A 271734-nucleotide genomic window follows, 5' to 3' on the forward strand; every position below is an offset into this window, starting at 1 on the left:
CTTGTGTGTCTACCCATGAATTCCTATAGGAAAAGGCCAACGTATCCTTAATCGCTAATAGCCCCGGATTTCATATTCTAATTGTTTGCAGTGAAAATATGAGGAAAATGGGCATGAGCACATTTAGGAGGGGCAGATTGTTTAAAATGAGTTTCTTGGACACATATATAATGTCACTCTTCGATTGCAATGCTTCCCTCCACAAACTAGATCTTTTATAGGGGCTATTAAGCCCATGAGCATTCAGGAAGATCATTTTAAATAAAAACTAAAGCGCACCTGTTCCGATTTGTCAAAAAAATTGTAAGCAATAGTAACAATCAGATTACACAAGATATCACCACCACAACAAATAAACAGAATGTAAAAACAATGTACAACAAGGCCACACATTAGATGTGTTAGCCAAAGGAGTGAGGACATAATTCTGGAATACATGTAGAAAGCCATATACATACACCTATGAGCCCCACAAACGAGGTTTGATTGGGGGGTTGTTAAAGAAGCACTAAAAGTGCACAAGCGGAGAGGTCACTCCGCCTGTATAGGGACTTACATTCGAAGTGTCAACTTATAAAAGGCTTATCTTAACAGTTATAAGAACATATTGTATCAAGTGCCCCACAAGGGGGAGGGTCAACAAGAAGCAAAAATATCAATACAATCTAGGCACATAAGAGGAATCATTAGTTACTCCTAACCATCCTTGTCATCCTGTCTCGTAAAGCATCTATCGTAGCCTGACAGCAGATACCATCTAAGGAGAAAAGATGCATTCTAAACAAACATAAGAAAATGTACCAAGCAGAAATCACAAGGCAGGTACGTTACGACATGCCTCCTCAATCCTTGCATGACCGCGAGGACGAGTTAATTGAGCGGATGGGCAAGGAGAAAAAGAGGAAGGTAGTAGGTTCCAATCTTTAATGGCTTTTGCCGCCTGTGCTGGAGTATTAAGAACATGGAGAGTCCCATCCTTATGGACCAGGAGCTTAACTGGAAAGTCCCAGCAATATGGAATGCCACAGTCTATGAAAATTTTTGTGGATGCTGCAAATTCTCTCCTTTTAGCAAGAGTGGCAGCGGATAAGTCAGTGAAAACAGTGATATCTCTACAGGCTTCCGGCAAGAGAGAGAGTTGTTTGAAGCGTTTGATGAAGGCCTCCTTTATATGAAAAAATTAAATCTATTGATAACATCTCTGGGCAAAGAAGGAGCCACAGACTTTTGTTTCGGTAGATACGATCGAGCACCTTCTCCATTTCTGAGATATCCGGTAATAAGGCATAGACCATGTCCACTACGTATTTGTACATTTGGTCATTGGAAATGGATTCCAGGATGCCCCGTAGCCTCACATTGTTTCTTCGGGAGCAGTCTTCTGCATCAGCAAGTTTAGAGGCCTGTCTCCCCAGCTCATCCTCCATACTGCTTACTTTATCAATAAGATCGTTGTGCGATCCAGTTAGCTCAGCCATTTTACATTCCAAGTGATCCTTACGATCACCAATGCTTTGTATATCAGACTGTAATGTATGGAGCATAACTTGAAAGTCTTCCTGAAGAGATTTACGCAGTGTAGATGGCATGCGTGCCATGGTTTCTTCCATTAAAGATAATGTTGAGGTCTGAATGGGACTGTAAGGACCACCACTGCTGCCGCTTTCAGCTGGTGAAGAACATGCCATGGTAGTTTTAGAGCGCAGGCTATGTTGAGGTGTATTTCCCTCAGGAGGGTGGAAGAATTCTGTCAGCTTTTTAGGCTCCTAAACCTTACTCGTACGTCCCATATCTCATATTATGCACGCAAGCCGTATAGTCTTAAAATAGTTGAAATGAGTAGTGCGCTGTTGTCCCAACAAATGGCTGAGTGCAGAGGCGTAGCTAGGTTCTCCTGCACCCGGGGCAAAGATTCAGATTGGCGCCCCCCCCCAACTTATTTCCCGACATCTCCTTCCCCCTCGCCATGTTTTCTTTCCCTACCAATCAATGAGGTGTAATTTTTTTCACAATTTTTTTAATGTAACGCGAGTATAAAAGCATTTCTACATTTTACAAGCGATATAGTTCTATAATGTAATTAACAAAAATAAATTAAAAGAAAATAAATTAAAGAGGCCACACACAGCCCCCTGTAGATAGCGCCACACACAGCCCGCTTCCCCCCTTGTAGATAGCGGCACACTCCCCCCCCTTGTAAATAGCGCCACATTCCCCCGTTTTAAATAGCGCCACACTCCCACCCCTTGTACTTAGCGCCACACTGTGAACAGACCGGTGAGCAGTAGCCTACCGCTACCACTCTCCGCTCTGCCTGGTGTGACTTACCGGAGAAGCCGAGGAGGTCATGCGGCGCAGGCAGAGGCAGAGTTCCTTCTGACTAGGGTTGGTGACAGCCAGGGCCGGACTTAGGTTGGATGGCGCCCTGTGCGGGACTCTCTATTGCCGCCCCCTACACAAACCAAAAATTAACCACATATATGGACACGCTGGAACATATATACTGTACATACATAAAGACAGATATTTAGACATACAGGCAAATATACATACACACATTCTGGAATACATACATACAGGTAAATATATAGACGTACAAACACATATATATATACACACACATACACAGACAGGAACATATACAAATACATAAAAGGCACAAATATACAAGCACAAAGACACATTCACAAACAGACCCATATATATGCACACAGGCACATATGTACACAGCACAGATAATGTAGTAGTGTTACCTGTAGTCCTATGTAACACCACAGATAACACAGTGATAACTGATTACAGATAATGTAGTAGCTGTTGCCTGCAGTCCTATGTAACAGCACAGATAACACATACTGATAACTCTCTGAGTACTGATAATGTAGTTGTGTCCCCTGCAGTCCTATGTAACACCACAGATAACACATTGTGCTAAATTACAATCTCAGCTCTGCTACACAGTACAGATAATGTAGTAGATGTTACCTGCCGTCCTATGTAACACTACAGATAGCACAGTGATAACTCTCTGACTACAGATAATGTAGTAGATATAAGAGACAAACACATGCAGAGACAAACACATGCAGAGACACAGACAGACAGAGACACATACACACACACACACACACACACACACACATACAAACACAGAGACACACACTGTATTCACGCTACACAGACACTCACCATGTCTCCTTGCTGACAGGTCAGGACGGGCTGTGGGCGGAGCTTCCTCTCTGCTTCTCGCAGAGCACAGAGTGGAGGTAGATGCAGGGAGGCTGCAGCACGGGAGTGGACCTGTCCCCTGACCTGAGTCATCTGACCTCATGTCACTGACGTGAGGTCAGGTGACAAGTCAGGTGACTGGACTGGTCCACTCCCTGGCCGTCACAGACCCCAGTCAGAACGCCCTAATTTCCTGGCTCTTCCTAAGCTGCTGCAGGTGTCCGACATACGGGGCGCCTGTCAGCAGCGATCATCTGCTCTTCGGCGCCCCCCCTTCGCTTGCACCCGGGGCACATACCCCGCCTGCCCCCCCTAGCTACGCCCCTGGCTGAGTGCATTCACCGCATCGTCAATACATATATTCAGCATGAAGGCTGATCCTCTAACATATAACTTCTTGCCGCTGTTTGCCACCCTGCAGGGTCAGGCTCATGGCAGATGCAGGCACACAAACGTCTTGCTATATGTAGATGCACTTCACAGTTTACAATTACTGGGTGAGTCGCCCAAACACTGGCCGCGGTCTTACAAGGTCTGCAGGCCACAATGCTAGATCCTAGGATATTTTATGCAGGAGGCGGAAGGCCAGAAAGTCAGAGGCTGCAGTCTTCTCTTTCCCCAGTGCCACGGCTGATCACAATGCGATGTCATCAGTAAGCTTTTTCTGGGCTCCAGACCAGGTCAAAACACGACCCCTGAGGTGATGTGCGTGTACGGCAGGCCACAAGCTGCGGCTCCCTGATCCACACAAAATGGCGGCTGCTCCCCTAAACTCGGACTCCAGGAGGAGTTTATGCAGCCCTGGCAGTACTCATGATCTCCAGGGTAGTGTCCAGTGCCTTATGCAGCCTGTGGCATGTGTTCTGTACCTTCCGGCGTTAATATGAGGATTCCAGTTCAGCTGGAGTGTGGCCCGCGCAATTCAGTGTCTGCCCAAGGCCCAAATTGCCGATTTAATCAAAACCGGCCAAAACTGTTATCAAAATGTTCACCAGAGCAGCGGGGATCCTGGGTATGTTTCGTCCCTCACCCCTCCAGAAGGGCAGATGACGGCAGATTAGATACAGCTCAGCAGAGCTCTGCAGGAACACGTCTGTCCTCAGCTACGTGCAGGCCATGCCCCCTATGTCAATTATTTTAAAGAACTTTGTGGCCTTTTTTTAATTCAAAATAATGACAAAGATGAAGCCTTCATTCAGGCCACTGGGACTCAGGCTGCTATGGCGATGAATCTACCGTGCTTCTTCCTGAAGTAATTTGCAATCTAGGTCACCACCTCTTGGTCCTAATTTCAATTGGGTAATACCCCAGAATTTAAGTGACCTGTGGTTTTCATCGTGCATCGATAAGGGGTGTCTTTATTTATTATTTATTGAGCAGAGATGCTTAGAGATTCTTCTTCTGAGCTCTTTTGTTGCCTCCTGCCAATTTTGTTTAATAAAATTGTATTCCTTGCCCGCTGACTACCTGGGTTTTCCTGTAAATTATATCATATCCGCTAGAGCCCACCTCTTCTGGAGCTCCGCTCATGAAAAACTGACAATGAGTGATGGAAACTGCAGAGGGGGAAAGCTGCTGAAAAATGCAGGATACAAATACAAATGATCCTGATAATGTCCCTAAAAAGACCGTTGCACTTTAACCCCTTCCCGCTCCTTGACGTACTATTACGTCATGGCAGCTGTATCGTTCGCGCTCCATGCCGTAATAGTACGTCTCGGGAGTAACGGCCGTTTCGGCCGTCCTCCCGACACATACAGGAGCTGTGACGCTGCTGTCTTGTTCAGCAGCTGTCACAGCTCCTACAGCGGGGACCGATCGCTGTGTCCCCGCTGATTAACCCCTTAAAAGCCGTGTTCTATAGAGATCGCTGCTTTTTAGGGGTTAAGCTGCCATCGCCGGCCTGCTACGCGATAGCGGCCGGCGATGGTGACTATGGCAACCGGACACCAAACAATGGCGTCCGGCTATGCCATAGACGGAAGACTAGTGGGTCCTGACAACGTCAGGACCCACTATGCTTGCTGTCAGTGAGTAGCTGACAGTTCTAATACACTGCACTACGCATGTAGTGCAGTGTGTTAGAATAGCGATCAGGGCCTCCTGCCCTCAAGTCCCCTAGTGGGACAAAGTAAAAAAGTTAAAAAAAAGTTAAAAAAAGATGTGTAAAAATAAGAAAATAAAAGATTTAAAAGTATTAAAAGTAAAAATCCCCCTTTTTCCCTTATCAGTCCTTTATTATTAATAAAAATCTATAAACAAACAAATAAACTATACATAATTGGTATCGCCGCGTCCGTAACGGCCTGAACTACAAAATTATTTCATTATTTATCCCGCACGGTGAACGCCGTAAAATAAAATAATAATAAACCGAACCACAATCACAATTCTTTGGTCACTTCACCTCCCAAAAAATGGAATAAAAAGAGATCAAAAAGTCGCATGTACCTAAAAATGGTACTGATCGAAACTACAGTTCGTTACGCAAAAAATAAGTCCTCGCACGGCTTTATTGATTGAAAAATAAAAACGTTATGGCTCTTAGAATAAGGTAACACAAAAAGTGAATGATTGTTTACAAAACGTATTTTATTGTGCAAACGCCATAAGACATAAAAAAAAACTATAAACATCTGGTATCGCCGTAATCGTATCGCCCCGCAGAATAAAGTGAATATGTCATTTATAGCGCACGGTGAACGCTGTAAAAAAAAACGAAAAAAAAAACAATCGTACAATTGCTGTTTTTTAGTCACCACGCCACCTAAAAATAGAATAAAAACTGATCAAAAAGCCGCATGCACCCCAAGAAAACTACAATGGATTCCTCAAGGGGTCTAGTTTCCAAATTGGGGTCACTTTTGGGGGGTTCCCAATGTTTTGGCACCACAAGACCTCTTCAAACCGGACATGATGCCTAATAAAAAAGAGGCTTCAAAATCCACTAGGTGCTCCTTTGCTTTGGAGGCCGGTGCTTCAGTCCATTACCACACTAGGGCCACTTGTGGGATATTTCTCTAAACTGCAGAATCTGGGCAATACGTATTAAGTTGCGTTTCACTGATAAATCCTTTTGTGTTATAAAAAAAATGGTATAAAGAGGATTTTCTGACCAAAAAATAATGTAAATTTCACCTCTACTTTGCTCTAAATTTTTGTGAAACACCTAAAGGGTTCATAAATTTTCTAAATGCTGTTGTGAATACTAGTTTCTAAAATGGGGTATTTGATAGGGGTTTCTAATATATGGGCCCCTCAAAGCAACTTCAGAACTGAACTGGAACCTAAAAAAATAAATAAATGAGGCAATACTTCGCTTCTTACATTATACTGATAATGAGCCGTGCCCACCCCGAGATGACCCCAGTTTTGACCGTTTGTATAAACGGAGACCCCTATTAGACCGTTCCAGTGCCCGGTTTTCCCAAGCATACACCCCCGAGAAGTGTATTTCTCTTGATGGGTCCCTGGTACATTTTAAAGGGAGGGTTCAATTCCGCCAGTACCTGCCGGGTAAGAGGGCAAGGTATGGCGTGAAGATGTATAAGCTGTGAGAGTGCATCAGGGTATACCTACAGGTTTAGGATATATGAAGGAAAGGCCACCCCCAAACCAGACTGCATCCTGGACTACAATAGGTACATGGGAGGTGTGGACTTGTCAGATCAAATCCTGAAGCCCTACAGCGCCATGCGGTGTGGTATAAGAAGCTGGCCGTGCACATCATACAGATGGCTTTGTACAATGCGTACGTGCTACGTCGATGTGCAGGCCAGACGGGAACTTTCCTGGAATTTCAAGAGGTCATTATCAAGAACCTAATCTTTAGGGACCAAGAAGGGTGGGCACCCAGTACTTCTGGAAGCGAGCCCACATGCATCGTACCAGGGCAACACTTTCCAGGAGAAGTTCCCCAAACTGGCAAGAAGGGAAAAAGTCAAAACAGGTGCAAAGTCTGCTATAAGAGGGCGATAATGGATGACACAATATATCAATGTGACACGTGTCCCGAATAACCAGAGCTCTGTATGAAAGTGTTTTAAAATTTATCATACATCCCTTGGTTTATAATTTACCCCAATTTTACTTACCCTGATGCACTCCACACAGCTTATCCCCCCTCGTCTTTCCCCTCTGGGCCCTGCTGTGTGTCCAGGCAGCTGATAACAGCCACATGTAGGGTATTGCCATACCCGGGAGAACCCACATTACAGTTTATGGGGTGTAGGTCTCTGGTCAAAATGCTCACTACACCTCTAGATGAATGCCTTAAGGGTGTCGTTTTTAAAACGGGGTCACTTCTTGCGGGTTTCAACTGTACTGGTACCTCAGGGGCTTCTGCATACATGACTTCGCACTAGAAAATCCCCAGTAGGCCAAATGGTGGTCCTTTCCTTCTGAGCCCTCCCATGGGCCCAAATGGCAGTTTATCACAACAAATGGGGTATTGCGGCACTCAGAACAAATTGCGCAACAGAATGGGGTATTTTGTTTCTTGTGAAAATAAGAAATTTTCAGCCAAAACTACATATTATTTGAAAAAAATAATTTTGTTTTCATTCCCAGCCCAATTCAAATAAGTTCTGTGAAAAAACTATGGGGTCAAAATGGTCACAACACCCATAAATGAATTCCTTGAGGGGTGTAGTTTCCAAAATGGGGTCATTTGTGGTGGGTTTCTATTGCTTTGATACCTCTGGGGCTCTGCAAATGCGACATGGCACCCGAAAACCAATCCAGCAAAATCTGTACTCCAAAGAACACACAGCGCTCCTTTCCTTCTGAGCCCTCCCATGGGCCCAAACGGCAGTTTATCACCACAAATGGGGTATTGCCGCACTCAGGACAAATTGGGCAACAAAATGGAGTATTTTATTTCTTGTGAAAATAAGAATTTTTGAGCTAAAATGACATATTATTGGAAAAAATATATATTTTTTTAATTCCCTGCCCAATTCAAATAAGTTCTGTGAAGAAACTATGGAGTCTAAATGGTCACATTACCCATAAATGAATTCCTTGAGGGGTGTAGTTTCCAAAATGGGGTCACTTCTGGTGGGTTTCCATTGCTTTGATACCTCTGGGGCTCTGCAAATGCGACATGGCACCCGAAAACCAAACCAGCAAAATCTGTACTCCAAAGAACACACAGCGCTCCTTCCCTTCTGAGGCCTCCCATGGGCCCAAACGGCAGTTTATTGCCACAAATGGGGTATTGATGCACTCAGGAGAAATTGGGCAACAAAATTGAGCCTTTTGTTCCCTGTGAAAATAAGAAATTTTGGTAAAAAATTACATCTTATTGGAAAAAATGACATTTTTTTAATGTCACAGCCCAATTGAAATAGGTGCTGTGAAAAAACTGTGTGGTCAAAATGCTAACAACAACCATAAATGAATTCCTTGAGGGGTGTAGTTTCCAAAATGGGGTCACTTTTGGTGGGTTTCCATTGCTTTGATACCTCTGAGGCTCTGGAAATGCGACATGGCTCCCGAAAACTAATCCAACAAAATCTGGACTCCAACAAACATATAGTGCTCCTTTCCTTCTGAGCCCTCCCATGGGCCCAAACGGCAGTTTATCACCACAAATGGGGTATTGCCACACTAAGCACAAATTGGGCAACAAAATGGGGTATTTTGTTCCCTGTGAAAATAAGAAATTTTGATCACAAATGACATTTTATTGGAAAAAATGACATTTTTTTCATTTCAGAGCCCAATTCAAATACGTGCTGTGAAAAAACTGTGCGGTCAAAATGGTAACAACAACTCTAAATTTATTCCTTGAGGGGTGTAGTTTCCAAAATGGGGTCACTATTGGGGGATTCCTACTGTTTTGACACCTCAACACCTCTTCAAACCTGGCATGCTGCCTAAAATATATTCTAATAAAAAAGAGGACTCAAAATGCACTAGGTGCTTCTTTGATTCTAGGGCTTGTGTTTTAGTCCACGAGCGCAGTAGGGCCACATGTGGGACATTTCTAAAAACTGCAGAATCTGGACAATACATATTTAGTAGTGTTTCTCTGGTAAAACCTTCTGTGTTACAGAAAAAAAAATGAATAAAATTGAAATTCAGCAAGAAAAATGAAATTTGCAAATTTCACCTCCACTTTGCTTTAATTCCTGTGAAATGCCTGAAGGGTTAAAAAACTTTCTAACTGCTGTTTTGAAAATGGGGTGTTTTATCAGGGTTTCTAATACATAGGCCCCACAAAGCCACTTCAGAACTCAAGAGGTACCTTAAAAAAAAGGCTTTTGAAATTTTCTTAAAAATATGAGAAATTGCTGTTTATGTTCTAAGCCTTGTAACGTCCAAGAAAAATAAAAGAATGTTCAAAAAACGATGCCAATCTAAAGTAGACATATGGGAAATGTGAACTAGTAACTATTTTGGGTGGTATAACCGTCTGTTTTACAAGCAGATGCATTTAAATTCTGAAAAATGCAATTTTTTCAAAATTTTCTCTACATTTTGCAATTTTTCACCAATAAACACTGAATATATCGACCAAATTTTACCACGAACATGAAGCCCAATGTGTCACGAGAAAACAATCTCAGAATCGCTTGGGTAGGTTTAAGCATTCCGACGTTATTACCACATAAAGTGAAATATGTCAGATTTGAAAAATGGGCTCTGAGCCTTAAGGCCAAAACTAGGCTGCGTCCTTAAGGGGTTAAGGCAATGTTCAAATGTATTTAGACCCAGAAAATTCTGATGCAGATTTCAAGGGAAATCTGCATCAGAAATCTATTTATTAATATGTGTTTTTTTTGTTTTATTTTATGTAGATTTACATTCAATGGTACTAATAGACACGTGTTGAAACCCGCTGGCCTTTTTTCTATACAGACACGCACATTTCACATTGAAATCAATGGGAGGCAGATTTCACGTGGATTTTATCTTAGAAGTCAACATGGAAAAACATTGTGTGAACGTTAATATTTTCCTGGATAAGTATTGTGCAATGCCATGCCATGTAATCTGTTGATTTCTATTTATTTTAACGGCCTCTCCTGTTTACAGTATAATTATCTTTAACATTTTTAGCAAATATTCAAATTTTATTTTGCATTTTTTTTATTATTTTTTGCAGTAAAATTTTATATAAACGATCAAACACTGAGTAGGAGCTCGCCCCAGCAGGAAAAAATAATCTTCAGTTAATAGCCATATGAAACGGAGTTGGAGTCTGAGTTGGAGATGCATTAATGAGGACTATTATATACAGTTTTAGCTGAATGCAGAGCGATTCCTCATATATAGGTCATTCAGGAATTACTGTAAATTGTACGTATGGTGCCTCAGATTAAAAGGGTTTTACTATCAGGGACACTCATGACATATCCACAGGATATGCCATAAATGTCAGATAGAGGTGTGTACCACCTCTGGGACCCGCACCTACTTCTAGAATGGGGCCCCCTAAACCCCATTCTACCTCTCTGTGTTCCGGCTGACTCATGTAATTCCTGACCATGAGGACTAAAACCAGAAGCATAGCTAAAGGCTCATGGGTCCTGGTGCAAGAATTCTGCTAGGGCCCCCCTACCCCTTCCCAACATGCCCGATAGACCCCATGAATGCCCCCACAGTATAATGCTCCCAATAGCTGACCCCACAGTATAATGCCCCCATAGCTGCCCAGACTGTATAATGTCCCCATAATGTATAATGCCCCCCATAGCTGCCCCGACAGTATAATGCCCCCCCATAGCTGCCCCCATAGTATAATGCCACCCATAGCTGCCCCCACAGTATATTGCCACCCGTAGCTGTCCCATACAGTATAATACCTCCCATAGCTGCCACATACAGTATAATGACCCCATAGCTGTGCCATACAGTATAATGCCCCCATTCATTATAATGCCCCCATAGCTGTCCCATACAGTATAATGCCCCCCATACAGTATAATGCCCCCAATAGCTGCCACATACAGTATAACTCCCCCATACAGTATAATGCCCCCATAGCTGCCCCATACAGTATAACACCCCTCTTACAGTATAATGCCCCCATACAGTATAATGCCCCCATAGCTGCCACATACAGTATAATGCCCCCATTAGCTGTCCCATACAGTATAACAACCCCCATACAGTATAATGCCCCACCATACAGTATAATGCCTATCATAGCTGTCCCATACAGTATAATGCCCCCCATAGCTGTCCCATACAGTATAATGCCCCATTCAGTATAATGCCCCCATAGCTGTCCCATACAGTATTATGCTCCTCATAAAGTATAATGCCCTCCATAGCTGCCCCATACAGTATAATGCCCCCTTAGCTGTCCCACACAGTATAATGCCCCCATACTGTATAATGCCCCTTTAGCAGTCCTATACTGTATAGTGCCCCCTTAGAAGCTACCATATGAGCCCCCCTCTCATACCCAGTATAATGCCCCCAAATGTACGTCCTTAGTAGAAAAATAATATCATAATTACTTACCTATCCTCGTTGCCATTATGGTCTGTGCTGTGAGTGACTCAGCGCAGACAGGTGCGATGACGTCACTACATCGCGCCTGCCTTCGCCGAGCTACTGACGGCACAGTGAATACTGGAGCAAGGCTCCGCATTGCACTGAACTGTAGTTGCGTCCTGAGGACACATATACAGTTGGAAGTGGGACCAACACTGTGTGGCAACGGGGCCCGGTCGCAAGTCGCAACTGCGACCGTTGCGACCCCTATAGCTACGCCACCGACTAAAACAGCAGGTGGGACCCGCATCTATCTGATGTTTACGGCATATACTGTGGATATGCCATAAATGTCCCTGATGGGAAAACACCTTTAGCAATACTTGATCCTTAAAACATCAACATCCAAGAATAGAGAGGTGTAGGGGCGGTATATTGGATAAGCACATACGGCCGCTGTCTAGAACACCTTTGAAGGGAAGGGGGTATTTTTGACTGATGGATTAACCCCTTGGTGCTACAATTATTTTTCAGTTTTTAATCTTTTCCCCCTGAATTCCAAAAGCCATAACTTTTATTTTATTTTTCCATCGAATGCAGGATGAGTTGTAGTTTTTAATGGCACTATTTAATTTACTGGGAAACGAAAAAACAATCTTTGCGTTAAGTATTAGGTAAAAAATTAGCAATTCCTCCATTGCTTTGTCCATATGATTATGGCTAGGGCCGGCTCCAGGTTTATGTGGGCCCTTGGGTGACACAGAATTAGTGGGCCCCTTTGTGGGGGAACTTACCGCGGCAGTAAAATGGCAGAAAACTTCACTTTGTGCCCCCATATAAAAGTTAGGCTCTTTTTATGCTTTCGCCCCATATAGAAGTTAGACCCTCAGTTTGTACCCTCATGCCGCGGGCCTCGTTGCAGCCGCTATGGCTGCTACAGTAGTAGTTACGCCACTGTCTCCTAGACAGGGGCTTCCTCTAGAAACCGAATCCGCGGCAAGACCGTCGACAAAGCTATCGCCGGGGATCCTACTCCTGGAGGAGCCATGACGGCAGTGTCCGCAACTGGCGGCCGAGTGTGCCCCCAAAATGGTAGTGGGCCCCCGGCACTTGCCCGGGTTCGCCGGGTGCTAACGCCGGCCCTGATCATGGCTATGCCAAATTTATATAGCTTTTTATGTTTTACTTACGTTTTGTAGCCATATATTTAGAGCCATAACATTTTTATTTTCCATTGATTGATTGTTGTTCTTTTAATTATATTTTATATGTCTATAGTATATACTTGGGAGGGGGGTTAATTTTGTATGTTTTGTATTTATTGATGTGTAATAAAGTAAAAATAAAAATATTTTGATATAATATTATTATGTCGAGATTTTTCTTTTCGGTTTAATTGATTGTTGTGAGGGCCTGCTTTTGCGGGGTCCGCTGTAGTATTTAGTAGTACCATTTTGAGGTTCCGTTGGATTTTTTTTTCATCCTCTTTTTTTATTCCATTTGTTTTGGTAGCTAAGATGACTAAAAACAGGAAATCTGTTTTGGTTTTTTTCCCCTATGGCGTTCACCGTGCGGGTTAAATAACGTTATATTAGAATAGTTTGGACTTGTTAGAATGCGACAATACCAAATATGTAAAGAAAAAACTTTTTACTTACTTTAGGGGAAAATGGGAAAAGGATATTTTAATATTTTTTGTTGTATATTAAAAAACCTTTATTTACCTATTTTTTTAGTCCCAACTTGAACAAGCGATTGTTTAAAGGGTAAATAAACGTTCGACAAACTTCTGACATGTCATAGTGACATGTCAGAGGTTTTGATCAGTGGAGTCCAAGCACTGAGACCCCCACCAATCGCTAAAACTAAGCGGCAGAAGCGCGCGCTTCTGTTCGGCTTTTTCCAGATAGCCGATGTAGCGTAGTACGGGCTCATAGACGTTCTTTTGAGCCCGTACTCCGATACATTGATTTCCGGAAAAAGCCAAACAGAAACAAAGCGGCTGAGCGCTCACATGAGCGTTTCTGCCGCTTCGTTTTAGCGATTGTTGGGGGTCTCAGTGCTTGGGCCCCCACCAATCAAAACTTCTGACATGTCACTATGACATGTCAGAAGTTTGTCAACCGTTTAGTTACACTTTAATTGCTGGTACCATACACTGCAATACTTATGTATTGCTGTGTATGGTACTTTTAACTGGACCTTATTGAGCCCTGCCTCTGACAGCGTTTAATGAGGAGAAACGTGGCAGCCCTGGGGGCCTTCATTAGGCCCTAGGCTGACATGACAACCATTGGCTTCCCATATCGCAGACAGGGAATGGGCTGAGGTGCTCTGTCTTTAAATTTCTTGGTACAACCAAGGGCATAGCTAAAGGCTTATGGGCCCTGATGCAAGAATTCAGCTTGGGCCCCCCTACCCCTCCCCAACAGCTCCAGACCCCTGCGCATTAAGGCCTTTTTCACACGAACGTAGAATACGTCCGTGTGATGGCCATTAAAACAATGGCCATCATACGGACACATGTATTTCAATGGGGCCGTTCACACGGCTGTTGTTTTAATGGACCGTGTGAAAGGTCCATTGGATGATAGAACATGTCATATTTTCTTCAGTTTTCACGGATCTCTCAAAAGACTCTATAGAAGTCTGTGGGGATCCGTGAAAACGGGTCCCGCACGGGTGAAACTCGTCCGAGTTTGCACTCGTTTGTCTGAATAAGCTCCAAGGCCAGATTCACACGAACGAGTGCAAATGCGGATGTGAAAAACTGCAATTTTTCACATCCGAGTTGCACCCGTGCGGATGTGGTTTTCATGGATCCCTCATAGACTTGAGTCTATCGAGGGATCCGTGAAAACTGACAAAATAGAACATGATCTATTTTTCAATAGACCCTTCACACGTTCCGTTGAAACAACGGCCATGTAAACGGTCCCATTGAAATACATGCGTCCGTGTGACGGCCGTTGTTTTAACGGTCATCACAAAGACGTATACTAAGGTTGTCTGGATTCGGCCTTAGGCCTCATTTACACGAGCGTAATATACGTGCGTGCTTTTCACGCGTGTCGTACGCACCTATATTACTCTATGGGGCAGTGCAGACAATGCGTGAATTTTGCACAGCGCGAGTGCGTTGCGTAAAACTCACGACATGTTCTATAATCGTGCGTTTTTCGCGCATCACGCACCCATTGAAGTCAATGGGTGCGTGAAAAACACGCATGACACACGGACACTCCTGCGTTGCATGCGCGAATTTCACGAATCACTTGTTATGTCCATGAAAAAGAGTTTATAAAGCTGGACAAAGCAAACAAAAACCAGGAAGTGCTTGCGTTTTCACTGCAAGTGGGCAAGCCTGTTGACACAGAACTTTCCCTCCACTGAGATCTGCTGCCATGCCGCGTGGGATTGACGTTGAGCGCCTCATCACCCTGGTCCAGGGCCATGGGGCGATTTGGGACACTCGCGCGGAGGCGTACCACGACCGCACTGTCAAGGAGGACGCCTGGGAGGAGGTAGCGAGGGAGCTTTTTGGTGAGGAGTGGGAGAGTGGCCAAACCCGGGACCGCAGTCGGTTGGGTGAGTACCATGCTTTTTCAGGCAATGCAATGTCATCCCTATTGAAGAACTGGGGCCCTGTATGTGTCTTCCGCGCATTTGCCCAATTACCTTTTGTGGAGCAGGCACATCACCGTGTACCATGACATTGGCAGGGCAGGGCCCCTCATTTTAGTGAGAGGGCACAGTTCTTATGGCGTTATATTTGTTTTTACTCCAACAGTCCAAGATATCAAAACACGGTGGCGGAGCTGCCGGGACCAATTCCGCCGAGAAATGGGGGAAAAGGGACGCAGCGGAGATGGGGGCTCGCGTAAGCGCCCCTACATGTACACAAAACATTTGATGTTCCTGAAGGACATAATGGAGATGCGCACGTAAGAGATTCTGCTTTTGCATGTGTCTAATGTGTGTTCGCCCATGTCCTGTTTGCCATCGTGTTGTTGTGGGCATTGTTCTATATTCTGTTCTTACGCAATTTTCCCATTATAGAACCACCGACAATTTGGAGGATACAACTGAGGAGATGGACATCGGAGAGTCTCTGCCGGAACCTCCTGCTGCCCATGTCCTGCTCCTTAGCCCCGAGCCGACACCCCTGGACCCCGCCCCTGTCCAGTCTGCACGGGCCGTCGCCTCTCCGGCTGAGGAGCGCCCCGTGCGTGCCCCCACTCGCCGGCGCCGTGCTCCACAGACCTCCGCTGGTGGGCAAGTTGATAGCCGGGTACTTGAATATCTACGCCGAGCCGCGGATGAGGACGGGAACGACTTCTTTGGGCGCAGCATCGTTCCCCTACTCCGGCTGATCCCCATGGATCGCATGGCCCGTCTGCAAGCGTCGATCATAACCTTGATCGACGCCTCCACACCCCCCCACAATCCAAACCACTGCTTCACGGCCATAGAGCAGTGGCGCGGATTAGCCATGCCGGCCACCACGCCCCAGATGCCGGCAACATACCATCCAGCCCCCCAGATGGCACGGACGCACCCCTATATGCGCCCTATGGCTCCCCACTTCCCTGCCCCAACGTACCACGGACAACATCAGCACCACTATGCTGGCGAGGAACAACCTCCGCAGCTCCAGGTTCAGCATAGTGGTGCTGAAATGCCGGCGTATTCCTCCCCGGGCCACCACTACCAACACCTGTGAGTGTGTTGGTGTCGTGATATTTGGGCGGCCAATTTGTTTTTTATGAAGGGATGGCAACTCGTCCTCTCATGTAGGTTACACCATGTTGGTGTTCTTTTGTTTCTACAATATGTATGTGTATTTTACTGACCACACCATGTTTCCGTTGTGTGAATTCCGAACACATTAAAAACATGGATGTTGATTGTTTCTATTGCGTGTTGTTTTTATTTTACACCCCTCAACACAATGTTTGACCCACATTTCTTTTGGCTATACCCTCACACACTTCTGGCCTTTGGGCCCAATGCATGCACACGTGATATGAGGTTTTAGTTAATCTATCGGGGTTTGACATTGTTTGCAAGAGGTGCGAACGTTTGGGTGCTGTCATGGGCCCCAAAGCACACTAAGTACACTTGCAATTGGACTTGCCTAACTTCAGGCCGGCCATCATTCTATCTCCAGAAAGCATGTTGCCAAATGTCAAAAGTCCTGCTCAAACCCCGACAGATGTAAGCTCGCAACCCGCGTCAAGGGTCCTCATGTTTTGCGAGTCCCTAACCCAACAAAAACCCCAAAAACTTCTAAAAACCCTGGCCACATGTGACGTGTGTAGTGAAGCCTCCAAACAACAGTCAACCCTTCAAAGGTCATCACGCCCCCACGGTGCGGCTCCTGATGGGCACGCGAAATATGCTGCCAAAGTATCCCGCACTCGAAGGCCGGATAAGAGAGATCGGCCGAGAGGAATAACCGGGACAGTGTGGCTGCTGCCTGCATGTGTTAGGATATATTCGGCATCAAAGGTAGCATCATTAATGCGGCAGAAGTTATGCAGAACGACACACGCTTGTATAACACGTGTCACATTTTGCATGGACAATTGCATTGTCGTCAGAAAGACACACCACCTGTTCGACATAATGCCAAAGGCACATTCCACACATCGACGAGCTCGGCCTAGGCGGAGATTGAACATGCGCCGACGGTCATCCAAGCCCCTTCTCGCAAAAGGACGCATGACTTGCCTTATCAGGGCAAACCCCTCATCCGCCACGATGACATACGGGTTGGGGGTCCGCTGGAGCCCGGGAGGATGGAAGGTTTCGGCACCGCCAGTCGATTATTCACGAGTCGCTTCCCCATTCTTGATGAATGGAATATGCGGGCATCTGCCGAGCTTCCATACGAGCCGATGTCAACAATAGTGAAACAATAATTCGTGTCCGCCAAGGCTAACAATACCATGGAAAAAAACTGCTTGTAGTTATAGTATTGCGAGCCACTGCGTGGGGGCTTTCTCACACGAATGTGTTTGCCGTCTAGGGCACCAATGCAATTTGGAAATTCACTTGCTCTAATAAATCCCTCAGAAATTCGTAGCCACTGTTCTGTCGTGGGCTGAGGCATGACCGTGGTCTTTAACCTCTGCCACAACACGACACAGGTGGATGTGACAATGAACGAAATGGTGGTCACTCCCAAAAGAAATTCAAAATGTAACGAATGATAACTATTGCCTGTGGCCAGAAATCTAGAAAACAAAGAGAAAGAAAAAGAAAGCCACAACACATGTTAGGGGGGACTGGTAAAGCAGACAGCGTCATTGACTAAGTAATAGCAACTGCACACATACCTCAAGGTCACAAGCAGACGTTCCTTGGGCGACATGCAGCGTCTCATGTTGGTATTCTTGTAGGTGAGACCAGAGCGAATCTGCTCAAGCAGAAGGTCAAATGTGTCCACAGACATGCGGCAGAAGGCTCTAAATTTTTCAGGGTGCCGTCGTAAGTCCTCATACAGGCTATGGAAATGGCCTTTCTTCGTACGTTGGGCCACAAGTGGATGAACCCAAATGCGACATCTTACAGGCGTCTGGTGCTGCAGCATGGGTCGACGCTCCCCAAAACGACGTGAGATCATCCAGGCAAGAAGCACACGTGCCAGCGACTGAGAAGGCATAAGTGTGCCATGCAAAGCCAATTCCAACTTCAATGGAGAAACACACACTGGGGTTTCTGCAGAGGCGGAAATAAGGTGCAAAACCTGCTTCTCCCAGCAAGCAGGGGTTGGGCCAGCTGGCCTATTTGTAGGCTGGCCTCCCATGAATCCCTTCTGCGTTTTTTACGCGCGTTGCAAATGCTAGTCGTGCGCGCGTTTAAAACGCAACAACGCTGCGTATACGCAGTGCAAACGCAATGCCAACGCGCGCAATACGCAGCGTTTTATTCGCACGCAAAACGCACACGCTCGTGTAAATGAGGCCTTAGACTGTATAGTTCCCCCACCTCAAAAATATTTTAAGCCTAGGTTCACAGTAATTGTACCACGAATTGTGGTAAAACCGGACGATTATGCAAAATTTGAAGTATTTCTGCGAACCACGTCAAAAAATTTATTGTGACGGTGACATGTCAGGCCCGCTTAAAAAAATTAGATAACCTTCCTTGCTTTGTAGCACACACTAGTTAAAGTTTAACTATTAATCAGTAGATCGCAGGCCTGGTTTCCCCAGGGCGGAGTTCACACGTTGTGGTCACAATGCGTTCTTTTGCCACAACGGTTTCGTGAAATGGCGGCAAAATGCCACAGTTCTGCCTGCAGAAAATGCATTTTTACCGTGACGTGTGAACCCAGCTTTACAACATTTGGATTGCAGTTTTAAGTGCTTAATTGCGTTGGTTAAACGCATGTGTTTTATAAAATGCATTTTTCAAGATTTGCTGCTTTTTTGCGATGTGGTTTTTGTCTGTGCAGCTATTCTAGGTAAAGCACATGCTGCACTATACTTGCTGACTTGACTTTACTCATGTTAACAGAGACTGCAAGGACCCATTGTCCACCTTACCTGCCCAGGACCTTACACCATCCTTCTTTAAATAAAACACCAACGCCTTCTTTATGGAAATGTGGAAGTGGCCACAGTTTTATTATTATTATTTACAACCATCGGCATGAAGACATATATATTTCTTTCTCTCCTTCTCCTGAAATGCCGATGCTCCCTGTCTCCATCAGGCATGTAGGGTGCTAACTCTGTCTTCTTTTGCCATACTTTCCGCCAGCTGTGACATCTACAAAAGAACCAGAAAAACGGCAGAACAAGAATATAACCGTAGAACACTTTTTAAAACCAAAACCAACACCACAAGGGGAGGGAGGGCGGGTGTTTCTCCCGCTGCAGCTTGAAGGTAAGAGGGCTCTCTGCCCCAAACCCCAGCCTTATATCTCCTTAACCACGCCCCTCTTACCCCTTGCTCACCAATCCTGGTCCTGGGCATTATTTAAACGTTCCATCCTTCTTTAACCCCTCGCAGTCCCTGACACTCTCCCTAGGCGCTTCAGTGTCTGCAAAGAGAGTAGTCCCGGACCGAACACACTGCAGGGAGCCGGGCTCCCAGCATCATAATTATGTACGATGCTAGGAGTCCCTGCCTCTACGTGGAACTACTGTCCCGTACTGAAAACATGATTACAGTACGGGACAGTTGTCCTGCAGCGAGGTAGGGACTCCTAGCATCGTACATAACTATGATGCTAGGAGCCCGGCTCCCTGCAGTGTGTTCGGTCCGGGACTTGCGGCCGAAACACGTTCCGTCCATTACGGACGAAACATGCTCGTGTGAACCCAGCCTTATGGTGCAGCTTAGTTTCAACCAAGATGGTATCCGGGTTGTACATCCCAACACCAAGCAATTTAGCCACTAGCGAGCCAACTACTACGCCACTTTTCCCGCCATAAACATAACGTTACACTGCAATAACAAAATAGCAGCACAAACGAAAGTGAACAAGCCACTCCCGTGGAAAAGCAAAAGTGAAACAAACAGCGCACAATTTAACCCCTTCCCGCCGCAACCATTTTTCAGATTTTCATTTTAATTTTTTCCTCCCCACCTTCCAAAAGCCATACCTTTTTTATTTTTCCTTCGATAGTCCTATGAGGGCTTGATTTTTGCAGGACGAGTTGTAGTTTTTCATGGCACCATTTATTGTACTATGTAACGTACTAGGAAATGGGGAAACCATTATTTAAAAAAAACAGCAATTCCTCCATTTTTTTTTGCGATTAGTTTTTAAAGTATTCACCGTGCAATTAAACCTACATGTTAACTGAATTCTGTGGGTCAATACGATTAGAGCGATTTTTTTTTAGATTTTACTACTTTAAGGGTATGTTCACACGCAGTGTTTTCAGGCGTAATTTGGGCATTTTACGCCTGAAAAAAGTGCTCCATTACGCCTACAAACATCTGCCCACTGCTTGCAATGGGATTTACGATGTTCTGTTCCCACGAGGTGTAATTTTACGCGCCACTGTCAAAATACGGCACGTAAAATGACGGCTTGTCAAAAGAAGTGCAGGACACTTCTTGGGACGTTTTTGGAGGCGTTTTTCATTGACTCCATTGAAAAACAGCTCTAAAAACGTCCGTAAAAAAACGCAGCAAAAAACGCGAGTTGTTAAAAAAAGTCTGAAAATCAGGAGCTGTTTTCGCTTGAAAACAGCGCCATATTTTCAGACGTTTTTGCTCACTGCGTGTGAACATACTCTCACAAGGAAAAAACTAGTTGTAAAAAATAAAATTTATTTTGTGTCGCCATATTCTGAGAGCCATAACTTTTAGATTTTTTTCATCAATTGAGCGGCATGAGGGCATATTTTTTGCGGGACAAGCCGTAGTTTTCAATGATACCACTTTGGGGTACATGCAAAGCTTTGAGGTGACCATTTTTTGGGGGAGATGAGGTGAACAAAAAACAGTGATTCTGGCGTTTTTAAATTATTATTTTTTATGGCATATACCGTGCAGGTTAACTAATGATATATTGTAATAGTTCAGACTTTTACAGATACGGCAATAGCAATTATGTTTATTTATTTCTTTTTTTACAATGCTTTAGGGGGTGGAAATATATTGATTTTTTTTGTACATAAAAAAAACAACAACCTTTATTTAACTTATTTTTTTTGCTTTTTTTAATTATTATTCTCCCTTCGGTTACTTGAACCAGCGATCATCGGATCGCTTGCACTTTATACTGCAATACTAATGTATTGCAGAGTTCGTCTTTCTGACAAACAGAATTTAATAGAAGCACAAAGATGGCAGACCTGGGGGCTTTCATTAGGCCCCCAGGCTGCAATAACAAACATCAGCACCCCATGATCGCAAGGCAGGGGGGGGGGGGGCGTTGAGCTTTTAGAGCAGGTCGTCCCTCTCTTTCTAACTATTTTAATGAGCGATCCCGCTTTTTACTGTGAAGTGTCGGCTGCAACATACAGCCGACACCTGCTTTGTATGGAGCAGTCTCAGCCTGTGAGCCCGCCCCATACTTCCCCTACCCGGCTATGACGTAACTGTGTCATATGTCGGGAAGGGGTTAAAGGCAGAGTGCAATAATGTACTACATTCTGGCATATATACAATATAGACATTTAAGCCCCTTTGGGATTCCCCCCCAACCCTCTTACATTACCACCCATTGAGGTTCATTTAGTTAGAAATTGGTGAGGAAATGGTACCTGCAACAGTAACCAATCAGGGAAGCATGTGATCGAAGAGAGCGAGCGTCAGGCAACCGTTTATATATATATATATATATATATATATATATATATATATATATATATATAAATTTAGGAAAGAAAATCTTGCAGCACTCCAATGAGCAAAAAAGTGAAATTTATTCAGTCCACATCAAGCAAAAATGAAAAGTTTCTGTCCTACAATAGGACCTTTCTCAAGCATGGAGACGTCCTATTGTAGGACAGAAATGTTGCATTTTTTGCTTGATGTGGACTTAATAAATGTCACTTTTTTGCTCGTTGGAGTGCTGCAATATTTTCTTTACTAAATATCTGTACTTAGTCCAAGGATCAGGACTACTTGCTGGGCACCCAGACACATATATATTTCCTTCCTGGGGTGAGTGCTGCTGTTTTTCTTTGTTTTATATATATTCAGAGAGGTGAGCAATGGAGTTTGGAGAGGAGCCGCAGGAGTCGGCACATGTAACTGCATATAGATGGTAGGGTGACCAGCCGGCCCTGCATTGGAAAATGCATATGTGTGGAGGGACATAGGGTATATGCAGTGGCCGATTAAGTAGACCATAGGCCCCGGGCTGTTCCCCCAAACTGGGCTTGCTCTGTGAACATTGACAAATGGGTGTTACGATTCTCCTTGTCAAAGGGCTGTGTCCATACATACTGACCATCTCCAACAGGGCAGCCCGCTCTATGTATTATCATGGCGTTACAAATAGGCTGCTACCAGGCTATATAGGCGTTGCCTCATGATTTACGCATTATCCCTCCATGTTTTACACACTGCACCCACACTTCATGCATCACTCACATTCCTGACCCTTTCAGTACTGCCCCCTATATTTTACACATGTTATTCACCACTCTCTATACTCAGTACTGCCCCCTATATTTCTCACATATTCTTACTACTTGCATGTTATGCACAATTCATTTATTTTTTTACTACATATCCCATGCACCACACGCCACTCCCCTCAAGGCTAATGTGAGTGGCTATTATTATTTAACACACCTGAGCACTTTCCTTCAGCAGCATTTTTGACCTGTCTGCGTCCTGTTGGGATTATACCTGCCCAATTTGTGAGTATGCCCATTTTTTGTGTTTTTAATCTTATTATATGTCCCACTTTTTTTCTGTGGTTAGCTTCAAGTTTGCAACAAAAAGTTCCAGTTAGGGACTCGCAAGTGTGGGGATCCGTGATGAGGATTGCGAGCTTGCGTTCTTTTGGCCAAAATTACAACCAATACCTCATGTATTTTCCATGTTTACTTGTATTATATTTACTACTTTTTTTGTCGCAGCCAGGTCTTCAATGCTGGGAGAGCATGGTGTGCTGCTGTCTGGCATAGCAAGCAGGGCAGCCCGCTCTATGTATTATCATGGTGTTACAAATAGGCTGCTACCAGACTATATAGGCTGTGCCTCATGATTTACGCATTATCCCTCCATGTTTCACACACTGCACCCACACTTCATGCATCACTCACATTCCTGACCCTTTCAGTACTGCCCCCTATATTTTACATGTTATTCACCACTCACTATACTCAGTACTGCCCCCTATATTTCACGCATATTATTACTACTTTCACATTATACACAATACATTTATTTTTTACTACATATCCCATGCACCACACGCCACTCCCCTCAAGGCTAGTGGAAGTGGCTATTATTATTTAACACACCTAAGCACTTTCCTTCAGCAGCATTTTTAACCTGTTGGGATTATACCTGCCCAATTTGTGAGTGGCCATTTTTTGTGTTTTTAATCTTATTATATGTCCCACTTTTTTCTGTGCATCGCTAACCACATCACACTGTGTAGGCACACATCCTCCTGACAAGGGAAATGGTAACACCCATTTGTCTTAGTCCTGGCCTACCTGGAGACTTTTGTAGAATACATGGATTTCTTATAAAAGACATGTCAGGAGACAGATTCTCTCTAAATCCAGTGACTCACAGGTAACGTCTTCTCTGATGGGAGTCATTCTCTTGTTTTCATCACCATTTGACAGACTGTTATGACTGCAGAGTTTCCTGACAAGACCTCTTTGCCCCTCGCTTCTGCTGTTATTTCCAGCTTCTAGCAACACAAAAACTCAGACACAAAACCCTCTAAATTGTTCCATACCCTAGAGCAGATTTCTAAGTTATTCCAGCCCGCAGACCAGACCCCGTAAATTATTCCAGACCACAGGCTAGACCACTAAGCAAATTCAGAACCAAGACCCATACATTAACCCATACATTAAGACCAATACATAAACTATTACAGTGCCCAGACCAGCCCCCAGACCAAACCCCCTAAACAGAGCCCAGACCCCTAAATGCAGACCCCCAGACCTGACCCCCTAAACTAATACAAACCCCAGACCCCCTAAATACAGACCCCATACCAATCCCCAAAAAAACAGACCCCTTAAACTAATACAGACCCCAGACTAGGCCCCATGTATTTACATAGAAGCTCACACACTTTTTTTCTATGGAGTCTTGCTGCTCTATTCCCTTGTTTTAAGGACCTGCCTAAATGGTCATCTGATGTTATGTCTGCAGGTCCTTTTGCAGGTCAAGGAGCAAATGCAGGATTTTTAAAAGGGGGTTTCCAAACACATACTTTCAAACCAAGTTATTTTTTCCATGCTCCCGCTGCCCTCTGGTTTTTACGCTACGAGTAGTGGGCTTCACTTACCCATCAGCTTAGTCCTTTATATTACAAGCTCTAATAAAAAAAACGGCTAGGTTAGTGGACATGTGCTGACAACTACTGGTAGTGTAAAAACCAGCATAGATGGTGCCCCCTGTAGATAGTGCCAGACACTGGCCCTGTAGGTAGTGCCAGACACTGGCCCTGTAGGTAGCTCCACATTCATCTGTCCCGGTTCACACACCATGCTCTCCACCAGCGATGCTGCCCTTGTCTCTTCTAAGCAGGCCTGCTCCAGCGGAATGACGCAGGCGGTGCGATGACGTCATAATGCCGAACGCATCACAAGAAAAGTGCTGAATGGCGGGGAAGGGAACCTATGGTTCTCCTGCCTCGCCAGCGATGTCAATTGTATCCGCATCCTAGGGACGTGAGTACAATTGAGTCCCATAGTATATAAGGGCATTCCAGCTCTGGTCACAGGAGAGGTTTCCAGGCAACTGGAACCCCCCCACCTGCGTGCGCCCTTGAGGACATAAAGCAGTTTTGTCACGGTCTTTGCCACTATTCGCTGCAAAAAAACGCAACAAAACTGATGTGCTTTTATTCTTTGGGTGGCCAAAATCGTTTAACAGTATTGAGCAGTAAAGAGAATGAAGGGGAAGCAGCACTCACACAAGCTCTACAGCCCCTTCAAAGCAGCTGATTGGCGGGGTGCCAACGGTGGACCCCTTCCGATCACATATTGATGGCTTAGCCGGAGGATAGGACATCAATTTTCTTTCTCCAGAGAACTTCTTTAATAACACTATTTTATATCTGTTTTTATATTCCTTGGATAATTCAAAAGCAGAGAACATTGGACTTAAAAATCACTTAATGTTTGTAATTAGGTAAATATTAACATCTAAATATAGAAAAATATATATATTCAGTTCCCTAAGTGACAATTCAGTTAATAGGAGATTAGTAGTATAAAAAGTAGAGCGTAGCCCCTATGGGAGAGGACATTAGAAATTCAGTTTGAGTCCTGTGAGCGCCTAGCCATAATAACAATTAAAATCCTAATTCTGATTCATACCTTTCTTACCTCCTAAGCAAACTTAAACTGTGTTAGGGGTTCCACACGGAGATGAGCGCCAAGTTGTTCCAATTTATACCCCTAAATTATCAGTGTAAGTTTTTTTCTGTATCTTCCTTCTTTAGTTTCGCCAGTTTAAGCAGTTCCGGACTGCCCATAGACTATAAACGTTTGGGCGGTCCGCACTTAAAGGGGTTTTACCATCAGGGACATTTATGGCATATCCACAGGATATGCCAGAAATGTCAGATAGATGCGGGTCCCACCTCTAGAACAGGGCCCCTTAAACGTTCTACCTTTCTCGGTTCCTTCTGCCACCCAGGCCACTACCTGATAACATGGTCGAAAATTACGAAAACATCGTAGCTCCCTGAGCTACGCTGTTTTTGCAACTCCCATAGAAGTGAGCTATGCTGTTTTCGTGATTTCCTACTATGTAATCAGGAAGTGGCCCGGGAGGCAGCCTGTCAAAGTGATCACATTAATACTCCCAGCGGCGCTTATGAGCTGACGGTAAGAAGCTCTGAGACAGTGGCGTAACTACCGCTATAGCAACCGTAGCGGCTTCTACGGGGCCCACAGCATGAGGGGGCCCGTGCCACCCGCCGGCGCGGCCCCTTCCGATGGCCGGAGGCTCCGCTAGCAGCTGCTATGGCTGTTACAGTGCGATGCCACTGAAGGGGCTATTCCTACAAAAGACATGCATCCCCTATCCACAGGATAGGGGATACATGTGTGATCGCTGGCAGCGATAAGGAGAACGGGGGACCGAAAGTCCCCTGAAGTTCTCCATGACAAACCTCGGACTTCCGGGGTCTGTCTGCAGCTCCATAGAAATGACTTGCGCACCAGTCGCGCTTGTGCGCATGCGTGACCAGCGCTCCTTTCATTTTTATTGAACTGCGCAGACGCCGTAAGTCTGAGGTTTGTCATTGAGAACTTCGGGGGACTTTCGGTCCCCCGTTCTCCTTATCGCTGGGTGTCCCAGTGATCACACATGTATCGAGTACATCTCTTTTGTAAGACAAACTATAGGCCATTTTTTTTGGGGGGGGGGGGGGTTCTGTATGGTGTTATCTACAGGGGGGTCTGTATTGCGTTATCTACATGGGGGGTCTGTATGGCGTTATCTACAGGGGTCTGTATGGCGTTATCTACAGGGGGACTCTGTATGGCGTTATCTACAGGGGGTGCCTGTATGGCGTTATCTACAGGGGGCTGTATGGCGTTATCTACAAGGAGGATTTGGGGCTGTAAGACGTTATCTACAGGGGGGCTGTAAGGCGTTATCTACAGGGGGCTGTGTATGGCACTATCTACAAGGGGCTGTATGGCGCTATCTATAGGGGGGGCACTGTGTGGTGGAATCTATAGGGAGGCACTATCTACAAGGGGGGGTTGTGTGATACCCAGCGGAGGGGGGGGCCCAGTCAAAAGTTTGCTATGGGGCCCAGTCTTTCCTAGTTACGCCCCTGCTCTGTGATACTGCTGTATCACAGAGCTTTCACCCAGAGACCACCCAGCGTGGTCTCCAGTCATATGATCATTGTGACTATCTGTTTAGAGAAAGGTCCTATTGGATTGAAACGTTGCATATTTGGGTAAATAAATTCCTCATTTTTTGGATGTGCTGCCTTGTCTCACTGTTGGATTTCATCAAAGGACTTTGGATCAGGTACTGCACCTATATTATCTTGCATCTGGTGCTGTGATACTGTAATGACAGGGATAGAGAAACAGACAAGTGAGCCCTAATCTACCCGCCACTCAGTCCTTGCCTACTTGCAACGACCCGCCCTAGGCGACGGGGTACAACTGGGCGACGGTCCCTACACTCAATAAGTGCATGACAGACAACAGACAAGGAAACACAGAACAAAGGGAAACGGGCAGTTGCCCACGGCAACACCGAGAGCAACAAGAGTAGTAAAAGAGCCGAGTCAAACCAGGAGAGTACGAGGTGCCAAACGTAGAGCAGGAGAGTAGTGAACAAGCCGAGTCAAACCAGGAGTGAACGAGGTACCAAACGCAGAGCAGAAGAGTAGTCAGTAAGCCAGGGTCAATACGAAGCAGGGACAAGTAGTTCAAGAAGCTGCAGAAGGGCCAGGAAACCAAACAGAGAAGAATCACAAGCCAGGAGAAACAGGAAAGGCAGGTATAAATAGACAGAGGGTGGGAGCTAGCTCCGTCTGGCCAGGCTGTGATAGGCTCTCCCACTCCTAAGCCTGCCATCCTGAGTGGTAGAAGATGGAGTCAGTCTCACAGACATAGAAGCAGGTGCAGACTGATTACCTATGGGCGTGGATACAGAATCTGTCACAACAATCACATTATTCCTCCCAGCGGCGCTGGGAGGAGTAATGTTGTATCATGGAGATTTTACCTGGAGACCACTCAGTGTGGTCTCCGGTCATGTGATCGCTTTGACATCCTGTCACAGCTATCACAGAAAAGCTTGTTAGCAAATGACAAACCGTAATGCATGCCATCCCCATATGCTTGAACCAACCATCCCCACTGGATGCATAAGTTTTTATTACACAAATTACACTGATGAACTCAGATGAACCAATACCTTTTATACGAATACAGTTTCCAGTCAAGCTCTCATTTGCATTGGCGATAAATAAGGCCCAAGAACAATCATTGCAGGTGGCTGGAATAAATCTGGACTCTGCATGTTTCTCACATCGACAGTTGTATGTCGCCTGCTCCAGAGTTGGATTAGGTAAAAATCCTTATGTCTATCAACCTGGCAATAAAACTGCCAACGTTGTTTATCAACCGGCTCAGCCATAGAGTCTTATGACTCCATCTCCTACCAGTTTAGCTGTTAGGTATTTAGGAGGTTAAAAATGAAATAAACAGTGTGTAACTTCCAGGGTATATAGGGCTACTAGGTATTTCCCTGTAAACATAAAAAAACTAGCGCATGGATTGACCTACTGGGCACCCTTGGAACATATCCAATGAACACACAAACAGATCGACACTTACACCCGGGCAGTATCGGGGTTCTTTTTCTAGTATTGAATTGTTCTGTGTGTCTGCCTATGTGACTTATTTTCCTTATTAAATTAAGTAGATAGTTATTATTAGATTTACTTTCCTAATGCTATATAATTATCAAAGAGGGTTGGTTAACAGAAGGTTATAAATAGCGTTACAGTATACAATGAGCCTCATTTACTTGTCATCCCAAAGCATGATAATACAGTCTACTAAGAAATTTTCAGTTAATTGTGGCATTATTGTTAAGGATCTGCCAGGCACAGCTTCTATGTATACGCCCATAGTTAATCAGTCTGCACCTGCTTCTATGTCTGTGAGACTGACTCCATCTTCCACCACTCAGGATGGCAGGCTTAGGAGTGGGAGAGCCTATCACAGCCTGGCCAGACGGAGCTAGCTCCCGCCCTCTGTCTATTTATACCTGCCTTTCCTGTTCCTCCTTGCTTGTGATTCTTCTGTTTGGTTTCCTAGCCCTGCTGCAGCTTCTATACTATTTGACCCTGCTTCATATAACCCTGGCTTACTGACTATTCTCCTGCTCTGCGTTTGGTACCTCGTACACTCCTGGTTTGACTCGACTTGTTCACTACTCTCCTGCTCTGCGTTTTGTACCTCGTACACTCCTGGTTTGACTCGGCTCGTTCACCACTCTTGTTGTTCACGGTGTTGCCGTGGGCAACTGCCCGATTTCCCTTTGCTTCTGTGTACCCTTGTCTGTCTGTCGTGCACTTATTGAGTGTAGGGACCGTCGCCCAGTTGTATCCCGTCGCCTAGGGCGGGTCGTTGCAAGTAGGCGGGACTGAGTGGCGGGTAGATTAGGGCTCACGTGTCTGTTTCCCTACCCCCATCATTACATAATCACAAGCCCTTTACCTAGTCTACCCTGGTCCCTCACACTACTATGGACCCCCTTGAGACCCTGGCTCAGCAAATGCAGGGTCTCTCCCTACAGGTCCAGGCCCTGGCTCAGAGGGTCAACCAGCCTGATGCTACCATGGTAGTGCCCCTCACCTCACCTCTTGAACCCCACCTCAAGTTGCCTGACCGGTTCTCAGGAGACCGGAAGACTTTTTTTCTCCTTTCAGGAGAGTTGTAGGCTCTATTTTCGCTTAAAGCCCCACTCCTCAGGTTCTGAGAGCCAGCGAGTGGGTATAATTATGTCCCGGCTCCAGGAAGGGCCCCAAGAATGGGCCTTCTCCTTGGCCCCTGACGCCCCTGAACTTTCCTCCGTTGATCTTTTCTTTTCTGCTCTCGGACTCATTTATGACGAGACTGACAGGACTGCCTTTGCCGAGAGTCAGCTGGTGATCTTACGTCAGGGTAAGAGACCTGTGGAGAAGTATTGTTCTGACTTTAGAAAGTGGTGCGTAGCTTCTCAGTGGAATGACCCTGCCTTAAGGTGCCAGTTTAGGTTGGGTCTGTCGAACGCCCTGAAAGACCTGCTAGTTAGTTATCCCTCTTCTGACTCCCTAGACCAGGTTATGGCTTTAGCGGTACGACTTGACCGACGTCTCAGGGAACGACAACTGGAACGTTTTTGTGTTTTCCCCTCTGACTCCCCCATGATGTCTCCCGAGGTTCCGTTGCTTCGCTCTTCCACGGAAGACTCGGAGGTACCTATGCAACTCGGGGCCTCCGTGTCCCCCCGACAATATAGAGAGTTCCGCAGGAAGAATGGTCTCTGCTTCTATTGTGGAGATGACAAGCATCAAGTGAACACCTGTCCTAGGCGTAAGAATAAGCAGCCGGAAAACTTCCGCGCCTAAGTGATCATCGGGGAGGTCACTTGGGCGCACAGATATTTCCCGTAAATATGAAACGTAATAAAATCTTGCTTCCCTTTCAGGTCTCTTTTGGTGGTAGGTCTGCTACCGGCAGTGCCTTCGTGGATTCAGGGTCTTCTGCTAATATCATGTCTGTGGAATTTGCTATGTCTCTAGCTATGCCTTTGTTTGATTTGCCTAAACCTGTCCCGGTAGTGGGTATCGACTCCACTCCTCTTGCTAATGGTTATTTTACACAGCATACCCCTGTTTTTGAACTCCTTGTTGGCTCCATGCATTTGGAGCAGTGCTCTGTACTGTTGATGCAGGGATTATCGTCCGATTTGGTTTTAGGCCTTCCCTGGTTGCAGTTGCATAATCCCACGTTTGACTGGAATACTGGGGACCTTACCAAATGGGGTAATGAATGCTTGACGTCATGTTTTTCTGTTAATTCTATTTCTCCCCCTGAGGAGGTGAACACGCTACCTGAGTTTGTTCAGGACTTCGCTGATGTTTTCTCTAAGGAGGCCTCCGAGGTGTTACCTCCTCATAGAGAATACGATTGCGCCATCGATTTGGTACCAGGAGCTAAGCTCCCTAAGGGTAGGATATTTAATCTCTCTTGTCCCGAACGTGAAGCCATGAGATAGTATATCCAGGAATGCCTGGCCAAGGGTTACATTCGCCCCTCTTCTTCTCCGGTTCTCCGGTAGGTGCTGGCTTCTTCTTCGTAGGGAAGAAGGATGGTGGTCTTAGGCCATGCATTGACTACCATAACTTGAATAAGGTCACTGTAAGGAACCAGTATCCCCTTCCTTTGATTCCTGATCTCTTTAATCAGGTTCAGGGGGCCCAATGGTTCTCTAAGTTTGATCTACGGGGGTGTATAACCTTATCCGCATCAAAGAGGGGGATGAGTGGAAGACTGCGTTTCACACGCCCGAAGGTCATTTCGAATACCTCGTCATGCCCTTTGGGTTGTGTAATGCTCCCGCGGTCTTCCATAATTTCATAAATGAGATTTTAAGAGATTACCTGGGGGTATTTCTTGTAGTGTACCTTGATGACATACTTGTGTTTTCCAAGGACTGGTCCTCCCACATTGAGCATGTCAGGAAGGTGCTCCAGGTCCTTCGGGAAAACAAACTGTTTGCGAAGACCGAAAAATGTGTGTTTGGGGTGCAGGAGATACCATTTTTGGGTCAAATCCTCACTCCTCATGAATTCCGCATGGACCCCGCCAAGGTCCAGACTGTGGCGGAATGGGTCCAACCTGCCTCCCTGAAGGCATTACAGTGCTTCTTGGGGTTCGCTAATTATTACAGGAGATTTATTGCTAACTTCTCGGTCATCGCTAAGCCTCTAACGGACCGCACTCGCAAATGTGCTGATCTCCTCCACTGGGCTCCTGAGGCTGTCCAGGCTTTTGAGGTCCTTAAGAAGTGATTTATCTCGGCCCAAAGTGATTTATCTGCGTTTGGTACCTTGTACACTCCTGGTTTGACTCGGCTCGTTCACCACTCTTGTTGTTCACGGTGTTGCCGTGGGCAACTGCCCCATTTCCCTTTGCTTCTGTGTACCCTTGTCTGTCTGTCGTGCACTTATTGAGCGTAGGGACCGTCGCCCAGTTGTACCCCGTCGCCTAGGGCGGGTCGTTGCAAGTAGGCAGGGACTGAGTGGCGGGTAGATTAGGTCTCACGGGTCTGTTTCCCTACCCCCATCATTACAATTATTGTGTAAGCAGAGTTAAAGAAATGTAAGCATAACTCCATAGTAAGTAATGGAGATAAAGTAGCACCTACCACGAGTTCACAATGGGCAGCCCTGGTCTTAAGTCGGCAGAAAGATTTCTTAGGCTCTATTCACACGACAGGGTCCGAGTGTCGGCCAATAAAAATTGCCATTTTGGTCCGTTTTTCTCAGCCGTTTTCCATCCGTTCTGTGTTTCCGTTTTTAACGGCTGATTTTGACCTGTTTTGCATCAGTTTTTTTCCCTGTCCGTTTTTAAAACTATAAAGTACAGTTAAGTTTACCGCTCAGATGGCACTGGTAACAGTCCAATATCATTCAGTATGGACACTCTCTCCCAGAAAAATGCAGTGGACAATCCGCAATCCAATGTGGGTGTGGATGGTAATTCTTATCCTTGTAGTTTCACCGAGCTCCTTATCGTCTCTCTCCACATTCAAAGAACTCCTGGTAGGAAAAGGATCTTATGTCCCTACACCGCTCCCAAATTATTATGCAAATGTTATTTTTCGCTGATTTTCCTAAATAGTCGATGCAAATGACAGTCAGTATAATCTTCAAGCCATCAACCGTTGGAGTATAATGCAAATTTTATTGAACAAATCTCCTAATGATAACAGATTTTTTTTTAGAAGTAAAAAACTCAAAATGCACTGTTTCAAATTATTATGCACAACAGAGATCAAAACATTTTAAAGGTTGTAAAGAGAACTAAAATGGTAATTTGTTAAATTTGCCGCATCAGGAGGTCATATTTACAGAAATCAAAAGCTCTTTCAATCCAAAAAAACTTAACAGGCCAAGTTACATGTTAACATAGAACCCCTTCTTTGATATCACCTTCACAATTCTTGCATCCATTGAATTTGTGAGTATTTGGACAGTTTTTGCTTGAATATCTTTGCAGGATGTCAGAATAGCCTCCAAGAGCTTCTGTTTTGATGTGAACTGCCTCCCACCCTCATAGATATTTTGCTTGAGGATGCTCCAAAGGTTCTCAATAGGGTTGAAGTCAGGGGAACATGGGGGCCACACCATGAGTTTCTCTCCTTTTATGCCCATAGCAGCCAATGACACAGAGGTATTCTTTGCAGCATGAGATGGTACATTGTCATGCATGAAGATAATTTTGCTACGGAAGGCACGGTACTTCTTTTTGTACCACGGAAGAAAGTGGTCAGTCATAAACTCTACGTACTTTGCAGAGGCCATTTTCACACCGTCAGGGACCCTATAGGGGCCTACCAGCTCTCTCCCCATGATTCCAGCCCAACACATGACTCCGCCAGCTCCTTGTTGACGTCGCAGCCTTGTTGGGACATGGTGGCCATTCACCAACCATCCACTACTCCATCCATCTGGACCATCCAGGGTTGCACGGCACTCATCAGTAAGCAACACAGTTTGAAAATTAGTCTTCATGTATTTCTGAACCCACTGCAACCGTTTCTGCTTGTGAGCATTGTTTAGGGGTGGCCGAATAATAGCTTTATGCACACTTGCAAACCTCTGGAGGATCCTACACCTTGAGGTTCGCGGGACTCCAGAGGCACCCACGGCTTCAAATACCTGTTTGCTGCTTTGCAATGGCATTTTAGCAGCTGCTCTCCTAATCCTATTAATTTGTCTGGCAGAAACCTTCCTCATTATGCCTTTATCTAAACAACCCCGTCTGTGCTCCGAATCAGCCACAAATCTTTTCACAGCACGATAATCACGCTTAAGTTTTCTTGAAATATCCAATGTTTTCATACCTTCTCCAAGGTCTTGCACTATTTCATGCTTTTCGGCAGCAGAGAGATCCTTTTTCTTTCCCATATTGCTTGAAACCTGTGGCCTGCTTAATAATGTGGAACGTCCTTCTTAAGTAGTTTTCCTTTGATTGGGCACACCTGGAAAACTAATTATCACAGGTGTCTGAGATTTATTACAATGATCCAAAGAGCCCTAAGACACAATACCATCCATGAGTTTAATTGAAAAACTAATAATTAAATGTTTATGACACTTAAATCCAATGTGCATAATAATTTGGAACACGGTGTAATAGATGGAAAAAGGAAGGGTGTTGCACTATGTGTCTTCCTTTTTCCATCTATTAGAGACATAAGATCCTTTTCTTACCAGGAGTTCTTTGAATGTGAAGAGAGACGATAAGGAGCTCGGTGGAACTACAAGGATAAGAATTACCATTTACACCCACATTGGATTGCGGATTGTCCACTGCATTTTTCTGGGAGAGAGTGTCCATACTGAATGATATTGGACTGTTATTAGTGCTGTCTGAGCGGTAAACTTAACTGTTCTTTATATATGCCATTTAGGGTATTTGTTGGATCATACCCAATTTAGTTTTGCCTGCTCCGGTCTGAGACAGATATTGTGGGTATTTGATCTAGGAGAAACCACCATTATATTTGTGTCGTTTTTAAAACTGCTGAATTTCATTTGTACATTTTTTACCACACACTTCCCTCTGTAGATAATGCCACACACTGCCCCCCTTGTAGGTAGTGCCACACAGCCCCCCTTGTAGGTAGTGCCACACTGACCCCCTTGTAGGTAGTGCCACACTGCCCCCTTGTAGGTAGTGCCACACTGACCCCTTTTACATAGCACCCCCTACCTTCCTGTAGATAGCGCCACTGTAAGGTACCATTCCAGGAGAAGTCCCTGACTTCGCTGTCCACATATGGACAGTGAAGTCAGGAACTTCTCCTGGCTCAGAAACACCGGCCACAGGGGATTCCACTTCAGGAGTAGGGGCCCGCTCCAGGAGAAGTCCCTGACGTAACTGTCCATACATAGAGAGTGAAGTTAGGGACTTCTCCTGGAGCGGAATCCCTGTTGACAGCTTCGGCAACGCTGTGGCCGGGGATTAGGGATTCCGCTCCTACAGGGAGCAAAAAAATACCCTCCTCCTCCTCACATGCACTTCGCACTGTGAGGAGGGAAAGAGAACGAGCGGCAGAAAGCTCGGCCGTCACTCTGATTACATCCGAGTGACAGCCGTGCTTTACACACCCACATAGACTTCTATGGGAGCCGTGCGGCTGGGAGAACGGCTGAAAATAGGGCATGCCCCATGTTTTGACGACCCGGTTTACAGGGCCGTCACAAAATCGGCCATGTGAATAGCCCCATAAGGGATCTATTGTTCCTACTGTGGCTGTGTGACGTCCATTAAAAAACCGGCTGGGAATCCCTGTCGTGTGAATAGGGCCTAAGTTTACCATTGCAGGCGTTACCTGCTGCTCCCACCTCCATCTTTGCCAGAGCTGCGGCCACTGTCTGGACTATCCAGGTACCCTTGTGCGGGACTTTGTATTGCTGGGGTTCCCTGTTGTTTGGCCAGCTGCCTCCCCGCTACGGTGGTGCGGCCTAGTGGGTCCACATACCCACAAACCGTGACAACACATACATACTAAGTGGTTATTATACAAAATTTCATATAGAAAATGGCTGCCTAGTAATTTTGTGTCGAAGAGAATAGTAGTGGTGCAGTAAACTCTCTGAATGCATCACTTCAGTATAACAGGAATGTTAAATAGTAAGGTGGTTTTTTTCTTGTACCTTGTTCTTAAATTACAATCTGGTAGCATGACATAAAAAAATAAGTTTTCAGGATCTAAACAATGTTTATGAACACAAATCCCTAGTATGACCTTCACATAATGCAAATATATGGAAATAATCTAGTTCCGTGTAAACCTTCCCTATGTGATTGACTAAAACTAAACAAAGTATCCTCACTGAAACTTAAGTACCATACCACAGTATCATATCAACACGTATATAGTCATGGTTAATGAATCATATGTTTAAAATGTATGCTGGATTGTTTTTAGTAGTAGAAGGCAGTTCTTTTAATCTCTCTCAGTACTGTACTGCCCTCTACTGCATAATATGAATTGTTCAAAATGTTCCACAGCTCGCAGATTATAGTCATTATTACTCGATCCGCATAAAACTTTATCCACCAGGTACATGTCAAAGAATTTATTATAAGTATTAAAAGTAAAAAAAAAAAATCTAACGTGTTTCAGAGTCTTCCCTTTTTATACGGATCGAGTGGCCACAGTACCCTTCCATAAGCAGCGAAAGACTGAGGCCTTCCATAAGCAGAGAAAGACTCAGACCCTCTACATGTTAATTGCTGTTGGACACGAGATGGGTATAGGAGAACACTCTTCTCTTCGGAAATGAGAACGTTATATGTGAAAGGAATCTTCCTCATACCTGCTCTCCTTCTCTTTTTATGCTTGTGCAGCATACACTGTACCCTAAGGCAAGAATAGACTGTATAGAGCATTACTCCCCAGCTTGTGGTTCATCACATTTTGCAAAACCACAACATCCAGCATGCCTGGACAGCTGTAGACTTACCAAGCAGTGAGGGCAGTAATTTTGCAACAGCTGGATAGTGACAAATTGGAGAATAATGCTGTATACATAACTAAAAATGTTAGTGCAATATAAGATTCAGTACATATATAGTACAGCACATGGCCGGCCTTAGATATGTTGCACAGGGCGCCAGCCGCCACACTGCAAGAGGGGCACCAGCGAGTGTGTGTATCCCCGCGCCGTTGCATCTACCAGCGGGGATACACACACTTACTGCAGTCGCCTTTCCACCCGGGCGCTTCTTCACTTAGTGCCCATCGCTACCGCTGTAGCAGCCAAAGCGGCTGCTAGCGGTGACACCGGGCATGAGGGCGGTGGCACCGCTAGCAGTTGCTGCGACTGCTATAGCGGTAGCGATGGCACTCTAGCAGAACATAATGCGCCTTAATTTCTCCACAAGAGGGCACAAATACATTGTGCACTATATTTATACATTTCATTACATATTTACAGACGTTAACTACACTCTGTACATTCATCTGAATTGGGCTCTATAAAATCTGACATTTACTTACGCCTTGCATCAGTGCTAGGGTTGCGCGTGAGTAGTGATGAGGTATGCGGACTTCCCTCGCCGGCCGTCAGCTATCGCTCTATGCGCCTGCGCTGTCTCCCTGGTGACGCTTCCTGGGATTCGCACATGCGCTGATGAGCGATGACGCTCGGGGGCGGTAGTCTCGCGTCCCTATGTAAAATCCCGCTCATGCGCCATGACGACCAGCACGAATTGGCCATCAACACACCACATAACCACCATGGTTTAAGATTTAAATGGGGTACTGACATGGTAACAGCATCCCTTGAAAAAACCACAGGCGAAACGTGCGTCGGGGCGCTACTTCACTTTCCGGGTTAAGCTATCACGCCACTGAGCATGGGTAAGCATACCATCGAGGTTCCGTCGGGTCTTATATATAGTCACTGCACCGTTTATTTTTACCAGATGTAAGTTTATATTCTGAACTGTCTCACTTCGCTCTTTCTGTCCTGACAAATACCTATCTATGTGGATATATTCCTGAATTGGAACATAACCACTGCATGACTCCCTATGCCATACATTGTGTGTACATATATTTGCTTATTGTACATGTAAACGCTGACCTAGGAACAGACGTGTTTTAGATTCTCATTTTCTGTTAACAATAAAGATATATTTTCCAATACCTGATAGTTATGGACTCTTTTCCGCTAGTATGTATATAATAATTCTGGAGTTCCTATCTTTAATAAATGTATTAGGTGGTTGAGACCTTTGCTTCCCACCTTGATATTTATGTGTCCTGTGAGACTCCTTTGTCTAATGAATACGTTGTGTGTGTTCCTACCGTTACAGTGCTGTCAGTAACATGGTCCCCACTTTTGTTGTGTCATTTAGCACCATTCAGGTGACGAGAGGCATGGGAACCGCACTGAATTGTAAATGTAAGAATATTACAAAGTTTATCTTTTAACATTAACAGCGTGTTGTGAGGGTAGGGAGGCTGCTTCTAAAACTACAGACTCTGATGTACTTTTTCTCTTGTGCAGTTGTACATAAAGGGCTTCCACTAGGTATTCTATCCTTTTTTTCTCTAGACCGTAGTAGATACTTCTGAATGAAATCTTCAGATTCTTGGTGATAAAATACCATACTGATGTTATTCCATTTTGGGCGGTTTAACTCAGAATAAAATGTGGAAATATATATTCACTACATACCTCAAAAATTATAACACTGATAATTTAGTTACTTTAAGGCTACATTCACACGACAGTGAAAAAAAATGGGCATTAAAAACTGATCGACTGTCAGTTTTTGATGGCCATTTTGCATCAGTGTGTCTCTAAATTTTCATCCATTTCCAGTCCGTCTCTCTCTTTTTAATGGCCGTTTGTCATCCGTTTGCCATCCGTTTTTCATGGCCATTACAAAAAAGGATGAATTTCATTTGTCAGATTTTTTTTTTTTTTTGTCCCAAGCCCCTGAAAACACCACGGTGCCCATGTAGATAGTGCTGCAATGTCCCTGTAGATAGTGCCACAGTTCCCACTATCGATAATGCCCATATAGTACCACAGTGCCCACTATAGATAGTGCCACAGTGCCCACGTAGTACCACAGTGCCACATATAAAGTGACATAGTGCCCACATATAAAGTGCCAGTGCCACAGTGCCCATTGTAGATAGTGCCACATTGGGCATATAGTACCTCAGTGCCCACATATAAAATGACAGTGCCCACATATAAAGTGCCAGTGCCCACATAGTGCCACAGTGGCTATTATAGATAGTGCCACAGAGCCCACATAGTGCCACAGTGCCCATGTAGATAGCGCCAGTGCCCCCTGTATATAGTGCTACAGTGCCTATGTAGATAGTGCCACAACCCCAATATAGCACAACCCCCCCTGTAGATAGCACGCCTCCTGTAGATAGCACCTCCCTTGTAGATACCACCCCTCCCCTGTAGATATCGCCACTGTAGCTCACAGTAGGAGCGGAATCCCTCTGGCCTGGGATTCCTCACAGACGGAGCCCTTGACGTCTCTGTCCATATGTGGACAGTGATGTCAGGAGAGCGGAATTCCCTGCCAGAGCTGGCCGGGGGTTCCATTCCAGGAGTAACCCCTTGTTGTTACTGTCCATATTTGGATAGTGAGGCTGGAGGCTTCTCCAGAAGAGGAATCCCCTGCCAGAGCGGTCCGGGCATTCCGCTCCAGGAATAACCCCTTGACGTCACTGTCCATATATAGATAGTGACGCCAGGAGCGGAATCCCATGCCAGAGCTAGGTCTGGCTGCTGGGGATTCCGCTCCTACAGTTAGCTACAGTGCCACTATCTACTGGGGATGGGGGGGGGGGGGGGTTTGCTACAGAAGTAGCAGTCTTTACCTTAACTATTAACGCATTAACAGGTTCCCGACCGCTGGCCGTATTTATACGGCCAGCGGTCAGGGTCTCTAAAGTCCGCCGTATAGACTATTTACGGCGGCACTTCAGAGACTGTGCACGCGCGATCGCGTGCACACAGCTCTGTGCCCTGGCTGTTGCTAACAGCCATGGGCACTGGGCAGAATGTCAGGGGTCAATCTTTTGGCCCCTGAACATGTGATCGCTGTGACAACCAATCACAGCGATCACATGCATTTCTGCATAGAAAACAGTGTGCACGCGATCGCGTGCACACAGCCCTGTGCCCACGCTGTTACCAACAGCTCTGGGCACTGGGCAGAGTATCAGGGACCAATCTGATGGTCCCTGAACATGTGGTCGCTGTGAAAACCTATCACAGCGACCACATTTGTTTTATTTTGTCTTTTCTGGCAGTAAATCTCCTGCCTCTTTTCTTCTCCTCAAACATTGTTTCAGTTTGAGGAGAAGAAGAGACTCGGAGAATTGCTGCCAGAAGATTACAGTTACAGTTACACAAAAAATACAGTTACACTCTAAAACATTCTCTGTATAGATAGATTTCTATCTATCTATACAATCTATCTATCCATCTATCTTTTTTTCTATATATCTACCTTTCTATCTTTTATTCTATTAGAATAGGCAGGTAGGGAGTATATAATTATATATATATCCACATATATATAATATATATAGCAATAGCGGTTTATTTTTTTGTTAGCGGTAGTGTAGATATATATAGCAGTTAGTTTGTGTGTTTTATATAAAAAAAAAACTAAAAAAAACAACAATTTGTTTAGTTAGTGTTAGTGTTAGTTACGTTATGGCGAGGAAGTTGTTTAGCGCCGAGGAGGCATACGCCATGCTGTGGTCTGAGTCGGAGACCGCATCAGAGACGGCGTCCGAGATGGAACCTGTTTTAGGTAGTGACGATGACAGCGTCACTTCAGGTTCATCTTCAGGGGACGTTGTCCCTGATGCAGTTGAAACTGCAGAACTTGAAAGCGCAGGGCCAAGTAGCGCTGTAGCACGGGACAGCCTGGTCCCTTCAGTCCAGGCTCTTGTATGGGCACCTGCCCCATCTTTTGGGCCTAGAATCCACGGATTTACTGCCACTCCTGGCATAACCGTGGACAATACAAATTTTGTCCAAATGGATTACTTCCATTTATTTATAACGGACGACATCCTAAATCAGATTGTCCACGAAACAAATTTATATGCCACTCAATATATAAGGCAGAAACCTTCATCCATCCATGCCAGAGATTGGACGCCCACCAATTTGCTGGAATTAAAAAAAATTTTGGGGCTCACCCTAAATATGGGTATTGTCAAAAATCCCTCCATTAGGTCTTACTGGTCAACAAGACCCGCCCAAGCCACCCCAGTATATTCTGCAGTAATGCCCAGGTCTCGTTATGAGACAATAATGAGGTTCCTCCACTTCAATGACAACGCACAGGCCCCCCCAAGTACCGATGCAAACCGGGATCGGTTGTTCAAAATAAGACCGCTAATAAATTCCCTGAATAATTTATTTCTGCAACTCTACACCCCTGAGCAGAATGTAAGTGTGGACGAATCCCTCCTCAACTTTCATGGCAGACTTAGCTTTCGCCAATATCTACCTTCAAAAAGGGCAAGATATGGCGTTAAGCTCTACAAATTGTGTGAAAGCGGGTCAGGATATACCACCGCCTTCAGAATTTATGAAGGGCGGGACCGCACAATAAATGTTCCTGGATGCCCCCCTGATCTTTCCACCAGCAGTAAGATCGTGTGGGAGATAATGCAGCCTCTGCTTCACAAGGGGTACCACCTGTACTGTGATAATTTTTATTCGAGTGTGCCCCTGTTTAGGCATTTGCATGCTGCAAGGACTGGGGCATGTGGTACCATGCGCAAAAACAGAATTGGTTTTCCACAGCAATTAGTGGGGAAGCGCATGGTAAAGGGGGACTCCTGTGCTTATGCATCTGAAGAATTGCTGGCGGTCAAGTTCAGGGATCGCAAAGATGTGTATGTGCTAAGCACGATTCATACCGCAGGAACAGTGGCAGTGAGGGAAAGGGGGGCAACATCGGACAAGCACAAACCAGTGAGCGTGTTCGAATATAACAAGTACATGGGGGGGGGTGGATTTAAGCGACCAGGTTTTACAGCCCTATTTAGTAAAACGCAAAACTAAAACCTGGTACAAAAAAGTGGCCATTTATTTGTTACAGGTGGCCATCCACAACTCATTTGTGCTCTACAAAAAAAACAGAGGCAGAGACACATACCTGGATTTCCAGGGAAAAATTATTGAAGGCCTCATTTTTGATGTTCAGGACACCCGAGAATGCCCCCAGTCTGAGGATGTCACGCGACTGACTGAAAGACACTTCATCAGTCGGATTCCCCCAACACCAACCAGAAGCAACCCTCAGAAAAAGTGCCGCGTCTGCAGAAAAGACGGGCACCGCAAAGATTCCCGATATTTCTGTCCCTCATGTCCCTCACAACCAGGCCTGTGCATTGAGCCATGTTTTAAAAAATACCACACTGTTCTGAATTATTAGATTTTAGTTAATTCGTTGAAAATATATTTGCCCTACATTACGTTTTTATTTTTCCCCTGATTTTACTCCAAGGGTGAGGGAGGGAATGGGTGGGTGGGGGTGGATGTCATGTTTGCATATTCTCTAAAGTTCATCTGCTGGAGAGCTCCATTTGCATAAACCTGCAATTTCTTATTTTAGAAAACCCAAAAAAATAAATTCCCATTATACCCCTAGATGAATATTTTGGGATTTCTGCTTCAAGAGCAGATATTTTGGAAGTGTTATAGAAACTCTGTTGAGTTTTGTAAAACCAGCTTTGAAAAAAAGCGATTTGTGAAATAAGCTTCTTCTATCGTCCGCCCTCCTACTTCTCTATGTGATAAATAAGACACACATATTTGGTATCCCCATGCTCAGGAGAAGTGGAAGAATGTGAAAGGAGATGAATTTTGGCCTTGTGGGGTCTACTTGCGTGAATGAAGTAATTTATGGGGTGATTCTAATCTTTCAGCAGCATTAGGCCCCCCAGAAAACATTATGCGGCTATAAAATCAAGTGCAGAATTCCTGGACCGAAAAGGCCAAAAAGCCTCCTTTTATGCCAAGCCCTGGCACATGCCCGTGAATAAAGCACACATATTTGGTATCCCCATGCACAGGAGAAGTGGAAGAATGTGAAATGCGATGAATTTTGTCCGTGGTCCATTTTGTGTGTGAAAAAGCTAGCATAAACTGACGCATTTGTTAAAAAAAAAGGTAATTTTATTTTGTTCCATCTTATTCAAGAAACTTTCAGAAGAAAACTGGACTGTCTAAAAATATGATAAACCCCTTGAAGGAAACCTTGTGGGGTCTACTTGTGTGAATGAAGTCATTTATGGGGTGATTCTAATGTTTCAGCAGCATTACGCCCACCAGAAAACAGTGTGCTGCTATAAAATCAAATGCAAAATTCCTGGACCGAAAAGCCTTCTTTTATGCCAAGCCCTGGCACATGCCCGCACAGTGAATAAGGCACACATATTTGGTATCCCCATGCACGGGAGAAGTGGAAGAATGTGAAAGGAGATGAATTTTGTCCGTGGTCTATGCCGTATGTGAAAAATACTAGCCTAAACTGACGCATTTGCTAAAAAATAGCTGAATTTTTTTTGTTCCATCTTATTCAAGAAACTTTCAGAAGAAAACTGGACTTGCTAAAAATATGATAAACCCCTTGAAGGAAACCTTGTGGGGTCTACTTGTGTGAAAGAAGTCATTTATGGGGTGATTCTAATGTTTCAGCAGCATTAGGCCCCCAGAAAACAGTATGCGGCTATAAAATCAAATGCAAAATTCCTGGACCGAAAAGGCAGAAAAGCCTCCTTCTATGCCAAGCCCTGGCACATGCCCGCACAGTGAATAATGCACACATATTTGGTATCCCCATGCACGGGAGAAGTGGAAGAATGTGAAAGGAGATGAATTTTGTCAGTGGTCTATACCGTGTGTGAAAAATACTAGCCTAAACTGACGCATTTGCTAAAAAATAGCTGATTTTTTTTTGTTCCATCTTATTCAAGAAACTTTCAGAAGAAAACTGGACTTGCTAAAAATATGATAAACCCCTTGAAGGAAACCTTGTGGGGTCTACTTGTGCGAATGAAGTCATTTATGGGGTGATTCTAATGTTTCAGCAGCATTACACCCCCCAGAAAACAGTATGCTGCTATAAAATCAAATGCAAAATTCCTGGACCGAAAAGCCTCCTTTTATGCCAAGCCCTGGCACATGCCCGCACAGTGAATAAGGCACACATATTTGGTATCCCCATGCACGGGAGAAGTGAAAGAATGTGAAAGGAGATGAATTTTGTCCGTGGTCTATGCCGTATGTGAAAAATACTAGCCTAAACTGACGCATTTGCTAAAAAATAGCTGATTTTTTTTTGTTCCATCTTATTCAAGAAACTTTCAGAAGAAAACTGGACTTGCTAAAAATATGATAAACCCCTTGAAGGAAACCTTGTGGGGTCTACTTGTGTGAATGAAGTAATTTATGGTGTAATTCTAATGTTTCAGCAGCATTACGCCCCCCAGAAAACAGTATGCTGCTATAAAATCAAATTCAAAATTCCTGGACCGAAAAGGCAGAAAAGCCTCCTTTTATGCCAAGCCCTGGCACATGCCCGCACAGTGAATAAGGCACACATATTTGGTATCCCCATGCATGGGAGAAGTGGAAGAATGTGAAAGGAGATTAATTTTGTCCGTGGTCTATACCGTGTGTGAAAAATACTAGCCTAAACTGACGCATTTGCTAAAAAATAGCTGTTTTTTTTTGTTCCATCTTATTCAAGAAACTTTCAGAAGAAAACTGGACTTGCTAAAAATATGATAAACCCCTTGAAGGAAACCTTGTGGGGTCTACTTGTGCGAATGAAGTCATTTATGGGGTGATTCTAATGTTTCAGCAGCATTACACCCCCCATAAAACAGTATGCGGCTATAAAATCAAATGCAAAATTCCTGGACCGAAAAGCCTCCTTTTATGCCAAGCCCTGGCACATGCCCGCATAGTGAATAAGGCACACATATTTGGTATCCCAATGCACGGGAGAAGTGGAAGAATGTGAAAGGAGATTAATTTTGTCCGTGGTCCATACCGTGTGTGAAAAATGCTAGCATAAACTGGCGCAATTGCTAAATTCTTGCATTTTTTTCCAATTTTGCCCACTTTAGAGAAAAAAATAAAAATGATATATACTGACAAATGCCACTAAAACAAAGCCCTATCTGTCCTTTAAAAAGAGTGTAAAATTCAAAGACGAACTTTATTCACCTGCTGAGTTATAGTCATCTAAAGAAGCGCATAGCAAAATTGTGAAATTTGCTCTGGTCATTTAGCTGTAAAACAGCCTAGTCCTTAACCAGTTAAATAAACAGTGTCTAGATCCCCCATCTTGACTTTTTCAACGGCTTTTCAATGGCTTTTGTTGTGTGATATCACGCTGAAGCAAGTTAGCAGAATCAAAGTAAAGATATATCTGTGTCTTCAGGAAGGGGGTGCTATCTACATGGAGGGGTTCTATCTACAGGACTGGAGTCCCCTGCCAGAGATCTTCCAATGCTCTGGCGGGGATTCTATTGTTAAAAGCCCTGACTTCACTGTCCTTATATGGACAGTAATGTCAAGGGCTTCCCTGGTCTTAGTGCTCAAAGTAGCGCTGTGTGCGGGGAGTCCTCGGCCAGGATAACGTATTACCAGCTGGTAAAAACTGATCCATTGACTTCTATGGGAGCCGTCTGGCAGTGAAAGCGGACAAAAATAGGACATGTCCTATATTTTGACAGCCAATATTCACGGGCCGTTAAAAAAAACGGCCATGTGAATACACCCATAGAACTCCAATGTTCCTAAAACGGCCGTGTCACGGCCGTCACATGGTAGTTTTTCACTGTCGTGTGAATGTAGCCTAAGCAGTATTAGTAATTTGTAATAATAATGTCTTCATAGGGTCACAGGCGATTAGCCGCTGAGCCTGGGACTGTTGCCAGGTAGGGGTTAAAGGGTTATTCCCAAGTTGAGTAAAAAAAATGTTTTTATACATTCTAAGCTGGAATTTAATATTAAAACATTTGCTGTTAAAATGTTTAAAAAATGAATTCCCGAAGTACCTTTTTTTTTACACTTGATGACTCAGCAAGTGCTAGTTATCTTTTCTAAAAATGGGCGTGAGCGGCTCGATGTCAATCAAGCCGCTCAGCAGTGCGCGCGCTCCCGACGTTGCTAGATACTGTAGTTCTAGCAACATCGGGAGAATATTCGTCTCAAGCAGGCACGGTAAGCCCAGTTGAGACGAACACACCGTGTATGTCAACAACACTACACTACACTACATTCTCCCCGTTTCGGCAAGCCACTTTTCACTCCCCCACCCTCTCACTACATGTAATTTCTGTAGCCGCCGCACCGGTGCTGCATCAGCACCCGGTGAACAACATAAAAAATATTTTAAAAAATAAACTCACCTAAGACATTCCTACGGAGCTCGGAACGGTCCCCTCACTTGCCATCTTCCTGCTACTTGGCGCCTCTCGCATTCATAGTAACAACGCGTTGTGGTGCAGATGACGTAATCATATCAGGCACACGTAATTACGTCATCTCCACCCACCGCTTTGTTATTGTGAATGGGAGCAGTAAGAAGAAAAGTGACGGTACCGTTCAGATCTTCGTGGGAACGTCTTAGGTGAATTTATTTATTTATGTATGTATGTATGTTTGTATGTATGTATGTATGTTTGCATGTATGTATGTTTGCATGTATGTATGTTTGCATGTATGTATGTATGTATGTATGTGCATGTATGTATGTATGTATGTATGTATGTATGTATGTTTGTATGTATGGTTGCATGTCCGTATGTTTGCATGTATGTATGTATGTATGTTTGCATGTATGTATGGTGGCATGTATGTTTGCATGTATGTTTCCATGTATGTTTCCATGTATGTATGTATGTATGTTGGCATGTATGTATATATGTGCATGTATGTATATATGTATGTTTGCATGTATGTATGTATGTTTGCATGTATGTATGTTGGCATGTATGTATATACACTACCGTTCAAAAGTTTGGGGTCACCCAGACAATTTTTTGTTTTCCATGAAACCTCACACTTATATTTATCAAATGAGTTGCAAAATGACTACAAAATATAGTCAAGACATTGACAAGGTCAGAAATAATGATTTTTATTTGAAATAATAATTTTCTCCTTCAAACTTTGCTTTCGTCAAAGAATGCTCCATTTGCAGCAATTACAGCATTGCAGACCTTTGGCATTCTAGCTGTTAATTTGCTGAGGTAATCGGGAGAAATTTCACCCCATGCTTCCAGAAGGACGTCCCACAAGTTGGATTGGCTTGATGGGCACTTCTTGCGTACCATACGGTCAAGCTGCTCCCACAACAGCTCTATGGGGTTGAGATCTGGTGACTGCGCTGGCCACTCCATTACAGATAGAATACCAGCTGCCTGATTCTTCCCTAAATAGTTCTTGCATAATTTGGAGGTATGCTTTGGGTCATTGTCCTGTTGTAGGATGAAATTGGCTCCAATCAAGCGCTGTCCACAGGGTATGGCATGGCGTTGCAAAATGGAGTGATAGCCTTCCTTATTCAAAATCCCTTTTACCTTGTACAAATCTCCCACTTTACCAGCACCAAAGCAACCCCAGACCATCACATTACCTCCACCATGCTTGTGTGATCCAAACACCTCAAACTTCGATTCGTCTGTCCATAACACTTTTTTCCAATCTTCCTCTGTCCAATGTCTGTGTGCTTTTGCCCATATTAATCTTTTCCTTTTATTAGCCAGTCTCAGATATGGCTTTTTCTTTGCCACTCTGCCCTGAAGGCCAACATTCCGGAGTCGCCTCTTCACTGTAGACGTTGACACTGGCATTTTGCGGGTACTATTTAATGAAGCTGCCAGTTGAGGACCTGTGAGGCGTCTATTTCTCAAACTAGAGACTCTAATGTACTTGTCTTGTTGCTCAGTTGTGCAGCGGGGCCTCCCACTTCTCTTTCTACTCTGGTTAGAGCCTGTTTGTGCTGTCCTCTGAAGGGAGTAGTACACACAGTTGTAGGAAATCTTCAGTTTCTTGGCAATTTCTCGCATGGAATAGCCTTCAATTCTAAGAACAAGAGTAGACTGTCAAGTTTCACATGAAAGCTCTCTTTTTCTAGCCATTTTGAGAGTTTAATCGAACCCACAAATGTAATGCTCCAGATTCTCAACTAGCTCAAAGAAAGGTCAGTTTTATAGCTCCTCTAAACAGCAAAACTGTTTACAGCGGTGCTAACATAATTGCACAAGGGTTTTCAAGTGTTTTCTAATCATCCATTAGCCTTCTAACACAGTTAGCAAACACAATGTACCATTAGAACACTGGAGTGATGGTTGCTGGAAATGGGCCTCTATAAACCTATGTAGATATTGCATTAACCCGTTAGTGACCGGCCCATCATGTTTCTACGTCGGTCACTAACGGGCCTTATTCCGATGCCATAGATTTTTTACGTCGCGGCATCGGAATAAGTTTACAGAGCAGGGAGCTGTCAAATCTCCCTGCTCTCAGCTGCTTGAGGCAGCTGAGGGCTGGGAGCGTCCCTGCTCTGCTGTGTGAGATCGATATTAATATCGATCTCACACGTTTAACCCCTCAGATGCGGTGCTCAATAGCGAGCACCGCATCTGAGTGGTTTTGGAGAGAGGGAGGGAGCTCCCTCTCTCCCCCACCGACACCCGGCGATACGATCGCCGAGTGTCTGTGTCTGCGATGGCAGCCGGGGGCCTAATAAAGGCCCCCAGGTCTGCCTGTAGTGTATGCCTGTTAGGTCATGCCTCTGGCATGACCTAGCAGATGCCTGTCCGTTTTAAACGGACAGGCATAATACACTGCAATACAAAAGTATTGCAGTGTATTATAAATGCGATCGCATAATCGCATATTATAGTCCCCTAATGGGACTAGTAAAAAAGTTAAAAAAAGTTGAATAAAGTTAATTTAAAAAAAAATGTGAAAAAAAATGAAAAACCCAGCTTTTCCCCTTATACAATGCTTTACTATTACAAAACCAAAATAAAGTAAAAAAGTTACACATATTTGGTATTGCCGCGTCCGTAACGACCCCGACTATAAATCTATTACATTATTTAACCCGCACAGTGAACGCCGTAAAAAATAATAATAAAAAACTATGGAAAAATTGCTGTTTTCTGTGAATACTGACTTTAAAAAAATGTGATAAAAAGTGATAAAAAAGTCGCATCTACTCCAAAATGGTACCAATAAAAACTACAAGTCTTCCCGCAAAAAAAAAGCCCTCATACAACCGCATCGACGAAAAAATAAAAACGTTACGGCTCTTCAAATATGGAGACACAAAAACAAATCATTTAGAAAAAAAAGCGTTTTTACTGTGTAAAAGTAGTAAAACATACAAAAACTATACAAATTTGGTATCGTTGCAATCGTAACAACCCGCTGAATAAAGTTATTGTGTTATTTATACCACACGGTAAACGGCGTAGATTTAGGATGCAAAAAAGAGTGGCGAAATTTCAGATTTTTTTCTATTCCCCCCCAAAAAAAAGTTAATAAAAGTTAATCAATAAATAATATGTACCTAAAAATGGTGTTATTAAAAAATACAACTTGTCCCGCAAAAAACAAGACCTTATACAGCTATGTCGAGGCAAAAATGAAAGAGTTATAGCTCTTGGAATGCGACGATTGAAAAACGTAAAAAATAGCTTGGTCATTAAGGTCCAAAATAGGCTGGTCATTAAGGGGTTAAAAACCAGACGTTTGCAGCTAGAATAGTCATTTAGCACATTAACAATGTATAGAGTGTATTTCTGATTAATTTAATGTTATCTTCATTGAAAAAAACTGTGCTTGTCTTTCAAAAATAAGGAAATTTCTAAGTGACCCTAAACTTTTGAACGGTAGTGTATGTGCATGTATGTATGTATTTATGTTTGCATGTATGTATGTTGGCATGTATGTATGTATGTATGTATGTAGGCATGTATGTATGTATGTTGGCATGTATGTATATATGTGCATGTATGTATGTAAGTTTGCATGTATGTATGTTTGCATGTATGTATGTATGTTTGCATGTATCTATGTTGGCATGTATGTATATATGTGCATGTATATATGCATGTATGTATGTTTGTATGTATGTATGTATGTTTGCATGTATGTATGTATGTATGTTTGCATGTATGTATTTATGTTGGCATGTATGTATATATGTGCATGTATGTATGTTGGCATGAATGTATGTTTGCATGTATGTATCTATGTGCATGTATGTTTGCATGTATGTATGTTTGCATGTATGTATGTGCATGTTTGTATATATGTATGTATGTATGTATGTATGTTTGCATGTTTGTATGTATGTATGTTGGCATGTATGTATGTATGTATGTATGTGGCATGTATGTTTGCAAAATAAGGAAATTTCTAAGTGACCCTAAACTTTTGAACGGTAGTGTATGTGTATGTATGTATGTATGTATGTTTGCATGTATGTATATATGTGTATGTATGTTGGCATATATGTATGTTGGCATGTATGTATGTATGTATGTAGGCATGTATGTATGTATGTTGGGATGTATGTATATATGTGCATGTATGTAAGTTTGCATGTATGTATGTTTGTATGTATGTATGTATGTATGTATGTATGTATGTATGTATGTTGGCATGTATGTATATATGTGCATGTATATATGTATGTATGTATGTTTGCATGTATGTATGTATGTTTGCATGTATGTATGTATGTATGTATGTATGTTGGCATGTATGTATATATGTGCATGTATGTATGTTTGCATGAATGTATGTTTGCATGTATGTATGTGCATGTTTGTATATATGTATGTATGTATGTTTGCATGTTTATATGTATGTATGTTGGCATGTATGTATGTATGTATGTATGTGGCATGTATGTTTGCATGTAAGTATGTTTGTATGTTTGCATGTATGTATGTATGTATGTATGTATGCATGTTTGCATGAATGTATGCTTGCATGTATGTATGCTTGCATGTATGTATGAATATATGTGCATGTATGTTTGCATGTATGTATGTTTGCATATATATATGTGCATGTTTGTATATATGTATGTTGGCATGTATATATGTGCATGTATGCATGTTTGCATGTATGTATGTTTGCATGCATGTATGTATGTATGTATGTTTGCATGTATGTATATATGTTGGCATGTAGACATGTATATATGTATGTTGGCATGTATGTATATATGTGCATGTATGTATGTAAGTTTGCATGTATGTATGTTTGCATGTATGTATATTTTCATGTATGTATGTTTGCATGTATGTATGTTTGCATGTATGTATGTTTGCATGTATGTATATATGTGCATGTATATATGTATGTGCATGTATGTATGTTGGCATGAATGTATGTTTGCATGTATATATGTGCATGTATGTTTGCATGTATGTATGTATGTTTGCATGTAAATATGTGCATGTTTGTATATATGTATGTTTGCATGTTTGTATGTATGTATGTTTGCATGTATGTATGTATGTTGGCATGTATGTTTGCATGTATGTATGTTTGCATGAATGTATGTTTGCATGTATGTATGTATATATGTGCATGTATGTTTGCATATATATATGTGCATGTTTGTATGTATGTATGTTTGCATGTTTGTATCTATGTATGTATGTTTGCATGTATGTATGTTGGCATGTATGTATGCATGTATGTATGTATGTTTGTTTGCATGTATATATGTGCATGCATGTATGTATGTATTTATGTATGTTTGTATATATGTATGTAGTTATGTTTGCATGTATGTATGTTTGTTTGTATATACTGTATGTCTGTATGGCCATGTATGATACTGTCTGCTGGCGCCCTGTAGCTAAGCCAACTTTACGGCAGGCTTCTATACATGGTATAACAGTCAGTATCACACATGAAACTGAAACTAAGCCTACGACATGTTTTATTCACTTTTTTTTTATAGTGTTTTTTTAACAGGTTGGTCATTGGACTACGTCGGTTTCGAGGACTACTTTGATGACAGCTTTTAAAAAAATAAAAAAATGGTTAATGAGGGTTGTGTTGGGGGTGCTTTATTTCAATAAAATATTTTATCTATATCTTTGTCTTTTCTTTTCAACTTTTATTACTACCACTTTAGTAATGGCCGCTGTCTGAGTGACAACATCCATTACTAAGGCGAGGCTTAGTGTTAGCCGGTGCAGAGGCTAACACTAACCACCATTATTACCCCGGTACCCACCACCGCCAGGGGTGCCGGGAAGAGCCAGGTACGATCCACTACCTGACCATCTGTTGTGATGGTCAAGCACTGGGGCGGCACTGGGGCGGCCGCATGCTGGTATTACGAGGCTGGGAAGGGCCAAAAACAGTGGACCTTCCCACCCTTGTAATGCTAGGCTGCTGCTGCTGTGTTGTATCTGGCTGGTTATAAAAATGGGGGGGGGACCCCACGTCGTTTTTTTTAAATTATTATTATTATTATTATTTTTTTTAAAAGACATGGGGTTCCACCCAATTTATCATAACCAGCCACATAAAACACAGTGTTATTAGCCTGGGAATGTCCAAAACCAGTGGCCCTTCCCACCCGTGTAATGCCAGGCTGCTGCGGCCTTGTATATGGCTGGTTATTAAAAATGTGGGGGACCCAACGTCTATTGTTAAATTTGTTAAATTAAAAAAAAAAAACGACGTGGGGGTCCCCCGCCATTTTTATAACCAGCCCGATACAACACAGCAGCAGCAGCCTAGCATTACAAGGGTGGGAAGGTCCACTGTTTTTGGCCCTTCCCAGCCTCATAATACCAGCCTGCGGCCGCCCCTATGCCCGACCATCACAACAGATGGTCGGGTACTGGATCGTACCAAGCTCTTCCCAGCACCCCTGGTGGCGGTGGATACCGGGGTAATAATGGGTGGTTAGTGCTAGCCTCTGCACCAGCTAACACTAAGTACCACCTTAATAATGGACGCTGTCAATCAGCCAACTGCCATTATCTAGGCACTAATAAAGTTTTTAAAAAAACCAAATACAATTATTTTTTATTGAAATAAGAAATCCCTAACAAAACCCTCGTTAACCATTTTATTAAAATTTGAAAAAACTTAGATCTACGCAGTAGTCCAAAGAATCGAAGATGTTGTCCAATCGGTACATCAAAATCTGAAACAACATAAAAAAAAGTAATCAATGTGAACAATACCAATACTTCTACTCGCCTACACACATATATACACGCACACACAAACAACCATACACAAACACACACACACACACACACACACACACACACACACATATACACAAACACACACATATACGCAAACACAAGATATACACAAACACACACACACACACACAAACAGACAAACACACACACACCAACTCACACATATACACAAACACACATATACAAACAAAAACACACAAACCCAAACACACACATATACACAAACACACACATACACAAACACAAATATATACACAAACACACACACAAACATATACACAAACACACACACACACAAACATATACACAAATACATATACACAAACACACCCATATATACACAAACACACACATACAAACACAAACATATACACAAACACATATAAACAAACACACCCATCTATACACAAACACACACACATAAACACACAAACACATACACACACATATACACACAAACATATACACAAACACATGTACACAAACACACCCATATATACACAAACACACACACACACAAACACACACATACACACAAACATACACAGAAACACATATACACAAACACTCCCATATATACACAAACACACACACATAAACACACAAACACACACACATATACAAAAACACACACACACACACAAACATATACACAAACACATATGCACAAACACACCCATATATACACAAACATACACACATAAACACACACACACATAAACACACACACATAAACACACACACATAAACACACACACATATACACAAGCACACATATAAACACAAAAACACACAGACACATACCCAAACAAACACACACATACACAAACACACACACACACACACACACATGTATCTATCTATATATATATATATATATATATATATATACACACATACCTTTAGCGGAGCGCAGACTTCTCGCGACGGGTGCCTTCCACTGCATCTACTGCGCATGCGCCGAGATGCGCATTCACAAGATAAATGACATCGACAGGACGGAGAGATAAATGACAGGACGGAGAGGATGTCATTATGCATGCGCGGCCACCGCTAAAGGTAAATAGCGGTGGTCGGGAACCTAGACAACCCGCAAGAAACAAAGAGGGACTGACGTGGACTTCAATCAAGAATCGCAAGAAAACGACATCGCTGGGCGACGGACAGGTAATTAGAAATATTCTTAACTTTACATGGGGGAGCTTCCTAGCTACATTTATGAAGATGGGAATAACCCTTTAACTTAGTTTTTGTAGGAAGGAGAAGTGCAGGGCCGATCCCCCTCTTAGCCCTCCTTTCTCTCTCGGTTCCCGCACTTGAGTGTAAACCTATGAGTGGGAAGGGGGGGTGGTTATGCATATAGGTGGAACTTATAACCTCATCACTCGCCATGTGAAAATTTCCCACCCTCCCTCCCAGGTTTACCGTGGTTGATGGAGGTGGTGTGTTTTGGTGTTTTTTCTTTTACACTTTGGAGATTATTACATTTTGTGTCTCTTATTTTATGACAATAAATGAATAAATGTCGCGGTCACAGGGTATGTAGACCCACTAGGCCTCTCCGCCATAGCGGGGAGGCAGCTGACCAGGTCACAGTCTATACAAAAGTCAATAGCAGATAGCAATGCTTGGGTACCTGAACTAGTCCAGACGGTGACTGTGGCTTCAGCACGGATGGAGGCCGGTGCGGCAGGTAGCGCCAGACGTGGCGGGCAGTATCCGATGTAGCAGAAGACACTGGACGTGGCAGAAGACACTGGATGTGGCAAATGACACTGGACGTGGCAGAAGACACTACTCCAACACTGGTAGGCACAGGAACAATACGGAATGCAGGAACGGGTAACAGGGCACGGGTAACAACTGGAACGGGGAAACACTAAGGGACCATTTGCGAGAGAGACTGGGATAGACTAACAACGCTCAGGCAAGGATCAGAAGGCCTGGGGCCTTCTTATAGACCAGGAAATTATGGCAGTTGATGATGATGATGATGATTTCCTTTGTGAGCGCGCTGGCCCTTTAAGGCCGGGCACGAGCATGCGCGCGCACCCTACAGGACACAGCAGAACGGAGCAGAAGTGAGCGCTGGCGTCTCCTAGGAAGGAGATGGGGACCAGCGCTCACGGATCCATGGCTACGGGCGTCGGGAGGTGAGTAAATCCGATGGCCCGCGGCCATGGATGCTACAGTATCCCCCCTCTTACGCCCCCTCTTCTTGGGGCCAGAGCGAGAGAGGAATTTTTTAATAAGTGTTAGGGATCTGCCTGGTACTTCATCTAGCTATACTCCTGGGATTAATCAATCCACACCTGAGGCCAGACCTGTTCGACTGACACCATCTCCCACCAACCAGGGTGGCAGGCTCAGGAGTGGGAGAGCCTATCGCGGCCTGGTCTCTCGGAGTTAGCTCCGCCCCCTGCCCTTTATTACCTGCCCTGTGCTCTTCCTCAGTGCTTGTAATTCTTTTGGATTCCTGGCCCCACTGCTGCTTGCTCCAGCCTGCTTCTGCCGTGCTTCTGCCTTGCTGCAGTTCTGCTTGACCTGCTTTGCTTGCCCTGGCTTGCTTCTGTCTCCGTGCCCGCTCGGGTGTACTCACTTCGTCCTGGTCCTGACTGTTCGTTCGCCGCCCCGTTTCCTCGTGGCGTTCCGTGGCTACTGCCCCTTCCCTTGCGTGTTCCCCGTTTGTCTTCCAGTGCACTTAGCCAGCGTACGGACCGCCGCCCAGTTGTACCTCGTCGCCTAGGGCGGGTCGTTGCAAGTAGGCAGGGACAGGGCGGTGGGTAGATTAGGGCTCACTTTCCCTTCACCTCCTTCCTGCCTTTACATAATTACAAGCCCTTACCTAGTCTACCCTTTCTCCTACGCTGACGCTATCATGGACCCCCTTGAGACCCTGACCCAGCAGATGCAGGGCCTCTCCCTACAGGTCCAGGCCCTGGCCCAAAGGGTCAATCAGGGTGACGCTGCTTTAGTAGTACCCCCCACCTCACCTCTAGAACCCGACCTCAAGTTACCTGACCGGTTTTCAGGGGACCGTAAGACGTTTCTCTCCTTCCGGGAGAGTTGCAGACTGTATTTCCGCCTAAAGCCCCACTCCTCAGGTTCCGAGAACCAGCGGGTGGGTATCATCATATCCCGACTCCAGGAAGGGCCCCAAGAGTGGGCCTTCTCCTTGGCTCCTGACGCCCCTGAACTTTCCTCTGTTGATCGTTTTTTCTCTGCCCTCGGACTCATTTACGACGAGACTGACAGGACTGCTTTAGCCGAGAGTCAGCTGGTGACCTTACGTCAGGGTAGGAGACCGGTTGAGGAATACTGTTCTGATTTTAGGAAGTGGTGCGTAGCTTCTCAGTGGAACGATCCGGCCCTAAGGTGCCAGTTTAGGTTAGGATTATCTGACGCCCTGAAGGATCTGCTGGTTAGCTACCCCTCGCCTGACTCCCTTGACCAGGTTATGGCCCTAGCAGTACGACTTGACCGACGTCTCAGGGAACGTCAGCTAGAACGCTTCAGTGTGCTCCCCTCTGACTTTTCTGCGATTCCCCCCGAGCTCCCGTCTCCTCGCCCCTCCACGGAGGACTCGGAGGTACCTATGCAACTCGGGGCCTCCATGTCCCCTCGACAACGTAGGGAGTTTCGCAGAATGAATGGTCTCTGCTTCTACTGTGGGGACGACAAGCATCTACTGAACACCTGTCCCAGGCGCAAGAATAAGAAGCCGGAAAACTTCCGCGCCTAAGTGATCATCGGGGAGGTCACTTGGGCGCACAGGTATTTCCCGTTAATGTGAAACGCAATAAAATTTTGCTTCCCTTTCAGGTCTCGTTTGCTGGCCGGTCTGCCACGGGCAGTGCTTTCGTGGATTCTGGCTCATCTGCTAATATCATGTCTGTGGAATTTGCTATGTCTCTAAAGATGCCTTGTATTGATTTACCTTATCCTATCCCTGTAGTAGGAATCGACTCAACCCCCCTTGCTAATGGTTATTTTACTCAGCATACCCCTGTTTTTGAACTCCTGGTTGGCTCCATGCATTTGGAGCAGTGCTCTGTACTGGTGATGCAGGGATTATCGTCTGATCTGGTATTAGGTCTTCCCTGGTTGCAGTTGCATAATCCCACGTTTGATTGGAATACTGGGGATCTCACCAAATGGGGTAATGAATGTCTGATGTCATGTCTTTCTGTTAACTCTATTTCTCCCCGGGAGGAGGTAAACACGCTTCCTGAGTTTGTTCAGGACTTCGCCGATGTGTTTTCCAAGGAGGCCTCTGAGGTGTTGCCCCCCCATAGAGATTACGATTGCGCCATCGATTTGGTGCCTGGTGCCAAGCTTCCTAAGGGTAGGATATTTAATCTTTCATGTCCTGAACGTGAAGCGATGAGGGTATATATCCAAGAATGCCTGGCCAAGGGTTTCATTCGCCCCTCGACTTCTCCTGTAGGTGCTGGCTTCTTCTTCGTGGGGAAGAAGGATGGTGGTCTTAGGCCGTGCATTGATTATCGTAACCTGAATAAGGTCACCGTAAGGAACCAGTACCCACTTCCTTTGATTCCGGATCTTTTTAATCAGGTTCAGGGAGCCCAGTGGTTTTCTAAGTTCGATCTACGGGGGGCATATAACCTTATCCGCATCAAAGAGGGGGATGAGTGGAAAACTGCGTTCAACACACCCGAGGGTCATTTCGAATACCTGGTCATGCCCTTTGGGTTGTGTAATGCCCCTGCTGTCTTCCAGAATTTTATTAATGAAATCCTGAGAGATTACCTGGGGATATTTCTTGTTGTGTACCTTGATGACATACTGGTGTTTTCCAAGGACTGGTCCTCCCACGTGGAGCATGTCAGGAAGGTGCTCCAGGTCCTTCGGGAGAATAATCTGTTTGCTAAGACTGAAAAATGTGTCTTTGGGGTACAGGAGATACCATTTTTAGGGCAAATCCTCACTCCTCATGAATTCCGCATGGACCCTGCCAAGGTTCAAGCTGTGGCGGAATGGGTCCAACCTGCCTCCCTTAAGGCGTTACAGTGTTTTTTAGGGTTCGCCAACTATTACAGGAGATTTATTGCCAACTTCTCGGTCGTCGCTAAGCCTCTTACGGACCTCACCCGCAAGGGTGCCGATGTCCTCCATTGGCCCCCTGAGGCCGTCCAGGCCTTTGAGACTCTCAAGAAGTGCTTTATCTCGGCCCCCGTGCTGATTCAGCCCAACCAAGAGGAGCCATTTATTGTGGAGGTTGACGCTTCCGAGGTGGGAGTGGGGGCCGTCTTGTCCCAGGGTACCAGCTCCCTCACCCATCTCCGCCCCTGTGCTTACTTCTCTAGGAAGTTTTCGCCCACGGAGAGTAACTATGATATTGGCAACCGCGAACTTCTAGCCATTAAATGGGCGTTTGAGGAGTAGCGGCACTTCCTGGAGGGGGCCAGACACCAGGTAACGGTCCTTACGGATCACAAGAATCTGGTTTTCCTAGAATCGGCCCGGAGGCTTAATCCTAGACAAGCTCGGTGGGCACTATTCTTTACCAGATTTAATTTCTTGGTTACCTATAGGGCTGGGTCCAAGAATATTAAGGCTGACGCTCTGTCACGTAGTTTCATGGCCAATCCTCCTTCCGAGAAGGATCCCGCTTGTATTTTACCCCCTGGTATAATCGTCTCTGCCACGGATTCTGATTTAGCTTCTGATATCGCGGCTGATCAGGGTGCAGCTCCCGGGAACGTCCCTGGGGACAAACTGTTTGTTCCCCTGCAATACCGGCTGAGGGTACTCAGGGAAAACCATGACTCCGCTCTATCTGGTCATCCTGGCATCTTGGGCACCAAACACCTCATTACCAGAAACTATTGGTGGCCTGGGTTGCCTAAAGATGTTAGGGCTTACGTCGCCGCTTGTGAGGTTTGCGCTAGGTCCAAAACCCCTAGGTCCCGACCTGCGGGCCTACTACGTTCCTTGCCCATTCCCCAGAGACCTTGGACCCATATCTCCATGGATTTTATCACCGATTTGCCTCCATCTCAGGGCAAGTCGGTGGTGTGAGTGGTAGTCGACCGCTTCAGCAAGATGTGCCACTTTGTGCCCCTTAAGAAGCTACCTAACGCCAAGACGTTAGCTTCTTTGTTCGTGAAACACATCCTGCGTCTCCATGGGGCCCCAGTCAATATCGTTTCTGACAGAGGGGTACAATTTGTTTCCTTATTTTGGAGAGCTTTTTGTAAAAAGTTGGAGATTGATCTGTCCTTCTCCTCCGCCTTCCATCCCGAAACTAATGGCCAAACGGAAAGGACCAACCAATCCCTGGAACAATATTTAAGGTGTTTCATCTCGGACTGTCAATTCGATTGGGTCTCATTCCTTCCCCTTGCTGAATTTTCCCTGAATAACCGGGTCAGTAACTCGTCAGGGGTCTCCCCGTTTTTCTGTAATTTCGGGTTTAACCCAAGGTTCTCCTCCGTCTCCCCTGGTTGTTCCAATAATCCTGAGGTAGAGGAGGTTCATCGGGAACTGTGCACTGTCTGGGCCCAGGTTCAGAAGAACCTAGAGGCGTCCCAGAGCGCACAAAAGATTCAGGCGGATAGTAGACGTTCTGCTAACCCCCGGTTTGTCGTCGGGGATTTGGTCTGGTTGTCGTCCAGGAACTTGCGCCTTAAGGTCCCGTCCAGGAAGTTTGCTCCCCGATTCATTGGACCTTATAAGATCATTGAAGTCCTCAACCCTGTATCCTTCCGTCTGGAGCTCCCCCCATCCTTTCGCATACATGACGTCTTCCATGCCTCCCTCCTTAAACGCTGCTCCCCGTCCTGGTCCCCCTCGAGGATACCTCCTGTTCCCGTTCTCACCCCTGAGGGGGTGGAATTTGAGGTGGCCAAGATTATGGACAGTAGGATGGTCCAGGGCTCCCTCCAGTACCTGGTCCATTGGAAAGGATACGGGCCGGAGGAGAGGACTTGGGTACCTGCCCGTGATGTTCACGCTGGGGTATTGATCAGGAGGTTCCACCTCCTCTTCCCCACTAAACCGGGTCCCCTTAGTAAGGGTCCGGTGGCCCCTCATAAAAGGGGGAGTACTGTTAGGGATCTGCCAGGTACTTCATCTAGCTATACTCCTGGGATTAATCAATCCACACCTGAGGCCAGACCTGTTCGACTGACACCATCTCCCACCAACCAGGGTGGCAGGCTCAGGAGTGGGAGAGCCTATCGCGGCCTGGTCTCTCGGAGTTAGCTCCGCCCCCTGCCCTTTATTACCTGCCCTGTGCTCTTCCTCAGTGCTTGTAATTCTTTTGGATTCCTGGCCCCACTGCTGCTTGCTCCAGCCTGCTTCTGCCGTGCTTCTGCCTTGCTGCAGTTCTGCTTGACCTGCTTTGCTTGCCCTGGCTTGCTTCTGTCTCCGTGCCCGCTCGGGTGTACTCACTTCGTCCTGGTCCTGACTGTTCGTTCGCCGCCCCGTTTCCTCGTGGCGTTCCGTGGCTACTGCCCCTTCCCTTGCGTGTTCCCCGTTTGTCTTCCAGTGCACTTAGCCAGCGTAGGGACCGCCGCCCAGTTGTACCTCGTCGCCTAGGGCGGGTCGTTGCAAGTAGGCAGGGACAGGGCGGTGGGTAGATTAGGGCTCACTTTCCCTTCACCTCCTTCCTGCCTTTACAATAAGAGCAGGAGCACTGAGGTTCTCTTCTGGCTCCCAGGACCTTTCCTCAGGACCAAACCCTCTCCAGTCAACCAAATAGAAAGACCTTCCTCCTACTCTTTTGCAGTCCAGGATCTCCTTTACATCGAATACATCAGAAGGACCGCTGGGAGCAACTGTGGAACTAGAAGTCTTGCTGAAGCGGTTCAGGACCACTAGTTTCAGGAGGGACACATGGAAGGAGTTGAGGATTCTGAGGATAGGAGGCAGCCACAGCTTATAGGAGACAGGATTGATTTGTTGCAGAATCTCGAAAGGACCAAGGAACCTGGGAGCAAATTTGTATGAGGGCACCTTCAAGCGAATGTTTCGAGAGGACAGCCAGACTTTAGTTCCCGGAAGATACTGAGGCGGCTCTCTTCTCCTGGTATCTGCCTTTCGCTTCATGTGATCTACTGCCATCAAAATAGAGGACCGGGTCTGTTGCCAGATTTGCAGGAAGTCCCCATATGCAGAGTCAGCAGTGGGTACCAAAGATGAAGTCGACACAGGAAGAGGGACTCTAGGATGTTGACTGTATACAATGTGAAATGGAGTGGAAGTGGTGGACTCACTTGTGTGGTTGTTGTATGAGAACTCGGCCCATGGAAGAAGCTGTACCCAGTTATCGTGCTGTGAAGAGATGAAGTGGCGGAGATAGTTCTCCATGATCTGGTTGATCCTCTCAACTTGCCCATTGGACTGGGGGTGATAGGCTGAGGAAAAGTGCAAACTCACCTCCAGGAGTTTACAGAGGGCTCTCCAGAACTTAGAGGTAAACTGAACCCCCCGGTCGGACACAATGTGAAGAGGCAAGCCATGAAAGCGAAAGAGGTGTTGAATGAAGAGACTCGCCATTCGGGGAGCAGAAGGTAGGCCGGTCAGCGGGATAAAATGTGCCATCTTAGAGAACCGGTCCACCACCACCCAGATGGTGTTGCATCCTGCTGAGAGAGGAAGGTCTGTGACGAAGTCCATTGCAATGTGCTGCCAAGGGACATTGGGTACAGGCAGAGGTTGAAGCAGGCCGGCAGGCTTGGAGTGAGAAACTTTGTTAGAGGCACACACCGTGCAAGAAGAGACAAAGTCCAGAACATCTTTAGGTAGCGTGGGCCACCAGAAGTGCCGAGCAATCAGGTCTTGGGTTTTACGGACACCAGCGTGCCCAGCCAGTTTAGAACTGTGTCCCCAGCGGAGAATTCTTCTCCTGTCTGCCAACCGAACAAAAGTTCTCCCCTGAGGGATGTCTCTAATCTGCAGCGGATTAGCGGTGACAATGCAGGATGGGTCTGTGATAGTCTGAAGGGACTCCACCGTGTCCTCCGTTTCAAACAATCTGGATAGGGCATCGGCCCTCACATTCTTGTCAGCGGTACAGTAGTGGAGCAGAAATTGGAAACGGGTGAAGAACAGCAACCACCTGGCTTGACAAGGATTCAGTCGTTGAGCGGACTGAAGGTAGGTAAGGTTCTTGTGGTCGGTATAGATCAAGATGGGGTGAGCTGCGCCTTCTAGAAGATGTCTCCACTCCTCCAGAGCCAATTTGATGGCCAGTAGCTCCCGATCTCCAATAGAGTAATTGCGCTCAGCAGAAGAAAACAGTCTTGAGTAGTAGCCACATACTACTGCCTTTCCTTTGGAGCTCCTCTGGAACAGAAGTGCACCTGCACCAACAGAGGAAGCGTCCACTTCCAGTGAGAACTGCCGAGATACGTCAGGGTGATGGAGGATCGAAGCTGAAGTGAAGGCTTTCTTGAGGCTAATGAATGCGGACTCTGCCTCTGGAGTCCACACCTTGGCGTTCACACCCTTCTTGGTAAAGGTAGAGATGGGAGCCGTCAGAGATTAAAAGTTCAGAATAAACTGCCGGTAGAAATTGGCGAATCCCAGGGACTGTTGTATGGCCCTTAGGCCTTGAGGACGTGGCCACTCCAGGACAGACTTTAGTTTCTCAGGGTCCATCTTAAGACCTTGATCCGAGATGACGTAGCCCAAGAAGGGCAAAGACTTTTTTTCAAAGACGCACTTCTCCAACTTGGCATATAAGCGATTCTCTCTTAGTCGCAGAAGAACTTGACGGACATGCCTCCGATGGGTCATCGGATCTGGGGAGAAAATCAAAATATCATCGAGATAAACAACAACACAGACATAGAGGAGATCTCGGAAGATATCATTGACGAATTGCTGAAATACTGCGGGAGCGTTACACAGTCCGAAGGGCATCACTAAGTATTCGTAGTGCCCATCGCGGGTGTTAAATTCCGTCTTCCATTCGTCACCCCGGCGAATCCGGATTAGATTATAAGCCCCCTGCAGATCTAGCTTGTAAAAATTTTTGGCTCCACGTATGTGATCAAACAGCTCGGATATAAGTGGCAACGGGTATTTGTTCTTGACCGGGTTCTGGTTGAGACCACAGTAGTCAATGCAGTGTCGAAGAGAACCATCTCTCTTTTTAACGAAGAAGAAGCCTGCCCCAGCCGGGGAGGAAGATTTTCGAATAAAACCCCTCTCCAAGTTCTCCTTGATATAGGCTGACATAGATAAAGTCTCTGGCAAGGAGAGAGGATATACTCGTCCACGGGGAAGAGAAGCATTAGGAACCAGTTCAATGGGACAGTCATAATTCCGATGTGGAGGCAACGTCTCAGCCTCTCGTTTGCAGAAGACTGGCATACTGAGATGGTAGAGTGGAGAGTGATTGAGGCAGAGGGGGCATAACAGGACGGACTTGTGACAGGCAATGGCTATGGCATCTGGAACCCCATTGAAGAATCTCTCCGGAATTCCAGTCAAGGACTGGGGCCTTCTTATAGACCAAGAAATCATGGCAGTTGATGATGATGATGATGATTTCCTTTGTGCGCGCGCTGGCCCTTTAAGGCCGGGCACGAGCGTGCGCGCGCACCCTACGGGACACAGCAGAATGGAGCGGAAGTGAGCGCTGGGGTCTCCTAGGAAGGAGATGGGGACCAGCGCTCACGGATCCATGGCTGCGGGCGTCGGGAGGTGAGTAAACCCGACGGCCCGGGGCTATGGACGCTACACTATCCCCCCTCTTACGCCCCCTCTTTTTGGGGCCTGAGCGTACTGTCGCGGTCACAGGGTATGTGGACCCACTAGGCCGTTCCGCCGTAGCGGGGAGGCAGCTGACCAGGTCACAGTCTATACAAAAGTCAATAGCAGATAGCAATGCTTGGGTACCTGAACTAGTCCAGATGGTGGCTGTGGCTTCAGCACGGATGGAGGCCGGTGCGGCAGGTAGCGCCAGACGTGGCGGGCAGTATCCGATGTAGCAAAAGACAATGGACGTGGCAGAAGACACTGGACGTGGCAGAAGACATTGGACGTGACAGAAGACACTACTCCAACACTGGTAGGCACAGGAGCAAGAACAATACGGAATACAGGAACGGGTAACAACTAGAACGGGGAAACACTAAGGGACCATTTGCGAGACAGACTGGGATAGACTAAGGCTGGGTTCACACAACCTATTTTCAGGCGTAAACGAGGCGTATTATGCCTCGTTTTACGTCTGAAAATAGGGCTACAATACGTCGGCAAACATCTGCCCATTCATTTGAATGGGTTTGCCGACGTACTGTGCAGACGACCTGTCATTTACGCGTTGTCATTTGACAGCTGTCAAAAGACGACGCGTAAAAATACAGCCTCGTCAAAAGAAGTGCAGGACACTTCTTTCAGACGTAATTTGAGCCGTTCTTCATTGAACTCAGCTAAACATTTACGGCTGTCAGAGAAGCCTCGCAAAATGCGAGGAGGAGCAATTACGGCTGAAATGAGGCAGCTGTTTTCTCCTGAAAACAGTCTGTCTTTTCAGACGTAAAAGCCTGCTACCGTGTGCACATACCCTTACAACGCTCAGGCAAGGATCAGAAGGCCTGGGGCCTTCTTATAGACCGGGAAATCATGGCAGTTGATGATGATGACGATTTCCTTTGTGCACTGGCCCTTTAAGGCCAGGCACGAGAGTGTGCGCCCACTCTACAGGACACAGCAGAATGGAGCGGGTGCGGGCATCGGGAGGTGAGTAAACCCGACGGCCCGCGGCCAAGGATGCTACATTAAAGACATAACAATGAAAAAATAATAGGCGCATTCTTAAAAAAACAAAATGAAGACATAACAAATACACGAGTAACTGCATAACAACTAAAAAATCATAAGCGCATTATAAAAAAAACAAATAAACAAAACGAAACATAAATACTGCTTTTATTTTCCATTTTGGTTTTGTTCCATGTTCAATGCTTGATTTGTCATATTTGTTTATGTCACAGCTGGCGGGGGTTTTAGTTTATTACATACATGCCCCTAGGGATAGGCTGGCATTCAGGTTTTGTTGACCTCTGGTTTAGGTCATTAAGTTTCTGGATAATGTTATTTATAGATAAAGTTATTTTATATTAAAATTAATCTAATTATTTTTAAAATAAAGCTGTGGCCGACCTCCAGGTCAACCCCAAATTCTAAAGAAATGATTATTATTTGTACTTCTACTATACACTTGGTTAGGTGGTTATATATGCACACAGTCTAAAGGGAGGAGAAGTAAAGTTGAATTACAGTGCCTCCAAAACATTTTAAAGAGGCTCTGTCACCAGATTTTGCAACCCCTATCTGCTATTGCAGCAGATAGGCGCTGCAATGTAGATTACAGTAACATTTTTATTTTTAAAAAACGAGCATTTTTGGCCAAGTTATGACTTGGACTTTTACTTTTAAACACACCCACTTGGACTTTTGCAAGCCTCATTTGAATAACTACAAAAATGGTCATAACTTGGCCAAAAATGCTCGTTTTTTAAAAATAAAAACGTTACTGTAATCTACATTGCAGCGCCTATCTGCTGCAATAGCAGATAGGGGTTGCAAAATCTGGTGACAGAGCCTCTTTAAATTTAGATCTCAAGGAACCAATAGCATCAAGGCATTGTAAACATGACAAGAATGGAAAAAAAAATTATCTTTCCAGCTTCCAGGGCTTCCTTTCTAGATACTCAGAATTTGTCAAGGGTATCTCTCATATCTAATATGAAATACCAAAATTATATTTGAACAGAATCATAATAACCTGGACCTACTGGTCTTTTAATAATTCCAAATAAAATAAGAATTCTGGAACATCTTTTCTTAGAACTCTGGATTGTACCTTTTCCTCTGTTATTCCTGTGGAAAATGTATAAATAAATTGACAACTGGCTGTTAGCATTCCTCTTGTTAAGACACAGTCTGACACTGTGAGCACAGATTGGATATCATCAGAGTGTGTAGGGACACACTCCATTGACATTAGGCCCCATGCACACGAACGTAAAAACGGCCGTAATCACGGGCCGTAATTACGGCCCGTAATTACGGGCCCATAGACTTCTATTGGCCACGGGTACCTCCCCGTATGCTTACGGGAGTGTGCCCGGGCCGTTAAAAAAAATAGAACATGTCCTATTTTAGGCCGTAATTACGGCACAGGCCGGCCCATAGAAGTCTATGGGGCTCCCGTAAGTACGGGTGATGAGAGAAAACAGAAAACACGGCGCCACATGGTGCAGGTTACCCAGGTGTGAGGTAGTAGATATGAAAAGCAATACTAACCTGGTATCGGGTGATAGAAAGCAATTGAGGACTAAAGGTGCTGCTGCTGCCAGGACTCAAGACCGGTGTTTCAGATGAAAGACCGCAAAGGATGTGCTGGGTAAGCAAGAAAAAGGAGTCTCCGCGGGCGCTGCTGCACTTCAATGGGACCAGAAGGACACTAAGGTTCGAAATGATGATAGGTAATGTACAAGAGAATGAATAATAAAATGGGATTTATTGATAATATGACTACGCGTTTCAATGCCGTACCGGCATCTTCATCAGGTCATAAAGGAACATACACAATTCACTGTTTAAATAGCCATGTCAATGTTGAAAAAAACCCGCCAATGTGAACGAGGTCAAAGTGCTCAGGTGACGTCATAGTTCAAAGGTTTAGAAAACGGGATTCACAGAAACAATAAAAGAATAGGACATGTAAAAGAACAATCAGTTGCAATGCTGGAAACAGAAAGATCTAAAATGTACAAAAAAGTAAAATCAATATAATAAAAAACATTAGAAGTACAGCACGACATGTATCGCATCCAAAAGGCTGCTGGAACAGAACGAAAAAAATACCCGGGGGTAACGAAATTACCGCCGAAAATGGATCTAAACCACAGATACGATGTGTGTTTTAGAGATCAAACATTTAGGTGCAAATAATGACATTTGGAATGAACGCCCTTTCATCTCACACTGAAACATAAACATCGATATACAAGAAAAGAACTGTATATATATATATATATATAGAGGGGACAATAGTCAGAGGTAAAGCTAAACTTTAAACATAGTGAACAGCCGAAAATATAGAATATGAAGATAAATATATACAACTGTATGCATGGTATAATAAAAATAATAAAAACGGAACCAAAGAATGAAAGAAAGAGCTGCATCGGCACTAGAAAAAATAGATCAGGATATCATATAATAAGAATTCACAATAAAAATTACATTATAAAAGTGAAAAAGTGCATATATTAACATACTTGTCAAAACATGTCAAAGAAGTAACAGAAAACACCCTCATAGACTCATAAGAGCAAAAACGGCAAAAGCCGGCAAATTGTAATTAATAACAAAACTAAATTGAAAACTGGCAATATGTCATGAGTAAAATTAAAATGGAAAACATAACTAAAAATGTATCTGAGAAGGGGAGCACCGATAATCCATACGAAAATAACAAGAAACGTAATAAAAAAAACTATGTATAGTATAATGTTATAATATAATAGTATAATAATATAATAATATAATGAAATGATGAATTGGGCTTCCCAAAGAAAACAATCATTAAAATTGTTTTCTAATCAAGGGTGGACTCTGATACATCATTAAGGCCATCTGGTTGGAGGGTCTTCATTTTAAAAATCCAGTAATTTTCACGCTGTTTGAGCTTACTGAAACGGTTAGTAACATTAAGTGGAATTTGTTCAATAGGCGTAATGAGTATGCTACTAAACTGGCTATTATCTGTGGTAAAAAACCGGTGTTTATATTAAATCTGTGGTTATTGATCCTTGTCCGTAAGCATTGCGTAGTGCGGCCAATATATTGAAGATGACATGGGCATTCCAACATATAGACAACAAAAGAGCTTCCACAATTGAGAAAAGTATTAATATTAAAGGATTCCTTAGTTACTGCAGATGTGTAAGTGGAGACTTTATGGGTTATGTTGGTACAACACATACACCTCTGTCGACCACATTTAAAAGAGCCAAGAGTCTTAGGGAGCAAAGTGGAGCAGGATACCATGGAATTTTTTAATCTGCTGGGTGCTAAGATATTTTTAAGGGATTTGGACCGTCTATAAGTGACAATAGGTCTATCAGGTAATTCTGTTTTTAGAAAAGGATTATTTTTCAAGATATACCAATGCTTCTCAAGAACCTCTCAGATTTTTTTACTTCCACTTTTAAATGATGTAATAAAATTATTACTAAAATTTTGCTTCTTTTTGATGACTTTTTCCTGATTAATGCAAGAATCTTGTGAGAGTAGAGCTGCTTTATGACGTGCCCCTTTAATGAGACTCAAAGGAAAATTCTTTTCCTTGAATCTTTTTTCTAATAGATTACATTCCTCTATAAAATCCAAGTCAGTGGTGCAATTCTTTCTTACCCTTCTAGATTGCCCAAAGGGAACATTTTTTATCCATGGAGGATAATGGGCACTATTAAAGTTTAAATAACTATTGACATCCACCGATTTAAAGTGTGTCTTCGTTGTAAATTTGTTAGTGGTGGTGTCAAAAGCAATGGTCAGGTCCAAGAAGTCAATAGACATGGCAGAGAAAGTGTGTGTAAAAGACAATCCTAAACTGTTCATATTTAAGGATTCAATAAATAATATAGCCTCAGCCTCATTGCCCAACCAAATGAAAAGAAGGTCGTCAATGTAACGCTTATAGAATAAAATTTTACTTTTAAAGGGGTGATCTTGATAAATATACTGGTCTTCAAAATGTCCCATATATAAATTGGCATAAGACGGTGCGAACCTCGAACCCATGGCGCATCCTTTAATTTGGTTGAAAAATTTATTATCAAAACTGAAAGAATTATGATTCAGAATAAAGTCAACACATTTGATTAAAAATTCAGTTTGATTATCAGGCATACAGGTTTTGGTGGATAGTGACAACCTAATGACCTCAAGACCTTTGGAGTGGGGAATATTACTGTATAAGGCCGTTACATCAGCAGTAAGAAAATTAATAGGGTGCATAGAGTTGGTGACATTTATTGAATGAAGTTATCTTATTACTTGGGTGGAGTCTTTAAGATATGACGGTAGGTTAACCACTAGAGGTTGAAGGTGAAGGTCTATAAAGTGTGAGAGATTACTGGTCAAAGACCCAATACCTGATATAATTGGGCGCCCAGGGGGGATTAGTGATGGATTTATGCACCTTTGGAAGATGGTATAGGAATGGCATATTTGGGAAGGGCACATTGAGAAAACCCCTTTCCTTTTTAGTGATGACCCCTTCATGAAATGCTGTGTCTGTAAGATGAACATATTTAGGTATATGGACGGGTAAAGGATTAGCTACTAGTTTGACATAGAAACTACTATCATCCAAAATTCTATAAGACTCCCCCAAGTATTTGTATCTATCCATAATTACGATTCCTCCGCCTTTGTCAGCAGAGCGGATCACAATGGTGTTATTTTTGGCGAGTGACTTGAGGGAGTTTCTCTCATGGTAAGTGAGATTGTCGGGTGTATTGATGGGTTTGTCAAGGGATCTAAATTAATTTCCTACGAGGGCAGAAAAGGTTTCCAAAAAGGAACCCTGGTGATGCAGAGGATAGAAGCTCGACTTAGGCTTCAAATCAGTAGCAATAATTACTGGAGGAATAATCGTAGTAGTGGGTTCTGAAATTGGAATCAGTGCTGGAAACATTGGGACCATTTTGGCCATAGAAAAATGCCTAGTTAGGGTTAACTTACGGACAAAACGATTGAGTTCCATAAAGAGATCAAAGGTATTGGGTGTTGAAACAGGGCAAAAGGAGAGACCCTTACTAAGCAGACTGATCTCATGTATATTAAATTCATATGAGGATAGGTTGAACAGTTTGACCTTTAGTGATTGGTCCGATGTTTCTTTAAGTTGGTTGGAGGGGTTCTTTTTATTTTTATTTAGTTTACGACCTCCTCTTCTTCCTCTGTATCTAACTTTCTTTTTGTTGATATTTTTTGAACCAAGGGAAAGAAATGTGTAATTGTTTGTATCTTCGGACTTATGAGGTATGTTATGAGATGGTCGTTGCTGTTGATAGTTGGCGTGACCGGTGGCATTGTTAGTTGGGAAGGAAGTCCTAAAAAAGAGGTGGTAGTGTCCAAGAATGATACAGGTGCTAAAAGTGGAGGTTCAGATGTGACACATAATGCATTGTTGGGAAATGATGCAGAAGTGACATTATCTGTGCAGGTTGGTAGAGACAATTCAAAAAGGTTAGCTGAGGTGTTATGGATAGATAATTGTAATAAGGAAGGGGATATGTCATGGTCAGAAAATGAAATGGAATCATTAGGGGATGGGGATATTAAAATAGGGGTGGAGGGATTTTCCAAAGTGAATTGGAATTGTAGAAGACGAACTTCCAATTCAGAAGATTTAAAAGCATTAATCGGTACTTTAGTGAGGTAGTTAGTAGGTGATGTAAAGATGGTATTGGCAGAGACATTGGTGAGCTTAGGTAATTACGGGAGCGTTGCTAGGCTACGTCAGTAAATAATCACTGTCTAGGGTGCTGAAAGAGTTAACTGATCGGCCGTAACTCTTTCAGCACCCAGGACAGAAACTACCGCAATTGAAAAATACAAATCTGAGGGTACATTTCTAGCCTTTGTAAATAACAAAGAGCTTAATAAAATCTGTAAAAAAGTAATAAAATCTGCAAAAATACAAAATCAAAGGCAGGTGGCCAAAGATAGCAAAACAAATCCCAATAAATTCAATAATTTCTAAAGTATAGAAATGCAAAAAAACCAAGTTCTGAACATGTAGGACCCCTAAATAGTGGTAATGGGGAGTTGGTCACAGGTGATCAAGAGAAGGCAGAGTTAATAAATGGGTTCTTTATCTCTGTATATACAACAAAAGAAAGAGCAGCTGATGTAGCCGGTGCCAGTGTTGGTAATACATCAATAAACCCCTTCACGACTGCCATACGGCTATATACGTTCTAACTGCTGATGCCCGTGCATTTAGCACGTGTATAGACGTTGACAGCCTGGAATGGGTTTAATGAGTGCAGTGCTGCACTCTAAAGTCGGCTGGGGCTTTGAAAGCCCCGGAATACACCCCCCACTGTAGATAGTGCCACCCACAACCCCCTGTAGGCAGAGCAAAACCCTCTGTATATAGTGCCATTTAAGCTCCCTCCAGCATCGGAATCCCCGGCCTGCGCTCTGGCCGAGGATTCCCCTCCTAGAGGGAGCCCCCGCTGTCTCTCCATCCCCGCTGTAGATAGTGCCCCACCTGCAGATAGCAACCTCCCCTACTGTAGATAGCGCCACCTGAACTGACTCTAGGAGCGGAATCACCGGTGTCACTATCCATATATGGACAATGGCGTCAGCGGCTCTCTCTAGGAGCGGAATCCTCGGTGTCAGATCGCTCTGGGCCAGGGATTCCACTACTGGAGAAGGCTCTGGTGTCACTATCCATATATGGACAGTGAGGACAGGGGCTACTTCTGGAGCAGAATCCCTGCTCTGGCAGGGGATTCTGCTTTTACAGTTAACCCCTGACATCACAGTCCATATATGGACAGAGACATCAGGGGCTTCCTGTAGGAGTGGAATCTTCGGCCATAGGGATTCCGCTCCTACAGGGAGCTACATTGGTCCTATTTACAGGAAGGGGGTGCTATTTACTGGGGGGATGTTGCTAAATTCAAGGGAGGATCTTGCTATGGACACTGGGGTATTGCTATGTACAGGGGGTGGCGCTATTTACAGGGGGTGGCACTATGTGCAGGGGTTGTGGTGCTATCTACAGGGGCTGCTATATACAGGGGGTGTGGCAATATCTACATGGGCACTGTGACATTATGTTGGCACGATATAGAGGATGGGATTAATAGCAATGTTTCTATTTTTGCAGATGACACCAAGCTATGTAGTATTGTTCAGTGTACGGAAAATGTTCGGAAATTACAAGCTGATTTGGACAGTGTTTGGGCATCCACTTGGCAAATGAGGTTTAATGTAGATAAATGTAATGTTATGCATTCGGGTACTATAGGGTATTACTGAGAGAGTCACTTGTTGAGAAGGATCTAGGTGTACTTGTAACTTATAGACTAATGGCGTGCAATGTCAATCAGCTGCTTCTAAGGCCAGCAAGATATTGTCGTGTATTAACCCTTAGCCGCACCACTCAGTAACTATACATCATCGCGAGAGGTTAATTCCCGCACGAGAACGTATAGTTACTGAGTCGTTCCCGGTGCACACTGTCAGTGACAGTGTGCACCAGGAACCGGGAGGTCAGCTGTCTCCGACAGCTGACACTCCACTCTTGCCGGCCAGCAGTCTTTTGCCACTGATTTCGGCAAGTAACCCCTTAAATGCGGTTGCGATCACCACATTTTAGGGGTTTCTAGCACATCGGCAGACCCCGCTCTGAAATCGTGGGGTTTGCCGATGGTTAGCATGGCAAACGGAGGCCAAACAATGGCCTCTGGCTGGTCCTGATAGGCTTCCTGTCAGAGTGACAGGAAGTCACTGTGTCTCTTTCCGATGCACACTGTCGGCGACCGTGTGCATCGGGAACCAGGAGGTCAGCTGTCCCAGACAGCTGACACTACAGTGTTGCCGATCAGCGTCTCATTGCCGCGGATTTTGGCAATTAACCCCTTAAATGCAGCGATCGATTGAGATCGCTGCATTTAGGGGGTTTGTAGCACATCAGCATGTTTTATAAAAGTTGTTTTTTTAAAAAAAAAAAGTACACATATTTGGTAACAACCCAATCTATAAAACTATAATGTTATTCTTCCCGCACGGTCAACACTGCAAAAAAAACTAAATAAAAACTATGCCAGCATCTATATTTTTTGGTCAACATAACTCCCAAGATATAGAATAAAATGTGATCAAAAACTCGCATTTACCCCAAAATAGTACCGATAAAAACTAACACCCGTCGCGCAAAAAACAAGACCTTGCACAGCTTTTTTGACTGAAAAATTAAAAAATCATGGTGACACAAAAAATTAATAATTTTGTAAAAAAGTGATTTTATTGTGCAAACGCTGCAAAACATAAAAAAAAACTATAGACATATGGTATCGCCCTAATCATACCGACTTGCAGAATAAAGTGAAACATAATTTATTGCGCACGGTGAACACCGTTAGAAATAAAGAATATTAAACCCCAAAATCAATATTTTTTGGTCACCTTAGCTCTAAAAAAATGTTAATAAAAAGTGATCAAGAAGTTCCATGTACCATAAAATGTTACTAATAAAAGCTACACCTCGTACCGCCAAAGATAAGCCCTCACACCACTCAATCCACGAAAAAATTAAAAAAAAGTTAGACCTCTCAGCATGTGATGATACAACATTTTTTTTTTTAACAGTCTTTTCTTTGTAAAAGTAGTCAAATATAAAAAAACCTTTATACATTTGGTATCACCGTAATCGTATTGCGACGCAGAATAAAATTAAGTTGTCGTTTTTACCGCATGGTGAAAGACGTAAAAACAAAACTCCAAAGACAATGGAGGAATCACAGTTTTTTCCAATTTCAGCCCGCGAATAATTTTTTTTCAGTTTCCCAGTACATTATAAGGTACTTTAATGGTATCAATAGAAACTACAACTCCTCCCGCAAAAAATAAGCCCTCACACCACTCTACTGACAGAAAAATAAAAAAGTTATGGCTCTTGGAATGCGGGGAGTGAAAAATTAAAAAGCAAAAAAGGATCAGTCCTGAAAGGGTTAATTAATTTCTAATGAAAAAAAACATTTATGACCACATGTGGGGTATTGCCGTACTCAGGAGAAATTGCTTTTCAAATTGTGGTGTGCTTTTTCTATTATATTCCCCTGTGAAAATTTACAAATTCAACATTTTTATGGAAAAAAATATTTATTAATTTTCACGGCCTAATTCCACAAAACTATAACTATACCCCTAAAAAAATTCCTTGAGGGGTGTAGTTTCCAAAATGGGGGTCACTTTTGGGGGTTTCCACTGTTTTGGTCCCTCCAGAGCGTTGCAAACGCGACATGGCACCGAAAACCATTCCAGCAAAATCTGCGCTCCAAAATCCAAAAGGCGCTCCTTCCCTTCTGAGCACTGCTGTGGGTCCAAACATTAGTTTATGACCACATACGGGGTATTGCCGTAATCGGGAGGAATTGCTTTACAGATGTTGGGGTGTTTTTTCTGCTTTATTCCTTGTAAAAATGAAAAAATTCTATGTTTTAGCAGAAAAAAAGTAGATATTCATCTTCGCAGACTAATTACACTAAATTTTGCAAAAAAACTGTTGGGTCAATATGCTAATTATACCCCCAGAAAAAGGCCTTGAGGGGTGTAGTTTCCAAAATGGGGTAACTTTTGGGGGTTTCGACTGTTTAGACACCACAAGACCACTTCAAACCTGACATGGTGCCTAAAATATATTCCTAAAAAAAAGGAGGCCCCAAAATCCACTAGGTTCTCCTTTGCTTCTGAATCCGTTGCTTCAGTCCATTACCACACTAGGGCCACATGTGGGATATTTATAAAAACTGCAGAATCTGGGCAATAAATATTGAGTTGCGTTTCTCTGGTAAAACCTCCTGTGTTACAAACATTTTTTTATTACAAATAAATTTCAGCAAAAAAATTTAATTTGTAAATTTCAGCTCTACATTGCATTAATTCCTGTGAACCGCCTAAAGTGTTAAAATACTTTCTGAATGCTGTTTTGAATACTTTGAGGGGTGCAGTTTTCAAAATGGGGTCATTTATGGGGACTTTCTAATATATAAGGCCCTCAAAGCCACTTCACAACTGAACTGGTCCCTGAAAAAATAGCCTTTTGACAATTTCTTTAAAATATGAGAAATTGCTAATTCTAAGCCTTGTAACGTCCTAGAAAAATAAAAGGACGTGAAAAAAGTGATGCAAACATAAAGTAGACATATGTAAAATGTTAACTAGTAACTATTTTGTGTGGTAATACTACGTTTTCCACAAATAAATATTGAATTTATCGACCAAATTTTTTCACTAACATAAAGTACACTATGTCACGAGAAAACAATCCCAGAATCGCTTGGATAGGTTAAAGCATTCCAAAGTTATTACCACATAAAGTGACACATCAGATTTGAAAAAAATAATTTGTGTCCACATGGCCAAAACAGGCTGCGTCCTAAAGAGGTTAAAAGAGGCATGGACTCACGAGATAGGAATATAATTTTACCACTTTACAAAGCATTAATTCGGCCTCATCTAGAATAGTTCAGTTCTGGGCTCCAGTTCATAGAAAGGATGCCCTGGAGTTGGAAAAAATACAAAGAAGAGCAACGAAGCTAATAAGGGGCATGGAGAATCAAAGTTATAAGGAAATATTAAAATAATTAAACCTATTTAGCCTTGAAAAGAGACGACTAACATGATTAACTTATATAAATATATGAATGGCCCATACAAGAAATATGGGGAAATCCTGTTCCATGTAAAACCCACACAAAAAACAAGGGGACACTCCCTCCGTCTGGAGAAATAAAGGTTCATTCTGCAGAGGGGACAAGCCTTCTTTACTGTGAGAACTGTGAATCTATGGAATAGCCTACCGCAGGAGCTGGTCACAGCAGGGACAGGCTTTAACCCCTTCCCTCTTTGGCCACTTTTGACCTTCCTGACAGAGCCTCATTTGTCAAATCTGACATGTTTCACTTTATGTGGTAATAACTTCAGAATGCTTTAACCTATCCAAGTGATTCTGAGATTGTTTTCTCGTGACACATTGGACTTTATGTTACTGACAAAATTTGCTCTATACATTTAGTATTTAATTGTGAAAAACACCAAAATTTCATGAAAAATCAGCATTTTTCTAAATTTTTATGTATCTGCTTGTAAGACAGGCAGTTATCCCACACAAAATAGTCACTAATTAACATCCCCCATATGTCTACTTTAGATTGGCATCGTTTTTTGAACATCCTTTTATTTTTTTAGAATGTTACAAGACTTAAAACTTTAGCAGCAATTTCTCATATTTTCAAGAAAATTAAAAATGCCTATTTTTACAGGTTCCAGTTAAGTTGTGAAGTGGCTTTGAGGGCCTTATTCATTAGAAAACCCCAATAAGTCACCACATTTTAAAAACTGCACCCCTCAAAGTATTCAAAACAGTATTTAGAAAGTTTCTTAACCCTTTAGACATTTCGCAGGAATTAAAGCAATGTAGAGGTGAAATTTACAAATTTCATTTTTTTTGTTGCAGAAATTCATTACAATCCATTTTTTTTGTAACAAAGAAGGTTTTACAAGAGAAATGCAACTCAATATTTATTGCCCTGATTCTGCAGTTTTAAGAAATATCCCACACCGGGCTCTAGCGTGCTTATGGACTGAAGCACAGGCCTCAGAATGAGAGGAGCACCTAGTGGATTTTGGGGCCTCCTTTTTATTAGAATTTATTTTAGGCACTATGTCAGGTTTGAAGAGGTCTTGTGGTGTCACAACAGTGGAAATCCCCAAAAAGTGACCCCATTTGGGAAACTACACCCCTCAAGGAATTTATTTAGGGGTATAGTAAGTATTTTGAGCCCACAGATTTTTTTGCAGAAATTATTGGAAGTAGGCTGTGAAAATGAAAATCAAATTTTTTTTCAAATTAGCAAATTTTTTTTCATTTCCACAAGGGATAAAGGAGAAAATTCTCCACAAAACTTGTAAAGCAATTTCTCCCGAGTAAAACAATACCCGACAAGTGGTCATACACTGCGGTTTGGACACATGGCAGGGTTGAGAAGGGAAAGAGCGCCATTTGGCTTTTGGAGCTCAAATTTAGCAGGAATGGTTTGCGGAGGCCATGTCGCATTTGCAAAGCCCCTGAGGGAACAAAACTGTAGAAACCCCCAACAAGTGACCTCATTTTGAAAACTACACCCCTTGAGGAAATTATCTAGTGTTATAGTGAGCATTTTGACCCTACAGGATTTTTGCAGAAATTATTGGAAGTAGGCCGTGAAAATAAAAATCGGCATTTTTTCAAATAAAATGTAGGTTTAGCTAATTATTTTTTTTTATTTCCACAAGGACGAAAGAAGAAAAAGCACCACAAAATTTGTAAAGCAATCTCTCCCGAATAAAACAGTACCCCACATATGGTCATAAACGGCTGTTTGGACATACGGCAGGGCTGAGAAGGGAAAGAGCGCCATTTGGCTTTTGGAGCTCAAATTTAGCAGGAATGGTTTGCGGAGGCCATGTCACATTTGCAAAGCCCCTGAGGGGACAAAACAGTGGAAACCCCCCACAAGTGACCCCATTTTGGAAACTAAACCCCTTAAGGAAATTATCTAGGGGTATAGTGAGCATTTTGACCCTACAGGATTTTTGCAGAAATTATTCCAAGTAGGCCGTAAAAATGAAAAACTACATTTTTAAAAAAAAATAAAATGTAGGTTTAGCTATGTTTTTTTTTCATTTCCACAAGGGCAAAAGGAGAAAAAGCTACACAAAATTTGTAAAGCAATTTCTACCGAGTAAAACAGTACCCCATATGTGGTCATAAAAGGCTGTTTGGACACACAGCAGGGCTTAGAAGGGAAAGAGCGCCATTTGGAGCTCAAATTTAGCAGGAATGGTGTGCGGAGGCCATGTCGCATTTGCAAAGCCCCTGAGGGGATAAAACATTGGAAACCCCCCAAAATTGACCCCTTTTGGGAAACTATGCCGCTCAAGGAAATTATTTAGGGGTATAGTGAGCATTTAAATAAATGATCCATTTAAAAATCCATGGATGTGTGATAAACTTTGAAGCACTCCTTTATACACAGGCCAGGTTTGTCGGGGCAGTTGTCGCACTGATAAATGGTGTCTTTTCTTCTCCCCCTTTTGTATCTCACTTTGAACCTTTTTTTGGGTCCTTCCCTATTTACCAGTGGAGGGGATTTCGCTGGGAAATTGTTTGTCCTGGTACAATACGTGGACCATCGCTTCTAGAAGTACTGGGGCCCTCCCCTTCCTGGTTGCCAATACAAGGGCCTTGATAACCACCTCTTGAAAATTAAGGAATGTCCTTGTCCGGCCTGCACATTGGTATAGCACGTAAGCGTTATACAATGCCATCTGTACCATGTCCATGGCCAGCTTTTTGTACCACACCTTTGTTTTCCACATGGCACTGTATGTCTTTAGTACTTGATCAGAGATATCAACCCCTCCATGTACTTATTGTAGCCCAGGATGCAATCTGGCTTGGGGGTCATGGTAGTGCTACCTTGGACAGGTACAGGGGTGCTGCCGCTACCGTGTATTGTGGTCAACATAAGGACATCCCTCTTGTCATTATACTTGACCAGCAACATGTTCTCGCTGTTTAGTGAGCTGCTTTCTCCCTTTCTTATTGGTTGCCCAATCAGAGTTTTAGAGAGGCATCTCTGGTTTTTGCGCACGGTGCCGCATGCTACAGTACTTCTGGTGGAGAGGCATTTAAATAGTGGGATGCTGGTATAGAAGTTATCTACGTAAAGGTGATAACCCTGGTCCAGGAGTGGGTGCATCAAATCCCACACTATTTTCCCACTAACTCCCAGGACAGGGGGCATTCTGGATGTTCTATCTTGGTGTCCTTCCCTTTATAAGCCCTAAACCTGTAGGTGTACCCTGAGCTACTCTCGCACAGCTTGTACATTTTAATTCCGTACCTCGCCCTCTTGCTTGGCAGGTATTGGCGGAATTTTAGTCTCCCTTTAAAATGTACAAGGGACTCGTCTATTGCAATGTTGTTTTTGGAAGTGTAAGCTTCTTGAAATTTGGTGCAGAAATGATCAATGACTGGCCTGATTTGGAATAGGCGGTCATACGTGGGGTCATCACGGGGCGGGCACTGTGCATTATCATTATAATGCAAAAATTTCAAAATAATTTCAAAACGTGTCCGGGTCATTGCCATGCGATTAAATGGGGTGCTGTATAAAACGTCCGTACTCCAGTATTGCCTAATCTCTAGCTTCTTTACTAGGCCCATATGTAGCACAAGGCCCCAAAATGTCATCATCTCTGCTGCCTTTTTGGGGATCCACCTAGCAAATGATAAGGGGGGTTTTGGGCTAAAAATTGCTGGACGTATAAATTTGTCTGGGCCACCATTAAATTAACAAAATCCTCAGAGAAAAAGTCAATTTCTGTGAGGCCTGCAGTCTTTAACCGAATTCCTGAGCTCCCTGTGAAATCCGGAATGTGAAGCTCATAATTCTCAGGGGGTGGGTTCCACATGATACCACTAATTTGGGGGATTACCTGAGCTGATATCCTGGGGCGTCTTTATGTGGGTTCCTCATCACTGGATGAGGATGAGCTCAAGAGGAATGGGGCAATTTCCTCTTCTCCATCGCTGGCCGATTCAGTGTCAGAGGCCAGGATGGCGTATGCCTCCTCGGCTGAGTGGACCCTTTGGGATGATTGGGACATTTTTATTAGGGGGGGTATGTAGTGCTTCAACACGTGTAATAATTTATTTTTATAGAGGTGGTTGTGCGTGTTGTGCTTTTACACGTGTAAATGAAATTTATAGAAAAAAAAAAGGAAGAGACGAAAATTAAGAAAAAGACTAAAAGAATAAGATAAAAATTTAAGAGAAAGAAATTTACTGAACATCCAATATAAAACTGTAAAAAATTCCTGACTACCTGACACTAATAAATTAATAACTAACACTATCTATAACGCTGTAAATTTACTCTAAAACTGTCGCTACGCTATCAAAAATTTAGTGAACGAACTTCAGTTAAAAAAACCTGAATGTCCATCACTAACGGACGCTAAGGCTGGGTTCACACGACCTCTTTTCAGACGTAATGGAGGCGTTTTACGCCTCGAATTACGCCTGAAAAGACAGCTCCAATACGTCGGCAAACATCTGCCCATTACTTGCAATGGGTCTTACGATGTTCTGTGCAGACAAGCTGTCATTTTACGCGTCGCTGTCAAAATAATGACGGCTCGTTAAAAGAAGTGCAAGACACTTCTTGGGACGTTTCTGGAGCCGTTTCCTCATAGACTCTATTGTAAACAGCTCCAAATACTGCGTGATGCAGTGTGCGTGTCGGCCCTTAAGGACTCGCTCACCAGCTTTTTTGAGGTTCGTGCGCATGAATCTACTCCCTTGCCGCTCCAGTGGGAGGCACTGAAGTGTGTAGTTAGAGGAGTCCTGATACAACATGGGGCACGATTGAAGCGGGAAAAAGGGGTAGCTATTGCGCGTCACCTTACTCAGATACGGGATTTGGAATCTTGTCATAAGCGCGTTCCTTCCTCACAGATTTTTGCGGAACTTACTACAGCGAGCGAATTATTACGTTCTCTAATAGATCAGTTGGTTCAGGGATCGGATGTGGAAGCATTCTTACGAATTTGCCTACAAATGTGGCAGGTCTCTGGCACGGGTACTGCATCCCCGCACACAAGCGTCATACATCCCTAAAATTGCATCTCCCTCGGGTGGTGAGGTTCATGACCCGGTTGGCATTACGGATTGCTTCAGACAATATTATTCGGCCTTGTATAATCTCAAAGGCCAATTTCATGATATGCAGGCTGATGCGTTACGGGATAAAATTGACCGTTATGTTCATGATACTGCGTTGTCATCCTTGGAGGATGGGGAGGCTTTGGGACTCGAGGAAGATTTTTTGGAATCGGAAGTGGAGCGTGCAATTGGAGACTCTCACTTGGGCAAGAGCCCAGGACCTGATGGGTTTAATAATAAATTCTATAAGACATTTAAAGATCAACTGGCTCCTTTTTTGACGAAAGTCTTTAACTCTGTGTCTTCCTCCTGTCCCTTTGCGCCTCAGTCCCTCGAGGCTCACATTACCCTTCTACCAAAGCCGGGCAAGGATCTGACTTCGTGCGCAAACTTCAGGCCCATATCGCTGATTAATGTAGATGTAAAGCTTTTCGCGAAATTGCTTGCCGCTCGCCTGTCGCCATTATTGCCTGGCTTGATCATGGATGATCAGGTGGGGTTTGTACGTGGTCGGGAAGCGCAGGATAATACTAACAAGACCCTTCTTTTAACGTCATATAGCCAAACCCGTAAGATACCGATGTGTTTACTCTCGGTAGATGCCGAAAAGGCTTTTGACAGGGTGCACTGGGTGTTCCTCCGCAGTGTCCTGACGCAGGTTGGCCTTGGTACCACTATGGTGGATAGGATTATGGCATTATACCATGGGCCTACAGCTCGTGTTCGAGTTAATGGTCTATTATCTGAGCCGTTGTCTATTACTAATGGCACAAGACAGGGGTGCCCACTCTCGCCTCTATTGTATGTTTTGGTCATGGAACACCTGGCCGTGGCACTGCGGAGCAACCCTAATGTTAATGGCGTATGTGTTGACGCACAACATCACAAACTGGCACTATATGCCGATGATCTCCTTGTGTACATTACGACTCCCATGATTTCCTTGCCATCTTTGACGGGGGAGTTTGAGCGCTTTGGTCATTTAAGTAATTTTAAAGTCAATTACTCTAAATCGGAGGCCCTGAATATATCACTGGATGCTCCTCTGGCTGCCCATCTCGCTCGGGTTTTCCCGTTTAAGTGGCAATCTAAATCCTTAAAATACTTGGGGGTAGAGATCCCCACACAACAGTTGGATTTGTTTGCCTTGAATTACACGCCCATTCTGCAGCGTACCTTGAGGGAATTGGTGGCGTATGGCGGGAACCGCATGTCGTGGTTTGGGCGTATTAACGCGGTTAAAATGGATATATTGCCCAAATTCCTATACATCTTCCAGACCGTCCCTATTGTTGTACCAGCATGTTTCTTCCAGACCTTACATAGGGACATAACTAAATTTGTATGGGGCTCCTCTAAGCCTCGCATTCGTTTTGCTGTCCTTAGTCGGCCGAAAGTGGAGGGGGGCGAGGGTCTGCCGGATTTTAAACACTACCATCAAGCTGCGATACTTATGAGAGTGGTGGATTGGTTCCGCTCGGAAACGGGTAAGCAATGGGTGCGCATGGAGAAGGCTATGTCTTCCCTCGCATTGTCCTCTCTGCCTTGGTTGTCGGTCCTCCAGCGACCAACGTCTTCTCTGCCTTTCCTCACACATCAGTTTCTTTTGGTTTGGGAACGGATCATTGGTACTCCAGACCTTGTTCACCGTCCAGGTCCTCTGACTCCTCTCTTTGATAACCCTTCCTTCCCTCCAGCGTTGGGTGTAGATACATTCCTCTGTTGGGAGAGAGGGGAGGGTGGATATTTGGCTGAAACCCTTACACCTGATGGTGCAATATTGTCGATGACTGCTGTCTCTGAGGCCTGCCCGGGGAGACGATCAATATGGTGGTCCTATTTTCAGTTACGTTCATATCTTTCTTCCATGGGTGATCGTCTTGGGTTGCTACAGGATAAGACTCCTCTGGAACACTATTTGTCATTGGATACTGCTCCTTCTCATGTGTTGTCCTATTTACATGGGATCCTTCTGCCTAGGTATTCTTACTCTCAGTTGTCATTCACTACAGCATGGGATGAGGAAATGGGGGTTCGACATTCTGAGGAGGACTGGGGAACTTCTTTCTTTCTAGCTCACAAATTACCAACTTCTTGTTTTGCTCAGGAGAAGAATTACAAGATACTCACCAGATGGTACCGTTGTCCTGCCTTGTTGCATAGGATATTTCCTGGTGTACCTGCTGATTGTTGGAGGTGTGGGGAGGCTCCTGGAACTATGTTGCACATTTGGTGGGATTGTCCCAAGATTCGTGACTTCTGGGGAAAAATTTTTGATCTGGGTAACAAGCTTTTTACCACAGAGGTTCCGACCTCGGCTTCTAATGGACTACTTTCCATGGTTCCTGTATCACTCCCACACCTCAAAAAGGGTGTCTTTAGGCATTTTCTGACCGCAGCGAGAACAGTAATCCCTCGACACTGGAAGTCTAGTACGGTGCCTTCTTTGCAGGTATGGGTAACGGAGTTTAACGGGATTATGAGGATGGAGGAGTTGATGTCCGTTGATCGGGGCAAATCTGCACTCTTTGTCCAAACTTGGGCAGTATGGTCTGGATTCCGGGGTGGTGCTGATCTGCCTCTCTGGTTGGATGGCCTCTTCTGAACTGCTTATATAGCTAAACTTGGTGTGTGCTGACCGTCTGTTTTTCCCTTTGTTGTCTTGTGTCTGTGTGAATTTACGTTTCAATATATACACTTATACGTGCCAATTCCTACCTAATTGTGGGGACTGGTTTCCCTGAATATTGCACTACTTCTACTGTGAACATGGTACTGTTTCTTGCCATTGAATTTTATATGGGTGCTAAACCTTGCCGGTTGGGAGGCTACCTCCTACTGATGTTCATATGTTTTTGTAATATTTCTACGATGTGAAGTTAATGTATTGCACAGCGTGCAAAATTTTTTTTGCAAATTCGTGAAACGTTGTATATGCTCTGTTATATTTTCAAAATAAAAATCTTTGATAAAGAAAAAAAAGAAAACAGCTCCAAAAACGGCCGCGAAAAACGTGAGTTGCTCAAAAAACGTCTGAAAATCAGGGGCTCTTTTCCCTTGAAAACAGCTCTGTATTTTCAGACGTATTTTGTTAATCGTGTGAACATACTCTAAAACTGTAGAAAAAAATATATAGCTAAAACTTCTGCTATATTTTTTTTTTACAAAACGAACGTCAGTAAATGTCCGCTACTCTAACACCCTAAAGTTACTCTATTTTACAATTATATAAAAAAAAAGAGGCCCAAAAAAAATCTGCGTCAACAAATGACCACTGAGGCTGATTATAGACTCAGCACTCAGTAGCCGCAGGGCGCACACAAAAGATGGTGCAGTAAAAAAAAGGTGGGCAGGGCTGGTGGAGGGTGTTTCAAACACCCGCCATGGCTGCGATTGGTCGGTCGGTGCAGACCGACCAACCGTAGCGATTGGGGAGGTGGCATCACCGCCATTTTTTACATGGAACATGGTAGTGTTTGGTGCTGTTCTAGACAGCACCAATAACCAACATATCACTGTGCCCTGTGGCACAGTAATTGGCTAAAGCCGCAAACGGCCGCAATTGGCTGGCCAATGGCAGCGATATCCGATGCGGGGGGGGAGGCGACAACCCCCTGGGCATCGTGTACAGATGGCCTGCTATTATGAAAAGCAGCCATCTTTGCTTTAAAACTTTTTTATTTTTTACTATAACCGTTTACCCGTTTGTCGTAAGTATACGACATTTTGCGGGAAGCACTGGCTTTCCATGTCGTATACTTACGACAAATGTCGGGAAGGGGTTAAAAAGGTTGATAGAAACACGGAGATAAAAAAAAAACAGGCAGTGTAAAGTTACCCTGCTTTAGTGCTGCGGCCCCTTTAAAGTTTTTCCTGAACAGCAGCGCTCCGGGTCACAGGCTGTGCAGGTAACTATATGTACAGTCCCATTCCTTCTCAGGATTGGTGGGTATCCCAGCAGTCGAACCCCCAGCGATCAGAACAGAAAGCAATGGCATACCTTTAAAATATGACATCACTTTCGGTCACGAAAACACCCTTTCAAGCCCTTCCTGATATCCGCTGCATAAATATGGCGGAGGTCAGGAGGAAAAGTATGTAGCGGGCCCACGGGCTGAGCCTGCTACATGAGATGCGCGTCTTTGCTGTTTAACTACTTACATGTCGCGGTCAATAGCGGTAAAGAGAAGGGCACACCCCCCAGCGACGCAATCACAGGCTGCTGATGGTTGTTATTGCAGCCCAGGAACCTAATGAAGGCCCTCAGGTCTGCCATCTTTGTGCTCCTATTAGGCTTTCCAGAGGCAGGGCTTTATAGGAACCGGTAAAAATAACGATATACTACAATACATTAGTAGAAAAAGAAAAAGGTTATGGCTATAATATGTCGTATGGACCCGCAGCATAGTTAACATGTCGTTTTGTCCGCACAATGAATGCCGTAAAAACGAAACCCAATAAAATAATAGAGGAATCCATTCCACCCCACACAGAATTTTCCCCCAGCATTCCAGTAAATTATATGCTACAATAAAAGGTGTCGTGAAAAACTACAACTTGTACCGTAAAAAAAAACAACCCTGCATACGGCTATATCAATGAAAAATAAAAAAAGTTATGACTTTTGGAATATGGGCAGGAAAAATAGATAAATGTGAAGTTGACGGGCCACATTACTTTCAAATTTGATACAATACAAAATTATTGTTAATCAATTAGTTATTTGAACTACTATAACAATACTACATTACTATAACAATACTGTTACGATCTGTGGGTATGTGGACCCACTAGGCCGCACCGCTGTAGCGGAGTAGCAGCTGGCCAAACAACAGTGTACCAAGTCTCTACAAGGGTACCTGTAATAGTCCAGACAGTAGCAAAGCTAGGCTCAGATGGTACTTTGACGGCAGGTGATGCAAAACGTGGCAGGAGGTACCAGGCATGGCAGAGGACACCAGACGTGGTGTATGACCTCAGGCGTAGCAGACGGCACAACACGACTCCAATATTAGAGAGTGCATAGGAACAAATACAGCACGGGATACAGGTAGCAGGACACGGGAACACTGGGGACAAGTGTAAAGGATCTGCCAGGCACAGCTTCGGGGTTAACTCCCTTAATTAATCAGTCAGCACCTGAATCTACATCCCTGAGACTGACTCCAGCTTCCACCACTCAGGCTGGCAGGCTTAGGAGTGGGAGAGCCTATCGCAACCTGGCCAGACTCAGCTAGCTCCCGCCCTCTGTCTATTTAAGCCTGCCTTTCCTGTTCCTCCAGTGCTTGTGATTTTCTTTCCTTGTGGTTTCCTGGCCCAGCTACAGCTCCTTCTATTTTGTTCCTGCTCCATACAGACCCTGGCTTACTGACTACTCTTCTGCTCTTCGTTTGGTACCTCGCACACTCCTGGCTTGACTCGGCTCGTTCACCACTCTGGTTGCTCACGGTGTTGCCGTGGGCAACTGCCCCTTTCCCTTGCTTGTATTCCCTTGTATGTTGGTCCATTGGAGAGGTTACGGGCCCGAGGAGAGGACTTGGGTACCCGCCCGGGATGTTCACGCTGGGGTATTGGTCAGGAGGTTCCACCTGCGTTTCCCCAGTAAGCCAGGTCCACTTAGAAAGGGTCCGGTGGCCCCTCATAAAAGGGGGGGTACTGTAAAGGATCTGCCAGGCACAGCTTCGGGGTTAACTCCCTTAATTAATCAGTCAGCACCTGAATCTACATCCCTGAGACTGACTCCAGCTTCCACCACTCAGGCTGGCAGGCTTAGGAGTGGGAGAGCCTATCGCAACCTGGCCAGACTCAGCTAGCTCCCGCCCTCGGTCTATTTAAGCCTGCCTTTCCTGTTCCTCCAGTGCTTGTGATTTTCTTTCCTTGTGGTTTCCTGGCCCAGCTACAGCTCCTTCTATTTTTTTCCTGCTCCATACAGACCCTGGCTTACTGACTACTCTTCTGCTCTTCGTTTGGTACCTCGCACACTCCTGGCTTGACTCGGCCCGTTCACCACTCTCGTTGCTCACGGTGTTGCCGTGGGCAACTGCCCCTTTCCCTTGCTTGTATTCCCTTGTATGTTTGTCGTGTTTGTCGTGCACTTACTGAGTGCAGGGACCGCCGCCCAGTTGTACCCCGTCACCTAGGGCGGGTCGTTGCAAGTAGGCAGGGACAGAGTGGCGAGTAGATTAGGGCTCACTTGTCCGTTTCCCTACCCCTCGGTCATTACAACAAGGGACAATTTGCAAGACTAACATAGGAATATAAACAACGCTCAGGCAAGGAGTGAAAGGCCAGGGCCCTTTTTATATTCCAGGATGATCTTGGATTTATTAGTAAATTCTTTCAATGTGCGAGCACAGGCCTTTTAAGGCCGGGAATGAGCTTGCACATGCACCCTAGTGGTCACTGCAGGGCAGGATGGCCGCATGTGCTGGCATCTCCGGGGAGGGAGACGTCGGCATGATGAGAGGGGTCTGCTGTCCGCGGACGTTACAAACACTACATTACTATAATACTACACTACTATAACAATACTACATTACTATAATAATACTACATTACTATAATACTGTATTACTATAACAATACTACATTACTATAACAATACTATATTACTACAATAATACTGGTAGGTTTAAACTTAATGGGAATTTGCGAGTTTACTCCACGAGCTTATTTTAACAATCCAGTTTCAGGGTATGTGCACACGGTAGCAGGCTTTTACGTCTGAAAAGACAGACTGTTTTCAGGAGAAAACAGCTGCCTCGTTTCAGACGTAAATGCTCCTCCTCGCATTTTGCGAGGCTTCTCTGACAGCCGTAAATTTTGAGCTGTGCTTCATTGAGTTCAATGAAGAACGGCTCAAATTACGTCTGAAAGAAGTGTCCTGCACTTCTTTTGACGAGGCTGTATTTTTACGCATCGTCGTTTGACAGCTGTCAAACGACGACGCGTAAATGACAGGTTGTCTGCACAGTACGTCGGCAAACCCATTCAAATGAATGGGCAGATGTTTGCCGACGTATTGTAGCCCTATTTTCAGGCGTAAAACGAGGCATAATACGCCTCGTTTACGTCTGAAAATAGGTCGTGTGAACCCAGCCTAAGTGTTGCTAAATGCAGTCTGGGAGCTCAGTTGGCAGCGTTTGGCATACACAAGAATGTCAACATTGGGCAGCTTCTTCTTAGATAGTGCCACAATGCCCTCTGTAGATAATGCCACAGGGCCCTCAGTAGATATTGCCACAGGGCCCTCTGTAGATAATGCCACAGGGCACTCTGTAGATAATGCCACAGGGCACTCTGTAGATAATGCCGCAGTGCCCTCTGTAGATAATGCCGCAGTGCCCTCTGTAGATAGTGCCACACTGCCCTCTGTAGATTCTGCCACAGTGCCCTCTGTAGATAGCGCTACCACCCCCCCCCCCCTAGATAATATTGGAACTCCCTCTAGGAGTGGAATAACCAGCCAGAGCATAGGCCGGGGATTCCTAGAAGGAACTCCTAATGTCACTGTCCATATATGGACAGTAACGTCAGGAGCTACTCCTGGAGCGGAATCCACTGCCAGAGCGTCGGCAATGGGGATTCCGCTCCAGTGGTAGCGACTGATATATATATATATGGATAGTGGATATATGGACAGTGACATCAAAGGCTTCCCCAGGCACAGAGCTTAAAGTAGCTCTGTGCCGGGGAGTCCTCAGCAAGCGGAGGAGCTCCCTCTGCTACTCCGCTCTGAACTAAAATGACGGTTGCTTGCTTCAGCATTGGGTTCAACTGTATCCGCGTCCTGAAGACACAGATACAGTTGACAGCGGGACATACCCCTGGCCGCCCGGGACACTGCCCAGAATTCGTGACTGTCCCGCTGAATCCGGGACGGTTGGGTGGGTATACACTGGGGAGGATGTAACACTATGTACAGGGGGGGTGTGGGGCAATATCTACACAGGGGTTGAACTATTTACAGGGAGCTGTGTGGCCATTGCTCACCTACCACCAACGGACTGCGCTCATTCATGATGTCATGAAAGAGCACCTGCGCATTCCTCCTTCGGCCCGCTCTCTCCTCTCCCGAGGGAGCTACGGTGCCCCATGGGCCGCAGATGACAGTCTCAGGGGCCTCATGCGGCCCGTGGGCCACGTGTTTGAGAACCCTGGTCTTGTGTTTAAAGTTAGGTTTCAATTGTCTGCTGTGTTGCAGAATGGAGATCTGGCTTTAACTGGAAAGAAAAGTATGAGTCATGCTGTGTGAGATATGTATGTGTGCTGAACAAGTGGGTGTGTGCAATAAAAGAAGGAGATAAGGACACTAAACAGGGAGCTGGAGAAGCTTAATGAACTTAGGCTTCGTTTACATCTGCATCAGGGCTCCGTTCATGGGTTCCGTCTGAGCTTTCCGTCAGGGGGACACATGAACGTAACCCTGACTGAAACAAACGGAAACCATAGGTTTCCTTTTGCATCACCATTGACTTCAATGTTGACGGATCCGATGAAAATGGCTTCCGTTTGGCACCGTAGTTTAAGGGTTCCGTTGTTTTGACGGAATCAACACCGTAGTCGACTGCGCTATTCATTCTGTCAAAACCCTTAAAAATGGCAACAAATGGAAACCATTTGCACCGGATCCATCACCATCGAAATCAATGTGGATGCAAACTAAAACCTATGGTTTCCATTTGTTTCAGTCAGGGTTACCCTGACGGAAAGCTCAGACGGAACCCATAAACGGAGCTCTGACGCAGGTGTGAACGAAGCCTTAGCTATACTGTACAGTATAAAAAAATAAGTTTTCTCTCAAAGTGCAACCTGGCCTAAATGTTTGTTAAAAAAATGAGGATTAGCTTGTTATACAATACTTGAGAGGAGATTGTGAAGTGAAGAATAGAGGGGTCCGACTACCGTACATAATTCCGGCCCACACCATAATCACGGGAGTAGGACCGGTGTAATGTTCCCTTGTGAAGGCCTCTTGGGCATGGGCATTCCCCATGTGGTCTCCAGACCAATCTCCAGTTATCATTGCGTCCGACACAAAAGCAGGACTCAAGTATAGACCACCATTCCAGCCTACATTGCTCTCTTGCTGTGCACCATTATAACCTTTGGGACCGGTGGCGTGTGGTCAATGGAACACCTGTAGCTGGACTTCTGTCTCGTAGCCCAATGTGATGCAACGACTATGCTATTGTTTCCGCAAAAAAAACGGAAACCTTACGGAACGGAGATAAACGGAAACCATTTGCAATGGAAACATTTCCGTTGAAATCAATGGTAATGCAAACGGAAGCTATGGTCTCCATTTGCCTGTCCGTTCATGGGTTCCTCTGACGGAAAGGTGTAGCGGAACCCATGAGCAGAAGGCCGGATTTACACGAGCGTGTGCGTTTTACGTGCGCAAAAGGTACTTAACAGCTCCGTGTGTCAGACGCGTATGATGCGTGGCTGCGTGATCTTCACGCAGCTGCCATCATTATGACACTCTGTATGTTTGTAAACAGAAAAGCACGTGGTGCTTTTCTGTTTTCATTCATACTTTTTACTGATGTTGCGCAAATCACACGCGGCACACGGAAGTGCTTCCGTGTGCTGCGCGTGATTTTCACGCACCCATTGACTTCAATGGGTGCGTGATGCGCGAACAACGCACAAATTTTGGACATGTTGTGAGTTTTACGCAACGGACACACGCTGCATGAAACTCACGGACAGTCTGCACGGCCCCATAGACTTACATAGGTCCGTGCGAGGCGCGTGAAAATCACGCGCGTTTCACAGACGTATTGCATGTTCGTCTAAATAAGCCCGAAGGGTGATGTGAACACACCCTTACCTAACTCCCTGTGAATGTTTACTTAATGTGCTCAATAAAATATATAAGTAGTTTAGTTAGATTGTGTTTTTTATAATTGAGACTTAAATATTTTTTTTTATAAATTATTTATTTCTTCGATTAAGTATAAGATAAGAAAGTGCAAACACGGGAAAGCACAAACATCGACACGGAGGCCAACAGCAAGTATAGACGTTCAACAGCTTAAAGAGGCTTTGTCACCACATTATAAGTGCCCTATCTCCTATATAATGTGATCGGTGCTGTAATGTAGATAACAACAGTGTTTTTTATTTTGAAAAACAATCATTTTTTACCAACTTATGAGCAATTTTAGATTTATGCTAATTACTTTCTTAATGCCCAACTGGGCGTTTTTTAACTTTTGACCAAGTGGGCGTTGTGAAGAGAAGTGTGTGACGCTGACCAATCAGCGTCATACACTTCTCTCCATTCATGTCCATTTGTACTCAGCACAGCGTGATCTTGCGAGATCATCCTGTGCTGTCACTTACTCACACATTAACTTTACTGAAGTGTCTTGAGAGTAAATAGACATCACCTCCAGCCAGGATGCGATGCCTATTCACACTCCCGACACTTCGGTAAAGTTTGCCTGGGACTTAATCGCTGCACAGCGTGATCTCGTGAGATCACGCTGTGAATGACAGCATGCTGACAACAAACTTTACCGAAGTGTCGGGAGTGTGAATAGACATCACGTCCTGGCTGGAGGCAATGTCTATTCACTCTTCAGTAAAGTTAATGTGGGTGTATGTTACAGCACATCATGATCTCGCAAGATCACGCTGTGCTGAGTACAAATGGACATGAATGGAGAGAAGTGTATGACGCTGATTGGTCAGCATCATACACTTCTCTTCACAACGCCCACTTTGTCAAAAGTTAAAAAACGCCCAGTTGGGCATTAAGAAAGTAATTAGCATAAATCTAAAATTGCTCATAACTTGCTCAAAAATGGTTGTTTTTCAAAATAAAAAACACTGTTGTTATCTACATTACAGTGCCGATCACATTATGTAGGAGATAGGGCACTTATAATGTGGTGACAGAGAATCTTTAAGTGCACAAGAAAATTATACGGCTACACACCGTCAACATATCACATTTGAGTAATACATGAAATACAGTAGTAATTAATAGAAAAAAGTAGAGAAAGACAGAAGGGGAAATAGGAAAGAAGGGAAGGAGAAGGGGGATATGAGATCAACATCCAGATCAAGACCAGAAGGATTGGAGTTAAGAGACAACAATGGCCTTATAGTCTGGCAAAGACTGAAATCGAATCCAATGGTACCAGGTCTTGATGAAGTTAGCATGAGTTCCTTTTATAGATGCAGTAAGATCCTCCATTCTCATGATCTCCTGTATTTTACCAAACCACATGGCAATCGACGGAGGGTGGGATTGTCTACACAACGCGGGAATACAGGCTCTAGCTGCCAGATGGCGAACCACAGAACACCTGTACGTAGACAGCGGAACATCACACAGATGTAGCAGGAAGAAGGCTGCTGAACGCGGGAGAGGAAAATCTGTGAATTTTGAGGTGATACGCCACACTACTGACCAGGGGTCAGTCAACTTCGGACATTCCCAAAAGGTGTGCAAAATCATGCCTACATGGTCTCCACATCTCCAACACAGCAGGGAGACCGCAGGTATCATGGTATGCAATCTTGAAGGCACTCTATACCAGCGCGACAGGATCTTAAACCCAGCTTCCTGGAATCTACTAGCCATGGAAGATTTATGAGTCATGGTAAACAAATGATCCTTGTGTCCAGAAATAGGAGTTATTCGCGCGTCTCTTTCCCAACTTATAAACAAATAGTAGGGCGTAGAGAGATTGGATGAGGAGTTTAGAAGGAAATAAAGTCGGGATAGCGTATGACGTATTGTGCCCGTGTCACGTAGGGTTCGTGGACCACTGGGCCGTACCGCCTTGGCGATATGGCAGCTGGCCAACAGGGTGCAGGTCAGAGTCTATAGTTTATATAGGGTACCTGTGGCAGCTTGGACAGTAGCAAGGCAGTCTTGGCAGGAACTAGGCAGCAGGTAGACGTCAGGCGTGGAGAAGCAGGACAGGCGTGGTATACAGCACAGCATGGCTACAGCTACAGCTAAGCGCGGCACTAGATCAGGATACAGGTTACAGGATAGAGGAACAGGAACACTGGGAGCAGGAAACACTAGGGGACCATTTGCAAGACAGACTTGGAATACAACAAAAAGGCTCAGGTGTGGGAGGATGGGGCTGGGACATTCTTATAGCCTAGGGTGCACTGGAGCAATTAGCTCAAATCACCAACATACGTGCGTTCTGGCTTGTTAAGTCTGGACTGAGCTTGTGAGCGCACCCTGGTGGTCACTGTGGAGCAGGACGGCCATATGTGCAGGCATCTCTTGAGAGAAGGGCGTCGACTGGATAGAAGGAGTCCGTGGTCAGCAACCACGGACGTTACAGCCCGTACCAGTGCAAAGAAGTTCAAAAGGGGTCTTGTCTCGGGAGTATTCTGAGGGGTTCGGTAATGACGTGAGAAAGTGTCGTAGTTGAGTGACCTGCCAAGATGTAAAGGAGTTTGACTAGACATCCAATTCCCATCCTGTAGGAAATGCACAGCTTGACCCTTACCAGCCATCAGCCAGCGCTGGAAGGGACCTCGCTCTCCTCCAGGGGGGAACGCAGGATTGCCCAAGATAGGGAACAATGGAGAAGAGGACGGAGAAATTTCTTTCCGGATAAGGAAGGTGGGCCCAATAGTCTGATGTGTCCGTGCTGACAATGGTATTTGTTTGACTAGCCAGGGAAGTACCTGCAGCGGTGAATCAATGAAGTTCTGCTCCATAGATACCCATTGTTTAACCTCACTATGCCTACACCAGTCCAGAATCTGTGATAAATGTGAGGCCTGATGATATGAGGCAAAATCTGGTAGGCCAACACCGCCCTCACACTTAGCACGGAAAAGCATAGAACAGGCAATACGGGTCGGTTTACCTACCCAGATTAATCTTTGTAGCATGGATAACAATGTTTGGAAGAAGAGACGAGGGATGTGGACAGGTAGAGCTTGGAAGAGGTACAAAATCCGAGGAAGTATGTTCATTTTAAAGATCAAGCACCGTCCAACCAGGTAAACGTGCCCGTCGTCCAGGGTTCTAGATTCTTTATGCGTTGAAGTGGAGCATAGTTCACCGCATAAAAGGCGAGACACATCACTGGTAAGTAGGACACACGAGATTGTGACAGAGAAATATTGAGAGCCTCTGACTTTTGGTTATTCATTTTAAAGTTGGATAGTATCGAGTATCTATTCCGCTACGCCTTCAGGTTAAGCAAGGAAATCCTGGGGGAGGTAAGAAAGAAGAGCAAATCATCCGCATATGCTGCGACTTTGTGGGACTAGAGGAATGCCCATTATATCTTGGTTGGAGCGCACATAACATAAGAAGGGCTCCAAGCATAAAATAAATATTAAAGGGGACAGAGGACACCCCCTGCCTTGTGCCATTCGAGATAACAACCGGGGAGAAATGACCATTAGCCTTAACCCAGGCCAATTGACAGGAATAGAGACACAATATCAATTGCATCATATGAGTGCCTAGTCCGATATACCGTATGGTCGCAAGCATGAAGTCCCAATTGACCCTGTCAAATGCTATTTCCGCATCCGTGGGCATAAAGAAAGTGGGCAGAGCAGAGGCAGTAGCCTGATAAATTAAATTTATAGCCCTAGTGGTATTATCTCGTGCTTCCCGCAGAGGCATAAAACCCACCTAGTTTTTGTGGATAACATTTTGTAAAAGGGGACTCAGCCTATACGCCAAAATTTTTGCAAACAGCTTAAGATCCACATTCAATAACGAAATGGGACGATAGTTTTGACAAAGGGGAAGGATCCTTCCCCTCCTTGGGCATCAATGTAATGTAAGCACGGAGTGTGTCTTGGGGAAGAACACTCCCTGCAGTAAGTGAATTGAAGGCTTGCAGAAAATGAGGAGAAAGAAGGTCAGCGCAGGCCTTGTAATATTGCAAGGGTAGGCCATCAGGACCTGAAGCCTTCCCTGACAAAGAATCCTTTAGTGCCCACGACAACTCTTCTGAGGAGATAGGCGCCTCTAGAGCGGCAAGTGCATCCTGAGGAATACGTTTCATACCAGAGGCCTGGAGTTCGGACTCAACCCTCTCCAGCTGGCTCTTCCGATCGGAGAGACTTAAATATTAAATCAGACCATATGTTATTAGTAATCAATGCAGAAATCCAGGTCATTTCAAAGGGTCCATTTACTTTTTCTTTCTACTGTATTCCTAGGCCTAGTCACTGGATCATGTTTTTTTTATAGGATTGAATCCCTTTAATATAAAAATGGTGTCATCAAATTAAAATGGAATGCTTGATCTAAGGGCTTGTCCACATGTAGCGGAATTGCTTCATATTTTCTTTTTTTTGCAAATCTCTTTATTGAAGGAAATATACAATACAACAAACATATTACAGCATATGTGGTTTGGTATGCACAGCAAAAAATTAAAGATTGGGCCGTTAGGCCTCATTCAAATCAGGAAAAACCAGGTACAATTGATTCGAAGCGTATTTAGACTAGAAAATAACATGAACTATATACAAAACAGAGGTTTCCACGTTGTCTACAAAGCAAGAGACAGGGGGAGAAAAATTTACCCTAAGACCAAGAATGTCAAGTAAGTTGGCATGTTATTTCTACCCGGGAATTCTAAAATCTAACCAAGGTTTCCACACTTCTATAAAGTTATCGTGACGTCTAAGTTCCCAACTCAACAGTTCCTCCATTCTGCATATTGAGTCTACTCTCGTGAACCATTCTTGTGTGGAGGGGGGTTCTTTTGATCTCCAATGGAGAGGTACAAGCAGTTTAGCTGCTGTGAGTAAATGAGTGGAGAGATCATGGCGGCTAGGTCGGAAATCTCCGGAAGGAACCCAGAGAAGTATCAGAGGAGCGTCTAGTAAAATATTGGTTTTGGTGATCCTTTGGATGGTGTTTGAAACTTCCTGCCAGAAAGGTTGGATATGTGTACAGTCCCACCAGATATAGGTCATGTTGCCTTTCTGTGACTCACAACGCCAACAGGTATCTGACTTGGTGAAATTAATTCTGGCCAAAAAATAAGGAGTTCTGTACCATCTAGTAAAGGTTTTAAAAGAGTTTTCTTATATTCTAACACATCTGGAAAATCCGTGAGAGTGTCTCAATATCGTGGTGACTGTGACTCTTGAGAAAGTGATCCCCAACTCCTGTTCCCAGGAGGTAACTAGGTTTATTCGGAGTCCTGTCTAACAAAAGTCCCGCATACATTTTCGATAGGGGGTCTCTAGGCAGAGACGGGAGTAATAAAAGGGTTTCCAACCATGATGGCTCAGATATCTTCGGAAATTTAACAGAGAACTGTCTCAAAAAGTCGTTGAATTGTGACACCTGTAAGAAGTTTATTGAACCCTCAGTTATGTCTGGGAGCAAAGACTGGATGGAATGGAGTACCCCGGGTTTAAAGGCTTCAATAATCGTGATCTTCTCTAACTTCTTCCAGAAGTTATGTATTGGACTCGGGCAGCTTAAAATACTAGGGACAAGGTTTAGAGGCGTTAGGGGTGAAATGCTTTTGGAGGGGTCTTTGAAGGCCAGGAACTTACGGAACACCTCGACAGTACCCTTTATTATAGGGCTAATAGAAGCAGCTGCACTATATTTGGACATAGTATTCCAGAGTTGAGCTGCCAGAGCAGGTTCCAGAAGAGCCCTTTCTGCAGATAAACTAGGAGAGGAATCTTGTGATCTATGTAAGTTTATCCATCTAGATAGGTGGACAGCGTGGTAGTACAATTGAGAGTCGAGTAGGCCCATGCCCCCTGTCGAGGTTTTAAGGATAAGGAGTTTATGTGGCAATCTCGGTTTCTTGGAGGCCCAAATGTATTTTGACAAAATTTGTCTAATAGAATTAAAAAGGAGTTTGGAAGGTGAATAGGTATAGCTTGTAGTACGTATAACAATTGTGGGAGAATATATGCCTTCACATAGTTCTTTCGCCCTGACCAGGAGATAAAAGGGATGGTAAGAGAGTTAGGGCGGATTCAGATGAACGTGTTTTGCGTCCGTGCTGGCAGCGTGGTTTTCACGTGGCTCGGGCGGACCTAGAGAAGTCTATGGGGCAGTGCAGACAGTCCGTGAGTTTTGCGCAGCGTTAGTGCGCTGCGTAAAACTCGTGACATGTTCTATGTGTCAGCGTTTTTCGCGCATCACGCACCCATTGAAGTCAATGGGTGCGTGAAAATCACGCATGCCCCACGGAAGCACTTCCGTGGGACAAGCGTTATTCGCGCAATTACAGTAAAAGAATGAATGTAAACAGAAAAGTACCACGTGCTTTTCTGTTTACAAACATCCAAACGGAGTGTCATAAAGATGGCGGTTGCGCGAAAAGCACGCAGCCGCGCATCCATATGAACAGGGCACACGGAGCTGCCAAGTGCCTTTTGCGCACGCAAAACGCCACGGTTTTTGCGTGCGCAAAAACGTCACGTTCGTCTGAATCAGCCCTTAAGGTGTGTGCGGAATTTATTAGCTAAAAGGAGGAAATTTAGGGGGTAAAGCATAGATGAGGGTTTAGGCAGTTGTATCCCCAGGTATTTAATATGGGTAGCCAGCCATTTGAAAGGGGTAAGACTTTTAAGTTCATTCACGACTCGGACAGTAGCGGTGACGTTAAGTACTTCTGATTTGTCATAATTGATTTTAAAATTGGAGACCCAACCGAAATTTTTAAATATGTCTAGAATGTGAGGGAAGGCCTGTCTTGGATTGGTGATTGGAATTGCAGCATATTTTCCACCCGGAATTGCGGACGGAAAATACGCAGCAGAATGCAGTGGCAGCAAAGTGGGTGAGATTTAACAAATCTCATCCACACGCTGCATAAAATTTCCGACCAGACATTGACCTGCGATGCCTTTTTTTTTTTGTACCGCAAAATGTCTATTTCTGATGCAGAAAGTAGACGGAATTGCTGTGGTTTTTTTAGAGGAGATTTCACAATCTCCCAACATTGAGAAAAATGCAGCAAAATCTGCACCATTTTCTGCAATAAAAAAATGCAGGAAATGGTGCAGTTTTTCCGCAGAGGAATTTCTGCTACTTTCTGCGGAATTGCTGCACGAATTCGGTTACATGTGGACAAGCCCTAAGGCAGCCATATATGGAATAAGGCATATATTTCATTATACATTGACATCCCCATCTTCGTTCACATCTGCGATAGGGTTTTCCGTTATTCTGCTCCATCATAGGGAGAAAACAAGGAAAAGCCTTAAGTGCCAAATCCGTTACATGGCGGACATCAATGGCACCCGATGGAACTCGTCGGGTATCTGTCATGGTGTCCGTTATTTTGGACTGGATCTGCGACTGAGGCTCTTAACACAGCCTAATATAGTTACAGTCACTGATTGTGCAGAAAACAAATTGACAAATCATGTAGGTAACAAACAAGGAGCATCATGAAAGATGCAAGGGTGAATCTTGAAACATACTGGGCATTGATTGATCATCTCAGGAGTTGAATACAACCCTCCTGTCAGCCATAGGCTATATTCACACAGCCTTTAGGCAATCGCTGCATTTGTTTGTTGTTTTTCAAAGCCAAAAACATTGTAGTGAGATATTTGTTGTTAGTCTATAGGAACATCTCTACCTAGTATTTTACTTTGTGGCATTTTTTTTTTCATATATTCAAAATTTTTATTGGTTTCAATACAAAAAAGTACAAACACAGTTGGAGAAGATATGTCCCCATAATAAAAAGAACATGACAAATAAGGGCACAGCCCAAACAGCAGTCTGAGTAAGCATAATGGAAAGAAGCATTACTTAATAAAAGGAAATAGAAATACAATAATTCAGCTTGCTATACATCCTATAATGCAGTGGCAATATTAGGTGAGCGCAATCACAGGAAGCAAATGACCACTATAAATAGACACAAGAAGGGAAGGAAAAGATAGAATGGGAAACACACAAGGGCAAAGGAGAGACAAGGAGAGTTCATTGTGAACCTGGACTCCAGTTCCGGAATATCATGGGTAAAGAAGAAGCAGCTATGCACCTGGCAAAGATGTGGGTGGAGCAAGCAAACCCCTACGCACCCATATGTAGTCCCCGCTCAGAAGAAGTCTCATGGGGAAGGATGGGTATTGAGACCAAGTGTCCTGGTATCGTGTAGAACAAACAGAACCGATAAAAACAAGGGGACATATACAAAAACACCGAAAAAGGCCATACTTACAAATGGACACAGCCAGGTCAGAAACGCTGATGAAAGGGCGAGCAGGTGCTTTAAATAATAATAGCCACTCCCACTAGTCTTGAGGGGAGTGGTGTGTGGTGCATGGGATGTGTAGTAAGAAATAATAAATGAATAGTGTGTGTGCAAGTGTAATACTATAAGTGAAATATAGGGGGCAGTAATGAGTGAAGTGCCTCAATAGAAATAAATGGATAATGGGGTGCAAGTGAGTGAAACATGGAGGGATAGTGTGTACGTCATGAGGCACAACGTGTATAGCCAGGTAGAAGCCTATTTGTGACGCCTTGATAATTCATAGAGCGGGCTACCCTGCTTGCTATGCCAAACAACAACACACCATGCTCTCCCAGCATCAAAGACCCGGCTGTGTCCAAGAGAAGCGAATATACATAATAATGAAAAATACCTGGGGTATTGGTAATCATTTTGGCCAAAAGGACGCAAGCTCGCAATCCACGACAAGGATCCCCAGACTTGCGAGTCCCTAACTCCTAAACTGGAACAGAACGTTCCTGATGAACAAACAGAACCGATAAAAACAAGGGGACATATACAAAAACACCGAAAAAGGCCATACTTACAAATGGACACAGCCAGGTCAGAAACGCTGATGAAAGGGCGAGCAGGTGCTTTAAATAATAATAGCCACTCCCACTAGTCTTGAGGGGAGTGGTGTGTGGTGCATGGGATGTGTAGTAAGAAATAATAAATGAATAGTGTGTGTGCAAGTGTAATACTATAAGTGAAATATAGGGGGCAGTAATGAGTGAAGTGCCTCAATAGAAATAAATGGATAATGGGGTGCAAGTGAGTGAAACATGGAGGGATAGTGTGTACGTCATGAGGCACAACGTGTATAGCCAGGTAGAAGCCTATTTGTGACGCCTTGATAATTCATAGAGCGGGCTACCCTGCTTGCTATGCCAAACAACAACACACCATGCTCTCCCAGCATCAAAGACCCGGCTGTGTCCAAGAGAAGCGAATATACATAATAATGAAAAATACCTGGGGTATTGGTAATCATTTTGGCCAAAAGGACGCAAGCTCGCAATCCACGACAAGGATCCCCAGACTTGCGAGTCCCTAACTCCTAAACTGGAACAGAACGTTCCTGATGAACAACATATTAAACCGGTCTATTACAAGCTTCGGCTGCCTCCTACCCTCCAGATCCCCAACTCCTTTCACGTTTCTCTCCTGAAACCTGTGGTCCTGAACCAGTACTCTAAGACTCTTAGCCCTGCAGTTGCCCCCATCGGTTCTGCTGAGATATTTGAGGTTAAGGAGATCCTGGAGGATCGGGTCTGCTGCCAGATCTGCAGGAAGTCCCTAAAAGCAGAATCAGCTGCGGGCACTTTGGACATAACTGACTCCGGGAGAGGGAGTAGTGGGTGTTGGCTGTAAACTATGAAGAACGGTGTATTTCTTGTGGACTCGCTAGTATGATTATTATACGAGAACTCAGCCCAAGAAAGAAGCTGCACCCAGTGATCCTGCTGCTTAGAGATGAAGTGTTGTAGGTAGTTCTCCATGATTTGGTTGATCCTCTCGACTTGACCATTGGACTGAGGATGGTAGGCTGAGGAAAAGTCCAACTTTACATTGAGGAGTTTACAGAGGGCTCTCCAGAACTTCGAGGTGAACTGAACCCCCCGATCAGACACAATATGCCTAGGCAAGCCGTGCAGGCGGAAGATGTGTTGGTTGAAGAGGGCGGCCAGTCGAGAAGCAGAAGGTGGACCGGTCAGCGGAACGAAGTGAGCCATCTTCGAAAATCGGTCCACCACCACCCAGACCGCACTGCATCCGGCAGAGGGAGGCAGGTTCGTAACAAAGTCCATAGCAATATGTTGCCAGGGAGCATCGGGCACAGGCAGTGGATGGAGCAGGCCAGCCGGTTTGGAGTGGGCAACTTTATTTGCTGCATACACCGTGCAGGAGGAGACAAAGTCTGTGACGTCTTTGGGCAGCATGGGTCACCAGAACTGATGAGCAATCAGGTCTTGGGTCTTACGGGCATCCACGTGACCTGCCAGTTTGCAAATGTGTCTGCCAGATGCACAAAAGTCCTCCGTGGGGGAATGTCTCTAACTTGCAGAGGGTTGACTGGGATGATGCAGGATGGATCGATGATTCTGTGGAGAATCTATAGTGTCCTCTGTCTCGAACGACCTGGACAAGGCATCAGCCCTCACATTCTTGTCGGCTGGACGGTAGTGGAGCTCAAACTGGAACCGGGCAAAGAACAGAGACCACCTGGCCTGACGAGGATCCAGTTGTTGAGCCGTTTGGAGATAGGTGAGGTTCTTGTGGTCCGTGAATATCAAGATGGGATGAACTGTGCCCTCTAGTAGATGTCTCCACTCCACCAGAGCCAATTTGATGGCTAGTAACTCCCGATCCCCGATCAAGTAGTTGCGTTCTGCGGATGAGAAGAGTTTGGAGTAATAGCCACATACCATTGTCTTGCCCTTGGAACCTCTCTGGAACAGGAGTGCACCAGCACCAACAGAGGAAGCGTCCACCTCCAACGAAAACTGTCGAGATACATCTGGATGATGGAGGATAGAGGCTGACGTGAAGGCACTCTTCAGGCTATTAAATGCGGATTCCACCTCAGGTGTCCACACCTTGGCATTCATGCCGTTCTTGGTGAGGGTAAAGATAGGAGGTGTCAGTGTGGAGAAGTTTGGAAAGTACTGTGTGTAGAAATTAGCGAATCCCAGGAAGCGCTGTATGGACCTGAAGCCTTGAGGGCGTGGCCATTTCAGGACGGCTTTTACCTTCTCAGGATCCATCTTGAGGCCTTGATCCGAGATGATGTAGCCCAGGAAGGGTAGAGCATTCTTCCAAAACACGCACTTCTCCAACTTGGCGTACAGGCGATTCTCCCTTAACCGCAGCAAAACTCGACAGACATGTCTCTGATGAGTCATAGGATCTGGAGAAAAATCAAGATGTCATCTAGATAGACCACAACACAAACATAGAGGAGGTCACGGAAGATGTTATTAACGAACTCTTGGAAGACCTCGCGAGCATTACACAGGCCGAACAGCATTAGTAGATATTCATAGTGTCCGTCACGGGTGTTAAATGCCGTCTTCCATTCATCACCCCGGCGAATTCGGATTAGGTTGTAAGCCCCACGTAGGTATAGCTTCGAAAAAATCTTGGCTCCACGTATGCGATCAAACAGTTCAGAAATCAATGGCAACGGATATCGTTTTTTTTTACCGTGATCTGGTTGAGACCCCGTTAGTCGATGCAAGGACGCAGAGAACCATTATTTTTCTTGACAAAGAAGAACCCGGCTCCTGCCAGGGAAGAAAACTTCCGTATGAAGCCCTTCCCTAAGTTCTCCTTAACATAGGCGGACATTTATTGAGTCTCTGGCAAGGAGAGAGGATATACCCTACCATGGGGAATGGATGCACTAGGAATCAGCTCGATAGGACAGTCATATGCCCGGTGTGGGGGCATTGTCTCCATCTCCTTCTTGCTGAAGACATCCAAGAATGTGGAATAATGACAAGGCAATCCTGCCAAGGACTGAGGCAGAGGAAGCTGAGCCAAACAAATCTGTACCAGGCAGCGGTTGAGACACTCGGAACCACACTGGAGAACCTCTCCAGAATTCCAGTCCAGGACTGGGGCATGTAGCCGGAACCAGGGCAGGCCCAGCAGCACAGGGTTGATGGCTTTAGCCAGGACAAAGAACGAGATGAGCTCGGAATGGAGGGCTCCCACTTGGAGCCACAGCGGCTTGGTCACAGCTACAACCGGGTCTGGCAGAGGTAGTCCATTCACAGATCCAACCATCAAAGGCCCCTCTAGAGGGGTTGTAGGCAATTGGAGAGGATACCCCAGGTCTCTTCGAATGAAATTAGCAGCGGATCTAGAGTCCAGATAAGCAGAGACCCGATGCGTTTTTGTCGCCGGACACTATGGTCACGGGAATGGACAATTTAGACAAAAGTCCTTCTTCACCCAGGGTTGTCTCTCCCACCAACCCTAGGCTCTGGGGCTTTTGGGGGCACAGACGCACAAGATGGCCTCCGAGGCCGCAATATAGACAGAGTCCTGAGGTGCGTCTGCGTTGTCTCTCCTGGGTAGACAGCTTAAACGGGTCCGTACTCACAGACTCCTTTGGAGTATCAGAAACTGAGGACAGCAGGGGTTGCTGCAAAGTAGGAACTGGGCTAGGGAGTCTTCCCTCCCGGCGAGCTTCTTGGAACAGTTCTCGGATCCTTATATCAATCCGGGCGGCCAGAAGGATGAGGTCATCCAGGGTAGACGGTAGATCTCGAGCGGCAAGCTCGTCCTTAATCTCAGGAGACAGTCCCTGCCAGAATGTAGCCATTAGGGCCTCATTGTTCCACAACAATTCTCCCGCCAGCATGCGGAAGTGGATGGCGTACTCGCCCACGGAAGTGTCTCCCTGGCGTAAGTTCAGCAAGGAGACGGCTGCAGACGAGACTCGTCCAGGCTCCTCAAACACCATGTGAAATGTCCGTAGGAACCCCTGGAAGTCACGGGTCTCTGGTCCTTGTCTCTCCCAGATAGTGTTCACCAATGCTGGGGCCCTGCTAGTGAGTATAGAGACGATGAAAGTGACCCTTGCACCATCAGTCGAAAATGCCCATGCATGCAGGCTAAAGTGGATCTGGCACTGGTTAAAAAATCCACGTCAGGTCTTCGCGTCTCCATCATAGCGGTGAGGTAGCGGCAAAGAAAATCGGGGATCAGCACTGCCAGGGGGTGTAGCCATAGGATCTGTACTGCCAAGAGGTGTAGTAGGAGGAACGGCACTTTGCACCTCCAGCTGATGTGCAATAATGTTCAATGCTTGAAGGAGTTGGTCCTGTCAAGAAACTTCAAGAAATGTCATAGTGACATGTCAGAAATTTTGATTGGTGGGGGTCCAAGCACTAAGACCACCAATCGCTCAAAAGATCCGGCAAAAGCGGAAATAAATGTATCAGAGTATGGGCTCAATAGAAAGTCTATCAGCCCGTACTCCAATATATCGGCTTTCTGGAGAAAGCTGAACAGACACAAAGGGGCTGAGTGCCCACATGAGCGCTTCTGCAGATTCGTTTCAGCGATTGGTGGGGGTCTCAGTGCTCGGACCCCCATCAATCAAAACTTCTGACATGTCACTATCACATGTCAGACGTCTCTCAAATGTTTAGTTACACTTTAATGGACGTTGGCTGACATTGCTATTAATACAACAGACATTTGGCTAACAGTACTCTGCATCCTTGTGTTGTAATTGGACAGTTTTTGCTTAGCTCAGAAGTACACTTTTGAACATTGTCCTGCTTGACCAGTTTTTATTTGTTTATTTATTTGTAGAATAGGAAATTATACATTTTTGTAATATACATGTTGTCACGGCTGTGGGTTATGTGGACCAACTAGGCCGCTCCGCTGTAGCGGAGACGCAGCTGGTCAGTCAATAGCAGTCTCTCGGATATGCTCGGTAGAAGATCAGGCAGGTACTCTGAGTAGCAGACATGTGGTGAAGAAGCCACAGATGATGCTTGGCGTAGCAGATGGCAACAGACGTGGCAGATGAGGCACACATGACTCCCACAATAGGCTAAGGCTTAGTAACAAAGACAGCAACAGGATACAGGATACAGGAAGCAGGATACTGGAACACTGGGAGCAGGATGTAACTAAGGGACCATTTGCATAGATGAACACAGGAATACAAACAACGCTCAGGCAAGGAGAGGAAGGACAGAGCGCTACTGAAACGGTGTTACTGGGTTGATTGGGAAACTTTAGACAGGTGCGCGCGCTGGCCCTTTAAGGCCGGGAGTGAGTGCGCACATCCTATACGACACAGGAGAGCACTGTAGCCGTGTGCGTCGACGTCTCTGAGGGAGACGCCGACACGAAGATACAGTCTTGCAGTTACGGCCAACGGTAAGTGGGACTTGCTGGCGGTCAGCAACAGCGGGCATAACACATGTATTTACAATTTTGCTCACAAACTTATATCAAGTGCAATAGCCTTTGTCTATAAAACAAAATTGATATGACCCACAGATTAGTCCATAGTAATGCACCCATAGGATATCTGAATGGACTAAACATGGTGTCAGTCATGTAACCCATTATCCAGTCCATAGTAATGCACCCATAGGATATCTGAATGGACTAAACATGGTGTCAGTCATGTGACCCATTATCCAGTCCATAGTAATGAACCCATAGGATATCTGAATGAACTAAACATGGCGTTAGTCATGTGACCCATTATCCACACATCATGTGACTCCTGGTATATAGCTAACACCATCCAAGTATATAGCAGGTGAAAAGTAGTTTACTGAGGAATAAAGCATATCTACCTACCACAGCATCATATCTGTGCAGGAGAACCACAGACATTACCGGCGGACGACGGAACCCATTGACTTTACCGGAAACAAAAGTGCAGCATGCTATAGTTTCCTGTATTTTCAGCGGAACCTGCGACAGAGGCCCCTAACGAAGCCACAAACACAGGTGTTATTTATTAACAGCATCACCTAGAGACAAACAGCCATGTTATACAAGTAAATACACGCATGGTGAAGTAGTTGTTCATCAATACTCCACCATTAGTCTTATAGATGCATTATACAGGACTAACCTTTGCCTATACCATTCTAATGTGAACAGATAGGGACCTACTACACTGGTATAAGGAAGGTATGTGTGCAGAATTTCTAAAACATGTATATTAAAAAACTGCTGAATCGGGGGGCGGAGCTAGCGCGCTGAACAAGATGGACGTGTGAAAGGAGAGCTCTCCCGGTGATCACAAATATCCACCATCATCTGCCGACCTAGCGAGCTGAAACTCACCCCGATCCTGCCGGACACCATAGCAGAGACATCAGGAGTTGCCAGAGGTGGAAATACTTTAGCTGGCGACGACGGCTGTGTAACACGGGACCGGCCCATACATTGCGGCCGGAAGACGCCGACACGTGGAGACCTCTCCTGCTAGCACCCCTCTCCTCCAGATCTCTCCCCCTCTTACAACTACACCAGCTAGTGGTACCGAAGAATACCGGGACATTGAGACGACACACAACCGCCGAGTACTTGTAGCGGCGGCCTGCAGGAGAAAATTGCCTGCGGCCTTGATTTCCCAAACGAGGAGAAGACGACTGCACGGTCACCATCCTTTTAGCTGCACTATCGCTTGATGGACGAAAAAGACTCTCTAATGAGCCGTGAGTAAACAGAGTTGGCGAGGCTTGTTACACTGTGAAGCAGTGACCCTGAAACTGGGGCCTGTCAGAGCTTTACGACCGGGGCCTTAATTAGTCTCACAGACACAGGCAGCGCATGGTTGCAAACGAGGAAACAGATCTGATTCCATAGCGACAGTGGCCTCTACTAGGGGGACAGCGTGCACACTTGTGTAACTGGGCTTGGCACAAATTTTTCTTGAGGTCTCATACGGCCTCTACTACGCTCACCGTTACATTGAAACTACTGGGGTCTTAGGCCCAATTTTTACCCTATTGGAACTGTTTACATGATGGTACCAATCTGAACAGGAGAACTAGGAGGGGAGAGACTTAACGAAAACCACATAACGTTTGCTTCTAATATTAACAAAAAGAGAGATCAAACATGGTCAGAGGCCATAAAACAGATAGCTGGGACACCCCTAAACAGAAGAAAAAGGGTCAGACAGATATGGATAAATATGGATAAATTCCTAAATAAAAAATCTCCTACTTCAAAAAAAGATGGCCACAAAAATGGGCAAGCGCCACCTCCACAAACAGATCAGATAGATTCATCTGACGACAGCTCGGTAGACGAGGCTCCTAGTGGTGCTGGTTCGATTAATATATCAAAGGCGGTAATGCAAAAGATAATTGAAAACGCTTTGAAACTGGTTTTGAAAGAGCTTGTAGACTTCAAGCAAGAAGTGCGACATATGCATAAAAGAGTTGAGGTACTGGAAGAAACCCAAACCAAACTGCTGACTCACAGCGCAACAACAACTACCGCAATGGAGAACTGCCAAATTCATTTTAATAGTATTCTCTCCTATGTAGAAGACCAAGATAACAGAGGACGGAGAAATAACCTGTGGTTAAAAGGTATCCCAGAGACGATCTCACCGACGGAAATCCCATTGACAGTAGCCAAAATGTTGCAAACATTGATGCCAGATGACCAAGGCGACAATCTAGTGGTGGAAAGAGCACACAGGGCGCTGAGGCGGAAACCAAAAGATGGAGACCCCCCAAGAGATGTGATTTGCCGACTCTTTTTTTTTTAAATCAGATAATTTTTTTATTGAAGTTTCAAAATTATATAGTACAAAACATACTAAACAAACCCTATCCCAAACCCTCCCCCCAGGCACCGTCACAAAATTCCAAATTAGATAGTATATGAAATAGAAATTGTACCAAATATCGAATACATTATTCACAAAATACAAGGTACATGGGACAGATAATTTTCCAAATTTCAAGTAGCTTAATCATGTACAAGCATGTATAATACAAAACAGATATAATAAATGGCATATATTTAATCCTCTCTATTTCCCCCCTTCTCCTTATCCCACATCTATATACATAACCCCAATACCGTGTAAAGGCTGGCGGTCATACAGAGTCCCTGAATAAATTTTATAATACAGATTCCATTACCCCTACCCATGGTCCCCATATGGATTCAAATTTTTTAAGCGTTTTGCGCTTTACATAGACAACCTTTTCCAATACAATCCATTTTATTCACTTTTGCAATGAATTCGCTCCTAGTTGGCGGGGCGCCTTGTATCCAATGTAGGGCAATTAGTTTTCTAGCTATATATAGCAACCTTACAATAGCCAACTGCTCCAAAGTAGAGGGTGGGGTGTCCATAATACATCCCAAAACGCATTCCATAGGAGTCCCTTGCAACACAGGTCCATAGGCCTCCTGAATCACCTTCAGTACATCCATCCAGTACGTGGTTAACTGTGGGCAGGACCACAACATATGCATATGGTCAGCCTCCTCTTCCGCGCATCTGGGACATTTCGAGTCACTCCTTACCCCAATATGAAAAATAAATTTAAGAGTCCTGTATACTCTATGGATAATATATAATTGAGAAAGGCGCCCAGCCTCACTAAGAGAAGTATTCGGAACTGCTTTCATAATATCTATCCATTGTTCTTCAGAGATGGGACCCATATCTCTTTCCCATTTTTTACAAGCCATCAGGGGGTATTTATCAAAAAATTTACTGATCAACAACTGATAAATATGTGAAATAACCCCCGATGTAACACTCCCGGTATGTAAAACAGACAACACCCCATCTGCGTGTATTGCCAAATCCACCGCCTTCTTCTGGGCATCAAAAGCATGTCTTATCTGTAAGTATTGATAGAGGGAATTTCGAGGTAATTCAAACTCCTCTTGGATCTGTTGATAAGTTTTAAATACATCCTCCTGGAGCAACTGTGAGACATAAAGGATGCCTCTTGCTTTCCAACCCTCAAATCCTTCAAGAGAGAAGAATTCCGGAAGTGCCTTATTCCCCCATAAAGGTGTAAAAATTCTGCAAACCCCCATATCTCTAATAGCTCGGACTTTATCCCATACTTTACGCATTAGTGTATATGTGGGCGTATTCCTGCCCGCCAACATAGAATGACCTGCCTCCAATACTGAGAATAAAACAGATGGTCCAAACTGTGCCTGTAGAATCGATCCATTGGATCCCTTTGATATAATTTCCCTCCACCCCTTAAAGTGCTGACATTGGGAGGCAAGAAAATATATCCAAGGGTTGGGTAGGGCCAGACCGCCGTCATACTTTGCGCGCTGTAGAATTTCTAATCTAATTCTTGAGCGACCCTTCCACCATATTAGGTCCCTAAAAAGTGCATTAACATAATAAAAGTTGCGTAATGAGATCCATACAGGGGAGTTATGTAAAATATACAATAATTGTGGCATTAGGATCATCTTAATAAGATTGACCCTACCCACAACTGTCAGATGTAATTTACACCAAGCCATTATTTTCATTTTAAATTTGACCAGAAGGGGTTGCAAATTGAGAGCAACATATTCAGAAGGGGAGGTCGAAATCTTGATCCCTAAATATTTAAGATGTTTAACGCATCCTACAGGTACCCCATGCACCCCTGGTATAGAGCACATTGAATCCACAGGGAGCAGATGGGATTTATCCCAATTTATTTTAAACCCAGACAATGCCCCAAATTTCTCAATTAGGGATATTGTTTCTGTCAGAGAGCTACCCACATCCCCCAAGTATAGAAGCATATCATCTGCATAAAGCGCTACCTTTTCTTGCACCGAGCCATACAAGAAGCCCTTAATATCATCAGACAGACGTATGCGCGCTGCCAAGGGCTCTACTGCCACGGCAAACAGGAGGGGCGATAATGGGCACCCCTGTCTAGTCCCTCTTTCAAGAGCAAACCGGGGAAACAATCCTCCATTTGCCAGTATTCTGGCTGTAGGGCAAGAATACAGGACCTTAATCCATGCTATAAAAGATGGTCCAAAACCCATAGCCTCCAAGGTGCACCAAAGATATTGCCATTCCACACTGTCAAACGCTTTGGCAGCGTCCAGTGAAAAAACGGCTCTTTCGCCTACATTTTCTGCCCTCAGCTGAAGATTTAAAAATAAACGTCTCAAATTCATGGCTGTCAACCTAGCAGGCATAAAGCCGGTCTGATCCGGGTGTATAATGGTAGAAATAACGCCATTCAACCGCAGAGCTAATGCCTTTGCCAGAATCTTAACATCAGATGTTAATAATGAAATCGGTCGATAAGAATCAGCTAATTGAGGATCTTTCCCGGGTTTTGGCAAGACCACAATAATGGCTTCTTGCATAGAAGCCGGCAAAGAACCACAATCCAATGAATAATGAAATACTTCTAATAACTTGGGCAAGAGCACCTCAGAGTATTTTTTATAAATTTCAACTGGTAGCCCGTCCGCCCCAGGTGCCTTATCATTAGCCATCGGTTTGACCGCTTCTTCCAATTCCTCCAACGTGAGTGGAGAATACAGAAGTGCCTTGGCGCTTCCTGACAGCTTAGGGAGCTCTGCTTTATTTAAGAATGTATAAATATCAGATGTAGATGGATGCACTTTGGAAGTATATAGGTCTGAATAAAAGTCTCTCAAAACTTTTACAACTTCCAAGTTCTCTGTAACTAAATGGCCCTCTGCCGTTTTTAAAGCAGTGATATGTGTTACCCCCTGTTGTGCCTTTGCTACCACTGCTAGCATACGACCAGCCTTTTCTCCTTCTTCAAAGGTATTCTGTGCAAAAAACTGCCGTTTTCTGTTCGCTACAGCTAACAGATGTAAATTAAGTGCCTCTTGTGCTCTTCGCAAACTCATTTGCTGCACCACAGTAGGATTTAAAATAAATGCCGCTTCTGCCTTACTCATTTCTTCATGTAATCTCGCATCCTCCACCCTAGTAGCTGTTTTGTGCCTGCTAATTGCCTGCATAAACAGGCCTCTCAAATACGCCTTCATTGCATCCCATACATACGGAACAGAAGAAGAGCCACAATTAATTTGAAAATAGTCCTCTAGCCTTTGGGCAATGAAACCTTGCCCATCAACCAAAGTCAGTCAGAAAGGGTTCAGCTTCCAGATTCTCGGGCGTTGGGGACTCTGGTTATTAATATCAACCTTGACCCTAATGGGAGAATGATCTGATAACGTTCTAGGTAGATACTCCACCTGATTAACTAAGGGCATCATACCCTCATTCCCTAAGGCCAGATCTATACGGGATAAAGAAGAATACGTGGATGAACAGCAGGAAAACTCCCGTTCACAAGGGTGTTGTAATCTCCATATGTCCAACAATCCTATTTCTTGTACCAATGTACCAAATGGAGTCCCAACCTTCCCTTCACTCCTGTCCCCCTCTCTACATTTGTCCCAGTTGGAATCAAGAATATTATTGAAATCCCCGAGTAGGAGCAAAGGTATCCCTGGTTTATCCGCCACAAAAGACATGGCCTTTAAAGGAACAGTGTCATCACAATTTTTTTTTTCATATGTTAAAGATGTTAGTGCTTTATTAAAAACGTTTATATTTATTTGTGTGTTTGTGTTTTACTTTTTCTTATTTTTACACTTTTTCTTCCCTATGGGGGCTGCCATTTTTGTTCCATTTCTGTATGTGTCGATTAACGACACATACAGACATGGAATACGGCAGCCACAGTCCCACAGGGACTGCGAACGGCTCCCGTCCCATCCACTTCTGTGTACGCCGTCTGTGTGGGAACTGCGCATGCGCCGCTCCCACACAGTCCAATTTGAAATTGGCGCCGTCCGGCGCCATTTTCCTGTGGACCGGAAGTCGCGGCCGGACAGTAAGATTACTACTTCCGGTCGCGGCTTCCGGACTTGTGCACTTGGACCAGCGGCAGCAGACGGAGCGGACGGGCCGGAGGGAGCCACGGCGGCAGGAGCAGGTAAGAGATTTCAATGTATGTTCTTGTTTGTGTACGTTTACTACTGTATGTAAACCTACTACACTGTGTGTTAGCTCAAAAAATGGCGACACACAGTGTAGGAGGTTAGACCGTTCAAACCCCTCGTTTATCCCGGCACTAGCCAGGATAAAGGAGGGGGGGGGATGCTGAGAGCTCACTAGAGCGAGGGCTTTTTACCCAATTTTGCAATGCTGCAATTTTGGGAATAGCTCCATCTAGTGACCAGCAATGGGAATTATTATAAATTAGAATCTAATTTATAATATTTCCTGACTCGTGAAAAAAATAAAAAAAATTTGAACAATATTTAATCACCTACACACTAAATGTTTAATTAAAAAAAAACAACATGTTTTTCTGGCAACACATTCCCTTTAATAAGACTCAATTACAAAAAGGAGGAGGTATGTATATAGATATTATTATAAACATTTTTGAATATATGGTACAAAGTACACAAATATATCGACCTTCTGTGTCCACCTCCATATCCAGACAATTAAATGGAATCTGTTTATGTACTAAAAAACGTACTCCCCTAGAATATACTGAGTATGTAGAGTGACCACTAAATCCCACCCACCTCCTCTTTAGCTGTTGTAGTCTGTCAGTTATCATATGTGTCTCTTGCAGACAGACAATCGCTGGCTGGTGCTCACTAATAAGTTGAAAGATGGCCTGACGCTTTGTGGCATCAGCCATTCCCCTAATATTCCAACTAATAAATCTGACTGAATTCGCCATATTTAGAATAAAACACAATATTTAGCCGTACATGTGTCCTCTGTAAACAGCGGTGTACAATCCAACTAGGTGCCGACTTTATTCCCAAAATCCCCCCAAAAGAAAACCCCACATATAAACATAGTAAACCTCTCTCACCGAGAGAGTGGGCGTTGAGATTCCTACTGATGAAATATACAAAACCACAATAGAATGGTACAGATCGTATGACCATTTTATCTAAACACGTATCCTGGATTAAAAATATAACAATAAACTTGCAGGGCATAAAGCCCATCAGTGCTGCCTGAGAGACCAGTAAATAACAACAGATTAGATCACATATTCATTCCTTTACATTTCATTAATCAAAATACAGGATATATGACCAGAAAAATAGGATATATGAAACATATTTCAGGGCGTCTTGACACATAGTTGCCTCTCGTGTCCATCAAGCCATTGCATGGCCACTTGCGGATTTTCAAAAAAATGAATTCCTACCAAAGCTGCGACACGCAACTTTGCTGGGTATAGCATAGAATACGCCACTTGAAGATTTCTCAGCCTCTTCTTGACATCTAGAAATCTCGCTCTTTTACGCTGTACTTCTGCTGAGTAATCCGGAAATATGGAAATTTTTCCACCATTTATAACCAGATCCGGGCATTCCCTCGCTTTCCGTAGAATAATATCCCGGTCTTTATAGTGTAGTAACTTAGCCAGTATAGGCCTCGGTGGGTGCCCAGGTGGAAATGGGCGAGTCGGCACACGGTGAGCCCGCTCAATAGCAAATAATGGTGTGAAGGTGTCATCCCCAAACGAAGTACGCAGCCATTTTTCCAGGTATTCCGTGCAGTTCAGACCTTCCGATTTTTCCGGTATTCCAATCAGTCTGACATTATTACGATGTAACCTATTTTCTAGGTCGTCGGTTCTCTTAAATAAGGAAACAATTTCTTGTGTCGATTTTTTTGAATCTTTCATGGTTTTAAACATATTATCTTCCAGGTCTGTGACCCCGTCCCTCCACTTCACCTAATCGCTCATTAACTTTTTGCATATCGTGCCTAATAAAAGCGATATCTTCCTTCATGGCACCCACCTTCACATTCAACGTAGACAGTGTGGAATTGCAGTAGTTAATAGCCAAGAAAACGTCTCTTAATGTAGGCTCACCTCCCTCCATTGCCTGCTGCACAGATATCGACTCCCTCCTTGATTCACCAGCCGGCTTCTCAGCTGCCCTGGAGGCCGTAGCACTCACTGCTGCAGTCCCATCGAGAACAACAGGATCAGGAATATGCTGCTCCCCAGTGCACCTTTCCCTGGGCTCATTTGCAGTACGGGCAAAACGCTCCAGTCTGTCCGCGATCGTAACCACCGGCACCACCGGCTCAACATGCTGCACAGCCCGCATTTCCTCCCCGTCACCATCTTGCAGATCCTGGTCCACCGGTCTCTGAGTACATCGTGCCTTACTTCTGGTCATGTTTCAGCTCACCAACCCTCATTCACCACAGCAAGTGAAAATCAGCGGAGGTACAGCAATCCAGGTATGTTTCGCTAATTATAGATGACCTCAGGCAAAGTATCGGATAGTTTAAGGAGTTCCCTGCAGGAGCTCACCAACGTGCGACTCTCTACATGCTCAGCAAGCCTTTGCCGACTCTTGAATTCAACACATAGAGATATAATTCTCTGGAAAGCCAGAGAGGCTCACACGTTATCGTACAATGGCTATACCTATACAATATTCCAAGATATCTCTCCAGTTACCATGAACAAAAGAAGACAACTAAAACCGCTGACAGAAGCTCTGAGAGCCAAAGGTATTCAATACCGCTGGTTGTTTCCCTTTGGGATCGCTTTCACAGTTAATGGGTCTATGAAAACCATATGATGTCCGGATGACTTAACACTTCTATATGATGATCTGGGCATGGACTCTCGACGACCGTTGTCCTGGCTCCAAATTGTTGATGTTGCATCGCTTCCGAGATCTCCGAATCCTCCCATGATTACACCGTGGATAACGGCACGGGGACACAACAGTAGGAAGAGACTTTCCACCCAAACGGAAGTTGACCCAGAAGCGACCCCTTGAAGAGATGTTTGTATCCTTACTTGAAAGGCTTGTTTCTAAATTGTTTCCAAATTCTTTTTCAGAAATGTATATTTTTGATGCAAGAGGTTAAACCTAATGTGGTCAATACTTGCACACACACGAATGTTCTATGCATTCAGTTTATTATATGATCTCCTCTCCTGGTTTACCATATACTGTGATATTGCTGTATAAGTAACCCATTATACCTGTATAAGTTCGTTGTCCTAATTGACACTTCACGTATTCTTACTAACACAGTTCCCAGTATTAGTTGATTTAAACCACACGTCTGACATACACGTCCAGACTTCTCCAGGTCCTGAGATCCCAAAACACAGATGTTGCCATACTGCAAGAAACGCATTGGGTAAAGGGGAAGATGCCCCAGCTATCCACAACATACTTTAACAAGTGGTTTCACTCGCTACATCCTGATTTAAAAAAATGTGGTGTGTCCATAGCCATAAAAAAGTCTATACCCTTCACATACATTTCCCAGCTTTCTGACCCAGAAGGGAGATTCCTTTTTGTTAAAGGCTTAATTGCTAATACACCAGTCACGATTGCAAACATATATGCACCAAACACTCAGCAAGTAAAGTGGCTGGTAGCCACTTTGCAACAATTGAAGCTATTCCAATCCGGGATATGCATTCTAGGAGGGGATCTAAATGTTACTCTAGAACCGTTATTAGATTCGTCCAAAGGTAGCTCACAACAATCGTACAGGAGTCTTAAATTACTGCAAAAAACATTAGCAGACCTACAGTTAAGGGACATATGGCGATCATTTCACCCAACGGTTAATGATTACACACACTTTTCAGCGCCTCACCAACCCTATCAGCGTCTTGACTATTTGTTCGTTCAAGCCCCACAGCTTGCCATGGTATCCACAATAGCTATACGACAAATTGTTGTTTCAGATCATGCCCCGGTGGTTATGGGTTTTAAGGTGACATCTTTACCCAAATCATCACACACCTGGAGGTTAAATGAAACATTACTGAGGTCCTCTGTAAATACGCAGAGGATACTGAGTAACCTCCAGCATTACTTTGATGAAAATATAACTGAGGATGTAACCATGGGCAACACTTGGGAAGCACACAAAACGGTAGTTAGAGGAGAATTAATTTCCATAGGCTCTCATGCTAAAAAAACCCACATGAAAGACGTAGATGAGACTATGAGGAAGATATTAACATTAGAGGGACAACATAAATTGACCTTGGCCGTACAGACCCAAAAAGAACTGGTTACACAGCGGGAACATCTTAAACAGATACTAAACCTTAGAGCCTCTAAAACCTACCTAAATTCCAAACATGCCATGTACCTTCATGGAAATAGAGGATCGAAGCTCATGGCCCTCATGGCTAAAAAAAGGCAGGATCAGGCTTATATTAAAACAATTAAGACAGAAAGTGGAGACACATCCACAGAAACAAGAGTCATTGCTCAACAATTTAAATCCTATTACGAGACTTTATATGGCATAAGGACACAGGAGTCCGGGGACCAGTTTACAAAAAGAGGTGAAGCAATAGACACTTTCTTGCAAAACTTACACCTTCCTTCGCTTGACGGCAATCAGAGGGAAGTGTTGTCTCGGCCCTTCTCCCTGCCCGAAGTAGAAGCAGCCTTGCAAGGAATGCCTCTAGGAAAGAGTCCAGGTCCAGATGGCCTCCCAGCGGTCTACTACAAAACCTTTCGAGATTTATTATTACCACATATGGTATCGACATTTAATTCAATGTCTAAGAGCAGTGGGTTTACCAGACAGACCTTAGAGGCGCACATCACTATCATTCCTAAAGCTGAAAAAGACCCGACTCTCTGTAGCAGTTACAGGCCTATATCATTACTAAATGTAGATATAAAGATTTATGCTAAGGTACTCGAAAATAGACTTAAACTGTTGCTACCAGACTTGATTAATTCGGATCAAGTGTGGTTCGTGGCGGGGAGGGAGGGCAGAGACAACACTTTACGAGTATTACATCTGATACAACTAGCCCATAAACGCCGACTTCCTTTAGCGCTGTTATCTACCGACGCAGAGAAGGCGTTTGATAGAGTAGATTGGACTTTTATGGTCAAAACGCTACAAAAGTTTGGCTTGCTGGAATTCATTATCACGCAAATTATGGCTCTCTACACTTGCCCTACTGCGAGGGTCCGAGTGAATGGTACCCTATCCCCCCCATTTCAGATTTCAAATGGCACGAGACAGGGATGTCCGCTATCACCTCTTCTTTTCGTTTTAACTATTGAAACCCTGATTCAACATATTCGTCAATGCAAACAGATTCGAGGGATAGAGATTGGAGGCCGATTACACTTGACGGCATCCTTTGCCGATGACCTCTTGCTACTAACCTCAAACCCACAAGTCTCGTTCCCGATACTAGCTGACATGTTTGCCAAATTTGAGGAACTCTCTAATTTTAAAATAAATCCTGATAAATCGGTAGCATTAAACATAACGTGCTCTGCAGAGGTGGTAGCGGAGGCCCAACTCACGTCTCCATTTAAATGGTCATCAAAATCGATAAAGTACTTAGGTATCCAGATCGCACCTTCCCCGGACTCCTGGTTCTCACTCAATTATAAGCCTCTGGTCTCGCAAGCTGACAGATTACTGACAAATTGGAAAATACCATATATATCCTGGCTAGGTAGATGTAACCTGATAAAAATGTTGGTAATTCCCAAGATAACCTACTTATTACAGAAAATGCCTATTCTCCTGCCGCAGCATTACTTTCAAAGCATTAACTCTAAACTATTAAGATATGTCTGGGACGGGAAAGGGCATAGGCTGGCGCATAAAACACTAACTAGACCCAAAATATTTGGGGGTCTTAACTTCACAGATATACAAGTTTTCTACCAGGCTATTCAGATGAGCAGAATACTGGATTGGTATAGGATGTCTCATTCTAAATTGTACGTAACTATAGAAGAAGAGATGTGTGGTAGGCCTTTGACCCAAGTGTTGCTACGATCAGTATTGCCTGACCTAAAAGATGCTCCTGCTAATATACTCACAAACGCGGTGATGGCTGTTTGGAAAAAACTGTCATCAAGAGAAGACGTCTGCCCCACTCCTACACTCCTAACAAAACTAGGTGATTTACTGGGTCTTAGAGAGGTGGGAGAGGGGACTCATATCTCAGCAAGTTCAGATTTGAAAGATGTGGCCTTAGGAGATATTCTACACACTGGCGATTTTCCTTCATTGGAGGAATTAAAAACAAAATATCCTCACACACGACTACACTACCTAGACTATATGCAACTACTCTCGAACTATAACTTTCTTGTTAAACATGGATTTGTCACAAGACCACTAACGTGGTTTGAGTCATTGCTGTCCTCGTCAATTCCAATACCAAAATCCCTCTCCTTGCTATGTAAGAAAATAATATCAATGGATGGGACAGATGTATTACCTCACATTGTGTCTTGGGAGAAAGAATTGAATGTTCAATTTACAAAAACTGAAATACAACATATTTATAAATCTAGTTGTGGGCCCTCTAGATGCATAAACCTACAAGAAACCTCATATAAATTAGTAAGTAGATGGTACAAAACGCCGGAATTACTTCATCGTATAGAACCTACGATATCCCCCCTATGCTGGAGATGTGGCCAACAAGTAGGCACATACGCACACATTTGGTGGGAATGTACACTCATAGAACCCTTCTGGAAGGAAGTGCAGCACATTCTGACAATGATTTGCCCCACAGCCCATACTCTATCGCTCACTTATCTACTTCTGAACTTACATTCTGACAGCCCTGCAAGATACCCTAAGGAGGAATTGTGGCCACAATTAGTGCTGGCTGGTAAGGCTCTGATCCCGCTGTGCTGGAGGAAGATAACTCCCCCTTCTATAGCCCAATGGTTGAATAAAGTAGCACAAATGTCAAGATTAGAGGAGCTGAGCTATTTAGCGTTAAGGAACTTAACTTAGGTGAATATTATAAAATCTGGCAACCTTGGCTGGCCTTTATTAATGATCCTAAGGGTTATATAGAATGTCTAGATGATTGAAATAAATGGCATATGCAGACCTCCTCTGGATTCAAGATAGAGATGTTGATTAATTAAAGCATTCAAAATATTAAGTACTCGCAAAAGTATAAAGCTAGTATAAGTAGTATACAGATGACCAGGGGCGTAACTAGGAAAGACTGGGCCCCATAGCAAACTTTTGACTGGGGCCCCCCCTCCCCTGGGTGTCACACAACCACCCCCCTTGTAGATAGTGCCTTTTTTACAGCCCCCCCTGTAGATAACGCCATACAGCCCCCCTCTGTAGATAGTGCCATACATCCCCCTGTAGAGAACGCCATACAGCCCCCCTGTAGAGAACGCCATACAGCCCCCCTGTAGAGAACGCCATACAGCCCCCCTGTAGATAACGCCATACAGCCCCCCTGTGGGGAACGCCATACAGCCCCCCCTGTAGATAATGCCATACAGCCCCCCCTGTAGGGAACGCCATACAGCCCCCCCTGTAGAGAACGCCATACAGCTCCCCCCTTGTAGAGAACGCCATACAGCTCCCCCCTGTAGAGAACGCCATACAGCTCCCCCCTGTAGAGAACGCCATACAGCTCCCCCCCTGTAGGGAACGCCATACAGCCACCCCCCCCCCTGTAGGGAACGCCATACAGCGTCCCCCCTCCCAAAAAAATGCGTCCTACAGTGTGTCCTACAAAATACATGTATCCCCTCTCCACAGGATCTCCACAGGATAGGGGATACATGAGTGAGCGCTGGCAGCGATAGGGAGAACGGGGGACTGAAAGTCCCCTGAACTTCTCCATGACAAACCTCTGACTTCCGGCGTCTGCGCAGCTCAATAAAAATGAAAGGATCGCTGGTCACCCATGGGCACAAGCGCGACCGGCGCTCCATTCATTTCTATGGAGCTGCCGACACAGACCCCGGAAGTCCGAGGTTTGTGATGGAGAACTTCAGGGGACTTTCAGTCCCCCGTTCTCCATATCAATGCCAGCGATCACACATGTATCCCCTGTCCTGTGGAGATCCTGTGGAGAGGGGATACATGTCTCTTGCTCTATTTTGCGCCTTCAGCACCAGACACCGTTTAGCCATTTTTAGCACGTGTTAGTTAAATGGCTATAACTTTTTTATTTGTTGGGCTAACGACGTGATTTTTGCGATGTTTTTTTCCGTAGATAATGCAGGTTTCTTTTTTTATCATTTTTATACACACCTTTTTTGCTATTTTAGAATTTTTATTCATAAAATTTGAAAATAATAGTAAAAAAATAAGCTTTTTTACATTTCAGCAATTTTTTTCTGGTAATGACATAATTTTACCCTAAAATAGACCTTTTATTTGTGATCGCCATTGTCTAATTTTTATATATTACATGTCTATATTAGGGTAATTGGGTCAGCGCTAGTGCTACAACAATGATTGGCGGGGGGAAAAGTTTTTTTTTCTGGGGTGGGTATTTTATGTGTATTTATTATTTAATTTTTTTTTGCACTTTACTTTATTATTTTTTTATTACTATGGTCTGTCCCCCAAAGGTCAAAGAAGACCTTTGGGGAACTTTATATATATTTTTTTCTTTCTTTTACACCATGTTTTTCCACTGTAACTGGAGCTGCACAGCAGCCCCAGTTACAGGGGAAATCAGCCCTCTCATAGTGACGATTGTCACTAATAGGGCTGTGCTGGGTCTAGTAAGACCCAGCAGCAGCCTGCCACTAACAGCACCCGGCTGCTGTCTCTATTCCTGCATTCAGCGCTGTGTACAAGTGATCAGAGAAGACAGAAACAGCGAAAGCTGCTTCTATCCTCTCCTCAGGGTCCCTGGCAGTCACTGACAGCCGGAGACCCGACATTCAGCTGCCTGATCGCGCGGGCAGCAAGTTAAAACCCGAGCCGTAGAAAGTCTATGGCTCGGGTTTTAAGGACCCTGACCGCTGGCCGTAAAAATACAGCCAGCGGTCGGGAACCAGTTAATGGCAGAGCGGGGAGATACCTCCCTGCTCTGCCGTAGTGTTCAGTGGCGTCCCGCTGTAGCAGCCATAGCGGCTGCTAGCGGAGCCTCCGGCCATGGTGGGGGCCCGTCCCGGAGGGCGATACGGGCCCCCTCATTCCGCGGGCCCCGTAGCAGCCGCTACTGCTGCTACGGCGGTAGTTACGCCACTGCAGATGACATAGCTTGATGTAATGGAGTTTATCTTTTACGCTAATTTGTTAGATTTTGTGGATTCCGACACACTGCATTGTTTTGTTCTCACCTGGTTAAGCTACTGTATAATTATTACAAAGTGAATAATCTTTACTGTACTGTATAAGGCCCCACGCACACGACCGTAAAAAACCTCCGTTTTTGCGGACCGTAATTGCGGTCCGCAAAAACGGAGCCATTCACTTTCATTGTACACTGACACCTTTCCGTAGCACTACGGAAGGGTGTCAGTGCCGTGGAAATGTTCCGGGAATTATGGAACATGTCCGTTCTTTCGCATTTTGCGGGCCGTGCTCCCATACTTTGTATGGGAGCACGGCCCGAAAATGCGGCTGTCAGTCAGTGGCCGGCCGTGCCCGCAATCGCGGGCCGTGATTGCGGACACGGTCGTGTGCATGGGGCCTAACATGTATGATGGAAAAATGGAAAATCCAATAAACAAAGTTTTGATAAAAAAAACAAAACTGCTGTATCCACGTGTCGGGGGAACACGCGTCAAGATCAAAAGGCAATCAAGGAACTCTCAGCACGGGACTTTTGAAAGTAGAGCATTGTTTTGTTATTTTATTACAAAAACAATTTATTTGACAATTATAGAGCTGGATAATCCTTTATCTGTCTCAAGGTTGGCTCCAAGATTAGTTGAAAGGGTTGTTGTGCGAGATTAAAATAGACATGGCTAATACCTTCAAAAACAGGGTCACACTGTGCAGCTTCACGCATTCACCGTCCCCCAAAAGCTACCCTGTTTAACCTCTCCTATTAGCGCTTGCTGCCCCACCAAGCAGCCAGGGCCTGTTTTAGACAAAGTGTGGCCCCAAATACTGAATTATTATGTCAAAAATGAAGTAAATTCAGAAGGCGATGTGCAGAGAACTGCATCACTGATTTCTAGCGCGTCCAGGAGTATTACAAGCACCAAAGCATATGTCCCTCCTCTCACGCAAAGAAATTATCTATATACATATACATTTATTATACCAGATTAAATATTATCTGCATACTGTTACTACTCACTATTATAAGACCAATATTACCAATAATAACACAATATAAAGTCCAAATAATACCGCCACACCATAACCACATAGTGACTGAATAATACCCTCATACTGTTACTGAATAATACGCCCATACTGTTACTGACTAATACCGCCACATCATAACCACATAGTGAGAGCATAATACCCCCATACCATTACTGAATAATACCGCCACACCATAACCACAGTGACTGAATAATACCCCCATACTCTTACTGAATAATATGCCCATACTCTTACTGAATAATACCGCCACACCATAACCACATAGTGACTGAATAATACCCCCATACTCTTACTGAATAATATGCCCATACTGTTACTGACTAATACCGCCACATCATAACCACATAGTGAGAGCAATACCCCCATACTGTTACTGAATAATACCTCCACACCATAACCACATAGTGAATAATACCCCCATACTGTTACTGAATAATACCGCCACACCATAACCACATAGTGACTGTATAATACCCCCATACTGTTACTGATTAATACCGCCACACCATAACCACATAGTGACTGAATAACACCCCGATACTGTTACTGAATAATACCGCCACACCATGACCACATAGTGACTGAATAATACCCCCATACTGTTACTGAACACAACTCACTATTATAAGACCAATTTTACCAATAACACAATACAAGTTTCAAATAATACCGCCACACCCTAACCACATAGTGACTGAATAATACCCCCATACTGTTACTGATTAATACTGCCACACCATAACCACATAGTGACTGAATAATACCCCCATACTGTTACTGAATAATACCGCCACAGCATGACCACATAGTGACTGAATAATACCCCCATACTGTTACTGAATAATACCGCCACACCATGACCACATAGTGACTGAATAATACCCCCATACTGTTACTGAATAATACCGCCACACCATGACCACATAGTGACTGAATAATACCCCCATACTGTTACTGAACACAACTCACTATTATAAGACCAATTTTACCAATAACACAATATAAGTTTCAAATAATACCGCCACACCCTAACCACATAGTGAATGAATACCTCCATACTGTTACTGAATAATACCCCCATACTTTTACTGAACACAACTCACTATTATAAGACCAATAATAACACAATACCCCCATACTATCACAGATTAATACCACCAAACCATAACTACAGTGACTAAGTAATACCCCCATACTGTTAATGAGTAATACCGCCACACCATAACCACATAGTGACTGAATAATACCCCCAAACTGTTACTGAATAATACTGCTACACTATAACCAAATAGTGACTGAATAATACCCTCATACTGTTACTGAATAATACCTCCACACCATAACCAACCACATAGTGACTGAACAATACCCTCATACTGTTACTGAATAATACCGCCACACCATAACCAACCACATAGTGACTGAATAATACCCTCATACTGTTACTGAATAATACCGCCACACCATAACCAACCATATAGTGACTGAATAATACCCTCATACTGTTACTGAATAATACCGCCACACCATAACCATATAGTGAGTGAATAATACCCCATACGGTTACTGAATAATACCGCCACACCATAACCAACCATATAGTGACTGAATAATACCCTCATACTGTTACTGAATAACACCTCCACACCATAACCACATAGTGAGTGAATAATACCCCATACGGTTACTGAATAATACCGCCACACCATAACCACATAGTGAGTGAATAATACCCCATACTGTTACTGAATAATACCGCCACTCCATAACCACAGTGACTGAATAATACCCCATACTGTTACTGAATAATACCCCCACACCATAACCACATAGTGACTGAATAATACCGCCATACCGTTACTGAACAAAAACCACTATGCAAAGACCAATATTACCACCATGTAGTGACCATATAGCGGAGGATGCCAGTTATACACACGAGCTCTGCAGACCATATAAGCGATTACAGCACATTTATATCCAGTGACTAACAGGTTATGTTTTCTCTAATTAGAGGGTAACATTTATTGAAAAACAAAATAGCAGAACAAACAGCGCTGCTAACATCAAAACTGAGTCCAGGGTATTAATAAAGATAATGACGGTTTTATTGAGGGCTAAATATGGCTACGTGTTTCGACACTGTACCAGTGTGTTCCTCAGGCCATTAGCTAATGGCCTGGACTCAGTTTTGATGTTAGCAGTGCTGTTTGTGGTTCAGCTATTTTGTTTTTCAAAAAATGTTATCCTGCAAACCTTGCAGTTATCTTGAGTATGGACCGGATCGGACCAAGCTGCAGCTTCATCTTATTACTATCCTACGCACACATCAGTGTTGTGCCTGAAGTTGCACAACCCCACTAGGTGTGTTTAATCACCTTTGCCCACCCGTTTAGCATCACTTTACTTTAGTGACTGGCACCAGGTGGTGCCGTGTTTTTCCTCCTTTTTCTTTTTAGGTTTTCTGATTAGGGTCATTCACTTTCACTTTTTTCTCCATCCATCCCAGACCACTGTGACAACTTATTCCAGCCACGTCTGGTCTCTGCAGAATTTGACGCACAGACATGTTGGTTTCTCACTTTTCCAGCATCCTCCCCACCTATACCCCATCCTCTAAACAAACTCCCTCTAAACAAACTCATAGTCCACAGTGCCCCAGATGGTAATGATGATCCTTTAGTGTTCAACACAATAAAATTGTAGTAACCATGCCCTATTTGTGCCCCCACACAGTAATAATGCCCCTCTTGTGCCCCCTGTAGATAGAGCCACATACAGCCCCAAGTAAATAGCGCTACACACAACCCCTAGCAGATAGCACCACACACACCTCTTGTAGGTAACGCCACACACAGCCCCTTTGTAGGTAGTGCCACACACAGACCCCTTGTAGATAGTGCCACACACAGACTCCTGTAGAAAGCGCCACACACAGACCCCTGTAGAAAGCACCACACACAGACTCCTGTAGAGTGCGCCACACACAACCCCCTTGTAGATAGTGCAACACACAGACCCCTGTATAGAGTGCCACACACAGACCCCTGTAGAGCGCCTCACACAGACCGCTTGTAGATAGTGCGACACACCCCCCCTTGTAGATAGTGCCACACACAGCTCCCTCTCTTGTATAGTGCCACACAGTCGCCCCTCTTGTAGATAGTGCAACACACAGACCCCTGTAGAGAGTGCCACACACAAACCCCTGTAGAGCGCCTCACACAGGCCGCTTGTAGATAGTGCGACACACACCCCCTTGTAGATAGTGCCACACACAGCCCCCTCTCTTGTATAGTGCCACACAGCTCCCTCCTGTGGAGTGCCACACAGTCCCCCCTCTTGTAGATAGTGCCGCACGAATAGAAAACATTTTTACTTACCTAGCCATTCCTGCGACGTACTGTGCTGCTCCACTGCCTCCAGACAAGACCCTTGCATAAGCCAGCGTGATCCAGTAACGTCATCACGCCGACCTGCGCAGGGATTCTGTCCCAGCGTCTTATAGGCTGCAGGCATAGGCTATAATATTCAATTGTATCTGCGTCCTTAGGATGCAGATACAATTGAATGCAGCAGTCGCTTGCATCGTGCCGGAAAATCGGTATTTACACTTTAAAAGTTAAATATTAGCAAGTGCCGCTGATATTGCATTATGTTCACACAGAGTTTTTTGCAGGCAGAAAATTCTGCCTGGAAAAATCTGCTCCGGTTTTTTTTAAGTGGTTTTGCACCACACGCGTTTTTTTGCCGCGATTTTAGACACGTTTTTTGCCGCTTTTTTGAAGGCATCAAAAACGCGTTTATTTCCGTCTCCCATTGATTTCATCGTCTGTAGCTCCTAAGTGCTAATCACTAAGTGGCAAATGTGAAGATTTTGTGGTGTTTTTTTTGTCACGCTATATGCAAAATTGTGGCAAAAAGTTCCAGAAAGCCGGATTGTATCAATATACTCTGAACCTTTTGGGTGGAAAAGGTGGCAACCCTACAGGTCGGCCATAAAGCCCGGGTATTGTCAGGAGCAATCACTCACCACTCCTGGCAGCTCTGCTTTAGGAAGTGTAAGCAGCCATTCATTCTCTGCTGTTACATGTCTTGTCCTGGCAGACGGGAGGAAATATGTTTTGTTATTTGAACCTTTTGTTTGGCCCTAGTTATGGAGGCACTCTGGCACAGTGAATTGAGGAGGCACACTCAGTAGTAGGGACACTGGCTCTGTTAATGGGGTAATTGGGCTTTCATTAAGGGGCGTGGTCAGTTTTATGTGGCACTTCTACAGTCTCCCTGAAATTAATTCTTGAAAATTGACATATAATAAATATGTGGTATGACCCCCATTCTTTCTAATGTAATTGCATTCACAAATTTCCCCCTATGAACCAGTTACATGGCGCAGAATGTAAGACCACCTCAAGACGGACTCTGTGGAAGCCACACGGATACCCCGGGCAGCAGGTGACAGGCCTCCTGAGCATGCTCACTCGCACACCTAGCGCCCACAGCCAATACGTATACAATCCTCCCACAGGAAATCCCTCGCTGCCGCCCCCCCCTCCTTTCCTCAATGGTTTCTTCTTTTCTGTAAAAGCCTAAATCAGGATTTCCTAATACAATAATTAGCAGGGGGAGATCTTTCCGCCAACCCGCCCTTCACGAGCACGACCTGCCCCCTGCCGCTTAGCCCGGGGAAGCGTCAGCAGCGAGGTCTGTACTGTGCCCCAATGGAGCCATGAGATGATTCATCAGCAGTGGGAGCCAGGGATGCTGCGCACTGAGACCTTCTATGAGAGGGGGCTGGGACATCAGTAAACCCTGGGCTTAGCCGTCTCTTCTGCTCAGCATCATCGTCCCTTCCACATCCAGTAAACATGGAAGAGATTCTGAAGAAGCTGCAGAAGGAAGCCACTGGCAATAAACACAAGGCTATCAAGGAGAACTGTGCATTGGCCATCGGTGAGTATCCTGTGATGCACCTGTCCTGGTGGAGAGATCATGGATGTGGATGCTGAGATCGCTTACATATGATGGCTGTCCCCTATAGCAAACACTGCCTCCATCAGGTGGATGCATTTACACTTCTCATGACAGCTCAGGATCCGTAGATGTCAGGTGTAGGCTACATCATGACAGATGAGTCCTGTGTGTATGTTGCTGTCTTGCAGATCATGTCCAGAAAGGCTGCCATACTCCATCTGTACATACTAAACTTTCCAAATAGTACAGTGCTGAGACAGTACAGGTCGGTGGCATTGATAGTCTTTGCATTTAAGGTGTCCTGGACCAATGGCAATCTGGTTTTATTGGAATCGCTCCTTTTCAATCCATGTTCCCACCATTGCTCAGCAAGTCTGTTTGCAGAATGTAGGCTGCTGTTTATGGCAGCATGTAGTCTTCCTAAGGTGCAGCAGGCGTAGACTGTCAGGAAGCCGGACAGATTGTGATGATCATGAAGCTGCTCTTCTGTTATCAGATTACTGACACTCCTAAGGAGACATTCTGGTAATAGATATGGAATGGGTTTATATAGGGCTGGGCTATTAATCGAAATTCAGCACAACTAATCAACGTCCTCTTTCGAATTTCGGTTTTATCCATTATTTTCTCCCGGTTTAAACTGTATCTGCATATTCAGGACGCAGATACAGTTTACTCCAATGGTAGAGCAGGGGACCCTAAGGAACACAGTTAGGTGAGTCTCTCTATATTATTATTTTTATCAGGCCCTATTTGGGGGCATTTATACTGTGTAGGGTGCAGCTATGGGGGCATTATAATGTGTGAGGGCAGTTATGGGGGGCATTATACTGTGTCAAGGGCAGTTATGGGAGACAATATATGGTGTGGAGGATAATTATTGGGGGCATTTTACTGTGTGGAGAGCAACTATAGGGGCATTATAATGTGTGGGGGCAGCTATGGAACATTATACTGTATGTGGCAATATACTGTGTGGTTTCAGTGTCAGAGGGTATATTATATACTGTCGTATACATCAGGCTCAGGGGATAAATATTAATTCAATGGTGTAGAATGCAAATAGGGGGCATGGCATGCAAAAATGGTGTGGTCTGAATAATCGCTCATGAATCGTAATCGAGGTTACATATTCAATCAATTGTGATTTTTGATTTAGGTCATAATTGCCCAGCCCTAGGTTTATATGCAATTCACTAGGACACAACATTGTCCGCTTTTCCTTGCACCTAAATAAAATGTTGACAACGTGTACTATATATTTAGTGACTTCAGATCCGATTAAGTCACATCTCTCTGCAAAGAGGTGCAATGTGGCTGTGGCACAAGGGGACACTTTACCGCTTCCTGACCCCCCCCCCCCCCTATAGCCAGTGATTACCTATTGACATACTGTCCTCCATTAGGACATAAACTACTGGCCAATCAGGGACTGCCATTATAGAGATCAGCCTGATATACTAAACAGTGCTCAAAGTGAGGCATCATGCACACGACCGTTCTGTTTTGCGAACCGCAAAATATGGATCCCAGTGGCTTCCATTTACTGTTCGTTTTTTTTATACGAACCCATACACTTGAATGGGTGAGACGGGCCGAAAACACAGGCAAGAATAGGACCTGTACTATAATTTGCGGAACACACACACACACACACACACACACACGGATCCGCAAGTAACGAATGTGTGCATGGCCCTATAGAAATGAATGGTCCAGTATTCTATTCGCAAAAAATGTGGATAGGACACTGAAGGAAACAACGGTCGTGTGCATGAGCCCTCAGTGCTACATATCACATTAGGCCCAATGCGGAAGCAATTTCCTCATCTTCAGATTGACTTTCTTCTGTCCCATGGAGGAGGATGTGATCTCTTCCCTCCCTGGATCTCTCTGTTTGCGGATCACTAATATCTTGTATCCATTCGATCACTATTATGTGTGATCTATATATAGAGGAATGCAGGGATATCATAGATAATATGATCCCTGCTACAACCAGCCCAAGCTGAATAAATAAAAATGTTACCCACAAATGTGCTAAGTGCTCTTCTTCCTACCAGCCACTGCATGTAGAAGGTGGTCAGACACTGGGTAGTGACATCACCGGTCTGTGCCCACCTGCTGCATAGGAAAGCACTCTATTTACAAGCATTAGCAGAGTCTATAGAGACTACTGCCTTCCTCATATTGCCCATGGAGGGAAGCTGCATCCATACTGGCATAAATGTTTATGGTGGGCGATTACCTTTATGGTGATGTTGTGGTCACTGTTAGGCCTTACTTACACGAGAGTGTTAAACGTCCGTGAGACGGCTGTTGAAACAACGGCCGTCCCACGGACCTTTGTAATTCAATGTGGCTGTTCACACAGCCGTTGTTTCAACGGACTGTGTGAAGGGTCCGTGAGAAAATAGGACATGTCCTATTTTTTCACGCATCCCTCCATAGACTCACCACTATGAGGGATGCCTGACATCGCGTCCCGCAGCGCAGAGCACGGATGCACCTCGGATGTGAAAAACTGCAGTTTTTCACGTCCAAGATGCGCCACGCTCGTGTAAATAAGGCCTTAGGGTAAGTTCACACGTAACGTAAATGCTGTGGATTTTCCGCAACTGATTTCACTGCGGAAAATCTGCAACCTAATACAGTAGCAGCAAATTGGATGAGATTTGAACAAATCTCATCCACACGCTGTGTATATGATGAACAGTAAAAATACTCAGGAATTGACCTGCGGTGCAGTTTTCTTAATCTGCATCATGTCAATTGTATTTGCGTAATCCGGGCTTTTGTGTTGCGGGTTTTCCCCATTGAATTCAATGGGGAGGTAAAACCCGCAACAAAATAGCAGATGTTGCATTTTTTGCAGTGGAAAAGCTGCGATTCTGCTGCAAAAAACGCAACTCAGGAAAAAAATAATCTCATACTTACTTTAAATTCTGTGTTTCTTCGTCCAAGCCGGCCTCCTGGAATGACGTTTCACCCCATGTGACTGCTGCAGTGGTCACATGGGTAGAGGGACGCGTCGCCATGGCTACATAAGTATGGAACAATTTGGTGTGGCTTTTCGGCCGGAATTCCCTGCGGCGGCCAGGGCGGATACGCTGTGTGCTTTCAGGCAGTGTATCTGCCCTGTGTGTGCCTACCCTTGTAGAGTGGATTTTTTTCTGCTTCATTAGAAGAAGGGTGAGCTGTCAAAGGGAGGAAAAAACCTGCACGTGAACAGAAAAGGCGGTCCGCATGATTATTTGGAGGGGGCTTTTTGTGGGCTTGAGTCCCAACAGGCTCCATAAGGTAAGGCATGTATGCCAAGTTGGTAAATATTAACATCGTAGTGGTGTAAACTTTGCTGTACGAGATACTGTAGTCAAATAGCAATTCCGAAGACTTTAGAAGGTAATCGTCATTTTTAGTTGAATATTTAATAATAATTTTTAGGACTAGAGCCATTTATTCCAGTAGATATACCTTAAAGGAGTCTGGCTGACTGACTGGTTCATTTTGTTGCCTCATGCACACAACTGTGGAGATGCATACTGACATTTTTCATATGGTGGTATACAGCAGGTTTTTGTTTTTTCTTTTTTTTTTTCAAACGGAGTCCGCGCAGTATGCTCCATCAGATGCTGTAGTTAGACCGGATTCCTCTCGAAGTACTGTTTTAGTGCTAATCTATCCCTGGACATGGTGTGATATACGACACACCACTGGTCATTATGGACTACAAAACGGTACACAAAATAGTTTTGTGTTGCGCTTTATAATGCATATGATCGTTATGTGCATGAGGTCTAAAGCAATATTTGGGAACACAGTCATCTGGGCCTGATGACCCTTATATCCTATTTCTATAAACTCATAATGCAGCCTGGGCAGATCTTATCTAGTCTAGGTGGAGCCAGTTCCCAAAGTTAGGAGACCGCAACAACACTCTATAGGAAGTTCCCAAACCTGATCTTACACATTATTGTAAATATATGCGTTTTTTTTTCTTTCTGCTGCAGTTTCACCGCAACTACGGCAAAAAAAAAGCATTTATTTATAAGCGGTTTTGTCCGCAATTGCCGTATAACCACAAAACAAAAACCACATGGGCTTAAAGGGGTTTTCCATACTTAAAAAATTGATGGCCTTCCTCTGGTATAGGCCATCAATATCTGATTGGTCGGGGTCCGACTCTCGGCACCCCCGACGATCAGCTGTTTTGAAGGGGCTGCAGCGCTCGTACAAGCCGTGCTTCCCCTTAATTTCCTTTATTGCTCACTCTGAATCGCCAACACACTTGTAGCGGCGGTTCACGGTATTACAGCCTTCTACCATTGAAGCGAATGGGAGAAGGCTGTAATACTGTGTAATGCCATAACTAGTGTGTCAGCGATTCGCCGTACAAGCAGTAAAGGAAATGAAGGGGAAGCAGAGGTCGTGGGATCGCTGCGGCCCCTTCAGAACAGCTGATCGGTGGGGGTGCCGAGAGTCTCTCTAATTGAGTTTTATCTGAGCTAGCGCCTAATGGCTGTCATGCCTTCTGTACACACAGACAGGAGAGCAGTATTCTACTCTTCTATCTATCACATATACAATGCATTCAGAAAGTCTTCAGACCCTTTGAATTTCTACATGTTTTGTTGAGGCCTTATGCTAAAATAAAAAAAACACACATGTTTTTCCCCATCATTCTGCACTCAATGCCCCATATTGACAAAGTAAAAACAGAATGTTGGTAATCTTTGCTAATTTATTCAAAAGAGAAAAAACAAATATTGCATTGACACAAGTATTCAGATCCTTTTATTTAGTACTTAGTTGAAGCACCTTTGGCAGCGATAACAGCCTGGAGTCTTCTTGGGTATGATGCCGCAAGGTTTTCACACCTGGATTTGAGGGGTTTTCTGCCATTCTTCTCTGCAGATCCTCTGAAGCTCTGTCAGGTTGGATGGGGACTGTCAGTGGACAGCCATTTTCGGGTCTCTCCAAAGATGTTCAAGTCAGGGCTCTGGCTGGGCCACTCAAGGACATTCACAGAATTGTTCCTAAGCAACTGTGTTGTATTTTGTGTGCTTAGGGTCATTGTCTTGTTGGAAGGTGAACCTTCGGCCCAGTCTGAGGTGCAGAGCACTCTGGATCAGGTTTTCATTAAGAATATCTCTGTACTTTGCTCCATTCATCTTTCCCTCGGCCCTGACCAGTCTCCCTGTCCAACCGCTTAAAAACAACCCCACAGAATGATGCTGCCACCACCATGCTTCACTGTAGGGATGGTATTAGGCGGGTGATGAGCAGTGCCTGGTTTCCTCCAGATAGTGGTGGTTGACCTGGAAGCTTCTCCCATGTGCACACAGAATCTTTGGAGCTCAGCCAGAGTGATCAATGGGTTCTTGGTCACATCTCTTACCAAGGCCCTTCTTCCCCGATTCCTTAGTTTGGTGAAGCGGCCAGCTCTAGGAAGAGTCCTGGTTGTTCCAAACTTCTTTCATTTAAACATTATGGAGGCCACTGTGCTCTTGGGAACGTTCAGTGCAGCAGAGTTTTTTTATTTTTTTTTGGTTTTTTTTGTACCCTTCTCCAGATCTGTGCCTCCACACAATCCTGTCTGAGCTCTGCAGGTAGTACTATCCTCCTCATGGCTTGGCTTTTGCTCTGATATGTATTGTCAGTTGTAAGCCCTCCTATAGATGGGAGGTGTGTCTTTCCAAATCATGTCCAATCAAATGAATTTACCACAGGTGGACTCCAATCAAGGTGTAGAAACATTAAAAAATGATTTAGAGAAATGAGAGGCCCCCCTAAATTTCAAGGGTCTGAATAATTATGTCCATGCAAAATTTGAGTTTTTAATAAATTTGCAAACATTTCTAAAATTCTGTTTTCACTCTGTCAATATGGGGTTTTGAGTGCAGAATAATGGGGGGAAAAGACTAGATTATTTTATTTTAGCACAAGGCCTCAACATAACAAAATGTGAAAAAAGTGAGTGTCTGAAGACTTTCTGAATGCACTGTATATAGAAGCTGCAGCAGCATGCAGGAGATTATACAGCAGAATAGACCAGTGTAGCTTAGATTCCTACATTGCTCACTTTTCTCCTGCTTGCTTCCCTTGTTCACCCGTCCCCTCTCATTAGCATTGTACGTGGAGTGTCTGTTGCTGACTCACTCTCATTCTGCTCCCTCCTCCTACTCCTCCCCTCCCCATAGACTTTGATAGGCAGGCAGTGAAGATACACCATCCTCATCTTTTGCAGCCCATCAGTTCTGCTTTGTAACCAGGGACGGACTTTGCTTGAAAACTGGGTGGACAGCAGATTACAGGAAGAGAGACACCTAGTGGCAGTAACTTCCCACCAATTTTTGCATGGATAGAACCAGTTGATCTCTATAATTAGCATCAGTTGTTTGAAAAGTTAGTGTCCATTTAAATGCAGTTACAGCTCTCTACTGCACCATTACCATGCCATGTGAAGGTGTCCTGCACTCCCACCTCCACTTGCCAAATCATCAGCACAGGCCTCCCACTAGGCACAGTAGCCAACATAAACTTCAGTAGTCAAATCAGGCCTCACCTTCTCAACGAGCAGTAACAGTGTGCTGCTTCGTCCCTATAGTCGCAGCAAGGCTTCACCCCAGCCAACCCCTTTCCTAGTGTAGTCATACGCGACACATTTTGTTGTAGAAATTTCTGCGACTGACAATGAGTTCCATTCATTTAAATGGGTTTGGTTCTGCAGCAGGTGTATGGATTTCTGCATGCTCATTCAGATGAATGAAACAGATTTTCAGTTGTAGACATTTCTGCAACAAAATCTGCCGTGTGTGACTGCACCCTAAGGGTCCTTTTACACTGGCCAATTATCGGGCAAACGAGCGTTCACAGAACGCTCATTCCCGATAATTGCCCTTTGTAAGCCGGGCAAGGATCAGCCAATGAACGAGTAACGAGTTCGTTCATCGGCTGATTGTATTGTTTTAAATGGCCAAAATATTATTGTTATCTGCAGCACATCTCCCTGTGCAAACAGGGAGATGTCCTTCAGACATGATAAAAATGTATGTGGACGAGCGATCGGCATAACGAGTGCTCGTCCCCATACTGGCTCTTTGTGAAAGGAGCAAACGAGCGCCGATCAACGAGTTGTCTCGTTGATCGGCGCTCGTTTACATGGCCCATGTCGGACTGTGTAAAAGTACCCAAAGGCTATGTTCACACAGGTTATGAAAAGTACACACCCCATACAACCTAGACCCCGCAGGGATTTCCAGCCTAAAGACCTATTCAAATTGTACGCACTACATCTTCACATAATTTTGCGTACATATTTACACTGACATGCAGACCTTACCTCTTTCCTAATGGGGAAGAGAGATGGAGGACCTTCTCTTTTTTTTTTTTTTTTTTTTCTCCTCAGATTTTTTTTGCTCCAGCACTGGAAAATTTCTTTCAAATCCAGCGGCATCATATTGGGCATGACACGTCATGTTAAAGTAATATTATTTTTCTTTAGTTGCTGCTACTGCCACCACTGTGATCTCTACTAATCCATTACTTATGGATGTGATTGATGGCGCCAAAGGGTAGCAGAGGCAGCGGGTGTGCCGTAAATGCAGTATATAATATACAGAGCGCAGCAAAGCTGGGACCAATGGACTGGGACCGTATAATGATCTTATACGTCACATGATATTATACGTCACACACAGATGCTCTTTAGCTTTGACGTATAATATCACTACCCAGCGGTCCCAACTTCCCTGTGCTCTTTGTACAGTGTAAACAAAGGAACAGTCAGCATTACTGCACAACCGCTTTCTTTGCTTCCCCTTGGCCGCTGACCCATTCCGGTAGTAGAATTTGATCATATGGCCCCCACCAATAAAGGTTGTGTATGCAATTTTCTGTTACAGTCTTTACTTGCAGTTTACTTACTTTAAAGTTTAATCTAAAACGTGTATACTGTTTTTATTCCATATTTAACTCTTCATTTAAATGACTTTGTCTTGATTCATGTGTGTTTATTTTTCCAGATGTATTAGAAGCTTCAGAGGGTATAGCCAAGATCCCTCCTCACCAACTAAGGTAAGAGGATATGTCTTCTCCTCTACATAAATATGTGCATCAGTGCTCTATATACACACACCATCTATATGTTCTTTCATAGTAAATGGTAGTCATCCGCTGATATTTATATAGTCACAATGCTTTTTTATATTAGATTTATACATATATATTTACATTTATATTGTAGATCTGTCATTGCCCAGGATCAATGGTCCAGATCTCTGAGCACTTCATATACAACGTTCAGCCATAACATTGAAACCTAATATTGTGTAAGTCCCTCTGGTGCTGCTAAAACAGCTCTAACCGATCGAGGCATGGGCTCTACAAGACCTCTTAAGGTGTCATATATTCTCTGAAGACATTAGCATTAGATCCTTTTAAGTTGCAAGGTCGGACCTCCATGGATCGGACATGGTTTTCCCAGCACATTCAATAGATCCTCGATTGGATTGAGATCTGGGCAATTTGGAGGCAAAGTCAACACCTTGAACTCTTTGTCATGTTTCTCAAACCATTAGGCCGGGTTCCAGGTAGCATAAATGCTGCGGAATTTCCGCAACAGTGTTTTGGGTGAGATTTATTAAATCTCATGCCCACGCTGCGGAAAAAAAACGCAGCATAAATGTTAATAACTTGACCTGCGGTGTGGAATTTAATTCCGCAGCATGTTAATTTATGCTGCGTTTTCAATAATTCTCTGCTGCGGGTTTTCATTGAATTCAATGAGAATGCAAAACCTGCAACAGAAAGACATGTTTTGCGGCGTTTACGTTGCAAAAATCGCAACGTCGGAAAAAAAAAAGCAGACATATTTACCCAGAATGCCCTCCTTCTTCGTGCAGTCCGGCCTCCTGGGATGACGCTGTATCCCTTGTGACCTTTGCAGCCAATCACAGGCTGCAGCGTCACATGGCCTGAAACGTCATCCAGTGAGGCCAGAGCGGACGTCAGAGGAGGGAGGGAGTAAGTATGTGCGCTTAATTACGCAGCGGAATTTCCGTCTGAAAAATTACACTACAATGTGGTGCGATTTTTCGGATGGAAAGTCCTGCGGGTTCCAGGTCAGATATGCTGCGTCGTTTTTATGCAGCGTATCTGTCCCGTGTGAACCCGGCCCTACTGAGTAATTTCTACAGTGTGGCAGAGCACATTATTCTGCTGAAAGGGGCCACTGCCTTTAGAGAATACCGTTGCTATGAAGAGGTGTAGATGGTCTTCAACAATTTTTAGGTGGGTAGTAACATCAATGCCAGGACACAAGGTTTCCCAAAGCGTCACTCTACCTGCTTTTCTTTCTCCCATAGTGCATCCTGGTGCCATCTCTACCCCAAATATGCTACTCACACGTACCTGTAAAAGTAACCATGATTGATCAGATTACGCCACCATCTTCAATTGTTCCATGGTCCAGTTCTCATGATAACATGTCTATTAAAGACACTCTCGACGGTGGTAAGGGGTCAGCATTCGCACTCTGACCGGTCAGCAGCTACGCTTCTGACACTTCGATCAAAGTCAGCATTAACTTTTTCAGCAATTTTTGTACAGTAACTCTTCTGTGGGATCCGACCAGACGGGCTAGCTTTCACTACATACGTGCATATATGAGCCTTTGGCGCCCATCACCCTGTTGCCGGTTCACTAGTTGTCCTTCCTTGGACCACTTTTGATAGGTACTAACTATTGCATACCTGGCTCGGCCCAGAAGACCTGCCGTTTTGGAGATGCTCTGAACCAGTCTTCTAGCCATCAAAAATTGGCCCTTGTCAAAGTCACTCCGTTCCTTACGGACCGGTGCCATTGTAACCAGATAATCAATATTATTCACTTGACCTGTCAGTGGTTTTAATGCTATGGCTGAATGGTGTATATCATGTAGAAAGCCGTGTAGGGTTTCTATCGTCAGAAAATGACCTTTAGTTTAAATCAAGTCTTTCATTTTTTTTATTTCCCATTTTACTATATAAATGAATAATATCCTGAAATATTCCTGTTTCGTATTGATCACTTTTTCCAACTTGGCTTAGTACAACAGGGGCAGGGACAGCAGAGGGCAGATAATGCCACGCACAGCTCAGCTCCTCAGTATGTGTTTTTAATTAGTGGGGGAAAAAAAAGTGCTTTCTTTAAAATAGAGAGTTGGCACAAACTTACTGTATAGATGTGCCACTCTGCCAGGCTGCTATCCAATCATTTGTATAAACCATTATTTGGGAGAAAAAATTCCCAAAGCTAAAAACAAAATAGACAGAATTTCTTAAGACTCCCCAAATAGAGAGTAGATGTGTTTCCAAATCCTGTCACGCTCCAAACGGCAAAATTTACGGAAGAATTAGCTTTTGTTTTATCTTGTATTTAGTTACCTTTTATAAATGTCTCCTATCAGTGCCTGGTGAAAAGTGTCTACTGCAATACTAGGAACATCAATTCACATTCTCGCTGCAAGATCCATACCTTGTGGAGCTATTTTTTAATCCTTTTTTATATTTTTAAATCTCCCCACCGTATATATAAGTATGGCTGCACCAGTACATTTGATATTCTGCCATAAGTAACACATATATAAAGTGAATGTACTTATGTATTAGGGAGTTGATGAAACTTCATGTGTATATTAGTGAACTTTACAAATGGGATAATCGTGAAAATCAAATTTCCTGCGGCAGTGCGTTGTGCACTACACTGCTATTCTGTCGTTCTTCCCTATTAAGTTGTACCCGCTTTCCGCTATTCACTTCAATATCTTACAACCCATCCTACATGGATCCTTGAGAGTCCCTACAGGTCTGTATTACATACCCATAGGCACTCTGTACTGCCATATGGTGCCTTTGTGAGGCATTGTATTACTACATTTAGCAGTTTGTGCAGTGAGTGTCTGTATTGGTTGAAGCCAGCCATTCACATTAGGTAGCCAGGGGGAACACAAAATTGAGTATATTTTAGAGATAATCCACCACTTCCACTTTTTAAAAACTCATTAAATTCTGTCCACACTGGCGTCATTGTTTCCATTTTTACAGGATCTATGATGGATCAGCTATGATCCGTCACAATCAGTTTAGGTCTGTTTTTGTTTTGTTTTTTGTTTGTTTTTAACTCCCATTGAATTATAATGGATATTTGTTTTATTTACTGGCTAGAATAGTGCAGCATGCTATGCTATTCTGACCCTCAAAAAGCAATGGAAGAATTACGCAAGTGTGAACAGAGCCTTACAGCATTGTCCAAAAATATAAAACCACAGTCAAACAGGTATGTGGGAAGCTACCTGAACATTTTGATCGTGGACAGGTACAGCCCACTGTAATCTAATGTGCTTCTACTTTAAATTATAAGGCTTGCTTCTTTGCATAATCCTGGTGAAAATCAACTTATTATTTAATGCTCTATGAAAGCACTTAAAGGTTATGTACACCTTTTGAAAACGTGTGTTTTTATTTTTGTAAAAATATGTATCCCTGTAATTGGTGCAACGTCTTGTAATTACATTTTATTAAAAATAATTTTTACTTTTTCAAATACAGCTGCTTTGTATCTTGTATACAGAGCAGTTGCATCTAGCGCTGAAACCTGTATCCGTCAGGTCAGCAGCACTGACGGCAGTGACAGAGACACGCAGAATCGAGCTGTTACCAATCACATCTAAGTCCATAACTTAGATGTGATCCATGACAGGTGGATCCTTCATGTCAGAGACACGCAGGACCCGCTTTCACTGAACCAGTCAGTCCCGCTGAACTGACGGATTCAGGTCTCAGTGCAAGATACAGCTGCTCTATATACAGGATACAAAGCAGCTGTATCTGAAAAAGTAAAAATAATTGGCAATAAAATGTAATTACAGAATCTTGCACAAACACACTGAGGCACATTTTTATAAGAAAACAACATGTTTTTCAAAAAAATGTACATAACCTTTAAGGTCTGTTTTGAGGAGCTGATCCTACTTTATGCTAATCAGTGTGTTCCTCTCATCTCATTGGCCGGGAAGGATTTTGCAGCCCACTCCACTCCACTCCTTTTATTGTAAGAGCGCCATGAAGTAGGCCATGTGATCTCCGTCAAGACTATTGGACTTCTTAACATATTTTGTGCAAACGTAAAAATACTGGGAGATTTACCTTTAGCCATCATAGAATGCTAAAAAAAATAAATGTTTTATACTCCAGGATTGCCGTTAAAATATGTCCTAATATTTAATGGGAAAAGCTATTTATGGGTTCCATCTGCTGTTTCTTTATCCGTCATATAAACCTATTTTTGTGATCTAGATCTTAATGTTGGTGTTTTGCTTTTTTAAGGGAAAGATGCCTTCTCCCCCTTCAACTTGCCCTGGAGTCAAAGAATATGAAGTTGGCTCAACAAGCACTAGCTGGCATGCAGGTAACAATACAGACATCCGGGGACTATAAACGGGATATATCGCTTTCATTTGAGTAGAGATGTACTTGTCACAGTCTCCTCAAGTGGCGTAGGAAGAGAGCTCAGTGGTTGATGACTTTAGTGTTATTCCAAAAGCGAAAACAATGGCAGGCAGTCCTGTCATTACTTCATCATTGCAAAGCTGTTGGACGCCATTGACCAAAGGCTCATTTGGTTCCCTATTCATGTTCATTCTGTGATTTAATATCCTACTTGGGGGATATGACAACAAATGCAAGATACACATTTGTGTACTCTGCTGTTTCCATAACTTCGACAGAGTATAATAAGGAAAGCCGTGCACCGCTCTCCCTCTTAGCAGTGGCTATTGGCCGCCTTGTACTGAAAGCTGGGTTCGCCAGGGGCGGCACCCCCACATAATAGACGTTTATGGCATATCCTAAGGATATGTTATGAATGCCTTTACCTGGAAAACCCATTTAAAGTAACCTTCTGTTTTTGACCATTTTAATACATAAATGAGAACTATAAAATATTTTAGTCTATAGAAAAACACTTTAACAGGTGTATTAAAGGTGTTATTCTCCAAATAATATTCAGTTTAGTTAAATAATGCTCCTAATTGTAAACAATTTTTGTTTTAACAATCATAATTTTTTTTATATGAGACGGGATATCACATTTCTAAACTTATTATAGCACCGCCTAGTTTTTCAGAGCTCTCCCTATATTAGGTCTACCTTAGGCCCCATGGAAATGACCGTATATTTCTTCCATAATTACGGACCCATTAATTTCAATTGGCCACGGACACCTTTCAGTATTTTTACTGATGGGTGTCCATGTTGAAAAAATTACAGAACCTGCCCCATTCTTGTACGGTACAGACTCTCCCATAGAAGCCTATGGGCGCTTCCGTAAATACGGACGGCTACGGATGTGCATCTGTAAACCGTCCGTATTTCTGGAAGTGTTGCTATGCAACATGTTGGTGACATAATTTGCAGCCTCTTTTTATTAATTTTTTTTACCGATCCGTATATACGGATGAAAATACAGATGCAATACGGACCATATTTACGGAAACCCTTCCGTATATACGGATGAATTATGGATGACTTCGGATCTGTATTTACGGACGTTATTTCGGGATAGATGAAAATATGGTCGTCTGCATGGGGCCTCAGGCCCCATGCACACAGCTGGTGGCCATAATCACGGCCCGCGATTGTGGGCACGGCCAAAGTATAAACTGACATGCTCCATAATTCCCGGCACAGTTCTATGGCACGGACACCCATCCGTAGCGATATGGATCCATAATTGCGGACCGTATCAGGGTCCCCAATTCTGTCAAATTTTTACGGTCGTGTGCATGGGCCTTACTTAAGTGTTCAGAGATTAGTTAAAATTAGTTTTTTTTTTTTTAACTAAGCATAATATTATTTATGTGATAAAGCCTTTTAGTAATTGTCTGAATTTATAACCTCTTCTTTCATGAGCCATAGCTCACATCAGAATACGAAAACATCATTTAGATTCAGATGACTGGTCGCACAAATCACAAGAATTAGTGACCTCAGAGCTGACTCATTGCTATTCTGCTACTTTTTATATAGAAACTTCTCGCTGACGACAGATTTGTATCCGTGGAAACCGACTCTGATGAGCGCCAGCTACTAAACCAATTGCTGAATGCAGTTAAAGTGACCCCATCTTTACATGAAGATCTGCAAGTTGAAGTCATGAAAGTAAGTACTTAAAATTGGGATAATGCACCCAAATACACTGCTGCCGCCAAGTGCCAGGTCATGTGTCAATGCTGGGTTTGTACATTTATTATACATTTACGTGTTATATTAAAAAGTTATATAAATTTTGATGAATTATGTTTTAAATATTTATATCAGCCAACCACGTTGCAGCTACCAAGATGTTAAACCGGTTATTCTACCTAGGCAAGTGTGGCATATCCCTGGGATGTGTTTGTGCTGCAATACCAGACGGACCGGACGGAGCATCGCTGTGTCTGGTAAAAATCCACATTCATTCCAGTGATTGTGGGGGTCCCAGTGGTATCCTAGAGATATGTCATCATAACATAAAGGCATAAACGAGTTTATTTTGGTCCTGGCTGTCGGTGGACAGAAGTCTTCACTCCGACCCGTCTGACTTTTGTGTCAAGTTTGATTGACATGTCATAAAAGTGTTTCGGTTCTTTTTAGAGGAGGCGGAATTCTGTAAAAGAAACTAAATAAAATACAGATTTACTTTTGCCCGGATTTCCCACGCTGATTATTAAAACTCTGACTTTCGTTGTGTACATTGTTACTAGAGTGCATGTAGTCGCCATTTATTTATATGGTCTTTGTGTACAGATTAGTCACAGTGAACACTAATACAGCATCAGGAAACGCCTGTAAAAGTGGGATCGGTATTGTGGCCCTATGGACCTATTTTAATTATATTGTAGTTTCTGCATGGTTTCTATCTAAAACATGGAAAACGGAGACAGAATGTGCACTGTATACCTTCTGAGGATATAGAGTGGAATGTGACAGTCACGTCAGTGTTCACACTGTGTACTTAGAAACCAGAATAACCTGTCCGGTTCATAGCACATGAGCTTTGTACGTTGTCGTCATGTGACAGATGTCTTGTGTGTGGTTGGCTCGGAATGGCAGCTTAATAGACGGATGGTAAGAACATCTGCTGTATACCACTTACAGCAATATGCTGAATTATGGAAAAACATATACACACAAACACTGCAAATAGCCTTCAGTCAGCAGCTCTGCGTGTTCCTTACAGTGTCTGTCAGCACATACATACATTGAATGTAAATGGCAGAAAACATAATTCACCCTTTCACACATGCTTGTCTAAATTATTAAGCAGATTAGCATATTTTATGTAAAAGTCACATTTTTATATTACCTGTAACAGAATAAGATAATTTGTTTACGATGAAGTATTGTTTGAAGGGGTATTCCCAGAATGAAAAATGATTCCCTATTCACAGGATAGGTGATAATTGATCAATGGAGCCCCGATTTCCCCACTGCCGTTCCTCCTTACTGCACACCCCGCAGTAAGGAGGAGCTTGAATGGAGCAGCTGTCGAACATGCTCCCGCCACTCCATTCAATGTCTAATGAGAATGACAGAAATAGTTGAGCGTTGTACTTGGCTGTTTCCATCTGTCCTATAGACTTTGAATGGAGCGGCAGCACACATGCTCGACCGCCACTAGAATCAATGTTCTCCTCAGTGGGGTTGACCAGCAATAGGACTATTATTACCTATCCTAGGTGATACACCTAGATGATACTAGGTGATAAATTTTTATTCTGGTACAACCCTATTGGGTACACATGCTTTTGTGGTTCAAAAGACTGAGACATAATGATTAAAATAACACTAGAGCGAATCCGTGTGTCGTGCACAACCCCCTCAGGCTTGCACTAAGTATTACACAGTGTATGAGTTTTGCAGACTGCTCCTTAAAGGGAGTCTGTCATCGGAAATTGGCCTATCGAAGCAGCAGCACAGTAATTTAGTGTAGCCTCACCTGAATCTAACACTTTTTTTTTATTTTTCAGCGGAGTGGCTACGTTGCAGCGATAATCACCTTATTCCTTATATGCAAATCAGCTTTTTGGAGCAACGAGGGCATCACAGTTGCTCCAAACTGCTCTACCTTCTATCCCAAGTCCGTCCGTCCCTCCCTCCCTTCCTCCCTCCCTTCCTTCTTTAAAGGGAATGTGTCGCTAGAAATTATTATTATTATTTTATTTTTTTCAGTTAAACAATTCGTATTTAAGTGATTACACATTGTTTTAATTTTTTCGCAAGTCAGGAAATATAAATTAGATTCTAATTTATAACATTTCTATGTGCTGGCCACTAGAGGGAGCAGTTCCCATAATTGCAGCATGGTCACTGTGGTAAAGCAACCTCATTAATTTATGCTGCAAATTTGGGGTGGACACTCTCTCCTCTAGTGTCCTCACACAATCCCCCCTCCCTTCTTCTGGCTAGTGCCAGGAAAAGGAGGGGTTTGAATGTCTTCAAACCCCCTACACTGTGTGCCGCCATTTTCTGAGCGACTGCACAGTGCTAGGAGGATTAGATACAGGGCTCAGCAGACCGTATCACACGCACATAATACACACATCATACACGAACATAAATTACCTGCTCCTGCCGCCGCCTCCGCTGGTCTACGCTCCTCTTCCTTGTGCCTTCGCTTCGTTGAACATATGGCCGGAAGCCGCGGCCAGAAGTCGTCATCTTACTGTCCGGCAGCGACTTCCGGTCCACATGAAAATGGCGCCGGATTTCGCTCTACGAACAAGCTGCGTTTTGCTCTGTGGGAGCGGCGCATGCGCCGTTCCCACACAGACGGCGCACGCTTCTGAGATTGGAACGGCTCCCGTTCGCATTCTCTATGGGGTTGTATGTGCCGTATAGCACCTCTGTATGTGTCGTTAATCGACACATACAGAGATGAAAAAAAAACATGAGAACACAAATAAAATTTATGTTAATATAAAAAAAACCAAAAAAAAAACATGACACCTTCCCTTTAATTGACAGTGTAGAAGGTGTGAGCACGCCTGGCCCCGTATTCTCCTGAACGCACCTGCGCTTCGGAATTGGTGCATGCGCAGTACATCAGTGAAGTTTCACCGGTAGAATCGGCTCTACTGTGACAACGCCGGTTATGTCCCAATGCAACCAGGTGCTGTACTGTGCGTGCGCTGATGTACGGGCGCGGTCAGACGAATATGGGGCCCTTCGGTATCCGGCTGAGGTGAGTGGACGCGAGTGCTGGCGTCTCCTGAGGAGTAGGCTGGGGCCAGCGCTTGCCGACTCGTGGCTGCGGCTGTCGGGGGGAGGTTGGAGCTGACAGCCCGCAGCCACGGACATTACAGATGCCCTCGTTGCTCCAAAAAGCTAATTTGCATATGAAGAATAAAGTTATTATTGCTGCAACGGCGCCACACATGTGAAAATGTATATTTAGGTGAGACTACACTATATTACTGTGCTGCTGCTTTGATAGGCAAATTTCTGGTGATTGACTCCCTTTTAATATGCTTAAAATATAACCGTAACAACCGCAGTGCCCCTCCATAGCAATGACAGCCGCAGTGCCTCGATAAGTGACAGCCATAGTGCCCCCATAACCGTGACAGCCACAGCACTCTGTTTTAGAGAGTTCTGGCTGTTCTTTATGAACTGCATCTTTCTGTATCATTGGGACACAGACAAGCATGACTGTGGCTCGATGGTATCAGGCTGTATAAAACGGCGCATGTGATTAAAAGGAACACTGTGGGCAAAATTGGTATACTTTGTGTTATGCCTAGTGTATGGGCTTAGTGTAGGGGTCAATACACACCGGATTCTCTCTTTAAATCTCTCTCATGTACCCCTTCAGGCCCGGTACTAGGCATAACTCAGTTTGGGTTATGCATGGAGTGTTCCTTTAAGTTGGCTACATGAATTAAACATAATATCCTGCATATATAAATTTATTTTCCGACCACAAATGTTTATGGTTGGACGAATAAATGAAATTTGATAAAATGTAACAAAAATATTTGATGATTGGGGGATGGGTCCTATTTCTGGATCTCCCATAAGCGAGAGTACCTGAGAAGACCTGCTGGGATTCATGGGCTTCCCATTGATTGACATCTCACCAAACATTAATGCTGTATGGATAACCCTTTATTCTGCCTGGAGTTTATGAATTTTTTTTATTTAAAGAATAACTAAACGTTCAACAAACTTCTGACGTGTCATACTGACATTTTAGAAATTTTGATTGGTGTGGATCCGAGCACTGAGAACCCCCCACCAATCGCTAAAACGAAGCAGCAGAAGTGCTCGTGTGAGCGCTGAGCCGCTTAGTTTCTGTTCGGCTTTTTTCCGAAAAGCCAATATATCATAGACTTTTTCTATTGAGCCCATACTCCAATACATTGATTTCTGGAAAAACCTGAATAGAAACTAAACGGTTGAGAGCTCACACAAGCAATTTTGCCGCTTTGTTTTAGCGATTGGTGGGGGTCTCAGTGCTCGGACCGCCACCAGTCCAAACTTCTGACATGTCACTATGACGTGTCCAAAGTTTGTCAAACGTTTAGCTACACTTTTTAAGTTCTGTTCCCTCAATATTTTCAAATCATTTCAGTCATCTCCAAGTTCCTTGCTTTTGATAAGTGAATACCTTTTTAATTCGCTGCCATTTCCTGTTGTCACCTATTTTCCAAAACTCCGAGCACTGCAGCACTATAGGTGAAAGGAAAGTATTATTTTGTTACCAGGTATACTACCGTTCAAAAGTTTAGGGTCACTTAGAAATTTCCTTATTTTTGCAAGAAAAGCACAGTTTTTTTCAATGAAGATAACATTAAATTAATCAGAAATACATTCTATACATTGTTAATGTGCTAAATGACTATTCTAGCTGCAAACGTCTGGTTTTTAATGCAATATCTAGAGGCCCATTTCCAGCAACCATCACTCCAGTGTTCTAATGGTACATTGTGTTTGCTAACTGTGTTAGAAGGCTAAGGCTGTGTTCACACGGAGTTTTTTGCACGAGGAAAATTCCTCCTGCAAAAACTGCTCCAGTAGGTTTTTGCACAGTGGTTTGACAAAAACTCGTCAAAACACTCGTCGAGGTTTTTTTTTTCCTCTTTCTGACTGATTGAAATGGGGTTTTGGAGGCAGAAACCGCCTCAAGATGGGTCATGACGTTACCGCGACGTGTTTTTTTTACTCGCGGTAAAAAAACTCGTCCAACTCCCATTGAAATCAATGGGAGGCATTTTCGGGCGGTTTTTGGGGAGTTTTTTGGCACGGTTTCCGCGTAAAAAAAACTCAGTGTGAACAGGGCCTAATGGATGATTAGAAAACACTTGAAAACCCTTGTGCAATTATGTTAGCACTGCTGTAAACAGATTTGCTGTTGAGAGGAGCTATAAAACTGACCTTCCTTTGAGCTAGTTGAGAATCTGGATCATTACATTTGTGGGTTCGATTAAAATCTCCAAATGGCTAGAAAGAGAGCTTTCATGTGAAACTCGACAGTCTATTCTCGTTCTTAGAAATGAAGGCTATTCCATGTGAGAAATTGCCAAGAAACTGAAGATTTCCTACAACGGTGTGTAATACTTCCTTCAGAGGACAGCACAAACAGGCTCTAACCAGAGTAGAAAGAGAAGTGGGAGGCCCCGCTGCACAACTGAGCAACAAGACAAGTACATTAGAGTCTCTAGTTTGAGAAATAGACGCCTCACAGGTCCTCAACTGGCAGCTTCATTAAATAGTACCCGCAAAACGCCAGTGTCAACGTCTACAGTGAAGAGGTGACTCCGAAATGCTGGCCTTCAGGGGAGAGTGGCAAAGAAAAAGCCATATCTGAGACTGGCTAATAAAAGGAAAAGATTAATATGGGCAAAAGCACACAGACATTGGACAGAGGAAGATTGGAAAAAAGTGTTATGGACAGACGAATCGAAGTTTGAGGTGTTTGGATCACACAGAAGAACATTTCTGAGACGCAGAACAACTGAAAAGATGCTGGAAGAGCGCCTGACGCCATCTGTCAAGCATGGTGGAGGTAATGTGATGGCCTGGGGTTGCTTTGGTGCTGGTAAAGTGGGAGATTTGTACAAGGTAAAAGGGATTTTGAATAAGGAAGGCTATCACTCCATTTTGCCATGCCATGCCATGCCATACCCTGTGGACAGCGCTTGATTGGAGCCAATTTCATCCTACAACAGGACAATGACCCAAAGCACACCTCCAAATTATGCAAGAACTATTTAGGGAAGAAGCAGGCAGCTGGTATTCTATCTGTAATGGAGTGGCCAGCGCAGTCACCAGATCTCAACCCCATAGAGCTGTTGTGGCAGCAGCTTAACCGTATGGTACGCAAGAAGTGCCCATCAAGCCAATCCAACTTGTGGGAGGGGCTTCTGGAAGCATGGGGTGAAATTTCTCCCGATTACCTCAGCAAATTAAAAGCTAGAATGCCAAAGGTCTGCAATGCAGTAATTTCTGCAAATGGAGCATTCTTTGACGAAAGCAAAGTTTGAAGGAGAAAATTATTATTTCAAATAAAAATCATTATTTCTAACCTTGTCAATGTCTTGACTATATTTTCTAGTCATTTTGCAACTCATTTGATAAATATAAGTGTGAGTTTTCATGGAAAACACAAAATTGTCTGGGTGACCCCAAACTTTTGAACGGTAGTGTACATTTATCCTTTCCATAGTCTAATCTTATTGTCTCTCTGTCCTATCATCTACCTGTGTAAGTAAAAAAAACATTTAGGCCTCGTGCACACTAACGTGTTTTTGCGTCCGCAATTCACCCGAATATCTGCGGCTGAATTGCAGACCCATTCATTGCTATTGGCCCATGCACACGACCGTGGTTTCCATGGTCCCTGCACTGGACCACAAAAAGATAGAACATGTCTTATTACGGGCCGTATTTGCGGTCCAGGCTCATTAAAATCAACGTGTGCACGATCTGTGATTTGCGGATGAAACTCCGCGGCCGTCTGTGCCGCAATCACGGGCAGTGCACACCGCTACGGTAGTGTGCATGAGGCCTTATTACTGCTGAATCATTTTGGGGTAATTCTTAATTCGCTAACATTATTGTTTGTGTAGGTCTTACTCTGCATCACATACACATCCACATTTGAGCTGAATGGTAGCTCCGTACTGAAGATTGCTGAGGTAAGTTATTGCTGAGCTTTTTGTATAATGTGTATAACTCACATTGCTTTCTGCATGCAGTGTAACATTGTTGTGCATCTTACTGCTTGTAATTAACTCTTTACTAACATTTTGACAAGTACAGTCAACACTATAGGAAGCTACACATAAGTGTAAGGGTCTGATCACACTGGCGTCATGGTTATGTTTAGTTTCTGTTGACCTTGACATACAGAATAGAGTATTCTGCTGCGCTATACTGGAAAGTAAAGAAAAAATATAGGCAAATGGTATCGGTAATAAAACCGTTCAAAATGGATCTGTCATATCCATCCTAGGCTATAAAAAGGAACCCATGACGTCAGTGTAAACACAGTCTTACTTGCAAGTACATAAGGGTAATATGAAGGGTACTTATTTGGTCACTACTGCTATACTATTCCAGTACACTAGCTATCTACTACATTATATATCACGAAAAAAAAACTTCCTTGCTATCGCCAGATATCCCCATTTGTTTTTTATGATTTTAATTACTGCATAAAATGTTTTTAGGAAATTCCAGGTATACTATATACACAAAAATAATAACGCGCCTCAGTTAATGTGATTAGTGTAGCCATTTTGTCTGTATGGTCTAAACATTTTCTGAGAGTTTGTCATATATATTTTGGGCGATGACTCGCTTAATAGCAGACTTTGCTGTGTCGGGATCCTAATCTTTAGATGGCGACACATCTTGCTGTAGTCATTAGGACACCGCAAAATATTAATGCTCTGTATTTTGCCATCATAATGCCCAGACATTGACAGAGCTATAATCTGCTGTGTAAGCCTAACCTTAAATTGTTTCAGCGAGAGCCAAGTACAAAACCGGCTAGAAACTGAATGAGGAGGCAGTCCAAGGTCATCCACAGAATTTTTTTTGTATGCTATCCAAAAGAAAGATGTCAGGTGTTCCATATCTGTTGTCTTGCTCACTAATGTTGGAGAGCGAGAATACAATAATGAGAATGACCCCTGGGTCATTCTCATTATTTTAATTTACGTTGTATAATCCGAGACTGCTTCATCATCTGCAATTTTCTGTATACAGTATTCTAGTTTGTGTGTCTGAGTTTAGTCAGAGAAGTGTGGCTTCCTATAATGGAATAGATATGCTTTAGAGATGTACCAAAATGGGCTGTGTAAGTACACTGTATAGAGTTGATGTATTCCAGACCATAAAACCACTCCAGCCACAGAGCTGTATTTTATACCTGCATGTCCTAATATTCAACCTCCGCATCTGCTTTGTACTGGGATATATTATTCTGGTGTACTTGGCTCCATATTAGCACATCTCATATCCGTGTTGCATGCCTTAGTTTTTTCTCTTTTGTGTTTATGCTTTTACTGCTTGTGTTTTTGCTCTTCCATCTGTAGTTGTGTTTGGCATGCCATAAAAAGGGATCTCCTCGGTTGCATGAAATGATAAAAGAATCCATTGCACACATCCTAATTGCTTTATGCCATCGCATTTTCCCTGGTCCTTTGCAACCCACTGCTTTTTTAGAGGTATCCTGCTTAGAAGTATATTATTCATGTTTGTGGATAGATAAAGTGAATTTATTTCCTGTTCGCTCATTGCTATCATAGAATATAAGGTATAATGTAATCACTTCCTATAAACCTACTCTATACATCCTATGATTATGATATTGGGGAATATACAGCACATGTAGCTTAGTGTGACTATAGCGGGCACGATTTTTTTTAAGTTGCAAACAGTCTATTTAGTTTTTTACACTAGGATATGTTTTAGTTATATGCATTTTTTACGCTTCGATATTTTTCAGTTGTACTTGTCTACACATTTTGAAGATCGTTATGTTGGAAACTGGTGGTCATGCCAATTCATGGTATTACTGAAGTGGTAGCGTAACCTATACATGTGTGTTACCTCCGAACCCCCAATTATAGGGGAGAATCCGGCGTCCTGCATTCAGTCACGTGTTTGTAGATTGATTGTTACATTAATGTTGCTTCTGTTTCCCATTCAGATCTGCATTGAAACTTATGTTTCAAGTTGTCATCAGCGGAGCATAAACACCGCTGTGCGAGCCACGCTGAGTCAAATGTTAAGTGACTTGACGTTACAATTACGCCAAAAGCAGGACAGCCCGGTGAGATGTCAATTTTGTTTTATTTTTTTTGTATTTTCCCGCAGGTGAAGTCTATGATTCAGCCAGAGATTTGCTGCTGTCCATCTGTCTTCTTGCTGTGTTTACTGTTTCATTTCTGATTATAATATTTCACATTGGAGCAAGAATTGTATTTACTGCTACTCCTACACTCTATTTGTTTTCAGGAAAACTAATAATTATACATGATTAAAAAATATATAGTTTTAACCTTGTATAATTATTAGTTTTGCTGAAAACAAATGACGTTCGGGGTATGAGTAGCAGTAAATACAATTCTTGCTCTAATATGTAATATACCGTAATCGGAAATGAAATAGTGAATACAGCAATAAGACAAAATGAAATTATATATATATATACAGTATGTGTGTGTGTGTGTGTGTATATATAAATATATATATATAAATAAATAAAAAAAATTGTGTTTCAAAAGCCTTTTAGTGTATGTGGGGGGAAAAAAAGTGCAGATATTTTTTTATTTTTTTTTAAATTGCTTATCATTGTTTGAAATAACAAGCCAATACCTTGCAGCCCTACCTCGGCTGTACTGTATTCTGTCTGTAAACTGGTTTAGTGGCAACATTTTCCATATACATTAAAAGGCGGTTTCACACAGGCAGATATCTACCGTGTTTACCACTTTTAAAACAACCGGCGTTCGATCTTCCAGCTTGTCGATCGGTGCTTGTTGCTCCTTTTAAACGGAGCAATGACCGTTAGTATGGGGACATACGATCGCTCGTCCCCATGCAGTTGCATTATGTCGGCAGTACATCTCCCAGTTTACACAGGCAGATGTGCTGCTGACTGGTGTTAATTTTTGTAGGTGCATTAAAGATGCGATTAGCCAATGAACGAGCGTTTCCTTGTTCATCAGATGATCATTGCTCTGTTTACACAGGGCAATGATCAGGAACGAGCATTCATATGAACGCTAGTTTGCCTGATCATTGGCCAGTGTAAAAGGGCCTTGAGACAGATTTGTAACTGTCTTTTTAATAGTGCCAGGTATGTCTATCTATATCCATGCACACACATATAAACAGAGGTTTGGCATCACGCAGTCTCCCAGTAGCAGAGTTATAGGGGGTGAAGAGGTCGCACCCAGGCCCCATAAGAAGAATTAAGTGGTATAAATGGTATGTGAGGGGGTCCTGTTACTCATTTTTGTAACCGAGCCTAGGATCTTCAAGTTATGCATCTGCAGTCTCCCTATGAGGAGACTGAAATAAGGTTACCTGTTGACATGAGGACATTGAGTAGTGGCGGTGTAGACTTGTGCAAGCACTAGTAAACTCCACCAAGGCTCATTGAACGAAATAAACACAACAAAAAAAAATGCTACCAATGCTTGACATCAGAATTTAGTGCCATGTGTATTGATGTTTTTGGTGCACTGGCAGCCCCCCCAGCCCCCTCTTGTTACTGCATTACTCTTATTTAACAATATTTTTGGGCTACTTGATACTAGATGCTAAAGTCCTAGCCGGTAAATCTAGCCAAAGTTTCCTTACATAGTTTGGTTACAAATAAAAAGAAAAGCCCATATGCATAAAGCCATTGCTCTAAAGTGGGAGGAAGTTAAACTTTGTAGAGTTTTGGGAATTCTATCCATAGAGTGATTCCTCAATTATTGCAGCATGCAATCTTGGTCTACACATTGATGTAATCTTGGCATTTATCAAGGAACAAACATAGCATAGTATGCCTTTACCTTTTGAGTGTGACCTGTGGATGTAACTAGTTCCCGACCGCCCACGGTTTTTATACGGCGGGTGGCCCAGGTCTTTAAAAGGCGCACCATAGTATATCTATGGAGCCGGCTTTAGCTGGCTTCCCGAGCGATCGGGCGGCTACAGTAAATGTAGGGTGCCTGGTTGTCAGAGACTGCCGGGCACCCTGGAGGGAAGTTAGAAGCAATTTTCGATGCTTCTGTCTTTTCTGATCTCTTGTACACAGCGCTCAATGGGCGCTGTGTATAGAATAAAGGTTGCAGCCTCCATTGACTACATTGACTGGTCACCTTGCAGTTACTGGAAGGCTGTTGCTGGGTCTAACTAGACCCAGCACAGCTCTAAGGCTGGGTTCCCACGGGTCGGATACGCTGCGTAAAAACTGCGCAGCGTATCCAACCTATAACCCGCAGCACATTCCATCCGTTTTTTGGACAGATTTTCCGCTGCGGAAAGCAGCGGTAAAAAACACATACTTAGGTCATTGTTATGACGACACGTCCCTCCTGTGCAGTCTGGTTTGGCCACCCCGGATGACACTGCAGTCCACGTGACCGCTGCAGCCTGTGATTGGCTGCAGCGGCGGTCACATAAGACGTAACGTCATCCCAGGAGGCCTTCTGACGTCATCCAGGCCGTCCACCTGGGATGACTTTTAATCCCATTTGACCGCCGCTACAGCCTGTGATTGGCTGCAGCGGTCACATGGGATGCAACGTCATACCAGGAGGCCGGACTGGACGAAGAAACACAGACTTCTGGGTAAGTATGTTTTTGTTTTTTTCTTTTTCCACAGTTGCGATTTTTGCGGCGTAATTGCTGCGAACACGGCGCAAAAATCGCAACACTTGGCTTTCTGTTGCGGGTTTTACATCCCCATTGAATTCAATGGGGAAAACCGGCAACGGGAAATCGACAACACCGCAGCATAAAATGACCTGCTGCGGATTTCAATTCTGCACCACAGGTCAATTTGTTAACATTTACGCTGCATTTTTTTTCTGCAGCCTGGGCATGAGATGTTCTTAATCTCATCCACTTTGCTGCTACTGTAAATGTTGCGGAATTTCCACAGCGTTTACACCACGTGTTAACCTGGCCTAACAGAGTGACCATAGTCACTGTAACGAGGCTGATTTCCCCTATGCAGCCCCAGATACAGTGGAAAAAATGGTTTAAGAGGGAAAAAAAATAAAGTTCCCCAAAGGTCTTTTCTGACCTTTTGAGGGACAAGTCATAATAATAATTAAAAAAAAGGAAAATAAAGTGTAAAGAAGGTAAATAATAAATACACATAAAAAAAAAGTTCCCCACGCCAATCATTGTCGTAACGCTAGCCCTGACCCATTTACCCTAAAATAGACATGTAATATATCAAAATTTACAATAGACATGGATGATCACTAATAAAAGGTCTATTTTAGGGTAAAACTATATTACAGAAAAAAGTATATTTCTTTTACTATTTCTTTCAAACTATAAGCTTAAAAATTCTAAAATGGCAAGAAGTATGTCTAGAAGAACGATGAAAATATAAACCTGCATTGTCTACAAAAAATACTTGCAAAAATAACGTCGCTAGCCCAACAAATAAAACAGTTAGTGGTTTAACTAATGCGTGCTAAAAATGGCTGGTCCTGAAGGCTCAAAATATCCCGGGACTGAACTGGTTAAAGGGAACCTGTCATATTAAACATGCTGCACTCTCTGTAGTCAGCATGTTATACAGCAGGAGGAGCAGAGCAGATTGTTATGTTGTTTTGTGGGAAAAGATTCATTTTAATTTGTAATTTAATGTAAACCTCATCGCTCTGGGTCCAGTGGGCGGTCCCACTCAATGATTGGCAGCCATGTCTGTGTGCACTTTCACACGGGAAAGACTGTTAATCACTGAGTAAAACCGCCCCATGGACTCTTAAGCCCAGAATGAGCAGAGTTTTAAATCAATACAATAGAAGTTCTACTTAATATTTTCATGCAAAGTTATATGTCATTCTGCTCCACTCCTTCTCTATAACACGCTGCATGTTCAACATGAAGCATAACCTAAATAACTGATTAAGAAAATCCCATCTACCGAGAAACCTTGTTTGTTCCCCTTGCTCATGCTTTCACAGGACATACCTCCTCTTATTCTTATAATACTAAGAATATTCAGTGGGGGATGCATATTTCCAGTCTTTAGTATCTGTCACATTAGGAGCCTAGGCATGTCATGTTCTTTGTATCTTATATTATTTTGATAACTGAATTTTCAGTTGGAGTCAAATATTTTGTTTACTTTTACAGAATACAGAAATCCATGAAGCTCTTTTGGAATTTCGTAGCCAGGGTATGTAAATTCTACTTGGTAGTAACAAATCTGAATCCGAATAGTAACAAATAGAGTTGTAGTTAGTAAACCTAGTAAAACATCCATTACAAGGAACATGCCTCTCTATTTCCATATTTATCCACCATAAATATCCATACATTTCTAGGGATGTTATGGCAGGACGCAACACATTGAAACAAAAAATAGCTGTTAATAATAAAGGTTTTCTGTATCCTGTAGATATTCCATACATGTTTTATGCGGCAGTGCAGCATGTAATGGGCAGGGCTGCACAAACCCTGGGGCACGTTACATTTTTTTTCTACCCTCCTCCGTTATTTAGATATCGGTGCAGTTATATTTGGCGCCCGAAGGTTTGTGCAGCCCTGCCCATTACATGCTGCACAATTCTCTTTAACTCTCGGGTGATCAAAGGTTTGGATCTGTTGAAATCAAGTATCCCTGATCCGTGTTTCCCCCGACAGTAAACCTTGAAGTACATACATGTTAGATTGGATCCAAATGATTATTTTAAAATCTGCTACCAATGACATTTGTCTAACATGTATGGCTGTCTTAAGTTGGCATATAGAGAAATCCTTGCTCATGGCAACTTATTTTGCTATTTATCACTTGCCATGCTCTAGTAGTTTCTTTTTAAGATATATTTCCATCAAAATGGGTTTGTTGTGATGTACAGACAAGCTTTATTGAAGAAGGATTTTATTGAAAGCTCGTCTCTTACAAATGTCTTTTCTATATGTCTATAATTGACTGGGTGCCTCCCTGCTTGGAACCCCCTCTATAAACCAGAGTGGAGAGACTGCAAATAGCATCTCTCCCTCTAGAAGACCTGGCTCGCCAAAGTCAACTAATCGTGATAGTGGTTGTAAAAACTGGCAGACCCATTTCCTTTAAGAAAGATCTCTGGACAACTCAACAAATAAAGCAACGTACGTTAATGATGGCTCCATTCAGAAAGGGAATTAGTTAAACTACTTTGGCTTATGTCTTAGGAAAAGTTGATCCAATAAAGACCTACACTAAGCACTTTCATAAATATGTAAGTTTAGTTGCTCTAGCAATCCTATTATAATTATAAATATATATATATATATGTGTAATGCATTGTATACATGTGTGTGTATATGTATGTGTGTGTATATATATATATATAACTCCTCCTGAGGAATTCTTCATAGAGACCGTATTCAATAATGATGCCTAGGGCCTTAATCAACATCGGAAAATTCGATCTTGCTTGAAATGATCAGAAATAAGCAGCTTGTCATTTTGTTTACCATATGAGAATTCTTAATGTGCGCAGTAAAGAAGTGACAATTTGAAAAGTCTGTCTAAAATACTCTCCCATGGCAATACGTGATAAAGAAAAGCCGAGTTCAAGTCCTGACAAGCCATGTCCTTTCTCTATTCTCCGTTCAGTGGCAATCTGATACTGACTAGTTGCTAGGGAGGTACTGGCTGACCACTACATTGAAAAGTCTGTTAGGGCTCATTGAGATGGCAGAACCCTGTGCATGAAGCCTTTGCGGGGGCACACAAAGTATATATGGTATATCACACAGCGGGCAAATGATTCTATTTTGTTCTATCTAAGAATGGTTAAATGCGCAAGCCGCTAGTCTAAAATGTTGAATGTTCTTACCTTTGACAGCTTGACTTTGGATATTGTCCCACCGTACCGCGCAGAACATTGTTTTTGCTGTATAAACACCTAATACAAAAGTTCTATGTAAAGTTAATATGTATTATTGTGTCCTTTTATCAATTCTTTCATCTATTTCTTAGAATCTGGACCCTCCGTAGAGTCTCTGTGTGATGATGTTGTATCTGTACTCACTGTCCTATGTGACAAATTGCAGTCGGTTATTAAGTAAGTATAATGTAGTCTTTTCCGTGTGCGTGCGTGTTGGTTTTTTTTTTTAAATTTGTCTTATTTAAGGAATGCAGATAACAAAGTCAATAAAACATAACAACTGCATGTATAAAAAAAATATGGCAATAGTACAGCGGTTACCATATAAATTGATAGAAACATGAATGGAATTGTGATCGCAGGAGAATTACACTGCACGCATGCAGGAGTGTCACATCCGCTGGAAATAACACAAAAATTACTGAAATGGCAATAAAAAGTTTACCAAAGAATCCTGAAAGCCCTAAAGGACCTGAGAAGTGAGGAGCACCTCCGACCCCAAATCTGTTGAAGCTTGGCTGGTCAACCATGGTTTTTATAAACAGTGTTCTCATAGGGTATAACATCATTTAGTCATTTACGCCACTGGGGACTGGTAGGTGGCCACCGCATAGCCACCACCTTCCTGGACATAAATAATGCTTTTTTAAAAAAAAACACACTCATGGTGTATCCAGCCATCCTCTGGTACAAGACCCAATAAACATATATCATTTGGAGTATCAAGTACTGATTTACCCATAACTTCACAAATCTATCACCCCCCCCAGAAGGCAGAAATAATGGGGCATAGCCTAATAAGATGGTTAAAACCTGTGTGAGCCAATGCGCATCTATGGCAATTCTTTCCTGATTGACTAAGGTTTTGTTCACATCTGCAATGGAGAGCCTTCGTCACAGAGTCCCCTCATATTTAATGGGAAAAATAGATACGACAAACGCCTTGGTGGAACCCGACGGACCTCATTGTAAGTCCGTTGTGCGCCGCTGGTATCGCTTGTACGGCGGACATGGCAATGAGTTGTGGCTTCCATTGTAAATGACAGCCACTACACAGACATGAACAGATCCTAAAGTTCTGTTTATTCATTCAGGTTTTTTTTTACACACTTTCAGTACTGTCCTTATTGTAGCAACAGGGTTCTAGAATTATTAAGCCTCCATGCACATGACCGTTGTGGCACCCAATAGTCTTCACGGACCCATTCACTTTAGTTGGTGAATCAAGTTCGTCAAAACTAACCCGTTCTGAGAAAAGATAGGACATGTTCCATCGTTCCTCGTATCACTGACGGAATTCGGGCGGTGCTCAATGTCGTGTGCATGAGCGGTTCGGGTTAAGTCACACCACGTCTGTAGTGTACATTTGGCGTTAATATGCAAACATATGCCAAGAGTCCACTACTCTCTTTTTAATACTACTGTCTACAATGCATGCAGAGTCCACTACTCTCTTTTTAATACTACTGTCTACAATGCATGCAGAGTCCACTACTCTCTCTTTAATACTACTGTCTGCAATGCATGCAGAGTCCACTACTCTCTCTTTAATACTACTGTCTGCAATGCATGCAGAGTCCACTACTCTCTCTTTAATACTACTGTCTGCAATGCATGCAGAGTCCACTACTCTCTCTTTAATACTACTGTCTGCAATGCATGCAGAGTCCACTACTCTCTCTTTAATACTACTGTCTGCAATGCATGCAGAGTCCACTACTCTCTCTTTAATACTACTGTCTGCAATGCATGCAGAGTCCACTACTCTCTCTTTAATACTACTGTCTGCAATGCATGCAGAGTCCACTACTCTCTTTAATACTACTGTCTGCAATGCATGCAGAGTCCACTACTCTCTCTTTAATACTACTGTCTGCAATGCATGCAGCCTAAACCTATAGCTGGAGTCCCCTATTATCCGAAATCAGGACAAAGGGGTTTGGATTGGTCAGGTCTGTGCTGAAATAGAACAGTTGTTCACATTTGCTGCAACTTTTTAGAATATGCCTTCAGCCGTCCATATATTCACACGTTCTTTCATGTTTGCAGTGAGAACCACCCCTTGCAGCTCTTATATTTGGAATGCATACTTTCAATGCTGAACAGCTCGTCCCCTATAATGCACAACCACAAAGGCTTTATGGACTTAATATGGTAAGTATCCATTTAAAAATGGACAAAACTGCATAGTATATTCTTCTAAAACCTATACAATAAACGTTCACTGATATGGCATCCAGTAGTACAACAATGCTGATGCCGCTTGTTTCTTTTATCAGAGTTTCCTGATAAATCTTCATTTTCAGGGATGAAAGTCAAAGACTGGGTGGTAAAAAAAGAATTCGACTACTTATGGATAGCGGCATTTTTTCATGTTGTAGTTATCTTATATTGGGCTCCACACTGATTTTGCTAATGCCGCTTTTCCAATGTATAATCCAGATTATGCTACAACTCAACACTAGTCACATTGAATTGATGGATTTAAAAGTGTTTTACTGTTCTTTGACATTCATTAGTCTATTTAGTTTTCTTTCTTTACGTACAGGATATATAATTTTATCTTTATTTTTCCAGGAAGCATCTCTGTCCAGCACTTGTAGTGATACTTGGAAATCCCGTCCATGACAAAACCATAACCTCTGCCCATAATAACACCTTTGTTGATTCAGACTGTCAATCTACTGGAGTAGCAGACCAGGGACGGGGATCAGCATGTTCTTCTACAGCACCAGCTTTGAGTGGACCTGTAGCCAGAACCATTTATTACATTGCAGCCGAGTTAGTTCGACTTATGGGCTCCGTTGAATCTATGAGACCCGTCTTGCAGTCTTTATACCACCGAATTCTACTGTATGCACCACCACAGAATCGCGTGGAAGCCATTAAAATCATGAAGGAGGTTAGTGCTAATGCCGGTAAATATCACTGCTCCTCAATTGAGCAAGGAAATATGTCCCTTACGTACTTAAGGGCTTGTTAACTTTTAATGAAACCATGTCATAGAGTACCCCCTTTCCAGCCAGTCAGTTGGTGAACTGTCTGCTTTGCTAGAGCTGGAAACCTCTAAAGCAACGACCGTTCAGTCCTATTGATCTAGGGAACAGTATCTAACATATCAGGATCACAAAGTGCTGAAGTATAAAAAGAGGTTTTGTGGTTGTAACAAGTTATGACCTATCCACTGGATGCGCATGCGCCCTGCCTCTCCATTCATTCTCTGGCAATGACGGAAATGGCTAAGTTCTCTGCTTGGAAGTCTCCGTCATGGCCACAGACTTTGAATAGAGCGTCAGGGAGCAAGCTCAGCCTACTCCGCTCAAATTAACTTCTCCCGGCAAGTGGTTTTGCTGCTGGTGATTGGTGGGGTTCCCAGTGAACGGACTCCCACCGATCTAACAGTTATTACATATCTAGAAGATAAGTGTTCACTTGATACAACTGGAATTCACCTTTTGCAGGTGGATTCACACGCAGATTTTGTTGCAGAAAATGTTCTGAAGCTTGTGGATGAGATGATTGTGGTACAAACCCGCACAGGAAATCCGCAACATTTCTGTCCTGTGTGTAGGGGGCCTTACAGTCATTTGTGCATAGAATGTTGCAACCAATGACAGGTGATATTTGCAGGACTTGTTTATTAGGCCAGTATTACTTGTCTTCTACATTCTCTTTTTTTGTTAACCATCAGCAACAGGTTTCTTTATGCTCCAACCAGTCACATGATCTGGTTTCCCTAATTATTATAAAGGTAACCAAGACAACTGTAAAGCCGTTAACGTTTAGTCATCAGTGCATCCACAGCTACTGCTCAATTAAACTGAACTCCGTGTTTTCTGCCATTTAAAACAGAACACCTAGCGATATGGTAGAAATTGGTATGGCAAAAAAAAAAAACACAGTATAGTGACATCGTACATCTCCGTTTACATGTGCATCATGGCTTCTGTTTATAACCAAAGCCACGACACTGTGCCAGATCCGTCGTAAGGCAAATAGCATCTGTGCCCGTCAAAACCCCTGTCGTGGTGTCCATTTTTTTTTACGCCAAGAATAGCGATGTATTCTGCGCTGTTCTTGCAGTCAAAAGTGACAGGACTGCCGATGGAGGTTCCGACACTGATGTGAATAAAGCCGTATATTTTGAAAATGCATATTGAGTGTCAACGGAACTATAAGAACTAGAACCTGTATTCGTGGCATTCTCCTGTTACATTGTTGACCTTGCTTTGAGATGCTCTCAGGCAGATAATCAGTGGAAATTTTTACATAGCACATAAAAGCTGTGTCTGTGTCTGAATTACACCGTATTCCATCATTGCAGGAGTTTGTAGGACATGGTTCATGGTTAGTTAAATGATTTCTTGTCCTCCAGATACTCAGCAGTCCACAGAGACTTTTTGATCTTGCTGGGCCATGCACTTCTGAACCAGAAACCAGGAAAAGGTCCATATCTAAGAGGAAGTCACATCTGGACCTGCTAAAGCTGTAAGTACTTCTTTTGTTAGTTAATTACAATTGTAAAGTAATTAATTTGCTTATGTGTTTGCTAGCAGTGAAGTTGGAGTATTACGTTTGTCCCTTTGGTTCGGTGTCTGTGTTTAGGAGGCACAATACAATATTATCCATGAACTCTTCAGTGTATACTCTTACATTCCAGCATGTTAGGTGTTCGAAGATGGACCGTTGGGTCAAGTACCCTATGGGGGGGGGAAATAACGAAGGCTTGCATTCGATACGCAAGTTTTAAACTAAGGTACGCTAGAGTAAGATGCACCAAATGTATTAAGAGGCGCACGCCTCTTAATAGGATTGCTGCATCTTTGGCTGTTCGCACAACAAGTTCAAATCAAGCCAGTTTCTGGCGTCCATTATAGTAAATCTGTTGGTGACCCCAGCGAACGTCGTTCACATTTCCCTCACCACTTTTGAAAGTGTCATGAGGAGTAAAAAGCTTCAAATATAGCGTGCACCAAAATTTGCAACTTTTTACCGCCACCAAGGTGGCATTAAGTTCATAAATCCCCCCCTGTGTTTCTAATGGAGGAGTGATCCCAGACAACAGATACATGTTACTCAGCCGACTAGGCACAAATCATGAGATCATCGTTTTTTTTTATATCCATATATAGACCTAATACTTCTCAATGGTGTTAATTTTCCAGTATCCAGTCTATGCCTTTTTAACTACACTGATACAGTGCAGCAAACCCTCAAGCCAGGAAAGGAATTTATGCTGCTGCAGTATTTAGCTCACAATAAATTGCTGCCGAATCTGAAAATAATTGTAGTAAACTCTCCGCTGCGAGGAGTATTTGGTCTGTAGGGTTTAGAATGTCACTGACCACAAACAAATCTGGAAAGTGGGGAGAAATTAAAAGACAAAGTATTAGTAAGTTGCATACATTATGATTATACAACACTTGCCTTATATTTATGTAAAAGTTCTTTAATAATATAGATCTACAGGGCAAATGTAGTAGTTCATGTAGCTGTTCAAATGAATAGAAGTCCATGTAAGTATATTAGTCCACCACAACGAGGGTCCCTGCTTGTTGGCGACTTTCGAATCTGGCTCATTTAAGTGGGGGACCCTAATATGTCATATGGAAAGCGGTTGTCATGATAGGACCCATTGATGTATAAAAGAATGTTTTGCAGTTTCAATAATTTATTAATAGTATATGCTATAGCCCATTCTTACCTAGAGCTGCATTTACAATTCTGCAGGGTGACGGGCTAACTTATACCAGCATCACCTATTTGTTCATTGTATGTACAGAGCATGTTCTGGTGATTTTATATCTTGGGTGGTGTAATCTTTACACCAGATACTGTATAGTAATGTAGTAAAAGCAAACTTGACTAGGATGCAGTTTAGAAAAAAAAACAACTTATTTTATTGACATTCTGCTAAACTGTAAGGATATGTCTGTATACTCTTCAGTAGTATACAGCAGAATTAGGAATGCAGCTCTGGGCTATAATCTAGGCTGTAACTCAGAATTGGTTAACGATAAATACAATATACTGTATTTACAAAGTTATTTTTTGTAGAGTATATATAATTTCTAAAATGATGTTTAAATGGTAACCAATGCTATAATAATAATTTTATTGTTTTAATATTTGCCGTATTTAAGATAATTTTTGCTGTTGTGTTCTGAAAGCTTAAAATCTCATCCATAACTCAACAACGTCAAAAATGAAGTGTCATTTAAAGTTTTACTACGTGTTTGTTTTTGTTTTGTAGCATCATGGATGGGATGGCAGAAGCATGTATGAAGGGAGGCATTGAAGCTTGTTATGCCTCCGTGTCATGTGTCTGTGCTTTGCTTGGAGCTTTAGATGAAATGAGTCAAGGGAAAGGCCTCAAAGAACCTCATGTCCAGCATCTTCTAAGACGTCTTGAGGAGCTGAGAGATGGAGCAGAGTCCAGCAGAGAATCCATGGAAATTAATGAGGCGGATTTCAGGTGGCAAAGACGCATTCTGTCATCTGAACATACACCATGGGAGCTAGGAACAGAAAAGAGTCCTGATATTAGCATTAGCGTGACTACGGACACTGGACAAACCACCTTAGAAGGAGATTTGGGACAGACTACTCCAGAAGATAACGTGGATGGACAGGGAAATAATGTGCAGTCCCTAATTATCAGAGATAATTCCAGTAAAGATCCAGAACTGGATGTTGTAGACCAACCAGATGTTGTTCAAAGGAGTCACGTTACTATTTACCCAGATATAACAAATTTCTTGTCCGTTGACAGTAGGACAAGATCTTATGGTTCAAGGTACAGTGAGAGTAATTTTAGTGTTGACGAGCAAGATCTTTCTAGGACTGAATTTGATTCTTGTGATCAGTATTCAATGGCGGCAGAAAAGGATTCCGGTAGATCGGATGTCTCTGACATTGGTTCTGATAACTGCTCCCTGGCAGATGAAGACCAGACTCCAAGAGACTGTCCTGGTCATAGGTCACTACGGACTGCTGCTTTGTCTTTAAAACTGCTGAAAAACCAGGAGGCAGATCAGCACAGCGCACGGCTTTTTGTACAGTCACTCGAAGGTCTTATTCCACGACTCCTAACCCTGCAGAGGATGGAAGAAGTTGACACCTCATTACAGAATTTTGCTTCAACGTTTTGTTCAAGCTTCCAAGCCGGTAAATGTTCATTCTGAAATCTATTGCAGTGTACACTGATCTTTAGCCAGCCCTGTGCCTCATTTTGTTTGCCCTGTTTCCAGTAGCAACCAACAAGCGATCATTGAGTATTCTATTTATTAAGGCTGCTTTATACCTGAAGCTTTGATCACTTCTGCGTTGAAGGCTCCATCAGGTGCTTCCCTTGCATATTCCGTCAAAAATCCAAGACATAATAGCGCAGCATACAGAATTAAGGATCCCCTTCTAAGTTTTCCCTGCACAGTCGCACTCCTGGCCACCCAGCTGTGCAGAAAAAAAAACAGTGAAGGGGACAAAGCGCTAAATCAGCGTTGTGACCCTTAATTGGCAGGATCGGTGGGGATCCCCCCTGATCATAAGTGTTATGCCATCACTTTTTATAAGATGGGAATATCCCTTTAAAATCACTCCTAATATTACATCAAATCTTGGTTTTATAAGCCGATATAGGATCTGGTGACTTTCTGCAAATTTTTATTTAACTTTTATACATATTTTTATAGTGTGACAACTTCTATGTTATACTTTTTATACCATTAGAAACCTCCCAATGAAGTTATTCTGGCCACCCTCTAATCGTGCTATAAACTATCAAAAAACACTAAGGAGTTTAAAGAAATCTACTAGATAGTAACATGAGAGAATACCTCCTGTTTAACTGTAATAATAAGCAGTCTTCATGTGTCTTCTGACATGTCCATAAGATCCCCATTGATGGCTAGAAGGAATGGAAGCACTGTGCTCTATAGATTTATGGATCTCTGAGCTACTGTATAACTTTGTTCTCCCATTAAAATCCGTGTCGTAGTATTGAAGTGCCATTGTAGACGTCTCCAGGTTATTCCAAATGAAGGCATTTTGGGGTCATCTCATTATAGCAATTGTGAAAGTTTCGGCCCACAAACTGCACTGATGCGATTTTCTGACATGTCCCAATCTTAACCCAGTGCCAGATTCAGATGGGCACTTATGTGCCACTCTGTTTTCTTTCTCTGTCATATTGAACTTGGATCACCGTTTGCTGTTTGAAAATAAATGCTGACTGCGACAGTAGGTCATACGGAACAATTGTGTATTGCAGAGTGGCATAACTATGTAAACGCTGCTTTATTTCATAGTTGTGCTTTTCGACAGTAGCATTGTTTTCATCTGGTAAGTTAAACAGGAGATGCCTAGACATTTGTGTCGTACTAAAATTGCAAAAAAAATGCAACACTGATATTGTATTGCGTTCTAGCGTGAACATGCTTGCTGCAATATGTCGCCGTGGAGCACTGGCCTTTTAGAGCGTTTATTGAAATTTTTATCTGGCATTAATGGAATCTTTTACAGGTGTGATGCATTCACCCGGCTTTGAAACTAATGGTGGAACCTGTGCCCAGGCCCTTCTGAATGCAGACAGTTTATATGTTGCATCCTACTATACTCTTCTGCTGCACCTAAAACTCGCCAACAGTGATTATTACAGGAAGAAAACTGCTTTGGCACCAGTGACCCTAGTAAGTGACATTTTACTATAATATGAAAACATTATAATTTAGATGGTGCCATCTCCTAGCAAAGATCATTGATATGTGCCTCTTATGTTCATGGAGGTTGATACACTGTAGCTCAATCCATAAGCAAATCTCACTTGGGGTGTTAAGCCTAATACATTTTGATGAGAAATGTTTGTCTCATTAAGTCCTTATCATAGGAAATATTTGAATGATAATTTCAGCTCCACTACTATTGTATCAGTTACTCATTGCCAACCCCCTTTCCTATTTGTTTGCCATCCTTTTCGTTTGCCTATCTACTCCCATGTATTCCTCAAAGGTGCTTTGAGTACAGTTTCTGCATATGAAGAAACTAACATGTGGATCTTTGTTCTCGGGAATAATAACACCATATGTTGGATCAGGGCCAGCTCCAGGTTTATGTGGGTGCTTGGGAGTCAGAGCCCCAGTGGGCCCCTTTGCAGTGCAACTCACACGGCGGTGGCAGTAAAGCGGCAGAAACTAGACACCGAATATAAAAAACTCACCAGAGCATCCTCTGATGGGCAGCGCAAAACACCCAGTGGCGGAGTGGGTCCCCCCCGAAGGGAGTCGGCTCCAGCACTTGCCCCGGCTCGCTGGGTGCTGATGCCGGTACTGTGTTAGATAAGGTGCAAATATTTGGCAACATTTTTACTGGAAACTATTTTTATTACGAAAGGCAAAATAAAATAAATAACTTTTAAGGATTTTGCATTCCAAAAGGTGACATTTTGTTCTGGTCATCATGACTCAGTAGAGCCCTGGTCATAAAAGGGTTAAATACTTAATTGAAAAGACTTAGAAAAAAATGGGCAAAATGTATTTCCAATATAAAATCAATCATGAAAGCGTCTACTACACATTCAATAGCTCTTAGCCAAATCATAATTTCACTGACTTTTACACTCCCCAATTCTTCGGTAAACATGTACGCTTGGATTGGCTGAAATGAGCATTTTTATTTCAACAGAGAGAGTGGATAAACGACTACTATACAAATCGATCAAATAAACTTTTGGAGTGAAAAGTCCTGTTCCCTAGTGCTAACTGATGTCAGCTGCCTGATTTATAATCCTGACACCGCATCTATTGTTTCACGGCTGCCAAGAGCTAGGTAGACACAAGCAGGGAGAATAGCCACATGAATAGGTCCCTTTGTACATAGAGATTCTAACCTTTACTCAATTCCTACCGTCACTAACTTTGTATGTTTTGCTGTGCAGAAAGAATTCCTTAAGCAGGTACAGTCCAGTGGCGTGGTAATAGTGTTCTCCCAGGCTTGGTTCGAGGAACTGTATCACCAAATCCTGGACCGGAACATCCTTGGAGAGTCTGGATACTGGGGGACTCCTGAGGGACAGTGTCTACCCCTTGTTACTATGCTTATTAGTAAGTCATACCACGTTTCATACAGTGATTGTTTTCCGTGCTGTAGATGGCAATTACAGCTGGTTTTTTTGTTCTACGTTTGTCTCCAATATTACGGAATATAATATAATAAAAGTGAGTGCCAATCAGACTAGCTGCTATTACAATTTACGTTTACTGTCATATCAATAAATTGCAAAATGACTACATACTACCACATTAAAGTAGAATAAGTGGAAAGGTCAGGCAGTTGCATGTGATGTCTTTTACATGCGTCAATCTGCGTGATCCATACCATGTGCGATCTCTGAAATGCAGATCAAAGCGGATTCAGTCCAGAATTCTGAAGATCTATCTAAAAGGGGTTGTCCCATCAGGACAACTATGTATCCTATTAGGCTCTCCTATTAGGTGTCCTCTATGAACCAGACCAGGCCCGACCATGCATTAGCTGGTTAGCCATTAATTTTCATAGCCAGTATATAATGCTACCAGCCACTGCAGAGGAAATGCATGGCCGGACGTGACTTCCCCCAGCTACAACCCTTTTTAATTGTAGAAACACAATATATACAGTTAGGTCTGGAATTATTTGGACAGTGACAAGTTTTGGCATTTTAGCTGTTTACCAAAACATATTGAATATACAGTTCTATAATCTATATGGGCTTAAAGTGCAACCTCTCTGCTTTAATTTGAGGGTATTCACATCCTAATTTGAGGAAGGGTTTAGGAATTACAGCTCTTTAATATGTAGCTTCCTTTTTTTCAAGGGACCAAAGGTAATCGGACAATTATCTCAAAAGCTATTTAATGTGCTGCATGGGCTATTCCCTCATTAATCCATCATCAATTAAGCCGGAAAAAGCAATGAAAATCAAAATCTGGCACTCTGCAGGTTCTTATGGGTAGGGTTCCCACCCCGTAAATCTTGAAGAGGTAAACTCAAGCGCTCCTTAGTTTAGTATGCAAAAATTGGAATTATTTAGAATGAGGCAAAAGGTAACGTTTCGGCCACAGTTTGGCCTTTGTCAAACACTGTAAATGCAGAAACAGTATAATAAACATAAATAATTTAGCAGTATGAGGATAGAAAAAAAGATATATATCTCATAATGGTAATCGCAATAATATGCAACATACAAAAAAAGGAGAAAGAACCAAGTTAATGAAAAAGAACATGTTGCAAAACTATCTTGGTACAAAGAATCACATTATTGAATGCTCGTATAGATATAACATTATATAGTGATCCCTTTATCGTATCTCTGTACATATCTAGAATGCAGTGTTTGACAAAGGCCAAACTGTGGCCGAAACTTTACTTTTTGCCTCATTCTAAATAAATCCAATTTTTGCATACTAAATTAAGGAGTGGTTGAGTTTACCTCTTCAAGACTTAAGCATGTAAAAGGTCTGGAGTTGATTCCAGGTGTGGCATTTGCATTTGGAACCTGTTGCTGTGAACCCACAACATGAGGTCAAAGGACTCTCAAAGCAAGTGAAACAGACCATTGTTAGGCTGAAAAAAATGAAGAAATCCAACACCGAGAGAGAGCACAAATGTTAGGAGTGGCCAAATCAACAGTTCGGTACATTCTTGAAAAAAAAAAAGACTGCGCTGGTGATCTCATGAACTCCTAAAGGCCTGGACGTCCACAGAAGACAACAGTGGTGGATGATCGCAGAATCCTTTCCATGGGGAAACCCCTTCACAACATCTATCCTAATGTAGAACACTCTCCTGGAAGTAGCTGTATCAGTATCTAAGTCTACCATAAAGAGAAGACTTCATGAGCGCAAATACAGAGCGTTCACCACAAGGTGCAAACCATTAATCAGCCTCAGAAATAGAAAGGCCAGATTTGACTTTGCCAAACAACATCTATAGAAGCCAGCCCAGTTTTGGAACAGCATTCTTTGGACAGATGAAACTAAGATCAACCTGTACCAGAATGATGGGAGGAAGAAAGTATGGAGAAGGCTTGGAACGGCTCATGATCCAAAGCACACCACATCCTCTGTAAAACATGGTGGAGGCAGTGTGATGGCATGGGCATGCATGGCTGCCAAAGGCACTGGGTCACTAGTGTTTATTGATGATGTTACTGAAGACAGAAGCAGCCGGATGAATTCTGAAGTGTTCAGGGATATACTTTCTGCTGAGATTCAACCAAATGCAGCAAGGTTGATTGAATGTCACTTCACAGTACAGATGGATAATGACCTAAAACATACAGCGAAAGCAACCCAGGAGATTTTTAAGGCAAAGAAGTGGAATATTCTGCAATGGCCAAGTCAGTCAGCAGATCTCAACCCGATCGAGCATGCATTTCACTTGCTTAAGACACAACTTAAGGCTGAAAGACACACAAACAAACAACAAAATTAATCCCACCTTCTCCGCAGTTACAATTGTTTAAGTCATTAACTCCTAATGCAAATATTAAGTTTACCCATTTTATACACAAATCCTGATGTTGATCAGCCATTTTGATTAAAATCACAGCACTTGTTCTGCTATCAAATCTCACATGAATATCTGTGTATTTACACAATGTCATTTTTTGCTAAGAAGAAGAAGATTTTGGTCAGACCTCTGCCCATCTTTATTATATTATACCCCTTTTATCACAAAGGTTAAATAGAAAAGAAGTAACGGTAAAACCAAGAAGTATACATAATACATATGGCATAGTTCTATTATACATTGTAGTCCTATAGGTTGTATCTCTGTGGCTTTTTTTTGTTGTACAAAAAGATTACTTTGGGTTTACTAATATGTAGTTTTTTACTCTAGACATTGATGGTTTGGGGAGCAGCGCCATTGGTGGACAGCTTCAAGCATCCAAGTCAACACAATCTCCTCTTCCTCCTGAGAAGAATATGGACCCAACAAATGTGGCAGGTGTGCAGCAAAGAAACACTACGGGGCATGAAGACTTGGGCCCCATGCACATGACCGTGATATTTGTCCGTAATTGCGGTCCGCAATTACGGGCCAATTCACTTATATTGACCGTGGGTACCTTCCCGTATTTTTGCGGGAAGGTGTCTGGGCCGTAGAAAGCCTCCGCAAAAGATAGGACATTTTAATAGGAGCACGGGCTGAAAGTGAGAGTGGCTGTCCGCTGCCGTCGGCGGCTGGCCGTGCCCGGAATCACTGACCGTGATTACGGGCATGGCCGTGTGCATGAGGCCTTAGTTTGTATATATTGCTAAAAACACCACGTGCTTTTCTGTTTACAAACATTCAACGGAGTGTCATAATGATGGCGGCTGCGCGAAAAGCATGCAGCCGCGCATCCATATGAACATGACACACGGAGCTGACACGCTGCTGCCACGCGCGCTCATAACGCTCACGTTCGTCTGAATCCGCCCTTAGAGTCACATAGGACCCGCTCTCATCCAAGCCGTTAGTTCAGCTGAACTGACGGAAGAGGCTCATAGCGAACGATACATCTTCTATGTATTGAGAAAACATTAAAAGATGTATCGTATTTAAAATGTTGTTTCTCTTTCCAAGTCCATTTAAAACATTTTTTTAAAAGAAACCCATAAAACATTGATTTAATTAAAAAAAAATAATTAACCGTTAACATAGCCTTTTAAGGTAATGAATATATATTACTTAGGCCTCATGCACACGACCGTATTTTTTCCCACCCGTAAATACTGGCGTAAATACGGGTCCGGTGTCACACGTGTTCGACCCGTTTTGCACCAGTATTTACGGACCCGTTCCTGTAAATACGGGTCCGGTGTCACCCGTATTCCACCCGTATTTACGGGCACGTTTTCGATGCAAAATTGCACTGCACTAATCGGCAGCCCCTTCTCTCTATTAGTGCAGGATAGAGAGAAGGGGCAGCCCTTTCCGAGGTAAAAGTAAAAGCAATTCATACTTACCCGGCCGTTGCCTTGGTGACGCGTCCCTCTCTTGACATCCAGCCCGACATCCCTGGATGACGCGGCAGTCCATGTGACCGCTGCAGCATGTAATTGGCCTGTGATTGGCTGCAGCGGTCACATGGGCTGAAACATCATCCAGGGGTGTCGGGCCGGATGTCGAGAGGGACGCGTCACCAAGGCAACGGCCGGGAGACCGGACTGGAGGAAGCAGGAAGTTCTCGGTAAGTATGAACGTCCTTTTTTTTTTTTTTTTTTTTTTATATACAGGTTTCTCTATATTCTGATTGGAATTCACTGTCCAGGGTGCTGAAAGAGTTACTGCCGATCAGTTAACTCTTTCAGCACCCTGGACAGTGACTATTTACGAACGTCGCCTAGCAACGCTGCCATAATGACTGGTGCACACATGTAGCCACTTGTCATTACGGGAGCTCCAGAGACTTCTATGGGCTGCCCGTGCCGTTATTACGGCCTGAAATAGGACATGTTCTATCTTTTTCAACGGCACGGGCACCTTCCCGTAAGAAAACGGGAAGGTACCCGTGACCAATAGAAGTCTATGAGCCCGTTATTACGGGTCGTAATTACGACCCGTAATAACGGGAGTTTTTACGGTCGTGTGCATGAGGCCTTAGTTTTGGTAGATTTCAACATTTGCTGAGTCAACATGTAAGCTTCACCTTAAGGCTGGGTTCACACAACCTATTTTCAGGCGTAATGGAGGCGTTTTACGCCTCGAATTACGCCTGAAAAGACGCTCCAAAACGTCGGCAAACATCTGCCCATTGCTTTCAATGGGTTTGCCGATGTACTGTGCCGACGACCTGTCATTTTACGTGTCGCTGTCAAAAGACGACGCGTAAAAGTACAGCCTCGTCAAAAGAAGTGCAGGACACTTCTTGGGACGTTTTTGGAGCCGTTTTCTCATAGACTATTGAAAACCGCTCCAAAAACGTCCCATAGACTCCCTTGAAAACCGCTCCGTATTTTCAGACGTTTTTGGCTCAGCGTGTGGACAAAATGCCTTTTCTGTAATGCCTGTTTTGTGTTTTAAGCGCATAAGAGCTACTACTAATCTGCTATGGTGATCTATGATGTTTACTTTATATATATATATATTTTTTCCTGTCCCAGGTGTTGCTTTTGCACGGTTTATACTTATTGGATGCTGGAAGAACTTAATAGACACATTGTCTGCTCCGCTAACTGGGCGTATGGCTGGGAGCTCAAAAGGATTGTCATTTATTTTGGGTGCAGAAGGCGTTAAGGAGCAAAATCAAAAAGAAAGAGATTCTATTTGTATGAGTCTTGATGGTCTTCGTAAAGCTGCTCGTCTAAGCTGTGCCTTGGGTATGGCTTTCCTTGATATCTTTGTTGATGTTCAAACATGGACCCATCTGTATAAATGTTTCTTTTGCCAGAAAGCTGCAATAGGGGTTTTAATAATTCGGCTTAACTTTATTTTGACAACCGCCCGGTCTTTTTCACATTCGACTAAATTCGTTCTTGCAGTATATGTGTTCTTACTCATCATGTACAAGCTAGCTGCTGTGAAGCAATCATCTGGTTTTACCTTTTTATACAGAGCGCTTGGGTCTTTTGTATAGACCCATGGCTGTCTGCTGTTCTTATTAGAGAATACTTTACTAAAGATTAAAAAAATGAATTTTACAATTTACAATGCAACTCGTCAAGGGGTTGGATAGATTAGGCAGCAGTTGAACAGTCCATTCTTGAAGTTGGTGTGTTGGAGTCAGGAAAATGGGGCAAGTTTAAGGATCTGAGCAACAGTGACAATTGCCAAATTGTGATGGCTAGACTACTGCATCAGAGCATCTCAACAACGGCAAGACTTGTGGGGTGTTCCCGGTGTGTAGTGGTTCAAGGAAGGACAATCAGTGAACCGACATTGGTGCCAAAGCTCATTGAATCGCATGGGCAGCTAAAATTAGTCCACCGGATCCGATCCCACAGAAGAGCTACTGTAGCAGAAATTGCTGAAAAAAAATCATGCTGGCTTTAACAGAAAGTTGTTAGAATACAAACACAGTGCAGACCGGTCAGAGTGCCCTTACAGACCTCTTTCCACCACCAAAAGCGCCTACAATTTAGAGCACAGGAACGTGACCGTTGAGCAATGGAAGAAGATTGCCTGATCTGATGAATCCTGTTTTGTTTTACATAATGGGGACAGCCGGGTACGTGTGCGTCGCTTACCTGGGGAAGAAATGGCACCAGGGGGCACTATGGGAAAAAGACAATCCGGTGAAGACGGTGATATTCTGGGCAATGTTTTGTTGGGAAACCTTGGGTCCTAATATTCATGTGGATGTTACTTTTATACATAGACGTTGTTGCAGACCAATTAAACCCTTTTGTAGCAGCAGTATTTCCTACTGCTTTTCTAATACTGCTGACGTGCCGACACGGCCCCACGTGACTGAGGGCTTGCTTCCGTTGCTGTTCGTGTTGGCATGTTATCACACACATGACCGCAAGGGGCTTTCGCATTGCCTATTGCTGGAGTCCCCGATCAGAGCATCAGCTAGTGCTTTGCTCGGGACTCCAGCACTGCTCCCGACATTTGGTCAGTGACTTCAGGGATTTCCTATCGCTGGATTTCCCGAGCAGAGCATCAGCTGATGCTCTGCCTGGGGACTCCAGCTCGGCTGCCAAGATGGCTTTAGATAGCCATAGTACAGCTCTGTACTGTAGCTATGTATTTAGTGCCAAGAATAGGTACAGACCCTGTCAGAATAAAGTAGAGAAATGTTTTCCAAACCAAAAATTCCAGAAAGGCTTTGTTCTGATGAGATATCTTACAGAGCTGCATAACAGCCATCTCAAAGTGGTATTAATAGGGGTAGTTTTAGGACCACTACTGTATAATGCATTCAAAGTAAATCCCACCCTGATTTTGTTTTTTCTACTCCTAAATTATGGTATTTAATATGTGTAAGTTCTTCCCTTAATGACCACCAATACGACATTAAGGGTACTTCTGTCATAGCGCCACCTTTTCACGGTGTCACCGGTTTGTGACGGGTGTTTCATGCCGGGTAAAGTAAGTGCCGGGCTGGCTAACGACCGCTGGGCTCCAGTTCTAATGGCTGGGATCAGAGTTACTTGTTTAAACCCTTCGATGCAACTCCGTGTGTTATGATGGGGTAGGGAGACAGACAGGTGAGTCTTAATCTACCCACCACTCAGTCCCTGCCTAATTGCAACGGCCCGTCCTAGGCGACGGTGTACAACTGGGCGACGGTCCCTACGCTCAATAAGTGCACGACAGACAAGTAAACACAGAAGCTAAGGGAAATGGGGCAGTTGACCACGGCAACACCGTGAGCAACAAGAGTAGTGAACAAGCCAAGTCAAACCAGGAGTGTACGAGGTACCAATCGCAGAGCAGGAGCGTAGTCAGTATAGCCAGGGTCAAAATGAAGCAAGGTCAATAATAATAGCAGGAGCAGAGAGCCAGGAAACAGCAAAGAATCACAGGCAAAGGAGGAACAGGAAATGCAGGTATAAATAGACAGGGGGCGGGAGCTAGCTCCGTCTGGCCAGGCTGTGATAGGCTCTCCCACTCCTAAGCCTCCCAGCCTGACTGGTAGAAGATCGTGTCACTCTCTCAGACTCAGGAGCAGGTGCAGACTGATTACCCACGGGCGTCGACACAGAAGCTGTGTCTGGCAGATCCTTTACACCGTGGCTTCAGAGGAATGGGTCTGTCATCCCATCGCCACCCCTGTGATGTGTTCACAGGGTGCCATTGGTTTCCATAGCAGCTAAGGGGACTAACAAAGGCCTCCCCGGTCTGCCAATAGTATATGCCTATTAGGTTTTGGGCTTAATAGGATGCCTGTCCGTTTACATGGACAAGCAGAATACCCTACAATACAGAAGTATTGCAGTGTAATATAAACGATGCAACAATCGCATAGTAAAGTCCCATAGTGGGACTAAAAAAAGAAAATCGCAAGAAATAGATCAGTAAAGTTTATAGTAAAAAATATAAAGTAAAAAAATATATATTTTTGTGTAAAAGTAGAGAAACCTAAAAAAAACTGTCTACTTGGTATTGACTTAACACCTTCCCGACCACCCCACGTAGATTAACGGGCTGCAGCACTGGTCCTTGTGCCTGCATCCCGTTAATCTACATGTGCTCCTAACAGAGCACACAGGCACTCCCCGCAGCCCGGCATCTCCCAATACAGGCTGCTACTAGCAGCCTTAGTACTGGGGGGAAACATCGGGTCGGATCACAGCAGTGATCCGAACCAATTAACCCCTTAAATGCGGCAGTCTATAGCGACCGCCGCATTTAAATTGTTACAACAATATCGACACCCCGCTAGGCGATTGCGGGGGCCGATTGTTGCTGTGGCAACCGGAAGCCTAACAAAGGCTTCCGGTCTGCCATCTATGGAAGGCAATTAGGTCCTGGCAATTGAATCTTCACGTCCCTAGTGGGACTAAAAAAGGAAAAATAAATGTACAAAAGTAAAATTTTCAAAATAATAAAATTAAAAAAATCGCCCTTTTTCCCTTATAAAGTCCTTAAAAATAAACAAACTATGCATAATTGGTATCGCCGCATCCGTAACGGGCTGAACTATAAAAATATAATGTAATTTATTCTGCACGGTGACTGCCATAAAAATAATAATAAAAAACTATACCAGATTCGCTATTTTTTTTGTCACTTCAGATCCCAAAAAATTGAATAAATATGAATCGAAAAGTCGCATGTACTCAAAAAAATTTATCAATAAAAACTACAGTTTGTTCCACAAAAAACAAGCCCTCACACAGCTTTCTTGATGGAAAAATAAAAAAGTTGTGGCTCTTAGAATATGGCGACACAAAAACAAAATAATTTTTTTAAAAACTGAATTTATCGTGCAAACACCGTAAAATATAAAAAAAACCTATATACATGTGGTATCGCCGTAATCGCATCGACCTGCAAAATAAATTACTTTTCACGGCCTAATTCCACTAAATTCAGCACAAAAACTATGGGATCAAAATGCTCACTGTATCCCTAGATAAATTCTTTTTAGGGCTGTAGTTTTCCAAATGGCGTCACTTCTGGGGGATGTCCACTGATCTGGTCCCGCAGGGCCTTTGCAAATGCGACATGCGAAAACCAATCCAGCAAACTTGAGCTCCAAAAGCCAAATAGCGCTCCTTCCCTTCTGAGGACTGCCATGTGTCCAAACAGCCTTTTATTACAACATATGGGGTAATGCCGTAATCCGGAGAAATTGCTTAACAAATCTTGGGGTGCTTTTTCTTCTTTATTCCTTGTAAAAATTTATGATTTCTAAGTTTTATTGGAAAAAATTTAGATTTTAATTTTTACGGACAAATTCCACTAAATTCAGCAAAAAACCTGTGGGGTTAAAATGCTCTATACCCCTTGATAAATTCCTTGAGGGGTGTAGTTTGCCAAATGGTGTCTTTTTGGGGGGTTTCTGCTATTTTGGCCCCACAAGACCTCTTCAAAACGGACATTGTGCCTAAAATATATTCTAATAAAAAGGAGGCCCCAAAATCCTCTAGGTGCTCCTTTGCTTCTGAGGCCTGTGTTTCAGTCCATTACCACACTAGGGCCTCATGTGAGAATCTGGGCAATAGATATTGAGTTGCGTTTCTCTGGTAAAACCTTTTGTGTTACAGAAAAAAATTGATTAAAATGAATTTTCTGACAAAAAAAAGAAATTTGTACATTTCCCCTCTACTTTGCTTTAATTCCTGTGAAACACCTAAAACGTTAAGAAACTTTCTAAATGCTGTTTTGAAGACTTTGGGGGGTGCAGTTTTTAAAACTGGGTGACTTATGGGGGTTTCTAATATATAAAGTCCTCATAGCCACTTCAGAACTGAACTGGTCCCTATAAAAATAGGTTTTGGACATTTTCTTGAAAATGTGAGAAATTGCTGCTAAAGTTCTAAGCCTTGTAACGTCCTAGAAAAAATAAAAGTATGTTCAAAAAACAATGGCAATCTAAAGTAGACATATGGGAAATGTTAATTAGTAACTATTTTGTGTGGTATTGCTATCTGTTTTACAAGCCGATACATTTAAATTTAGAAAAATGCAAATTTTTGCAAATTTTCTCTAAAGGTTGGTGTTTTTCACAAACAAATACTGAACTTATTGATCACATTTTTCCACTAACCTAAAGTAGAGTATGTCACGAGAAAACAGTCTCCGAATCGCTTGGATAGGTGAAAGCATTCCCAAGTTACTACCACAAAAAGTGACACATGTCAGATTTTAAAAAATCTGCTGCGTCCACAAGGCCAAAACAGGCTCAGTCCTGAAGGGGTTAATAGTAATGACCGATAGAATAAAGTTAAGTACACGGTAAACCGCATAAACTTAAGTGCAATATAAAATTATGGAGATGCTGTTTTTTCTATTCCACCCAAAATACGTTTTTATATGTGCCCCAAAATGGTGAAAAAATACAACTCATCCTGCAAAAAACAAGCCCTCACACAGCTTATGCAAAAACAATAAAAAATTGCTTGGTCAGTAAGGCTAAAATAGGCTGGTCACTAAAGGGTTTATTTCTCATCTATCTGTATATTGTAAGCAGGATAAAATCCATGTATATTAGTCGTTATTTCCTTTGTCATACATGTACTGCATTTACAGGGGTGGCTGCTAACTGTGCATCAGCTTTGGCTCAGATGGCTGCAGCATCCTGTGTGCAAGAGGAGAAGGAGGACAAGGAAAATCCAGAACAAAATGACACAATAGCACAAGGTACAGTGTGTACAATGTTGTCAAGGCATTATATAGTATGTAAGTTACATATATCTTATCCATATATGATGGATACATATGGAGATCTCTATACTCTCTGTACACTAACAGTTTAACCTTCACAATGGTCTTAATCCACAAACTCAATTTATGTATCTTTAGAAAATACTTTTGAGAGAGTCCTAAAACACTATGAAGAGCAACAGTGCTTCAGTATCTTGTGATGTTTTTTGTGCAGAAAACACCAAAGTACACAATCGCTTTGACATTATTCTGAATTGACTAGAACACTTTGTTCTTATTTTTTTTTTTTTTAAAACAGTAAAGCAGAGAGTGGAGCAAAAACTGGAGCAGATGGGAAAACATGGAGGGTATCGTCTACATAATGCCCATGTTCTGTGCATGGACGCCATACTTAACGTTGGTCTGGAAATGGGAAGTCACAATCAAGATTGCTGGCCGCATGTGTTCAGGTAGAATCTAGTGTGTGCTTCACACTCTGGTGGGGTTGTAATCTGTGTATGTGAGTGGGAATATTAAAGGGGTTATGTGGGGACCAAAAATTATTAGTATGGGAGTACACTCGCTAATATACATTCTGGTCCCCTGTGGCTCTGATTCTGAGATCTTCATAGATTTTTATAGCGCTGCTGGGGGACTGGAGGTCCAGTTGCACAGCCTTCTTTGATGACGATACGACTCTTAGTCATGTGACCGATCCCGCTGTACTCTATGTACAAGCAGGAGCAGTAGTACAGCGAGTACATACGCTGCGTTCCAAATTATTATGCAAATGTTATTTTTCGCTGATTTTCCTAAATAGTCGATGCAAATGACAATCCGTATAATCTTCAAGCCATCAACCGTTGGAGTATAATGCAAATTTTATTGAACAAATCTCCTAATGATAACAGATTTTTTTTTTTAGTAGTGAAAAACTCAAAATGCACTGTTTCAAATTATTATGCACAACAGAGATCAAAACATTTTAAAGGTTGTAAAGAGAACTAAAATGGTAATTTGTTGAATTTGCAGCATCAGGAGGTCATATTTACAGAAATCAAAAGCTCTTTCAATCAAAAGAAACTTAACAGGCCAAGTTACATGTTAACTTAGGACCCCTTCTCTGATATCACCTTCACAATTCTTGCATCCATTGAATTTGTGAGTATTTGGACAGTTTCTGCTTGAATATCTTTGCAGGATGTCAGAATAGCCTCCCAGAGCTTCTGTTTTGATGTGAACTGCCTCCCACCCTCATAGATATTTTGCTTGAGGATTCTCCAAAGGTTCTCAATAGGGTTGAGGTCAGGGGAACATGGGGGTCACACCATTAGTTTCTCTCCTTTTATGCCCATAGCAGCCAATGACACAGAGGTATTCTTTGCAGCATGAGATGGTGCATTGTCATGCATGAAGATAATTTTGCTACGGAAGGCACGGTTCTTCTTTTTGTACCACGGAAGAAAGTGGTCAGTCATAAACTCTATGTACTTTGCAGAGGCCACACCGTCAGGGACCCTAAAAGGGCCTACCAGCTCCATCCCCATGATTCCAGCCCAAAACATGACTCCGCCACCTCCTTGCTGACGTCGCGGCCTTGTTGGGACATGGTGGCCATTCAGCAACCATCAACTACTCCATCCATCTGGACCATCCAGGGTTGCACGGCACTCATCAGTAAACAACATGGTTTGAAAATTAGTCTTCATGTATTTCTGAGCCCACTGCAACTGTTTCTGCTTGTGAGCATTGTTTAGGGGTGGCCGAATAATAACTTTATGCACACTTGCAAACCTCTGGAGGATCCTACACCTTGAGGTTCGCAGGACTCCACAGGCACCAGCGGCTTCAAATACCTGTTTGCTGCTTTGCAATGGCATTTTAGCAGTTGCTCTCTTAATATTATTAATTTGTCTGGCAGAAACCTTCCTCATTATGCCTTTATCTGAACGAACCCGTCTGTGCTCTGAATCAGCCACAAATCTTTTCACAGTGCGATGATCACGCTTAAGTTTTCGTGAAATATCCAATGTTTTCATCACTATTTCACGCTTTTCGGCAGCAAAGAGATCTTTTTTTTTTCTTTCCCATATTGCTTGAAACCTGTGGCCTGCTTAATAATGTGGAACGTCCTTCTTAAGTAGTTTTCCTTTGATTGGGCACACCTGGCAAACTAATTATCACAGGTGTCTGAGATTGATTTCAATGATCCAAAGAGCCCTAAGGGTATGTTCACACGGCCAAATTTCAGACGTATACGAGGCGTATTTTGCCTCGTTCTACGTCTGGAAATACGTCGGCAAACATCTGCCCATTCATTTGAATGGGTTTGCCGACGTACTGTGCAGACAACCTGTTATTTACGCGTCGTCGTTTGACAGCTGTCAAACGACGACGCGTAAAAATACAGCCTCGTCAAAAGAAGTGCAGGACACTTCTTTGGACGTTTTTGGAGCTATTTCTCATAGACTCCAATGAAAACAGCTCCAAAAACGGACGTAAAAAACGCCGCAAAAACGGCGTGAAAACGCCGCGAAAAATGCGAGTTGGTAAAAAAACGTCTGAAAAGCAGGGGCTGTTTTCCCTTGAAAACAGCTCTGGATTTTCAGACGTTTTTGTTGACTACGTGTGAACATACCCTTAGACACAATACCATCCATGAGTTTAATTGAAAAACTAATAATTAAATGTTTGACACTTAAATCCAATGTGCATAATAATTTGGAACACGGTGTGTGTGTGTGTATGTATGTATGTATGTATATATATATATATACACTTGGATCACCTGCCAATACTATCGGGTATTTATGCAATCCCACACCCCATACCATAGATTTGTAAGCAGGTTATCACATTTAGGACAGGCAACAATTCAATCTGGGAACGATGGGGAGAGTAAGATATTAAATCCATAAAGGCCAGAGTCGATCAATTGAAAGTAGGTCTCCCTCCATCTATTATTGATTTATATATTTCTGTCAATACCTATACCAGACTGTGAAGACTACTAGTATATCCAGAAAATGAAACACACATAGCACAAGTCATGTACCATGACAATATAAAATAAACTTTATTGAAATATACATAACACATTGGCCATCAAAATATAAAAACAATATAGCACACAGTTAAAAAGGAGAGTATGGAGGATCTGCGTGAATAATCCAATATATATGCTACCATACTATAAACATCCTGTGATGTGGTAACAAATGCAGATATCTATAGAAAAGATAATCATATGGATCAAGTATTTGGACAACAGAAGCACATAAATATATTTAGCACCTGACAGAAGAGCACACAATTGTGCATGCATATAAAAGTATACAGCTAAAGCTCCAAGTTGCACCCAAAACAAAGACCATGCTTTATAAATAAAGGATATTGCACAAACCCATGGACTGCATGATAGGAAGCACGTAGGAACACTCCACACTGACCGCCCCCGCCGCACGTTTCGCCGTCAGCTTTCTCAAGGGGTCATATATATATTTCTGTACCTTGTCCCAGCCATCCAATGTGGTCATGCCTATGTCAGGGTCTTGAGTCCATCTCTCCCATACTTTGAACATATTAGTGGGATCAATTTTGAGGAATTCGTTCCTAAAAACTCTATAAAGGCCAGAAATGGACACTCTTTGGGTCGTTGGGCCTATAACCTCATCCAGGGTATGGGGAGTTGCTTCCATGGACAGATTGCTTAATCTAGAAACGGATCAAACCTGAAGTATCTTTATAAAATGTATTTCGGCCAACCCTAGCTTAGTTGTAATTTCTTATGGGGTGACCCACCGCTTATCTTCCACATGCATAAGATCTCCTGCGCAACAAATTCCTCTAGTTGCCCAAACAGAAAATGCACCCCCTTCCCTCCCCTGTGGGAATTCCGGATGACCCCATAGAGGCATGTATTTAGAGAGTAGATGGGGTAATCCAAATATTTGCGAAGTACCTTCCATGCTATGATTGTCTCTCCGTAAGACTGACTACTTGACATGTATGGATAGTTTAGCTATCTTAGAGTGTAACAAGGCAAGGCATGAGCAGATTCCAGGTCTATATGTGAATGGTGCCTCGTGTCATGTAACCAGTCTACTACATGGCGAAAGAGACCCACCACGTTCTAGCCCCTAAAGTTTGTTAATTTAGTCCCCCATCTAGTTTGCAAAACGTTAATTTGTTAAGCGTGATGCGCGACCTCTTGCCTTCCAAGATAAAACATACAAAAGTGGAGTTAAGTTTAGAAACATTTGCGTGTTTGAGCAGCAGTGGAAATGTCTGGATGGTGTACAAAAGTCTATGAAAGCTGACCATCTTGATTAAGTATCTATAGACAAGGAGAGAAAAAAACAAAAAACACCCGGCGCACATCGTGCATCATCTCTTGTTTAAAGTGACAAAGGGTCGGGGGTAAGAGGTTGTGCTTACCTTGTGGTGTTGTGCTAGGAGCACAACACCCAGAAGTGCCTGTATGGTCTCAAAGGACTGCAGCTGGTAAATCCGTGCAGGGGCTGTCAGGGCTCCCTCAGTAGATCGAGATAAATGGAGAAAAAAGTGGATAAAATTCTCCAGCGCTGTCCAATTGTTGTGGAATTGAAGGATTCAATACAATGCAAGAAGTTTAAATAAGATATATGTTTAATGGATAAGAATGCTACGCGTTACGAGATCGGATCGATCGCTTCATCAGGCAAAGAAACATACATGATGCTGGAGGACCCAGCAGGGTTTAAATAGCTTAAAAAGACCGCCAAAAAGAACGTTTCTGGGGGCAAAGGTCAAAGGCAAAACAAAAACAGCAACAAAAAAAAAATTTAACCCCTTCCCGCGATTGGGCGTAACTGTACGTTCAAATTCCAAGTGATTTCCCGCACTCGGGCGTACAGTTACGCCCGGCAGATAAAGCGAGCACAGGAGCTGTGCGCGCTTTATCTTCGGCGGCTGTCAGCTGTTATACACAGCTGACATATGGCTGCGATGGCTGTTACCGCCGATCGCAGCCATTTAACCCCTTCAATGCGGCTGTCAATGACGTCCGCCGCATTGAAGTGGTTTACTGAGGGAGGGAGCGATTGTTGCTATGGCAACCAGGAAGCCCTTACTAGGCTTCCTGGTTGCCAAGGTAAGGTAGCCTATTAGGTCCTGCCCGAGGCAGGACCTAATCGGCTAACTGTCAAATGAAAAATGACAGTTACGATGCACAGCACTACATAAGTAGTGCAGTGTATCGTAGTGGGGATCAGAAGACCAGATCTTCAAGTCCACAGGTTAGTGTAAAATAAAAAGTGAAAAATGTAAAAAAAAAATGTGAAAGAAAAATAAATAAATTAATTAATAAATAATAAATAGATAATAAAAACAACACTTGTCCTCTTTCCCTGATCAACTCCTTTTATTATTAGAAAAAAAATGAAAACATGAAAAAAAACTATACATAATAGGTATCGCCGCGTTCGGAACGACCTGATCTATAAAAATATCACATTATTTTTACCACACGGTAAACACCGTAAAATGTTTTAATAAAAAACAATGACTTTTATTTTTTGGTCATGTTGTCTCAAAAAAAATGTAATAAAAAGTGATCAAAAAGTTGCAAGTAACGCAAAATGGTACCAATGTAAACTACTGTTCGTCCTGCATAAAACAAGCCGTCCCGCAGCGATATCAACGAAAAAATAAAAAAGTTATGGCTGTCAGAAAATGGCGATACTAAAACATGATTTTTTTTAGAAAAGAGTATATTTATTGTGGGAACGTAGTGAAACGTAAAAAAATTGAATAAATTTGGTGTCGCTGTAATCGTATCGCCCCGCAGAATAAAGTTAACATGTTGTTTATACTGCACGGTGAACGCTGTAAAAAAAAAGAAACGTGCTGGAATTTCTGTTTTTTGGTTTCCTCATCTCCCAAAAAATTGAATAAATAGTGATAAAAAAATCTCATGTCCCCCAAAATGGAACCAATAAAAATTACAGCTCGTTCCACAAAAAACGCGCCCTCACACAGCTCCGTCACCGGAAAAATAACACGTTATGACTCAAAATGCAATGATGCAAAATGATTCTATATGACGGCCCAGACTCCTTTTTAGGTCCAGTAGAATTTCACTAAACACCTCACATCATCATTTGCTGGACCCCCCAGGTGGACCCCATGGACACAGCGGTGATGAGGAAACTTTAGGGCCTTGTGCGGCTTATAGGGCTAGTGAAGAAGTCAAATATAAGGCAACGCTGGAGCGCAGATATTTAGTATAATACCCAATAAACCCGGCCTGTGAATAAAGGATTGGTTCAAAGCGCAACACACCAATCCATGGATTATTCATTCTCCCCATTATTACATCATCCTATTATGACCTGAAGTACTCCGCCCAGTTTACATATACCCTGATGTACTCCGCCCAGTTTACATATGCCCTGATGTACTCCGCCCAGCTTACATATACCCTGATGTACTCCGCCCAGCTTACATATACCCTGATGTACTCCGCCCAGCTTACATATACCCTGATGTACTCCGCCCAGCTTACATATACCCTGATGTACTCCGCACAGATTACATATAAAAAGAAATCCAAAAATACACCTGATGTAAACAATAATAACACCAAGTAGGCACAAAAAAATAAAATATGTAAATCTTTATTATCCCATACGGGAAAAGTTACCCACAAAAAACATACATTTTAAAATACAAAAAACTAAAAACACCCCAGATGGGAATGTGCCTCAAGTCCCACGGAAATGACCATATGTTATGACAGAATGATAGCATGAGACATATCAGAAAAATAGCCAGTATTCCCTATACTCAAATATTCAACTAGGACGGCAGGATATGAATCTATATAAATGCAGAAAGTACATCACTAGTCATTTACCTGGAGTGGACATATCGAAGAGACACACACCGATCTAAGGACCGGTCATACATATGGTCATTTCCGTGGGACTTGAGGCACATTCCCATCTGGGGTGTTTTTTGTATTTTAAATGTATGTTTTTTGTGGGTAACTTTTCCCGTATGGGATAATAAAGATTTACATATTTTATTTTTTTGTGCCTACTTGGTGTTATTATTGTTTACATCAGGTGTATTTTTGGATTTCTGATTATCTTTGTCATACCTGATGGTTTGATATATGCTCTAAGTACATATTCTGTTGACAGATTACATATACCCTGATGTACTCCGCCGAGTTTACATATACCCTGTCATGTACTCCGCACAGATTACATATACCCTGATGTACTCCGCCCAGTTTACATATACCCTGATGTACTCCTCACATATTACATATACCCTGATGTACTCCGCACAGATTACATATACCCTGATGTTCTCCGCACAGATTACACATATCCTGATGTACTCCGCCCAGCTTACATATACCCTGATGTACTCCGCCCAGCTTACATATACCCTGATGTACTCTGCCCAGCTTACATATGCCCCCACATTATAAGATAAAATACCACTAAAACACCAAGCAAAATCTGCGCTTCAAAAGCCAAATGGTGGTCCAACTGAGCCTGGCCGTGTACACAAACGGCAATTTATGACCACATATGGGGTATTGCTGTATTCTGGAGAACCCACTTAACAATTTATGGGATGTGTGTCTACGGTGGTACAAGCTGGGCACAACACATTGGGCACTGAAATGGCATATCTGTGGAAAACAGCAATTTTCAATCTGCAACATCTATTGTTTACTCATTTTTGCAAAACACTTGTGCGGTCAAAATGCTCACTACACCCCTAGATAAATTCTTTGAGGGATCTAGTTTCCAAAACGGGGTAATTTATCGGGGGTACCACTGTACTGGTACTATAGCTCAATGCAACATGGTGTCAAAAAACGAATCTTGTAAAATCTCCACTCCAAATACTAAATGGCGCTCCTTCCCTTTTAGAGCCTTGCTGTGTGTCCAAATAGCAGTTTATGACCACATGTGGGGTATTTCCCTACTCTGAAGAAGTTGCTTTACAAATGTTACGGTGCTTTTTCTCCTTTATTTGATATGAGAGAAAGATTTTGAACTAATGCTGCGTCTTATTGGAAAATAATGTAATTTTTCATTTTCACTGCCCATTTCTAATAAAATATATGAGACACCTGTGGGGTCAAAATGCTCACTACACCCCTAGATGAATTCCTCAATGGGTGTAGTTTTGCCAAATGGAGTCACTTTTTTTGCACTGTTCTGGTACCTTAGGAGCTTTACAAATGCGACATGGTGCCGAGAAATCAAACCAGCGAAATCTGTACTCCAAAAGCCAAATGGCGTGCGTGCCTTCCCTTCTGAGTCCTGCTGCTTGCCCAAACAGCAGTTTATGATCACATGTTGGGTATTTCCGTACTCTGGAAAAGTTGCTTTACAAATGTTATGGTGCTTTTTCTCTTTTATTTGTTGAAAAAAATAAAAATTTTGAGGTAAAGCCACATCTTATTGGAAAATAATGTGATTTTTCATTTTCACTGCCCAATTCTAATGAAATCTATGGAACACCTGTGGGGTCAAAATGCTCACTACACCCCTAGATTAATTCCTCAATGGGTGTAGTTTGCCAAATGGAGTCACTTTTGGGTAGTTTCCACTGTACTGCTACCGAAGGGGCTTTGCAAAAGCGACATGGCGCAGAAAAACCAATCCAGCAAAATCTGCTCTCCAAAAGCCAAATGGCGCTCCTTCGGAGCCGTGATGTGTATTCATACAGTATTTTATTACCACATATGGGGTATTTCCGTACTCTGGAGAAGTTGCTTTTCAAATGTTACAGTGATTTTTCTCCTTTATTTGATGAGAAAATGAATTTTTTTTTACCTAAAGCTACTTCTTAGTGGAAAAAAAATGAAATTTTTCATGTTTACTGCCCAATTCTAAGGAAATCTATGAAATACCTGGGGGGGTCAAAATGCTCACTACACCCCTAGTTGAATTCCTTTAGGGGTGTAGTTTCCCAAATGGAGTCACTTTTGGGGGTTTGTACTGGTACCTTGGGAGCTTTACAAATGCGACATGGTGCAAAGAAATCAAACCAGCAAAATCTGTACTCCAAAAGCTAAATGGCGTGCCTTCCCTTCTGAGACCTGCCGCTTCCCCAAACAGCAGTTTATGACCACATGTTTGGTATTTCCGTACTCTGCAGAAGTTGCTTTACAAATGTTGGGGTGCTTTTCATCATTTATTTGTTGAAAAAAATAACAATTTTGAGGTAAAGCTACATCTTATTGGAAAATAATGTAATTTTTAATTTACACTGCCCAATTCTAATGAAATCTATGAAACACCTGTGGGGTCAAAATGCTCACTACACCCCTAGATTAATTCCTCAAGGGGTATAGTTTCCTAAATGGAGTCACTTTTGGGGGGTTTCCACTGTACTGGTACCTTAGGAGCTTTACAAATGCGACATGGTGCCGAGAAATGAATCCAGCAAAATCAGCGCTCCAAAAGCTAAATGGCGTGCCTTCCCTTCCAAGTCCTGCCGCTTGCCCAAACAGCAGTTTATGACCATATGTTTGGTATATCTGTACTCTGGAGAAGTTTCTTTACAAATGTTGGGGTGCTTTTTCCTCATTTATTTGTTGAAAAAAATGAAAAATTTTGCGTTAAAGCTACATCTTATTGGAAAATAATGTAATTTTTCATTTTCACTGCCCAATTCTAATGAAATCTATGAAACACCTGTGGGGTCAAAATGCTCACTACACCCCTAGATGAATTCCTCTAGGGCTGTAGTTTCCCAAATGGATTCACTTTTGGGGGGTTTCCGTTGTTTTTGCACCACAAGACCTCTTCTAATCTGACATGGTGCCTGAAATATAATTTAAGAAAAGGAAGGCCCAAAAATCCTCTAGGTGCTCCTTTGCTTCTGGGGCTTTTGTTTCAGGCCCGTAGCACACTAGAGACACATGTGGGATATTTCTAAAAACTGCAGAATCAGGGCAATAAATATTCAGTTGTGTTTCTCTGGTGAAAACCTTCAGTATTACAGGAAAAATTGATTAAAATGGAATTTCTGCTAAAAAAAATGCAAATTTCCCTCCACTTTGTTTTAATTCCTGTGAAACGCATAAAGGGTTAAGAAACTTTCTAAATGCTGTTTTGAATACTTTAAGGGGCGCAGTTTTTAAAATGGGGTGATTTGTGGGGTTCCTAATATATAAGGCCCTCAAAGCCACTTCAGAACTGAACTAATCCCTAAAAAAATAGGCTTTTGAAATTTTCTTGAAAATTTGAGAAATTGCTGCTAAACTTATAAGCCTTGTAACGTCCTAGAAAAATAAAAGGATGTTCAAAAAATTATGCCAATCTAAAGTAGACATATGGGAAATGTTAGCTAGTAACTATTTTTTGTGTGGTATAACCATCTGTCTTACAAGCAGATACATTGCAAATTTTCTCTAAATTTTGGTGTTTTTCACACAAAAATATTGAATATATCGACCAAATTTTTTCACGAACTTAAAGTACAATATGTCACGAGAAAACAATCTCAGAATCGCTTGGATAGGTAAAAGCATTCCCAAGTTATTACCACATAAAGTGACACACGTCAGATTTAAAAAATGAGGCTGTGTCATTTTGGTCCAAAAGTGACTGGGTCCTGAAGGGGTTAATAACAAATGCAATTGAACAAATACCCAAAATTGATGATAAACATAGAGACTGTACACATGAACTCTATTACTGTTCTGCAGTGTGTGTGGCTCAGTGTAGGAGAAACATGAGGGCTTTTGCCGTTGTGCTTCTACTAGTAGATTTTAATTGTTTTTTACTAGTAGAAGCTTTCAAAAAAACTTCCCAACTATCCCAAGAAGCTTGTTTTACTCCTAAAAAAATTCCCTTTCCCGACCGCAACGCCAACTTCCAATAATCTCAATTTTATTACCACCTACAACATAGCACATAAAAAAAATCAGTGAAAGTTTGAAGAGACACTGGCATATTCTTGAATTGGATCCATATCTTAAATCAATTATACCTCACAAACCCACAATAACCTTCAAACGTGCCCCCACACTAAAAAGCATACTGGCACCCATTAGAGTACGTCACTGGAATGAACATAAACCCTCTGAGAATAAAATTGGAGCATTGGGGAGCTACAAGTGTGGGGTAACAAAATGCCTTTGTTGCAACACCATTACCCACCAACTTACCAGTTTCAAATCAAATTCCACAGGAACTTCTTTCCCCATCAAAAATCGCCTCAACTGTAAATCATCGAATGCCATTTACCGAATCAGATGCACCTATAAAAACAGTATGTAGTTAGAACAATACAACCCCTACACTGTCGCCTCAACAAACATAGGTCAAACTGTGTGAAAATTTATGCAGCATATCATGTCATTGCACTACCCAACATAAGGGAGATTTTAATTGTTTTTTGATCACTCCAATTGAACAAATAGACCCCTCCCTCAGTAACAGTTTTGAGAATTTATGTAAAAGGGAGATTTTCTGGATCTACAAACTAGACACCCTCAAACCTATGGGCCTCAATGAGGTCACTGAAACCATCATTTGACACCTGAAACTGTGTTTAGAGGCGGTAGCCCGTCTCCTTAGTAACCAGAGACGCCAACCTGGCTTCCGAGCGTTAGCTCTCGATCTCCGTAGCGACCTGAGACGCACATCCTGCGATCCCCGCTGTAAACGGCAGACACATTTTCTGGAACATTCCTTAACTGTTAGTATGATATACAGTATCCCAAGCCCTTGAAGTTTTAATCTTTAATCACACGGTTAGAAATGTCAATGACAGTAATACTGGCGGAATTTTTTAATACATTTTTTAATTTTCAATTTTAACCATTTTTTAGTTCCACGAGCACAACGGCAAAAGCCCTCATGTTTGTCCTACACTGAGCCACATACACTGCAGAACAGTAATAAAGTTCATGTGTACAGTCTGTTTATCATCAATTTTGGGTATTTGTTCAATTGCATTTGTTATTAAAGTTTTTCTGTTTTTTTTTTACCTTTGACCCCAGAAACGGTCTTTTTGGCGGTCTTTTAAACCCTGCTGGGTCCTCCAGCATCATGTATTTTTATTTGCCTGATGAAGAGATCTTGTAACACGTAGCATTCTTATCCATTAAACATATATCTCATTTAAATTTCTTGCCTTGGATTGAATCCTTCAATTCCACAACATTTGGACTTGCTGGAGAATTTTATCCTCCTTTTTTTTTTTTTCTCCATCTTGATTAAGTGACATCTCCCCAGTAATGTGAGGGGCAGATGTTGCCATCTCATGATCTCCACATTTTTTTTGTAATATGGGTAAGTAATTCAATTGATACAATTGCTCAGGGTACTTCTCTATCCTAATACGTACTGTAATGTCTGGTAGGAGAAATACTGCAGCCCAAAGACTTCCATAACGACTTCGGGTATGGTCGTCCCAGTTCCAAGAGTTCACTTTTCTAACTGTTCTAATAAGTTAAATATAGATACTAAATGAGCTTGGGGGTCTGACAGGAAAAGTATAACATTGTCGACAAATAATGCTATCTTTGTTTCCCTAGTTCTTACCCGTATACTACTGAACAGATCAGTCTCTTTTTTTGAAACGTGCCAAGGGTTCTAGAGCTAGGTTAAATAGGAGTGGTGACGGGACAACCTTGTCGTGTGCCCTAAATAACTGGAAGGGGGACAAGAGAAATTCTGATGTATCAATACGACCCTTCAAAAAAGTTCTAATTGCCCTTATGATATGCATTTTGTCCAACACCGTCCCCAGCCATTCCCACTGTATATTATGAAAGGCCTTCTCATGCATCTAGTGCCAACATAGCCGGCCTGGAACCTTGCTGGGGATGGTGTCGCACTGCTTCCAACACCGTTAATACTTTTCGCATACTTGCCACCGCTGCCCAACCTCTGACAAATCCCACCTGGGATTTGTATTTAAATCCGGTAAGTATAAAGCCAAACGATCCGCCAATATTTTTGACGGGATCTTTTGATCTTGGTCTATCAACGATATCGGCCGATATGACTCTGTGTCTAGGGGATCCTTTCCTTTCTTGGGCAGTACTTTGATATTTGCCATCTTGGCCTCTTGAAAGACCCCTGTCTGGAACAGGGTATTGTAATACTCCGATGATAAAGGGCTGATGTTTTCTCTCATGGCCTTATAAAATCCAGCGTACCCATCCGGTCCAGGAGCTTTACCCTTGGGAAGAGTTCGAATTGTTCTCTGTATTTCCTCAGCAGTGACCTCTGCATTCAGAAACTTGCACTGTTCCTGAATAAGTCTAGGTAATTGTAGATTCTCCAAAAATTCCCTACCATTGTGTAAGTCAATAGGGAATTCTGCATAAATTCCTAATAGAAGGTGCGGAGAATGTTTGTTTACCTTTTTGGGATCTGATGTAGGTACCCCTTGTTATATATTGACCCTTAAGGGTCAATATATCTGTTGGAGTATGTCTGCCCCTCGACAGGCGTGCTAAAAGTTTTCTGGCTTTGTTACCAACTTTAAAGAGATCAACTTCAAGTTGAAATGTATATATTTTTTTTCCAGTCTTTCTAGCCATAGTTCGATCTGAGCTTTGGTCTCCTTCCATTTTTCCCCCATTTTCTCTCATCGGGGATTGTCCGGAATGTATACTAGCGAGTGTACATAATGCAGTGAGTACCTTTTGGTCCCCACATAACTCCTTTAATCATTTTACGATTGTTTATATTATAACCCACTTAGAATCACTCCTTTTTTGTTTTTTTCTAATGTTCTAAGTAGAGTTTATTAAAGTGTAATACTCTTGTTTTCCCTGCCAGGGTGTGTGAATATATAAGCACATTGGAGCACACGCACTTCAGTGAGGGGACATCACAGTTACCGGTGACAATCACTCAGTCCACAGACTTACGGAATCTCTCCACTGAGGTTTCCCACGAACAGACAAAAGAACAGGTGGCTTCACTTGGAAAGAGTCCCATCATCCAGCCAGTCCCAATCCAGGAGCTCATCAAGGAGGGCAACAAGGGCCGGGCCTTTGACTTCCGTGGAAATACCTTGATGAGTGCAAGCAACGCTGCCAAAGCCCTTTGTACCTTGTCCACGCAAGCAGACAAGTGAGAAACTTCATTTGTATTTTTTGCAAGGAGAATTTTAATCTGACAATACTAATTTTTCTATTTGAATTACAGACGTAACAAGTAATCGGTTATGGATATTATAAAGTTTCATTCTCATTTTATCTTTTAGACTATTTGAAGGTGCTGCAGACAAGCTCAATCTGGTCGCACTGAGTGGATTTCTCTACCAGCTGAAGAAGGCATCCCAGGCTCAGCTTTTTCATTCAGTCACCGATACAGTTGATTATTCTCTCGCAATGCCTGGTAAGACCTTTAGTCCCTGTTCACACTGAGTTTTTTTTGACGCGGCAAAAAACGTCCGGAATTGCCTCCCATGGATTTCAATGGGAGGTGGAGGCGTTTTTGTCCCTCAAGCGTAAAAAAAACCTGAATTTTCTGCCTTCAAATAACTCGGTGTGAGAAGGGCTTTACTGTGATGTGAATCATTGGCAAGTAATGGCTTTTTGGGAAGAGGGATTTGTCAGGGGACTTTATACTTCACCGCCATAGTTTTCTTTTAAACTATTACATGAGGAGCTGCAGAAGGCCTCCACCGGTATTCAAATTGCATATTTTTACTACATTGATATAAAGTGTCTTCTATAAATCTATTAATCTCTTGCAGGAGAAATTAAATCCACTCAGGACAAAATAAGCGCTCTACATCTCTTCCGCCTTGGCGATGTCATGTTACGTATCATCCGTAGCAAATCTCGTCCTCTGCTTCACATTATGCGATGTTGGAGTATAGTGGCCCCTCATTTTGTAGAGGTAATTATATAGATAAATGGAAAATAAATGTTATTCTTTGTATAATGACTAGTAATGTACTCTGCTTGCAGTCAGTGAATAGAGCCATTCTTCTTTACATCTAGAGATTAAAACCTGTCCTGATCTGCATAGCTTATAAGAGATGGTTGTGATGTACTGTAACAAGGTGTGCACCTGTGTGAGCAGCACGTTATCAGGACAGGTTTTCAGCCTCTGTAGCCAAAGTAAATCTAGTGGATTTAAATGTCAAAACCCAGTCAAAATTATGTTCTTATTAAAATAAATATTTAGATGGCGCCACGGAAGGGTGCAATATATGTGTAAAAGAGGGGGAATAATACATAGCATATACACCTACTCCTACAGTAAAATGGGGAAATACAGTAGATGACACAAACTTACAGAATAATCGAGACTGATACAAAAGGAGAGAGGAGCCTGCCCAAAAGAGTTTATAATCTGCAAGGAACGGGAGAAAGAGACAGAAGGTGGGGCAGTAGAAATAGTATACACAATGATGTATATGGTGATAGTGGAGATATGATAGGTTGTAAGCAGGTGTGAAGGGTGAGTTTTTAGGTTGCTTTGGAAGGCCTGAACAGTAGGAAAGAGTCTGATATGATGGGTTAGTAAATTTAAGAGAAGGGCCGATGTGCTGGACTGGTGGCAAGAATGTAAGGCAAAGATGTGAAGAGGAGAAAATAAGTTCTTGTGAAGAGCGGAGGTTATGTGTGGGATGTAATCTGGTAATGGGGGCAGATGAAAAACACTGTGGCTGGTACTGTTATGGGGGCACACTGGCTGGCACTGTTTTGTCGTGAAAGGGCTCTATAAATCTCAAAACCCTTTGCCACAGCTATCTGACACTGCCAATTATTTAAATGGCCCTTTGCATAGAATGTTGTCCGATTTACACTAACCGAAATCTGAGTGGTGCCAAAAGGGGTTTATTAGGGATTTTTATTTTTAGTGTTGCCATACTAATCACTTTCTGTTCTGTTTATATTTTAGGCAGCCTGTCATAAAGAAAGGCGTGTTTCTAAAAAAGCGGTCTCGTTCATACACGACATTATGACCGAGGTCCTGACTGATTGGAACGAGCCACCCCACTTTCACTTTAATGAAGCCCTTTTCCGTCCTTTCGAGAGAATCATGCAGCTAGAGTTATGTGACGAAGATGTCCAAGACCAGGTGAATTCATTGAAATGCCGTTATTGATCAGGAACCCCAGGGCTGGATCTACAGTACTTGTACCTGTAGAATTTGGAGACCGCCTAGCTCCATCCCATCTACTATAAACAAATACTATAATTTCCAGTCTGCTAGTCCTCCTAAATTAATTAGAATACCATCCAAAAGTTAATTAACGGTTAGCCATAATCATCAACGTTAAAAGAAAATGCTGGAAATAGATCACTCTGTGTGTAATGAATCTATATAATATGAGTTTCACTTTTTTAATTGAATTACTGAAATAAATTAACTTTTTGATGATATTCGAATTCATTGAGAAGGACTAGTATATACAGTGAAGGAAATAAGTATTTGATCCCTTGCTGATTTGGAAAGTTTGCCCACTGTCAAAGACATGAACAATCTAGAATTTTTAGGCTAGGTTAATTTTACCAGTGAGAGATAGATTATATATAAAAAAAAAAAAAAAAAAAAGAAAATCACATAGTCAAAATGATATATATTTATTTGCATTGTGCACAGAGAAATAAGTATTTGATCCCCTACCAACCATTAAGAGTTCTGCCTCCTCCAGACCAGTTACACGCTCCAAATCAACTTGGTGTCTGCATTAAAGACAGCTGTCTTAAATGGTCACCTGTATAAAAGACTCCTGTCCACAGACTCAATTAATCAATCTGACTCTAACCTCTACAACATGGGCAAGACCAAAGAGCTTTCTAAGGATGTCAGGGACAAGATCATAGACCTGCACAAGGCTGGAATGGGCTACAAAACCATAAGCAAGACGCTGGGTGAGAAGGAGACAACTGTTGGTGCAATAGTAAGAAAATGGAAGACATACAAAATGACTGTCAATCGACATCGATCTGGGGCTCCATGCAAAATCTCACCTCGTGGGGTATCCTTGATCCTGAGGAAGGTGAGAGCTGAGCCGAAAACTACACGGGGGGAATTTGTTAATGATCTCAAGGCAGCTGGGACCACAGTCACCAAGAAAACCATTCGTAACACATTACGCCGTAATGGATTAAAATCCTGCAGTGCCCGCAAGGTCCCCCTGCTCAAGAAGGCACATGTACAGGCCCGTCTGAAGTTTGCAAATGAACATCTGGATGATTCTGTGAGTGATTGGGAGAAGGTGCTGTGGTCAGATGAGACTAAAATTGAGCTCTTTGGCATTAACTCAACTCGCCGTGTTTGGAGGAAGAGAAATGCTGCCTATGACCCAAAGAACACCATCCGCACTGTCAAGCATGGAGGTGGAAACATTATGTTTTGGGGGTGTTTCTCTGCTAAGGGCACAGGACTACTTCACCGCATCAATGGGAGAATGGATGGAGCCATGTACCATCAAATCAAATCCATCAAATCCTCCACCAGGACATTAAAAATGGCTCGTGACTGGGTCTTCCAGCACGACAATGACCCAAAATATACAGCCAAGGCAACAAAGGAGTGGCTCAAAAAGAAGCACATTAAGGTCATGGAGTGGCCTAGCCAGTCTCCAGACCTTAATCCCATCGAAAACTTATGGAGGGAGCTGAAGATCCGAGTTGCAAAGCGACAGCCTCGAAGTCTTAATGATTTACAGATGATCTGCAAAGAGGAGTGGGCCAAAATTCCATCTAACATGTGTGCAAACCTCATCATCAACTACAAAAAACGTCTGACTGCTGTGCTTGCCAACAAGGGTTTTGCCACCAAGTATTAAGTCTTGTTTGCCAAAGGGATCAAATACTTATTTCTCTGTGCACAATGCAAATACATATATATAATTTTGACAACGTGATTTTCTGTGTTTTTTTTTTTATATATAATCTATCTCTCACTGGTAAAATTAACCTAGCCTAAAAATTCTAGACTGTTCATGTCTTTGACAGTGGGCAAACTAACAAAATCAGTAAGGGATCAAATACTTATTTCCTTCACTGTGCATAAAATCCCACTCAATGTATACCTTCACCGGTAAAGGTATTATTCCATCTATTCTAGTGTTCAATAAAACAATTGTCAGTCGCGGTACATATTAGAAAACCAGACTTTTATTATTATTCGTATTTACAAAATCCAGTTAATATATGATATCAAATGGATTTATAAATTAGATTGTATGGCAGGAACGCATGGGAGTCAATGCATTTATTGTGAAGTACCGTGGCATATGTCCGCTTTATAAAAGATATTATGAGCATTTTCAAAACCTGCTATTCACCATCAAACATGCTTTTAACTTTACCACAAGGTCATACACTGGATATTAATGTGACAAAATGTGATGTCGTAGAGCGAACTTGTAGAAGAGTGATGCAAACCTCATTAAACAGTGTATTTGTTTGTGCGATTTTCAGGTGGTCACATCGATTGGTGAGCTGGTGGAAGTGTGTTCTCCTCGGATCCAGTCAGGATGGAGACCTTTGTTTAGTGCCCTGGAAACTGTACACAGCAGCAAGTCTGATATTAAGGAGTATCTTGTCGGAGAGTATTCCATGGGTAGGTTAAAAGAGGAATAAAACCTTGATGTCTTTTTAAATAAACTTCTACAAAGCTTTGTACAATTTAGTTGCCCAGGACTTGTGGTGGTTTAACCATTTTACTGCTAGTTAGGTGAGTTATAAGCGAGTATATAAAGGCTACAGCTATTGACATCCTTTAAAAGCTCAGAATCTTTGCTGTTAAGTCAAACTAGGATTTTTAGCTGCAATATTTGGGAGCAGAAAGAAAAGTTTTACTTCCTAGTCCTGTGTCTGTGTAGGGGAGGGGTGGGAGGATCGAGCTGCAGGTGAGAGCAGGAGGAAAGGTCACAGTCCGTATTGTCAACTCTCCCCCTTTACAACTTTTCTTCATGTGATCACCCAACCCTTACCACTTAGAGAGGATATGTGCTATCTGTAACATTTAGTTTTCTTCTAAAAGAGTGAAGATGAGCAGATTTCTAAATCTGATGATTTTGTGAAGATATTTGCATGTTGATCAAAGCATAAGGGCCAGGCTTTACTTTCAAGAAATATGAGGGTATAATATGATTTGTTTTAGTTTTATAATATAGGTTTTATTTAGGCAAAAAGTGTAAAAAATTTGTTCCAAAACCTCTGGCAGCAGAAGGATACGCCCCTTCCCGACATCCGCTGTATATATACAGCGGATGTTGTAAGGGGATGTAAAGAGCGCTGTATATATACAGCGGATGTTGTAAGGGGATGTAAGGAGCAGGCTCATGAGCCGTGCACGCACCATATGCTGTAGTTGTTAACTGCATATAGACACCCTGCTCTAACATAAAGGATCAGGGATTACTCCATTCGTGGCCTTTAACCCCCTTAGATGCAGCGACTTTTGCATCTTAGAATATGTTCACACGGCTTATTTTCTGAAGTTTTTCGAGCGGAAAAATCTCAAGCAGAATGCCTCCAAACATCTGCTCACTGATTTCAATAGGAAAAACGGCGTTCTGTTCCGACGGGGCGTTTTTGTTTTTTTACGCAGCAGTTTTGAAAACCAGCCGCATTAAAAAACACCCACGAAAAAGAAGTGTACTCATTGACTTAATAGAAAAACAGCTCCAAAAACGGCAGTAAAAAACGCAGTGAAAAACGCTAGTTTGAGTAAAAAACGGCTGAAAATGTAGGAGCTGTGTTCCCTTGAAAACCGCTCCGTGTTTTCAGCCGTATTTTGTTAACCGTTTGAACTTACCCTTAGGGGGTAGACAGATGGGGGCAAGTTGCTGATTGGTTGCCATGACAGCCAGGTGCCTAATGAAGGCCACTTAGGTCTGCCATCGTAGTACTCCTATTAGGATAATGCTGACCGGACAATACACTGCAATATAGAAGTATTGCATCGTATCACGCAAGCGATATAAAAAAAAGAAAAAAAAAGAAAAGATATTAACTGGTAAAAGTTTATTTTTTGAAAATAAATAAGTAAATAAACATACACCGTGACGATTAACCCCTTCCCCCTGCTTGCATTCTGGGCCCTAATGTCCAAGCCATTTTTTAAATTTTTCCATTGTCACATTCGAAGAGCTGTAACTTTTTTTTATTTTTGCGTCGGCATAGCTGTATAAGGTCTTGTTTTTTGCGGGACGACTTGCAGTTTTTATTGGTACCATTTGAGAGTAGATGCGACTTTTTGATCACTTTTTATCACATTTTTTTTAAGTCAGGATTAACAGAAAACAGCAATTTTTCCATTGTTTTTTATTTTATTTTTTACGGCGTTCACAGTGCGGGTTAAATAATGTAACAGCTTTATAGTCGGGGGCGTTACGGACGCGGCGATACCAAATATGTGTAACTTTTTTGCTTTATTGTAGTTTTTTTTAATAGTAAAGCATTTTGTAAGGGGAAAAGCTGGGTTTTTCATTTTTTTTGTTTCACTTTTTTTTTTTTATTAACTTTATTAAACTTTTTTACTTTTTTACTAGTCCCACTAGGGGACTTCCCTATCCTCCGATCGCTATTATAATACACTGCAATACTTTTGTATTGCAGTGTATTACTGCCTGTCCGTTTTAAAACGGACAGGCATCTGCTAGGTCATGCCTGCGGCATGATCTAGCAGGCATTCGCTCCAGGCAGACCTGGGGGTCTTTATTAGACCCCCGGCTGCCATTAGAGACACAGACACTCGGCGATTTTATCGCCGGGTGTCAGTGAGATGAGAGGGAGCTCCCTCCCTCTCTCCAAAACCACTCAGATGCGGTGCTCGCTATTGCGCACCGCATCTGAAGGGTTAAACGGGTGAGATCGATACTAATATCGATCTCACCCGGCAGAGCAGGGACGCCCCCAGCCCTCAGCTGCCTCTGGCAGCCGAGAGCAGGGAGATTTCACGGCTCCCTGCTCTGTTTACTTTATTCTACAGCAGCGACGTAGAATAGCGGCGCTCTAGAATAAAGCCCACTAATGACCGCCGTAAAAAGACGTATCGGCGGTCATTAAGGGGTTAACATAATTGGTATCGCCATGTCCTAACTGTCTGTACCATCTGTAAAATATAACGTTATATATCCTGCACGGTGAACAACGTAAAAATGAATATAAAATGACAATGTTTTTTGGTTAACTCGCCTCCCGAAAAAAATGGAAGAAAAGTGTTGAAAAAGTCATATGTACCCCAAAATGGTACCATTAAAAACTACAGCTTGCCCCATAAAATAAAATCCCTTACACAGCTACATCGATGGAAAATAAAAAAGTTCAGGGTTTCAAAATATAGCGACACAGTTTTGCATTTTTATTTTATTTTTATTTTTTTGTACTAGTAAAACAAAAATCTATTTAATTTTGGTATCGTAATTATACTGACCTGCAGAATACAGTTAACATATCATTCTTACCGCAACGTAAACTTAGATAAGGTAGTCAGAAAATGCGCCAAGTTTATCAAAGTGGTGCACGCTGTATTACAATTTTTGCTTATCTTGCTAGACATGATAGTCGCTTTTCTCTTGCTTATACCACCTATTGGCTGGCTTAGTTTACAAAAAAATTTTTTGGGGGCGCGCATATATATAAAACAAAGAAAAAGCAGCACCGTTCCTTCTGTGTGGGGTGCAAAAAATTCTCGTTCGGACACTCGACCAGTGTCCCAAATACCAATACGCTCCAAAATACGAGCCAGCACTCCAGAATTTGTGAAAAATAGGATCACTTTAAAGTGCCATTAAAGTGATCCTATTTTTCACAAATTCTGGAGTGCTATCTCGTATTTTGGAGCGTATACATATATATATATATAATATATAGTCAGTTTAAGCCACACCCCTTTCTATTAGACCATGCCCTTTCCCAAAGGGCCACACCCTTTGCCGAGCATGTCGAACAAAGTGTCTAAAACGGTTAATAAATGTGGCGCACAGCATGTACGCCATAATTCTGGCTTAATTTGAACCTATGAATAGTAAATCTGCCCTTTTTATATGGTACATTAAATGGTGCAATTTTTAAAATTACCGCTCATTTTGTAGAAGTCCTCATGTCCTGTGTCCTGTGTCGACGGAAAAATAAAAAAGTTATGGCTCTTGGAAGGCGGGGATACTAAATCTGGCTGTAGCGGTAAGGGGCTAAAATAAGTAATAATAAAAAAAACACTTTGCATTTTTATTCTTCCTCTATCCCAGGGCAATGTAATATGGGCCATAGTGACGTTTCGCCCTTAGTGAATTAACGTCACCTGACTGCATCGTCCAGTGGCTCTGTTACTTTAAACCAAATGTTGTTGACAACAGTGGGACATTATGTCACTATTGGATTGCAGCCTGTGGCCTAGTCATAACGCGGACGCGGTACAGAGGTAGAATTTGAATGGTATGAATATATTATTATCAGATACTATATGTTCCAAGGGATTTACCCCATATCCTGGACGATCTTTTTACTATTTTGAATGTTGAAGATTGTAAAGTAGTATGGGCTCTGGTACCAACAATACCTTTTTTAAATTCGGGATTAAATCCAACATCTGAATTGGCACATCATTGGGAACGTCATTCCTTCCCTCTTCGTTGCTCTCTGATATGTTGGAGCAGTGTGTTGCCCTATTTGACTCTATACAATACTTTTACTTCGTTTTTTTGGGTGCGTCTTGCACTTTCTCTCTATTGCGGAGGTTATGTCAAATTTTTATAAATATTAAAGTTTAAAAAAATATATGATTGCATATGAGATATTTTTGATTTTTATCTGTATCAAGTGTATCATGCAAAATCATTATATCCTGCTTCAAGTGTGCGCACACAAGGAGTTCAGACACTAAGGAGTTCTGGTCTAAACTGAGGTTTATTGAAGAATACATTATAATGTACCACAATTGGATTACATTGCGATCCACTCACAATCTTGAGGTCCGACCCTCGTTGACTCTTGTTCTGACTGACCATGATTAATTAAGAGCACTTTAAACATTATAATTTAAGCGTCCGTAAACTAAGTATGGTAATAAATCTGATTAAACCAGTTTTCGAACAATCGGTTTGTCTGCACAGCATTTCTTAAAAAAAAAAAACATTTACACAGGAAAATGAATTTTGAGGATCATGATTGTTACAAAGTATATGACTTGCTTCTATAGAGAAATGTCTTTAGGTCCTTTTAGACAGCCTGATACAACGTGCTGGTCTACGATACAGCGCATTGATCAGCTCTTGTTAGCTTCGTTTACAGGGAGAAATTGCGGTAATGTATAGGGACGAACGATCATGACTATGATCGTTCTTCCCCATGCATTGGCATCATGTCGGCATTACATCTTCGTATTTATACAGGCCAATAGTGAACATTTTTTTGTATGCATCAACGGTCCGATCAGCCGATGAACAAGCGTTTGTTCGTTTATCGTCTTATCAATGTTTGCACCGGGCAATGATTGGTGATGAGCATTCGTATGAGCTCATTCAACCAATCATTGGCCCGTGTAAAATTTGAGCAGTGATACAACTCAATTATATGCACACTTTTTTTTTTTATCTTGTGCTACAAGATGGAGGCTAAATATTTGCTATATTTTTTTTTCTCCTTCTCATGAATGACTGTGGTGTTGTCCTTCAGATATTAACTAACTTTAAAGAAACACTGCCTTGGATGTTTAAATATGTATGTGATGTAAACCTATTTCTAATTTCTGTTTTGTCTCTTTTAGGGAAACGCCAGGCTCCAGTTTTCGATGTGTTTGAAGCTTTCCTAAATACAGACAACATTCAAGTCTTTGCCAATGCAGCCACTGACTACATTATGTGCCTTATGAAATTTGTCAAAGGATTAGGTACATTTCACTCTGATTTAAATGAAAAACCCATGTCTGGGTAGCGGTTATTAGCTGATTATATGTATTATCGGTTGCCCAAGAGCAATAGTGATGCCATTACGTAGATTATCGGTGATCGGTGCAGCTGTTAAATATCCTTTTAATGACCAGCGCATTGTTGCAGGTAAAACGGCCAAAATCGTGCAGCCATTAATTAATACACCCTTTATGGTTGCAAGATTTTGCAGGAAAAGGCTATTTGAGGTTGTTGGCCGCAGCACGGCCGGTTCAGTGCCGCTCTGTATGGCCTTACCCTTAGGGTATGTTCAAATATACGGGTAGTGGTGCTGCACGAAATAAATTTTGCTTCCTCTAAAACACAAAATGATGGAACTGGTCAACATTAATTTCAGGTGAAAGTGATTGCAAAGAAATTGGAGACTGCGTGCTGTCATCTGCTTCATCTTCCACAGACCTTTGCCTTCCAGCTTTGGATTATTTAAGGAGGTGTTCTCAGGTATTACTGAATTTTATTTGAGATCTTTCGACTCTGTAGATTATGAGCATTACTGAAAATGGTTCACAATAAACTCATATTGTGTGTATTCAGAAATAACCCTGTCATATGCATGCCAAAGGAAAGTTGTTTTTTTCCATATCTCTGCACAACAGAAGCTTATGGATATTTCTGTATACAAAGCAGCGAATTAGTAACAGAACTATGGTTTATTTAATATACAGCTGCTAGCTAAAATCTACAAGATGCCAATGAAACCAATCTTCTTGTGTGGGCGCCTAAACAGTTTGCCCCGCCGAGTTCAAGAAAGATCGGCAAGCAGTGAAGATGGTATTGATGCTGTACTATCCGAGTTTGATGATGACACTGGTAGGTGATCAATAGCAAGTTTATCAAATGCCTGAAAGTAGCAAAACTATGTGCGTGTGTGTTTACGTGTGTATATATGTGTGTGTGTATGTGTGTATATATATATGTGTGTGTGTGTGTGTGTGTGTATATATATATATATATATATATATATATATATATATATATATATATATATATATATTACACATATGCACACATGTATTTCTACATAGCAAATGATTTACTTGGTGTAGTAGAAAAAAAACAGAGCCAACCATTAGGACATGCATGCCGCTCATTCTGAGTAATTTAATCATTCATTAAAAGGGGCTTGTTCAGATTAATAGCAGTGAGGAGTTGAATTCGTGCTCCATCATTCTGTGGAATAACAGGTGTCAATGTTGGCCCTTATTTAAGGTAGGAGGGTGGCAAATATTGCACACGTTGGTTATTGTGCAATTCCTTCGGAAATACTGTGGAAAATGGGTCATTCCAGACATCGTTCTGATGAAAAGCATACTTTGATTAAAAAGTTGATTGGAGAGGGAAAAACATATAGAGAAGTGCAGCAAATTATAGGCTGCTCCGCTAAAATGATCTCAAATGCCTTGTGGCAGCCAAAACCTGAAAGACGAGATAGAAAGAGGGGAACTACTGTTTGAATGGATCGAAGAATAGCCAAAATTTCAAAGGCTCAGCCAATGATCCCCTCCAGAAAGATCAAAGAAGATCTGAAGTTACCAGTGAGTACTGCTAAATCAGAAGTCCATTAAGTGAAGCCAAGTTACCATTCAAGAACACCCCACAAAGTCCCGTTGTTGAAAAAAAAAAACACATGTCCTGAATAGGTTCAAATTTGCCAAGGAACACTTTGACTGGCCCAAAGAGTAATAGCGCAACATTTTGTGGACTGATGAAAGCAAAATGATTCTTTTTGGGTCTAGTGGCCACAGACAGTATGTCAGATGACCCCCGAGCACTGAATTCAAGCCCAAGGTACTCTGAAGACAGTAAAGCATGGTGGTGCAAAAATCATGATATGGGGTTGTTTCTCATACTATGGTGTTGGGCCTATTTATTGCATACACGCGATCATGGTTCAGCTTGAATATATCAAAATACTTGACAAAATCATGTCGCCCTATGTCGAAGAAGAAATGCCCTTGAAATGGTTGTTTCAACACGACAATGACCCAAAACACACCAGTAAGCGAAGAACATCTTGGTTACAGACAAACGAGATTGAGGTAATGGAGTGGCCAGCCCAATCTTCTGACCTCAATCCATTGAGAACTTGTGGGGTGACATAAAAAATGTGGTTTATGAGGCAAAACCCAAAAATGCAGAAGGACTGGAATGTCGTCCAATCTTCCTGGACTGGATAACTGTTCAGAGGTGCCAGAAGTTGGTGGATTCCATGCAACACCGATATCAAGCAGTTCTCCGAAACAATGGTTATGCCACTAAATATTAGTTCAGTAAAGTGAAATCTGAACATTTTTTCCAGCAAACTTGTACAATATAGCTCTTTCATCGTGCGTCCTATTACGAGATTTTATGGCTTTAATTTGTAGTAACTGTACACTGTACCTCCAGAGATGTGCCCAGTCGGTAGTAGCGACGGGCGGTGTGCACAAAGGGCAGGGACTTAATCAACGTGAGCCCTAACTGCTAACTTACTAATGTATGGCTTTCATTTTTTTTTTTTACTATGACTAATGCACTTTTTACATGAGATTGTGTGTGTGTGTGTGTGTGTGTGTGTAACACAAATGTGGCTGGAAATATTTGCTTCTCCCTAATTTGCCAAAACAACTGACTTTTACCTCCCCTTCCCCACATATTTAATGTAAAGTTGATGTCATGTTGAATGAGTAGTGACGTCTGACTTATGATCCTTTAGGACTTATTGATGTATGGATCAGCCTTTTGGAACAACTTACAGCGGCTGTTTCGAATTGCCCACGTCAGCATCAACCACCCACCCTGGATTTACTCTTTGAGTTATTAAGGGAAGTTTCCAAAGTTCCAGGTAATTTTATTGTCATTTTAAAATAACCCTTATGTATATGAATATAAATATTCTGTAAGAGCATGTATGCACATAACAGCCACCCACTTACATTAAGATGAAGCTGTCAGTGGAAGCAATTGAACTAGGTAAAATAGTCTTTAATGGACAACGGTAAGTCAAAAGGGTGCACTTGTGACTCGCGTTTGGCAGGGATACGTTGGGATCCCGTAACCTTAACTGTTATGAAAACTGCCATCATCTACTCTTAATATATCAGTATACAACAAATGTATATACAGTATTTTATTTTTTTAATTTATCTTTTGCACTCTACGACAGCCATGCAACTAGAGATCTATGTATACATTTGGTGGTACTGCTTCAAACATAAACGCCGAACGTGATGTGAATCTAGGTTATGCTGCACTACTAATGCGTCACATAAACCGCAGCAAAAACGACGATTTAATGCAGTGTTTACTAACCACGACAAAAACAATACAGAACCACAATGTTTTGGACCACATTGTGTGCACAGAATTATAGCAAGTTCCGTTCACAGCGTGACTTGTGTAATATCTGATGGCTGCGCGTGCATTTAGCGTAAGGATCCACTGGCCAATCCCTAAAACTTTTTCATTGTGGTAGTCCGGAAGCACGTTCCTAGAAATTAGACTCCGAGAAGAAACTGGGAGACTTGGCAGTATCTCAACACTGGCTTTTTCTCCATCTCTTGGTGCAATACTCCTCACACTCATGAGATTGAAGGGGCTGCAACACTATTTTAAAGCTGCGTCCCCCTCCTCAGTTTTTTTTTTTTCTGCACAGCGGCGTTACTGGCCACCAGGAGCTACAGCATGGACTCATTCACAGCATGTGGCCCACGATCACTGCTGTACAGGGTAAAAGCTTAAAGCTCAGGATTGGTGGTGAACCCAGCAGTCGGACCCTCACCGATCCCAAAGTAATGGCACATCCTAGCGTGCTGTTTAGAATCCATTAATCTGCTTTTTTTTAATATTTTTAAAAGGCTAAGGTTTTCACCAGCAGCGCAACATTAACAGTATTTTGAGAGTTATGAAAGTCAAACATTTTGCCAAACATTATGCTACATGATCTTAAATCCTTTTTTGTTTATAATTCCTACAAAAAATGTCTAATAAGATGTGGTTTCTGATGTCTTGCAGGCCCTGGCTTTGCTATTTATGCAGTCGTACATCTGCTATTACCTGTCATGTCCATGTGGCTGGGTCGCAGCCAGGGGGATCACGCTTATTGGGATGCAGCTTCTGCAAACTTCAAACACGCCATCGGCTTATCTTGTGAACTAGTGGTTGAACACATTCAAAGCTTCATAAACTCCGGTATTATATGTCCTTATAGCAAAGCCTTTCTCTATGTCACCATGTCTATCCAGACTGCTGATTTGCTTTCCACAGTTTAGTCCCTAAGGATCTGTGTATGTAAAAAAAGTTACAAAATCAACCCTATTCTTTCCATCCTCTTAGATCGAACTAACTAGAGTTGTCAGAGTTTTCGAGGCACCATGCACCTCCTATACGGCGAGCGCGTTTCACTGATATCTAATGCTTGTTTTATGTTTATTTCTTATGTTTCTTTTGTTCATTTCATTGAAAACAAATCCAAAGGTTATAACGTTCACTTACTTGGGGATTGTACATATTAAGCTGAAGTTATTCCATCTCTTTAATAACTTCAGCCTAATTCAAGGACTCAAGCTTCTATTATTCATAATAACTTAAAGGAACACTAAACGTGGTCTCGGTTTATAGGATTTTCTGCATGATCCTGAAATAAACTTGTAGAAATCTTTTAGAAGTATTAAGTTCCTCCGGTGAGAGGCGGGAATTGCCATTCCTGGTCTTTTATTCTGCTGCTGGCAGCATTCTTAGAGCTAAAGACATGGTTTCTGGTGGGGGTGGTGAAATGGCGTCGACCTACTTGTAGCGGCGGTCCCATTCACTTCAATGTAATACTGTGAACCGCCGCTACAAGTGTGTCAACGATTCATAGTACGAGCAGTGGAAATGAAGGGAAAGCAGCGCACGTACAAGTGTTGCAGCCCTTTCAAAACAGCTGATCGGCGTGAGTGCCGGCAGTCAGACCCCGACTGATCACATATTGATTGATTTGCCTATCAGGATTTTATTGGATTAAAAGACCCCTTCAACTCTATGTGCCCCACAACTGCTGCTGAAAGACTGTTATTGGTAAGGCCCTGTTCACGTGACGTTTGTGATGCCTGTATACTATGCACATCGTGAGAGCTCCCGACGTACATGCTAAACGTGTCCATAGGGTTGCATATACCCGACGGAGGCCAAAAGAGTGTCCTAAGTATCCCTTTTTCTTCTTTTTAAGGATAGAATAGCATAGTAGATGGATACATGATGGGCGCGCTAATAGCCTTTTATTAAGTATTCATTAAACGGAAACTATTACAGTCTATCGTTGTCAGATCCGTTAATCAGATGCCTAATAGTGGCCTCCATCACCCATAGGCTAAAATTGTATCCGTTTAACTAATAATTTGTGAACTCTTATGACTCCAGTTCACAACTTATCCATTTAACGGATACCATTACAGTCTATGGTGAAAGACGTGACTGTTAGGCATTTGTCACAGCCTACTTTTAACATGTATGTCGGGAGCTTTTTCTGAACGTATATGTTAAACGCAGGCAAAAAATGTGACGGGAACGTAACCTGAGGCTCGCTTTTGCTTGTTTCTAAAGAAATTGTTTAACAGTAAGTCTATAATATCGTTTTATTATCTGAAAGACTTCCGATAAGGGTTGGAGTGATTTGGGTAATGGGAAAAAGCAGCTGTAGTATAATCAAATTCACAGTGCCTGTATTTTGTCATGGATAGAGCACAGGGGCTTTATCTGGCGTCTGGATTCTGCTGAAATTGGGAGGTTCCACAGGGAATTTGACTTCCCCTGATATTTAATACTACTTCTAAAATTATTCTTCAAAAGCTTTATATATTTAAACCGCCTCAATGCCCAAACAGAAAACCACAAAATTGCTGTTCACCGTTTTAAAACTTTCATCCCAATAGTAAGAATCAAATGTCATTAACAAATCACAAAACAAAAAAAGGGGAAAATCTTAATTTATTGTGGCAGGTACATTATTCCATATATCCGTGATGTATAATAATATTCGCACAAAGCCGCAGGGCATGTACTATTATGCAGGTCACAGAACTTTGAGGTGACTTCTACATTTCTTAATTTTATAGTAGGCGGTACTTTGTTCCTTATCTCAGCTGCTGCAGAAGCTCTTTTTGAAGAGGAAAGGAAATGGGGTATGTTCACACGTAAAAAGAAGTGGCTTAAAATTACGGAGCTGTTTTCAAGGTAAAACAGCTTATGATTTCAAGGCGTTTTTGAAGCTGAAAATGAAGCTTATTTTAATTTGAAGCTTTTTTGAGCCTTTTTTAGAGGCGTTTTTCAAAGCGTCAATGGAAATTCAGCTCCAAAAACTCCTAAAAAAGTGACATGCTACTTATTTTTACGAGGCTTCTTTTTACCAGGCGTTTTTTTTAATTCAGCAGTGTAAAAATACACCTCATGTGAACAGCACAATGTATTTTCCATTGAAATCAATCGGAAACTGCAGGCTTGTTTTAAGTGTATTTTGGAGAGGCTTTTATGCTCCAAAATCAGCCTGAAAATAAGCCATGTTAACATGCCCTTACTTTTTAAAATAGCATGTTGAATATTAAAATGTTATCTACTTCTTCAAAATGAAACTCTGGAGCAGTTTCGGCTCTGTTCACATTATGTTTGTGAACAGAGCCGTACTCCGAACATGTCCATAGGGCCCCATTCTCCCGGTTTATGCCAAAAGTTTGTTCATTTGGCATATGCCAGGTGAGTATGCGCCAGCATACTTTTTTTGTTTCTTGCTGTACATAATGGTGTAGTAGACTATACTACTCTATTCAGAGGAATACAGTAGAAAGAACGTATACGAGTGTAAGCTTATACATATTTGGAGGCTTTCGTTGAGGTATATGTCAAGAAGTAATTCTGATATACTGTATACCTCTGACGGAAGCCTAAAACTTGATGTGAAAAGAGCCTTAATTGTGTGTGTAACAATATTAGCCAAGTGTACACCACCATACAAGTAAGTCTCGGTTAGGGCTTGGCAATTCATCGGAAAAAAAATAAATAAACTCCGCACAGGTAATCATTGTTGTCTTGTGTATTTTGGTGTTTTCGTGTTTCTCCCCCCCCCCCCCCCCGGTTTCAACTGCACCTACGTCCTCAGGATGCAGATACAGTTGAATCTAATTGTAGAGCAGGGGGCCTCTAGGCTATGGAATGCCGGCTGCTCAAGGCTCTGCAAGGACAGGCGCAATTACATCACTGCCTCGCGCCTGTCTGCCCTGAGCCACACAGACCGGAGGAGCGTCGTTGGATCGGGGTTAGGTGAGTATTTTATTAGGAACTATTTGGGCTGTGTGGCAGCAGCTGTGGGGCATTAGACTGTGAGGGGGTAGCTATAGGGGGCATTATACTGTGTGAAGGGCAGTTATGGGGGCATTATACTGCTAAAAATGCAAATAGGGAGCGTGGTATGTAAAAGGGGTGTGGTCTAAATAATCATAATGAGGATATATGTTCAATTAGATTTTGATTTAGGTCATAATTTCCCAGCTCTAGTCTCGGTGCACCGCTCTTTCCCCACACCCTCATTGTCGGCCACAATGCATCCCTACACATAGCAAGCCACAATACATACTTTTGGTGGGGGGTGTACTGTAGCACCGCTCATTCCTGTATAATTGGTGTGAGGTCAGAATATGCGAATGATACATTCATTGTTTACAAAAAGAACTTTGACATGTATTATAATTTTTTATATCATTTCTGTTTCATATTTGTTATATAGATATCGGTGATCCTGGGATTGGCAGATTATTTGCTCCCATAGTTTTACCTATAGACATAGGATATGTCCTTAATGAATTTAAAGAAAAATCTGCCATAAACCCCAGAGCCTTGGTGCAGGTAGGAATGTGTTGGACTGTCCTACGTAGGTGTTACTGAGCCTAACTGCAGTGGACAGTATGATATTAAGGAGCCTATCAGACCCTGTAAGAGCCTTGTCAGTACACCCTGGTACTAAAGAGATACACACATAATCCATACTAAGGTCCATTACCAAGAGCTTTTGGACATACTTTATGACTTTAATATTTTGGTTCTTTGCTTTCAGACATAGGATATGAGAATATGATCAACACAATGCTGAAAGAATTATTTAAGCTGCTTGTGTCATGTGTGGCTGAAGCCACCGAAACCATCTCTCGAGTGGGCTGTTCCTGTATTAGGTAGGTAATCCTTGATCGTTGAATGATTAATCAGTGTTCGTTTCACAGTGAAAATGCTGATATTTCTAACAATGGGATTTTTATGTATGTCCATATGGTTTCTGATCTGATTCTGTTGTCTATTTTTAGATATGTATTGGTAACGGCTGGGCCAGTCTTCACAGAGGAGATGTGGAGATTGGCTTGCTGTGCTTTGCAGGAAGCATTTTCTGCTACGTTAGAACCGATGAAGGTAAGACATCAGCAGTGTTCTATATTTTACGTAAATAAAATGGCCAACTTTGTTGTGAACGTATAACTAAATATACATCACCTTTCAGAATCTATTAGGTTATTTCCACAGTGGGTCAGAAAGTTTTTCTGGAGATGCCTGCGAAGTGAAGGTGGCAGCACCGTCTTTATCCCCCAATGCAGAAGCTGAATACTGGAGGATCCGGGCCATGACACAACAGGTATGGACCCACAAATTATATATTCAGCGTTTAACATGGAGTTTTGCTATATATTTTTTCTATTCTAACTACCCACAACATAATGTTCGCCGCTCGCCACAACCATGTTGATTGGCGACTGGCCAGGAAATGAAAAATATGTTTATGCTAGAAGCCAGTTAGTGTTCTCACCGGGAATGAAAATTTAATAAAGCCTTTGAACAAAATTTGAAGTAGATGAGATGATTCATTTAAAGTGCCGCTCTCCGTCTCATGATGTATAATTTATGGATTTCTTGTTGACACCAGAATATTGTGGAAAAAGCAAGAAGTGAAGGATAATTGTGAGCAATCCTAATCCTCTTCTCCAGTGAAGATGTTGGGGTTTTTAAGAGATCTGCATTAATTCAACTGCTGCTTGCTTTCTCTGAATTTTAGGGGATTGTAGAGATTATGTACAGTAGAAAAAAAAAGAAACCGAAATGCCTCAATACAAAATAATATTTTTACATTTCCTCCTACATCTCTTAATTTTCTAAATGTATGCTTTTTTTATTACAATTGGATATGTCTGTTAATGTAGAAATGTTATATTTATACAGTATATAATGTAGTATTTTCAGCTTAGTGGTATATCATATACAACATATTTAATAGTTGTTAGTGCCATTTGCACCGTGTGTTTAACCAATAATCATTGATGTCATTTTCATTTGTCAGGTGTTCATGTTAGATGCCCAGTGCTCACCAAAAACCCCAAACAATAAGGAGGGCTTTGAACATGCCCAGTCATGTGTCCTTATTATTGAGCTGCCTCCAGATGAAAAGCCCAATGGCCACACACAGAAAAGGTAAGGCCAGTGGTGTAACTATAGGGGTCACAATTGCGACCGGGCCCCAAAGCCAGGAGGGCCTGTGGCCCCCCGCACCACGTCAATGAAAAGTTACTATGGTAAATGGGGCCTATGTAATAAACTACACAGGCCCCCGTTCCTATAGTAACCGTACTTACATTCCGCCTTCCGGAGTGCAGCGGTGGTCCTGACGTCACAGCGCTGTGTGCAGCGCATGATGTCACAACGCTATGCGCTGCGCACAACATCCCGACCCTGGATGGAGTCAGGACCTCTGCTGCAGCCAAAGAGGAGGGTAAGTTTAATACCACTGTCTGCTGGAGATGATTGGTTGGGGTCCGACTCCCGGGACCCCCGCCAATCAGTTGTTTTGAAGTGGGTGCATTGCTCGTACGAGCGCTACTTCCCCTTCATTCCGGTCACTTTCTCACACTGAATCGCCGACACGGACATGTCAGCGATTCACAGTGTGAGCAAGTAAGGGAAATGAAGGGGAAGCAGCGATTGTACTTAGTAACACATAAAAAAGCAAAACGATTATTATTCTTACCTTTCCTGGGTCCAGCGCTGGAGCCGCTATGTCAGCGAGCTGGGCCCTATATCTAATTCTATCATGTGTGATACGGTCTGCTGAGCCACTGTATCTAATCCTATCCATAGCTAAAGGGTAGTGCTATAGATATGCTGTCTCCTATATATACATATACACATTTATTTGGGGGGGTATATGTATTGGGGCTATTTCCCCTGACGTTTCAAGACCTTAGTGATGCCCCTGGCTGCTAGTGCTGCATCGTTGGCCCCCTTAGGAGACCCAGCGATGCAGCTGAAAGCTGCGGGCCATTGGCCATGAGACGATTGGGGGGGCCCAAGACGAACCTTTGCATTGGGGCCCATGAGCCTTTAGCTACGCCCCTGGGTAAGGCTGTATGTTAGATAGAAGTTGGACGGGTTAACATCTAACTTGTCAGATGCAGTCCCAAGAGGTGTAGCATAGCAATTGTCATATATAGCTGCACTTGTGTGCTTTTTACAGCATATACCAGAGAATACTCACATAATGCAGGTTTGCATTTAATGTAGAGAGTACCATATCTGCTAATAAAATAAAGATTTTTACATAGCTTTGGGTGGTTTACTTTGTATTCGTAAATTAAGGGGTTGTCCATTTTTGGAAGCCAGTCACCACTATATCCAGAAGAATTTCTTAGTCTAGCAAACTTGAACTGCTGAAAAGCCTTTACATTTAAACAGTGAAGCTCCATTGTTTACAGGCACCTTTTTAAAAAGTGTTTGTTTTTTTTTAATATATAAAAATGACTGTGTTTTGTGCAACTTTCAAATTAGTTTTTATTAAAAATTGGTTCTACTTTTTGAGATACAGCTGCTTTGTATCCGGTTTACAAAGCAGCTGTATCGTTTGCTAATACCTGAATCCATCAGGTCAGCGGGACTGACGGGTTCAGTGACAGCAGGTACTGCGTGTATCTGACACACAGGATCCACCTGTAATCGATCACATCTAAGTTATGAACTTAGATGTGATGGATAACCGGTGAATCCTTTGTGTCAGAGACACTCCGTACCCGCTGTCACTGAACCCGTCAGTCCTGCAGACCCGACGGGAACAGGATTTAGTGAAAGCTACAGCTGCTCTGTATAGAGAATACAGAGCAGCTGTATCTCAAAAAGTAAAAATAATTTTTAAGAAAAATGTATTTTGAACGTTGCACCAATCACACTGAAAGTGATTTTTTTTTTTTTTTTTTTAATAATAATCAGTCAACGGTTTACATAGCCTTTAGGCATGCATGCACTGCTTACCTATTATTACAGGGCCACATGAATAATAAACTCCACTAAGCAGCTTCCCTGGACCTACTCACACGGCATCAAGTCACAAAGCATTCCACGACATTGTGGCCTCACGTCACTCTGACTTGGTTGTGGGCAGCAGCACTACAGGTTTTAAGATTTAGACGACCCTGGGGTTCTGCACACACACATATAGACCTTTGCGCAACAAAATGTATTTAGATTTTTTAGTATTGTGTTTATTGTTTGCATTATCTTGCTTCTCTGATATAAGTATATTAAATAGCTGGTTTTGCATATGCTTATTTCTGCTGTCCAAACAATTCTAAAATATGTGAATGGCTTTGATTTGCCTTTGATCTGGTGTGCTATTCTTTGGTGTTAACTAGAATGAATGGAAACATATGCTTAAGGCCTGATTCACACGAGCGCTGCGCATCTCGAACGTGAAAAACTGCCGTATTTCACGTCCGAGGTGCATCCGTGCTCAGCGCTGCGGGACGCGATGTCACGCATCCACCATAGTTGAGAGTCTATGAAGTGATGCGTGAATAGAACGGACATGCCCTATTTTCGCACGGACCCTGCACGCGGTCCGTTGAAACAACGGCTGTGTGAACAGCCACATTGAATTACATAGGTCCTTGGGACGGCCGCTGTTTCAACGGCCGTCCCTCGGCCGTTTAACACGTTTGTGTGAATCAGGCCTAAGAGTCCGTTCACACGGCAGATTTTGCGTGGTTAGTCCTGCTGCAAAATCCGCTGCAGAATTATCTCTTGCGCAAATTTTTTTTCTGTGTGAACAGGGTCTTATTGTAGAACATGGATCCTTAGGACATTCCTTGTGCAAGTGTATGATGCACGCCGCTTTTGCTACTTGACCTCTGCACAAAACAGTCCAATGACCGACTGTTTGCGGTCATCGGGAGGCCATTTGTTCTTATGTGTGCTTTCCTTCAACATAAACAGTGTAAATGTGCACTTATGTTAAACCGTAAGGAAGGAAATCTCTATCTTGTAATAAGTTATGATTATACTGTAATGTACATAGACTTTTAATATCTACAACACTTTTGGCTTTAAGCATGCTCTCTGCAAGACAATAGGGGACATTTAAAAAATAAAATATGTTATGACCTGTATTCTCTTTCTAGTGGTTTAATATGTGTTTAGACTCTGGTAACACGGTCACCAGTCATTTTAAATTAGCATTGTCACCTCTCCTGACATGTCTGTTTTAATAAATACTTGTGTTCTCCATCAAATAACAAATCTGAAACATATTTTCCTAGAAATCTGCATTGTGCCGTTCCCCTGCTATTCCTCCTAGAAATGTATGAATAAAATGACAACGGTGTGTTACCATTCCCCTTGTCAAAGAGGCGTGTCCCTACACAGTCTCATACTGTCAGCACTGATTGGACATTGTCAGTCTGTGTAGGGATACACCCCCAACTGGTAACACCAATTTCTCAATTTATTCATGACTTTTTAGGAGGAATAACAGAGGAACAGCACAACGTAGAGTTCTAAGAAAAGATACTCCAGGAATAAAAGTCCTTCTCCTGAAAGGTCTGTTTCAGTAAAAAGTCCTCTTGTACATATAGATAGGGAGGTTATAGTTATCTGCTGACCATTGCTGGTTCATGTTACCACTGTTATGTGTATTGGTGTAATTCCTGCATGTACGGCTTCTAACTCTCTGCTTTTTCTTTCCTGCCTATAACTAACGCTGTGTTACTATACAGAAAGCTGGGGTAAGATTTTTATGTTGCTTGGAGCAATTGCCTAACAAAATGTCAAACCGCGTCTACATGGAAATGCACTGAAAATGTAGCCAACTTATTCTTGTATATTGGTTCTACCATGACTATAAAACATTATAGTCACAAGGGGCTAAAATATTTCAAAGCAGCAGCTTTGGTACTAGATGTAAGTATCTATCGCTGTGTATTGAAACCCTTGTATGAAGGCAGTATTTTTTTTAGTATGGCCTGCTGATCAAAGCCTAACCGCACCTAAGACCACCCGTTTGACATGTGATTGCAGTTAACCCAATGTCCCTTTACTACACTCTCCTACACAGTGGTCCAAGAGGCGGAGATATTGGGGGATGTTTGGCAAGGTTTTGAGTTAAGAGTTGTTTTAGCTGCCCCTATACTCTCTATATCTCAGCAGCCTGGACTACTGTGAGTGGGGCTAAAGAGGTTGACCCATTAGGACCGTCCCTGTCTATATGCCCTATTAGAAAATAGAGACTTTATAGATGGAAAGTCACTGAGTATCAAGTGATTATTGCACTGGTGGACCTTGCCGTTCATATGTGGCTGGCCGAAACAATCACTGTAATCACAGGGGGGTTCAGAAGCCGGACCCAAAGCGATTAGCTGATCATAGCGCCGGCTTCATTTTAACATGGGGTTGTAACGGTGATGCTGTGTTTCGGTGATATTATTGTTACATAAAGTCAAAAAAGGAAGCTGGATTTCAGTTTGTACAATTGTCCAAAGTAATTTTGCGCTTACAATTTCACTAATAACTACACATAGTAAATAATAAAGTAATGGGAAACAATATATAATATATATATGGTAAACAATTTATAATGTAATGCATTATTTAGTGCACAGTGAAATAGAAATTGCAAACTGTCTATTTTATAAATGGTAAGCAATGCTAATGCTAATTATATTCTCCTAACATCAATTCTCTGTCTTTCTCAAAGTATTCCATTTAGGACAATTGTAGTCAGTTTGCTTTCTCATCAAGTTCTGCTACAAAACTTATATGACATTCTGTTGGAGGAATTTGTAAAATGCCCTACAGTGACTGAGGATAAATCTGCTCCTCCGCCCCCCGAAGCTAAAACGGTTGGATTTCTGAGATACATTTCAATGCAAAACTTGGCTGTTATTTTTGACCTGTTGTTGGACTCCTATAGAACAGCTAGAGAATTTGATGCTCGTCCTGGATTAAAATGCCTACTAATGAAAGTTTCTGGAATCGGTGGAGCAGCAAATCTGTATCGCCAGTCGGCCATGAGCTTTAACATCTACTTCCAGGCTTTGATTTGTGCCTTGTTGACCAATCAAGACAACATAACTGCTGATGTTGTGAAGAAGATACTCTTTGAAGAAGAGGAGCATAGTACAGATTCCTCCCAGCAGTGCTCATCAGAGGATGAAGATATATTTGAAGAAACTGCTCAAGTCAGTCCTCCAAGAGGAAAGGAAAAACGACAATGGAGGGCTCGAGTTCCTTCACTGAGTGTTCAACCAGTAAGTAATGCTGATTGGATTTGGTTGGTTAAAAGACTTCACAAGCTGTGCATGGAACTTTGCAATAACTACATTCAGATGCATCTAGACCTAGAGAACAATGACGATCACCCAGGTATTAAAGGAGATCCTTTCTTCATCCTACCTTCATTTCAATCAGAAACCTCAACACCATCAACTGGAGGTCTTTCAGGAAAAGAAACACCATCTGAAGATGACCGATACCTGAATAAGGACCACCCTATTGATAATGTACCAGCAAGAGGTTTTGCTGCAACAATGCCACAAAGTCCTAAGCTAGAGAAAAGAGATCCGGGTAGAAAGAAAGAATGGTGGGAGAATGCTGGCAATAAAATCTATACCATAGCTACTGATAAAACAATAGCAAAACTCATGACCGAATACAAAAAGAGAAAGCAGCAACATAACCTGACTACATTTGTTAAAGATACAAAGGGAGAAATGTTATCTTCCAGAGGGCAGGATTCAACCCTGCCACAAAGGCCCCAACATCTCGTTGATCAAACTCAGATGAGACACTCTTTTAGTGCTGGCCCTGAGATATTGAGACAGGAGAAGAGATCTCGCTCCGGATCCACTGTGAGCACATTCAATATTTCAACAAGGGATGCAGAAGCCCAAATACAGGTAATCCAATTTTGCTGTAAACTTTTTTCAGTTAGTAAATCAACATTTTATCCCTTTTTAAAGTGTTTTCTGACTTTTGTTGATGATGGTATACCAAAGGATGTGGCATCAATGTGTGGTCTTTGGTGATCTGACCATTCGGCAACTCTCATTAAGGAGCTGTCTGGCATTACAGCTCAAACTGATTTGCCCGAAAAAAATATGAAAATGCTTGTTGCCATTTACACTGGCCGTTCCCCCACCGATCACACATTGATAGCATATTATAGATAAATGGTGTAGTCCAACCCTTTACACATTATAGTCCACTGAAAGCTGTACAATGTAAGGAGCGTGTAATAATGAAATTTCGATAAAACTGTTTTTTTGAAAAAAGAAATACAAATCCCAGCAATTTCTCCCTTTTTAATATCCTCCTGTTCTTTGATCCTATCAAAACTGAGAAATACATGAAGAATTAACTTAACAGTAAAAACCTCCTGAGATGACCACTTTTTTTTAAATACCCTACCCATATAGACCAGAATTTTCTGGGACCAATTTCATTTACAGACTAAGTACCCTGGCCCTTTAAAAAAGAATACCACCTCTCATTCTGACCAGTGACTCCACTTTTTGAACAGATTTTTTTCCCTGGGAACCCCTTTTAAAGACTGCATTCGCCACTTCCTTGACCATTCTATACGCTACTGTGTCCCATGAAATAAAGCATGGAAAACTGCTAAGCTCTGGCTGCAGCTCACATCACGCTGTAAGTAAATAGAACTCATCTCGTGCGATAAGCTGCAGCACACCCTGCCACTACGTATTGCGGAAGGCACCATCATTTGGAGGAGAACAATTTAATCATGCTAGGTAGAATGAATGGGGAGGCTATGCTGGGGAACTGAGGGAAGTGGAGCCATACTGGGGAATGAGGATAGCGGAGCTACACTCTGGACTGACAAGCTGGTGGACTCATCCTGGAGACTGACAAGAAGAAGTGGGTTATCCTGAGGACGGAGAGGGTAGCCAAGCCGGGGTTTGAGGAGAAGGAGGCCATGCCGGGTTTGAGGAGAAGGAGGCCATGCCGGGTTTGAGGAGAAGGAGGCCATGCCGGGGTTTGAGGAGAAGGAGGCCATGCCGGGGACTGAGGAGGGGAAAGCCATGCCGGGGACAGAGAGAGAGAGAGAGAGAACCCATGCCGGGTATTGAGAGAGAGAGAAGCCATGCCGGGTATTGAGAGAGAGAGAAGCCATGCCGGGTATTGAGAGAGAAGCCATGCCGGGGACTGAGAGAGAAGGAAGCCATGCCGGGGACTGAGAGAGAAGGAAGCCATGCCGGGGACTGAGCGAGAGGGAAGCCATGCTGGGGACTGAGAGGGATGCCATGCCGGGGACCGAGAGAGAGGGATGCCATGCCGGGGACCGAGAGAGGGGGAAGCCATGCCGGGGTCTGAGGAGAGGGAAGCCATGCCGGGGTCTGAGGAGAGGGAAGCCATGTCGTGGTCTGAGGAAAAGAAAGCCATGCTGAGGAGAGGGCATCCATGCGGAAGAGTAAAAAGAGGAGAGCCCATCCTGGATACGGAGAAGAAAATGAAGAAGGATACTGTATAGTACTATGCTGCATTGTTCTTTAACCTGTGACTCTCCAGCTGTTATGAAACTAAAACTTCCATCATGCACTACAAATCTATGGTCTGGTAAACTTCAAGCCACAGGTAGAAGATACTGTGGTATAGTGCTTGGATATTGAATTTACATGTTGCCAATACTTCCCAGATGCGATCAGGTGATTGATGCAGGTCTGACATCTGAAACCCCCCGCAATCAACTGTTCTAGCTGGAAGAAACTGACGGTTGCTGCATGTTTCTCAATCATTGTGGGAAATGTGGTATTACATGACATCTATTCAAATTAATAGGCGACCCTCTAATATATAGACGCTCTCCAAATCAGGAGCCGCTCCTCGCAGTGACTCTCTGTTCTGGCCAATAGAAGGGGGTCCCTAGTGGGAGACTATCCTTTTATAATGTCTATATGATTTAATAGGGCATTTGGAAAAGGATTGTCCTAATGTGACCATCCATTTAATTTGCATGTTCATATGGGCAGAGTGCTCTCCCCTCCATTCTGTCCTTGCATTAGCCCTTTAATCTGCTTATTAGTGTAATTGTATCAGTACTATGGTATTTTTTTCCACATTGCTCAGTTGACTGAATATAATAAAATTTAATAATAATGGTTTCATTGCTTTTAACACCATTTAAATTATGCGTGTTATGCATTCAGGTTTAGACAAGGGTTACTACTTTGCTTTGCAGTACTTAAATCTGTGTGTTTTGTATTTCAGGCATGGACCAACATGGTGTTAACAATTCTAAATCAGATTCAAATCCTGCCAGACCAGATGTTTGCTGCTCTGCAACCTGCAGTGTTTCCTTGTATCAGCCAGCTGACCTGTCATGTAAATGACATACGTGTGCGTCAAGCAGTCAGGGAATGGCTGGGTAGAGTTGGCAGAATTTATGACATTATTTTATAATTTCATTGTAGGATGCCGTTATCATTTTTTTCATATGAAAGTTCTATTTCAAAAATATATTATAAGTAAGGTTTATTACATTTTGTAAGTAGAATACATCATGAATATTTACAGTTCTGGAATATTTTGCCTATCCTGCTACACATTTATAACCCGGTCCTGTCCATTTCTAGAAATGTATAATAATTGTATTTTCTCTATGTATGTATGTAGTCAAATTTACTGCCAAGACCCTACAATACTGATATATTCTGCTTAAAGCAAAAGTAAACGTGACAAATAGGAACTTATTAACATTGTGTCCAGCTGAGCTTATCTGCGTTTCCTAGTAGCACAAGTAGCCAAAACACAGCTTTTACTGAACCCTGCAGTGCCATGTTGGCCTATTGCTAGTAGGATAGCTGGATAAAAGGAGTATTCCGATGGCATATTACCAGGATATGCCATCACTTTATGATCAGTGGGGGTCCGACCGCTGGTTCCCCAGTGATCCTGAGATTGAAGGGGCCGCAGCGCTATTTCAGCACTTCAGTCCCTTTACTGTTTTGCCTTGCACATCGGCACGCTGGCCACCCGCTATGCAGGGAACTGCAGCAGGGCTTCATTTAAATTAATAGAGCCGGCCGGTTGCAGTTCCCTATAAAACCGGGTGACCAGGAGCTCCAGTGTACAGGGAAAAGTTAGAAAGGGACACATCGCTAAATCAGCGCTGCGGCACTTTCGTTCCTTAGATTGGTGGAGGTACCAGATCGCATATCCTAGCAATATGCCATCACTTTATGAGATAGGAAAAAACCTTTAAGCGTACTCAGATTTGCTGCTTTTATATGCCAATAAGATGATATAGTTAACATTACAAGAGACCACACTGTACTCCCTTAAATTCTTTAGCACTTTTAATTTTTTGTTATTTTAGGACTAGAATCACACATGTAGTTTTAGATGCAGTTTTTGTTGAGCCAAACACAGGAGTGGAAACAAAAGATAGGGAAAAGTAAAAGGAAAGACTGAAAGTTCCCCTGTTTTTTAGATCCACTCCTATGTTCGTCTGGAATCACACATGCCGTTTTCGTGGCAGTTTTTGAGCCAAAGGGGACTGCCACTTATTACCTTTACCAGTGGCCTGATAAGGGGAAGCATTTTCAAGTGAATTCCTTTGGGAATTCTTTCTCCCTTGCTGTGGGATGTATTTACGTTTTTGGAAAGAAAAAAATAATGGATAGCCTCACACAGTATTAAAGGGTCATTTCGCAAAAACTAAACCTTTTGCTTTTAGGCCATAGGGAAATTGCATACATTTCTGGCAAATCTAAATTCTTACGTTTTGCCTGTTATGACCCCACCAGGCAGTAACTGAATGTAGACATCTCTTTAATGGTGTATACACTAAAGGAAGAGTTGCACATCCGACTATAACTTGTCAGAATGTTGCCTCTGCCATACTTAATCCAGTTTTAAAGTGTAGCTTTAGTTTGGGGTCACCTCAACAGATGTATAGGGAATTTCATTATTTGCAATTTTTGTATCTTAGAATATACAGCACGAGCGATCTGAGCAGATGTGGTAGAAACCGGAGGGCATATTAAGGAGGTGTACAATGCTTATATGGCCGACTATGTGCCTCCAAACTAAGATGAAGGAATGTTACCACACAGGATGCAGAATGTTGAGTTCTGCTCTATTCTGTTCTGTAAATGATTCTATAACTACGTATCCATCATGCATGGAATATATGCAGCAGCTATGTAATAATTTGAGCACACACATACTTTACTGCACTGATCCAATATTATGCTGAATCAAACTGTTTCCATGATGTCTCAGATGTTATTGAAAATGCCATTGCTGCATTCAGAAGAATTTTACGAAATCACAAATAGATAAATATGTAAAAGGGGCAAATATGTAAAGAAATGACTGCTAAACACTAATAATAATAATGGAACTATACACTGAATATTAAAGAGGTTATCTCGCGAACCCTCGTACTCTTGAAACACTAGGCATTCACACTTAACCCTATCTTTGGTCAATAGTGGCTGAAACACCATCTAAATAATGATTTTTTTTTCCTCTTCTGTTTGAGTCCCCTTATCCCACTTTTCCGTTGGTGGCGAGTGGACGTGCAGTAGCGCGTAATAACGTCCTGCTGCGGCAGCTCTCTCCCAGTACTTCCTAGTGTCACAGCTACAGCAAGCCAGCCCACTTGAAGCCAGAGCTTCGCTCCCCCAGGCAGCCAAGAAAATAGTCCCTATTTGCGTATACCTATATCCCTTTCCATCCCGTAACCTCTACAACAGTGTGGAAGGATGATTGTGAGGGAACCGCATTGGAAAACACAATGACGAGTACAGAATAAACATCTCACCTAAGACTATAAATGTTTATTCTGCACTTGTTAGATGTGATAGTGATGTTGTTGGCTTCAGAATATCTGTACCTATGCGGGAAACATCGAAAAAAGAGTGAGGAACAGTGTCTGCGCATGTGCACTTTCTTCTGTGAAGATTACGGAGGAGTATGCAGTTTCAAATGGGGATGAAATGAGGGATCGTAGCGCACCGCAAACACCGAAAGGAGAGAAGCAAGAGGGTAAGTTTACGATGCTTATTTTTAGGCATATTTTGGAGCTTTTAAAGCCTCGTATTACGTTCCAAAATATAAAGTTTCCCATTGATTTCAATGGGATATACACTGTGATGTTCATAGGAGGCTTATTTTCACGATGCTGAATTTAAAAAAACACCTCGTAAAAATACGCCTCGTAAGAAGTAGTAGCGTGTCACTTCTTATGGCGTTTTTGGAGCTGATTTTTCCTTTGAACTACAAAAAAACGCCTCAAAATAAGCTTCACAATACGCTTGCAAACCCCAAAATCCGCCCCAAAAACACCTGGATTCAGAGGCTGTTTTCCCTTGAAATCAGCTGTGTAATTTTCTGCCTCAAGCATGCCCTGTGAATATATCCTAAGAACAGCGCATTCAGGTCCAATGCTGGATGGTGATGAAGGTGGTCGCAAATAGCGATGTAGGCACTGACACCATTGTGAGTTATCTAAACCTCAAAACGTTATAAAATATTTACATTGCAAAGTCAAACAACTTTTGACATGTCAGAAGTTTTGATTGGAGGGGGTCCGAGTACTGAGACCCCCACCAATCGCTAAAACGAAGCAGTCCTGAGACTGACTGTTCACCGCTGCTGACTTAGTCTCACTTTCTTAAGAGGACAGAGCTTTTATCACTAAATTAGAGAGGACGTTTTTTTTAAATTTTCCTAATGATATATATGATATTTTTGGAGAGGTTTTATATTACTCCTATTGCTTCAGGAGGTTTCCCAGAAAGTGATAGATCCTCTTAAGTCCTTATTCACATGGCCATGAGTCACGGACTATGTCGGCCGCATTTCCCGGACCGAACGCAAAGAGTACGGCTACCTGAACTATGTTCGGTCCAGGAAATACTGCCGATCACGGCTGTGACTCTCCAACTGTTGCAAAACTACAACTCCCAGCGTGATGAGGGTTGTAGATTTACAGCAACTGGAGAGCCACAGGTTGGGGTTCACTGCTTTAAAAAGTAAAATATCAAATTCTTTAAACATCCACAACTTTGGCTTCCTTTTTCTATCTTCAAGTACCCTGTCATTAAAATCTGTCAACAAGCTATAGATTGTATTTTACAGTAGCACATTGTCTAATAAACACAAGCTACATAGTGCCATGTCCTGTTGATGAACTGTATGGAAATTGATTTCCCTGTGACTTCTCGGTTCTAGCTTTGGATCACTCCTGTGTTTTGTAAGAGTGATTCTATTAAAGTGCATTTGGGAATTGCGAATCCAGGCTCTTATTTTAGTCTGTATTAGCATACCTCCATACTGGGGGTACACTTTTAACTGACCGACAGATGAACGATGCACTCTTGGCCGATACCACCATAAGCAATACTGTATAATTATGGTTTACTAAAGGATCCATCACGGGAGGTCAAAAGTTTTACAGATTGATTTTCAGAAATCCTAATTTACATTACAATCAATGGAAACACTCTCAGACCATATACATTTTCTATCTGTGGCCAGCTTAATAGCCACATTCAGCAGACCCTAGCATCCGTTGAACACTTTGGAGAATTTGTATTGGGAATCCTACACTATGACAAACTAGAAAACCTTTTACATATTACTATAATACCCGTATCTGCATATAAGAATATGCAGACTACAATGGTGTGCGAGCATTTTTTACATGACCTTGTAAAGCTCTCATTGCAGTTATATCCAGTTCAAAGCCAGTATCCTCAGTGTAATTTGCCCATTACTAGAATTATACACACGTAAGAGCACCAATTGTGTCTGTGAGTTGTATATAGTAAGCGCTTTGTCCGTAAGATCCTGCCTCACTTATATGAAGGGATAAAGGAAACTTTTGATGGTCAATTATCCGGTACAAAGTACCGTATCTTCCAAGAACATGGATTATATCCAACAAAACCTCTCTGCCAATTCACAAGTGCTGTAAACACATGTAAACCCTTGATTTTTTCGTGTAGCTCTCGGATATTGATAGGAGTAGGGGCTAAGCTAAATGCCTTTAATCATTCTCTTGCAATAAATCAAGTTGAAGTACCCAAGACTATAATTTACAGCAGCACTGCATACACATGTATATCGTGGTTAGCAATGGGCAATGTTGGGATACATAAGATATATGATTTTTTTAGCATTATCCAAAAACATGTTTACACCGAATATTCCTATACTAGACAAATAGTGTAACTTTCTTTGTTTTTTGATATACAAATAAGCTATGAACCAATAATACAGACTTTTTTTTTTTTTGCCATCCTCCGACCAAGACTGTATTGGCAAACGTATGCAGGTACCCGGACCCACTGATCTTGGGGGTCCCATGGCATTCTGGGTGAACATGCCATAGCTTTTTCCAGCCAAGTCTATGGTAGTCAGAGGTCTACTTTAACTGTATCACATAACGGCCCACTTTCGTCTTTTTTGCCAGGGGGATGAAACATTGACCAGCTCTACAGACCCTACCTTAACTTAAAGAAAAATTTAAATATGCATATGAACTTTTGTGGAACTCTTGTGCTATAAATAGGAGATTTATTTATAGCATGATCACTAGTATGCAGCATTGAGAGTAATCCGCTAAAGCTCAATCCCCTTGTTGCTAGGGCCATTCATTTTTCTTTTGCGGGAAGCCCCCAACAGATTCAAACGGTGGCCATAATATTTTTGTAAGTAAAAAATTTTCCCCTATACGGTTATGTTGTTTATACTTCACAAGTCGCCCAAAGGGTGCTGGCTCACTTTAGACTTTGATTATGGCTTGTGATTTTAGTTTTTTATTTTTTTTTTATTTGATCCTAAAGTGAATCTTGCAGAAAACTAAAATTACAGTTTTTGTCTCAGGTGAGGAAAATTTCCAACACACCGGAACTATATTAACCTTGGTCCTAAAATACAAAGGTACTTCATGATAAGACCCTCAGCTTTTGCACAGGGTAGAACCATGGTCCACCTTGTCATCTGTATCATGTAAGAAATTCTTCCTCTACTTGGTCCTCTCATATCGAGTATCTCTTTATACAGATTACTAGGCAGTTCCTAAGACCCCCTTTCTGTTGGTGCGAAGGGTGTCATGCAATGAATAAAATAGCTCAGTAGAAACCCTAAGATCTCTGCATCTGAAAACCCTAAGTAAGTAATAGAAGATCATTCCAGACACAGGCAAATATTTATAATTGGATGATTTTGTCCATGAAATTAGTTGTTTACTTCTGGTATCTCATATCCCACTGAAAGTCCATTAATGAATGATTTGCTATTGATGCTCCATCTAGGAATGCCAACTAGGGGGTGTTCTCGAAGTTTCACTCACGATAAACTATTCTACCACCGAAAGATGTGTACAGTAGATGTTTCTTGTTGTGATTCTTCAGAGATATTTGCTTGTACTTTTTAATGAGAAGGGGAAAATTTGAGGTCTGATATTTGTTATTCTCACATCTCCATATCTTATATGTCATAATGGTATCTTATATGTCATGTTAGAAGTCATGAAATGGAAAAAATAAAAATTTTCGTTTTTTTTTTGTAAGATCCATGTGAGTCTGAAGATCCGTCGCTGTAATTGTCCTAGTAGTGCCATGTACAGCCAGATGTGTTTTTTTCTTCTTTTTGATCCTTTAGCGTTTGTAGAGCTGTCAATAAGAAGGCTAACCAATGATGTTATTTGTTTTATTTTCCGCTTTGCATGCTTTTCTAACTATTCTAAAATGATTTTTTTTATTTTCATTTAATGTTTTAGCTTTAATGTGAATTTCGTTTCCTGTCTTTTGTCGCTGCAATGCTATTAAGTGTAAATGCTTTGTGTAAATGCTTTGTGTAAAAAAAAAAAAAAAAAAAAATAATTTAACATCTAATTAATTTAACATAATTTTATTTGTCTTGTACAATAAAATCACTTAAGACTCAATGTTTCACGTGGCCTTTCTTTTAATCGTCAAGACCGTTCTAACCACGTAGTTCATAGGAAGCCATCAATTGTGTTTTATTGGAGAACCCAGAGGAAGCTTGTCCAGCTTGTGTTTAGACCTATGGTCCTGAGCGATTGGGCCACCCATTGACAACTCAGGAACAACTCCGGAACAGATTAAACATTTTCCCTTTTCTATTGATACAATCCTGGATTCCTGGCATGATTTAGGAAAGAAAGGCCTATGTGATCCTTTCAGCCCAGCTTCTTTTCTCCAATTCTGAAAGATGGTAAAGAAATACATGGCTACATTCAAGCAGATTCATATGTACTGTATGTTTCTGTTAGATGGGCACTACAGGGAGGAATAACTTCATGGTTGAACTGTTGGTACTAAGTTTTTGAGGCTTCTTAAAGAACAATCTATGTTATTTTTTTGTGGAAAAAATGTGATGAAGGGAAAGGTAGTCCGGTTTATTGGCTCAGGCTAAGTTCACATCTCGTGTTTACTGTACGACTGACGTGCACGTTTTAACATGAAAGAACAGTGTCAAAACGTGTACCACAGCGTGCACATTGATTTCTATGGTCACAACGGACGCCCTAAAGGTGTAGTTCGTGCCTACGTTTTGGGAGCTTACGTTCTATCCTTTTTTTTTTTTTTTTTTTTTTTTTCCCCCCCCAAGTACTGAAAAGCGTAGTCTACTATTCCAAAACTTATACCACACGTATACGTTTTTATTTGTATTGAAGTCCATGGCAACGTATGGGCGATGTATGCCCTACGTTTGCATATATACGTAAAACGAATACGTTTGTCACCATATATGGGAAATCTTGACTTTACAAAGTTTGATTTAGCTCCAGAACAAAAAAAGTATACATTGTTAGAAGTAAGAACAGACCAAAACGTATACTACAAAAAAAACTTAAGTATGTTAGACATGCATACGTTTTTGTAACTTTAAAAACATATACGTCGTTGTATACCACATACGTGTGCACAAAACAAGATGTGAACTGGTGCTTTATTTCACAGGTAGCCATTTTGAGCTGCCATTGGTTCACGTAATCTCCTTTTGGACTCCCTGAATCAGTCTGCTGTATGGACCGGAAGTCAGTCTCTCAATGCAAGTCTATGAGAGCCTCGATGTGAGTCTCATAGATTTGCATTGGGTGACTGACCTCCTGTTCCTACAGCATACGCTGTAGGTTTGGGGGCGGGGGGTCAGAGTGGAAATCATGTGACCCAACTGTGTCTGGGAATGGTGCAATTGCCCGTGAAATAAAGCACCAGGTTAGCCAATACATTGGACGATCACATTTTCAAACGGGGAGGGGTGCGGAGTGCTTCTTTAATAGCAGCGAGCAATTATTGTGGCCCTAAAAAGTAAGTTTGCTATCTACCACTTTTACTACAATATGCTCGCAAACTAAATATTGTAATAAAATTAAAATGGGCACATACTTTACTGTAGTGACGTAAGACTATAAATTATAAAAACATGGATTCTTTTTTCCGTAAACCGCATCATTGTTTTCCTTGGGCTTTCTTTGGTATTGCAGTTTAGTCCTATCCAAGTAAATAGGATCATGTAGCTGGAGTGCACATTTGATATAGAACTATACACATTTTTGCTTTTTACTTGGGAATGAGCTCTAGATTGCTTACGTCCTAGCTTAAATATGTTCCCCAGAAGTTGTGTGGATACAGGTTTGGCCTCAGTGCTTAAAACACCCAGAGGTTAAAAAAAAATACCTGTACAATGAACTTTAGGTAGAGAATATGCATTGATTTTATTTTTTGGGGATGACCGTGGAAAGTCGCCATCCTCCAGCTGCTTAGACCTGCTGGACAGAGGGATTCTGTTTTAATTACATCTGTAATCTGCAGAAGCAGGCTGACAGGGAACGAACATTGGAAAAAGGCTGCTGCTGTGATTTTTGGCTGGGTTTCTAGGTATTTAATCCAGAGCTCTGCTTAATAACAACATAATACAGTCCTGTCTGATCGTGTCTCACTCATCGCTAGTACTGTACACTACTACATCCAAGCTGATTCAGCCTAAACAGGCTAAATAAATAGGTCAAATGGAAAATATAGGTCTGTAGTGTGTGGATAAAGGTTATAGAATAATCTACGTGGACGTGAATGTCTTCTTGTTTGTAGCGGAGCAGGTATGTTCTCATTGGTGCAACATGGTATACAAGTACGGCATACAGTAGACATTTACTACTAAAATTTATATTACTTTGGACTTACAATTATATAAAATATAGGTTGACATTTACTATTACAGTCTTATTAAATTAACCTTCCTGTCATTGCTCTGAATCAGTTCTACAAAAATACGTAGTCTTTATTTTACTTGTAGTCTGCATTCAACTGATGTGCTTATAAATTTACAGGACAATTTTGGGACTATGAAGTTCCCTTCAGGATTGCTTATGTAATATTGAAATGATCGCACAATATGCATATGTATTTGACAAATATTAAATTGTCTTGGTAAATTCGATACAGCTTTGCAATGCAAAGTACCTTAGTATTTCATATGGACCATCTATGCCGTATCCTTTTTACTACAGTGGTCACATGAATGGGTTACAGTAAACTAAGCTAATTATACTAAATGTATTTTATATTTAACATGGCATCAAGAAGTTGGTATTATTATAGTGATGTTACGGTTATCCAAGGATAGAATTTTCCATGTGACGAATTAAGAATATAGTTTGGATCAGAATGAACTAATAGACTATTCAAATTGGGTGACAAGAAACTAAGTCCAATAGCAAAAATGTGTACCATACCACCAATCCGTTTGCAAGAAGACCTAGCACTAATTAATGCCCCCTCCCTAACATAGGGTAGAATTATTCTCACATTGGTTATCTCCCTCCCTTTTTGCTGATGCTGTGAAAAGAGGGAGCTAAAGTCAGATTGACACCAACAATTGTCAACAAAGATGTAGTCAAATAGAGCTGGAGGTCTTTCCCCACATGTCCCGAAATAAAAATAGTAGGGGTCAGTACTTTTCCCCATTGTAGCGACTGGTAGCATGCCACGTCTACTCTCTAGGCATGTTATTTAGGATTTAGATAACCAGTCATATACTACTGAGTTCTGTCCATAGTGCTTAGTCTTTGGTGCCCATAGCAGTAGAGGAAGTTTCTGTAGCACAAATTGATTCCTCCACAAAGACATTTCTGCTATATACAAATTTAGAGTGATAGCTGAAATTACAGCTATTGATTGGAGTGAACGTACCAATCTGAGCTCCAAAAGTCTTACTTATGTGGTATCCATGCAGGGAATCACCTCCTATACAGGTTCCCGGGCAAGTCATGACATCCATTGCCTAGAACCTGAGCATACAGGCAGACTGCAGGAAACACCGGTAAGACTTTGGGGCTCGGATGGGGACCTCCAGGCCATAGCTGATACTGTAGTATGGTGTGTATATTTTATATTTAACATGGCATCAAGAAGTTGGTATTATTATAGTGATGTTACGGTTATCCCAGGATAGAATTTTCCATGTGACTAATTAAGAATATAGTTTGGATCAGAATGAACTAATAGACTATTCAAATTGGGTGACAAGAAACTAAGTCCAATAGCAAAAATGTGTACCATACCACCAATCCGTTTGCAAGAAGACCTAGCACTAATTTATGCCCCCTCCCTAACATAGGGTAGAATTATTATCACATTGGTTATCTCCCTCCTAGAACTACTAGTGTTCTTTGGTACTATATATAAATTTTTTTTTTTATATATATATTTCCAGGTCACGTCAGTCACCTTTCATTCATTGTACTTCAAATATTTGTCATCCAACAGTTCTGTTTGTGGGCAGCTGCATTCAGAAAACAACTAAAGGGATCAGAGACTATTACAGAGCCTAACTGTGCATGACAAAGGCATATAAACACAGTAATATTCCCAGGGATTATACTTTCTAACTGTTGTAAAAGAATATAAAGTATTGTGATTGTGATTAATGTGATTTTAGGATAACAATCAATGAGAAGCTTTATTAGTCAAAGGCAACATGGGAAAAATATTACATTAAAAAAGAAAAGTGTCCGTTCTCCAATCAGCATATTAGGAATACAGAAATGATGGTTTGCAGTTCTGGTGCCACCTGACCACATCTATTTATCAAATGCCATATAGCTGGGATCACAGATCAATTTTTTTGCAGTACATTTGTTGTTTTGTTTTGTACCTCTTCAACTGATAAAAACTAATTGAAAATCTGATAACAAATGTACATAATTTTCCAGCATTTTTTTAGGGTGTCAATCATTAATAATAAAGCCGATGAAGACCAATACAAACTGGCACTTTTGCATCAGTTTGAGTCCCCTAAATGAATTTGATCTATCATGATCAGTTTCTTTTTTACATACTGCAAAAAAGTTTAAGGCAAGAAAAGCATAATTTTATTCAGCTATAGAAGCATCACAATTTATCTTTAGTTGTCCAGCCCATGACATGAGGCACCTTTTTGCCAACTACGACAAATTTGTTGGGCATGAGCCATCATACTGCATCCTGTTGTATGTTAAATAATGTCTTGCAGCCCCTACTCTTATCACTCAGATGTTTTGAAGCTTTCCAGGACCTAGATCCCCAATGGTTTTCCTTTACACAGTGTTCTTTTCAAGAAAAAAAGCACATAAGAACGCCAGCCTTTGTTTACATGTAACATGCATGTTCAGAATTGTTTTTATTTTGTAAATGCGACATACCCAGAACATGCTGCATTCTGGTTGGGTCGCCACTGACCACAAAAACGGTACAAATCAAAATGCAGTATATGTACTGTGTTTTATATTTCGCTATAGACTTTGATGTAACATTAGGCCACACACAAAAAACACAGCAAAATGCAACCTAATGTTAGCGCTCCCTTCAATATCATAAGGTAGGATTCCGGACCTATTTCAAACTGATAAGAGATTTAACCAATTAGTGCTTGCTTGGATCTGTAATAATATGACAGTGTAATACTGGGGTTTCGTGCGGTGAATAGGGGAAATTATTCTGAGGGTCTATTCTCCATTTATGAAGAATATGTGTACATTTGCTTTTTAATTACTTAATAAACATTTCTGGCATCACAAATGTGACATCAATATAAAACACAGCCTGGAAATAAAGACACGTTATTGGTACATCATCAAAATAGAACCCTGTTTAGGAATTAGAACAAATACCATTGCAAAATCATCACAATGCCACAGCAGCCAGGAAAACAGCCCAGCTAGTAGTCGGCAGGATGGTAATGCAGGTAAGGCAAGACAATTAGTAGTTGTAGGGGATTCTATAATCCGGAAGATGGGTAGAATAAGTTGTCGCCAATACCACCTCAACCGAATGGTTTGCTGTCTCCCTGGTGCCAGGGTTCAGCATGCAGTGGAGCGGGTGATCCAGCTGTCGTGGTCCATGTGGGTACCAACGACAGCATAAATACAGGGCCTCACCGTTCATGAGGCAAGATCAGCATCTCACCTCAGGCGGCGGCGCCACTGAAACCAGCCACCCCCTCCTGCACTATAATTGTACCCGCGTCTATAGGACGCAGATACAATTACATGCATAAGCAATGAATGGTGTTCCCCGCCATTCAGCGCCTTCAAATGACGTAAGCGGCGCCGCTTGCGTCTTTGAATGGAAGGGCATGGCACCCCACCAATCAGCGCCTTTCAATGACTAAAGCAGCATGATGATGTCGTTGAAAGACGCTGATTAGCAGGGCAGAATGATGCCGCTTGCGTCGTTTAGCCCCAGCAGACCTGCTCAGAAGAGAGCAGGCCTGCATTGCGAGGGGACGGCACGGGAACAGGATAAGGTGAGTATGTAAAGTTTATTTTTTTCTGTATGAGGGGCTATTTGTGGAGCACTACAGGGAGTGGCTATATGTGGAGCACTAACTACAGGGGGGGCTATATGTGTGAGGGCTATATGTGAGTGTCTATATGTGGAGCACTATCTACAGGGGGGCTATATGTTGAGCACTATCTACGGGGAGGGCCAATATGTGGAGTACTATCTACAGGGAGGCTATATGTGGAGTACTATCTACAGGGGGATCTCTAGGGGCCACTATCTACAGGGGGCTCTATGGAGGGCACTATGTATGTGGGAAACTGTCTACAGGGGGCTCTATGGAGGGCACTATTTGTGGGGCACTGTCTACAAGGGGCTCTATGTGGGGCACTGTCTATAGGGGGCTCTATGCGGGGCACTGCCTGCATGGGCTTTTTGGGGGGCACTATCTACATGGGGCACAGTGTATTGTGCTATTAGAATCAGGGATACAATGTATGGTGCTATTATAGTTAGGGCAGAGTGTGGCACCATGAGAATTTTATCTTCGTTTATAGGGGCAGATATGTTTGAAAAGTGAGAAGCTGAAGACATCTGAGCGGAAAACTGCAGAAATGGGCTGTGGTCAACATAGAGGTCTGGACCGGATGGAGAAGAAAAGAGAAAAACAACTAGAATCTGATGTCACCTGTGAGTCACTTAATCTCTTAATGCCAAAGGACCTCTTAACTGCCGCTAGTTCGCGCAGGAGGACGGATATATCCGTCCTCTGATCGCGTGTGTACTGACAGTGTACCCACGCGATCAGCGGCAGGAGCATGGCTGTTATACACAGCCTGGCTCCTGCCGTAACTGCCGGAATCGAAGTGTGCTCCGATTCCGGCAGTTTAACCCATTAAATGCCGCTGTCAATAGCGACATCTAATGTGTTTGACAAAGGGAGGGAGATCCCTCTGTCACCCCATCGGCGCCCCCGCAAGGAAATCGCGGGTCGACGTTGGATTTCCATGGCAGCCGGGGGCCTAACAAAGACCCCCAGGTCTGTCTTCAGCAAATGCCTGTTAGGCCAAATAAAAAACTATTTTTTTTGCCCAAAAAGTGGTTTTATTTAGTAAAAGTGTTAAAACAAATAACACATACACATATATGGTATCCCCGCGATCGTAACGACTTGAACAATAAAATGAACACATTAATCAAACGGCAAAATACTCTCTTTTTGCCCATTCCCCCCCATAAAAAATTTCATAAAAGTTAATCTATAAGTCCTATGTACCCCAAAATAGTACTAATGAAAACGACACCATGGCCCGCAAAAATCAAGCCCACATAAGGCCACAAGTTACGGCTCGTGGAATGCGGTGAAGTAATATTTTTTCTAAAAGGGTTTTTATTGCGCAAACGTAGGTAAACATATAAAACCTTTACATATTTGGTATCCCCTTAATCGTGCCGACCCATAGAATAAAGTTAACATGTTATTTACGCTGCATAGAAACGGCGTAAATTTATAACGTGAAAATCAATGCTCTAATAGCTGCTTATTTTCAATTCTCTCCTAAAATAAAGTTAATAAAAGTTAATCTATATATATTCTAAGCATCTAAAAATTGTGCAAATACAAAATACAACTCGTCCCGCAAAAAACAAGCCCTTATACAGTTATGTCGACGGAATAAAAAAAAAAAGTTACGACTCGTGGAATGCGACTGTGAAAAAACAAAAAATAATCCTTGGTCATTAACGCGCAAAATGGCCTGGTCATTAAGGGGTTAATGTAAATGTTTATTCTGCATCTAATCAGTACTGTAGTCACTATATGATCTGCAGCGAGATGAAGTGTGGTATGATTTTTTTTGTGGAACAGCACTCCCAACATATCCTTACCATTGTTCAGGACATGCTGGGAGCTGTAGTTTTACACCATACAAACCTATACGGCAGGGGTTTCACTAAATTGTGGTTCTGGTGCTGTATTTATGTACTGAGCTTGGTTCTGGGGCTGTATATATGTGCTGAGCTTGGTTATAGTACTATATATATGTACTGAGCTTGGTTCCAGTACTGTATATATGTACTGAGCTTTGTTCTGCTGCTGTATTTATGTATTGAGCTTGGTTCTGGTGCTGTATATATGTCAGTGCGTTGTTCTGGTGCTGTAATTTATATAGGATATATTTATAAAAACAAAATTGCAGGTTAGATGGAGTTGTTTTCAATTCATTGTATATTTAGTGGGAACCTGTCAGGTAGTTTTAACCCCTTGAACCGCCACCATGCAGTAGTACATTACCGGACAATATTTCCAAACATTCCCCTGTATGTTTTTTTCAGATGCAACAAAATCTATAAAATCAACTTTTAAACAGCGCACGCTATTTGCTAATTACTCTATAAAGTACAACCCGGGCCGTGACCGTACGCTCAGGCCATGGACCCTGCTGGTCAATTCAAGGGCCTGTCACCCTCCCAAGCCATGCAGGCGGACCTGCAGGATCTGCGCTCACGACAGGATAAATTCTTGTGGCAGTAGACTCCATGGCACAGCAGCTAGGGGCGCTAGCTGCTTCCTTCTCTGCTCCTGCTCCAGCTGCCCCGACTGATCCTCCTGGCAGCACCGGTTCTGATCCTCGGTTCTCGCTGCCACTGTCACCTCATTTTCATGGAGACCCAAGCGCGTGCAGGGGATTTCTTAACCAGTGTCACATCCACTTCACCCTGCACGCCAGAGCATTTCCTTCAGATGGAGCCAGGATCACCTTCATTATTTCCCTACTTGCCGGCAAGGCCCTGGCGTGGGAGAATCCAACCTGGGAACGACAGGGACCCGAGACTTCCAGGGGTTCGTGCGGTTATTCCATTACTGTGTTCGAGGAACCTGGACGAGTCTCGTCGGCTGCTACCTCTGTGCTGAACCTTCGCCAAGAAGACACCTCCATGGGCGAGTACACCATCCAGTTCCGGACACTGTCCTGGAACAACGAGGCGTTAGTAGCTTCCTTCTGGCATGGTCTGCCATCCGAGATTAAGGCCTCATTTACACGAGCGTAATGTACGCGCATGCTTTTCACGCGTGTCGTACGCACCTATATTACTCTATGGGGCAGTTTAGACGATGCGTGAATTTTGCGCAGCGTGAGTGCGTTGCGTAAAACTCACGACATGTTCTATAATCGTGCGTTTTTCGCGCATCCACGCACCCATTGAAGTCAATGGGTGCGTGAAAACCACGCATGCCGCACGGAAGCACTTCCGTGCGAACTGCGTGATTCGCGCAAGAGCTGTCAAAAGGATGAATGTAAACAGAAAATCACCATGTGCTTTTCTGTTTACAAACATCCAAACGGAGTGTCAAATTAGAGATGAGCACACCGAACTTCACCGGGTTCGGCCGAACTCGTTTTGACCGAACCCGGCAAAAAATGTTCGGGTACGCGACGTCAGGAGACAGTCACTGCCCACGGTGCTGAAAGACTTAAACTGTTTCAGCACCATGGACAGTGACTTTCGATCACAATATACATATACGTGTAAAAAAAAAACAGAAGTTCGGACTTACCGATAAGTCCCGGCTCCTTCCTCCAGTCCGACCTCCCGGGATGACAATTCAGTCCAAGTGACAGCTGCAGCCAATCACAGGCCAAGCACAGGCTGCAGCCAATCACAGGCTGCAGCGGTCTCATGGACTGCCGCGTCATCCTGGGAGGTGGGGCCGGATGACAAGAGAGGGACGCGTCACCAAGGCAACGGCCGGGAGACCGGACTGGAGGAAGCAGGCAGTTCATGGTAAGTTTGAACGTCTTTTTTTATTCACAGGTTGGTGTATATTGTGATCGGCATTCACTGTCGAGGGTGCTGAAAGAGTTACTGCCGATCAGTTAGCTCTTTCAGCACCTTGGACAGTGACGGGCGTCGACTAGCCTCATCTCTATGATGGCGGCTGCGCGAAAATCACGCAGCCGCGCATCATACACGGATGACACACGGAGCTGTCAAGTGCCTTTTGCGCGCGCAAAACGCAGCGTTTTTGGCGCGCGCAAAACGCACACGCTCGTGTAAATCAGGCCTAAAGACGAACTTGCTGCTCGAGATCTACCATCTACCTTGGACGACCTAATTTTACTCGCCACCCGAGTAGACATGAGCCTCAGAGAGAGATCCAAAGAGGTTTGTCATGAGAGAAGACTTCCTAGGTTGCCGCCAAACTTCCAGCAACCCCTCTTGTCTTCATCTGCTTCTCCACCCAAAGTACCGATGCAAGTGGATCGTCTCAAACTATCGGTCCAGGAGAAAAAGCGCAGGCGCACTTCTGGACTCTGTCTTGTCTATATTGTGGCCTCGCTGGCCATATTGTGCGTCTGTGTTTTGCCAGAAGCCAAAAAACTCCAACGCCTAGGATTGGTTGGAGAAACAACCCCGGGCGACACAGCATTTTTATAGAGAACTCTCCTCTAAGCTGTTCATCCCTGTGACCATTGTCGCTGGGGAGAGGCCCCATCTGGTCTCTGCCTATGTGGACTCTGGCTCCGCAGCCAATTTAATACATAAAGACCCTGTGGATCTTCTTCATTTGCCTACTACCCTTCTTGAGAAGCCGTTGATCGTTGCCTTGGTGGATAGACTGCCGCTGTCCGACCCAATATTGTCTGTAACCAAGCCGCTGAGGCTTTAAGTGGGAGCCCTTCATTCTGAGTTCATCTCCCTGTTTGTCCTGCCCAAGGCCGTCAACCCCGTGCTGCTGGGTTTGCCTTGGCTCTGTTTACATGCCCCAGTCCTGGATTGGAACTCTGGAGAGGTCCTCCTGTGGGGTCCCAAGTGCCTCAACCGCTGTCTGCGACATATCCATACGCTTCAGCCTCCTCCGCATCAGTCATTGGCAGGGTTGCCCTCCTGCTACTCTCAGTTCTCTGATTTCTTCGACAAGAAGGAGGCAGAGACGTTGCCACCACATCGAGCTTATGATTGCCCTATTGACTTGGTTCCTTATTCGTCCCCTCCTCACGGTAGAGTATACCCTCTCTCCTTACCTGAAACCCAGTCAATGTCTGCCTATATTAAGGAGAGTCTAGAGAGGGGCTTCATACGCAAATCCTCATCCCCGGCTGGGGCGGGGTTTTTCTTTGTCAAAAAGAAAGAATGTTCCCTCCGACCCTGCATTGACTACCGGGGTCTCAACCAGATCACGATAAAGAACAGATACCCATTGCCTTTGATCTCCGAACTGTTTGATCGGATCCGGGGGGCAATTTTTTTTTCTAAACTAGTCCTGCAGGGGGCTTACAATGTAATCCGTATTCGTCAGGGTGATGACTGGAAGACTGCATTTAATACACGTGATGGGCACTACGAATACCTGTTTATGCCCTTCGGCCTATGTAACGCCCCCTCGGTTTTTCAAGAATTCGTCAATGATATTTTCCGGGATCTCCCCTATGTCTGTTTTGTGGTGTATCTCGATGACATTTTGATTTTTTCCCCAGATCCTGTAACTCATCAGAGACATGTCCGCCAAGTGTTGCTTCGATTAAGGGAGAATCACCTATATGCCAAGCTGGAGAAGTGCGTTTTCGAAAGAAAGTCTACCCTATCTGGGCTATATCATCTCCGATCAGGGCCTCAAAATGGATCCTGAGAAGGTAAAGGCTGTCCTGGAATGGCCACGCTCTCAAGGCTTAAGGGCCATACAGCGCTTCCTGGGATTTGCCAACTTCTACCGGCTGCTCATTCCCAACTTCACCTCATTGACTGCTCCCATCTCTATCCTCACTAAAAAGGGCATGAATGCCAAGGAGTGGACTCTAGAAGCAGAGGCCACGTTCAAGAGCTTAAAGAAGGCCGTCACATTAGCCTCAATTCTTCATCATCCTGATGTGACCCTACAGTTTTCGTTGGAGGTGGACGCCTCCTCTGTTGATGCTGGTGCACTTCTGTTCCTGAGAGGTTCCAAAGGCAAGACTGTGGTATGTGGCTACTACTTTATGCTTTTTTCTCCCGCAGAGCGCAACTACTCGATTGGGGATCGGGAGTTACTGGCCCTCAAGCTAGCCATGCAGGAGTGGAGACACCTACTAGAAGGCACAGCTCATCCAATCCTTGTCTTCATGGACCACAAGAACCTCACCTATCTTCAGTTGGCTCAACAGCTGAATCCTCGTCAAGCCACGTGGTCACTGTTCTTCTCTTGGTTCCAGTTCGAACTCCACTACCAACCTGCCGACAAGAATGTGAGGGCCGATGCCTTGTCTAGGTCGTTTGAGACAGAGGACACTGTGGAGCTCACATAGAATATCATTGACCCTTCCTGTATCCTCTCTGTCAACCCTCTGCAAGTTAGAGACATTCCTCCGGGAAGGACCTTTGTATGTCTGGCAGACAGAGGAAGAATCCTTCGCTGGGGACACCGTTCCAAGCTGGCAGGTCACGCGGGTGCCCATAAGACCCGAGACCTAATTGCCTGTCAGTTCTGGTGGCCCACGCTGCCCAAAAACTTCACAGACTTTGTTTCCTCCTGTAAGGTGTGCGCAGCAAATAAAGTTGCCCACTCCAGACCAGCTGGTCTGCTCCAACCACTGCCTGTGCCCGATGCGCCCTGGCGACATATTGCAATGGACTTTGTCACAGATCTGCCTCTCTCTGCTGGGTGCAGTGTTTGTGGTCTCTGTGGTGGTGGATCGATTTTCCAAGATGGCTCATTTTGTTCCACTGACTGGTCTTCCTTATGCTTCCCGACTGGCCGATCTCTTCGTCCAACACATCTTCCTTCTGCATGGCTTGCCTCTGCACATTGTCTCGGATCGAGGGGTCCAGTTCACCTCGAAGTTCTGGAGAGCACTCTGCGGTGTAAAGTCGGACTTCTCCTCGGCCTACCATCCCCAGACCAGTGGTCAATTCGAGAGGGTTAACCAGATTATGTAGAACTATCTGCGGCACTTTGTCTCCAGGCGGCATGATGACTGGGTGCAGCCACTTCTGTGAGCTGAGTTCTCCTGTAACAACCATAATAGTGAGTCCACCACCTCCAGTCTGTTCCTCATTGTCTATGGCAAACATCCACGAATACCTCTTCCTGTCTCTACTATGTCCCAGGTGCCTGCAGCTGACTCTACCTTCAGGGACTTTTAGCAGATATGGTAACAGACCCGATCTTCTATTCTGCTGGCGGTGGACCGCATGAAGAAAAAGGCAGACACTAGAAGACAAGATCCTCCACAGTTTCTTCCAGGTACGAAGGTCTGGCTGTCTTCCAAGAATATCCAGCTGAGGGTGCCGTCTTGCAAATTTGCCCCCAGGTTCCTCGGACCCTTCGAGATTCTGCTGCAAATGAATCCTGTGTCTTACAAGCTTCGGCTGCCTCCTACCCTCAAGATCCCTAACTCCTTCCATGTCTCCCTGCTGAAGCCCGTGGTCCTGAACCGCTACTCCAAGACTACTAGTTCCACAGTGGCTTCTGGCGGCTCGTCAGGGACTTTTGAAGTAAGGGAGATCCTGGCCATCAAGAAAGTGGGAGAAAGGACGTTTTATTTGGTGGATTGGAGGGGATTTGGCCCAGAGGAGAGGTTTTGGGAGCCAGAGGAGAACACCGATGCCCCTGTCCTCGTGAAGAAGTTTCTCTCCCGCTCTCGCCCCAAGAAGAGGGGGTGTAAGAGGGGGGATACTGTAACGTCTATAGCCGCGGACCATCATTCTGACTTACCCTCTGACGGCCGCGGCCATGGACGAGTGAGTTCTTGGCGGCATCTCCCTCCTGAGAGACGCCGGCACTCACTTCCTGGTTCAGAGACTGCCTCCCGCAGGGTGCCCGCTCGTGGATGGCCTTAATGGGCCAGTGCGCGTACAGTTGCAGAATATCTGCAATTAGCCCAGAATGCTGCTGGACTATAAATGGGGCTCTGCCCTCTTGACCATTGCCTGAGCGTTGTTGTGTTACCTTAAGTTTGTCTTTTCAAATTGTCTCCTAGTGTTTTCCAGTTCCCAGTGTTACCCGTTCCGGCTGCCTGTACCCTGTATCCCGTGCTACCGTGCCTTTGTGCCGTCAAGAGTTGGAGTCGTGTTGTATCCCTCCACTGCATCTAGTTTGTCGCATCCCGCCGGGTGTCTGTCTATTATCGGAGCCTCATCTTAGCCTGAATCCATCGCTACTGTCTACATTGCCTCAGGCACCCTTTCTGGACTAGAGACATTTCATTGTACCTGTTTGGCCAGCTGCTATCCCGTTACGCGGTACGGCCCAGTGGGGTCCACACCCCACGCCGTGACATTTGTGTTGCTGAAACATGGCTTGACTGGGCTGTAAATCTACAGGGTTTTACATTGTTTTTAAAAGACAGGGCAAATAGGAAAGGCGGTGGTGTATGTCTGTATTTGAGAAGTGATATGAAGGCGAGTGTGAAAGATGCAATAGTGGGTGAAGATTGTGATGAGGTTGAAACCTTCTGTGTGGAATCACAGAGGGAGGTAAACACTGAATTTTTTTTATTTTTGGTGTAACCTATAGAACCCCAATACAACTGGGGAGATAGAATGTCAGCTATATAAACAGATGGAGCGGGCAGCACAGGCTGGTACTATAGTGATAATGGGAAATTTTAATTACCGGGATATTAATTGGTGTCATATTTGGCTACAGAGCAAGCATCACTTTTACCTTTCAAGGAAAAGGGCTCCATTCACACCTTATTCTGACCTGAAGGCCGCAAAGAAGCTTCAGAATAAGGTGTGAATGGAGCCCTTTTCCTTGAAAGGTAAAAGTGATGCTTGCTCTGTGAAAATAAATTAACATAAAGGGGTGTGTTCTAGAAGCTGTTCACTGTTGCTACATGCGTTACTATGGAAGCTACAGCTGTTGGCAGTTTAAAAGAACGCCTCCAGCAGTGACGTACTAGGTCAGAAGAAGCGCGATCTCCAGCGCGAAACAGGCTGTGACCTACAACTAGCTGTCCTCCCTGTAATGCTTTTACCCTCGCCAAGGTGACACAATAAAGTTAAGAAGATTTGCAAACGGGTGAGTGCCGCATTTTCATTTCTTTCATCTATATTATACTACAAGACCGTCTGTTTTTATGCTGAGCACCGCCCGAAGTTTGCTTAAATGAGAAAAACCCTGATTCCACTTGCATCTATCTGCCTGTTCCATGCTGTGAGGATTGAGAGTGGTGCCGACTTCCTTCTACTGTGCTTAATGTCAAATAATGGTACAAAAGATAAAATGAGAAATCTTAAAATCCACTTTGTATAATTATAGTGAAAAATGTATTCCTATAGGTAACAAGTATAAACTACTAAAATTAAACCCCACATGACTTACACCTTCTGTAAAAAGGGCATTTGAAAAATACAAATCTGAGGGTACAGCTCTATCCTTTGTAAATTACAAAGGGCTTAATACAATCTGTAAAAAAGTTATAAAATTAGCAAAAATACAAAATGAAAGGCAGGTGGCCAAGGATAGTAAAACAAATCCCAAAAAATTCTTCAAGTATATAAATGCAAAAAACCTAAGGTCTGAACATGTAGGACCCCTAGATAGTGGTAAAGGGGAGCTGGTCACAGGGGATCAAGAGAAGGCAGAGTTAATAAATAGGTTCTTTAGCTCTGTATATACAACAGAAGAAAGAGCAGCTGATGTAGCCGGTGCCAGTGCTGTTAATACATCAATTAATACAGTTAATTGGCTGAATGTAGATATGGTCCAAGTTAAATAAAATAAATGTGCACAAGGACCAGATGGGTACACCCTACAGTTTTTAAAGAACTTAGTTCAGTTATTTCTGAGTAGGGCAAATGTGGTGCCTATTTTCAAAAAGGGCTCCAGGTCTTCCCCCGGGACCTTATAGACCAGTAAGCTTAACATCCATCGTGGGGAAAATGTTTGAGGGGCTATTGAGAGACTATATATAGGAGTATGAGAGAAAAAATAGTATTACAAGTGACAGCCAGCACGATTTTACTAAGGACGGAAGTTGTCAAAGCAACCTGATTTTTATGAAGAGGTGAGCAGAAGCCTAGACCGAGGTGCAGCTGTGGTGTTTTTGGACTTTGCAAAGGCATTTGACACTGTCCCCCATAGATGTCTAATGGGTAATTTAAGGACTATAGGTTTAGAAAGTATAGTTTGTAATTTAATAGAAAATTGGCTGAAGGACCGTATCCAGAGTGTTGTGGTAAATGATTCCTACTCTGAATGGTCCCCGGTTATAAGTGGTGTACCCCAGGGTTCAGTGCTGGGGCCACTATTTTTTAACTTATTTATTAATGATATAGAGGATGGGATTAATAGCACTATTTCTATTTTTGCAGGTGACACCAAGCTATGTAGTATTGTTCAGTCTATGAAACATGTTTGTAAATTGCAAGCTGATTTGGACACAATAAGTGTTTGGGTATCCACTTGGCAAATGAGGTTTAATGTAGATAAATGTAAAGTTATGCATCTGGGTATCAACAATCTCCATGCATCATATGTCTTAACCCCTTCCCGACATTTGACGTATCCATACGCCAAAGTCGGGTAGGGGAAGTATGGAGCGGGCTCACGGTGTCGGCTTCTTACAGCCGACACCTCAGAGTAACTAGCGGCATCGTGCTCGAGCGCGATCCCGCTAGTTTAACTCGTTAAATGCCGCAGTCAACAGAGACCGCAGCATTTAAATCATTAGAAAGAGGGGGACGACCCCCTCTAACAGCTCATCCCGCCCCCCTCAACGCAATCGCAGGGGACGATGGTTGCTACGGCTGCCTGGGGGCCTAATGAATGCCCCCGGGTCCGCCATCTTTGTACACCTATTAAGCCCTGCCTCCGGCAGGGCTTAATAGTTGCCTGTCAGAATCACGATATACTGCAATACATTAGTATTGCAGTATATCGTGCAAGCGATCTAACAATCGCTGGTTGAAGTCCCCTAGGGGGACTAATAAAAAAAGTAAAAATTAGTTAAATAAAGGTTTTTTTTTGTGTAAAAAAAATAGAAAATATTAAAAGTTCAAAAAACCCCCCTTTTCCCATTTTCCCCCTAGAGCATAGTAAAAAAATAAATAAACATAATTGGTATTGCCGCGTCCGTAAAAGTCTGAACTATTACAATATATCATTATTTAACCCGCACGGTGAAGGCCGTAAAAAAAAAAAAATTGTAAATGCCAGAATCTCTATTTTTTGGTCACCTAATCTCCCACAAAAAATGAAATAAAAAGTGATCAAACCGTCGCATTTACACCAAGATGGTATTATTAGAAACTACAGCTTATCCCGCAAAAAATAAGCCCTCTTACCACTTAATCGAGAGACCCGTGACTTCCAAGCCTTCCTCCGGACTTTTCGCATGGTGTTTGAGGAGCCTGGACGAGTCTCATCTGCAGCGGCATCTTTGATTAACCTACGCCAAGGAGACACCTCCGTGAGTGAGTATGCCATTCACTTCCGCACCCTGGTGGGAGAACTGTTATGGAACAATGAGGCCCTGGGGCCTGCATTCTGGCATGGACTGGCTTCTAGAATTAAGGACAAACTTGACACCCGAGATCTTCCTGGACCACCTCATCCTTTTGTGTGCCCGGATTGATATACGGATCTGAGAAAGCCTCCAAGAGGTTCGACGGGAAGGAGCCCTTCCCAGTTTGGCTCCTACTTTGCAGCAACCCCTGCTGTCCTCAGATGTCGATCCTCCTAAGGAGTCTGTGATAATGGCCCAGTGTAAGCTATCCTCCCAGGAGAGGCAACGCAGACGCACATCTGGTCTTTATTGCGGCCTCGGTGGCCATCTTGTGCGCCTGTGTCCCCAAAGATCCAAAAATTTAGGGTTGCTAGGAGTGACAAACTTGGGTAAGAATGGACTTCCATCTAGTTTGTCCATACCTATGACCATAGTGTCTGGCGAGTGAACACATCAGGTTTCTGGGTATCTAGACTCTGGATCCGCTGGTAATTTCACTCGTAGAGACCTGGTGGATCTTCTGCAATTACCCACCACCCCTCTGGAGAAACCGTTGACAGTTGCTTCAGTGAATGGACTACCTCTGCCAGACCCAGTTATAGCTGTGGCCAAGCCGCTGAGGCTCCAAGTGGGAGCCCTTTACTTTGAACTTCTGCCTTTCTATGTGCTACCCAAAGATGTTAACCCTGTGTTGCTGGGTCTGCCTTGGCTCTGACTGAATGCCCCAGTTCTGGACTGGAATTCTGGAGAGGTTCTCCAGTGGGGTCCTGAGTGTCAAAGTCGTTGCCTGGTGCAGATTCGGTCGGCTCAGCCGTCACTGCCTTGGTCATTGGCAGGATTGCGGAGTCATTATGCAGCATTTTCGGACGTCTTCAGCAAGAGGGAGGCAGAGACATTGCCTCCACATTGGGCATATGACTTTCCTATCGAGCTGATTCCTGGTGCATCCCTTCCCCGTGGTAGGGTATATCCGCTCTCCTTGCCAGAGACTATGTCCATGTCCGCCTATGTGAAAGAGAACTTGGAGAGGGGCTTCATATGAAAGTTTTCCTCCCCGGCAGGAGCCGGGTTCTTCTTTGTCAAAAATAAAGATGGCTCTCTTCGTCCTTATATCGACTACAGAGGTCTCAACCAGATCACGGTGAAGAATAAATATTAATTGCCACTGATCTCTGAACTGTATGATCGTATACGTGGTGCCAGGATTTTTTCTAAACTAGACCTGCGTGGGACTTACAACCTAGTCCGGATTTGCCAGGGTGATGAATGCATTTAACACCCGTGATGGACACTATGAGTATCTAGTAATTCCCTCTGGCCTGTGTAATGCTCCCGCGGTCTTCCAGGAGTTTGTGAATGACATTTTCTGTGACCTCCTCTATGTTTGTGTAGTAGTCTACCTTGATGACATCTTGATTTTTTCTCCAGATCCTATAACGTACCAGAGACATGTCCGTCACGTTCTGCTACGGTTAAGGGAGAATCGTCTGTATGCCAAGCTAGAGAAGTGCATGTTTGACAAAGATGTTTGACAAAGATGCTCTACCCTTCCTGGGCTACATAGTCTCGAATCGAGGTCTTGAGATAGATCCTGAGAAGGTAAAGTCTGTTCTGGAATGGCCACGCCCTCAAGGCTTGAGGGCAATACAGCGCTTTCTGGGATTTGCAAATTTTTACATGCAGTTTATTCCAAACTTCTCCTCACTGACTTCTACCATCTCTAACCTTACTAAGGGTATGAACACCAAGGTGTGGACTCCCGAGGCAGAGTCCGCATTCAATAGCCTGAAGAGTGCTTTCACGTCAGCCTCTATCCTCCATCATCCGGATGTCTCTCTGCAGTTCTCGTTGGAGGTGGACGCATCCTCTGTCGGTGCTGGTGCACTCCTGTTCCAGAGAGGTCCCAAGGGCAAGTCAAGGGTATGTGGATATTTTTCTAAGCTCTACTCTTCCGCAGAACGCAACTACTCGATCGGGGATCAGGAGTTACTGGCCATCAAGTTGGCCTTGGAAGAATGGAGACATCTACTAGAGGGTGCAGCTCATCCGATCCTGATTTTTACAGACCACAAGAATCTGACCTACCTCCAGACGGCCCAACGGCTGAATCCTCATCAGGCCAGGTGGTCACTGTTCTTTAGTTTCCAGTTTGAGCTCCATTATCGCCCGGCCAAGAAGAATGTGAGGGCCGATGCCTTGTCCAGGTCTTTCGAGACGGAAGACACCATAGAGAGTCCACAGAACATTATTGATCCATCTTGCATTGTCTCTCTCAATCCCCTGCAAGTTCCAGGGAGGACTTTTGTGCGCCTGGCTGATCGGGGAATAATTCTCCACTGGGGACACTCCTCTAGACTGGCAGGTCACGCGGGGGTCCGTAAGACCTGGGATCTGATTGCTCGTCATTTCTGGTGGCCCACGCTGCCCAAGGACATTATGGACTTAGTTTCTTCCTGTTCTGTATGTGCAGCCAACAAGGCTGCTCACGCCAGACCTGCTAGTCTGCTCCAGCCATTACCTGTGCCCAATTCAAAGATGGCCCTCTTCGTTCCTTCTGCTCCTCAGCTGGCCAAGCTGTTCATCCAGCACATCTTCCGCCTGCACGGCTTGCAGCATATTGGGGGGTTCAGTTTACCTCAAAGTTCTGGAGAGCCCTCTGCGGATTCCTCGGTGTGAAATTGGACTTTTCGTCAGCCTACCATCCTCAGTCCAATGGTCAGGTTGAGAGGATCAATCAGATCTTGGAGAACTACCTACGCCACTTCATTTCCAAGCAGCATGATGACTGGGTGCAGTTGCTCCCATGGGCAGAATTCTCCTACAATAATCACACCAGCAAGTCTACAAGGAATACACCGTTCTTCATTGTCTACAGCCAGCACCCACGAATTCCTCTCCCGGTTCCAGATTCTTCCGAGGTTCCAGCGGCTGACTCCAACTTTAGAGACTTCCTACAGATATGACAGCAAACTCGATCCTCCATCCTGATAGCAGTCTACCGCATGAAACGGAAGGCTGACCCCCTCAGTTTCTTCCTGGCACGAGGGTCTGGCTGTCTTCCAGGAATATCCGACTAAGGGTGTATCATGCAAATTTGCTCCTAGGTTCCTCGGATCCTTCGAGATCCTGCAGCAGATCAACCCTGTCGCCTATAAGCTTCGGCTGCCTCCTATTCTCAAGATCCACAACTCCTTCAATGTCTCCCTCCTGAAGCCGGTGGTCCTGCACCGCTACACCAAGACTCCTAGCCCTGTGGTTGCCTCCAGCGCCCCTTCAGACACCTTTGAGGTTCAAGTGATCCTGGACACCAAAAAAGTGAGAGGAAAGAACTTTATTTGGTTGATTGGAGGAGGTTTGGTCCTGAAGAGAGGTCCTGGGAGTCAGAGGAGAACCTCAATGCTCCTGCTCTTCTGAAGAAGTTCCTCTCTTTCTCTGGTCCTAAGAAGAGGGGGCGTAAGAGGGGGGATACTGTAATGTCCGTGGCTGCGGGCTGTCACTCCGGTCCCCTCCTGACAGCCGCAGCTACGAGTCGGCAAGCGCTGGACCCAGCCTCCTCCTCAGGAGACGCCAGTGCTCGCGTCCACTCACCTCAGCCGGATCCCGTAGGGTGCACGCTTGTGCCCGCTCTTAAAGGGGCAGCACGCGTACCGGACCTTTTGACGAACTTTGACCCGTGAGTACCCTGGACTATAAGAGAAGTCCAGCCCCCTGCTTCGATGCCCGAGCGTTGTTGTTGTTCCCTAGATTGTCTATGTGATGGCCTCCCAGTGTGTTACCTGTTCCTCTACCTGTTCCAGTTCCTGTTCCTGTCCCTAGCATTCCATACCACCATGGTCGAGCACTGTGCTGTATCCACGTCTGACCTGCTTCACCTCACCTGATGTCTACCTGCTGCCTAGTCCTAGCCGAGCCTGCCTTGCTGCTGTCTGAGCTGCCACAGGTACCTATACAAACTATAGACATTCACCTGCGCCCTTTTGGCCAGCTGCATTACCCCAGTGGGTCCACAGACCCTTTGTGACATGCGCTTTCTACAGGAAGGGGAGGTGCTATATACAAGGGTACTGTGGGCTGTGTGGCACTACCTGCAAGGGAGCTGTGTGGCACTTTCCGCAAGGGAGCTGTGTGGCATTACCTACCATGGGGCTTGTGGTACTACCTACCATGGGGCTGTGTGGCACTGCCTACAAGGGTGCTGTGTGGCACTACCTACAAGGGGGCTGTGTGGCACTACCTACAGGGGGCTGTGTGGCACTACCTACAAGGGTGCTGGGTGGAACTACCTTCAAGGGGGCTGTGTGGCACCACCTACAGGGGGAATGACGGGCTGATGGTCATTTTACTGTCAGTGGGGGCTGATGGTCATTTTACTGTGGGTTGGCGGGCTGATGGTTATTTTACTGTGAGTGGGGGGCTGATGGTTATTTTCCTGTGAGTGGGGGCTGATGGTTATTTTACTGTGAGTGGGGGCTGATATTCGGTTTCCACCTCTGAGCTCCATTTGATATTAATAGGTGGTAGAAAATACGTGCGGCACCCGTTTGGAGCTTTCTTGTCTGCGTCTTTTGCATTCACTTCAACGGCTTAAAAAAAAAGCAAAAAAAAAAAAAAAAGGTCAAACAACGCTGTCAGTTCCTGAAGGAATTCTGAGGCAGTTTTTAGGCGTTTTCTATCTTTCCATAACAATTTTTGATAGGGTGCCCTGAGAAAATTTTATTTTTCCAGTGGTGCCTCGAGACCGAAAATGTTGGGAAACTCTGTACTAGGCTACAGGATCACCCCGGCCGACGCAAGGGTCTCGTAGTGGAGCAGCTCAGTTCATCGTGGGAACGGGGCCTAGGCGAGTACAACTTTTTTTTTGTTTGGGAGCACGGTCTACAAGATGGAGTTGGGGGGCTGTATGGCACGATCTACATGGGGGAGTTGGGGGGATGTATGGCACTGTCTACAAGGGGGAGGTGGTGGGATATAGCACTAACTAAAGGAAGGCTGTATGGCACTATCTACAGGGGGCTGTGTGTGGGGAGGGGGGCATTATACTGTGTGGAGGCACTACAGGGGGCATTATACTGTGTGTGGCACTTAGCGGGCATAATACTATGTGAACACAATTAGAGGACAAAATACTGTGTCCTTGAAGGGGTTATAATATATTATTATTATACTGTATTGTGGAACTAAAGGGGCATTATACTATTGGGGGCATTATACATTTTTTATGGAACATTTCTTTATGATGAGGGTGGGGCGCCGAAAGATAATTTCGCACGGGGCGCCATCTATCCTAATGCCACCCTGTCACTACCCACCACAGGTTTTAAGGCTATATAAACCTTTGAATGTGGTTTTTGTTGTTTTACCAGTGTGATTGGTGCTACTTTGTAAATACTTTTTATTAAAAATAATTTTTACTTTATGAGATACAGCTGCTTTGTATCCTGTATACAGAGCAGCTGTATCATGCACTGAAACCTTTATCTGTCAGGTCAGCGGGACTGACGGGTTCAGTGTCAGTGGGTCCTGCGTGTCCCTGTTCATAATTTAGATTTGATCGATAACAGATGGATCCTGACCTGCCGACACTGAACCCGTCAGTCCCCCGGACCTGACGGATACAGGTCACAGCGCACAATACAACTGCTCTGTATAGAGGATACAAAGCAGCTGTATCTCCAAAAGTAAAAATTATTTTTAATAAAAAGTATTTACAAAGTTTCATAACACAGACTAATAAACTTTTTTATATATAAAAAAAAAGGTATCCTCTCCCCCTCCCTTTAGATATCCTCTTTTCCCCCAGTTATTCTCCCCCTAGTATAATGTCTCCTTTAGTGTCATCCACCCTCCATTATTATCTCCTCCCCACTACACCATAATCTCCCTGTCCCCATTGTCATTTAACCCCCCATAGAAAGCAAGTGTCTTACCCAGGTCTGTATGATTCTCCTGACACTGAAGCACAGCATTGTATCTCTAGCAGCAACGCTCTTATCTCCTGTGCTGCAAGACAATAAACCTGTCTTCTCCCTCTGCTACACAGTCTGGGAGATAAGATGTAAGAAGTGCTGCTGGTTATACAAGACCATGAAGCAGAGCTGAGAGTGTATAGTACCGACATGGGTAACATTGCTTTTTATTGGGGGGATGTGAGGAGGCTCCAGGCAGCAGCAGCAGCCTGACAGACATTACATACTGACACAGACATCACATACTCCCGGTGTCAGAGGTCTTCTGCTGCTGCTTGACGCCACCACTGTATTCAAACCTCCCGCTGCCTTCATGACGTCTCCCCTCCTCAACTCCTCCACACACGCTGTCATGCTGCTGTGGAGGAGGAGGGGCGGGCACTATGTGAACAGCGGGCCCTTATGATTTTACTTTGATGCAAAGAACGGGCCCTGGCTCCATGATGGGACCTGTTCCTTTCACCAAAGTGAAATCATAAGGGTGCGTGAGCAAATGAATTCCAACAGTGGAGCATGGGCCCCCGTTTTTTCAAATTTATGACAGGGCCCCTGACGGCAGTACCGCCAGTACTGCCCTATGGCGGCCATGGATCCAAGTATAGAAGATCTATTAGGTAGTATAGAAATGTGCTGTTAGATGTGTGTGTATAGTCTATGATAGAAAGAGACAAGTTGATGTCCGATGTGTTGTAAAGTGATCAACACAATTGTGTTCAGGGATTTACCTTTGTCAATTTGACAATGCTGGATCCTGTTTGATGGCACATTTGTATGGCGGCTGACCACTGGAGTGAGGCGCTACAAGAGGATCAGGAGACTCCTCTACTTTATAGCCAGATGTGTAGTCACATGCATCGCCTCGACGTGCTTGGAACGCACATGTGAAACGCAACGTGACCGGATGTTGTTTTTAGACCAGTAGTGGTCACCGCGATGTGCAGCGTACTGCTAGAAGAACACATGGCTAATTTGCATATCGCCAATAATTGGACGAGGAAGGTTGCCACAGTACTTGAGATACAATGTGATGTTAAGGTAAGTTGATGTATGTATGGTAGGGGATATACTGTGGATATCCTTGTATCAGAGGAGAACATGATGTATGCAAAGTTAAATACGAAATGAAAGGATAATGATAAAGGAATTCGTGTATATTTTACCATGGATTTTTCATCTCTTCCAGGCACTGCCGGTACACCTCCCACACCCTTTCTTTCAAGCCCTGCTGTCCCTACTCCACAAATTCATATGGGTGGGGAAACCAGCGCGTATTGCCCGATCCATGCTATTTCGTGCTAAGTGTGAGGGTGGCATTAGTCTCCCGGACTTTGTTTCCTACCATCAGGCCTCCCACTTGGCACGAATATTGGATTGGTTTAGGCGCACTGAGGTTAAACTGTGGGTGTCCATTGAACAGACCTTTCTTGAAGTCCCATTGCAGGCCTTACCTTGGTTGGGCAACCACGTCCCCCTATCGGCGCGGACACACCCATCTATCGGGCCCACCATGGCGGTTGCGTCACGGCTCTTTCCCCGGAAAGAGATTTCTCCGTCTCCCTCCCCTTGATTCCTATCTTGGGCAATCCTGAATTCCCACAGGAGCAGGAAAGGGGCCCCTTCCAGCACTAGTTGAGGGCGGGTAAGGGACATGCCACCCACTTTATGCAGGGTGCGACATGGATGACTAGCCCACAGTTGGGGTTTTTGTCGGACCCTATCTCCTTTACTTCCTGGCAGGTCACACAGTTGAGACACCTCCTCACGTCCCTACCTAATCCATCGGCATACTCACGAGATAGTTCCCCTTTCGAACTTCTTTGCACGGTACGTTACTCGTTGTCCAGACTTTATGCTCTCCTGATCTCTCCATCCAATCTTTCCACACCTTCCTACTTGATTAGCTGGGAGAGGGACTTGGGTCTAACATTTACTGCGGAACATAAGGATCGCTTGTTCTCTATGACACATAAATCCTCCATGGCTAGCAGATTTCAGGAGGCGGGATTTAAGATCTTGTCGCTATGGTATAGAGTGCCTTCTAGATTACATGCGATGATACCTGCGGTCTCACCGTTCTGTTGGAGATGTGGAGACCATGTGGGTACAATTTGACACATCTTTTGGGATTGTCTGCAGTTGACAGATTTCTGGTCTGATGTGTGGCGCATCTCCTCCAAATTTACGGATTTCCCCCTTCCGCGCTCTCCGGGCCTTTTCCTGCTCCATCTGTGTGATGTTCCATTATCTACGTACCGACGCTCAGTGGTTCGCCATCTGGTGAATGCAGCTAGAGCGTGTGTCCCCGCGCTGTGGAGACAATCTTGCCCTCCGTCGGTGGGCATGTGGTTCGGCAAGATCCAGGAGATTATGAGAATGGAGGACCTCACGGCATTGATGAGAGGGTCCCACGCTAAATTCCTCAAAACATGGCATGATTGGATTAGATTTCAATCGTCTGTGGAGTATAGGACCATCATGGCCTCCTGAGCATAATCCCTAGGCCCAATCCTGTTCTCATACGGGTCATTATGCATGGCTGCTGTTTCAGGATGCATACAAGATCTTCTTCATCAATATCGATTTCAGCTGTACGTTGTTTTTTTGTTTGTTTTTGTTTCTTTGCACTCATTGTAACTACATATACTGGCCTGTGGGCCGATGTCAGTGCTGCATATGTCTGCACCATTATATTTGTGTTTTGGAAAATGGAAAAATAAAAGAATTTGAAAAAAAAAGAACATTGCTGCCCTTTTGCAGGTTGCTAAAGATCACCTGGACAAGCCAGAAGACTGTTGGAACACTGTTTTGCGGATGGATGAAACCAAAGTGGAACTTTTTGGTTTAAATGAGAAGTGTTATGTTTGGAGAAAAGAAAACACTGCATTCCATCATAAAAACCTCATACCATCTGTGAAACACAGTGGTGGTGGTGGTAGTATCATGGTTTGGGCCTGTTTTGCTGCACCTGGGCCAGGTCGGCTTGCCATCATTGATGAAATAATGAATTCTGAATTATAGCATCAAATTCTAAAGAAAAATGTCGGGACATGTGTCCGTGAGCTGAAACTCAAGAGAACGTGGGTCATGAAGCATGACAACGACCCTAAGCAGACAAGTCATTCTACCAAAGAATGGTTAAAGAACAATACATTTTTTGGAATGTCCTGACCTTAATCCAATACACATGTTGTGGAAGGACCTGAAGCGAGCAGTTCATCGGAGAAAACCCAGCAACATAACAGAGTTGAAGCTGTTTTGTACGGACGAATGGTCTAAAATTCATCCAAGCCGTTTAATCGACTGTCTACTACTCTGCCGCCCTACATATTTTGGCATAGTCGGCAGGATCTTGAACAGCCTTCAAGAAGAAGGACCCGTCCAGAAGCAGCGGCGTCCCACCAGCACAGGCCACAGTGGTGATCCCTATGGGGGCCACATTAATGAATATTCCAAAATTTGACGGGAAGTGGGTACCTATTACAGACTGGACCGAGAGGGATCGTAGGGCGACCTGGTTGTTCCAAGTACCAGAAACACCAAGCGGACCTAGCCCTAAATTGCCTTGATGGGGATGCCCGCAAAGTCGTCCTGGTCCTCCCGCCAGATCAATGAGACACACTAGATGCTATCGTCACCTGGTTGGACTCTTTTGTGTGGAGATATCACCTCTATAGCCGACTTGCATAAAAAGTTCTATACCCGAGTCCAGAAGAATGGACATTTGTTGCAACAGTTCGCAGTTGGACTGCAGGGCATGTGGAGTCGACTAATGAAAAAAAGATCCTGCGGGTTGTGCAGCGTTACCCAAACCAGACCGGATAGTGAGAGACCAATTCATATCTGGTCCAGATAGTCAGACCCTGAGGAGGACTCTAAGAGACTTTGTGAGATCCACTCCAACAAGCACCATGAGTGAAGACATGAGGGAAGCTCTGGAGATATATAGGGAGGAGTCGGGAGAGGCCAGTGTAACCATGCAAAGTGCAGGCCCTCCAGAAACAACCCCCGAGGGTGCACGACCGGACAGGAACAGTGTTTCAGGACTTCGAACCGGACACCAAAGAGACCATCTGAGAACTAAAGATAGACGTAGCCCAATTGCATGTAGTGGATAACAGATCGGAACAGCAGCCACGACTACCCCGACCGCCACGACTACCCCGACCGCCACAGGGGGTCCACGACGTTGTTGGCAATGTGATCAGCTGGGTCCCTTCGCAAGGGACTGTAGGATGAGACGTTACCCAAAACCAGAGCGGCCTCCGTTAAATTAAAGACACCCGCTCCTGAGGGCTAATCTGCGTGAATTCCATCATCTGGTCCACGAACTAATGTAGAACTATTAACAGGGAAGTGCCCAGTGGTATCAGCTGTTATCGGTGGGGTACAGGTGCCCTGCCTCATTGACATGGGGTCAGAAGTGACGACCATGACATACCAATTGTTCCACGAACAATTTCAAAGTCTACAGACTTTAGAAGCATCCTGGATAGAGCTGCCAGCGGCCCTTTTGCTGGGGTTACTTGGTTAGAGATAAAGGTGTTTACACGCAAGTTTCCCCGGGCCGACATTGTAGTGGTACATAATTGGGCATGACCAAGCATTCCTGTCATTATTGGGATGAACGTCTTGCAAAAAATGCATGGAGTGATGTTCAATGATATGGGGGGTACATACTGGGAACGGTTGATGCCCGATCAGTCGGCACAAAGAACCTTATTTCATGTCCACCAAGTCTGCCAGCGCCAGGAGAGCTGGATGACATTATTGGGACCAGTAGGAATGATACAGGCCCCAAGCAGTGCAGAGCTACGAGTACAACCTCAACAAGAAGTCGCCATTCCTCTCACTGTTAGCACTCACTATTGCTTGAAAGGTGCCCTGATCATGGTGGAACCGCTCCGTAATGAAAATAGACCACCTGCATGGGTGGTGGGATGGACGGTGTGTTGAGTGGCTAAGGGCATGGCCACGATCCGGTTGATGAACCCCACGTCAGATATCATTAGAATACCAGGGGTACATTGCTGGCTAGTATTGAATTAATTGGGCCCGAAGATGTGACCAACCCAACATCACCTCAGTTCCTTGGAAGTACAGTAGATGGAAGCGAGGAATAAGAAACTGCAAAGAGTGAACGGACTGCCTGGCTGTGGCATCAACTAGAGCTGGATGGAGCAGCCCCAGATCCGGAGATGGAGGAACAGTTAAGGTCACAAGTCCAACAGTTCAACTGGGTGTTCACCCAACATGAGGAAGATTACGGGTGTACGGCCACCATTGAATGCAAAATCCATACCGGAATCACTCCTCCCATTAGGGAGCGCTACCGTAAAATACCACCTGCTTTATATCACAAAGTCAAGGACGTCTAGCAGAAGATGTTAGATGGTGAAGTGATCAGAGAGAGTCAAAGCCCATGGGCAGCCCCAATTGTCCCAGTCAGAAAGAAGGACGGCTCACTCCGGTTCTGCTTCGACTACAGGAGCTTACCGCTTGTACTCATCAGGACGCTTCCCCGAGTGGAAGAATCCTTGACAGCCATGTAGGAAGCACAATACTACACAATATTGGATCTAGCCAGTGGATACTGGCAAGTGCCCAAGAAGGAGGAAGATAAGGAGGAAGATAAGAAGAAAACAGCATTTATCACTCCTTCAGGACTGTTTGAATTTAATCGGATTCCTTTCGGCCTGGCGAATACTCCCTGCACTTTCCAACGGTTGATGGAACATTGCTTAGGTGATCTGAATTATGAGTCTGTTTTAATCTATCTCGATGACATAATAATTTTTTATAAGATGTTCTCTGAACATCTGCAGCATCTATGAGTCGTACTAGACCACTTGGGAAAATAGGGACTCAAATTAAAACCCAGCAAATGTTGACTGGGCGGGAACAGATCAAGTACCTCGACCATCTGTTGTATGCCGTGGGAATCGCTCCCTACCCTGACAAAATTAAGACCGTGCAAGGGTGGCCTCCTCCACAGAACACCACTGAAGTGAGAGCCTTCCTCAGTTTGGTCGGGTATTACCGCAGATATATCTGGGACATTGCAAAGATAGCGAGTCCCCTGAACCAACTTCTTTGCGGACAGTCCACGCAAGAAAAAGGGATCCAGACTCGCAGTGTTGTCGAGCAATGGCAGGAGGAACAACAGCTAGCGTTCAAAGAGTTGAAAGATTATCTGGTGACGGCTCCTATTTTAGCCATTGCCAATTTCAAGCAGGCATTCCGGTTCTAGCCCGACGGCAGCCTGAAGGGACAGAGGGCTTTGCTCGCTCAACAACAGGGGGACATGGAGCGAGACATCGCGTACGGAAGTTGCAGTCTGCGCCCATCAGAGCGAAAACCTACAGTTCATTCCAATTGGAACTCCTAGCCATCGTATGGGCAGTCACGGAACGCTTTGCCGAAGACCTGGTTGGAAATAAAGCAGATATTTACATGGACAACAATTCCTTGGCCTATCTTAGTACCGCTAAATTGGGAGCAATGTAACAGGAGTGAGTAGCACGATTGACCCGGTTTGATTGCACTATACACTACAAATTAGGCAAAAACCACACCAACGCTGATGCACTCTTCCAGCAACCTTCTGAAGCTCCTGATGGAGATGTCGATCAGGAACTCGAGGAGATAGAGATTCCTGCACTCTGAGTTGCCTATCCACTGGTAGAAGGAAAGGTCGCAGCAGTGCACGAGGTCAATATCCTGTACGATTGAGCAGAGTGGAAGTAGCTAGAGTGAGCGGATGCAGACATACAAATCGCCAAAGTCTGGGTACTTCAACTGAGGAGACCGATGACGACAGAAAGAAACGGATTGTCACCTCAAGCCAAAGATTTGGCTTGGCAGTTGGAGTGATTGGAATGTCGTGATAAAATACTGTATCGGTGAGTGTGGGTACCACGGGAGAATCGAGAGTTATGGCAATTCATATTACCTAAGGCAGATGTGGCACCGGTGTGTAAATGGATGCATGAAAAAGAAGGTAATTTTGCAGTGGAGAAGACTGTCCATATGGTCCGTGGCCATTTTTATGCCCTTGGGTTGGAGGAGGTGACCAGGCGTATTTATGAAGAATGCGTGACATGTGTATTGCATAAAACGACGAAACAACTAGAAGAACCAATCGCTAGAAAGACGGGTGAGCCACTAGAACTACTGACCATTCAAGAGGTCACGTCTGGCCACAAATACGCCTTGGTCCGTTTGGATCACTTTTTAAAGTTTGCGGTAGTAATTCTCACCCATGATCAGAACGCGCAGACGATGACGGCAGCATTATAGAAGCATGTCATCCGTCCCTATGGCTGTCCAAGATGACTCTTATCCAACCAAGGTCCAAACTTTGAGTCGGGTCTCATCCTGGAACTATGTATATTTCATGGGATCCAGAAATCCAGAACTACACCATACCATCCACAAGGCATCAGGGCATGTGAAAGGTTTAATCGTACGCTGCTCTACCTTTTGAGAACCCTTGGAGGTGAACATCTAGAACATTGGCCCGAATAAGTGGAATACTTAGTATGGGCCTACAACCACACAGTGCACCGAACTATGTGCTACACCCCTTACCAACTACTGTTCAGCTGACCTAGTAGAGTGCCGTTGGACTTTCTATTGGAGACATGGGAGAGTGGCATGACCAGATCCCCATCATAGTGCGTGAAGGAGCACCAGCGATGGTTGAAGATCGAAAAGGATGATTTAGAGAAGGGCCATTCCACGGAGGATTCCCCGCACCAAAGTAAGCAGCATCGAGTCTTCCGTCCTGGGGATCAAGTGCTGGTTCGGAATAAGAGAGCGGCCAGGGGAGGTAAATTGGAACCCCAATGGGAAAAGAGACCATATATAGTGGCAATATGCCTAAACCCTGATTTGCCTGTCTATGAAGTCAGGCCTGAAGACAATGGTGGGCCAAGTAAGAACCTTCACCGATATCTGATACGGTTATGCATGTTTCCAGTCCCAGATAAAACCGTTTTGCAAAGACGAGAAGAAGGAAACAGAGCCATAGAGACTAGGATGGAGGATGATTGGTGGCTATTGATTCCAGCAGAAGACACTAGAACACACACAGAGTTACCAGTGGAACAGAGCACCTCAATGGAGTAACCATGGTCCACACCCGGCTTACCTGCAAGATTATGACGTTTAGTGTCGAGGACTGCACTTGTCAATAGCTGGGGAGGTGTTATGGGAGGAAGAGACACTGTTCATTTTTGTCCCTGCAGCGCAGGGACACGGGCGGTGAAGTGGGAGCGAGACTCCCGGCTTCCAGATGGCGGAAGCGTCGGTGTCGTCATGACAACTGCGCTTGCAACATCGTGCGTCATGACGACGATGCTTCCCCACAGAAATTTTTGACGATTTGTGAGGAGGAGGGGCGGAGTGACACTGCACGTCGTGACGTTATCAGGACAGGGAGAGAGAGGGCAGAGTGGGAGAAGAACGCGCAGGGAAAGGAAACGGACGCCATTAGGGACAAGAGAGAGCGCCATTAGGGAGAGAAGACAGACGCTATCAGGGAGAGTAGCCTACTCCATCCAACAAAAAGGAAGGTGCCTGGAGTGGAGTGAATTCACCCCTAGAAGAAGGGGTCAGCAACCTGGCAATAAACAGGGACAGAATCCAGCCGGAGGTCGCTGGCAGCAAACAGCCTGAGTACAGCAGGACCCTTGGAGAAAGGAGCTGACCGCCATTACAGATAAGTGTGCGTTAGTTCATAAGCTTGTATCACTGGACTGTTGAACGTGCTACTACTGGCTTGATCCTAATATGGAAGTACCCAAAGTGAATAGCCTGGGTAAATTGGATATTAAGTTCCTCCATAATAAGGCCCCGCAGGAGTAGTTCATTATACAGTGTGCTCCCTCTCTTTCACGGTTACTCTTTATTCATAGTGTGCGTCCCATGTCCCTGAAGCTAAAGGAAGAAAGATATATTACATATGTTATTAAGTTCTTTGCTAAAACTGTTAAGAGTGCATAAAGAATTGCGGAACTGGAAGCAAACAGATCAAAAAGGGGCAGAGTGACAGCTAACTTAACAAAGTGTTTATGGAAAATTTGTGTATGTACTCTCGCATCTGTACCCCAAACAATTCGTTACGTTCCTAGGCCTGCTTGATCTCATTGGCCGCCGGCTAAGGGCGGGGAGGTAGACCGCGAAGAGGTAGCTGTAATCCGCAAGGACCCGCGGTGGTTAGTTCAGCTGATATCCACGGCGCAGCTGGGTGACGGGAGTATTACTCCTACCCCTAAGTATTCTGTGCAGTAGCTGGCAGCTTCCGCCGTTACTGCCAGAGATGCGTCTCCACTCTAGACGAGTAACGTGGGTTGAGGCACACCCTCTCTCAGGGGAACTCCAGCGCGATCGACGTCCCCAACCTCAGTTAAATCCCTTTTGCTCCCGGTAGAAGAAGGATCGTTACACTGTTATATTTGCAGTAAATAATTTAAACCAGAATCTGTGTTCAAACGTCTGTCTACTACTCTGCCACCCTACAAGCGCATCCCAGCAAAATTACAAATGTACCGATCCACATAAGCTGTGACTGCAAACATTACATGTAAAGACAAAACATTGAAACAGCACTCTGCAAAGACTTTATTATACACTGAATATAGATAAATTTGCATTACTGCTACACCTACTTACAAGTGAGGTTCAAAAATGGAGGCAGTCAACACCCCCACATGTACAACGTGAAACACAAAAAAAAGATTCATCAGCACATATTTTCTTTACATGTATTGTTTGCAGTCACTGTACATTTTTCATCTTGCTAGGATGTGCTGACCAACCCTTTTTTGTGCAAAATAGTTTTTAATTTCCAGATTGGCTCATTTAGTAGAGTAGATGCGATCTGCAGACGCATCCACTAAATAATCCAAATACCTTGACTTTTTGATAGGCAATAGCCACTCATGTAGTTAAGCATGGAGCCCTCTGGCACACGTTTTTAAATGTGTGTTTTTTTTAATTATAAATAAGATTAGATTTTATACGTGATTACATACCTCCCAACCGTCCCGGTAAGAAACTGTCCCGACTGTCCCGCCGTCCCGGGTGGTCTGCAAAATGTCCCGCTGGGCGCTGCAGCTGTATCAAAACAGCTTATCGCTGCTGACAGGTGCCCTGCATTCCAGACGACTGCAGCAGCGATCTAAAGAAGGCAGGAGTCTTGCGGCGGTGTTCTCACGGGGATCAATGCCGGCACGGGAGTGGACCAGTCCAGTCACCTGACCTGTCCTCTGACCTCACCGGTCAGGTGACTGGTCAGGTGACTGGACTGGTCCACTCCTGGGCCGGCATCGACACCAGTGAGAACGCCGCCGCAAGACTCCTGCCTTCTTCTGACGGTGAGTGAAAGCCAGCAGTAGGGCTGGCTACCTCTTATAAGGGGGTTGTGTTGCGCTACCTACAGGGAGCTATCTACAGGGGGGCTGTGTCTGGCGCTATATACAGGAGGGCTGTGTGGAGCAATCTACAGGGCGGCTATGTGTGGAGCTATCTACAGGGGGGCTGTATCTGGAGCTATCTACAGGGGGGCTGTGTCTGGCGCTATGTACAGGGGGGCTGTGTGGAGCAATCTACAGGGGCTGTGTCTGGCGCTATGTACATGGGGGCTGTGTCTGGCGCTATATACAGGAGGGCTGGGTGGAGCAATCTACAGGGGGGCTATGTGTGGAGCTATCTACAGGGGGGCTGTATCTGGAGCTATCTACAGGGGGGCTGTGTCTAGCGCTATGTACAGGGGGGCTGTGTGGAGCAATCTACAGGGGGCTGTGTCTGCCGCTATGTACATGGGGGCTGTGTGTGGTGCTATCTACAGGGGGCTGTGTGTGAAGCTATCTACAGGGGGCTGTGTGTGGAGCTATCTACAGGGGGGCTGTATCTGGAGCTATCTACAGGGGGGCTGTATCTGGCGCTATGTATGGGGGGGCTGTGTGTGGAGCGATCTACAGGGGGCTGTGTGTGGAGCTATCTACAGCGGGGCTGTCTCTGGCACTATGTACAGGGGGGCTGTGTGTGAAGCAATCGACGGGGGGGGGGGGGCTCTGGTGGATGATTTTTCCATTGACCGGTAGCAGAGTTACAGTGGAAAAAAAAAATCCCCATCATGTAAATCTGCTACCTGTCAATTGAAAAGTCATCCACCACAGCGTCTCCCTCTTGACTTTCATTGTTCTCAGCCTTTTGGTTTGTCCTGCAGCTGCTGCCGTCGTGATGAGCAAATGTTATACACAAGATAGGAAAAGTAACATAAAGACGATAACCGGATCCATAATATCTGTGATATCCAGACAGTCTAGAGATCCGCAGTGAGAATGTGCGCTTGTTATTTGCAGAAGGATGTGGCCGTGATTTGATGTGTTGATGCGGGATATTGGGCGTGGTTAGGGGTCGTGGCTTAAAATGTCCCTCTTTTCCGAATTCAAAAGTTGGGAGGTATGTGATTATAGTGACTCTCTTTCAGTAGAGTGGCAAATAGGGTATTCTTTTGCCTTTGGTCAATTAGTTAATTATATTATCCATAGTGATCGGGGTTCCTCGGGATTAACTGAGAAAGGGATTCTCAGGTCCTCCATCTATATAAAACATATACATGTGCCCTATTATTTGCATCATAACTTTTGTTTTTATCATTGAACACACAGGGCATAACATTATATAGGCCCACAAAAGAATCCTCTGGTACCCGGCTGGGCCATCCATACCAAGGATAATTGTTAATTTTCAACAGTGATAGTCCTATTAAAAGACTCATTGAAGCAACTACTTCATCATACAATGCAAAAAGCTAACATACTGCATCATACAATGCCTGCAAAAACTAACATGTCCCAGCTTTCTCCAACATGATATCACGGGACTGCTTTTATCTAAATGCATCACAACTCATTGCATTGTTTTGCATAGCAAATGTTGCTCTTCCCCTTCCCCTCCTAGACTTATTACTTCAATCTGATCAAACTCTCTGGGTTCTAGATCATACCCAAAACCTACAATTTTTTGAATATTATAATCTACTACATTTAAATTTTTCACTAGGATTTTGGCCTCATGCACACGACTGTATTGGTTTTGCGGTACGAAAAATCATGGTTTTGTTGCGTTCCGACGGACCGCGAAAAACACTCCTCGTGCATCAAGACTCACGGATCCACAACAATTCACCAGTATTGGTGAATTCGCAAATCCGGACCGCAAAAAGGACATGTCCTGAGTTTTTGCTGTCCGAATTTAAGTCCCCCGCACTGATCCGTGTAAATCACGGTTGTTTGCATGGGGCCATAGAACAGAATAGGTCTGAAATTTATGCACAAAAATACGGTTGTGTGCATGAGGCCTTAGAGGCTAATGTAGCATAGCGACACATCCACTTTTTAGAAAAATCCTAGCTGCATGCCTACAATATTCACTTAGGCCTCATGCACAGAACCGTATAGGCCACATTCTATCATGTGGGCCAATGCACACGGTCACAAACACCACTCCCAGCACACGTGACTTGGATGCTACTGTAAAGGGGAACTCCGCTTGTCCATTCTCACTATTACACATACCTTCGCAACACGCTAACAATGAGTTAAAGCGCAGCCCAAAACCAGTTCACACATCCACACAAAACGCTGCCACTACTTGCCATATTAGGCCGACAAGAGCCTCCTCCTGGTAAAGCACACGTTCACACAGGCACACACACAATCTAAGTAGCATTCAAAAGGTTATGCTTTCCTCTTCAAGGTTGTGGTTAGGTTTAGAGCAGCAAGGAACAAACGTATTAGTTTTAAGATTATATATATGAAAGTACAGTGCTTACAAAAAAGGTTACAAAAATGATGTAAGTAAAACGACATACATATAGGCAAAACAGTTACAAAATAAAAGGGAATAAAGCAAAGAATAACAGATCTCTTACGTATTTGATAGGTTAGAGATCCCGCTGAGGAAAACAGCTTGAAGGTGGACAGAACTGCAATGTGGGCGGATCTCCTGTGGTCTGACACTGTGTATTTCTTGGTATGCATTATAAAGGGTCCAAACAAGACCCCTCACCCCTCCTCCGGTTCAGGTGGAAGGAGGATGGCTAATTATATGCAAAACAGGGAAAGTTGCCGGCCAAAATTCTAATCGGTCATTACTCCTTATATGAATCTCGTAGTGAGATACTATGTCTGAGAACTTCCCGGGCATATATTTACCAACCTTGGCATACCAAACATGACTATGAAATATTATTAATTTAACCAACATTCAGTTCTGCGGTTTCTCATGGCCGAGAATCCGTGCGCTTGAGACCCAAAGATCGTCTGAGCTCTTGGATCATATACACCTAGCTGGATTATATACAAGATTAATTATGACAGGGGGGATTTGAAGGATTATATTTCTTTTGTCCCCTACAGTCATTTCTGTAGACATGTGGGTACTGGAGTCTGGCTGTCTGGCTTCCAAAGCATTGACGTTATTAGCACCCAGGTGTGATGGGAGCCCCACAGAGACAAATTTGGTCCTTGTGTTGACATGCAAACTAATTTGATTATATCTCTGGGAAAGGACATCCTGATTATTCCCCACAGTCAAGGAGATTTACCTGATGCCTGGGTTTTAAAACATAACTCATAACACCTCTCCCTTTTATAGATGGCATGGGAGATTGATTCACAACCTGAAAATTAAGAAGATTCCATTCCCCAAAGACTGGTTTATCACACCTCCCCCTTTATAATCTGCCCTGGGAAACTAACTTACAGGTTATTTCCCAAGCACATCCCCTTGGCGGGATAAACCGTCGGCGTTCCCATGTTCACTTCCCTTCTTATGCTGGATCGTAAAGTCATACTGCTGTACAGCTAGGCTCCACTGCAGTAGTTTGCCATTATCAGCCACCACCCTGTGTAACCAGATAAGAGGGTTGTGATCGGTCACTACAGTGAAATTACGCACATAAAGGTAGGGTTGCAACTTCTGCAGGGCCCACACTATGGCTAAGCACTCTTTCTCTACGGTGGCATATGCCACCTCCCTGGGCAGAAGCTTCCTGCTTAAATTCATAACTGGATGTTCTTCCCCCCTTGAATTTATCTGGCTGAGAACCGCACCCAGGCCATAAGCACTGGCATCAGTCTGGACCACGGACCCTCGGGTGAAATCTGGGGCTTGTAACACTGGAGAACTGGCAAGAGCAGCTTTCAGCATGGCGAGCGAGTTCTCACAGATGGCTGTCCAATTCACTATCTGAGGCAGCTTCTTCTTGGTTAGTTCAGTCAGGGGCCTCGCTGGGGCAGTATAGTTAGGTACAAATTTGCGGTAGTACCCAGCGGTACCCAAAAAGGACATCACTTGTTTTTTCGTGGTTGGGGTAGGCCAGGCTGTGATTGCGTCTACCTTTCCGGTCTCTGGCTTCAGAGGACCCCCACCCACTAGTTGTCCTATATCGGATATGCATGAGAAACTGTGATGGCATTTAATCTCCTATAGTCTACACAGAACCGAGTCGTCCGGTCTTTTTTGGGGAGAAGGACTACAGGGGAGGCCCGTGCACTCTGCGATTTTCGGATTACGCCCAGATCCAACATTTCATTTATCTCCCATTTAATATCTGCCCGCACCTCTAAGGAAACCCGGTAGGGAGGTTGTCTGATAGGAGGATGATCCCGATGTAATGACGGGATAGGGAGACAGACATTTGAGCCCTAATCTACACCGCCATTCAGTCCCTGCCTACTTGCACGGCCCATCCTAGGTGACGGCGTACAACTGGGCGACTGTCCCTACGCTCAATAAGTGCACAACAGACCAACAGACAAGGGTACACAGAAGCTAAGGGAAAAGGGGCAGTTGCCCACGACAACACCGTGAGCAACAAGAGTAGTGAACGAGCCGAGTCAAACCAGGAGTGTACGAGGTACCAAACGCAGACCAGGAGAGTAGTCAGTAAAGCCAGGGTCAATTTGAAGCAGAGGACAATAGTACAAGCAGCAGCAACAGAGCCAGGAAACAGACAGATTCACAGGCAAAGGAGGAGCAGGAAATGAGGGTATAAATAGACAGAGGGCGGGAGCTAGCTCCGTCTGGCCAGGCTGTGATAGGTTCTCCCACTCCTCAGCCTCCCAGCCTGAGTGGTAGCAGATTGAGTCACTCTAACAGATCTAGGCACAGATGCAGGCTGATTAACCACGGGCGTCGACAAAGAAGCTGTGTCAGGCAAATCCATTACAGTACCCCCCCTTTTATGAGGGGCCACTGGACCCTTCCTAGGTGGACCTGGCTTGTTGGGGAACCGAAGATGGAACTTCCTGAGCAATAACCCGGCGTGAACATCCCGGACAGGTACTCAAGTCCTCTCCTCAGGCCCGTAACCTCTCCAATGGACCAGGTACTGGAGGGAGTCCTGGACCATCCTGCTGTCCACAATCTTGGCCACCTCGAATTCTACCCCTTCAGGAGTGAGAACAGGGACCGGAGGTTTCCTCGAGGTAGCCATGGACGGGGAGCATCTTTTCAGGAGGGAGGCATGGAACACGTTGTGTATCTGAGAGGATGGAGGTAACTCCAGCCGGAAGGAGAAAGGGTTAAGGACCTCAATGATCTTGTACGGCCCTATATACCGGGGAGCAAATTTTTTGGATGGGACTTTAAGGCGCAAATTTTTTGAGGACAGCCACACCAGATCCCCGACCAACAAGGAGTTAGTAGAACGTCTCTTATCTGCCTGAGTCTTTTGGATGCTCTGGGACGCCTCAAGGTTCTTCTGAACCTGGGCCCAGACTGTGCACAGTTACCGATGAACGACATCTACCTCGGGATTGTTGGAACCACCAGGTGAAACGGAGGAGAACTGTGGATTAAACCCAAAATTACAGAAAAAGGGGGAGACCCCTGACGAGTTACTGACCCTGTTATTAAGGGAAAATTCGGCGAGGGGATTGAAGGAGACCCAATCATCTTGACAGTCAGAGATAAAACACCTTAAATATTGTTCTAGAGACTGATTAGTCCTCTCAGTTTGGCCATTAGTTTCAGGATGGAAGGCCGAGGAGAAGGACAGATCAATCTCCAACTTCTTACAGAAGGCTCTCCAAAACAATGAAACAAATTGTACCCCTCTGTCAGAAACAATATTGACAGGAACCCCATGGAGACGCAGGATGTGTTTGATAAACAAGGTAGGTAACGTCATGGCATTGGGTAGTTTCTTGAGGGGTACAAAGTGGGACATCTTGCTGAAGCGGTCTACTACAACCCACACCACCGACTTGCCTTGGAATGGAGGCTGATCGGTGATAAAATCCATGGAGATATGAGTCCAAGGTCTCTGGGGAATGGGCAAAGAACATAGTAAGCCCGCTGGTCGGGACCTGGGAGTCTTGGACCTAGCACAAGTTTCACAATCGGCGACGTAGGCCTTAACGTCTTTAAGCAACCCAGGCCACTAATAGGTTCTAGAAATGAGGTGTTTGGCACCCAGGATGCCTGGATGGCCTGATAGTGCGGAGTCATGATTCTCCCTGAGTACCCTTAGCCGGAATTGCAGGGGAACAAACAGCTTGTTCTCAGGAAGTTTCTCGGGAGCTGAACCTTGATCAGCCGCAATTTCGGAGGCTAAGTCAAAATCAACAGAGGATATGATTATACCTGGGGGCAAAATACAAGCAGGATCTTCCTCAGGAGGAGGGCTGGCCATGAAGCTACGCAACAGTGCATCAGCTTTAATATTTTTAGACCCAACCCTATAGGTGACCACAAAGTTGAATCTAGTAAAAAACAATGCCCACCGAGCTTGTCTCGGGTTTAGCCTCTGGGCAGATTATAGGAAAACCAGATTCTTGATGTCAGTAGGGACCGTTACCTGTTGCCTAGCCCCCACCAGGAAGTGGCGCCACTCTTCAAATGCCCATTTAATTGCTAAGAGTTTGCGGTTGCCAACGTCATAGTTACTCTCCGTGGGGGAGAACTTCCTGGAGAAGTAGGCACAGGGACGGAGATGGGTAAGACCCCTGGTACCCTTGGACAAGACAGCACCCACTCCCACCTCGGAGGCGTCAACCTCCACGATGAATGGCTCCATTTGGTTAGGCTGAATCAGCACTGGGGCAGAGACAAAGCACCTCTTAAGGACCTCAAAAGCCTGAACCTCCTCCGGAGGCCAGTGGAGGAGATCAGCACCCTTGTGAGTAAGGTCCGTAAGAGGCTTAGCGATGACCGAGAAGTTAGCAATAAATCCCCTGTAATAATTAGCGAACCCCAGGAAGCACTGTAAAGCCTTCAGGGAGGCAGGTTGGACCCATTCCGCCACAGCCTGAACCTTGGCAGGGTCCATGCGGAATTCGTTAGGAGTGAGGATTTGACCCAAAAATGGTATCTCCTGCACTCCAGACACATATTTTACAGTTTTAGCAAAGAGTTTGTTTTCCCTAAGGGCCTGGAGAACCTTCCTGACATACTCAATGTGGGAGGACCAGTCCTTGGAAAACACAAGTATATCATCAAGGTACACTACAAGAAATACCCCCAGGTAGTCTCTTAAAACCTCATTTATGAAATTCTGGAAGACCGCGGGAGCATTACACAACCCAAAGGGCATGACGAGGTATTCGAAATGACCTTCGGGCGTGTTAAACGCAGTCTTCCACTCATCCCCTTCCCTGATTCGGATAAGGTTATAAGCCCCACGAAGATCAAACTTAGAGAACCATTGGGCCCCCTGAACCTTATTTGAAGTGATCAGGAATCAAAGGAAGGGAATATTGGTTCCTTACAGTGACCTTATTCAAGTTCCGGTAATCGATGCATGGCCTAAGACCGCCATCCCTCTTCCCTAAGAAAAAGAAGCCTGCACCTACCGAAGAAGTAGAGGGGCGGATGTAACCCTTAGCCAGGCTTTCCTGGATATATTCTCTCATGGCTTCACGTTCAGGACAAGAGAAATTAAATATCCTACCTTTAGGGAGCTTAGCTCCTGGTACCAAATCGGTTGCGCAATCGTACTCTCTTTGAGGAGGTAACTCTTCGGAGGCTTTTTTAGAAAAAACATCAGCGAAGTCCTGAATAAACTCAGGTAGAGTGTTCACCTCCTCAGCGAGAGAAACCAAATTAATAGAAAAACAGGAAGTCATGCATTCATTACCCCATTTAGTAAGATCCCCAGTATTCCAGTTAAACGTGGGATTATGCATCTGCAACCAAAGAAGGCCTAAAACCAAATCGGACGATAATCCCTGCATCACCAACACAGAAAACTGCTCCAAATGCATGGAGCCAACCATGAGTTCAAATACAGGGGTATGCTGTGTAAAATAACCATTAGCAAGTGGAGTGGAGTCGATACCCACTACCGGGACAGGTTTAGGCAAATCAATTAAAGGCATAGCTAGAGACATAGCAAATTCCACAGACATAATATTAGCAGAAGACCCTGACTCCACGAAGGCACTGCCGGAGGCAGACCTACCACCAAAAGAGACCTGAAAGGGAAGCAAGATTTTATTAGGCTTCATATTTACGGGAAATACCTGTGCGCCCAAGCGACCTCCCCGATGGTCACTTAGGCGTGGAAGTTTTCCAGCTGCTTATTCTTACGCCTAGGACAGTCGTTCACTTGATGCTTGTCATCCCCACAGTAGAAGCAGAGACCATTCTTCCTGTGGAACTCTCTACGTTGTTGGGGAGACACGGAGGCCCTGAGTTGCATAGGTTCATCCGAGTTTTCCGTGGAAGAACGGAACCTCTGGAGCCATCATAGGGGAGTCAGAGGAAAAGGCACAAAAACTTTTGAGTCGTCGTTCCCTGAGACGTCGGTCAAGACGTACCGCTAAAGCCATAACCTGATCTAGAGAGTCCGAAGAGGGATAACTAACTAACAGGTCTTTCAGGGCGTTCGACAGACCCAATCTAAACTGACACCTCAGGGCAGGTTCATTCCACCGAGAAGCTACACACCACTTCCTAAAGTCAGAACAGTACTCCTCAACGGGTCTCTTACCCTGACGTAAGGTCGCCAGCTGACTCTCGGCAAAGGCAGTCTTGTCAGTCTTGTCATAGATGAGCCCGAGAGCGGAAAAAAAAAAATCAACAGACGAAAGTTCATGGGCGTCAGGAGCCAAGGAGAAGGCCCATTCCTGGGGGCCGTCCTGGAGCCGGGACATAATTATACCCACTCGCTGGTTCTCAGAACCTGAGGAGTGGGGCCTTAAACGGAAATAGAGTCTACAACTCTCCCGGAAGGAGAAAAAAAGTCTTCCGATCCCCTGAGAACCGGTCAGGCAACTTGAGGTGGGGTTCTAGAGGTGAGGTGGGAGGCACTACCAGGGTAGCATCACGCTGGTTGCACCTCTGACCCAGGTCTTGGACCTGTAGGGAAAGACCCTGCATTTGCTGAGCCAGGGCCTCAAGGGGGTCCATAGTGTGTCAGGGACCAGGGTAGAAAAGGTATTTGGGCCTGTGATTATGTAATGACGGGGTAGGGAGACAGACAGGTGAGCCCTAATCTACCCGCCACTCAGTCCCTGCCTACTTGCACGGCCCGTCCTAGGCTACGGCGTACAACTGGGCGACGGTCCCTACGCTCAATAAGTGCACAACAGACCAACAGACAAGGGTACACAGAAGCTAAGGGAAATGGGGCAGTTGCCCACGGCAACACCATGAGCAACAAGAGTAGTGAATGAGCCGAGTCAAACCAGGAGTGTACGAGGTACCAAACGCAGAGCAGGAGAGTAGTCAGTAAAGCCAGGGTCAATTTGAAGCAGAGGACAATAGTACAAGCAGCAGCAGAGCCAGGAAACAGACAGAATCTCAGGCAAAGGAGGAGCAGGAAATGAAGGTATAAATAGACAGAGGGCGGGAGCTAGCTGAGTGGTAGCAGATCGAGTTACTCTAACAGATCTAGGCAAAGATACAGACTGATTAACCACGGGCGTCGGCAAAGAAGCTGTGTCAGGCAAATCCATTACACCCGAGTGTCCACATGTTGGACGGCCAGCTGGGTTATCCCCGGTTTCCCAGTGAAAGTGGCTAGAAAGGGGTGTAATACTGCATGCAGCTGGGACATCTGGTTCTCAGATAGCTGCGTGCTAATCTGGGCATCCTCAATGGACCCAACCTCTTTCGCGGTAGCGACTAGATCTAGAAGGGCATCACTTTCCCCTTCCTCTGGCCAACTGCACACTGGCACGGCGCATGCTTCCCGGTTCATAATGAGCCTTCATCATGTTGACATGAAAATCCTTCTGCTTTTTCCTCACATGATCTATGGTCACCACATAATTGACATTATTTAGGCGTTGTTGAATGGTATAGGGGCCTTCCCAAGCGACCTGTAATTTATTCTGAGTCATGGGGACTAACACCCACACTTTCTGGTCCACTTCATAAGAACTTTCTCTCACATTGCAGTCATACCATTGCTTTTGGCTGGCTTGGGCCTGCACCATGTTCTCCCATACCAACCCGGTCAGAGTTTGCATCTGATCCCGGAACCTCATGACATACTCTATGACCGATACCTCTGGAGTAACCAATTCTTCTTCCCAGGATTCTCTTATCATGTTCTAGGGGGCCCCGTACTCGTCTTCCTTACAGGAGCTCAAAGGGGCAGAACCCTGTTGAGGCCTGGGGTACCTCTCGGTAAGCAAACAACAGGTGGAGGAGATATCGCTCCCAGTCGCACCCCTGGGACTCGACCAACATCTTGAGCATTTGTTTGAGGGTCCCATTAAATCGTTCACACAGACCATTAATCTGTGGGTGATGAGGACTGGCTACAAGGTGTTGCACCTGCATTTTCTTACAGAGGCACTGCATCAGGTTGGACATAAACTGGGTCCCCTGATCGGTAAGCATCTCCCTGGGAAATCCTACTCGAGCAAATACACTTATCAGGGCATCAGCCACCTTGTCGACCCGATTGGAGGCTAACGCTATGGCTTCTGGGTACCGAGTAGCATAATCTACCGCCGTTAAGATGAAGAGTTTCCCAGAACTGCTGGGTATAGCCAGAGGCCCAATGATATCCACAGCGATTCTCTGGAAAGGCTCATCAATGATTGGCAAAGGGGCTAATGGGGCTTTCGGGATATGTCCTGACTCCCCCCCCCCCTTTGGCATGTCACACAAGAACGGCAGTAGTTTGCTATGTTGGTTCCCATTTTAGGCCAATAAAACTTATGAGCAAGCCTGGTTTTTGTCTTCTATACCCCTAAATTTCCAGCTAAGGGGATCTCACGGGTAATCCTCATTAATTGCTCACGAAACTGGTGGGGTACTATGAGCTGTTGCTCCTTTAACCATGCCTATTGGTGATCACAGGGAATAGTCTCCCTATACAGCCTGCCTTGATCCCAGAATATCCTCTCCTTGTCAGATTCATCATGTGCTTTTCCAGCAAGGTCCCTTAGCTTGTCTAAGCTGGCATCATCATGTAAAGCGGCCTGGAACTCTTGGATCTGGGTGGCTAGGAGGGAAGTAAAAACGACAGCCTCGCTGGACTCCTCTGTGACACTTTCTGGGCTGTTAGCTGGCAGACAGATCTCTAAGTTATGGCTATTTTGACTGCGGGTCACGGCTGATATGTAAGTCCGCTTCTGGCTAGCTAGGGTCTGGGGATCACTCTGAGTATATACCATATTACAGTTATCGGGACATAGCACTAGAGCATGACTGGTTACATGAATATTACCTATTACCTTAGCAGCATCACCCAATAGTATGGCATTACCGGGTTCCACATGGTCACATAGCACATTAACATCATTAGACAGTTCTACATGGCAGGGTTCAGAGAGATCAAGACGGGAACATATTACCTTAGCATCAACATCACACATTTCAATGGAGGTTAGGGGGTCATCAGAAACATCTGAAGCAACATACTGAGATACTAATCGTCCCAGGTTATTAACTAATAAGACATTTGTTGGAATATTTTCAGACACCCCAACTTCTTTTAACCCTTTCCCTGCACCCCAATCAAGGTACACCCGTGCCAGGGACAAAGCGGGGTTGACTCCCCCAATCCCTGTGACAGTCAGGGTTTTCCCGGGAATAATGTCCTCCGAAGACACAAGTTCGGGACGGACCAGGGTCATCTCAGCGCCGGTGTCTCTCAGCCCCACAGTGACGGTATTGCCCACAGTAACCGACTGTAGATTGTCACTGGGTTTCCCCTCAATCCCACCCACACACAAAACAGCTGGAGGGGAACCAGGTGGCTTGGGCAGGGGGGCATACTTCTTTTTCTCAGGGCAGGTAGTGCTGAGGTGGTCCAATTTGTTACACACAAAACACCTGCGGGAATCAAATGCAGGCCTGGTGGGGGGAACAGGGCCAGGACCCCCTAAGGGTCGGTTGGCAAAAGAAAAGGTGTTTGTAAGGCTTACCCCCTTTCCAGTTGGCAATAGAAGGTTTCCGCACTGTTGGTTCCTGGTTGGCAACATAGGCATCTGCAATGTGCGCTGCCTGGGCTCCACCCTTGGGTTCCTAGTCCAATACAAACTGTCGCTACGGGGCCCGCGGCATGAGGGGGCCCGTGTCGCCCGCCGACACGGGCCCCCACCATGGCCGGAGGCTCCGCTAGCAGCCGCTATGGCTGCTACAGCGGGACGCCACTGAACACTACGGCAGGGCAGGGAATCTCCCCGCTCTGCCATTAACTGGTTCCCGACCGCTGGCTGTATTTTTGCGGTCAGGGTCCTTAAAACCCGAGCCATAGACTTTCTACGGCTCGGGTTTTAACTTGCTGCCCACGCGATCCGGCAGCTGAATGTCGGGTCTCCGGCTGTCAGTGACTGCCGGGGACCCTGAGGAGAGGATAGAAGCAGCTTTCGCTGCTTCTGTCTTCTCTGATCACTTGTACACAGCGCTCAATGCGCGCTGTGTACAGGAATAGAGACAGCAGCGGCGCTGTCTCTATTCCTCCCGGTGATCATGTGACTGGTCACATGATTGCCGGGTGCCATTAGTGACAGACTGCTGCTGGGTCTTACTAGACCCAGCACAGCCCTATTAGTGACAATCGTCACTATGAGAGGGCTGATTTCCCCTGTAACTGGGGCTGCTGTGCAGCCCCAGTTACAGGGGAAAAACATGGTGTAAAAGAAAGAAAAAATATATATAAAGTTCCCCAAAGGTCTTCTTTGACCTTTGGGGGACAGACCATAGTAATAAAAAAATAATAAAGTAAAGTGCAAAAAAATTTAAAATAATAAATACACATAAAATACCCACCGCAAAAAAAAACGTCCCCCCCCCCCACCAATCATTGTTGTAACGCTAGCGCTGACCCAATTACCCTAATATAGACATGTAATATATAAAAATTTACGGTAGACAATGACGATCACAAATAAAAGGTCTATTTTAGGTTAAAACTATGTTATTACCAAAAACAAATCGCTCAAACGTAAAAAAGCTTATTTTTTTACTATTATTTTCAAACTTTAAGAATAAAAATTCGAATATAGCAAAAAAGGTATAAAAACGATAAAAAATGAAACCTGCATTGTCTACGGAAAAAACGTCGCAAAAATCACGTAGTTAGTCCAACAAATAAAAAAGTTATAGCCATTTAACTAACACGTGCTAAAAATGGCTAAACGGTGTCTGGTCCTGAAGGCGCAAAATAGAGCAAAAGACATGTATCCCCCCCCCTCTCCACAGGATCTCCACAGGACAGGGGATACATGTGTGATCGCTGGCAGGGATAGGGAGAACGGGGGACTGAAAGTCCCCTGAAGTTCTCCATGACAAACCTCGGACTTCCGGGGTCTGTGTCGGCAGCTCCGTAGAAATGAATGGAGCGCCGGTCCCGCTTGTGCGCATGCGTGACCAGCGCTCCTTTCATTTTTATTGAGCTGCGCAGACGCCGGAAGTCAGAGGTTAGTCATGGAGAAGTTCAGGGGACTTTCAGTCCCCCGTTCTCCCTATCGCTGCCAGCGATCACACATGTATCCCCTATCCTGTGGAGATCCTGTGGAGAGGGGATGCATGTATTTTGTAGGACACACTGTAGGTCGCATTTTTGTTGCGAGGGGGGACGCTGTATGGCGTTCCCTACAGGGGGGGGTGGCTGTATGGCGTTCCCTACAGGGGGGGAGCTGTATGGCGTTCTCTACAGGGGGGGGGGCTGTATGGCATTCCCTACAGA

General features: G+C 43.6%; 1 protein-coding gene across 2 annotated transcripts; it reads left to right on the plus strand.

Annotated features, from left to right (window-relative positions):
• Nucleotides 1-125951: 125951 nt before the first annotated feature.
• ARFGEF3 (ARFGEF family member 3) lies at nucleotides 125952-224210 on the plus strand. 2 transcript variants are annotated; one of them, XM_075862423.1, is made up of 35 exons: nucleotides 125952-126253; nucleotides 134299-134350; nucleotides 138640-138721; nucleotides 140341-140472; nucleotides 147423-147491; nucleotides 148896-149027; nucleotides 149513-149635; nucleotides 153679-153721; nucleotides 155513-155597; nucleotides 157470-157574; nucleotides 157998-158322; nucleotides 159796-159908; nucleotides 161674-162587; nucleotides 163941-164107; nucleotides 165352-165517; nucleotides 168297-168404; nucleotides 170546-170761; nucleotides 176085-176195; nucleotides 176518-176668; nucleotides 190013-190309; nucleotides 190443-190576; nucleotides 190938-191083; nucleotides 192095-192274; nucleotides 194629-194770; nucleotides 199922-200044; nucleotides 200440-200543; nucleotides 200768-200912; nucleotides 202798-202926; nucleotides 204096-204272; nucleotides 208165-208279; nucleotides 208409-208511; nucleotides 208600-208731; nucleotides 209431-209561; nucleotides 214105-215305; nucleotides 217638-224210. In XM_075862423.1, exons 1-35 carry the CDS (start codon nucleotides 126169-126171, stop codon nucleotides 217827-217829), a joined length of 6630 nt encoding a protein of 2209 aa, XP_075718538.1. In that variant the 5' UTR covers nucleotides 125952-126168; the 3' UTR covers nucleotides 217830-224210. The 2 variants fall into 2 exon arrangements, with proteins under 2 accessions (XP_075718538.1, XP_075718539.1); XM_075862424.1 differs by lacking the exon at nucleotides 148896-149027.
• The last annotated feature ends 47524 nt before the right edge of the window (nucleotides 224211-271734 follow it).

This window comes from Rhinoderma darwinii, chromosome 4, assembly GCF_050947455.1.
Source record: "Rhinoderma darwinii isolate aRhiDar2 chromosome 4, aRhiDar2.hap1, whole genome shotgun sequence".
Classification (NCBI taxonomy): Eukaryota; Metazoa; Chordata; class Amphibia; order Anura; family Rhinodermatidae; genus Rhinoderma; species Rhinoderma darwinii.

Excerpts from the sequence above, each read along its gene's own strand:
- ARFGEF3 (XM_075862423.1), top strand. The coding sequence starts at position 126,169 with ATGGAAGAGATTCTGAAGAAGCTGCAGAAGGAAGCCACTGGCAATAAA. Across the intron at positions 190,577-190,937 it reads TTATTCTCTCGCAATGCCTG|GAGAAATTAAATCCACTCAG; the intron begins GTAAGACCTTTA and ends AATCTCTTGCAG. Across the intron at positions 191,084-192,094 it reads TGGCCCCTCATTTTGTAGAG|GCAGCCTGTCATAAAGAAAG; the intron begins GTAATTATATAG and ends TTTATATTTTAG.